Consider the following 254,074-nt stretch of genomic DNA (forward strand, 5'->3'; position numbering starts at 1 on the left):
CATCTCCATCAGAGCTCATGAATGACCAGGCACATTGTCAACGTGCAGTAATATTTTGAAAGGAAACTTCTTTTCTGAGCAGTAGGTCTCGAACACGGATTTAATATAAATCATCATGTAAATAGATGTGCTATCATCCAGGCTTGGTTGTTTCATTTATAGTGTGCAGGCAGAATATATTTTGTATAATTCTGAAGGGCCTGGGGATTTTCAGAATGGTAGATGAGCATTGGCTTCAACTTAAGGTACCAGCTGCACCAGCCCCTAACAAAAGAGTTGTCCTGTGCTCTGTAGCTATGAAAGTCCTAGATGGCATCTTCTTCCAATAGAAGGCTGCTTCCTCCACATTGAACATCTGTTATTTAGCATAGACACCTTCATCGCTTATCTTAACTAGATCTTCTGGGTAACTTGCTGCAGTTTCTACATCATTGCTTGCTGCTTCACCTTGCTCTTTTATTTTATGGGGATGGCTTCTTTCTTAACCTCATGAACCAACCACTGCTAACTTTTCTTCTGCAGCTTCCTCACCTCTCAGCCTCAATAGAATTGAAGAGGGTTATAGTCTTTCTCTGGATTAGGCTTTATCTTAAGAGAATATTGTGGATGGTTTGACGTTCTATTCAGACCACTAAAACTTTCTTCATATCAGCAAAAGGCTGTTTTTCCTCTTATCATTCATGTGTTCACTGGAGTCACCCTTTTGATTTCATTCAAGAACTTTTTCTTTGCATTCCCAACTTGGCAAACTGATGCAAGTGACCTAGTTTTCAGCCTGTCTCAGCTTTCGACATGCCTTCCTCACTAAGCTTTATCATTCCTAGCTTCTGATTTAAAGTGAGAGATGTGTGACTCTTCCTTTCATTTGAACACTTGGAGACCATTGCGGGGTTATTAATTGGTCTAATTTCAATATTGTTGTGTCTCAGAGAATACGAAGGCCCAAGAAGAGGGAGAGGGATAGGGAAAGAGCTGGTCAGTGAAGCAGTCAGAACACACACATTTATCAATTAAGCTCATCATCTTATAAGGGCACAGTGCCCCAAAACAATTACAATCAAGGATCACTGATCATAGGTCATAATAACAGATACAATAATCATGAAAATGTTTGAAATATTATGAAAATTACCAAAATGTGACACAGAGCCACTAAATGATCACATGCTTTTCAAATAATGACACTGAAGGCTGGGCACGGTGGCTCATGCCTGTGATCCCAGCACTTTGGGAGGCCGAGGCGGGCAGATCATGAGGTCAGGAGATCGAGACCATCCTGGCTAACACGGTTAAACCCCATCTCTACTAAAAATACAAAAATTTAGCCGGGTGTGGTGGCGAGCACCTGTAGTCCCAGCTACTCATGAGGCTGAGGCAAGAGAATGGCATGAACCCGGGAGGCGGAGCTTGCAGTGAGACGAGATTGTGCCACTGCACTCCAGCCTGGGCGACAGAGCAAGAATCCGTCTAAAAAAAATAAAAAATAAAAAAAAATAGCACTGATAAACTTGTTCAAGTCAGGGTTGCCACAAATCTTCAATTTGCACCTGCAATATCTAAGAGGCACAATAAAATGAGGTATGCCTTTAAATTAGAGTATATCTCATTGCCTAATATTAGAATTAAGTGAGCTAAATGATGTGGTTTTTTAACATCGTCTCAAGTAGATTTATTGTCAGTAATTAATGGTAATAGTACACAAAGTGGAGAACAAAGGAACTGTGCAATTAAAACTTTAATTTTTAGTAAATTTTAAAATTTACTAAACTTTTGAGTAATTTTGTGTTGTACCAACTTTTTTGCCATTGTGTTCAATTCCTTCTTTAAATTTTATTTTTAATTGACAAATAATAATGGTATATATTTATGAGGTACAAGGTGATGTTTTGACATGTTTACATTGTGGATTATTAAATCAAGCTAATTAACAAATCTATCACCTGACATAGTTATCTTTTGTAATGTGGTAAAAATATTTAAAATCTACTCTTTTAGTAATTTTAAAATACATAATGTGTTACTATTTATCATAATCACCATTCTGTGAAATAGACCCCTAAAGTTTATTTCTTCTGTCTAATCAAAACTTTGTATCCTTTCATCAACAGATTCCCTTTCCTGGTTCACCCCCTCCTCCAGCTTCTGGTAACTACCATTCCACTCTCTACTTCTGTGAGTTGGACTTTAATTTTAGAGTCCACATATAAGTGAGGTTATGCATTATTTGCCTTTCTGTGCCAGGCTTATTTCACTTATCATAATGTTCTCCAGGTTCATCCATGTTGTGACAAATAACAGAATTTCCTTTTTTAAGGCTAAATAGTAGTCCATTGTTTATATATACCACATTTTAATCCATTTATCTGATGATGAATACCTAGGTTGATTCCATATCTTGGCTATTGTGAATAATGCTACAGTGAACATTGGAGTGCAGATATGTTTTGACATGCTGACTTCAATGTCTTTGGACATATACTCAGAAGTGGGATTGCTGGAACATATGATAATTCTAGTTTTCATTTTCTGAGGACCCTCCATGCTGTTTTCCAAAATGGCTGTACCAATCTACATTCCCACCAACAGTGTGCAAGGATTCCCTTTTCTCCACATACTTGCCAACATTTATCTTTCATACTGTTGATAATAGCCAATCTACCAGGTGTGAAGTAATATTTCATTGTGGTTTTTATTCGCATTTCTCTGATGATTAAAAATGTTGATCTGAGCTTTGTCAGCAACAAGTAAAAATAAATAAGAAATGTGGAGCATTTTTTCATATATCTGTTGGCCATTTGTATGGCTTCTTTTGAGAAATGTCTACTCAGGTCCTCTGTCCATTTTTTAAATAGGGTTGTTTTCTTGTTTTGAGTAGTTTGAGTTTCTTACATATTTTGGATATTGGCTCCTTATCTGATTTATCATCCAAATAGTTTCTCCCAATATGTGGGTTATGTCTTCACTGTGTTGTTTCCTTTGCTGGGCAGAAGGCTTTTAGTTTAATACAATATTATTCCCCTATTTTTGCTTTTGTTGCTTGTGCTTTGGGAGATCATATCCAATAAATCACTGCCAAGACCAATGTCATGAAGCTTTCCCACTATGTTTTCTTCTAGTAGTTTTTACGGTTTCATGTCTTACATTTAAGTCTATGATTCATTTTGAGTTCATTCTAGTATAAGAGGTAAGATAAGGGTCCATTTTCATTCTTCTGCATATAGATATAGTTTTGCCCACACCAATTATTGAAGGTACTGTCCTTTCCCCATTGTGTGTTCTTTGGGCCCTTGTTGAAAATCAATTGACCATAAATGTATGGGCTTATTTCTGAAATCTCTAATCTATTCCATCAGTTGATGTGTCTGTTTTTATGCCAATAGCATGCTGTTTTTATCACTATACCTTTGTAATATATTTTGAAATCCAGCAGTGTGATACCTCTATCTTTTTCTTTTTGGTAAATTTGTCTTTGGCTATTCTGGGTTTCCTGTGGTTCCATGTGAAGCTTCAGATTATTTCTTTCTATTTCTGTGAAGAATGACATTAGAATGTTAATATGGATTGCATTGAATCTGTACATCACTTTGGATAGTATGGACATTTTACCAATTTTGATTCTTCCAGTCCATGAACATAGGATAGCTGTCTGTAAGTTCCTCTAGTAAAAACACACTTTACTGACAAACTGGATTTCTCTGGTTGTTTTTTGGTTTCTTGGCTCCTTCAGCATTTGGGAGCCACTTTGCACATATGGCCCTCACATGAAACAGTCCTTTTAGCATTTTTTATAAGACAAGCTTAGTGTTGGTGAATTCTCTCAGCTTTGCTTGTTTGGGAAAGTCTCTAATCTCTCCTTCATGTTTGAAGGGTAGATTTTTGAGGGTTAGCAGGTTTTTCCTTCAGCACTTTGAATATAACATCTCACTGTCATCTGGTCATCAGGGTTTCTGTGAAAGCCATATTGAGGCTCCATCTAATGTAATATGTTTCTTTTTTCTTGCTACTTTGAGTATTCTTTCTGTCTTTGATTTTTGATAATTTTATTATTATATGCCTTGTGGATTTCCTGTTTGGGTTGAATTTCACTGGTGACTTCTGAGCTTCCTGCACCTGGATGCTGTCATCTTTCTCCAGATTCGGGAAATTTTCAGCCATTATTTCTTTAAATATGCTTTGTGGGCCCTTTCTCTCTTGTCTTCTCTAGAAATTCTAATTATGCAGAGGTTAATTTGCCTGATGATGTCCCATAGTTCTTGTAGACCTTCTTCATTCTTTTTTTTCTCTTTTTGCTCCTCTGATTGGTGATTTCAAATGTTCTGTCTTCAAGCTTGCTAATTCCTCTGTTTGCTCAAGTCTGCTGTTGAAGCTTTATAATGAGTTTTTCAGTTCAATTATTTTGTTCTTTATTACTAGCATTTCTATTTCTATTGCTTGGTTTTTTTTTTCATTGTTTCTATAAATCTTCAATTCTTCTGGGACCATTCCTGGAGCTTTGTTGATTTCTTTTGATGGTATTGAATATTTCTGAGTTTTCACAAGCCTTGTATCTTTACATGGATGCCTGCATATTTGAGGCGACTGCCAACTCTTCCAGTTTTTGCAGGTGCTCTTTCATGGTGTTAGACCTTTACTTCTTAGTATTAGAACTTAAACACTGGCCTGTTGTTGCTTTACACTGTAGAGAGGGCTTAATAGTGAGCATCAGAATAAAACATTGCACTGGACCTAACTCATTGCCCTGTCATTGTTTCCCAGTGTAAGGAAAACTTATAGTGAGCACCACAGCTTAAATGCCCTGGAAAAATATTGCTGCCCTACTATTGTTTCTCAGTGTGGGAAAAACTTAGGTGGGTACTGAAAATCTTGACCTTTTAGTTGTTTCTGGGCCAGGGAAAGGCTTCACATGTGCACCTGGGCTTTGTGGATTTGGGCCTTCCCATAAATTTTGTCCCCTGCAATACTCTGGCCCTGCCCAGTCTCTTCAATATGGCATCCCCACTGATCAAAGCACTGAACAACCACCAAGATCCACATGCCAGTTGCTGCAATCAGTGACCTACTCTTTGTCCCCAATTCACCCCAGGTTGTTCAGCCCTCTTGGTTCTCTAGTGGGATGAAACTGGAGTGGACTTACCATTAAGATTCCTAGACAAGTGGGAAGATCAAATATCTACCTCCAATTCCTTCTTCTCATCTCAGCAACTGTGGGTCTAGGGAAGTTCTCTGTGAGTGGTATTATGATGGCCTGGGAGAGAGGGTGGAACAGGCTGAAATGACCATTTCTCTTACCTGTCACTGCTTCTCTCAATTCTATGAGCCCAGGGTGTTTCTCTGCTTCTCAAGTTCTGGTGTATTCAGGGTGGCATTCTTGTCTTTGAATAGTTTTTCGTTTTATTTTTGTGTCAGGGAGTGATCCCAGGAGATCTATTCTGCCATCTTGTTGACATCACTTCCCAGTTTAGTCCTGAGATATCAGGGAAGGATTAAGAAGCACATGGCTTTCCCCATCCTGGGAAAATTCTCCAGGACAGGGCAAACCAGCTCTTGCACCAGAGACATATCCACAGAGTAGCCTTTCTTGTATTGTCACTCTCTGCAGCTCATATCCTTGTGCTGGGCTGTGAGGCAGGCACTAAGGACACTCTTTAGGTAACAGTGGAATGCAGAACAAAGAGAAGTCAAGCTAGCCTCAGAGAAGAGAAAATTTGTCTTAAGTTTTTGATATCACAATCTGCATCTTTTTATAATTTGTATCCCTTGACAAATTATTGTAGGTTTCATTGTTTTTAACAGCTTTGCCTTTTAATGTTATTAAAGATATAATTTATTTACCCACTGACATAACAGTATCAGAGTATTTTGGATTTCACAATGTATTTCCTTTTATCAGTGAATGTTATACTTTCATATGTTTTCCAGTCACTAATTAGTGTCCTCTTCTTCAGCTTGAAGAACTCTCTTTAGCACTTCTTGTAAGGCAAGTCTAGTAGTAATGAACTCTCTCAGCTTCTGTTTGTCTGAGAAAGTCTTTATCACCCCTTCATTTTTGAAAGAAAAGATTTCTGGGTATAGTATTCTTGGTTGACAGGGTTGTTTTATTCAGGATTTTAAATATAACATCCCACCCCCTTCTGGCCTACAAAGTTTCTGCTGAGAAATCTGCTGATAATCTAAGGGAGGGTTCTCTTGTGTGTAACAATTCACTATTTCCTCACTGTTTTTAAAACTTTCTCTGTCTTTTTGCATGTATGGCAGGGGGAGGGTGGTGAGTATTCTGGTTTCTTCCATCCTATGGTGAAGGTGAATGCCGATATTTATCTCTCCCTCTCTCTGCACTAAGCTGGAGAGATAATCTGTGACAAGTGCCTATACTTGTATTCAAACTGCACCCTCTGATCCTGGCGAGATAGCTGCTTGATATGGTTAGAATCTGTGTCCCCATCCAAATCTCATGTCAAGTTGTAATCCCCAATGTTGGCAGTGGACCTGGTGAGAGGTGATTGGATCATGGGGGTAAATCCTTCATGAATGGTTTAACATCATCTCTTTGGTGCTGTTCTCATGATAGTGAGTGAGATGTGGTTGTTTAAAAGTATATAGTACATCCCTCACCCCGCTCCTCCTCCAGCCATGTGAAGATGCTTGCTCTGGCTTTGTCTTCTGCCATGAGTAAAAGCTCCTGAGGCCTCCTCAGAAGCAGATAGTGCCATGCTTCCTGTATAGCCCATAGAACCATGAGCCAATTAAACCTCTTTTCTTTATAAATTATGCAATCTTGAGTATTTATTTATAGCAATGAGAGAATGGACTAATACATGCTGAAAGTGGGCCCATTGTATGCCCATGTCTTTGTTTTCTGTAGTCCCAGGCCACTTAGGAATGCAAAGTCTCATTGGGAATGCAAAGCCCCATTAGTCCCCAGAGCTAGGTTGATAAGAAGACAGTCCCTTGGGTGGAAACTATAGAAGCTTAGGTACTCAGTACACAGACAAACTCCTTCCAGGAAGAATGAGTCGACTGGATTTATCACTGGGATGAGCCAAAGGAAAGGCTCAGAAAGTGCTCAGCTCAAGCTCAGGATGACAGGGAGCTACTCTTTCTCCCCTTAGGTCCTCAATGCAAATTCATTAAAAGCAAGGTCATCAAGTAGCCACCAATAGAGTAAGCAGGAAACCCCTTGCAAAGAGAAAATGGGAGCTGAGCATTCTAGTCCCTTTTCTGCACTGCTCCCAGGAGATGTAGCCCCTGGAAGTGTTATTATGTCCATTTAAAACCACCTTTTTGGCTGGGTGCAATGGCTCAGCCTGTAATCCCAGTACTTTGGGAGGCTGAAGTGGGTGGGTCACTTGAGGTCAGGAGTTCAAGACCAGCCTGGCCAACATGGTGAAACGCTGTCTCCACTAAAAATACAGAACATTAGCCAGATGTGGTGGTGCATGCCTGTAGTCCCAGCTACTTGGGAGGCTGAGACAGGAGAACCGCTTGAACCTGGGAGGTGGAGGTTGCAGTGAGCCAAGATTATGCCATTGCACTCCAGTCTGGGTGGCAGAGTGAGACTCTGTTTAAAAAAAAAAACAAAAAACAAAAAACCTTTTTGTATGTGATCTGGGAAGACTTGAGTATGCATAGTTTCAGGTGGTAGCTGCTGTAAAAGTTGGGCCACTCAATGCATGGCATAAACCCCTCACAGGGAGTAACAGGGAGCTGCATTTTTAAGCCCTTTTTCTGTACCGCTCCAAGAGTTTGAAACCCCCAGAAATACGTGTGCACCTGTATAAACCTACCACTCTTGTCTGTTGTCTAGAGAGATTCTCATATGCCTAGTCCTCTCTGCTCCTAAAGCTGGGAGTTTTAGAGTGCAGTCCTTCCAGTAGAAGCTGCAAAAGTTGAGGCATTCTACATGTGGACAAACTCTCTCCAGGAAGGAGTAATAGACCTGGAGTTATCACTGGAGTGAGCCAGGGGGAAAGGCTTGGGAAGTGCTGATCTGCTTCTGAGGCTACCAGCAGGCTACTATTTGCCTCTTTAACTCCCCAATGCAAGTTAATTAATGCAAGTTAATTAGAAGCCCAGCCACCAAGTAGCCCCTAGAAGAGTGTCATAAACCCCTCCCAGAGAAAAACAAGAAGCTGCATTTTTTTAAGCCCTTCTCTGCACTGCCTCCAGAGAGTGAGGCCTCTGGAAGTGCTTGTTCTGTAGCATAAAACCACTGCTTTTTTCCTGTAGGTCAGAAAGACTCATGTATTCCTAATCCCCTCCACTTCCAGAGTTGATTAATTGAGCCGAACCATGGGGAATTTCAGAGCTAAAGCACTATATGTGAGGCCCAAACCCTCCTCTCCACAGAGAGAAGTTGTGTGTTAGGGATTCCTTTCCTGGTTGTACGGCACAGTGTCCAAGGTGGAGTTCATGCCTGAGTGCACCTCAGCTTTTCCCACTCATTTGATGCAGATGTTTTTTCTCAGTTGCCCAGTGGGTAGGAGTCTCTCAGTTGGTTCCTGACTTTTTTCAGAGAATCAATCAGTGAATAGTTTGTTCAGTGCATTGGTGGGTGAAGGGAGAGTCAGGAGTCTCCTATTTCACCATGTTGCTGATGTCATCTAAGGATAAGCCTTTAGGCTTGGCAACAATGACTTCTGGATAGGAGACTTCCCTTGAATCTTTCACAGTGTGAACATTCTATTTTTGTGCCAACATGCATTTCACGGTGAAAGAAGTCACAACAGGGGCCTCAGACACCAAACGCAACCTTACATTTCAAATAACGTCCTGTGGTTCATGAATTAGGTATCCTGAATTTGGAATAATGCAGAATGCTAACAGAGGTAGGGGAGTGACAAACATTGCTGGTGACGACATTGGTATAGAACCACCTGTGAGCATCAAATGCAGCCAAAGTACAGAAACAACGTAGGGGTGGATCAGTGTCATGTTGCATACATGAGATGGCAGTATCCTTCTAGAGTCTTCCCATTTACATTCACTTCGAAAAGCAGCATGGCCTAGGAGATAGAAAAAGAACAAACAATGCAAAAGCAGTGGCAACCATAAGACTATGTGTTTGCTCTCAAACACAACAGGCCTCATCTGTGATTCTTTTCAGGCTAGAACTTGACATTTTGGAGATCCAGATTTTGGAAGAATTTGCCTTTGCTTCTTCCTCTGCCTCCAAGATGTCCATGTTCTTCTAAGGGTCCTCACTATCTTACTCTACATAATATGAGAGCACATAGATGTTTTCATAGAAGAGAGAGCACACAGTCATAACCAAATGGGCACTCCTTTCAGCTTTGAGTTCCCTGGGGCACTGTGAGCTGTCCAGAGAGCTCTCTGGAACACAGGTCAGGGCATCAGTGATTAGAAGAAAGCAGAGCAACTGCTTCTAGTAAAATTCATAGTCTATGATGCTCATGCCAGTGACATGGAATAGGTCAACCTGACACCCATGGCATGTCCACATGGTACAGTGCACTGAACTTGAATGGGGGAGGTTATTCTCTATATGGTCCCTGACAGGTAAATTTGCCTCTCTTAATAGTGTCTCCTAGCAGTGTTTGGAGATGGCCTGAGATGATGCTTGCTAACGGAGGCTATCTGAGGAAGCACCAAATAAGATCTCTTAGAGACCATGCCCTTATAGCCCACCTACCTCTGATGATGTCTGTGTTGGTAGTTGATCATGATCTCTTTTCTAAGACTCCCTTGTCCAAGAAAAGCTCTTGAGAAAGGTGAAGACAAACCTGAGATATCCAGAGCCTGGTGTGATGCCTCAGAGGTGGCTCATGGCCTCTGGTCTGATGGGGGAAGTTTTCTTCTATGATGTCTCTTTCATTGAATAGCCCAGCAAGAAGCACTAGATTGGAGCATAACACTGCACACCTGCCTCTGGGCATGGCCTGTCCTCCTGAAACCTCTTCACATTTGACTCCGTGTTCCAATTAGCCACGTGACCCAACCCTGGATCTAGCCCCAGGATCATTTCAGAGGAGTTGTGATTGCATAGAGTAAGGGAGAGTCTGTACCACAGTGGTTAATTTCCACTAACTCACAGTAGGATGACAGGCAAGACCCACTGCCACTCTGTGCCAATTACTCCTTAGCAACAGCAGCATGAACCACCTGTTCCCCACCCCTTGGTGTTCCTCTTGATCAAAAGAAAAGAGAATAAGCCCCTAAGGAAGAGGGCTTGGGAAAGATAGGGACTATTCAGTTAATGGAAGGTGCTGGAGTGTTAGATCCTAGATCCTGAGACCCAAATTGGGTCCCATCAGAGGAGTAGCCATGTTGGTGGGTGCTGGACAGGAGGAGCTTTGGGGTTGGTGCAGGCACTCACTCTCACTAGGTTGCCTCTGGTCTCAAGTAATGGAGAGAAGTGAGAAAAAGTGAGCTCAGAGGAAACATCCTCTTCCAGCCACATCATATCCTCTCTCTCTCGTGGCCTTAGGCATGTCGCTGGCCTTCCTGGGACTCATTATCCTCATTGTAAAGAGACAGCAATCTGAAGCTCAGAAAGAGACTGGGGAGCATGAGGTGGGGGAGTACCAAGGCTAAGGAGACCAAAGCAGTGCTTGGGGGCCTCCCACTCTTTACCTTGGGTTCTAACTGCCACCCATCTCATGCTTAATGGGTCCTTCTGACTCCAGGGTGAGAAATGTTCTCCTTAGCATCGGGAGATGCTGCACATGAGCAGTTCCTCCCCCTGGGAGTTCTGGTTCTGGTTCAGTGAGCGAAACAGCAAGGGGCTGGGCATCCTGAGGGCTGGCAGGGATACATGGGCCAAAGAGGGAGAGGGAGGGTAGAGAAGCATAGCCAGGGAGAGAAATCGAACACCAGGGCACAAGATGAGTGGGGCATCTTTGGGGGCTACAGTGGGCTCTCAATGATCACCTGTAGTGGCAGCAAAAGAGGCAGGATCCATGGGCATTTGTTCTGGTTTATTTGACAGGGACAGGGGGTTCAGACAGTGGGGAGGGCGGCATTCCTGTTGATGTTCTTGTGCTGATGATTTGATGTCCTTGTGCTTCAGATGTGGGCACAGTCTCGGATGGAAGGGTTCAGGGAGCAGGATGCACATCCCAGCCCACTCTCCCACTCATAGGATGCTCATACAAACATTCCCACAGAAGGCTGAACAGCATATCTTATTTGTTTCACACTTTTGGAAATATGAACAGTGGTGGATGCATAGATCTATGCTGGGTCACTTCTCACAGACCTTGATTCCTGAAATGATGCAGGAGCAGGGTCAATGAAACCATGCACCTATAGAGCACCCTTCTCAAGCTTGAAGCTCCTCCATGGCCCCAGAACCAAGGCACCCCTGCCACCACGACTCTCCTGGACTCTTCAGGGAACTTCCTTCCAGCCCATCACCAATCCTAGTGATTAGCAGTATCTTAAATCCTGTCTCCCTGCCCTGCATCTCACCCCAGTAGACCTCAATGCCTGGGCTTCCTGGACTCTCGCCATACACCTGCATTCAGAACTCTGTCTCCCCATTAATCATGGTGAAGTCACCCCCATAGAATCTATGGTCTGGCCCTGAGAGCTCAAAGAAGCCTGAGACATTTCCAAACCCTACCCTAGTCCCCAGAATTTGCAGAGCCCAGAAAAGAAGATGAACTTGCCTCTCTTCCCTCCCTCTCCTCTCCATCACTGTCCCTAGTATCGCTTCCCACCACCACTCTCCTGGCTCCTTTGATGTTATACTTAACTTTACCCTGTATACTCCAACTTTTCATTGCTTATGTCCTTTTTACCCTACACTTATACCCATTTCTACACCTACACCTACCCTCATAACCACTTCTAGATGTTTACTCCTCACAAATGTGCATAAATCAAAGAATAATTGTCTTGCTTTCCCACTGGTTTCTCATCCCTGGTGCACCTTTCACTATGGGATGTACCATTTGTCTCTAAGTACTGGGAGCAAACAACAAAAGATGTAGGTTCCCCCTTCATTCCCACTACTATTCCCAGGGCTAGCTAGGTAAAGGGGTTGGAGGGCCATGGTTTGGGACAGCCCAGAGTCTGCACAGCATTGTGGTCAGAGCTGGATATGCAGAAAGGTTGCAAGTCCTAGGTCCTACTCAGACTGGACACAGCTCCTCCATTCCCCCTATCCAACTCTCCATCACCCATCCAGCAGCCCATCACCTACTCTGCATCCTCATCTTGTCACGGTATCCTCCCTGGGCCTGCAGCAGCAGCACACAGAGAACCAGGACAGGCAGCAGAGTCTGGGGTGCCATGACTCTGACCACAGCGTGAGCCCTAAGTCTGGCCAGGCAGTCACAGACTTCCCTGCAGAGCTGCCTGTGGAGAGGGAAGGAAATAAAGCAGGAATGATCTTCAGCTCCTCGCTGCCTCCACTGGACAAGTCAGGGAAGAGCAAGAGTCCTTGCTTCCTGCCCTTGCCTTCTCCTGGCCCTGTCCTTCTCCATGTAGGATAGGGCTTCTGCAAGAATGATGCCCTCCTCTCCCATCACATAACCAGTCCTGTGTTCTTGCTAACAGAGTTTTTCTTTTCCAAAAGGTACTCTTTATTTCTGCTAATTATAAAATGCTTTATGGAAAAAAGAAAAGAAGAAATATAATTTTTTAAAAGGTGCTTAGAATTAACCCATATTTTATTACATTATCTTTTAGATCCTCTGTATATTTAATGTAAACAATCTTTTATTTTCTCATTTTTGAATCACCTATCTTTTGTTACCTACCTTCTGCCACCTTTAGTCATGCAAATATTTAAAATGTCATTATTTCTCAAAAAGAAAAGACATAATTTTTGGGGGGGGTGAACGTAGCTACAGATAGACACTCCAATTTCCACAGTTGTGAAAGCAGAAATCATATCATGAGCTCCTTTAGGAAGTGGCTGTTTGCATATAATGGATGTGTTCATTATAAATTCTTCTTTTTTTTTTTTTTTTTTTTAGACAGAGTCTCACTCCACACCAGGCTGGAGTGCAATGGCGTGATCTTGGCTCACTGCAACCTCCACCTTCCAGGTTCAAGCAATTCGCACCTCAGCCTCCTGAGTAGCTGGGATTACAGGCATGTGCCATCACACTCAGATAATTTTTGTATTTTTAGTAGAGATGGGGTTCTGCCATGTTGGCCAGGCTGGTCTTGAACTCCCGACTTCAATTGATCCACCTGTCTCAATCTCCCAAAGTCCTGGGATTACAGGCGTGAGCCACCACACTCGGCCTAATTATAAATATTCTTATCATTACACAAAACTCTATATGATTGAGCTATATTTTTAATATTAAGTTCTGGGGTACATGTGCAGGATGTGCAGGTTTGTTGCATGTGCTGTGGGGGCTTGCTGCACCTATCAACCCATCACCTAGGTATCAAGCCCAGCATGCATTAGCCATTTATCCTGATGCTCTCCCTCCCATGACAGGCCCCAAGGTGTGTTGTTTACCTCCCTGTGTCCATGTATTCTCATTGTTCAGCTCCCACTTATAAGTGAGAACATGGGGTGTTTGAACATGGGATGTTTGGTTTTCTGTTCCTCCATTAGTTTGCTGAGGATAACGGCTTGTAGCTCCATCCATGTCCTTGCAAAGAACATGATCTCATTCCTTTTTATGCCACATAGTATTCCATGGTGTATATGTACCATATTTTCTTTATCCAGTCTATCATTGATGGGCATTTGGGTTAATTTCATGTCTTTGCTATTGTGAATAGTGCTGCAATGAACATACGCATGCATGTGTCTTTATAACAGAATGATTCTATTCCTTTGGGTATATACCCAGTAATGGGGTTGCTGGGTCAAATGGTATTTCTAGTTCTAGATCCCTGAGGAATCACCACTCCCACCAACAGTGTAAAAGTGTTCCTATTTCTCCACATCCTCTCCAGCACCTGTTGTTTCCTGACTTTTTAATGATTGCCATTCTAACTGGTGTGAGATGATATCTCATTGTGGTTTTGATTTGCATTTCTCTGATGGCCAGTGATGGTGAGCATTTTTTCATGTGTTTTTTGGCTGCATAAATGTCTTCTTTTGAGAAGTGTCTGTTCATGTCCTTTGCCCACTTTTTGATGGAGTTGTTTGTTTTTTCCTTGTAAATTTGTTTGAGTTCATTGTAGATTCTGGATATTAGCCCTTTGTCAGATGAGTAGGTTGTGAAAATTTTCTCCCATTTTGTGGGTTTCCTGTTCACTCTGATGGTAGTTTCTTTTGCTATGCAGAAGCTCTTTAGTTTAATTAGATCCCATTTGTCAATTTTGGTTTTCGTTGCCATTGCTTTTGGTGTTTTAGACATGAAGTCCTTGCCCGTGCCTATGTCCTGAATGGTAATGCCTAGGTTTTCTACTAGGGTTTTTATGGTTTTAGGTATAACGTTTAAGTCTTTAATCCATCTTGAATTGATTTTTGTATAAGGTGTAAGGAAGGGATCCAGTTTCAGCTTTCTACATATGGCTAGCCAGTTTTCCCAGCACCATTTATTAAATAGGGAATCCTTTCCCCATTGCTTGTTTTTCTCAGGTTTGTCAAAGATCAGATAGTTGTAGATATGTGGTGTTATTTCTGAGGTCTCTGTTCTGTTCCGTTGATCTTTATCTCTGTTTTGTTACCAGTACCATGCTGTTTTGGTTACTGTAGCCTTGGAGTATAGTCTGAAGTCAGGTAGTGTGATGCCTCCAGCTTTGTTCTTTTGGCTTAGGATTGCCTTGGCGATGCGGGCTCTTTTTTGGTTCCATATGAACTTTAAAGTAGTTTTTTCCAATTCTGTGAAGAAAGTCATTGGTAGCTTGATGGGGATGGCATTGAATCTATAAGTTACCTTGGGCAGTATGGCCATTTTGTTGATATTGATTCTTCCTACCCATGAGCATGGAGTGTTCTTCCATTTGTTTGTATCCTCTCTTATTTCATTGAGCAGTGGTTTGTAGTTCTCCTTGAAGAAGTCCTTCACGTCCCTTGTAAGGTGGATTCCTAGGTATTTTATTCTCTTTGAAGCAATTGTGAATGGGAGTTCACTCATGATTTGGCTCTGTTTGTGTTATTGGTGTATAAGAATGCCTGTGATTTTTGAACATTGATTTTGTATCCTGAGACTTTGCTGAAGTTGCTTATCAACTTAAGGAGATTTTGGGCTGAGACAATGGGGTTTTCTAGATACACAATCATGTCATCTGCAAACAGGGACAACTTGACTTCCTCTTTTCCTAATTGAATACACTTTATTTCCTTCTCCTGCCTAATTGCCCAGGCCAGAACTTCCAACACTATGTTGAATAGGAGTGGTGAGAGAGGGCATCCCTGTCTTTGCCAGTTTTCAAAGGGAATGCTTCCAGTTTTTGCCCCTTCAGTATGATATTGGCTGTGGGTTTGTCATAGATAGCTCTTATTATTTTGAGATACGTCCCATCAATACCTAATTTATTGAGAGTTTTTAGCATGAAGGTTGTTGAATTTTGTCAAAGGTCTTTTCTGCATCTATTGAGATAATCATGTGGTTTTGTCTTTGGTTCTGTTTATATGCTGGATTACATTTATTGATTTGCGTATACTGAACCAGCCTTGCATCCCAGGGATGAAGCCCACTTGATCACGGTGGATAAGCTTTTTGATGTGCTGCTGGATTCGGTTTGCCAGTATTTTATTGAGGACTTTTGCATCAATGTTCATCAAGGATATTGGTCTAAAATTCTCTTTTTTGGTTGTGTCTCTGCCCGGCTTTGGTATCAGAATGATGCTGGCCTCATAAAATGAGTTAGGGAGGATTCCCTCTTTTTCTATTGATTGGAATAGTTTCAGAAGGAATGGTACCAGTTCCTCCTTGTACCTCTGGTAGAATTCGGCTGTGAATCCATCTGGTCCTGGACTCTTTTTGGTTGGTAAGCTATTGATTATTGCCACAATTTCAGCTCCTGTTATTGGTCTATTCAGAGATTCAACTTCTTCCTGGTTTAGTCTTGGGAGAGCGTATGTGTTGAGGAATTTATCAATTTCTTCTAGATTTTCTACTTTATTTGTGTAGAGGTGTTTGTAGTATTCTGTGATGGTAGTTTGTATTTCTGTGGGATCGGTGGTGATATCCCCTTTATCATTTTTTATTGCATCTATTTGATTATTCTCTCTTTTTTTATTAGTCTTGCTAGCGGTCTATCAATTTTGTTGATCCTTTCAAAAAACCACCTCCTGGATTCATTAATTTTTTGAAGGGTTTTTTGTGTCTCTATTTCCTTCAGTTCTGCTCCGATTTTAGTTATTTCTTGCTTTCTGCTAGCTTTTGAATGTGTTTGCTCTTGCTTTTCTAGTTCTTTTAATTGTGATGTTAGGGTGTCAATTTTGGATCTTTCCTGCTTTCTCTTGTGGGCATTTAGTGCTATAAATTTCCCTCTACACACTGCTTTGAATGTGTCCCAGAGATTCTGGTATGTTGTGTCTTTGTTCTCATTGGTTTCAAAGAACATCTTTATTTCTGCCTTCATTTTGTTATGTACCCAGTAGTCATTCAGGAGCAGGTTGTTCAGTTTCCATGTAGTTGAGCAGTTTTGAGTGAGTTTCTTAAAGCTGAGTTCTAGTTTGATTGCACTGTGATCTGAGAGATAGTTTGTTATAATTTCTGTTCTTTTACATTTGCTGAGGAGAGCTTTACTTCCAACTATGTGGTCAATTTTGGAATAGGTGTGGTGCGGTGCTGAAAAAAATGTATATTCTGTTGATTTGGGGTGGAGAGTTCTGTAGATGTCTATTAGGTCCACTTGGTGCAGAGCTGAGTTCAATTCCTGGGTATCCTTGTTGACTTTCTGTCTCGTTGATCTGTCTAATGTTGACAGTGGGGTGTTAAAGTTTCCCATTATTAATGTGTGGGAGTCTAAGTCTCTTTGTAGGTCACTCAGGACTTGCTTTATGAATCTGGGTGCTCCTGTATTGGGTGCATATATATTTAGGATAGTTAGCTCTTCTTGTTGAATTGATCCCTTTACCATTATGTAATGGCCTTCTTTGTCTCTTTTGATCTTTGTTGGTTTAAAGTCTGTTTTATCAGAGACTAGGATTGCAACCCCTGCCTTTTTTTGTTTTCTATTTGCTTGGTAGATCTTCCTCCATCCTTTTATTTTGAGCCTAAGTGTGTCTCTGCACATGAGATGGGTTTCCTGAATACAGCACACTGATGGGTCTTGAGTCTTTATCCAGTTTGCCAGTCTGTGTCTTTTAATTGGAGCATTTAGTCCATTTACATTTAAAGTTAATATTGTTATGTGTGAATTTGATCCTGTCATTATGATGTTAGCTGGTGATTTTGCTCATTAGTTGATGCAGTTTTTTCCTAGCCTCGATGGTCTTTACAATTTGGCATGATTTTGCAGTGGCTGGTACCAGTTGTTCCTTTCCATGTTTAGTGCCTCCTTCAGGAGCTCTTTTAGGGCAGGCCTGGTGGTGACAAAATCTCTCAGCATTTGCTTGTCTGTAAAGTATTTTATTTCTCCTTCACTTATGAAGCTTAGTTTGGCTGGATATGAAATTCTGGGTTGAAAATTCTTTTCTTTAAGAATGTTGAATATTGGCCCCCACTCTCTTCTGGCTTGTAGAGTTTCTGCCAAGAGATCCGCTGTTAGTCTGATGGGCTTCCCTTTTTGGGTAACCTGACCTTTCTCTATGGCTGTCCTTAACATTTTTTCCTTCATTTCAACTTTGGTGAATCTGACAATTATGTGTCTTGGAGTTGCTCTTCTTGAAGAGTATCTTTGTGGCGTTCTCTGTATTTCCTGAATCTGAATGTTGGCCTGCCTTGCTAGATTGGGGAAGTTCTCCTGGAAAATATCCAGCAGAGTGTTTTCCAACTTGGTTCCATTCTCCCCGTCCCTTTCAGGTACACCAATCAGACGTAGATTTGGTCTTTTCATACAGTCCCATATTTCTTGGAGGCTTTGTTCATTTCTTTTTATTCTTTTTTCTCTAAACTTCCCTTCTCGCTTCATTTCATCTTCCATCACTGATACCCTTTCTTCCAGTTGATCACATTGGCTCCTGAGGCTTCTGCATTCTTCACGTAGTTCTCGAGCCTTGGCTTTCAGCTCCATCAGCTCCTTTAAGCACTTCTCTATATTGGTTATTCTGGTTATACATTCCTCTAAATATTTTTCAAAGTTTTTAACTTCTTTGCCTTTGGTTTGAATTTCCTCCTGTAGCTCGTAGTTTGATCGTCTGAAGCCTTCTTCTCTCAACTCGTCAAAGTCATTCTCCGTCCAGCTTTGTTCCATTGCTGGTGAGGAACTGTGTGTTCCTTTGGAGGAGGAGAGGTGCTGTGCTTTTTAGAGTTTCCAGTTTTTCTGCTGTTTTTTTCCCCTTCTTTGTGGTCTTATCTACTTTTGGTCTTTGATGATGGTGATGTACAGATGGGTTTTTGATGTGGATGTCCTTTCTGTTTGTTAGTTTTCCTTCTAACAGACAGGACCCTTAGCTGCAGGTCTGTTGGAGTTTGCTAGAGGTCAACTCCAGACCCTGTTTGCCTGGGTATCAGCAGCAGTGTCTGCAGAACAGTGGTTTTTCATGAACCGTGAATGCTACTGTCTGATCGTTCCTCTGGAAGTTTTGTCTCAGAGGAGTACCCAGCCGTGTGAGGTGTCAGTCTGCCCCTACTGGGGGGTGCCTCCCAGTTAGGCTGCTCAGGCGTCAGGGGTCAGGGACCCATTTGAGGAGGCAGTCTGCCCATTCTCAGATCTCCAGCTGCGTGCTGGGAGAACCACTGCTCTCTTCAAAGCTGTCAGACAGGGACATTTAAGTCTGCAGAGGTTACTGCTGTCTTTGTCTGTCTGTGCCCTGCCCCCAGAGGTGGAGCCTACAGAGGCAGGCAGGCCTCCTTGAGCTGTGGTGGGCTCCACCGAGTTGGAGCTTCCCGGCTGCTTTGTTTACCTAAGCAAGCCTGTGCAGTGGTGGGCGCCCCTCCCCCAGCCTCGCTGCCGCCTTGCAGTTTGATCTCAGACTGCTGTGCTAGCAATCAGCAAGACTCTGTGGGCATAGGACCCTCCGAGCCATGTGTGGGATATAATCTCCTGGTGCGCAGTTTTTTAAGCCTGTCGGAAACACGCAGTATTGGGGTAGGAGTGACCTGATTTTCCAGGTGCCGTCTGTCACCCCTTTCTTTGACTAGGAAAAGGAACTCCCTGACCCCTTGCGCTTCCCGAGTGAGGCAATGCCTCACACTGCGGCTCACGCACGGTGTGCTGCACCCACTGACCTGCGCCCACTGTCTGGCACTCCCTAGTGAGATGAACCCGGTACCTCAGATGGAAATGCAGAAATCACCCGTCTTCTGCGTCGCTCACACTGGGAGCTGTAGACCGGAGCTGTTCCTATTCGGCCATCTTGGCTCCTCCTCCTGTTTTTTCTTATAAATTTAAGTTCCTTGTAGACTCTGGATACTAGACCTTTGTCAGGTGGATAGATTGCAAACATTTTCTCCCATTTTGTAGGTTGTCTGTTCACTCTGATGATAGTCTATTTTGCTGTACAGAAGCTCTTTAGTTTAATTAGATCCCATTTGTCAATTTTTGCTTTTGTTGCAATTGCTTTTGGTGATTTTGTCATGAAATCTTTGCCAATGCCTATGTCCTGAATGGTATTGCCCAGATTTTCTTCTAGAGTTTTTATAGTTTGGAGTTTTACAGTTAAGCCTTTAATCCATCTTGAGTTAATTTTTGTATAAGGCATAAGGAAGAGGCCCAGTTTCAATTTTCTGCATATGGCAAATAGTAGCAAAAAGAGCTGTGATTATTAAAGTCAAACAAAATACACATTGTGTCAAATATTGTTAAAAGAAACAAAAAACATGATTATATATCAATAAAAGGGTCAATTCATCAAAAAGATATAAAAATTATAAACATATACACACCAAGCAATAGAGCTTCAAAATATATGAAGCAAACACCACAGGATTGAAGGGAGATGTAGCACTACAGAAATAGCTGGAGAGTTCAATATTCCACCATGGCATCATAAGAAATATATTTGGTCTTTGTCCCCAGTTCCTGGCACAAGGTTCCTAAAACTCTTGGAATTTCCTGAGTGATAGGTGTGTCTTTTGCTATTCATAAGAAGCCCCTTTCGATTCCACCTGAGTTTCTGCTAATTAGGTTACTTGGAGTGGGGCCCCTAGGTAGCCTCAGGATGGAGCTGGTCACCAGAAAGATCAAGTGATTAGAGGTTTGGAAATTTTAGACCCACCCACTCTCCTCCAGGAAGTTAAAGAAGGAAGGAGTTGAAGCTCTGTAAAAACTCTTAAACAATAAGATTTGATGAGCTTCTGAATTGGTGAACACATCCATGTGCCAGGAGGGTGGCACACACAACTCACAAGGACAGAAATTCCTGTGCTTGGGACCCTTCTGAAGCTCACCCTATTTACTTCATCTGGCTATTCATTTGTATCCTTTATAATAAACTGATAAACCTTAAGTAAAGTGTTTCCTGAGTTCTGTGAGCTGTTTCAGCAAATTATCAAACTTTCAGATGGGATTGTGGGAGCCCCTGATTTATAGCCAGTAGATCAAAAGTGCAGGAAGCCCAAGACTTGCAACTGGCACCTGAAGTTGGGAGTAGTCTTGTGAAATCAAGCCTATAAGCTGTGGGGTCTGCACTAACTTCAAGTAGTTAGTGTCAGAATTAAATTAAATTTTGGAACACCCAGTTGGTGTCCAGAGATAGGAGAATTGGTTGTTGGTGTTGGAAAGCATTCCAGGCCCTCTTTCAATAATGAATAGAACATGTAGACAGAAAAATCAATAAGGAAATAGGGTACTAAACAACACTATAAACCTAAGACAGACCTAAGACAAGAAGAGAATGCATATTCTTCTCAAGCACATATGGAACATACTCCAGGATAAACTACATGTTAGGCCACAAAACAAGCCTAAATAAATTTTAAAAGATTGAAATTATACAAACTATCTTCTCCAGCCACAATGGAACAAAGCTAGAAATCAATAAGAGAAGGAAAAACTGGAAAATTCTCAAAAATGTGAAATTAATACACTCTAAAACAGCCAATGAGTCAAAGAATAAATCACAATGGAAATTAGAAAATAATTTGAGCCAGGCATGTTGACTCATGCCTGTAATCCCAGCACTTTGGGAGGCTGAGGTGGGTGGATCACTTGAGCCCAGGAATTCAAGACCAGCCTGGCAACATAAAAAGACCCTGTCTCTACAAAAAACTAACTGGGCATGGTGGTATGCACCTGTAGTCCCAACTACTTAGAAAAAAACTTTCGGATGAATGAAAATGAAAACACAAAACACAACATCCAAAAACTTATGAGATGCAGTAAAAGTAGTTCTCAGGGTAGAAAATCTATAACTGTAAATACTTACATTAAAAAAGAGCACGGCCAGGCGCAGTGGCTCACACCTGTAATCCCAGCACTTTGGGAGGCCGACGCAGGCAGATCACGAGGTCAGGAGATCGAGACCATCCTGGCTAACACAGTGAAACCCCACCTCTACTAAAAATACAAAAATTAACTAGGCATGGTAGTATGAGCCTTGTAGTCCCAGCTACTCAGGAGTCTGAGGCAGGAGAATCGCTTGAACCCAGGAGGCAGAGGTTGCAGTGAGCTGAGATCGCGCCACTGCACTCCAGCCTAGGCGACAGAGCAAGACTCCGTCTCAAAAAAAAAAAAAAAAAAGATCTCAAATCTACAACCTAACTTTACATCATATGAAACTAGAAAGAGAAGAACAAATACACCCAAAGCTAGCAGAAGGAAGGAAATAATAAACACGTGAGCACAGAAAAATGGAATAGGAAATAGAAAACCAATAAAAAGAATCAACAAGACCAAAACTTGGTTTTTTTAAAAGATCAATAAGATTGAAAATCTTTAGCTAGATTGACTAAGAAGAAAAGAGAAAAGACACAAATAACTAATATCAGAAATTAGAGTGGGACATCACCACCAACCTTACAGAACTAAAAAAATCATAAGAGAATACTATGAACAATTTTACACCAACAAATTAGATAACCTGGATGAAATGGAAAAATTCCTAGAAACTCACAAATCACCAAAACTGACTTGAGAAGGAATAGAAAATATTAACAGACCTATAACAAATAAACAGATAGAATCAGTAATTTTTGAAAAATACACATGACTCTCTTCAACAAAAAGAATGCCTAGGGCTAGATGACTTCACTGATAAAATCTATACCAAACTTTTTTTTATTAACACCAATCCTTCTCAAAGTTTTCCAATCTTAATTGATACAGAAAAAGCATTTCACAAAATTCACCACCCTTCTATGATTAAAAAAAATTCAGAAAACTAGGAAATAAAGGACTTCCTTAACATGATTAAAGGCACCTATAAAAAACTATATACAATGATCATTATACTCAATTGCAAAAGATCAAAATCTTTCTCCCAAGATCACAAATAAGACAAGGATGCATCTTTCACCACTGCTAGTCAACATTGTAATGGAGTTCTAACCAAAGCAATTAAGTAATAAAAAGAAATAAAAGTCATCCAAATTTGGAAGAAAGTAAAACTATCTCAGCTGTTTTTGTAAACACCAGCAACGAGCAATCCAAAAAGGAAATTAAGGAAACAATTTGATTTACAACAGGCTATGAAAGGATAAAATACCTAGAAATAAATTTAACCATGGAGGTAAAAGACTTGTATACCACAAAATACAGAACATTGCTGAAAGAAATTATAGAAGACCTCAAGAAATAGAAAGACATCCCATCATGTTTTGTTTTTTTTTTTTTTTTTGAGACAGCATCTGGCTCTGTCACCCAGGCTGGAGTGCAGTGGCATGATCTTGGCTCACTGCAACCTCCATCTCCCAGGTGCTGGGACTATATTCTCCCAGGTGCTGGGACTATAGGCACATGCCACTACGCCCAGCTAATTTTTGTATTTTCTGTAGAGACAGGGTTTTGCCATGTTGCCCAGGCTGATCTCGAACTCCTGAGCTCAAGCAAACCACCTGCCTTGGCCTCTCAAAGTGCTGAGATTATAGGCGTGAGCCACCACACCTAGCCGACATCCCATATTCTGTACTGGAAGACTTAAAATTATTAAGACGGCATTACAATGCAATTCCAATCAAGTTCCAACAGGTTTTTCTTTTTCTTTTTTTTTTTTTTTGAGACGGAGTCTCATTCCGTCACCCAGGCTGGAGTGCAGTGGCGCAAGCTCAGCTCACTGCAACCTCCGCCTCCCAGATTCAAGCAATTCTCCTGCTTCAGCCTCCCGAGTAGCTGGGACTACCGGAGTGTGCCACCACTCCTGGCTAATTTTTATATTTTTAGTAGAGATGGGGTTTCACTATGTTGGCCAGGCTGGTCTCGAACTCCTGGCCTCAGGTGATCCACCCGCCTCGGCCTCCCAAAGTGCTGGGATTATAGGTGTGAGCCACCACGCCTGGCCAGATTTTTCTTTATTTGAGAAATAGAAAACTTGATCCTCAGGTTCATACAAAACTGCCTTTTCATTGTTGTACTTTGTAGGGTCTCCCATTTCCCCCATTTTGTGCGTTCTGAGTGAAAAACAGAGAGTGCCTTGTTGGCTCTGTGACCCAGCCAGTTGCATGTTTTTCCCAGCAAGGCTGAACCGAAGCCAAGGCTTTGGATAGCCAAAGCAATCTTCAAAAAGTAGAATTCACACTTCCTGATTCAAAAATAAGCCAATGATTTAAATATAAAAGCTACAAAATTCTTAGAAGAAATGTAGAAGTAAATCTTCATGACTATGGATTGGGCAATGGATTCTTAGAAAAAACACCAAAAGCACAGTAACAAAAGAAAAAAAAAATCAGACTTCATCAAAGTTAAAAACTTTTGTGCCTCAAATGACTATCAAAAAAGTGAAAAGACAGCCTATGGAATGGGAGAAAATATTTGAAAAAATCATCTATCTGGTGAGTATCCAGAATATATTAAAGAACTCTTACAACTCAAGAAGAAGAAAAAAAAAAACCCAATTACAAAATGGGCAAAGGACTTGAATGTACATTTCTTCAAAGAAAATATAAAAATGACCAACGAGCACATGAAAATATGCTCAATATCGGCTGGGCACAGTGGCTCATGCCTGTAATCCCAGCACTTCGGGAGGCCAAAGCAGGTGGATCACCTGAGGTCAGGAGTCCAAGACCAGCCTCGCCAACATGGTGAAACCCCGTCTCTACTAAAAATACAAAAATTTGTCAGGTGTGGGTGGCAGGCGCCTGTAATCCCAGCTACTCAGGAGGCTGAGGCAGGAGAATCGCTTGAACCTGGGAGGTAGAGGTTGCAGTGAGCTGACATCACACAACTGCACTCCAGCCTGGGAGACAGAGTGAGAATCCATCTAAAAAAAAAAAAAAGGAGGAGGAGAAGGAGGGGGAGGGGGAGGGGGAAGAAGAAGAAGAAAGAAATGCTCAACATCATTAGTTATTAGGGAAATACAAATAAAAACCATGAGCTACCACTTCACATTTTTTGACTGGCTATAATTTCTAAAAAGGAAAATAATAAGTACTGGCAAGTATGTGGAGAAATTGGAACCCTCGTGCATTGCTGATAGAAGTATTAAATTGTTCAGCCACTGTGGGAAGAGTTTGGAGTTTCCTCAAAAAAGTAAACATACAAAGTTAAACATATGACCCAGCAGTTCTACTCCCAAATATTTACCCAAATGAGTTAAAAATATATACTCAAAAAAAATTCATCTACAAATGTTCATAGCTGCATTATTTGCAATTGCCAAAGCAAGGAAACAGCTGAAATGTCCATCAGCAGATGAATGGATAAACAATTGTGATATATATATATATACAATGGAGTATTATTCACCCATAAAATGGAATGAAGTACTGGTGCATGCTACATAGTAAATGAACCTCAAAAACTACAGAAATAATATTTCCTACCCAATTGTTCTGGAAAAAATTCAAAAGCATGACAACACGTTCTGTTAGTGAGACTGTAGGAAACATGCACAGTCACATTGTTGGTGGCATTACAAAAAGGTATAATCTTTATGAAGTAGAAATCGGCAATATCTAGCCAAACTATATGTGCATTTATCCTTTTTTATTCTTTTGAGACAAAGTCTAGCTCTGTCACCCAGGGTGGAGTGCAGTGGCTTGATCTTGGCTCACTGCAACCTCTGCCTCCCGGGTTCAAGTGATTCTTCTGCCTCAGCCTCCTGAGTAGCTGGGACTACAGGCATGTGCCACCACGCCCATCTAATTTTTGTATTTTTAGTAGAGATGGGGTTTCACCATGTTGACCAGGCTGGTCTCAAACTGCTGACCTCATGATCTGCCCTCCTCAGCCTCCCAAAGTGCTGGGATTACAGGTGTGAGCCACCACACCCATCCGTGCATTTATCCTTTTAACCAATGATCACACTTTTAGAAATTTACTGATATTATACCTCCAACAATACAGAAAATTATGCATAATTGTTCATTGCACCATTATTTATAATAGCAAAATCTTGGAAACTACCTAAATGCCCAAATATAGGAGACTGGCTATATGACTAAGGTGTATGTCAAATGCAGCTGTAATAGAGGAAAAATTGTTATGAACTACTGGAGAGCAGTTTTCAGGATATATTGTTAAATGAAAACAACAAGGTGCAAATGAGTATATTCGTGCAAGAAAAACAGAGTTGAGAGTTCAAGTAACTAATTATCTTAAATCAAGAATTTCTAGAGAATTGATAAAGAAGGGCTACTACTCAGCACATCCTATGAAGTCAGCATAAACTTGCTATAAAACCAAGCAAGGACAATATGAGAAAGACAAGTTACAGGCCCAGTTCATTATGAATATAGATGTAAAATACCTTAAAAATAGCAAACTAAACCAAACAATATAAAAATGATAATATTCAATGATCACCTTATATTACCATAGAAATGGCTTAATGTTTGAAAATCTGAATGTTCACTGCATTAACAGATTAAAGGATATAAAAATGTTATCATCTCAATATACATAGAAAAAAGCAATACATATAATCTGACATAAACTAATTTAAAATTTCTTGTTATATTAGGAATGAAAGAAAACTTTCTAAACCTGATAGCGGGTACTTATGAGAAACCTAAAGTGGAGACAGTTCTAAAAGGGGAAACAAGAAGTTTTCATTTTAAATCAGGTATCAGACAAAAATACACACTATCACCACTTACATATGTACTCAAGGGCCTAGCCAGCACAGTGAGGCATTAAAAATGGCATAAAGTTTGAAGAAGAAAACTATAACTGTTCTTATTTGCCTATGATAAACACTGAAGAGAACACACCAAGAAACCATAATAAACAATGGGAGAATTTAGCAAGCTAACTAGTTACAAATTCGTGGAAAGAAGAAAAGATCCAAGGTTTAAAGAGAGGAAAGCAAGTTTGAAATAGTATTTGTAGAAAGTGGGAACACTGGCTTACTGAAGAAACTTAGTAAGATTGCCAGACCCTTTTTGGTTTGGTGATGGTGCATCTATTGTGCTGTTTAGTGGCCCAGTTGAGTTATTTTCCCCCAGCAACAATTATCCGCCTAGGTTCAAGCTTCAGTGAAATTGATGGTTGGATTCATTCAGGGTTGCAGTTTTTGTAGGCAGATTCAAGCAAGGAGATTTAAATGACAGGTTCTGAGTCCTACATTGATAGAAAGAAAAGTAAACGCGTATAGGGGAGGACTACGAAATAGGGAAGTGAAGAGTCAATGTTTACTGGTTTCAGTGAGGTCAAATAATTGTCATGGTGGAGATTTTTGAGCAAACTGGAAAGTTAACTTCTCTACATTAGCAGTAAACAAAAGGAATTAATTGAAAAGTTATGATAACATTTACAATTTTCTTTTAAAACTTCAAGCCTCAGACCAGGTGCAGTGGCTCACACCTGTAATCCTAGCACTTTGAGAGGCCGAGGAGGGCAGATCACCTGAGGTCAGAAGTTCAAGACTAGCCTGGATAACACAGTGAAACCCCATCTCTACTAAAAATACAAAAATTAGCTGGACGTGGTGGTACACGCCTGTAATCCCAGCAACTCAGGAGTCTGAGACACGAGAATTGCCTGAACCTGGGAGGAAGAGGCTGCAGTGAGCAGAGATCGCACCACTGCACTCCAGCCTGGGTGACAGAGCCAGACTCCATCTCAAAAAAAAAAAAAAAAAAAAAAAAATTCAATCCTCTGTGAATAAATATAACATGTACAATTTCCACAGGGGAAAATTATAAAAAAATGTTAAGGGACATGAATAAGATCTAGATACAGATGGAAGAGATAGCAAGGTCAAGATTAGGGGAATAAAGGAGGATATGAAAACACTACGTGACCCTGGAGTGGGTGTGATTGGGAGGTGCTTGGATTCCTGCCCTGCCCGTTTTGATTGGAGTACACGGTGAAAGCCTAGTCACACTGGGCCTCCACTTTGCCCTCTTTCCTTCTCTTCTCCTCACAGCAGTGCCTGGTCAAACCCAGCAACCCTTGGCCAGAACTTACTCACCCGTCCCACTGACACCATGAAGCCTGTGCTGCCTCTCCAGTTCCTGGTGGTGTTCTGCCTAGCACTGCAGCTGGTGCCTGGGAGTCCCAAGCAGCGTGTTCTGAGTAGGTGCTGGATCTGGGCCCAAGGAGGGAAGTAACATGTGTGGATAGGAGAGGATCTGAGGGCTGACAGTCTGTCACACCTCTTGGAAAAATACCGTGTCATGTTCAAGGGCCCAAGCTTTATTGTTGGCAAGATCTAGGTTTGAATCCCTGCTCTGTTGCTGAGTGACCTTGGGCATAGTATCTGGGCCTTAGGTTTTTATCCTTATAATGAATACAGGAGGGGAACAGATAATGCATGCAGACATAGCTCACTCTTACTAAACCATGGTAAATGCTCAGTAATATTAAATGCTGTAAAATGTGATCAGCCTCATCATCCAGCTTAGTCTTGCTGCCCGTGGCTCCTTCATGGATGCTTGGATTCACTTTTCAAGCAATAAAACAGAGACAACGAAGTTGGTAGAACTCAAGCTGGAATCTACATAACCTTGGCCTTGGAGGATGTTTTTTTGGGAAGGAGGGAAAGGAGGTCTTGCCTTTTATTCCACATTTTCAAACTCCAGAGGTACTCTACAATTACCGGTAATTAGCATCAATGGGACAGTGTAGAGTCCATCTCAGCAGCCACCACTGCCCAGCTCAACTCAAAAGAGCTCTGGCTCTAGTAATGTTGACCTTAACCAATACCAAGTGGGAAAAGAACTGTTATTCATCATACATCCACTCTTCTATGGGGAAAACATCTTCAGAATACTGGCGGCTCAGAAGAGGGATAAGTGTGGTAGCTCATGTGTCTGGGGAGGCTAGGTCCTGCTTAAGAAGTTTCAGAAAAGGCATGCAGGTTTGTAGGACTAAGAGGGACTAAGCAAGCTACAAGAAAATAGGAGTGCCCAGGGTAGAGTTAATTGGAGAATCAGAATTTGAGGAAAGGCACAAAGAGGCTTTCTAAAAGACTGGTAAGTGCTGTGAGTGAAGTTGGGACCAGATACCCAGAAGAGGGGTCAAGACTTGAAAAGGGTGACCTCTCTGAGATCTCTGGATCATGGTGTCTATCTCTAAACTGCTCTGTTGAGCCCCAGGCTCTTCAAAGTGTGGACCAGTTCCAATTTCTTGCAGTGCCCCAGTGAGCTATAGAATAGCTGAGAGGCCAGGGGTGAGTACTAGTTATTGGTCTCTGTTAAATTGTCAACAGCTTGAACCTCAGCTTCTTTTACCCCAATTCTGGTGCCATTTGCTACTACAGTTATAGTCATGACCTCTTTCTTCATTCATTCCTTTCAAATCATCATAATATCCTATAGATTTCCTTCTAATTGCAAATATTTGCAGAGGAATAGACCCACAATTCCTCTATTTGCAATAGAATGCCCCACTTTTGACTTTTGCCCCCAAAGAAAGGGAGAATCACAAGGTACAAAAATTAGGACCCGGAAGGGCTTGGGGAAAGGGATTAATGGGGCCCATCCTTAGAGTCCAGAAATAGAAAGGAGATTGTGGGTTGTGGACTTAGGGAAGAATCTCCCAGGGCAGGTAGGTCTTAGCTTTGAACTGAAATACTTGGGGGTAGGGGACGAAATAGGAAGTCAACATAATGATGCTTATTCTTCTCTAACAGTAGAAAGTGGGGCATCCTGGTGCTCTGGCCTCCTGATCGAGAGACACCAAGGAAGAAAAAAGCTGAATCTTTGAACGCCATTCTAAAATCCTCACCCTTCTTACCATGAAAGAAGTCACTCCCAGAACTTACTTGTGAATTGGGTCCCAGCTCTCTGATCCAGTACCTTCAGTTTAATGCATGGTCTTCATCCTTTACCAAAACTTACCTTTCACTCATTCTTCCTGTACACAAATAACCCACGTTAGGTTAACCGCAGGGTAAACTATGTTGTTAATGAGAAGCTCTACAACTTGCTCAAGACCACACAATGAATCAGTGCAGAACGAACATACAAACCTCTTTCTTGTTCACCACATACACCATTGATACCCTTGATATGGACCCAACCATAGTCAATGGGGGCTTGGCATCTGAACTACAAGGATGGTGAATGACCAATGGGTGCAGGGTTCTACCAAACCCTATTCTTGATCAAAAAATATCCATGCCCTGCTTCCCTGCTCAGAACTCAGAGGAAGGCAGCAGCTGAGGACAAAACCTGATGCCACCACCCTGGAACCATGCAAGGCAGATGAGGGTGGCAGGTTTCCTGGCAGTTCCCTGGGCTTTCTGAGTTCTGAACATTACTCCAGCCTGTTGGTGAGGCCCTTCTCTTACTTGTTCTGTGTTCCAGAGTATATCTTGGAACCTCCACCCTGCATATCAGCACCTGAAAACTGTACTCACCTGTGTACAATGCAGGAAGATTGCAAGAAAGGATTTCAGTGCTGTTCCTCCTTCTGTGGGATAGTCTGTTCATCAGAAACATTTCAAAAGCGCAACAGGTAAGAGATATCTCATATCCAGGTCTGATCCTAGAGCTGCTGGTGGGAGCCCAGCAGAAGAGTCCCTTACCAGCAACTGTGCTGGATCTCTCCTTTTTTTTTTTCCTTGGTGGCCATGTTGCCAACATGCCCCTTCTCTTGACCAAGGATAATTTCCATAAAAGTCCTGATTAGAAAAGCCCTCCTCCCCTCCCAGTCACCACATCCCATCACCATATCAGTGAATCTCTGACTCTGCCTCTCTGAACACACCCACAAATGCCTTTATCCACAGACCTTCCCCCGACCCAGAATCCACCCTTATCCCAGGGACACTGTATCTGCAGGTGTAACCAAAATCCCAAAGCAAAATTTGTCCTACACTTTTGCTTGCCCTCCTTTCACAAGACACCATCCTTTGGCCACCAGTGTTCTTGGGCTCTGGAGATCCAGCCCAAAGGAAGTTTTGATTAATTGTCCAGACATTAACACTAGCCGCAAGCCTGCTAAATGGAGTGTGCTCCCAGGGCAGAGAAAGGACATAGGGTGCTGATGAGACATATGGTTTCTAATCCCATCTTGCAACTATGTCTTTCTATGACCTTGAGTAAGACAATTCCCTCTTTTTTACTTTCTTTTTCTCATGAGTAAAATAAGTACTCTTGTTTTTTCCTGCTTTGCAAGGCCCTTATGAAATTTCAAAAGACCCACAGTGGAAGACTCAACCAATGAGCCCTTTGAGGGAAGCCTGGCAGTCTTGTTCCCTGCTATATTCCCTACCATGAGCAGAATATCCAGCATATGAGATAATGTGCAGAGTGATTAAGCATGGGCTCAAAGCCAAACACCTGGGCTCAAATCCGGGCTCCTTAGCTAAGTGACCTTACGTGATCTTAGACAAGCTAATTAACCTCTCTCTGGGCATCAACTTCCTCATCCTTAAGACTGGAACAATAATAGTGAGGTTAAAATAGACAATCCATGTAAGCTTTAAAACATTACTTGCCAACATAATTGCTGTGAATTTTGGCGATTAGGCAACCACTTCTCTTTGAAGAGACTAGCCCTTGCAATTAAATTCCACATCTTTTAATGCTCTACATTGGAATGCAGAAGCATAAATATAACTCTTTGGTGTCATTGAGTTTTTTGAGGTTCTGCCTTCCCTATGGCAAGAGAACTGAGCTTCACGGTCTAATATTAATGGTGGAAGTAATTGAAAGAAAAATATATATCTCTAAAAATAAAACTTCACTAGTTAATATTTGAAAATATTTTTCTTCTACAGAATCAAACACAAGGGCTCAGAAGTCAACATGCCTGCCAACTGAGGCATATTTCCTAGAGCATTTTGTAAGTACAGGGATTTGGTCTGGCCTTCCTCGTGTGAGATTCCCAGGGATGCTCACTTTCTTCCTGTAGCCTCACCAGGGGCACCACATTCCCACAAGGTCAGAATGGCTTCTCATTACCTGATTGCCTCCTCCTCCATCATTCCCCTCCAAGGGCTATCTTTGCACTCCCTGGGGGAGGCACGGTGCAGTCCAGCATGAATTCTGCAACACAGAGCAACGTAAGGAACCAAGTCATGGCCCAGGGGGAACCCAGGGCACTCAGATCTGAGGCTTTGTCAAGGAACAAGCTCTTCTAGCCTCCGGGTTGACAGCACCCTGGGCAGGGACTCAAGCTGAGCCCTTCACGCTCTGAGACTTTGGTCTGCTCACTGTACCTCTCTGAGACAGTCACCTCCCTCATGTGAAATATGAAGAAAACATCCATGCCTTGGGGTATTGGGAGGACAACACAAGGCCATGTAGATGGAAGAACTTGGTCTCTGCAAAGGTAGAAACTGCCAGCAACTCACTTACAAGGTCACTCATTCAGGTTCCAGTTTTTTCTCTGAAAAAAGAGGGAGTGGGCCGGGTACGGTGACTCACACCTGTAACCCCAGCACTTTCGGAGGCCAAGGTGGACGGATCACGAGGTCAGGAGTTCGAGACCAGCCTGACCAACACAGTGAAACCCTGTCTCTACTAAAAATACAAAAATTAGTTGGGCGTGATGGTGCACACCTGGAATCCCAGCTACTCAGGAGGCTGAAGCAGGAGAATTGCTTGAACCCAGGAGGCAGAGGTTGCGGTGAGCCGAGAGTGCACCATTGCACTCCAGCCTGGGAGACAGAGTGAGACTCCATCTCAAAAAAAAAAAGAGGGAGTGGGAATCATCTTTATTATTTTACTGATGCTTCAAGAATGGTGAACAAAATGGAGTCCTGTGGAATTCCACCACCAAAAAAATGATAGTATTCATAAGTTGGTGGATTTCGTTTCAGAGTATTTGAAAGAAAAAATTAGAAGTTTAGGGTCTTCTAATGGGCCTTCTGATGTCTCCAGATGTTCCAAATTAGAATGGTGGTCTTTCAGCTTAGTCCTTTGATTAACCCTGTACAAAGGAGCGTGATAAATAGTAGCAGGTGGAGACCAGTGGAGCAGTTTAGGTGCATGAGCACTTGCCCAGGCTCTGGTGAGCCCACCATGCTGCGGATGAGCTCCCACTCATGCTTCAAGGTTTCTATTAAATTAAACACTCCATAGAAACTTCACCAGTTCACTCCAGACAGAATTAGTCCCTCTCTTTGTCTTTTGCAGTGCCCTATCTTTGGCCTACCATAACCTAGTGACCCCTGATCCAGGGCAGGAAATACTGTTCAGAAAAATCTATAGACTCTTTTACTATCAGAAACTGACCATATGTGGTTCGAGTTGACCTGAGTGAGGCAGGTCTCTTACATACAGGTTGGCTATCACTGTTTTAATAATCTGAGTTTGATCTATCCAATACTGTAGGCACTGGTCACGAGAGGCTATTTAAATGTTAACTCATATGAATTACAATAAAATAAAATATTCAATCAGTTCCTTAGCCTTATTTTCAAGTGTTTAATAACCACATGTGGTTAGTAGCTACCATATTACACATTATAAATACAGAACACAGAAAGTTCTAATGGAAAGCATTGCTTTAAGCTACATAAAGCTGATGTCTAAAAAATGATGGCTAATTAAAGGTGATCATGACAGAGGACACCCTCTATGACAGCCTCATGTTAGACTCCAGGAAAAGTTTTTGGGGGCTATTTCTTTAAGGAGTTCCTAAGCATAGCCTGACAACAGACAGTTCAATGACAGTAATTCTCTAGAGACCCAACATGATGTCCAAGGATGTTTAAAGAATCAAGAAGAATAAATGGACTAATTATCTTTCCTTCCCCACAGGCCTCTACAGTGCTTTTTCTTGGTCCACCTTTAGGAAGGTATTGAGAAGCAAGAAACTGGAGGCCCAATATCTAACTTGCAAATCGTTTCTGAGCTTGGCAATAAAGGCTAATCTACCATAAAACTCTTGAAGCTTAAGCTTTAGGTCAACACTTGCAAGAGCCCCTTCCAAAGCTCAGCACAGTTTCCTCCTGGGATGAGGAGAGGAAGCAGAAACCCCACTTTGGCATAGAGACAAGCAGCACTGTTCCAATCCGGGGATGCTGTGTGTGCCCTGGTGGTGGTCTTAAGGACCTACCACATCAACATCTGAACAACCCTCACTGATTACCTGCCCTTGGTTGCACTCATCAGGCTAATTGATCCCATATTTAACCTCAAGGAGAAATATCAACCAGACACTGCATGGCAACCTCCTTGGGGCCAGCCTTCAAGGCTTCATGGCCATATCATGAACCCAGGACAGGCACAGTGGGGGTGGTGAGGACCTGATAGAGCTGGATCAGTGACTAAGAGGCTGCAATAAGGTGCCATGAAATCAAAATCAAAGGGCTAGAACTCTCCAAGGTCTTGCCCCCGGCATGTAGCACCACCTGAGCCAGAAACTGCAGAGGACATGACAATGTGGCATTACTGATAAGTTATGGAAATGGAAATAATCTTTCCTAAACTACCAATAATAACTTTAAATTTTTGATCAACCATACTAGAGCAAAGATTGAATTATCCTTCTGTTCTCTCTACAGAAATGATATAAAAACTATAGTCATAAGAAGAGACAATCAAAAATAATCAGCCATAAAATATTAAAAAGGTATTATAAAGGTATTTAAAATAATAATAATAAAGTGTTATTTTTCTGGGATTCATGATATTTGATATATTCGTAAGCTTTTGTTAAGTTTGTAATTTGTTGCAATTTTTTTCACTTCAAATATTCACTTACGTGTCTAATTTTGTATTAGTAGTTCTGCATTATTTTTCTAAAACAAGGTATCCATAACTATACAAGCATCAAGCTCCACAAAGCCTGGGCCTTTCTCTGCTTGCCTCCATTACTGCCAACTCTGTACCAGTGAGCCTTGTGTTCCTCATTAGGAAAACAGCATAAGCAATTGTTCTTCATTTTCACAAGACTATACAAAAAGATTAAATAATATGCATAAAAATATGTTGTATGCACTGTGACAGAAATATGAATGGTTATGATTATTGTTAACATTTTGAGGACTTACTGCAAAGGGTGAGATATAAGGAATGGCATTAAGGAAGAAGAAAAATGGATTTTCACCCCTTCATCAGTGAATATAATCTATACACCATGACTTCTCACTTAACCATAGTTGTGCTACTATGGCAAATCATCTAAATTCTTCAAAACTTGAATTTTTCATGCTTAAAATAGAGATAACACCACTTACCTTAGGTAATTTGTGATACTAAGTTCTTGATTGTAGTCTGGTGGTTGGGAGGCTTAATTAAGTAACCAGTAACTCAGCAGTATCAACTTGCTTTGAAGGAAACATGGCCGGACTGGAAAGTACCTGACACACAACCACACAGGACAGGCTGACCCTCCAGGCTGAAATCTTGAAGGGATGCTTCAGCCAATCATGAGTTTATTTAGTTTATTAAGAACAAGTGACAGGCATGGGGAATCTTGGAAAAGATGCTCTAATAGATAGGTCCAACTCTTCGCCAGGGGAGTGAATAAAGATGAAAAGCTAAGAGACAAGAATTTGGCCACAATGAAGCCAGAATAAAACTGTTCAAAAAATAACAATGCTTATGGATATCTTGCAAATTCTTGCTGGGAGTTCTCTTCTCAGTCCATCCCAGCAGAATGGTGAAAGATCAGTAGTTCAGTAGGGGCTATACCAAGTCAATAAGGATACTTGGGAGACACAGTGAAAAAAGAGTCACTTTTTCTTGCTGTCACCTGGGAAGAAGATAAATATGAATAATATGAAGACTATGGCCCTTTGGAGAGCACTCTTGTACTCTGTCATTGCCTCCTATAAGTGCTTAGTCAACAATCCAACATAATTTTAGGTTTGCTGGGAAAGGTGGTTTTAGCTGTGTTAGGAATGGAATTTACAATTTTGAAGGTGAAATCTTGTTTGTTCATGGGTTCTGCTTCCCAGCCTTGGAGCCAAGACTCGTATACAACTTTTGAGGACAAAACTTTGTTTAATTCATCTCTATATACCCAACATTGAGAATAGTTACTGAAATATAGCAGGAGCTCAATAAGTAAGTACCTTTTAATGAGGCAAGAAAGGATAAAATGCTAAAATATTGAGGCAGGAGAATTGCTTGAATCCAGGGGGTGGATGTTGCAGTGAGCCGAGATCATGCTACTTCACTCCAGCCTGGATGAAAGAGTAAAACTTTGTCTCCAAAAGAAAAAAAAAGAAAGAAAAAAAAAGCACTTGAGAAAAATTCAACATTTTTTTCATAATAAAAGCTCTCAATGAATTAGGTATACAAGCCATGTATCTCTATATAACAAAGGCCATGTATAACAAGCCCATAGCTAACATCATACTCAGTGATGAAAAGCTGAAAGCTTTGCCTCTAAGATCAGGAATAAGACAAGGATGCCTACTCTCACCACTTCTATTCAACAAAATACTTGAAATCCTATCCAGAACGATTAGGCAAGAAAAAGAAATAAAAGGCATCCAAGTATGAAAGGAGAAGGAAACAGAGACAATAGGAAAATTGTCTCTGTTTACAGATAGCATCTTATGTATACCAAACTCTAAAGACTCAATAACAAAAATAACTGTTAGAATTAATAAATTCAATAAAAGTGCAGGATAAAATAATCAATATACAAAAATTAGATGAATTTCTCTACACTAACTACAAACTACCCATAAAAGAAATCAAGAAAAATAATCCCATTTATAATAGCATCAAAAAGAATAAAATAGGAGTAAATATAACCAAAGAGGTGAAGGATCTGTACACTGAAAACTATAGAATATTGATAAAAGAAATTATAGATGACACACAAAAAATGAAAAGATATCCCATGTTCATGAGTTGGAGAAATTAATATTGTTAAAATGTTCATAATGCTTAAATTACTCCACAGATTCAATGCAATCTCTATCAAAATTCCAAAGATATTTTTCACAGAAATAGAAAAAACAATTCTAAAATTCATGTGAGCCACAAAAGACGCTGAATAGCTAAAGAAATTCTGAGCAAAAAGAACAAAGCTGGAAGCATCACATGTCATGATTTTAAACTATATTGCAAACTACAGTAATCCAAACAGTATGGTACTAGCATAAAAACAGACACATATGGCAACGAAACAGAATAGAGAGCCCAGAATTAAACCCTTGCATGTACAGTCAACTAACTTCCAACAAAGGCACCAAGAATATACAATGGGGAAAGGATAATCTCTTCGTTAAATGATGTTAGGAAAACTTACGCCACACACAAAAATCAATTCAAAATGGACTAAAGACTTAAACATAAGACCTGAGACTGTAAAACTCTTAGAAGAAAACATAGGGACAAAGTTCCATTGGTCTGGACAATGATTTTTTTTTTATTTGAAACCAAAAGCACAAGAAACAAAAACACAAATAAACAAGGGAGACTACATTTTCTGCACAGCAAAGGAAACAATCAACAAAATGAAAATGCAACCTATGGAATGGAGAAAATCTTTGTAAAAAATACATTTGATAACAGTTAATATGCAAAATATATAAAGAACTCCTACAACTCAATAACAAAAAATAAAAAAATAGTAAAAGTCCCCAAACAGACATTTTTTCAAAGACATACAAATGGCCAACAAGTCTATGAAAAGATGTTCAACATCATTAATCATTAGGAAAATGCAAATCAAAACCACATGAGCTATCACATCACACCTGCCAGGTGCCTATTATCAAAACAAAAGATAAGTGTTGGCAAGGATATGGAGAAAAGGAAACCCTTGCACACTATTAGTGGGAATTCAAAATGGTGCAGCCACTATGCAAAACAGAGTGAATGTTCCTTTTAAAATTAAAAATTGAACTACCATATGATCCACTAATCCCACTTTTGAATATTTATTCAAAATTATTGAAATCAGGATCTCAAAGAGATATTAACACTTAGCACTTCTATGTTCATTGCAGCACTAGTCACAACAGCCAAGATGTGAAAACAATCTTATGTACGTTGACAGATGAAGACATTTTTTTGAAATGTAGTATATGCATACAATGGAATACTATTCAGCCTTTTAAAAAAAGGAAATTCTGCAATATGTCACAACATAGATGAACCTTGAGGACATTATGCTAAGTGAAAAAAGCCAGTCACAGGAAGATAAATACTTCACGACTCCACTTATATGAAGTATCTAAAATAGTCAAATTTATAGAATCAATAGTGGAACAGTGGTTGCCAGGGCCTGAGTGGAGGTGAAATAGATAATTAGTAATTAACAGGCATAAAGTTTCAGTCAAGCAAAAGAAATAAGCTCTAGGGATCTAGTATACAACACTGTACCTATAGTCAACAAAAACGTATCATACACTTAAAAATATGTTAAAACAGTAGACTTCACGTTAAGTGCTTTTACCACAATAAAATAAAATTTGAAAAAAGAAAGAATAGGGGCTGGGCACAGTGGCTCACGCCTGTAATCCCAGCACTTTGGGAGGCTAAGGCAGGCAGATCATGAGGTCAGGAGTTTGAGACCAGCCTGGCCAACATGGTGAAACCCCATCTCTACTAAAAATACAAAAATTAGCCAGACGTAGTGGTGCATGCCTGTAATCCCAGCTACTCAGGAGGCTGAGGCAGGAGAATTGCTTGAACCCAGCGGGCAGAGGTTGCAGTGAGCCAAGATCACGCCACTGCACTCCAGCCTGGATGACAGAGCGAGACTCCATTTCAAAAAAAGAAGAAGAAGAAGGAATAGGAAGTCATTAAACAAGTTTACTAAGTAGAAACAATATCCTAAAACAGAAAACACCAAGTCCACATGATTTTCAGAAAAGTTCAATCAAATCTTCAAGGAATAAACCATTTCAATCTTATATGAAATCATCCAGAGACTAGAAATGACTATTCCTGAATTCAGTCTTTGAGGCCATATAGTCTTAGTGCTCAAACCAAATAAGGAGAGCATGAGAAATGAAAATTACTGGCCAATCTAACTCACAAACGTAGATAGAAAAATCTTATACAGCATATTAGCAAACTAAATTCAGTAGTGTATAAAAAGATTATTTAGCATAAGCAACTTTATCCCAGAAATGCAAGAGTAAAAATGAGAAAAACCTATGAATACAATTCACCATATAACAATTTAAAAGCCATGTGATTATCCCAACAGATGAAAAAAATAGTTTTATAAAATTCAAATTTTGACAGATTACATTTTTAACATACTGGGAATATAAGGGAATATCCTTAACAAGATAAAGTGTAGGTATTTTTTTTTAAATAAAACCTACAGTATACATCATTCTTAAAGGTGAAACTATTAGAAGCAGTCCCTTAAAATCTGCAAAAAAAAAGACAGGGATGACCACTACACTGCTTCTATTCCACAATGTACTAAAGATTCTAGCCAGAGTGATGTTAAAAAATAGAAATTTAAAGCATTCATAATTGGAATAGAAGGCACAAAACCATCATTAGTCACAGATGATAACTGCCTATTTTTGTAGAAGGCAAAGAGAACCACATACAAATTATTTAGAAATAACAACAGAATATAGGAAGGTGACTGGATATAAGATTAATATATAAAATGAATTACATTTTTGTACACCAGAAACACATAGAAAGAAATATAATGTTTAAAGATACCATTTAAGATGGCCAATTACAGGCAGCTGCGGTCACAGCACTGCTGAGGAAGGAGAGTAGCAAAGTGAATTCACCACCTTCAATTGAAGTATCCAGGTTCTCACATTGGGACTGACTAAGCAATCAGCTCAACCCATGGAGAGCGAAGAAAAGCAGGGTGGGGTGAGGGCCCACCTGGAGCAACATAGAGCCGAAGGAACCCCCATCCCCAAACAAGGGAGGCAGTGAGTGATTGTGCGACCCTGCCTGGGAAACCACACTTCTCGCACAGATCTTTGCAACCTGCAGATGACGAGATCCCCTCATGAGCCTACATGAGCAGCACCTTGGATTCAATACACAGAGCTGTGTGGAGTCTCAGCAGAGCAGCACTCCAGCACACACAGAGACCCAGGAGTTTTACATACTCTGGCCTCGGGATCCCCAACAACGGGGCAGATCCATCTGTATATTCCCCTAGGAAGGTGGCTGAATCCAGGGAGCCAAGCAGCATCATTCTGCAGGCCCCACTTCCACAGCACCTCACAAGTTGGGACCTGCTGGCTTGGAGTTCCAGCCACAGTGGCAGTAGGCGGAGTCTGCCTGAGACTGGGGGAGTTTCCAGGACCTGGGGGGAGGGGTGGCTGCCATTTCTGCAGTTTGGTCAACTAGTATTTCAGCCTGCCAGCTCTGGACAGTCCAGGCAGTCTGGACTAGTCCCCTTCTGTGCAGCACACCTGCTTTGCCAGATCGTGACAGACTGCTTCTTTAAGCAGGATCCTGATCCATTCCTCCTCACTAGGTGGGGCCTCCCTACTGGGAGCCCTCAGTCACCCCAGCCAGGCTTATATGGACAGAATTCCGATCTCTCCCTGGGATGGAGCTCCTATGGGAAGAGGTGGCCACCATCTCTGCAGTTGAGTTGACTCAGCTGTTCCAGCCTGCCAGCTCTGGAGAGTCTACGTAGTCCAGACAAGGAAGGGTCCCCACAAACACAGCACACCCGCTCTACCAAAAAGCAGCCAGACTGATTCTGTAAGCAGGTCCCTGATCCCATTCCTCCTGACTGGGTGAGACCTCCCAACAGGGGTCTCCAGACACCTCCTACAGGAGCATTCAGGCCAGCAACAGGTCAGTACCCCCTGGGATGGAGCTTCCAGAAGAGAAGCAGGCTTTGCTGTTTCGCAGCCTTCACTGGTGATACCTAGAGTTACAGGAAAAGCCAAGGCAACTAAGGTCTGGAGTGGACCCCTAGAAAGCCACAGCAGCCCTACAGGTGCTAACAGTCAGTGGCCTGTTAAAAGAAAAACAAACAGAAAACAACAACAACAAAAACCCCACCAAAAAACCCCACTCAAAGGTCAGCAACCACAGAAAATCTAAGGTAGATAAGCCCACAAATAAGAGAAAAAAAATCAATGCAAAAATGCTGAAAACTCAAAAAGCAAGAATGCCTCTTCTCCTCCAAATGACCACAACACCTTTCCAGCAAGTGCACAGAACTGGGCTGAGGCTGAAATGACAGATGAGATGAAGCTTCAGAAGGCGGTTAATAATGAACTTTGCTGAGCTAAAGGAGCATGTTGTAACCCAATGCAAAGAAGCTAGGAATTATGATAAAACAACACAGGAGCTGACAACCAGAGCAGCCAGTTTAGAGAGGAACATAACTGACCTGAAGGAGCTATGAAATACAACACGAGAACTTCGCAATGCAATCACAAGTATCAATAGCAGAATAGACCAAGCAGAGGAAAGGATCTCAGAGTCTGAAGACTATCTATCTGAAATAATAGAGGCAGACAAGAATAGAGAAAAAAGAATGAAAAGCAATAAATAAAACTGAGAAATATGGGATTGTATAAAAAGACTGAACCGGCCAGGCACGGTGGCTCACACCTGTAATCCTAGGACTTTGAGAGACTGAGGCGGGTGGATTGCCTGAGGTCAGGAGTTCGAGACCAGCCTGGCCAACATGGCGAAACCCCATCTCTACTAAAAATGCAAAAATTAGCTGGGCATGGTGGCAGGTGCTTGTAATCCCAGCTACTCAGGAGGCAGAGGCAGGAGAATCGCTTGAATCCAGGGGGCAGAGATTGCAGTGAGCTGAGATTGTGCCACTTCACTCCAGCCTGGGTGTAAGAATGAAACTCTGTCTTGGAAAAAAAAAACTGAACCTACAACTGATTGGGATACCTGAAAGAGATGGACAGAATGGAATCAAGTTGGAAAACATACTTCAGGATATCATCCAGGAGAACTCCCCAACCTAGCAAGACAGGCCAACATTCAAATTCAGGAAATGCAGAGAGCCCCACTAAGATACCCCATGAGAAGATCAACCCCAAGAAACATAATTATCAGATTCTCCAAGGTCAAAATGAAAGAAAAATGTTAAGGGCAGCCAGAGAGAAAGGCCAGGTTGCCTTCAAAGGGAAGTCCATCAGACTAACAGTGAACCTTTCAGCAGAAACCCTACAAGCCAGAAGAGATTGGGGGCCAATATTCAACATTCTTAAAGAAAAAAATTTCCAACCCAGAATTTCGTATCTTGCCAAACTAAGCTTCATAAGCAAAGGAGAAATAAGATTCTTTTCAGACAAGCAAATGCTGAGAGAATTCATCACCACCAGGCCTGTCTTGCAAGAGCACCTTGCAAGGAAGGAAGGAAGCACTAAATATAGAAAGGAAAAACCATTACCAGCCACTACAAAAACACACTGAAGTACACAGACCACTGACACTATGAAGCAACCATATAAACAAGTCTGCAAAATAACCAGCTAGCATCATGATGACAGGATCAAATTCACACATAATGCTAACCTTAAATGTGAATGGCTAAATGCCCCCAATTAAAAGACACAGAGTGGCAAGCTGGATAAAGAGCCAAGACCCATCAGTATGCTGTCTCACATGCAAAGATGCACATGGGTTCAAAATAAAGGGAGGGAGGAAAATTTACCAAACAATTAGAAAACAGAAAAAAGCAGGGGTTGCAATCTTAGTTTCTGAGAAAACAGACTTTAAACCAACAAAGACTTTAAAAAGACAAAAAAGGGCACTATATAATGGTAAAGGGTTCAATTCAACAAGAAGAGCTAACTATCCTAAATATATATGCACCCAGTACAGGACCACCCAGATTCATAAAACAAGTTCTTAGAGACCTATGAAGAGACTTAGACTCCCACACAATAATAGTGGGAGACTTTAACCCCCCACTGACAATATTAGACAGATTATCGAGACAGAAAATTAATAAAGATATTCAGGACTTGAACTCAGCTCTGAATCAAGCAGACCTGATAGATATCTACAGAACATTCCACCCAAAAACAACAGAATATGCATTCTTCTCATCACCACATGGCACTTACTCCAAAATTCATTACATAATCAAAAGTAAAACAATCCTCAACAAAGGCAAAAGAACTGAAATCATAACAAACAGTCTCTCAGACCACAGCACAATCAAATTAGGATTCAAGATTAAGAAATTCACTCAAAGCAACACAACTACATGGAAATTGAACAAGCTGCTCCTGAATGACTCCTAGATAAATAATAAGATTAAGGCAGCAATCAAGAAATTCTTTGAAACTAATAAGAACCAAGAAACAACATACCAGAATCTCTAGGATCCAGCTAAAGCAGTGTTGAGAGGGAAATTTATAGCACTAAATGCCCACCTCAAAAACCTAGAAAGATCTCAAGTTAACAATCTAACATTACAATGAAAAGAAGCAGAGAACCAAGAGCAAACAAACCCCAAAACTAGAAGAAAACAAGAAATAACCAAAATCAGAGCTGAACCGAAGGAGATAGAGATACAAAAAACCCCTTCAAAAAATGAACAAGTCCAGGAGCTGATTTTTGAAAAAAAATCAATAAAATTGATAGACTGCAAGATAGACTGATAAAGAAGAAAAGAGAGGAGAATCAAATAAACACAATTAGAAATGATAAGGGAGACATCACCACTGATCCCACAGAAATACAAACTACCATTTGAGAATACTATAAACATCTCTATGCACATAAAATAGAAAATCCAGAAGAAACTGATAAATTCCTAGACACATACACCCTCCCAAGACTGAACCAGGAAGAAATCGAAACACTGAATAGACCAATAACGAGTTCTGAAACTGAGACAGTAATAAACAGCCTATCAACAACAACAACAAAAAAAGCCCAGGACCAGATGGATTCACAGCTGAATTCTACCAGGGGCACAAAGAAAAGCTGATACCAGTCAGGCACAGTGGCTCACATCTGTAATCCCAACAATTACACATCTGTAATACCAGCCAGGCACGGTGGCTCACATCTGTAATCTGTAATCAGAGGCTGAGGCAGGTCTCTACTAAAAACACAAAAACTAGCCATGCATGGTGATGCATACCTGTAATCCCAGATACTCGGGGGGGCTGAGACAGAAGAATCGCTTGAACCTGGGAGGCGGAGGTTGCAGTGAGCTGAAATCACACCACTGGATTCCAGCCTGGGTGACAGAGTGAGACTCCATCTCAAAAAAAAAAAAGAGAAAAGAAAAGAAAAAAAGAAAAGCTGGTACCATTTCTACAGAAATTATTCCAAAAAACTGAAAAGGAGGGACTCCTCCCTAACTCATTTTATGAGGCCAGCATCATCCTGATACCAAAACCTGGCAGAGACACAACAAAAAAAGAAAACTTCAGACCAATATCCCTGATGAACATTGATGCAAAAGTCCTCAATAAAATACTGGCAAACCAAATCCAGCAGCACATCAAAAAGCTTACCCACCATGATCAAGTTGGCTTCATCCCCAGGATGCAACATTAGTTCAACATATGCAAATCAATAAATGTGATTCATCACATAAACACAGCTAAAGACAAAAACCACATGATTATCTCAATAAACACAGAAAAGGCCTTCAATAAAATTCAACATCCCTTCATGTTAAAAATGCTCGATGAACTAGATATTGAAGGAAAATACCTCAAAATAATAAGAGCCATGTATGACAAACCCACAGCCAATATCATACTGAATGGGCAAAAGCTGGAAGCATTCCCCCTTGAAAACCAGCACAAGAAAAGGATACCCTCTCTCATCACTCCTTATTCAATATAGTATTGGAAGTTCTGGCCAGGACAATCAGGCAAGAGAAAGAAATAAAGCACATTCAAACAGGAAGAGAGGAAGTCAAATTATCTTTGTTTGCAGATGACATAATCCTAGATGTAGAAAACCCCATCGTCTTAGCCCAAAAGCGTCTTAAACTGATAAGCAACTTTAGCAAACTCTCAGGATACAAAATCTGAGTGCAAAAATTGCTAGCATTTCTATATACCAAAAACAGGCAAGCAGAGAGCCAAATCATAAATGAACTCCCATTCATAATTGCCACAAAAAGAATAAAATACCTAGGAATACAGCTAACAAGTGAAGAGATTCTTCAAGGAGAACTGCAAACCACTGCTCAAGGAAATCACAGAGGACACAAAAAAATGGAAAAACATTCCACGCTCATGGATAGGAAGAATCAATGTTGTGAAAATGGCCATACTACCCAAAGTAATTTATAGATTCAATGCTATTCCCATTAAACTACCATTGACATTCTTGACAGAATTAGAAAAATCTATTTTAAAATTGATATGGAACCAAAAAAAAGAGCCTGAACAGCCAAGACAATCCTAAGCAAAAAGAACAAAGCCAGAGGCATCATGCTATCCAACTTCAAACTATACTACAATGCTACAATAACCAAAACAGCATGGTACTGGTACAAGAACAGACACATAGAAAAATGGAACTGAATAGAGGGAACTAAGAAATAAGACTGCACATCTACAACCATCTGATCTTCAGCAAATCTGACAAAAACAAGCAATGAGAAAAGGATTCCCTATTTAACAAATGGTGCTGAAAAAAGTGGCTAGCCACATGCAGAAAATTGAAACTGGACTCCTTCCTTATACCGCATACAAGAATTAACTCAAGATGGATTAAAGACTTAAATGTAAAACCCAAAACTACAAAACCCCTAGAAGAAAATCTAGGCAATACCATTCAGGAGGTAGGCATGGGCAAAGATTTCATGTTGAAAACACCAAAGCAATTGCAACAAAAGCAAAAATTGGCAAATGGGATCTAATTAAACTAAAGAGCTTCTGCACAGCAAAAGAAACTATCATCAGAGTGAACAGACAACCTACAGAAATGGAGTATATTTCTGCAATCTATGCATCTGACAAAGTTCTAGTATCCAGAGTCTACAAGAAACTTAAACAAATTTATAAGAAAAAAACAATCCCATTAAAAAGGGGGCAAAGGACATGAACAGGCACTTCTCAAAAGAAGACATACATGTGGCCAACAAACATATGAAACAAGGCTCAACATCACTGATCATTAGAGAAACGAAAATCAAAACCACAATGAGATACCATCTCATACCAGTCAGAATGGTGATTATTAAAAAGTAAAAAAAAAAAAAAAAACACAGATGCTGGAGAGGTTGCAGAGAAAAAGGAACCCTTTTACACTGTTAGTGGGCGTGTAAATTAGTTCAACCATTGTGGAAAACAGTGTGGAGATTCCTCAAAGATCTAGAGGCAGAAATACCATCTGACCCAATAATCCCATTACTGGGTATATACCCAAAGGAACATAAATCATTCTATTATAAAGACACATACATGCATATGTTCATTGCAGCACTATTCACAATAGAAAAGACATGGAATCAATCCAAATGCCCATCAATGATAGACTGGATAAAGAAAATGTGATATTGAAATATATATATATATATACACACACACACACACCATGGAATTCTATGCAGCCATAAAAAGAAATGAGATCATGTCCTTTGCAGGGATATGGATGGAGCTCGAAGCAGTTATCCTCAGCAAACTAACACAGGAGCAGAAAACCAAACACTGCATGTTCTCACTTACAAGTGGTAGCTGAATGATGAGAACATATGGACACGTAAGGGGAACAACACACATTGGAGCATATCATGGGAGTGGTAGGGAGAGGGAGAACATCAAGAAGAATTAGTGGTGAATGCTGGGCTTAATACCTAGGTGTAGGGATGATCTGTGCAGCAAATCACCATGGCACACATGGTTTATGTATGTAACAAACCTGCACATCCTGCACATGTACCGCTGAACTTAAAATAAAAGTTGAAGATTTTTTTAAAAGATAGCATTTACAATAATATTAAAAATATAAATAAGATTGTAACACCTGCATGAGAAATGTCATAAACCTTTCTTTAAAATATTAATGAAGGTCAAAATAGATGGAAATATATATATCAAAGACAATATTATAAGGATATCATTCTTTTCCAATTGATTTGTAGATCCAATGCAATTCAAATGAATATCCAAAATAGGTCTTTTGTTTTTGTTTTTTTTTCGGTCAGAGTCTTGCTCTGTCACCCAGGCTGGAGTGCAATGGCACAGTCTCAGCTCACTACAAACTCTGCCTCCCAGTTCAAGCAATTCTCATGCCGCAGCCTCCCAAGTAGCTGGGATTACAGGAACTCACCACCATAACCAGCTAATTTTTGTATTTTTAGTAGAGACAGAGTTTTGCCATGTTGACCAGGCTGGTCTCCAACTCCTGACCTCATGGGATTCACCCACCTCAGCCTCCCAAAGTGCTGGGATTACAGGCATGAGCCACCACACCTGGCCCAAAACAGGTCTTTTGAATAACTTGATAAACTGACTAAAATTTATATGAAAATACAAAATCCTAAGATAAACAAAGTTCAAGAGATTAAGTGTGGCTTTGGAGTGGGGGTATACAGTGGAGTGAAATAAAGGGCTCAGAAGCAATCCCAAGTAATTAAGCAAAATTATTTTGCAGTTAAATAGAAGAGGAACTCATTAATAAATAGGTCTGGGACCACTGAAAAATGAAAAAGGATCCTTATGATATACCTTACCAAAAAATCAACATCAGGTGGTTTTAGGGTGTAAAGAAAGGTAAGCCAAAATTTCAAAACTTTTAGGAGAAAACAGATCCAAGATGTCCTCGTGTTCCTAGATAACATAGTGTAGTGTGACTAAGAACAAAAACTCTGAAGCCAAGTTCAAATCTTGTCTCTACCACAAAATAAATGAGTGACCTTGTACATGTAACCTAATCTCTGTCTCCATTTCATCCTTAAATGATGGTAATAACTGTACTTACTTCATAGGGTGTATATGATGATAAAGCATATAAAAATTACTTAAAAATAGCACCTGGAATTAAGTAGTACTCTAGGTTATAATTAACCCTGTTACTATTATTATAGTGCTATTGCACTCTTTCTCTTGTGCCATGATTAGTTTCTTCTGTGCATAAAAGGTCAGAAAGAGAAAGGAAGAAATCCTTTTTTAATTCCTCGCTCTGATGATTCTACCCTTCATGATTAAATATATGCAGAAGCTCTGATCCTTAAGTTTCTATTGCTTCTAGATGAACATGGGACTCACTATCAAGGGTCTAATCAGTTTGGGGCCTTCAGCTTCATGGCTGGGTACCCAAGCACTCACTGTTCAACTCAACACCTAGTAATGTCCAGTCCTGGCCCTTGGGGTAGGTGAGCTCAACCGTCTCAAGTATCAAGCCCAAAACATAACATCAGGTGATACCACAACTATCCTGCCTGCTGCTTGCTGCACCATGAAGTCTGCCAAGCTGGGATTTCTTCTAAGATTCTTCATCTTCTGCTCATTGAATACCCTGTTATTGGGTGGTGTTAATAAAATTGCGGAGAAGATATGTGGAGACCTCAAAGGTATGAAGCTAAGGCAGAAAATAAATCCAAAGGTCAATTATGAATGAGAGAGAAGGTATTGGGAGAAAAGTGTGTTATCTAGGTAGTCCAGGAAGGTCTTCCTTTCATGACAATACCCACAGACACTTAGTCCCTTGACTCAGGGCATTACTTACACTAGGGGTCCTTTGGATGTTTGATGAGAAAAAACAGAAATGACACAAAGTCCTTTCCAGATGGAGACCTCTTTTATAGGAGGTCCAAAGGACTGGAAGTATTTTGAATCAGAGGTTGTGTGACAAATTTCAAAGATCCCAGACCATTGAAGAGTATGTATTGGGATGAGAGAGAAAGGGGGTTGGAGACAGAGCAAATTAAGACATTTTCAGTATCTGGGCTATGGACATATACAGAACTCTTGGACAGATGATTCCTGTTTAGAGGAGCTCACAATGTAAATGTGAGAGGCAATGAGACTTTCTTCCATAGATAGTGTGTGAAGGCTCAGCGCTTCCAGGGGACAAGAAAGTAGCAGTTTATACCATAAGTCAGACACTCCAAGTTCTGGACCTGTTCACTTAGCAGATGTGTGCCCTTGGACAAGTCACTCAACTACTTATTATTCTCTTAGTCTCAGTTTCCCCATGTGCAAAATGAAGATCAGAAAAGTGCCTGCTGCAGAGGGTGTTTGTGAGTATGAAATAAGATTATGCACATAACTTTACCAGAGAGTAAATTCCAGGCTGGCTGCTTGAGTAAGGTGGATTGTCAATACAACCATGATTGTGGCTGTTCCAACCACTTACTACCCAACTCTTAACAATAAAAACAGAGGGTTTGCCTCTAAGAAGGCAAGAAAGGAGATGACGACGGGATATGAGGATGAAACAGCATCACCCCAAGGTTATGCATTTTAGCATTTTAGTATGCATCCTGCTTTGAGGATAGCAGCAGGCATGGTTACCTAAATTTTGAAGTATAGGTAGTATAGTGAATGTATGAAAACTGGGGAGGAGGCACTCTGAATTGCATGTCCTATGTGGGCAATTAAAAGGAAAGGAAGATGATGTAGGGAAGCAGGAGGATACTGTACTTTAATAAACTGTAAGATAGGAAATGTAGGGAAGCTCATCGCCCTGCACAAGCTAGTGGTGGAACCTCCTTTTTCACTGATCACTACTTCTCCTTCTCCAATACACTGCTCATGACAACAACCTGGAATTTTAACCAATTTGCATTGTGCAAGGGCAATATTTCCAAGCACCTCTAACTCCAAGAGAAAACCACGTCTTTCAGAGTCCTTGAATATGAGAATAGTTCCAGGCTAAACGTAGGAATTTTTAAGGGCCCATAAAGACAAGTTCTCCTGCTGAGTCCTAACCAATTCCCACTAACTCAATGGGAACCTCTCATGCAGATCCCTGCAAATTGGACATGAATTTTTGAAGCTGCTATGAAGTTCACTTTGGATATTTCTACAACAGAACCTCCAAAAGATGTGAAACTTTTGTCTTCTCTGGCTGTAATGGCAACCTTAACAACTTCAAGCTTAAAATAGAATGTGAAGTAGCCTGTGTTGCAAAATACAAACCACCGTAAGGAATCTAATCCTGTCCTTGGTCCTTGGGGGTAGTAAAAGAAGAGGTTTTGACATCCTAAGATAGAGAAAATTGATCAGGGGCTAACCTTGCTTGGAGTGGGAAGAGGGAGGATTGCTCAAATAAGAAGTTTTAACAGTTGGGTTGGCCGGGCGCAGTGGCTCATGCCTGTAATCCCAGCACTTTGGGAGGCCGAGGTGGGTGTATCACCTGAGGTCAGGAGTTCAAGACCAGCCTGACCAACATGGAGAAACCCCATCTTTACTAAAAATACAAAATTAGCCAGGCATGGTGTCGCATGCCTGTAATCCCAGCTACTCGGGAGGCTGAGGCAGGAGAATCACTTGAACCCAGGAGGTTCAGAGGGTTCAGAGGTTGCGGCGAGCTGAGATCGCGCCATCCATTGCACTCCAGCCTGAGCAGTAAGAGCAAAACTCCATCTAAAAAAAAAAAAAAAAAACCACATTTGGGTGGGCTGTCAGGATCATTTGCTCATTTTGCAGTTAGGAAATCAAATGCCCAGAGAGAAAATAATAGCCACCATCTATTGGACAATTACTGTGTGTCAGGCACTGCACTAAGCAATTAACATATATTGATATAATTTAAAATTATATCAAGGTAGGGCCAGGCGTGGTGGCTCACGCCTGTAATCCCAGTACTTTGAGAGGCTGAGGCGGGCAGATCACAAGGTCAGGAGATCGAGACCATCCTGGCTAACACGGTGAAACCCCATCTCTACCAAATATACAAAAAATTTGCCAGGTGTGGTGGCAGGCGCCTGTAGTCCCAGCTACTCGGGAGGCTGAGGCAGGAGAATGGCGTGAACCCGGGAGGCGGAGCTTGCAGTGAGCCAAGATCATGGCACTGCACTCCAGCCTGGGAGACAAAGTGAGACTCCATCTCAAAAAAAAAATATATATATATATATGTATATCAGGGTAGATGTATATCATTATTTTTATGTGACAGATGAAGAAACCAAGTACAGTACAAGTAACCAAGCATCTCGAGGTCACATTATTAAATGGCACAGCAAGGTTTCTAACCAGAGCTGACAGTCACAATGGTCTTGGCAATCTTACATGGACAAGGTCACCCAAACCAAATTCTTGCACTCTCATACCTTTGAACTCTTCATAGCAACTTGCTGCTTTATACAACTAAGCTCCCAGCCCGTGCTTGACTATTTCCCAATCATTGGAAATAGAAGGTCAATGGTGCCTAACAGGGCTGTGGTTTGGCTGATTCCCAGGAGAACTGGCTGGAGAGTGGCCTTGGGAGTAACTAGAAAGCAGAAATGTTGTTTTGTTTATTTTATAGCCCTAGTGGATGTTTTCAGTGCCTGACACATACTAAGCAATGATTAAGTGTTAAGTGAATGAAAAAGTGAAAGATTAATCAATAAAATAAGGGAAACATTGAGATAGAAGGCATCCTCTGTGCTTTCCCTAGGATAAAAAATGACCTGCATTAATCCAGGGAGACCTTCCAAAACCTGTAACACCGATTTGGGTTTTTCTTTCCTTTGCTTAAACAGGAGGTGAGAGGATGTGAACTCATGAAGTTGTCTGCTGCACCATCCGAAATAAAGACACAAGAAAATTCAGACTGATTTTGAAATCTTTGTAATATTTCCATAATACTTTAAGCTTCCATCTGTTTGCTATTTTCCTGACCCCAGTTTTGTCTTTCCTGGAAATTAACTGTATGATCATTAGAATGAAAGAGTCTTTCTGTCAGCCCTGGCTCTCTTAATTTCTCTCCACTTGTCTTATCTGGATTTGCAGAGCTGAAATGTCAGCTGGTCCCATCCATTGATTTCCCCCTCACTCCTGAGCCATCCCTTACATATGCACACTTAGCTTCATTTATCCTAAACTGCTAAACTGTTTCAGATTTGACAAGTCTGTACAGGTTTGCATCACCTCCCCTGTCAAATTGAACTGGTTAGTGGAACCAAAGTACCAAACCTATACTGCCTTTTGATCTTGAAATCAAACCTAGCAGCGAACTGCACACTTATGTGAAATGTCCCTGCACTCATAACAAATTTTTCTTTGTCGTGTTTCCTGATTCAAGTCCCTCAATTAATTACCTCCCAACCTGGTCCCTGTTTAGGAGTAATTATATGGACCTCTGTCATTGCTATTTGACTTGATTATAGTCAGTCCTTCTGGAAAAGAATCCTCAACTTCAGTCCAGTGACTGTGTTTCAGCTACCAAAAAATGATTATCCAAACACGGGTTCCCAAATCTTCTGCATATAATGCTACAAGGTTTGGCATGGCCATGATCAGCCTAGCTGTAAGATTTACAAGTTGACCACTTCACCTCTGAATTTTTTCAGGCATCCAAACTGAACCTGCACTGAAGTAGGAAAACCTATCCTGGCACCTGTTATTACCCTCTGCATATCTACCATGTCCAACTTATAGACAAAGCCAATCCCTCACCTGTGAATCACAACCTGGAACAGTGGTAGCTAGGGCCAACATTGTAAACCAGTGAGACCATAACTAGACACACAAGCCTGATCTCTGCTCCATCTTAAGACTAGGAAGATCAATGCCCTAAATTAAGATGCTTTTCTGCAAAAATTCTGGTAACTACAAGATCATACTCTCAACCAGACAGGGTTTATTCTGAGCAGGTAAAGTGCTAATAACCCAGTTGATTCTGGCATATTTCATCTTCAATGAAGATCCTAAAATTATAGATCATTCTTGAGCCCAGCCAGCTGCAAGACCCTAAAATAATAGATATGAGACTAATCTAATTAGTCCACATACACAGAAGTTCTGAGATTTTCCTGTTATGAATCATGAAACTGGGTGTCCCAGAAGCAGACAGTCTTTCAGGGACAAGATAGCATATTTCGGGAGCCTGTTTGCTTCCTACTTCAGCCAACTCCTTGAAAAGTCAGAGAAGTAAAAAAGGGGTGTACAGATATGAATAAAGTCAAGACTAAGAATCCTCTGAGAAAAGAAGGCAATTGTATCCTGGTGAGAAAAGGAAATAGATGCCCAGGACAGATTGTTGAGCATCAAAAGTGAGATAATGAGTTGAGTAAGAGCTTTTGAGGCTTTCGAGTTGTGTTATTCTCCCCACCACAAAGATCTGGATCAGTCATTTCCTGCTCTCTTGCCAAATCACTAACAGCCACAAAATACCAGATAACATAGTGGTCGTTCCAGAGTCCAGCTAGAGAAGTATAAAAGCATAAAAGAAGTGAGAAGCATAAAAACAGGTGCAACTGAGCTAGCCAGACACAGAGTTTACTGTTTTCTCTTTCTCCTATATACAGTAAGGTTTATGTGACTAAAACTAAGAGGAAGAAAGGTTCCTAGAAAATACATCTAGGACAGAAGTGTAGATATTTTCTCTGGTTGGAGGTTGGGGGAGGAAGATAGAGAAATAATGTTATTTAGGAAGAAGCAAATGGAGTAAGGAAGCCCAGGTTGTATCACTGTAAAGTCTCTTCTCTGGAATCATCTACCACCACCACAACCACCCTTGAATCCACCAAGAGCAGCACAAGTTAAAAGAGCTGGGCTTTGGGGAGCTAAGCTATTAAAGTGCAAAGCCATAAGGAGGAGGCTGGGCTCAGTGGTTCTAGCCTGGATTCCTAGCAGAAGCCACTGCTCAAGGAAATCAGACAGGAAATAAAAAATGGACAAACATTCCATGCTCATGGATAGAAAAAAATCAATATTGTGAAAATGGCCATACTGCCCAGAGTAATTTATAGATTCAATGCTATTCCCATTAAACTACCATTGATATTCTTCATTAAATTAGAAGAAAACTATTTTAAAATTCATATGGAACCAAAGAAGAGTCTGAATAGCCAAGGAAATCCTATGCAAAAAGAACAAAGCTGAAGGCATCATGTTACCAGATTTCAAACTGTGCTACAAGTCTACAATAACCAAAACAGCATGGCACTAGTACAAGAACAGACACATAGAACAATGGAACAGAATAGAGAACTAAGAAATAAGACCACACAACTACAACCATCTGATCTTTGACAAACCTGACAAAAAAAAAAAAGCAATGGGAAAAGGATTCCCTATTTAGTAAATGGTGCTGGGAGAATTGGCTAGCCATGTGCAGAAAATTGACACTGGACTCTTTCCCTATACCTCATACAAGAATTAACTCAAGATGTATTAAAGATTTAAATGTAAAACCCAAAACTATAAAAACCCTAGAAGAAAATCTAGGCAATACCATTCAGGACTTAGGCATGGGCAAAGATCTCATGGTGAAATTGCCAAAAGCAATTGCAACAAAAATAAATAAATAGCAAAATTTAAAAAGCAATTGCAACAAAAGCAAAAATTGACAAATGAGATCTAATTAAACTAAAGAGCTTCTGCACAGCAAAAAAAAACTATCATCAGACTGAACAGGCAACTTACAGAAATGGAGTAAATTTTTGCAATCTATCCATCTGACAAAGTCCTAATATCAAGAATCTACAAAGAATTTAAACAAACTTACAAGAAAAAAACAAACAATCCCATTAAAAAGTGGGCAAAGGACATGAATAGACACTTCTCAAAAGAAGATAAAATATGCAGCCAACAAACATATGTAAAAAAGCTCAACATCACTGATCATTAGAGAAATGAAAATCAAAACCACAGTGAGATACCATCTCATGCTAGTTGGAATGGCGATGCTGGAGAGGTTGCAGAAAAATAAGAATGCTTTTACACTGTTGGTGGGAATTCAGTTAGCTGAACCATTATGGAAGACAGTGTGGTAATTTCTCAAAGACCTAGAGGCAGAAATACCATTTGACCCAGAAATCCCATTACTGGGTATATACCCAAAGGAATATAAATCATTCTATTATAAAGATCCATGCACGCATATGTTCACTGCAGCACTGTTTCAAGGAATTATTTATTTTCATTCTTAATTTCTTCCTTCACCCATTCAGGAGTATGTTGTTTAATTTCCATGAGTTTGCATAGTTTCAAATGTTCCTCTTGTTATTGATGTCTAGTTTTATTCATTTTTGTCATATAAGATACATGATATGATTTCAATTTTTTTTAGTATACTTTAAGTTCTAGGGTACATGTGCACAACGTGCAGGTTTGTTACGTATGTATACATGTGCCATGTTGGTGTGCTGTACCCATTAACTCTTCATTTACATTAGGTATATCTCCTAATGCTATCCCTCCCCCCTCCCCCCACCCCACATCAAGCCCCAGTGTGTGATGTTCCCCTTCCTGTGTCCAAGTGTTCTCATTGTTCAATTCCCACCTATGAGTGAGAACATGCAGTGTTTGGTTTTTTGTCCTTGTGATAGTTTGCTGAGAATGATGGTTTCCAGCTTCATCCATGTCCCTACAAAGGACATGAACTCATCATTTTTTATGGCTGCATAGTATTCCATGGTGTATATGTGCCACACTTTCCTAATCCAGTCTATCATTGTTGGACATTTGGCTTGGTTCCAAGTCTTTGCTATTGTGAGTAGTGCTGCAATAAACCTACGTGTGCATGTGTCTTTATAGCAGCATGATTTATATGCCTTTGGGTATATACCCAGTAATGGGATGGCTGGGTCAAATGGTATTTCTAGTTCTAGATCCCTGAGGAATCGCCACACTGTCTTCCACAATGGTTGAACTAGTTTACAGTCCCACCAACAGTGTAAAAGTGTTCCTATTTCTCCACATCCTCTCCAGCACCTGTTGTTTCCTGACTTTTTAATGGTCGCCATTCTAACTGGTGTGAGATGATATCTCACTGTGGTTTTGATTTGCATTTCTCTGATGGCCAGTGATGATGAGCATTTTTTCATGTGTCTGTTGGCTGCATAAATGTCTTCTTTTGAGAAGTGTCTGTTCATATCCTTTGCCCACTTTTTGATGGGTTTTTTTTTCTTGTAAATTTGTTTGAGTTCTTTGTAGATTCTGGATATTAGCCCTTTGTCAGATGAGTACTTTTTGAGACTTGTTTCTTGTCCTAACATATGATCAGTCCTGAAGAATGTTCCATATGCCAAAGAAAAGAATGTGTATCATTCAGTTAAAGGATGAAATGTTCTGTAAATGTCTGTTAGGTTCATTTGGTCTATCGTACAGTTTTAAACCAAAGTTTTTTTGTTGATTCTCTGTTTAGATATCTGTCCAATGCTGAAAGTGGGGTGTTGAAATCCCCATTGATTATTGTATTGGGGTCTATCCCCTTAGATCTAATATTTGCTTTATAAATATGAGTGTTGTGGTATTGGGTGCATATACATTTACAATTATTTTACTAAATTGATTTCTTTATTATTATATAATGTCCTTCTTTATCTGCAGATTTTTACTTGAAGTCTGTTTTATCTAAGTAGAGCTATTCCTTGCTTTTGTTTCCCTTGGCATGGATTATCTTTTTCCATTCCTTCACTTCAGTCTATGTGTGTCTTTACAGCTGAGGTGAGTTTCTCGTGGGCATCATATAGTTGGGTTTTGTTTTTCATCCATTCAACTAGTCTAAACCTTTTAAATGGGGAAATTAATTAATTTACACTCAAGGTTATTATTGATAGGTGAGGACTTACTCATCTTTTTTTTGTTGTTTTCTAGTTCTTTTTTTTTGTTGTTGTTGAGACGGAGTCTCACTCCGTCACCAGGCTGGAGTGCAGTGGCACGATCTCGGCTCACTGCAACCTCCGCTTCCCAGGTTCAAGCAATTCTCCTGCCTCAGCCTCCCGAGTAGCTGGGATTACAGGCACGTGCCACCACACCCAGCTAATTTTTCTATTTTTAGTAGAGACTGGGTTTCACCATGTTGGTCAGGCTGGTCTTGATCTCTTGACCTCGTGATCCACCTGCCTTGGCCTCCCAAAGTGCTGGGATTACAGGTATGAGCCACTGCGCCTGGCCTTTCTGGTTCTTTTATAGTTCCTTTGTTCCTTACTTTCTCTCTTATTATTTTTGCAGGTAGGTGGTTTTCTGTAGTGGTAAGATTTGATTCTCTTTCTCCTTTGTGTATTGGCTCTTCTAGTGAGTTTTATCATTTTACGTTTTCATGATGGTGGCTATTGTCTTTTCACTTCCAGATATAAGACTCCCTTGAGTAGTTCATGTAAGGCCAGTGTAGTAGTAATGAATTCTTAGTTTTTGTTTGTCTGTGTAAGATCTTTTTTTTTTTTTTTTTTTTTTTTGAGACAGAGTCTTGCTCTGTCGCCCAGGCTGGAGTGCAGTGGGGCGATCTCAGCTCATTGCAAGCTCTGCCTCCCAGGTTCACACCATTCTCCTGCCTCAGCCTCCTGAGTAGCTGGGACTACAGGTGCCCGCCACAATGCCCACCTAATTTTTCGTATTTTTAGTAGAGACGGGGTTTCACCATGTTAGCCAGGATGGTCTTGAAGATCTTATTTCTTCTTCATTTTTTTTTGACAGGCTCTCATTCTGTTACCTAGTCTGGAGTGCACTGGCACAATCATGGCTCACTATAGCCTCGACCTCCCAGACTCAACCAAATCTCTCACCCAGTCTTTTGGCTAGATGGGACTACAGGCACACGCCACCATGCCCAGATAATTTTTTATATTTTGGTAGAGACAGGGTCTCACTATGTTGCCTAGGCTGGTCTTGAACTCCTGGGCTCAAGTGATCCTCCCACCCCAGCCTCCCAAATTACTGGGATTACAGGCATGAGCCACGACATTCAGCCTCTCTTTCATTTCTGAAGGATAACGTTGCTGGGTATGATATTCTTAATTGGCAGAGTTTTATTTTTATTTCAGTCTTTGTCTTTGACTTTTGACAAGTTAACTATAATGTGCCTCAGAGAGGACCTGTTTGGGCTGAATCAATCTGGGGTTCTTTGAGCTTCCTGGACCTGAATGTCCATCTCTCCCAAGACTTGGGAAGTTTTCTGACATTATTTTATTAAATATGTTTTCCTTACCTTTTCCCTTTCTTCTCTTTCTGGAACACCCATAATATGCATATTGTGGACTTAATGGAAAATGGAATTCCACAAATCCTGTAGGCTTTCTTCATTCCTTTTTTCTCTTTTCTTTTTTAATCTGCCTATGTTATTTCAAAAGTCCTGTCTTCAAGTTCAGAAATTCTTTTCTTCTGCTTGGGCTAGTCTGTTGTTGAAGCTCTCAATTGTGTTTTTTATTTCATTCGTTGAATTCTTCAGCTCTAAGGTTTCTGTTTGGCTCTCTTTATGATATCTATCTCTTCATTGAATTTCTCATTCAAATAATGAATTCTGTTCCTACTTTTGTTGACTCATCTATCTGCATTCTCTTATATCTCACTGAGTTTCCTTAAGATTATTATTTTTAATTCTTTTTTAGCATGTCATATATTTCCTTATGATTAGGGTCTGTTATAGAAGAATTATTGTTTTCCTTTTGAGGTAACATGTTTCCTTGCTTTTTCATGGTTGATGTGTCCCTACATTGATTTCTATATATCTGGTAGAAAAGTTGCCTCTTACAATTTTATACAGTAGGTTTTGTAAGGAAAGACTTATTCATTTTCATAGGTATTGACTCAGTGGAATTCATTGGCCTTGGTTCTAGGTGGATGCAGTAGTATAGTATCCATTTAGTTTCTTCTACCTTAATCCACACTAATAGTGTTTGTGAGTTTCTCAGCGGCCTAGGCTAAGAGAGTTTGTGATAATAGTAGTGAACTTTGCCAGAAATGGGCTTTCTAGGCTTTTCTCAGGTGGAGAGTGCATGTGTGTTTCTCAGGTGGGTCAGCCAAATTGGGGTTGGGGCCACAGAGCTGTTATTCTGGCTGGGAGTACTGGCATGGAGTTGCTCAGTCAATCTGGACATGTGTCTGCCAGGAGCAACCCACAGGGCTGTTTCTCAAGCCCAGGATATGGGTGTACCGCTGCTTGTAAAGGAGTCTTTACTAAAAAAAACAAATCACCTAGCTGACCTATGGAGTGATTCCCTTCAAGCATGGTAACAAATCATTGTCTTAGCAAACTAGATAGTCAGAAGGTGGAAGTCCCTCTTGTTAAACTTATACAAAATTTCCAGCCTAAAATTCCTTGAAACAAATTTTCCAATCTTTCTTCTTCAAAATACTTTATGACATGGGCAGACCCTTATCCACTGCCCAAAAATCTGTTGCCCCCACCACATGAAATGAATGAGGACAAGTTCATTTGGGCTTGTTTGGGCTGTTATAACAAAATACAGGAGATTGGATGGTTTATAGGCAATAGAAATTTCTTACAGTTCTGAAGTCTGAGAAGTCTAACATCTAAGATCTAGGTCTAAGTATAAAATCAAGGTACCAGCAGATTTGAGATCTGGTAAGACCAGAACTATTTCTTAGTTCATAAATGATAACTTCTCCCTGTGCTCTCACATGGTAGAAGGGGTAAACAAGCTCACTTAGGCTCATTTTAGAAGGGCACTAATCCCATTACTTAGGGCTCTGACCTCATGACATAATCACCTCCCAAAAAGTCCCATCTCCTAATACTATCACCTTGGAGTTAGGATTTCAACATACGTATTTGAGGGTATATGAACATTCAGAGCATCAAACTAAGAGTATAAAGTTTAAAATGTTCTCACCACAAAAAAACTACATGAGGTGATAGATATGTTAATTATTTTGACCATAGTAATCATTTTGCAATGTGTATATGTATGCATGTGTGTATATAGTATATATATACACACATATATATTAAAACATTACATTGTACACCTCAAATATATACAGTTTTTATTTGTCGATTATACTTCAATACAGTTGGGGGAATTAAAAAATAAAGTTTCAAGAGAAAAAAGAATTTATCTACTTAATACAAAACCATGAGTAGTATACAAAAGGTTCCAGGTACCAGTCATAAATAACAATTTTAAAATGGCTCAACACCCTTTCATGATTAAAAAAAAAACTCAACAAATTGGGTGTAAAAGGAATATATCTCAACACAATAATGGCCATATATGACAAGTCCTCAGGTAACATTATACTAAACAGTGGAAAATTGAAAGCCTTTCCTCTGAAATCCAGAACAAGACAAGGATGTCCATTCTTCCTACTTCTATTCAACATATTATTGAAAGTCCCAGCCAGAGCAATTAGTCAAGAGGGAAAAAAGGGCACCAAATAAGAAAGGAACAAGTAAAATTGTTGGTATTTGCTGATGACACAATCTTATGTATAGAAAACCCTAAAGATTCCACCAAAAAAACTGTTAGAACTAATAAATCAATATGGTAAAGTTGTAGGATACAAAATCAACACAAAAAGATCATTAGCATTTCTATACACTAATAATGAACTATCCAAAAGAGAAAGCAAAAGAACAATCCCATTTATAATAGCTACTAAAGAATAAAATAATCAGAAATAAACATAAACAAGGAGATGAAAGACCTGTACATGGAACCCTATAAAACATTAATGAAAGAAATTAAAGAAGACACAAATAAATGGAAAGATATCCCATGTTTATGGGATGGAAGAATTAATATTGTGGAAATATTCATCTACCCAAAGCAATTTACAGAGTCATTGCCATCTCTATCAAAATCCCAATGTCATTCTTCACATAAATAAGAAAAAAATCCCAAATTCATATGGAACCACAAAAAAAATAGCCAAGGCAATCATGAGGGAAAAAAAAAACAAAGGTAGAGGCATCATACTACTAATTTCAAACTATACTACAAAGTGATAAAAATGGCACTGACATAAAAATAGACACATTGACCAATAGAATAAAGAGCGCAGAAATGAACTCATACATATACAGTCATTTGACATTCAACAAAGGTGCCAAAAATACACAATAGGAAAAGGAAAGTCTCTCCAATAAATGGTGTTGGGAAAATTGGATATCCAAATGTAGAAGAATGAAACTGGACCCTTATCTCACACCATATACAAAAATGAACTAAAATGGGTTAAAGACTTATACACATAATGGGAGGCAGAGGTTGCAGTGAGCTGAGATCATGCCACTGCACTCTGGCCTGGGCAACAAAAGCAAAACCTGTCTCAAAAAAAAAAAAAAAGACTTACACAGAAGACCTGAAACTGTAAAACTACTACAAGAAAACAGATGGGAAAAAAACTACAGGACATTGGTCTGGGCAATGATTTTTCAGATTTGACCTCAAAAGCACAGGCAACAAAAGCAAAAACAGACAAATGGGATTACATTAAACTAAGAAGCTTCTGCACAATAAAGGAGACAACTAACAGAGTGAACAGATGCTCTACAGTTTCGGAGAAAATACCTGCAAGCCATGTATTTCACAGGAGGCTAATATTCAAAATACATAAGGAATTCAAACAACTCTTTAGCAAGAAAACAACCCCATTTAAAAAATGGACAAGGGACCTGAATGTTTCTCAAAAGAAGACACACACATGGCCAACAGATATACAGAAAAAAAGCTCAATGTTCCTAACCATTAGAAAAATGCAAATTAGGCCGGGCGCGGTGGCTCACGCCTGTAATCCCAGCACTTTGGGAGGCCGAGGTGGGCGGATCACGAGGTCAGGAGATCGAGACCACGGTGAAACCCCATCTCTACTAAAAATACAAAAAATTAGCCGGGCGCAGTGGCAGGCGCCTGTAGTCCCAGCTACTCAGGAGGCTGAGGCAGGAGAATGGTGTGAACCCGGGAGGCGGAGCTTGCAGTGAGCCGAGATTGCACCACTGCACTCCAGCCTGGGCGACAGAGCAAGACTCCGTCTCAAAAAAAAAAAAAAAAAAATGCAAATTAAAACCACAATGAGTATCATCTTGAGAGGTGACAACATGCTGGTGGCCCTCGCTCGCTCTCAGTGCCTCCTTGGCCTCGGCATCTGCTCTGACTGTGCTTGAGAAGCCCTTCAGCCTGCAGCTGCACTGTGGGAGCCCCTCTCTGGGCTGGCCGAGGCTGGGGCTGGCTCCCTCTGCTTGCGGGGTGGTGTGGAAGGAGAGGCGCGGGCAGGAACCAGAGCTGCGTGTGGCACTCGTGGGCCAGCGTGAGTTCCGGGTGGGCATGGGCTCAGCGGGCCCTGCACTCGGAGTGGCCGGCCGGCGCCACCAGCCCTGGGCAGTGTGGGGCTTAGCACCTGGGCCAGCAGCTGCGGAAGGTGTGCCAGGTCCCCCCCGCGCTGCCAACCCACCTGTGCTGCACTCAAATTCTCACTGGGCCTCAGCCGCCTCCCGATGGGGCAGGGCTCAGGACCTGCAGCCCGCCATGCCTAAGCCCCCGACAGTGGGCTCCCACACAGCCGGAGCCTCCCTGATGGGCGCCGCCCCCTGCTCCACGGCTCCCGGTCCCATCGACTGCCCAAGGGCTGAGGAGTGCGGGCGCATGGCACGGGACTGACAGGCAGCTCCACCTGCGGCCCCAGAGCGGGATCCACTGGGTGAAACCAGCTGGGCTCCTGAGTCTAGTGGGGACTTGGAGAACCTTTATGTCTAGCTAGGGGATTGTAAACACACCAATCAGCACTCTGTGTCTAGCTCAGGGTTTGTGGATGCACCAATGGGCACTCTGTATCTAGCTAATCTGGTGGGGACTTGGATAACCTTTATGTCTAGCTAAGGGTATGTGAATACACCAATCGGCACTCTGTATCTAGCTCAAGGTTTGTAAATGCACCAATCAGCACTGTGTGTCTAGCTCAGGGTTTGTAAATACACCAATCAGCACTCTGTATCTAGCTAATCTAGTGGGGACATGGAGAACTTTTGTGTCTAGCTCAGGGATTGTAAACACACCAATCAGCACCCTGTCAAAATGGACCAATCAGCTCTCTTTAAAACAGACCAATTGGCTCTCTGTAAAATGGACCAATCAGCAGGATGTGGGTGGGGCCAGATAAGAGAATAAAAGCAGGCTGACGGAGCCAGCAGTGGCAACCAGCTCAGGTGCCCTTCAACACTGTGGAAGCTTTGTTCTTTCACTCTTTGCAATAAATCTTGCTACTGCTCACTGTTTGGTCCACACTGCCTTTATGAGCTGTAACACTCACCACAAAGGTCTGTAACTTCACTCCTGATGCCATCGAGACCACGAACCTACCGAGAGGAATGAACAACTCCAGACATGCCGCCTTAAGAGCTGTAACCCTCACCACAAAGGTCTGCAGCTTCATCTCTGAGCCAGCAAGACCACAAACCCACCAGAAGGAAGAAACTCCAAACACATCCGAACATCAGAAGGAACAAACTCTGGACATGCTGCCTTTAAGAACTGTGACAGTCAGGCCAGGCATGGTGGCTCATGCCTGTAATCCCAACACTTTGGGAGGCCAACGTGGGTGGATCAAGAGGTCAGGAGATCAAGACCATCCTGGCTAACACAGTGAAACCCCATCTCTACTAAAAAGACAAAAAAATTAGCCGGGCGTGGTGGCACGCACCTGTAGTCCCAGCTACTCGGGAGGCTGAGACAGGAGAATCGCTTGAACCCAGAAGGCAGAGGTGGCAGTGAGCCGAGATCACACCACTGTACTCCATCCTGGGTGGCAGAGCGAGACTCTGTCTCAAAAAAAAAAAAAAAAGAACTGTAACAGTCACCACGAGGGTCTGCAGCTTCATTCTTAAAGTCAGTGAGACCAAGAACCCACCAATTCCGGACACAATCTCACACCTGTCAGAATGGCCACTGTCAAAAAGATGAAGAATAACAAGTGTTGGCAAGGATCCGGAGAAAAGGAAACCCTTGTACACTGTTAACAGGAATGTAAATTAGTACGGACATTATGGACAACAGTATAGAGGCACCTCAAAAAATTAGAATAGAATTAACATATGACCCAGCAATCCCACTTCTGGGTATTTACTCAAACGATTGAAATCAGTATGTTGAAGAGATGTCTGCACTCCTATGTTCATTGCATTGACTATTCATAATAGCCAAGTTGTGGAATCAGCCTAACTTTCCATCAACAAATGAATGGATAAAGAAAATGTGTGTTTAGTTATGTACAATGGAATACTATTCAGCCCTTAAAAAGAAAGAAATTCATCCTGCTCAACCTGGTCCTAATGCTGCCCTGGCTGCTCAGCTGACCTCCTTTTACCTTCTGATACCTGGACATCCCTCTCCTGTTCAGCCCCACAGTTCCCAACAATTTGGTTCCTGCTCCATGATCAGGATTTTCAATAAACCAGACACTCCAGAGAAAAAATAAAAAAGAAAGAAATTCAGTCAGTTGTGACAACGTGGGTGAAACTGAAGAACATTATCCTAAATTAAAATGTCTACACAGAAAGACAAATACCACATGTTCTCACTTACATGTAGAATCTAAAACAATCAAACTCATAGAAGCAGAAAGTAGAATGGTGGTTACCAGAGTCTGGAGTGTTGGGGGAAATGGGGAGATGATTGTAAAGGGTACAAAGCCTCAGACTAGAAGGATAAGATTTTTTCAAGATCTATTAACACAATGTGGTGAATATAGTTAATAATAGTATATTGTGCACTTCAAAATCACTAAGAGTAGATTTCAAATGTTCTCACCACAAAAAATAAGTATTTGAGATTATGAATATGTTAACTTGGTTGATTTGATTATTCCAATCAAATCATAAATTATAACATCACTTTGTATCCCATAAATATATACAACAAGCTCGACACAGTGGCTCCTGCCCATAACCCCAGCACTTTGGAAGACTGAGGCAGGAGGATTGCTTGAGCCCAGGAGTTCAAGACCAGCCTGGGCAACATAGTGAGACATTGTCTCTACAAAAAAAAAAAAAAAACAAAAAACACAAAATTAGTCAGGTGTGGTGGTGCCCACCTGTAATTCCAGCTACTCAGGAGGCTGAGGTGGGAGGATTGCTTGAGCCCAGGAGATCGAGGCTAGTGTGAGCCAAGATCATGCCACTGCACTCCAGCCTGGGTGACAGAGCAAGACCCCAAGTCAAAAAAAAAACCTATATATATATATAGTTTACAAAACTATATATATATAGTTATATACATAGTTTACAAAACTATAGTTATATATATAGTTTACAAAACTATATATGTAACATATATACAAGTTATAGTTGTGTGTGTATATATATACACACACAACTATAACTTGTCGAAAATGAATTTTAAAAAAAAATGGCTCAATATAAACCAAATCCCAGTGCCCAAAATGCCTCAGTTCCCCGAGATTTACAATAATGATCACAGCCCCCAACTGTCCCATCCTTAATTTTCTCAAGTTTATATGTTTAGGCAACTTAGGGCACTATGAATGGGAAGGACAATTCTACAAGGAAAAGTTGGAATGCTATTATTAGATGTGAAATATACTGATGAGCAGACCTAAACAACTGCTGTTCACTACCTCCCAACCCTTGACTATTCCATGCATATACTCTCTCCTTTCTGTTCATAAATATGTTTAATGCCTTGGTCTAACATCACAAAAAGTACTTACCTACTCCTTAAAGGGAGACAATCGAAAGTCAGCTCTGACTCCTTCAACTGGCTACAAGTATAAAATCTCTAAATGAGCTCTATCTGTATGTTACCAATAAATACTGTGAACAAAGTGGTTAATTATATCATAAACCAACATACCCTATATAAAACAATGAAAGAAATAAAAAATAAATGCTTGAAAAATATTAATGCTACAACACAATGATTAGGAAAATACAGGTAGCATTATTTGTGATGTTCATTATAAGCCCGTAATAGCTGACTTGCGTTAACAATCCTCCTCTATTATGCATTTCATACTTTTGTGTTTAGCCAATACCACAAATAAGCTGTGTTCTTTATGTAAAACTTCATTTCTGTGTGATATTAGCTTTTGAGAGAACTGCCTGGGCAGGCTTTACATTTTCCCATCTTTTGGACTTTAATGGCTCCCATTATATTTTACAACTGAGATGGGGTACAATTATATGTATATATTTTTCAAGGTAGCTAAGGTGAAAATTAACCCTATTTTATCTTCACAGTTTCAAAAATTGCAGGCAAACTGTAATACCCACCTTTTGTCAATTTTTTTATTCTTATGAAGAGACTGAAGTGGCCAGATATAAATCTCAACTCTCAATTGAACAGGTCCATTTTTTAATTGCTTGATGAAAGTATTCCCCCATTTAGACACAAAAACAATCAAACCAGTAGAGTGCATAATCATAAGAATGGGAAGCAAAACTGTTACAAAGTAGAATCTTAAATACTACCTACACCAACTTGGTCCCCAAACCTATGTGTTTTGACAACGCTACAAAGAACATAAGCTCAGGGCTTATACTGCATACAGCAAGGGAAATCCCCAGCCTTGAAACATAGTTGCGTCTTCAACTTTATAAGACAATATGCCTCTAGAGATGGTAATACACGAGGTAAGTAATACATAAGCACTAATATATTTTCTTACTTCTTGTAGTGGGAAGTAAGTTCCTAAAACAGGCAGGAACAATATAGTATTATTTGCTAAGATGACCATAAGGTATTGGACAAGTCCATCAAAGCTGAAATTAACAAGATATGGTGGATGAAAAAAGCAAGTCTAATGGGATGATTACAAAATTCTAGGTCAGGCATGGTGGCTTATGCCTGTAATCCCGCACTCTGGGAGGCTGAGGCGAGCAGATTGCTTGAGTCCAGGAGTTTGAGACCAGCCTGAGCAACATAGTGAAATCCATCCCTACTAAAAATACAAAATTATCCAGGCATGGTGGCACACGCTTGTAATCCCAGCTACTTGGAAGGCTGAGGTGGGAGAATCACCTGAGCGAGGGAGATCAAACCTGCAGTAAGCTGGGATCACACCACTGCATTCCAGCCTGGGCAACCAGAGTGAGATCCTGTGTTTAAAAAAAAAAAGTATAGGCTGGGCATGGTGGCTCACACCCATAATTTCAGCACTTTGGGAGGCTGAGACAAGAGGATCACTTGAGCTCAGGTGGTCAAAGCTGCAGTGAGTCATGACTGCACCACTGCAGTCTAGCCTAGGCAACAGAGCAAGACCCTGTCTCAAAAAAACCCTGAAAAACATGACATTTTGGACCAGGTAATTTTTTTTTCAAGTTCTGAAGATGAACAGTGGTAACGAATCCACAACAATGTGAATGTACTTAATGTCACTGAAATGTACACTTTAAAATGGTTAAAATGGTAAATTTGGCCGGGTGTGGTGGCTCATGCCTGTAATCCTAGCACTTTGGGAGGCTGAGGAAGGCGATCACCTGAGGTCCAGAGTTCAAAACCAATCTGGCCTACATGGTGAAACCCCATCTCTACTAAAACTTGGGTGGGTGTCATGGCACACGCCTGTAATCCCAGCTACTTGGGACGCTGAGGCAGGAGAATCACTTGAGCCTGGGAGGCAAAGGTTGCAGTGAGCGGAGATGGCACCACTGCACTCCAGCCTGGGTAACAAAATGAGATGCTGTCTAAAGAAATAAATAAATAGGTAAACTTTATGTGATGTATATTTTACTACAATAAAAAACCGAGTCTAAGTTCATTATAACAGCATAGTAATGAGGAAAAATGTCCCAAATGATCTATTTGGTTCTTTTGTAACATGGGACTAAATTAGTATCATACCAACAAGGACACTTAAAAGTCGAAAGTCACTTGGGTTAAATTTATGCATAGTTTCTGTGTCTAAGACTATGGCTATATCAAGCCCATTACTTGGTTAACGGACTGCCTGAGCAAGAAGATAGATGGAATTTACAGAGTGACATACCTGGTCCATCTGATTATTAAGGATATCTTCTATACTGAGGACCCCTGATAAACAGTTACATGAAACATGAATAATCTCACATTATAGATCCATTTATTCAACAAATTTTTTTTTTTTTTTTTTTAGATGGAGTCTTGCTCTGTCACCAGGCTGGAGTACAGTGGCGCGATCTCGGCTCACTGCAACCTCCGACTCCCTGGTTCAAGTGATTCTCCTGCCTCAGCCTCCCGAGTAGCTGGGATTACCGGCACATGCCACCATATCCAGCTAATTTTTGTATTTTTAGTAAAGACAGGGTTTCACCATGTTGGCCAGGATGGTCTTGATCTCCTGACCTCGTAATCCACTCACATCAGCCTCCCAAAGTGCTGGGATTACAGGCGTGAGTCACCGCACCCGGCCCAACAAATTATTCTGTCTGTGTGTGTGTGTGTGTGTGTGTGTGTGTGTGTGTGTGTGTGTGTGTGTGTGTGTAGACAGGGTTTCACTATGTTGCCCAGGTTGGTCTCCTACCCCTGGGCTTAAGACATCCTCCTGCTTCAGCCTCCCAAAGTGCTGGTATTATAAGCGTGAGCCACTGCACCCAGCTGTCAATAAATTATTCTTGACAAATTAATATGTCATAATAGAATTTCCATTCACATTGTCCTTCTCTAAAACTTGTTCTCACCAACTTTCTAGTCTTACTTATTCCGCTACCCTTGCAATACAAGAAGGTCATTCCAACCACTCCCAAATCCATGAATTAGGCTATCTTTGCTTGCAGGTAAAATAGACAAGAATGCATTTTCCTCAAGTTCTGCCTACTGGGAAATTTTTCATTCCCCGCTGTCCTTCAGGGCAAATGAGTTAAAGCAGCTTGTTTACAATTAGTCCTAAAACACGTTTCACTGGAGAACTTGCACAAACCAGGCAACAATTTTTCCAACATTAGACATCTGGTCTTCAGGAATTCTCAAAGAAGCCATAAGTGTGGATTTCAAATTCTGTGACAACACAACAAAAATGGGATATTTCATGGGCTGGGAGTATAATCTACTTGCTCATAAAACTTACTTGTACCTTTAGGGCCATAGTATACCTGGTAAAATGTAGAGTCCTTTTTTTTTTTTTTTTTTTAATGAACTGCTTATGGGTTCAATGGGTACTCCAAGATTTTCTCAAGCATCTTTCCTTCACAGGCCTTTACCAAACAAACAGGAAGTTAATGATCCTCACTGTTTTCCATCTCATAACATTTTCACTCAATGTCTTAAGGCCCACACTCTGGAATGGAACATATCTTCTCTCCCTGGGGACATGCAGCTCAAAATATTCACTCCCACACTCACACATGATCATACAGGCACTTCAGGAACCCAACATTTAAATAATACTGTCATTAGGAAGCCCTCCTTCTCAACACACACGGGCAGAACACAAGGCATCTGGCACTTGGGAACATATTTATCCAGCCATTGTAGCCTAGGGTCTTTGCCACTCAACCCTGCCACCACCCAGCCTTATCTTAATTGGAACAATGAAGCTGGTGATACGGAAGAGCAAAGACATTAACTTTGTTGGAAACATGGAACCAGCACCTTCAGATTCCTTTTACTCAAAGCTCTGGTCCTAACCTTTCTCCACACTGTGGGGAATGTAGTCTTGCCAACACCAGACAGTTAGCCTCTACCCATTGACTATAAAATCAGATTTCAACTCTTTTATACAACTTCTTTATGAAAACCTTGAAAAAAAGAATCGTATCTTATTTGGCTCCCTTTAACAATATATTATACAACAGAGAAACTAAATATCTGTATATTGATTATGCTAACATGCAGGACAGGATCAAAACTAACACAATAGAATTCAAATATGGAAAATCATTCAGAGTTATTGGAAAGGTAAAAATGCAAGTTTAACATTTTTTCAAAGATAATGTCCTGGCTATATCTATATTGAGGTTCCCTACATTTGGTGCTACATAGAATTTGTGTTATTAATCTTATGGAGCTATAGTGTCAGGATATATAACAGAATTGATACTTTATTTATACTAGCTGGACCTTTTAAATACCTTCTCATTTATAATGCCCAAATGGAAAATAATAATTTATTTCCTTAGCAAGGCAAATCTTCACACTAATAAGAGAATTGAATTAAGATTTGCCCAATATGAACCAAAATCCTTGAACATTAAAACCCTGGATTCCCTCACTCTTCTTTTTTTTTTTTTTTTTTTTTTTTTGAGACAGAGTCTCACTCTGTCACCCAGGCTGGAGTGCAGTGGCACCACCTCGGCTCACTGCAAGCTCCACCTCCCGGGTTCACGTCATTCTCCTACCTCAGCCTCCCGAGTAGCTGGGACTACAGGTGCCCGCCATCACGCGTGGCTAATTTTTTGTGTTTTTAGTAGAGACGGGGTTTCACCTTGTTAGCCAGGATGGTCTCAATCTCCTGACCTTGTGATCCGCCCACCTTGGCCTCCCAAAGTACTGGGATTATAGGCATAAGCCACCGTGCCCGGCCTCCCTCACTCTTACCCAAATACTCACAGCTCCCAATCCTCCCATTCATGAGTTGTTTCTGTCTACACTCATGAGAAATAATGGACACTGTGATTGAGAGTCCATTACATGAAAGGGCAGTTCTACAAAGAAAAATTAGGATGCTGGCTGGCCATGGTGGCTCATGCCTGTAATACCAGCACTATGGGATTACAAAGCGAGTGGATCACCTGAGGTCAGGAGTTCGAAACCAGCCTGGCCAACATAGTGAAACCTCATCTCTACTAAAAATACAAAAAATTAGCCAGGTGTGGTGGTGGGTGCCTGTAATCCTAGCTACTTGGGAGGCTGAGGCAGGAGAATTGCTTGAACACGGGCAGCAGAGGTTGCAGTAAGCCGAGATAGTGCCATTGCACTCCAGCCTTGGCAATAGAGACTCCATCTCAAAAAATATATATATATACATATATATGTATATCCATACATATATACATGTATATATATACATGTATATATACATACATATATATGTATGTATACATATATATGTGTGTATATATACATGTGTGTATATACATATGCATACATATATGTGTATATACATATGCATACATATATATGTGTGTATATACATATGCATACATGTATATACATATGCATACATGTATGTATATACATATACATATGTATGTATGTATATATACATATATGTGTATATATACATGTATATATGTGTGTATATATATGATTGATATATAAATTAGTGATATATATATATGATTGATATTTAAATTAGTAGACTGAGTAAAAGAGATTACCCTTCATGATGCAGGTGGGCCTCATCCAATCAGTTGAAAGCCTTAAGAGGAGATAGGCTGAGGTCCCACAGAGGAAGGAGGTATTCTGACTCCAGACTGCCTTTGAACTCAAAACTGCAACATCAACACTTTCCTGAACCTCCAGCCTGCCAGCATGCCCTGCAAATTTCAGATTTGTCCATCCCTACAATCACACAAGCCAATTCCCTAACATTGGTTTTGTTTCATTGATTCTGTTCCTCTGGAGTACCCTAATACATAGACTTTAAAACAAAAATTATAACTAGAAGTACATTTTAAAAAAAGAAAAGACAGATTTACTCAGCATCATTAACAGACTATGACATTTAGCAATCAACAGCATGGGTGCAAAAAAAAAATCTACTTTAAAACCCTTTGTTGGAATGCTTTATACTTTCCACAGAACTGAAACTAAAATAACATGTTATTCAATTAGTCACAAATACAGTCCTTGAGTTTTTTGCCTATACACATGAATATTTGTCTAAAGCATGTCTTCTTTGTAGCAGCTAGGCCCTGCCACCACTGTGCTTGGCTGCATTCACAAATCTGTTGTAACCTGTAGCTTCCCTGTCACTTCTCTGGCTCTCCTCTCCCGCTAAGCTTTGTTTCCTGGCAGTAATTAAAATCTTCTACCACTGCCATAGCTACTACTGCTACTGGAACCTCCATGGCCACCTTGGTTTTGTGGTTTGGCAAAGTATTGGCCTCCACCACCATAGGGGTCAGAGCTTCTGCCTCCAAAGTTGCCTCCCTTCGTGATTCCAAAATTTGAAGACGGATTTTTGTAATTGTCAAAATCATTGTAGCTTCCACTACCTCCAAAATTACTTCCATCATTACCAAATGCATTATAGCCATTCCCACTGCCACCATATCCACCACCACCATGGCTGCCACCAAAACCACCACAACCACTGAAGTTTCCTCCACGACCAAAGTTGTCATTCCCACTGAAGCCACCTCCAAGACCACCACCAAAATTTCCAGAACCACTTCGAACTCTTTGGCTAGATGAAGCACTACCCATCTCTTGCTTCGACTGGGCTTTCCTAACTTCTAAGCTGTGGCTATTCACAGTATTGTAATTTTTTTTTTTTAAGATGGAGTCTCACTCTGTCACCTAGGCTGGAGTGCAGTGGCATGATCTCTGCTCACTGCAGCCTCTGTCTCCCAGGTTCCAGCGATTCTACTGCCTCAGGCTCCCAAGTAGCCAGGATTACAGGCACACACCACCATGCCCAGCTAATTTTTGTATTTTTAGTAGAGACGGGGTTTCACCATGTTGGCCAGGTTGGTCTTGAACTCCTGGCCTCAAGTGATCTGCCTGCCTCCCCCTCCCAAAGTGCTGGGATTACAGGTGTGAGCCACTGCACCCAGTCAAGCATGTTTCTAAGAAAAGGGCAAACAATTCTCAAAGAGGCCCCTAATATCTAAAACCAGTTTAGAATCCCTGCCCTAGGTGAATACAGGAAACATTGTCAAAACTAAAAGGAAACTTGTAGGGCATCTTAATCGATCAGCCAAGATGGGTACCAAAGCCCAAAGCCAGGTAGAGGCTTGTGCAAGATCACAAGCAGAGGTGCAGTTTGAAACTAGATTCTCCCACTCTTAAACTAGTGCTGGACAGACTGAGGCCTAGCAAGTTGGCTACAGAGCCCTAGCAGATTCCTGTCCCCACACTGAGCCAGGAGGGGTTGCTGCCCAGGGATACCTACAGCCATACTTGAGCTGGACAAGGCACATGCTCTTGGTGGAAGCAAACACGTCCGCTACCTCATATAGAAATAAAAATGATTATAAAGGAATCCTGGGAATATCTGTATGCTAAAAAATTAGATAACTTAGATGAAATGAACAAATTCTTAAAAAGATAACAACTACCAAAACTGACTTAAAATAAATGGGAAATCTGAATAGATCTGTAAAGAGTAGACAACAAATCACTAATCAAAAAATATTCCACAAAGGAAATCCCAAGCTCAGATGATTTCAATGGAGAACTCTACCAAACTTTTACAGAATTAACTCTAATCATTTACAAACTCTTCCAAAATATAGAAGAGGATGGAATACTTTCCAACTCATTCTATGAGGCCAGTACTACAGACAAAGATATCATAAAAAAGAAAACTACAGACCAATAGTCCCTATGAATATAGGCACAAAAATTCTCAAAAAATATTAGTAAAAAGATTCAGCCACATATAAAAAAAGATTATATGCCATAATGAAATCCAATGGAATTTGTCCCAAGAATGCAAGGTTATTCAAGCATGCAAAAATCAATGTAATATACCACTTTAACAGAGCAAAGGGCATAACCAACATAATCAACTCAATAGACACAGAAAAAAAAATTGACAAAAATCTGTCGACCTTTTATGATAAAAACACTCCTCAAACTAAGAATAGAACTTCCTCAACCTAAAAAAGCACATCTATGAAAAATCCCGAGATAACATCATACTTAATGGGAGAAATTAAAAAGTTTTCCTTTAAGATCAGGAGCAAGACTATTTCCTGGTAAATTTTTCCTCTCCTCTGTGTTTGAGTTCTATCCATTTCACATTTCTATTACCGAATGTGTTTATTTCTTCTATGTTTTTTCCAGCCATTATTGGCAGTTTTGTCATTTTAATGGTATTTTTAAAATACAAACTTTTAGTTTTATTTGGCAATTTTAGTGTTTCTTTTTTTCTAATTCACTAATTTCAACTACTTTCTTCAATTATCCTCTACTTTCTCTTTACTTACTTTGCTGTTTTGTTCCAGTTTCTTAGGTTCAAGCCTTAGTTAATTTGCTTTCAAGTATTCACATGTATATATTAAAGCATTGGTAAGAATTTATTTACAACTGTTCATTATAGAGATGTTGATGTCCCGAGCAATAGTGGTCATGATCCCTAGATGTGGAGGAAAGAAGGGGGGAAGGCTGAGGTTAATCAGTAGGGTTCTGGCAAAGCATGGTCTTTCAAGCTACATGGCTGGGTACCCAAGAACTTAACTGTTCTGCTCACAAGGCTGATTCTGGATGCACCAGAACTCTGCCCGGGCTTAAGCCCTGGAAAGATAAAAATCAGAGATATGAATTCAACTCCTCACATGAGAAGGACAGCCAACCCTTCAGATATTTCAGCCAAGTCCAGGATTCTTCTATCTGCTGTCTGCAACATCATGAAGCCTGAATGGGCTCACTTTTCTCTATGGCTCCTCATCTTGTCCATGCTTCTCCACACACCTTCAGGGAACATATTTCCTCCACAACTCAGAAAACAGTTATGTGAAAGTGGACATCTTGGAGGTAAAGAAAAACAGAAAGGGCAGACCAGTGTGACACTGTGAAGGAGAGGGAGGTCTGGGCAGCCTGGGTGATGTTGCTGCCAGTAATTAGAATCAAGTCCCCTTTTTATCTCAAACCGTATGGCTCTAGGACATCTGATTCAGAGAATTACATTGAGTTTCCTCTATGGAGTGGAGAAGGAGGAAGACAGAAAGTAGAATCAACTTAAGTTTTAACCATAAGATTTCAGTATAAGAGTGGGGGTTATGAAAATGGGATTGATTTCAGAGGTGTCCAAGAAATTCCTTTGTTGGGGTGTGTGTCTGTACATTAGATGAGTTTTAAGTCTATTCAACACATATGTGTAGAACCACTATGTTATATTCCACTGATACAGATATGCAGAGGCCATCATTCCCCCATATATGTATAGAGCACTCCTATCCTACTTATTTAAATTAATTTGTTCTTCATTCAAATTAACATGAGCATCTGTGAAACACTCAAGGCAAAAGGGGCAAGTTCCCAATCATGGATAAGAATTGCAGTCGGGTGGCCAGGCGCAGTAGCTCACCCTTGTAATCCCAGCACTTTGGGAGGCCAAGGCAGGCAGATCACCTGAGGTCAGGAGTTCGAGAACAGCCTGTCCAATGTGGCGAAACCCCATCTGTACTAAAAATACAAAAATTAGCCGGGCGTGGTGGCGCATGCCTGTAGTCCCAGCTACTCGGGAGGCTGAGGCACGAGAATCACTTGAACCCAGGCAGCAGAGGTTGCAGTGAGAGCCGTGATAGCGCCACTACACTCCCTCCGGGGCAACAGAGCAAGGCTCCATCTCAATTAAAAAAAAAATTTAAAAAAGAATTGTAGTTGGGCTTCGAGAAGACTAACATTAACTCTTTCTCTGTCTCCAATTCAGTCATCATGGCTTCTGCTCTAACCACTTAATCTCCATGGTCTCAGTAAAACCAGGTGAGTCTGGATGGGTAGGCAAAAGTGGGGCTGGATAGGAGAGGAAACAGACTGATGGAGGAAAGGAAGATCTGCCAGAGTGGACATTTTAAACCTATCCTTCAGAGTAGGTGTAGTGGGTGAGAGGTCTTTTTAGCTTGTGTATTTGCACAGACTCTGGCGGGCAGAGAGGAGAGAGTGAAAGTAAGGGCTCTGAACTGTGTCCTTGAGGAAGCTGATGAGTTATTCACTTCCAGTGACATGGGAAGCATGTGGAGTCAAGAAATGGGATATCTTTACTGCGAAAGATGAAGGAAACCTCAGGTCTTTCTTGTTTTCAGCTCTAAAATAGTATAAGTACCTCATTGTCCTTCTCTATTTCTCTCTGTGTCATGGACCCAGTCTGCAGTCTGGAACAATTTCCCCATATGCTTAGGGAACTCTGTCTTGTTCCCCAGGGGTAAAATTAGTTAGATTTCTGTGGGTTGGAAGTTTTAGTAGTCTGAGCCTGTGAGAACAAGAATGCCAAAAGAGTAGTAAAGAAAACCTGACTCTGGAATTCTCATTCACAGAATACTGCAACTATCCTCTGAAGAAGGGCACCTGTAATTCATATTTGACCAGATTCTACTACAACACTTTGACATTTTTATGTGAGCCCTTTGTCTTCAGTGGCTGTGGAGGCAACAGAAACAACTTTAAACAGAAATATATCTGTGAAAAAATGTGTATTACTGAAAAGTAAGTCTCTGGATATCTTACCCAACCCTCAATGACACCAAACACTAGGGATCAAAGCTTTTTTAAGGAAAAAGGAAATGAAAGGCTAGGGCAATGAGCAGGGAGGCAAGAAATTATACCTAAGTTAGGGATAGCCCGTCATAGGCATTAATTTCTCAGGTCACTTAAATGTCACTATAATCAGTCATAGGCATAAGTTTTTCAGGTAACTTAGTTTAATAACACTCTTGAAATTGTGAAAATTGAAGTTCAGCCAAGCACAGTGGCGTGCACCTGTAGTCCCAGCTACTTGGGAAGCTGAGGCAGGAAGATTACTTGAGCCCAGCATTCAAGACCAGCCTGGGCAATACAGCAAGACTTCCATTTAGGTAGGTAGGTAGGTAGATAGATAGATAGATAGATAGATAGATAGATAGATAGATAGATAGATAGATAGATAGATAGCCAGGCGCGGTGGCTTATGCCTGTAATGCCAGCACTTTGGGAGGCTAAGGCGGGCGGATCATGAGGTCAGGAGATCAAGACCATCCTGGCTAACATGGTGAAACCCCATCCCTACTAAAAATACAAAAAGTTAGCTGGGCACGGTGGCACACACCTGTAATTCCAGCTACTCAGGAGGCTGAGGCAGGAGAATCGCTTGAACCCAGGAGGCAGAGGTTGCAGTGAGCCAAGATCATGCCACTGCACTCCATCCTGGGCAACAAGAACGAGACTCTGTCTCAAAAAAATAAAAATAAAAATAAAAATAAAGCTCAGAGAGACTACTGATTTGCCCAGATTCACTCAGAAGAAGGACATGGATCCAGAGCTCCTAGCTCCCTGCCAGCATCTCAGTACTACCATGGTGGCATCAGCTTTCTGAGATTGTGTTCAACATCTTATTGTTTCACAGTTAAATGGAAAGCTATGAGAATGTCAGAAGAGTAGGAGAAGACAAGGATCATGGTTTAGTATCCACTATAAAGAATAGCTAAACAATGGTCTTACATGCAAGAGCAGAGATATCACTTTATTCATCTGTATATTCTCAAAGTCTAGTACTATGTTTGCCCATTAATATTTTATGGATAGATGCATGGGTCAGGAGGAATATTAGTATTAAAGAGAGCTGTGAAGTTCTGCTGAGATGTTAAGGACCCATTGTTTGGGTCCTTATTGATACCAATGGCCATAATAATCTCTAAATTTATTTATTCATTAACAGGGACCAAAGTCAATAGGGCCTTAATATGACAGAAGGAGGAAACAAGGAAAAAGGAGCATGCTCTATGAAAAATCATGCCAAAGTTATTCTGAGAAAATAAATTGGATTATTTCTAAAAGATTTTTGAATTCTGAATTCTTTCTAATTTCCTTGCCCAGGTTTACCTTTCATACTGATTAGATATATAAAACTTTAACTGAAAATTTTGTGTATGTCAGCTCTGGTCTGAATTTATTCATCTCTCCCATTCTAGATTCTTCCAACATATACTGCAAATGACCTCTCTGCAGAGACCAACCTATCCATGTAATGCATCAGTGTGTGTAAAGGCAATCATTATTGATATCTCCTCGGCATGACATGCCAAAACTGAGTTTCTTTCTGTATTTTGTCACTGACCTCAGTGGGATTTGCATGTAGGTGGCACCAAGATAATCATTATTAAATTCTTTCACCTGCTCCAAATCAAAGGGCATTCAACCCACAAAAGTGATCATATTCTAGGGAAATATCTTCAGTGCCCCAGCTACAAGCCATATGGAAACTGTGACTTTACAGCTGAGAGCTATGAGTCTTGAACCAAAGTGAACCTCTACTCTCAGAGCATGAAGGGCCACTCCCTTCTTCTCTGTCTTATTCATATTCTTGTCAAGGACTAAGCCTCACAAATGAATCTATTGATATGAATAGCTTATGCCAGTGTTCTAAGGGCCATAAACAGTAGAATGAACTGAAGCTCAGAGTGAAGCCACTTGTGGGTATTCTAGCTCGATCTCAACACTGGCAACCCCTAATCCTGAATTATGGGCATATCCTAGGAGAAATCATGGGAATTAGCAAAAAGTATGTGTTAAAGATGTCACCTAGTTCTGCTTCCAGGAATTACTCCTGTGCAAAAAAGGGACAAAGGAAACAAGAATGTTCTGGTAGCTTCTAGGTATTGAGGCAAAGTCTAGAATCTCAGACCATGCTGTGTCTTGGGCCTGAATGTCATGGTGCCTATTCATGGATTCTGAAGATTTTCCTTCCTCTGATTACTGTAAAAAACAGTGTTACATAAACAAGATTCAAGTGCAATTTTTTAAGTCTTTCAAAACTATAGTCTAGTCCAAAGAATTAATATAAGTAAAATATTCTCTGGAGACAAAGAATTACCGACAATGATGACCCAAAGTTCATTCTAGCCTCAAGTTTTCAGATTTCTTCTGGGCACTTGAGTAATTGCCCAAGTTTCTTTCTCAATCAATCCTATATTTGCATCTAAGAAAAAGGTATGTGTGTACTGTCTGTAGTGCTGAAGGAATATTTTATAATTACCCACAAAGATTAGTAAAAAGGCCCAAAGATATATGTGCATTGCAGACCTTCATAGAAAACCACATACCCAAGGACTAATACAGGACACAAATCCACAAGAAACCCAAGTGGGTTTCACATTAAAGTGAGATATTTTGAGGAGAAAGTCACAGATAGAAGAGTAACAAAGATAAAAATATAAACCAATACCTCAGAGTACAAACCAAAGACAGAATGAAAAGATTTTGGTTCTGACTCTAGCCTCTTCCCCTGAGTCATATCTTACCACTGGAGAAACTGAAAGGAAAAGATCCCATTACATATGAGATGGAAATTAAAAGTGGTTTAAGAAGATTCTGATTTCTTGTTTAAAAAGCCCCAAAGAGTAGGCGTAGTGACTCACGACTATAATCCCAGAACTTTAGGGGGTCAAGGCAGGAGGATCACTTGAGGCCAGGAGTTTGAGACCAGCCTGGGCAACACAGCAAAACTTGTCTATTAAAAAAATACAAAAGATGGCCAGGCCCGATGGCTCACACCTGTAATCCCAGCACTTTTGGAGGCCAAGGTGGGTGGATCACCTGAAGTCAGGAATTCGAGACCAGCCTGGCCAACGTGGTGAAACCCCATCTCTACTAAAAATACAAAATTAGCCAGGTGTGGTGGCGCATGCCTGTAATCCCAGCTACTTGGGAGGCTGAGGCAGGAGAATCACTTGAACCCAGGAGGGAGAAGTTGCAGTGAGCCAAGATCATGCCATTGCACTCCAGCCTGGGCAACAAGAGCGAAACTCCACCTCAAAAAATAAATAATAATAATAATAATACAAAAGGCCAGGTCCAGTGGCTCATGCCTGTAATCCCAGCACTTTGGGAGGCCAAAACAGGCAGATTCCTTGAGTTCACAAGTTCAAGACCAGCCTGGACAACACGGCAAAACTCCATCTCTACTTAAAATACAAAATTGGCAAGGCATGGTGGTACATGCCTGTAGTCCCAGCTGCTTGGGAGGCTAAGGTAGGATGACGGCCTCAGCCAGGAGACAGAGGTTGCATGAGCCGAGATGGCACCACTGCACTCCAGCCTGGGTGATAGAGCCAGATCTTGTCTCAAAAAAAAAAAAAAAAAAAAAAGGTGGTGGGGAGAAGAAAAAAAATTGTAATACAAAAGATAAACAAAACAAAAAGTTGTTTTTTTGAAAAGATAACAAAACTGGCAAACCTTTAGCTAGACTAACCAAGAAAAAAATGAAGACCAAATAAATAAAATCAGGGATGAAAAGGACACATTACAACTGATACCGCAGAAATACAAAGAATCATTAGAGACTTTTTTTTCCCCCTGAGATGGAGTTTTGCTCTTGTTGCCCAGGCTGGAGTGCAATGGCACGATCTCAGCTCACTGCAACCTCCACCTCCCGGGTTCAAGCGATTCTCCTGCCTTAGCCTCCTGAGTAGCTGGGATTACAGGCATGTGCCACCACACCCAGCTAATTTTGTATTTTTAGTAGAGACAGGGTTTCTCCATGTTGGTCAGGCTGGTCTTGAACTCCCGACCTCAGGTGATCCACTCGCCTTAGCCTTCCAAAGTGCTAGGATTACAGGCGTGAGCCACCGCATCCGGCCTGGATCATTAGAGGCTATTATGGAAAACTACACACCAACAAATTGGAAAACTAAAAAGATAAATTATTTGACACATACAACTTACCAAAATTGAATCATAAAGAAACAGAAAACTTAAACAGGCCAACTATGAGTAATGAGATGAAAGCAGAAATTAAATGTATCTCTTTAAAGAAAAGCATAGGACCTGATGGTTTTACTGCTGAATTCTACCAAATATTTGAAGAAGAATTAATACAAATTCTACTCAAATTATTCTAAAAAATTGAAGAGGGAATACTTCCAAACTCATTCTACAAGGCAAGAAGTACCCTGTGGCCAGGCATGGTGGCTCACGCCTGTAATCCCAGCACTTTGGGAGATTAAGAGACCAAGGCAGGTGGATGACTTGAGGCCAGGAGTTCAAGACCAGCCTGGCCAACATGGCAAAACCCTGTCTCTACTAAAAATACAAAAATTAGCCAGGGAGGTGGCGCATGCCTGTAATCCTAGCTACTCAGGAGGCCAAGGCATAAGGATCGCTTGAACCCAGGAGGTGGAGGCTGCAATGAGCCAAGATCGTGCCACTGCACTCCAGCCTGGGCAACAGGGCGAGACTCTGTCTCAAAAAAAAGATCATTCACCATGATCAAATGGGATTCATCCCCAGATGCAAGGATAGTTCAACATATACAAATCAATAAGCGTAATACACCCCATCGACAGAATCAAAAGAGCCATATGATCATTTCAGTAGATTGTGAAAGAGCATTTGATAAAATTCAACATCCCTTCATGATAAAATTCTCAAGAAATTGGATATAGAAAGAACATACCTCAATGCAATAAAGGCCATAAGTGACAAGCACATAGCTAATACCATACGGAATGGGGAAAAACGGAAAGCCCTTTCCACTAAGGTCTGAAACAAGATAATGATGCCACTTTCACCACTGTTATTCAACATAGTACTAGAAATCCTAGCCAGAGCAATTAGGCAAGAGAAAGAAATAAAGGGCATCCAAATTGGAAAGGAAGAAGTCAAATTAGCCTTGGACACACATGACATGATCTTATTTTTAGAAAAACCTACCCCACCAAAAAATTCTTAGAACTAATCAACAAATTTAGTTAAATTGTTGGATACAAAATCTACATACAAAAATCAGTAGTATTTCTATATGCTAACAATAATCAATCTGAAAAAGAAACCAAGAAAGCAATCTCCTTTACAATAGCTACAAAAAAAAAAAAAAAAAAAAAAAACCTAGGACAAAATTAATTAGAAGATCTCCACAAGGAAAACTACAAAATACTAATGAAAGAAACTGAAGAGGACACCAAAAAATGGAAAGATATCCCATGTTCATAGGTCAGAAGAATTAATATTGTTAAAATGCCCATAATATCCAAAGTGACCTTCAGATCCAATACAATCTCTATTAAAATACCAATGGCATTCTTCACATAAACAGGAAAAAAAAATTCTAAAATTTGTACGGAACGACAAAAGACCCCGAATAGCTAAAGCAATCCTGAGCAAAAACAACAAAGCTGGAGGTATCACACTACCTGAATTCAAATTATACAACAAAGCTATAGTAACCAAAACAGCATGGTATTGGAACAAAAACAGACACATAGACCAATGGAACAGAATAGAAAACCCAGAAATCAATGCATGCACATATAGACAACTCTTTTTTTTTTTTTTTTTTTTTTTGTGAGACGGAGTCTTGCTCGGTCACCCTGGCTGGAGTGCAGTGGCGTGAACTCAGCTCACTGCAAGCTCTGCCTCCCGGGTTCACGCCATTTTCCTGCCTCAGCCTCCCCAGCAGCTGGGACTACAGGGGCATGCCACTATGCCCGGCTAATTTTTTTGAGACAACTCGTTTTTGACAAAGGTGCCAAGAACGTATATTGGGGAAAGGACAGTCTTGTTAATAAATGGTTCCGAGAAAGCGGGATATCTATATGCAGAAGAATGAAACTAGATTGCAATCTTTTACCATATGCAAAAATCAAATAAAAATTGATTAAATACTGAAATCTAATGCCTGAAACTACAAAACTAGAAGAAAACATTAGTCAGGACATTGGTCTTGGGAAAGATTTTCTGGGTAAGACCTCAAAAGCAAAAGCAACAGAAGCAAAAACAAACAAATGGGATTACATCATTAATAAGTTTCTACAGCCAGGTGCGGTGGCTCACGCCTGTAATCTCAGCACTTTGGGAGGCTGAGGCGGGTGGATCACCTGAGGTCAGGAGTTCAAGACCAGCCTGGCCAACATGGTAAAACCCCATCTCTACTTAAAATACAAAAAATTAGCTGGGTGTGGTGGTACACAACCATAATCCCAGCTACTCGGGAGGCTGAGGCAGGACAGTCGCTTGAACCTGGGAGGTGGAGGTTGCAGTGAGCCGAGATCATGACATTGCACTCCAGACTGGGGGACAAAAGCAAGACTTCATCTCAAAAAAAAAAAAAAAAATTCTGCATGGCAAAGGCCAGTTGCCTTTAATCCCCTGTAATCTCCACACTTTGGAGGCCAAGGCAGGCAGATCACCTGAACCTGAGGTGGAGAGTTTGAGACCAATCTGGGCAACATGGTGAAACCCTGTCTCCACTAAAAATATAAAAATCAGCCAGATGTGGTGGTGCACACCTGTAATCCCAGCTACTCGGGAGGCTGAGGCACAAGAATCACTTGAACCCAGGAGGTGGAGGTTTCAGTGAGCCATGATTACAGCACTGCATTCCAGCATGGGCAACAGCGTGAGACCCTGTCTCAAAAAAAAAAAGACAAGCTACAGGATGGAAGAAAATATTTCCAAACTACCTCATCAACAAGGGACTAGGCTATGCACAGTGGCTCACACCTATAATCCCAGCACTTTGGGAGACAGAGGCAGCAGGATCACTTGAGGCCAGGAATTTGAGACCAGTCTGGGCATCATAGCAAGACTCTGTCTCTACAAAAAAAAGGCAACAACAGGAATTAAAAATATATAAGAAACTCAAACAACTCAATACCAAAAAAAAAAAAAAAAAATCTGGCTGGCACAGTAGTTCTCGCCTGTAGTCCCAGCACAAGGCCAAGGCAGGTGGATCACTTGAGGCCAGGAGTTTGAGACCAGCCTGGCCAACATAGCGAAACCGTGTCTGTACTAAAAATACAATAATTAGCCAGATGTGGTGGTGCATGTCTGTAATCCCTGCTACTTGGGAGGCTGAAGCAGGAGAATCACTTGAACCCAGGAGGCAGAGGGCAGAGTTTGCAGTGAGCCGAGACTGGGCCACTGCACTCCAGTCTGGGCAACAGAGCAAGACTCTGTCTCAAAAACATATATATATATGCGTATATATACACATATATGTATGCGTATATATATGTGTATATATACGCATATGTATGTATATATATCTGTATATATGTGCATATATACATGTATATATATCTGTATATATATAGATATATATATGTGTATATATACATGCATATATATGTGTATATATATACAGATATATATACATGCATATATATGTGTATATATATACAGATATATATACATGCATATATATGTGTATATATATACAGATATATATACATGCATATATATGTGTATATATATACAGATACATATATACACACACATATATACATATATCTCAAATAAAGAGACATTCTTGGGCAAAGGGGATTTGTCCCAATGGTCTTGACAGTGCCACAAATCATTTTAACACTTTTGGGTATAGCCAGAACCATCCTAGCGGTCTGAAACACAAAAGTGAGGCCCAGACTACTTAGGGAGATCAGGCTGGGTGCCAGAAATTAAAAGGATAGGAGCCAGAGACAGGTAAGCAGAAAGTTTACAAGAAAAAAAAATGGAAGATGAACAAAGACCCTAGGCCTCTGCCAGGTGGGCTGTGAGAGAAGAGGTTTCAAAAGAGGACGAACTTAAGATGACATTCTTACAGACAGACTCCTGGCCATTGCAGAAGCATTTCTGGGCTCCTTGGCGCCCCCTAGTCCAGGAGGCACTGCAGGACACCGGAGGCCTTGGAGCTCACGGGCACCAGAGCCCAGGCTTCCATGTAGCTGAGATACAATCTGGCACTGCAGTCCTCAAGGTCTTGCAGGGGCCCTCTGACCCCCGGTTCCAGCCCTGGGACACAATTGCCCTGCTACATGCTTCCTTTCTGTAATTAAAGAAGGAAACCCTCAGGGCACCCCACTCCACCACTCACCTCTCGCCAGGGACCAGGTACCAGGGTGGGTGTCCTCTTCCTGAAAAAGAAAGGCTTAGATGAAGCAGTCCCTTGTGAAACAGGCAGCCATTAGCACCAGGGCCCAGCCTAGGTGAGAACTCTCAGGCCCCGCCTGGCAGCCCACAGCCAGGCATGGTTGAGATACCAAGTTACTCTACAGATGTTGTCTTTGTTTTTTTGTTTGTTTGTTTGTTTTTTTGAGTCAGAGTCTCACTCTGTTGCCCAGGCTGGAGTGCAGTAGCGTGATCTCGGCTCACCGCAACCTCTGCCTCCCAGGTTCAAGCAATTCTCCTGCCTCAGCCTCCAGAGTAGCTGGAATTACAGGCACCCACCACCAAGCCCAGCTAATTTTTGTGGGGGTTTTTTGGGGGTTTGTTTGTTTTTGAGACAGAGTCTGGCTCTGTCACCCAGGCTGGAGTGCAGTGGCGCGATCTCGGCTCACTGCAAGCTCCGCCTCCCGGCTTCACTCCACTCTCCTGCCTCAGCCTCCTGAGTAGCTAAGACTACAGGCACCCACCACCACACCTGGCTAATTTTTTTTTGTAATTTTTGTAGAGACAGGGTTTCACCTTGTTAGCCAGGATAGTCTCAATCTCCTGACCTCGTGATCCACCCACCTCAGCCTCCCAAAGTGATGGGATTACAGGCTTGAGCCACCGCACCCGGCCAATTTTTGTATTTTTAGTAGAGACGGGGTTTCACCATGTTGGCCAGGCTAGTCTCAAACTCCTGACCTCAGGTGATCCACCCGCCTCAGCCTCCCAAAGTGCTGGGATTACAGACATGAGCCACCGTAACCAGCCTGCATTTTTTTTTAAGTATTAGGTTGGTGAAAAAATATTTTGATTTTTTTTAAAACAAGCAAGCATTACTTTTGTGATCTTTTAAAACTGATTGGAAGAAAAAATGGAAAACGTAACATAAGAAGTGTCAGACCTCTGAGCCCAAGCTAAGCCATCATATCCCCTGTGACCTGCACGTACACATCCAGATGGCCAGTTCCTGCCTTAACTGATGACATTCCACCACAAAAGAAGTGAAAATGGCCTGTTCCTGCCTTAACTGATGACATTGTCTTGTGAAATTCCTTTTCCTGGCTCATCCTGTCTCAAAAAGCTCCCCTACTGAGCACCTTGTGACCCGCCCCCCCACTCTGCCCTCCAGAGAACAACTCCCCTTTGACTGTAATTTTCCTTTACCTACCCAAATCCTATAAAACGGCCCCACCCTTATCTCCCTTCACTGACTCTCTTTTCAGACTCAGCCCGCCTGCACCCAGGTGAAATAAACAGCCACATTGCTCACACAAAGCCTGTTTGGTGGTCTTTTCACACGGACGTACATGAAATTTGGTGCCGTGACTCGGATTGGGGGACCTCCCTTGGGAGATCAATCCCCTGTCCTCTTGCTCTTTGCTCCGTGAGAAAGATCCACCTCAGGTCCTCAGACCGACCAGCCCAAGAAACATCTCACCAATTTTAAATTGGGTAAGCAGCCTCTTTTTACTCTCTCCTCCAACTCCCTCACTATCCTTCCACCTCTTTCTCCTTTCAATCTTGGTGCCACACTTCAATCTCTCCCTTCTCTTAATTTCAATTCCTTTCATTTTCTGGTAGAGACAAAGGAGACACGTTTTATCTGTGGACCCAAAACTCCAGCACCGGTCACAGACTAGGGAAGGCAGCCTTCCCTTGGTGTTTAATCATTGCAGGGATGCCTCTGATTATTCACCCAGGTTTCAGAGGTGTCAGACCACGCAGAGATGCCTGCCTTGGTCCTTCACCCTTAGTGGCAAGTCCCGCTTTTCTGGGGAAGGGTAAGTACCCCAACCCATTCTCTCTGTTTCTCTACCTCTTCTTTGCCTTTCTGGGGGGCAAGAAACCCCCAACCCCTTCTCCTTCACCCTTAGCGGCAAGTCCTGCTTTTCTAGGGGAGGGGCAAGTACCCCAACCCCTTATATCTCTGCGCCCCGATCCCTTATTTCCATGCCCCAACCCCTTATATCTCTGCTCCGCGATCCCTTATTTCCACACCCCAACATCTTATATCTCTGCGCCCCGATCCCTTATTTCTGCACCCCGACCTTGTATCTCTGTGCCCCAACCCCTTTCCCGCTTTTCTGGAGGGTAAGAACCCCTGAACCCCTTCCCTCCGTGTCTCAACTCTCTCTTTTCTCTGGGCTTGCCTCCTTCACTATGGGCAACCTTCCACCCTCCATTCCTCCTCCTCCTTCTCCCTTCCTGTGTTCTTAAGAACTTAAAACCTCTTCAACTCTCACCTGACCTAAAATCTAAGCACCTTATTTTCTTCTGCAACACCACTTGGCCCCAATACAAACTTGACAATGGCTTAAATGGCCAGAAAACGGCACTTTCGATTTCTCCATCCTACAAGACCTAAATAATTTTTGTGGAAAAATGGGCAAATGGTCTGAGATGCCTTATGTCCAGGCATTTTTCACACTTCGTTCCCTCCCTAGTCTCTGTTCCCAATACGATTCCTCCCAAATCCTCCTTCTTTCCCTCCCACCTGTCCCCTCAGTCCCAACCCCAAGTGTTGCTGAGTCTTTCCAGTCTTCCTTTTCTACAGACCCATCCGACCTTTCCCCTCCTCCCCAGGCTGCTTGTCGCCAGGCCGAGCTAAGTCCCAATTCCTCCTCAGCCTCCACTCCTCCACACTATAATCCTTCTACCACCTCCCCTCCTCACACCCGGTCCAGCTTACAGTTTAGTTCTGCAACTAATTCTTCCCCACCTGCCCAGCAATTTCCTCTTAGAGAGGTGGCTGGAGCTGAAGGCATAGTCAGGGTACATGTACCTTTTTCTCTATCAGACCTCTCTCAGATCAGTCAGCATTTAGGCTCTTTCTCATCAGACCCCACTAAACATATACATGAATTCCAATATCTAACTCTGTCCTACCATTTAACCTGGAGTGACTTAAATGTCATCCTGACTTCTACCCTCTCCCCAGATGAACAGGAAAGAGTTTTTTCTCTAGCCCAGTCTCACACTGATAACTGCCAGCTTCATGAACCTGACCTCCAGGAAGGCGTTAGAGCAGTTCCCCAAGAGGACCCCCAGTGGAACTATCAGGCAGATTCCCCAGGTACGGCTAGGCGAGATTACATGATTTCCTGCCTAGTTGAAGGGCTTTAAAAGGCAGCTTACAAGCTGTTAATTATGACAAGCTTAAAGAAACTACCCAAGGTAAAGATGAAAACCCAGCCCAGTTCATGGCCTGCTTAGCAGCAACCCTTACACACTTTACCGCCCTAGACCCAGAGGGGCCAGAAGGCCGCCTTATTCTTAATATGCATTTTATCACCCACTCCACTCCTGACATTAGGAAAAAACTTCAAAAATTAGAATCTGGCCCTCAAACCCCACAACAGGAATTAATCAACCTCGCCTTCAAGGTGTACAATAATAGAGAGGAAGCAGCCAGACGGCAACGCATTTCTGAGTTACAATTACTTGCCTCTGCTGTGAGAAAAAACCCAGCCACACCTCCAGCACACAAGAACTTCAAAATGCCTAAGCCGCACACACCTAAGCCGCAGCAGACAAGCATTCCTACGGGACTTCCTCCATCAGGATCTTGCTTCAAGTGCCAGAAATCCGGCCACTGGGCCAAGGAATGCCCGCAGCCCAGGATTCCTCCCAAGCTATGTCCTATCTGTGCAGGGACCCACTGGAAGGCAGACTGCCCAGCTCGCCCGGCAGCCACTCCTAGAGCCCCTAAAGCTCTAGCCCAAGGCTCTCTGACTGACTCCTTCCCAGATCTGCTCAGCTTAGAGACTGAAGATTGACGCTGCCCGATCACCTCGGAAGCCCCCTGGACCATCATGGACGCTGAGCTTCGGGTAACTCTCACAGTGAAGGGTAAGTCCATCCCCTGTTTAATTGATATGGGGGCTACCCACTCCACGTTGCCTTCTTTTCAAGGGCCTGTTTCCCTCGCCCTGATAACTGTTGTGGGTATTGACGGCCAAGCTTCAAAACCCCTTAAAACTCCCCCACTCTGGTGCCAACTTGGACAACACTCTTTTATTCACTCTTTTTTAGTTATCCCCACCTGCCCAGTTCCCTTATTAGGCTGAGATATTTTAACCAAATTATCTGCTTCCCTGACTATTCCTGGACTACAGCCACATCTCATTGCCACCCTTCTCCCCAACCCAAATCCTCCTTCACATCTTCCTCTCATATCCCCCCACCTTAATCCACAAGTATGGGACATCTCCACTCCTTACCTGGCAACAGATCACATGCCCATTACCATCCCATTAAAACCTAATCACCCTTACCCTGCTCAATGCCAATATCCCATCCCACAGCACGCTTTAAAAAGATTAAAGCCTGTTATCACTCGCCTGCTACAGCATGGGCTTCTAAAACCTATAAACTCTCCTTACAATTCCCCATTTTACCTGTCCAAAAACCGGACAAGTCTTACAGATTAGTTCACTATTCCCCTGCACCCCTCGTCCCAGCCTCTCTTTGCTTTCACTTAGACTGACCCTGACACCCATTAGGCTCAGCAAATTACCTGGGCTATACTGCTGCAAGACTTCACAGACAGCCCCCATTACTTCAGTCAAGCCCAAATTTCATCCTCATCTGTTACCTATCTCGGCATAATTCTCATAAAAACACACGTGCTTTCCCTGCTGATCATGTCCGATTAATCTCCCAAACCTCAATCCCTTACAAAACAACTCCTTTCCTTCCTAGGCATGGTTAGTGCAGTCAGAATTCTTACACAAGAGCCAGGACCGCACCGTGTAGCCTTTCTGTGCAAACAATTTGACCTTACTGTTTTAGCCTGGCCCTCATGTCTGCGTGCAGCAGCTGCTGCTGCTTTAATACTTTTAGAGGCCCTAAAAATCACAAACTATGCTCAACTCACTCTCTACACTTCTCATAACTTCCAGAATCTGTTTTCTTTCTCACACCTGACACATATACTTTCTGCTCCCCGGCTCCTTCAGCTGTACTCACTCTTTGTTAAGTCTCCCACAATTACCATTGTTTCTGGCCCGGACTCCAATCCAGCCTCCCACATTATTCCTGATACCACACCTGACCCCCATGACTGTATCTCTCTGATCCACCTGACATTCACCCCATTTCCCCATATTTCCTTCTTTCCTGTTCCTCACCTGATCATGCTTGATTTATTGACTGGCGGTTCCACCAGGCCTAATCGCCACACACCAGCAAAGGCAGGCTATGCCATAGTACAAGCCACTAGCCCACCTCTTAGTACCTCTCATTTCCTTTCCATCGTGGAAATCTATCCTCAAGGAAATAACTTCTCAGTGTTCCATCTGCTATTCTACTACTCCTCAGGGATTATTCAGGCCGCCTCCCTTCCCTACACATCAAGCTCGAGGATTTGCCCCCACCCAGGACTGGCAAATTAGCTTTACTCAACATGCCCCGAGTCAGATAACTAAAATACCTCTTAGTCTAGGTAGACACTTTCACTGGATAGGTAGAGTCCTTTCCTACAGGGTCTGAGAAGGCCACCACAGTCATTTCTTCCCTTCTGTCAGACATAATTCCTCAGTTTAGCCTTCCCACCTCTATGCAGTCTGATAACAGACCAGCCTTTATTAGTCAAATCAGCCAAGCAGTTTTTCAGGCTCTTAGTAGTCAGTGACAGACTAATGGTCTATTAAAAACACACCTCACCAAGCTCAGCCACTAACTTAAAAAGGACTGGACAATACTTTTACCACTTTCGCTTCTCAGCATTCAGGCCTGTCCTCGGAATGCTACAAAGTACAGCCCATTTAAGCTCCTGTATAGACGCTCCTTTTTATTAGGCCCCAGTCTCATTCCAGATACCAGACCAACTTAGACTGTGCCCCAAAACACTTGTCATCCCTACTATCTTCTGTCTAGTCATACTCCTATTCACTGTTCTCAACTACTCATACATGCCCTGCTCTTGTTTACACTGCCAGTTTACACTGTTTCTCCAAACCATCACAGCTGATATCCCCTGGTACTATCCCCAAACCGCCACTCTTAACTCTTAAAGTAAATAAATAATCTTTGCTGGCAAGGCTATGCTGAATCTCCTTAGGCACTCTCTAATTAGATGTCCTAGGTCCTCCCAATTCTTAGTCCTTTAATACCTGTTTTTCTCCTTCTCTTATTCCGTTTAGTTTTTCAATTCATACAAAACTGTATCCAGGCCATCACCAATAATTCTAAATGACAAATGCTTCTTCTAACAACCCCACAATATCACCCCTTACCACAAAATCTTCCTTCAGCTTAATCTCTCCCACTCTAGGTTCCCATGCCGCCCCTAATCCTGCTCGAAGCAGCCCTGAGAAACATCGCCCATTATCTCTCCATACCACCCCGAAAAATTTTCGCCTTCCCAACACTTTACCACTATTTTGTTTTATTTTTCTTATTAACATCAGAAGACAGGAATGTCAGGCCTCTGAGCTCAAGCTAAGCCATCATATCCCCTGTGACCTGCACGTACACATCCAGATGGCCGGTTCCTGCCTTAACTGATGACATTCCACCACGAAAGAAGTGAAAATGGCCTGTTCCTGCCTTAACTGATGACATTGTCTTGTGAAATTCCTTTTCCTGGCTCATCCTGTCTCAAAAAGCTCTCCTACTGAGCACCTTGTGACCCCCACTCTGCCCTCCAGAGAACAACTCCCCTTTGACTGTAATTTTCCTTTATCTACCCAAATCCTATAAAATGGCCCCACCCTTATCTCCCTTAGCTGACTCTCTTTTCAGACTCAGCCCGCCTGCACCCAAGTGAAATAAACAGCCTTGTTGCTCACACAAAGCCCGTTTGGTGGTCTCTTCACATGGACGTGCATGAAAAGAATACTTAAAAAAAAAAAAAAAAAAAAGCAGCATCAGCACCACCTGGAAGCTTGTTATTTATACAGAATCTCAGACCCACCTGAAACCTACTGCATTGGCATTTGCATTTTAACAACTCTGGTGATTTGTTTTCTCATTTCACAAGTTGTAGTCTGAAAAATCAGGAGCTGTCAGGAAAGGAGATCTACTTCCCTGGCTACTGCGAATCAAGGTTTCTTCTGCATCTACGACTGCTACTCATAAAATGTGAAATACCCTTCAGGAATCTATATGGCTCTAAAGACTCATAGTGAGATGTTAAGTATCCCTTTCTCCTTCCTAATAGCAGCCTATTTCCTTTCAAGAATTCTCTTCCCCTATTCTATGTCTTGTCGTGAGGGTTGATTTCAGGTGCCTACTAACCCAAACAAGCCAGAGAAGCAATTCTTTTCTCTAGGTTCTCAACCAGGGGTGATTTTGCCCCCCAGGGGACATTTTGGCAACATCTGGAAACATATTTGTTTGTGACAAATGACAGGGAGAGATACTGGCATCTAGTGAAAAGCAGCCGGGGCTGCCGCTAAACATCATATAGTACCCAGGATGGCCCCTCACAGCAAATAATTATCCAGCCCAAAATATTAATAGGACCAAGGCTGCAAAACCCTGAATGAGTAATTACATACATTCTCCCTCTTTCAGGAAGTCTCAATCTTGAGAGAAGGGGGAAAGAGAAATAGAACATCGCTGTCACAGCAGCGTCACTGTGACCCAACTCGTCCTGCCTAGATGACCTGCTTCCTCCCTCTTGACCCTCCAGAGTGCTGTCAATTCCCTACCATGGAGCCCTAGCTTTGCATAAATCATACGAGCCCCAGTTTCCTTCCAGCTCACTGTCATTTGCCCAAGTTAGCCAGTATCTTTCTGTTGATGGTAACCAAGAACCCTTACGCCCAACCATCCAGTTAGAGGAGGGCTCCATTCCAGGGCAGGGCAGGCTTACCCAGCTGCTAGGCTAAGCACACACTTCAAGCATCAGCAAGTAACTGACAAGTTCAGCTTGAATGAACTTAACCAGAATTTGCAGTCAAGAAAACTAGAAAGAAACTGTTTTAATTTCAGTATAAGTGTTTCATTTTGCATCAAGTGATTTAAACAGTTCATTATTTGGGACCCTGATGTTCTGGGCCATCAGGTGGGGCAGGCTTGCTCTGGTTTTGAGTTTCAATGCTAAGAAGGAAGAGGAAAACGAGAGAGAAGAGATTGAGTTGTTTATATTATCTGGCCTCAGGTGAGAGAGTACTGGAATGAGAAGCCTATGTTTAAAGGAAAAAATATTAAAACTGGGAAAGTATTGAACATGGAAAGATGTAACCTATACAATGAAGTACAGCACAATGGAAGAACCTAAAAATTAAAACCAAGAATACATATATATATTTCTTGATATATATATCAAAAAATAACAATCTATCTGCAAGCCGAAAAGTGTTGCAGAAGGAATGGAGGCTTTGTCATCAAATACACCTGCTGGTTTAACCAAACTAAGATTGAAAGTAAAAACCTTAGCTTGGGAAACATAGCGAGACCCCATCTCTACAAAAACTGAAAAAATAGCCAGGTGTGGTGGTGCATGCCTGTGGTCCCAGCTACTTCGGAGGCTGAGGTAGAAGGATTGCTTGAGCCCAGGAAGTCAAGCCAGCAGTGGGCCATGTTTGAGCCACTGCACTCCAGCCTGGGTGACAGAGTAAGACCCTGTCTCAGAAAAAAAAAAAAGAAAGAATGTAAAAGCCTTCGAAGCCATTTGGCAAAGATCATGGAAAACAGGGCAAGCAATAGCTACAGAGTTCCAGAGCCATGTTAAATTAATAAATAAGTAAATATTTAAACATTGAATACCTTAACAATTAAAAATCATATCTATCTATTATATTGTTGAATAACAAAAGCCTATTACAGGATGATTCTACCCATATCGACATTTGCATATATGCATAAAGCAAGTCTGGAAGGACCTTCACAAGCATGTTAACAATGGTCACCTATGGGTTGGGAGATCTTTGAATTTTTTTTTTTTTGGTGCATTAGCGATCTTGATGGTTTCAAATGTCATCACCAGGGAATGATAGATGCTGGGGCCTACTTAGGGTGGAGGGCAATAGGAGAGTGAAGATTGAAAAACTACCTATCTGATATTATGCTGATTACCTGGGTGACAAAATTTTCTGTACACCAAATCCCCAAGACACACAATTGGTGCGTGTAACAAACCTGCATATGAATCCCTTTAAAGTAAAATACAAGTTGAAAGGAAAAAAATAAAACCTCTTCAACCATCTTTCAGATAGCAATTTTTTTCATTGCTTCTTCAGTGTACACAAATATTCTTTTACGTCATTCACACCTCTTTGAACTTTTCTGTACTGTTTAAATGTCTCAAAAATGTTTATGCATCCTATTTTAAAAACAACAAATTAAAAAATAAAAAGGAGACGGAGGAAGGTGAGGAGGAGAAAAAGAATAACAAAAAAGACTTGTGATCCTAAGCATATAGACAGCTCAGAAATTGCAGGAAAGCTGAAAAACAAGAGAAAGGTAAAGGAAGAATGATCATTAATAATATTACTAAATTGGGCCAGGCACAGTGGCTCACGCCTGTAATCCCAGCACTTTGGGAGGCCGAGGCTGGTGGATCATTTAAGGTCAGGAGTTCGAGACCAGCCTGGCCAACATGGTGAAACCCTGTCTCTACTAAAAATACAAAAATTAGCTGGGCGTGGTGGCTAATGGTGGGTGTAATCCCAGCTACTTGTGAGGCTGAGGCTGGAGAATCGCTTGAACCCAGGGGGCAGAGGTTGCAATGAGCCAAGATCACACCATTGCACTCCAGCCTGGGCGACAAGTCTCTGTCTCAAAAAAAAAAAAAAAAAAGAAAGAAAAGAAAATTACTGAATTGGGCTACAGATTCTTAGAGCTGCTGATGGGACTTTCATGAACTTCTAATTCAGAGATCCCCAAACCAGACCACACATTAGAATTCCCTGAGGGCTTTTTTTAAATATTGCTCTGAATAAACACATAAACAAGCAGTTCCCTTGGCCCAACCCATCTTTGACCTACTGAATCAAAATATCTGGAATGGGATTGGGGAATCTGCACATTGACCAGCCTGTGCAAGGATCTAAAACCAGCCACTGGCAACCACTAATGTACTTCTGTCTCTACGGATTTGCCTATTCTAGATGTTCCATATAAATGGAATTATATGGCCTTTTGTGACTGGCTTCTGTCACTTAGCATGTTTTCAAGGTCCATTCATGTTATAGAATGTATTGGTACTTCATTCCTTTTTATGGCTGAATTAATATTTCATTGTATTGATATACCACATTTTGTCTCTCCATTCACCAGTTTATATTTGAGTTGCTTCCACCTGTTGGCTATTGTCCACCTGTTTCTATTTCTATGAACATTTGTTCACAAGTTTTTGCTTGAACATCTAGGGGTTTTGTTTGTTTGGTTTTGGTTTGGGTTTTTTTTCTTTTTTTTTTTTTTTTTTTTTTTTTTTCAGAGATAGGGTCTATCACCTAGGCAGGAGTGCAGTGGCACCTTCTTAGCTCACTGCAGCCTTGTATTCCTGGGCTCAACTAATCCTCCCACCTCAGCCTCTTGAGTAGCTAGAACTACAGTTATGATGCCACCACACCCTGGTTATTTTTTTAATTTTTCTGTAGAGACAAGGGTCTCACTATGTTGCCCAGGCTGGTGTTAAACTCATGTTCTCAAGCGATCCTTCCACCCCAGCTTCCCAAAGTACTGGGGTTACAGGTGTGAGCCATCACACCTAGCCATTGGATACCTGTTTTTAGTTCTTTTGGGTATATACCTAAGAGTGAAATTGCTGGGTCATATGGTAATTCCACATTTAACTTATTGAGAAACCATCAAACTTTTTAGGGTTTTTTTTTTTTTTGAGATGGGGTCTTGCTCTGTTGCCCAGGCCAGAGTGCAGTGGCACAATCATAGCCCACTGCAGCCTCAATCTCCTGAGCTCCAGTGATCCTCCCACCTCAGCCTCCCAAGTAGCTGGGACTATAAGCACATGTCACTACACCTGACTGACTTTTTTTTTTTTTTTTTTTAAGTAGAGACAAGATTTTGCTATGTTGCTCAGGCTGGTCTTGAACTCCTGAGCTCAAGCAGTCCTCCCACCTCAGTCTCCCAAAGTGCTGAGATTACAGGCATGAGCCACTGTGCCCAGACCACTGTTTAGTTTTTTAATGTAGCTACTAAAAAACTTGAAATTACATACATGGCTTGCATTATGTTTCTGTGAAAGAGTACTGCTCTGGATGCTTCTTTCTGCCCAAGTATTCTACTGGAACTTACCTCTCATTTACCTTTGCCCTCACCTGCTTCCAAACAAGACTCAAGGAGGAACTTAATACTATAAAACAGCCAGGTGCAGTGGCTCACGCCTGTAACCCCAGCACTTTGAGAGACCAAGGCAGGTGGATCATTTGAGGCCAGGAGTTCGAGACCAGCCTGGCCAACTTGGTGAAACCCTGTCTCTACAAAAAATACAAAAATTAGCTGGGCATGGTGGTGCGCATCTGTAATCCCAGCTACTTAGGGAGCTGAAGCAGGAGTATCACTTGAACCTGGGAGGTCGAGGCTGCAGTGAGCCTGATTGCACCACTGCACTCCAGCTTGGGAGACAGAGTGAGACCCTGTCACAAAAAACAACAACAGAAAATAAAATACTACAAAACAAGTTACATGAAAATGAAAGTCTTTAAACCAAGAGTGAAAAAAGGTAGGGGATCCAGGCGCAGTGGCTCACACCTGTAATCCCAACACTTTGGGAGGCCAAGGCATGCAGATCATGAGATCAAGAGATCGAGACCATCCTGGCCAACATGGTGAAACCCCATTTCTACTAAAACTACAAAAGTTAGCTGGGCGTGGTGGTGGGCGCCTGTAGTCTCACCTACTCAGGAGGCTGAGGCAGGAGAATCGCTTGAACCTGGAAGGTGGAGGTTGCAGTGAGCCAAGATTGCACCACTGCACTCCAGCCTGGTGACAGAGCCAGACTCTGTCTCAAAAAAAAAAAAAAAAAAGGTTGGGGAGGACAAGTAATAAAAGAGGGTGGCAAGAAGGATCGATTTTGTCAGAGAAACTGAATAACAACAGCTAACATTTATTGAGTGTGTGCTTTGTGCCAGGCTCTGCTAAGTGCTTTCTTTATAATCTTTTTTTTTTAGACGGAGTCTCCCTCTGTGGCCTAGGCTGGAGTGCAGTGGTGCAATCTCAGCTCACTGCAGCCTCCAAATCCTGGGTTCAAGCAAGTCTCCTGCTTCAGCCTCCCGAGTAGCTGGAAGGCATCCACCACCATGCCCAGCTAATTTTTGTATTTTTAGTAGAGACAAGGTTTCACCGTGTTGGCCAGGGTGGTCTCAAACTCCTGGCCTCAGGTGGTCGACCCACCTTGGCCTCCCAAAGTGCTGGGATTACAGATGTGAGCCACCGCACCTGGCCAGTGCTTTCTTTATAATGGACTCTTCACGCCAATTCTATGAGGTAGGCAGTGTAGTAATGTTATTATACACACAAAGCTAATAAGCAGCACAAGATTATAGATTCAGACCCAGGCCTTACTCCGAAACCTGAGCTCTTGGCACCCTGGTAGCCAATGTGAAGATGGAAACATCAGCTCTAGAAAGCCCCTACCACAGAGGCTGGAAAGACAGACGATGCCCAGTAAGTTATTTCCCTGCCCATTCTCACACTAACTCAGAGAGAGAAACTTTTTCTTGATCTTGAGCTCCACAAGGAATTTGACCCTGTGTCTTTGTACAAGAAACACTAATACGACATAGTGGGTAATGTCCCCCATATCAATGTTACCAGAAATGAAGCAGCATGCCACATCATATGAAAACGGAGGGCATAATGTTAGGTCTTAATTTATTAAGTGCAGTTCAGTCGGGATCCAGGAGCTTAGACAGCTGATAGCAAGCTCTCACTTTATCTTTTAGAATGCCCTTTTGCCCTTTTGAGTCTCTTGCCTGGAAATGATCTATGACAGACCTCTGCTGCCCTCTGGTGGGCAGAGCATGAAGCACCCAGCAAAGAATTCTTTCCAGTCACATGGCCTCTTCTTTGTTTATATTTCTGAATCTGTAGGAAGCTGGGCTTCTCCACACAATCCCTTGAGGAGAAGGCTTAACTTGCATATGAAAGGAAAGACACCTCTCCCAACTCAAGAGCAACCCACTGCCAGGATACGCTCTGGGCCTCCTGCCTTCCTCACCCCACTTACACGCCTTACCAATAACATCATGCCCCCGTGGGAGCAGTGGAGGCTGCAGGGGCCCATGGTATTGCTGGGGCCAAGGGCACATATGGAGTCTGAGATTTCTACAACCAGATGGTCAAGAAGCAGGGTGGAGAAGGGAGGAGCTGCGTGGTTCTGGTCAAAGAACAAGTCTTTCTCAGCTTACACTGGAGCCCCAGACATTCCTGCCCACGATGAGGAAGCTGAGGAGCAGGGCGGGGGAGAAGGGTGGCTTTTCAACCTGGTCAGAGGCTAATTTCGGGGTGCAAGGTGAGAGAGTAGGATCACGGTCCACTGAGACCTGCTCCCGGGTCATTTCCACCCCAGGACCAAGGCTGAAATGGACTTAAACCCTGAGGAAGGAAAGGTTCTAACGGCTTCTTTAGTTCAGGGTCCAACAGTAGAGAAAGCTGCCCAGAAAGACCTGGGGGTGGGAATTTGGCCCCAGCTCAGCCTTTAACCGCCAGCTTTCAAATTTAACCCTTCAGCACTCTCTCTCATCTCTATCTCTCTCTCATCTCCATCTCTATCTCTCTATACATCTATCTCTCTCTCTATCTCTCTCTCTATCTCTCTTGACGTTGCTACCTGTAAGCAGGTCAGTAGCTCCCTCTGGAAAGGGTGAGCCTCCAGACGAGGAGGAAAGGTCTGCAAGGAGCAGCTCTCCCATTGCTCAGCCTGAGCTGTGCCTGGGGCTCACACCTGTCTCTCCAGTCCCACTCTCCACCCTGACAGAACATCATTCTGCAATATTAGAGGATTCCCAGACTGTTGTTTTTCATTGAAAGTTCTACCATACTGATGATTTTTTTTTTTTTTTTTTTTTTTTGAGACGGAGTTTCGCTCTTGTCGGCCGGGCTGGAGTGCAATGGCAGGATCTCGGCTCACTTGGAACTTCCACCTCCCAGGTTCAAGCAATTCTCCTGCCTCAGCCTCCTGAGTAGCTGGGATTACAGGCATGCACCACCAAGCCTGGCTAATTTTTGTATTTTTAGTAGAGACGGGGTTTCACCATGTTGGCCAGGCTGGTCTTGAACTCCTGACCTCAAGTGATCTGCCTGCCTTGGCCTCCGAAAATGTTGGGATTACAGGCGTGAGCCACTGCACCCGGCCACTGCTGAGTGTCTGTGCCTTCTCCCCCTTGTTTTCATCCTGGCATGTGAAATTCTGGTTTCTACCTGGTTCAGAACATTTATCTCTTTTGAGTACAGTAGACATGTCAATGTTGCCTGATCTGAAAAAGAGTGGCTGGCATGAACCTCGCAGTGGCCAACCCAGAAACATCCATGACTCCAGGATCATGTTGCAGGGAACTGGGAAGGGCCAGTGTCTGTGTGATGGGCTGCTGAACATTTTGGCAGATCCCTCTTCCACTGTTTTATCATTTTGTTGTTTATTTAAAAACTCGAATACATGCACATAGTTTTTTTAAAAATCATTATATCATCACACCACCACACCCGGCTAATTTTTGTATTTTTAGTAGAGACAGGGTTTCTACTAAAACAGTCAAAGGCATAGCTACTCAGAAGGCTGAGGTACGAGAATTGCTTGAGCCCAGGAGGCGGAGGTTGCAGTGAGCGGAGATCGTGCCACTGCACTCCAGCCTAGGCGACAGAGCGAGATTTCGTCTCAAAAAAAAAAAAAAAAGATAACTAGTTAAATAAATTACCCATTTCATAGAGTTCTATTAAAAGAATATACGTGATGACATGAAAGATCTCCAAGATACACAATATAATCCATTTCATATAAATAAAAAACATAACTTTAAAAAATTATCTTGGTCCCAAGAACCTAGGGATGTCCCCTCCCTAAAATAAAGCTACCTGGAGGGGACAAACTGCCTGTCTTGGAGCCAAGGGCTGGCTCTCAAGGAAGGAGGTCCAAGGTGGGAACATTCCAACATCTATAAGAAACTAGCCACTCGGCTGGGCACAGTGGCTCACGCCTGTAATCCCAGCACTTTGGGAGGCCAAGGCAGGCAGATCACCTGAGGTCAGGAGTTCAAGATAAGCCTGGCCATCATGGTGAAACCCCGTCTCTACTAAAAATACAAAAATTAGTCAGGCATGGTAGCGCACCTGTAGTCCCAGCTACTTGGGAGACTGAGGCAGGAGAATCACTTGAACCTGAGAGGCAGAGGTTGCAGTGAGCCAAGATTGCGCCACTGCACTCCAGCCTGGGCAACAGAGTGAGACTACATCTCAAAAAAAAAAAAAAAAAAAAACTAGCCACTCACCCTTGTTCCACCCTCAACCCACATTCTCCAATAAAAGAAAGAAGGTCAGCAGGTCTAAAAGAGACTGACCTCCACCCCCACCAGGGCTTGAGAAAGACATCTATGGCAAGTCACTCTCAGTTTAGCTTCCACCCATCTCTTCCCTAGCCACACCCAACCAAAACCCATTTTCAGTGTCCTCACAAAGAATGGATTACCCATCTGTCCTAAATATGTAAATCGTACAATCCCACAGGCACACACATACCCTCTAGCTCTCCCATATCATCTGAGCCTTCAAATAGCACAAACAAGAGGTCAGCACCAGCCTTTATTGGGAAGGAGAAGCACCACACACCCACTGCCCAATCCAGGGCTATTTCCCATGCTCTGGTCAGCGGCAGGAGGAGAAGCAGAGCAGAGAGGGCCATGAGTGCCCCTGGAAATGTCACAAGCCCCAGGATGTCACCCTCTCTTGACTGCCAGGAAAAGCTTCCAGAATTACCAAAGAAGCTCCAGACAAATCAGCACAGCTAGGGCACCGGGATCTCTGCAAGTAGAAGAAACATCAAGTCACAGCTGTGCCCTCCTGGCTTCAGCTACCCGAAATGTTTTCCCTCCACCCTAGGAAAGCTTGGCCTATATTGCTCTCAAAAGTCTTAAATAGCTCCTTGTTTCCCAGACAATCAAATCCAAACTGGCACTGAAGGCTCTTATTATTCAGATGTCAACCTTATATCTCCTGTTATAAAAAACTGGAATTATGGTCGGGCACAGTGGCTCATGCCTGTAATCCCAGCACTTTGGGAGGCCAAGGTGGGTGGATAACCTGAGATCAGGAGCTCGAGACCAGCCTGGCCAACATGGTGAAACACTGTCTCTACTAAAAATACAAAAATCAGCTAGGTATGATGGCAGGCGCCTGTAAATCCCAGCCTTGGGAGGCTGAGGCAGGAGAATTGCTTGAATCCAGGAGGCAGAGGTTGCAGTGAGTCGAGATTGTGCCATTGCACTCCAGCCTGGGTGACAAGAGTGAAACTCCATCTCAAAAAAAAAAAAAAAAAAAACTGGAGATACGTCTGTTCCTTTACCCACCCTGCCCCCACTCCTCACCTCCCAAACATATCCCACACATTCCCACCCTGTGTTCCTTTGCCAGCAATCACCAGATTGCCTGTCTGGCATGTCCCTGTGCTATCCTCCCTTTGTCGCATCTGCCTAGCCTTAAGCGCCTCAATCAAATCCCACCTCTCCCACAGAGACCTTCCCAGGGAGCCACACCTGGGAACAGGTGTAAGCCTGTACTGTTTATATGAGGGTTCTCATCTGGGACACAGGTTTGCCACACCTGAGAACAGGTGTAAGCCTGTACTGTTTGTATGAGGGTTTTCATCTGGGACATAGGTTCTTTCTCCCCAACTGGACTTTTCCTGACCTTCTGAAGTCCCCTTCCCAGCACCTAAGCCAGTGCTTTGCACATAGCAGTTGTCTGTTATTGTTGATGACAATGGACTGTACTCACCTAATTCGGAATCAGACCTCACAGTCCAGTTGGGGTTCATGGTCAGTTTTGGGGGCAGGACTGGTGGGACACAGAAGCGGCCACAGCCTGACTTGCAACATTTTTCTCCAGCTTGACAATTCTCATCCATCACACAGCCAACAATGCACAGGCCCACCAGAACTTTTGGACAATCACCGTCCCGCCCTGTGGGAACAACAGGCACAGGAAAAGGGACAGGGCATCAGCTCTGCCATCTCCATATTCCCATCTTGAACTTACACACAGAGGCTCTAGGTCAATCAACCCCTGACCCTCACTAGACCCAACTAAACTGGCTGGGAAACCATGGCGCTGGAGGATCTCAGAATCTTTAGGAACCCAAGAGACCTCTGAGCCCAGAGGTTTCAAATGGTGCCCCAAAGGGAGTTCCCAAGAGGTAACTCAGGGATTGACACCTCTGCAGGTTTGGGGTGGGGGTGGGTGAAGTGTGGCAGGGGCAAGCCTCCCAGACCACTCCCCCTCCCCCTATGCTCTGGATTCATAGTGTCACTTCCTCACGGTGGCCTCCTCTGCCACCCTAGACAAGGTTTGATGTCCCTGCTTTGTGCTCCTTTAGCACCCTGTATGCTTCCTCTCATCAAACTTTATCATAATCCCTTATTTAAAAGGAATATGTCTATCTTGCCTGATGGGCTATAAGCTACATAAGGATAAGAGTCTGTCCTCAGCCTTGAGCACTGCCTGGGAATCTAAAGGGACTAAGATAGCACAAGGGTCAATGATTCTTTAATGGAGATCCACAGTGCCTGGCACTCAAAAATATTTGTTTTTTTAAAATGTTGAAGAAAAAAGGCATTGGAACAGGAATGCTTTTATCTGTGTGTGTGTGTGTGTGTGTGTGTGTGTGTGTGTGTGTGTGTGTGTATGTTTCCAGCTGGGCGTGGTGGCTCACGCCTGTAATTCCAGCACTTTGGGAGGCCGAGACAGGCAGATCACGAGGTCAGGAGTTCAAGACCAGCCTGGTCAACATGATGAAACCCCATCTCTACTAAAAATACAAAAATTAGCTGGGCATGGTGGCGTGTGCCTGTAATCCCAGCTACTCAGGAGGCTGAGGCAGAAGAATTGCCTCAGAGGCAGAAGAAACGCCTCAGAGGCAGAAGAAACCCCAGAGGCAGAGGTTTCAGTGAGCCAAGATCACGCCACTACACTCCAGCCTGGGGTACAGACCAAGACTCTGTCTCAAAAAAAAAAAAAAAAAAATATATATATATATATATATGTTTCCAACTAAGATTTCATTTGGGGCAGGGGAGAAGCTTTTTGTTAAAAATTAGATCTGAAAATCAGGATCTTGGGCAACTCCTTCATTTTACAGATAAAGAAACTTGGGTTCAAAAAGACGGGTTTGCTTACCCAAGGTCACAAAGCAAAACCTCAGCAGAATCAAGACCAAAAGCCACACTGTCTGTCTTCCAGCCCAAGTAGTTCCTACTGCCCCACAGTGCCTTCCCCCAGTTCTTTTAATGTCGACACGGCCCCTTGGCCCTAGAAGAAGGGGTTGCTTTGGGTTGGGGGACTAGAGGGACAGGAAGGATGAGAATCCTAGCTCCTCCCAGGAAGGGAAAGAGAAGCACTCTTCTCAGGAAACACTCAAGGATTTCTTCCCAAAAGAGCCAACATACCTCCCTCAATGTCTCCAAGGCAGGTGCGGCCACAGCCGGTGCTGCAGCATTTATGCCCCTGGGGACAGGATGCATCCCCATCACACAGCTCCTCACACGGAAGGGGGTCAGCGGGACATTCACCACCAAACTCTGCTACAGAATCAAAGCATTGGAGCCCAGAGACGCTCACAATATGAAACACATTTTTCATTGTGTCCCATGTGTATGTTTATATATAGTTATATATTTATATACATATATAATGTAAATATTTATGTGTATCATGTATCTGCAATACATCTGATTTTTTTAAGACAGGGTCTCACTGTATTGCCCAGGCCAAAGTGCGGTGGTATAATCATAGCTCACTGCAGCCACAAACTCCTGCATTCAAGGGATCCTCCCACCTCAGCCTCCTGAGTGGCTAGAACTACAGGCACATGCCACCATGCCTGGCTTATTTATTTATTTTGTAGAGACAGGGTCTCACTGTATCACCCAGGCTAAAGTACAGTGGCACAATCATAGCTCATTGCAGCCTGAAACTCCTGTGCTCAAGGGATCCTCCCACCACAGCCTCCTGAGTACCTGGGACTACAGGCACAAGCCACCAGGCCTGGGTAATTTTATTTATTTATTTTGTAGAGACAAAGTCTCACTATGTTCCCTAGGCTGATATCAAACTCCTGGCTCAAGTGATCCTCCCGCCTGAGCCTCCCAAAGTGCCAGGATTATAGGCATGAGCCACCCCACCCAGCCCACCCTGATATTTTATATTCTAGTTCTTCTTTTTCCTAATTACTAAATTGCTTTCAGGACTCATAGTTTGAAAAACACTGTTCAGATCTAACCCACTGTGGCCAACATTCTCCCTGAATTCTCCCTGTGGCAGACATTTACAATGGTGGCCTCCAGTGAACTTTACCTCCTGGGATTCAGGCCCTTTTGTAGTCCCCTTCCATACCTACTCTGGGTTTGACCATCTGACTTGCTTTGACCAATGGGACATTAGCAAATGTAATGTAAGCAGAGGCTTGATAAGCACTAGCATACTGGGGCTTGTCCACTCAGAATACTTCCTCTTGGAAACCAGCTGCCATGCTATAAAGCAGCTTGAACTACGCTATGGGATGATGAGATGCCCCATGGAGACAGAACCTAGAAAAGAGGTCATCCTGGACGTTGTGGCTCCAGTTGAGCTCCCTGCTAAGCTCCCCGCTGAATGCAGCTAAATGAATGACCACAGCTACATCACGTGGGTATATGAACTGCAGCCAAGCTTAGGCAACCTACACAACTGTGAGAAAGAGTAACTATATTGCTTTAAGTCATGAAGTTTGAAGATGGTTTCTTATGCAGCAATAGATACTGGATACCAAGTTTATTCTGAGAGGCAACAGGTCCAGCTAAAATGATTTGTTTCCCCATACTCTCTTGCAACTAGGGGTGACCACAAACTAGGACATAAACTGGGAAACTTTTGTATTCCTGACACAGGGAATACCCCTTTCAAACTGCTCCCTCACTTCTTTCTTCTTCCAGTCCAAAGATAGACATTACACAGAGAGGCAGAGTAGCCTTCTTTCAATGAGGAGGCAACTCAGCACAACGAAATGGTCAAGAATTGCAAAGAGGTGTTGTATGAAAGGAGAGAAGGTTAGCACTCCCCTCGACAAGGATGGAAGAGGCCCTTGGGCCTGACAACACGCATATGGTTCAAGCATTGCCACCTACTTTGTGGCATCTAACCATCGTTTTTTAAAATAAATAAATAATAAAATGTAAATATAAAAAAAAAAAAGAATTGCAAAGGAGAAAGAGGGAAATAGTTTCATCCTTGTTAGCATCATGGAGCCACCATCCCAGCCTCAGGAATTCTTGTTATATGAGAAAAACAAACCCCTATATGATTAATTTTCTGTTATGTGCAGCCAAACACATTCCCTATGAAAATAAACTCGGAGAAGGATCTTGCCCAGAACTACAGAGTGAGTCAGCAGCACGGCAGGACAACACTCAGCCTCTTGATTTGCGGTAAAGTACTTTTTCTACTACACTATCCTTAAAACATGCAGGCAACTGGCCAGGGCCCCAGGCGCAGGCACACCCAAAGAAGGCCACACCCAAACCAAACCAATTCACCATGACTCATTCATCTTAGTGTTTATTTCAAGTTTCTTAAGTAAAGAGAAAGGTGACAGGCAATTAAAGATTTCACAGAAAACCAAAGCAAGACTGGCCCAGTGCCTCTGAGTAGGAACAGGTAAGTATGATTGCATACAGCTGGCTCTGGGAAGTCTGCCATGATGGAAAAAGCAAGTATTGGAATCCAAGGAGAATACATGCAGCTAAACAACCCAGGCGTAGTAACCCTGTATCCTGAGATTTTCCTGAACAGCCCCTATTTCAAATATCCTGTGCTACTGTGAGATCACATCAAAACTATGTGTCCTGATTTTTGACTCAGAAAATGCGGTCACTGTAACCACCAAATGCATCTCCCTGCACCTCCCCACCTGCTTGACAAACACTGAAATCCATCTAACAAGGAACAAAAGCCTTCTATCTCACAGCTGAGAAGGCTGGGAGTAAAAATCTCCCTGGTGGAAAAACCCGGTGACATAAACTTCTCATAAAATTGTGCCATGTGCCCTAGAAACTGGGAGTGCCATACGTCCCAGATTTCACCATTTTGCTGAGCTTGACCTTGAGATGACCAATGCCGGGAGCTCTCTGCTACTCTCTGCCCTCGTCCTCAAGACCAGGCATGGAGCACTTACCTCTACCCTTTTCCAGGCCAGGCTTCCTGGAGGCCCAGAGGGTCACAGCACCTCGCTTTTGACCAGTGCCCAGCAATGCCACCCAGTCTGACACCCTGCCTTATATGAATCCCTGCCACATGATCCCTTTCTCTCAGCACTAACACCTGGAATTAATGGGGTCTCACTACCTCCAAGCCAGATTATGCTATCCTACTTAAGCTAGACAGCCTTTATATCTTTTTTTTTTTTTTTTTTTGAGACAGGGTCTCGCTTTGTCACCCAGGCTGGGGTGCAGTGCCGCAATCGTGGCTTACTGCAGCCTCAAACTCTCGAACTCCTGGGCTCAAGCAATCCTCCAACCTCAGCCTCCTGAGTAGCTGAACTATAGGCACACACTACCAGGCCCAGCTAATTATTTTTATTTTTTATAGAGACAGGGTCTCACTATGCTGACTAGGCTTGTTTTGACCTTCTGGCCTCAAGCAATCCTCCCGCCTCAGCCTCCCAAAGTGCTGACGTCACAGGCATGAGTTACCATGCCTGGCCCTTTGTACCTCTTTATACTGACCTGAAATCTGGCTGGGCCTTTTCCTATCCCCAGAGACCTTACAAAAACCTGGCGGATGCCATTCTTTCAGGCAGGATCCTCTGTCTTTCACTGTCCTGGCTTTGCCATGCTAGGTAAGGTCAGTTCCTCATAAGACATGCTCCCTAATCACCTCACAATTAGCTTACCAGGAATCAGGAAGAGAAATAGGAACAGCAGCCAGAATGGGGATGACGGTTCCCCACCCTCTATCTGCACCCAAGACTCTAAGCTATCACCAAAAAAAGAGTGAAGCTGAAGCCCAGGAAATACTCACAGTCTGTCCTGCTGCCTCAGCTCCAACCTGCCACTATGTCTGAGAGAAAGATGCCAGTTGCTGTTGGAAAAGTAAAATCTCGGCACTTCTTAACCCAAGAAGGGCCCTCTGAGCTAACAAACTTACTCTCCTTCTCTTGTAAATAGAGAGACAGACAACTAGAGAGAGGGATTGGCCTGAGGTCAATTGTAGCAGAACTGAGTCACAAATCCCCAGCTCTGATATAAGGTCTCATGCCCTTTAAACCACATCATGGGCCTGGCTCAGTGGCTCATGCCTGTAATCCCAGCACTTTGGGAGGCCAAGGTGGGTGAAACACTTGAGGTCAAGAGTTCAAAACCAATCTGGCCAACATGTTGAAACCCTGTCTCTACTAAAAATACAAAAAAAAAAAAAAAAGCCGGGTGTGGTGGTGGGTGCCTGGAATCCCAGCTACTGGGGAGGCTGAGGCAGGAGAATTGCTTGAACCCGGGAGGCAGAGGTTGCAGTGAGCCGAGATCACACCACTGCACTCCATCCTGGGTGACAGAGCTAGACTCCATCTCAAACACACACATAGACACACACACACACACACACACACACACACACATCATGATGATCCCCTACACTGCAGCAAGGATCACACAAAAACCAAGAAGCACTGGGACTCACTCTGCCCAGTTCCACCAAAAGAGAAGACCCAGTGGTAGATAGTTTTAGGGGTTAGGAAAAGTTATCCACCAGTGTGTAGGCAGTCCTCAAGACCACTTACTTCCAGGTTCAGTGATTCATTAGCAGGACTCAGTGTATAGTCATACCCATGGCTATGATTTATTACAGCAAAAGGATACAAAGAAAAATCATCAAAGGGAAAAGTCCAGAGGAAATCAGGTGCTGATTTTCAAGAGTCCTCCCAGTAGAGTCACAGGATGCACTTAATTCTTCCAGCATGGAATTGTGACATGTGTGAAGTGTTTTCTACCAGGGAAACTCATTAGACACTCACTGTGAAAGTTCTCTACTGGGGGCTGGTCACTTAGGCACCCTCTGCCTAGCACATACCAAGATTCCAGACTCTCAGAAGGAAAGCAGATGTTCAGCCTAAACCACAATGTTTACACAAACAGTTTAGGCACAGTGAACCACTCTTATCAGTTAGAGTAGTACAAATACCCACAAAATCCAAGTTCCCAGAAGCCAGCCAAGGCCCAGCCTTGCCAGCAAGCCTTTTTAAGAAGAGCAGTCTCAGGCTTGTTATGTTAACTCTTTTCTGTACAACCTGCAGTGAGGTTTTAGAAAAGGGTCAGCCAGACACACAGGGAGGCCATGCCATCAGCCCACGTAAAAGAAAATACATATATGATAATAAGCAAAACAGAGGGTCACAGGGGATCTGGAGTGGTCAGGTTTCATTCAGTGGGGAGGTGAGCCATGAGGAGGCCCAAGAAGACAACTGTCAGGCCAGAATCAGAATCTTCACTCCAAAACCTCTTCCCCCAGGTTGTCCCTGTCTCAGTAAAGAACACCACCATCACCCAACTGCTCAAGCTGAATATCTACCACCCTTCTTGATACCCCGTCTCCCTCAATGCCTGCAGCCACTTACTTGTTCACCCAGTCCCATCAATTCTACCTTCACAAACATGTAAGCCTTCCATTTTTCTTTTTCATTGTTATTGGTTTTTTGGGGGCTTTTTTGTTTTGGATTTTTGTTTTTCTTTTTTTTGAGATGGAGTTTCGCTCTTGTTGCCCAGGCTGGAGTGCAGTGGCACAATCTCGGCTCTCTGCAACCTCCACCTCCTAGGTTCAAGCGATTATCCTGCCTCAGCCTCCCGAGTAGCTGCGATTACAGATGCCCACCATCATGCCCGGCTAATTTTTGTATTTTTAGTTGAGATGGGGTTTCACCATGTTGGCCAGGCTGGTCTCAAACTCCTGACCTCGTGATCTGCCCGCACTGGCCTCCCAAAGTGCTGGGATTACAGGCATGAGCCACTGCGCTCGGCTGCCTTCCATTTTTCTATGTCTGCAATATCTCCACCCCAGTCTAAGCCCCGATCATCTCTCCCAGGCTGCCACAATAGCCTCCTAACTGGTCTTCCATCTTCTACACTTGCCCCCATCCATTCTTCATATACTGGCAGAGTGGTCTTTTTAAAATGAAAACTGGACAAGGCCTCTCCTGCTTTTAAACCCCCTCAAAGGCTTCCTATTGCACTTAGAATAAAGCCTAAGAGAGAAGCCCTGAAGACCCCCGAAAGTCTGGGCCCTGCCTACCTCTCCAACCTCAAATGAAAGCAGCCTCCTTCTCTCTTCTTCCATTATCTTCAAAGCACTCATGACTCATCATCATCTTGCGGTTATTATGTATTTGTTTTCTTGATTATTTCCTGTCTGTCACACTATAAGCAAGCCCCAGGGTGGCAAGGACCACGGCTGCCTTCCTCACCACTGCAGACCCACATGCCAGGTAGGGTAGCCACACTCAATATACAGTGAATACATGAATAAGTGGGTGAGTAAACGGATAGGTCAGGCATCAGATAGGTGGGGAGGCAGAGAAGGGGCGGACCAGAACACAGAGGTACTTGGCATGACCATATGAGCTCTTGAGCATTATCTGGCAGGTTTACTGCAGACTTTTTTAAATGCATTTCTGGCCAGACACAGTGGTTTGTGCCTGTAGTCCCAGTTTCTCAGGGAACTAAGGCAGAAGGATCACCTGAGCCCAGGAGGTTGAGGCTGCAGTGGGCTGAGATCACACCACTGCACTCCAGCCTGGGTGATAGAGTGAGACCTTGTCCCAGATAAATAAATAAATAAAATGCATTTCTTCTCAACTGCATTATCACTCTGGGAGCTAAATATCCTTATCCCCATTTTACAGATAGTAAAAGTGAGATTCAGAGAAATGAAGGGACTTGCCCAAGGCCACACAGGAAGCAAGCAGAAGAGCCAGGATTCAGACCCATGTTCAGACTAGAACAGTGTCATGAGAGCAGGACTCAATGTCTGCCCTTGCCCTCAGGCAACCTGACTGGCCCTCCACTTTGCCAAACAGACCAGCACTGGCTATGGTAAACCTCTGGCAATGTCAGAGCTTAAGGAAAGCGAAATTTTTCATAGCCCTGGAAGGAGAGCTTCCTGTAGAGTTGGGTATAGCAACCAGTCCTGTTGGGTGAGTAGCCTAGCCCTCCCCTAGGGCTGGAGCTTTAGAAAAGTAGTTAACTGCCAATGCAGTAGCCAGTATCACCTCCCACCAGGCTAGGAACCCCGCTCAGCCCAGCAGGCTCTGGGACGTCTGCGGGAGATCACTATTCTAGCCTGCCTGCCAAGCTCCAGTGGAAAAGGAAGCCCTATCTGGGCTGGCCAGGGGCCAGAGCAGCTCACAAAGGTACTGTGCCTGGGTGCCAGCCTCGCCCTTAGCCCCTACAATTCAGCCCTCAGCTTCAAACACTGGGAAGATTGTACCAAGCCCTACATGCCAGCAGTCAGTGACCTGCCTGAGACAGATTCCCAGGCTGGTTCCAGAGCTGGGCCTCAAGAGTCCTGGCAAGGAGAACAACCTTCCATTCTCTCTAATGGGCAGGCTGCCCAAGATAGCTGCCTAAGCCGGGCACAGACAGACCCAATGGGTACCAGCAAGGGGCCTCCTACCTGGAGAGGTTTGCCTGGAAGGAAAAAGGTTGTCACATGTTACAGGGCTTCAGGGTCTGAGAGGAAGTGATCAGGGAAGAAGACAACCATCCTGGTTTTGAATAAAGGGGCTGGTGAGAAATTGTACTCCTGCTGGCCATGGTGGCTCATACCTGTAATCCCAGCACTTTGGGAGGCCGAGGCCAGTGGATCACCTGAAGTCAGGAGTTTGAGACCAGACTGACCAACATGCTGAAAAGCCATCTCTACTAAATACAAAAAATTAGCTGAGCACAGTGGCACATGCCTATAATCCCAGCTACTTGGGAGGCTGAGGCAGGAGAATCGCTTGAACCTGGGAGGTGGAGATTGCACTGAGCCGAGATTGCACCACTGCACTCCAGCCTGGGCAACAATAGCGAAACTCAGTCTCAAAAAAAAGAAATTGTACTTCCGACCCAGCCCACTTAGGAGGCAAGAGGAAGGAAGTTAATATATACTGAGGGCAAAACACTTTACATAATTTGAATAATTACAACAAGCCTTCGAGGTTTATTCTTCCCACCTTACAGAGAAGGGAACTAAGGCTCAAAATTACTCGCCCAGGGACCTGCTGGCCAGTAACTGGCAAACCTCAGGCTTGAACCCAGGACTCCGACAACCCAAACCTAGGATTTTCCACTCTAACATGCACCACATGCACTCAGATGAGAGAATGATTCCAGTTCCTTTAGAAAACATAATGAGAGATATTCAAAACAGCAGAGAAGAAAATAAAATACCTAGGCATAAATTTATGGAGAAATATTTTAACACCATAAAACACCCTGAAATATGCAAAATACACTTGATCAACAGGGAAGGCATAGGATTCAACATAGGCCAGGCACAGTGGCTCATGCCTGTAATCCCAGCATTTTGGGAGCCGAGGTGGGCAGATCACCTGAGGTCAGGAATTCGAGATCAGCCTGACCAACATGGCAAAACCCCATCTGTTCTAAAAATACAAAAATTAGCTGAGCACGGTGGCACACGCCTGCAATCCCAGCTACTCAGGAGGCTGACGCACAAGAATGACTTGAATGTGGGAGCAGAGGTTGCAATGAGCCAAGATCACGCCACTGCACTCCAGCCTGGGCAACAGCCTGTCTCCAAAAAAAAAAAAAAAAAAAAAAAAGAACATTTCAGTACCATAAAACAGGGTAAGAAAAAAAAAAGATTCAACATTATAATAACAGCAGTTCTCCCTAAGCTAATTTAATTTATATATCTAACATCACTCCAGTGAACGTAGTCTTGGTATTTGGGAATGATGGAAGAAAAATAGATAAAATTATAATAAAATATATTTGGAAGCACAAATAAGCAAAAGTAGCCATGAAAATCATGAAACAAGAGGAAAATAGGAAGGGGTTAGACAAAGAAGACATGCCATCAATTTCTAATATGTTTTAGGGGCCTCTCAAGGGAATGGAGAAGGAACAGAGCAGAGAGCCCTGTCACTTCTACCTCCAAATTTTCTCAACTATGTCACCTTTCTCCATCCCCACTGCTACCTCCCTAGTCTCACTGGTCTACATCCTCATCTGCCTTCATTCTCTCCCTCCCATTTCTACTCTAACCATACTAGCTTTCTTTCCATTTCTCACATGTGGCAAGCTCCTAGTCATCTCAAGGCCTCTGTGTGTGCTTCTCTCTCTTCCTGGAATGTCCATCGCACCCTTCACCTGGCTAACTTCAAATCGCCCTCCAGGTTGCAGCTTAAATGTCACTCCACACATGCCATCCTCAACTACCCAATCCAATGTGAGTTCTCGGCCGGGCACGGTGGCTCACGCCAGCCCTTGGGAGGCCGAGGCAGGTGGATCACTTGAGGCCAGGAGTGTGAGACAAACCCAGCCAACATGGTGAGACCCCATCTCTCCTAAAAATACAAAAATTAGCCAGGTGGGGTGGCATGTGCCTGTAATCCCAGCTACTCGGGAGGCTGAGGCAGGAGAATTGCTTGAGCCCAGAAGGTAGGTGGAGGTTGTAGTGAATCAAGATCGTGCCACTGCACTCCAACCTGAGCAACAGAGCAAGACTGTCAAAAAAATAAAAATAAAAGTGAGTTCTCCACTTTACTCTGTCTCTCAGCACCCTTTAATTTTCCTTCCCTGTCCTTATCAGAGTTTGAAATTGTATATTTATTTACATGCTTATTTGTTAAACCTCTTTCTCTGCCACGAGACTATGAGCTCCATGAAAGCGGGCATGGGATCTACCGTATTTTCCACAATATACCAGGAGCCCGTCACTGGATCTCGCAAACAGTACACATTCAATAAATACTTGTTGAAGAAATGAATGCATAAATGGATAATTAGGTCACTGGGACTCTGCAAAAGGGATAATGAATCTCTTTCAAATACCTCTCTACCAGGACCAGAATGAAAAAGAATCTGTTTCCCACAGGAGACAGCCCGCTGTGTGTGTACACAGGGAACATAAGAATCTCAGGAGCAGGCCAGGCGTGGTGGCTCACGCCTGTAATCCCAGTACTTTGGGAGGCTGACGTGGGTGGATCATGAGGTCAGGAGATTGAGACCATCCTGGCTAACACGACGAAAACCCGTCTCTACTAAAAATACAAAAAATTAGCCGGGTGTGGAGGCACATGCCTGTAGTCCCAGATACTAGGGAGGCTGAGGCAGGAGAATTGCTTGAACCTGGGAGGCAGAGGTTGCAGTGAGCCAAGATCACACCACTGCACTCTAGCCTGGGAGACAGAGCAAGACTCTCTCTCAAAAAAAAAAAAAAAAAAAAAAAGAATCTCAGGAGCAAATGAGTGGGGAAATGTGTGCCACCTTCCATAGGCATCAAGATTCTTTTTTTTTTTTTTTCTTTCTCTGCAGATTCTCAGGATAAGATTTTTAACAGAGAATATTGCAACTGATTATGGGAACTGGGAATTACCCAGTGGTTTTCTTTTTTCTTTTTTCTTTTTTTTTTTTTTTGAGACAGAGTCTCGCTCTGTCACCCAGGCTGGAGTGCAGTGGCATAATCTCGGCCCACTGCAAGCTCCGCCTTCTGGGTTCACGCCATTCTCCTGCTTCAGCCTCCTAAGTAGCTGGGACTACAGGCACCCCCCACCACGCCCGGCTAATTTTTTTGTATTTTTAGTAGAGACGGAGTTTCGCCGTGTTAGCCATGATGGTCTCAATCTCCTGACCTCGTGATCCGCCCACCTTGGCCTCCCAAAGTGCTGGGATTCCAGGCGTGAGCCACCACGCCCAGCTACTCAACCGTTTTCAAAGCAGTCTGCAAATGAGGGTAAGTCGAGGCTGCCCTTCTGGCACCCTCCCTTTGCCTGCCCAGGCTACATACCACAAATGATTATGGCTTGTGCACCCTTTGTATATCTTTTTTTTTTAAGTTCTCAGAATATAGCAGCAAAGTAAAACCAACAAGCTGATATGTGCGTATTTGAGAAATAAACAAGCAGACCAAACAGACCATGAGGTGTGGGGACAGCGTTTCTTACCCAGCTTCTGTTTAGAGATTGGGACTACACAGCTCTTGTTGCAGCCAAGCGTGCAGCATTTCTTAACACCTGGACATGTCTCATCAGTGATGCACCTTTTCAAACAGGATTGTTTCCGAATAACCCTAGGGCAATCTCTTTTCCTCCCTGTAGCAAAAAGGGAGACAGCAAAGAAAAGAGAAAATAGGCCGAACGCCATGGCTCACACCTGTAATCCCAGCACTTTGGGAGGCCAAGGCGGGTGGATCAACTGAGGTAGGGAGTTCGAGAACAGCCTGGCCAACATGGAGAAACCCCATCTCTACTAAAAATACAAAATTAGTCGGGGGTGGTGGCACATGCCTGTAAATCCCAGCTACTTGGGAGGCTGAGGCAGGAGAATCACTTGAACCCGGGAGGCGGAGGTTGCGGTGAGCTGAGATCACGCCACTGCATTCTAGTCTGAGCAACAAGAGCGAAACTCCATCTCAAAAAAAAAAAAAAAAGAGAGAGAGAGAGAGAAAATAGCGCCTGGTAACACCCACGGGCACAGCAGAAGGGAAAAACAGAAAAAGGAAGTCCTGAGATGTATTTAAGCCTCTCAACCCTGGTGCTAAGACAAAGCGACAATAATAACAATAGTAATAGCAAATATTTACTGTAACATTTACTGATGTTTACCTTGTGCCATGAACATCTCATTTGATCCTCACAATTATCCCCATTTTACAGATGAGGAAACTGAGGCTAAAAGCTTAAGATTTATAAAGAGCTAAGGCTTAAGGCTTAAAAAGGTCTGCTTGGCTCTAGGGTCTACTCTCTTAATCATTATCTTACACAGCCTTCCCTTTACAACTCTTCCCTCCAGCCTTCACAGGAACTTTGAGTCCAAAGTAAAAGACATAGATAATCGATGGTGCGCTCTTTCCTGATGGAAGGCAAACAACTGGGGGCACTGAATAATTAAAGGAGGAGGGACCCTAAAAGAGTAAAGAAGAAGTACTCTAGGCAAGGGAGACTTCAAAAGGCAACCTAGAAGGTGGGAAGCTCTCTACTTCCATCTATCCCAGAGGCAATGTCAGAGAGTATGCCCAGATTTTGCCCCTCATGCCAACATACCCTTAGGAATGTCTCGGCAGATCCGACCACAGCCTGTGGTGCAGCACTTCTGTTCAGCCGGACACAATTCATCGCCCTGGCACAGCTCTTTGCATGGGTTCTTATCGGGAGGGCATTCTCCCTCTTTTGCTGCAAAAGATACCATGTGAGTTTGGGGTAACTAGCCAGGCCTCAGAAATGGGGAATGGACCTTCAGCCCCTCCAGGCATCTCTATCCAAAATATTTCTGCACCACTGCACTCTAGCCTGGGTGACAGAATGAGACCCTGTCTCTTAAAAAAAAAAAAAATTCTGGCTGGGCACGATGGCTCATGCCTGTAATCCCAGCACTTTGGGAGGCCGAGGCGGGTGGATCATGAGGTCAGGAGATTGAGATCATCCTGGCTAACACAGTGAAACCCCATCTCTACTAAAAATACAAAAAATTAGCTGGGCGTGGCGGTGGGCACCTGTAGTCCCAGCTACTCGGGAGGCTGAGGCGGGAGAATGGCATGAACCTGGGAGGTGGAGCTTGCAGTGAGCTGAGATCACGCCACTGCACTCCAGCCTCGGTGACAGAGTGAGACTCCGTCTCAAAAAAAAAAAAAAAAATTCTGCAACCACCTTCCCCTCCTCATACACAAATACTAACATATATCCACCACTGCTAAAGGAGCAGCCATCCTGCAGATAACGAGAGAGAAAGGGTGGGATGATCCTGTTCTCATTTAATGAGTTCTAGGGAAAAGCTAGAACCTCTAGTAAGCCCAACTGGAAGTCCTATCTCCTTGTCCAGAGAGGGTAAAGAAAGCCAGGAAGAATGCATGACCCAGGCCATCCTGAGAATCTATTCATCCAGTCCTGTCCTATAGAGATGATCATCTCCACTTACAAGCAACCTTGCTCTGGGAGAAGGCAGGGGATGACTTCTCCTCTCCTCTAGTCACTTTCTGTTACTGTTGGCCAGGAATCCCAAATGATAGCTCACCATGTTCTCCTGCAGTTATCCAGGATTCCAGGGACCCAAGAGCAAGAAGTGCCTTCAGAAGAAAGAGGCAGCTTAACATCATGATGATGCTGAGAGTTGGGACGAGAGCTTAGTTCAGGCTAGAGGTGTACACCTTGCCCAGAGTATCAGCTGAGGTATGAGCAGGACTAGGGATGGCCCCAAACCCAGTCCCAAAACCTTCCCTTTCACAATACTCCCCAAGAATATCTTCTCCTGACAAGAAGAAGAGGGATTGGCTGCTGGAGTGTGGGAAAATTCCTGGCACTACCAAAGGGGACATGTGATGGGAGGATCAAATTCTGTAAGCAATATACACAATATTCCTGGATGATGAGAAACCTAGTGGGTGGCTGGAAAAATGGAGGGGTGGCCATTGGAAAAAGAATCAAAGAGAGCCCTAAAGGGCATTGGAAGGACATGGCTTTAGCCCAAATAACAGAGGGAGGGATTCACGACACTACTTAATAGCCAAAGCTAATAACATAACCAAGCATAATAAAATTGTGGCTCCTGTTCATCCTAGCAACCAAGAAAATACAGAATGGAACAGACCACTCAGAAACTATCAAACAGGCCAAGGCGGGCACATCACCTGAGGTCAAGAGTTTGAGACCAGCCTGGCCAACATGGCGAAACCCTGTCTCTACTAAAAATACAAAAATCAGCTGGGCATGTTGGTGCATGCCTGTAATCCCAGCTATGTGGGAGGCTGAGGCAGGAGAATAGCTTGAACCCAGGAGGCAGAGGTTGCAGTGAGTGGAGATCGTGCCACTGCACTCCAGCTTGGGTAACAGAGTGAGACTCTGTCTCAAAAAAAAAAAAAAGAGAGAAAAGAAACTATCAAAAACCTACAGAAAAGCAGTAGTTGAGTTTGTTAAGAACTAATGAAAAGCACCGAACACCTACATCTTTGTCCCTCTAACCCACACAGGCCATTCTTGGACTGTATGAACGCTAGCTGGCAGAACCCAAGAGAAGTTGCTATGTATGACTCAAATAGCCTGCCCACATATACCTCCTTTATTTCTTTTTTCTCCATTTCTTTTTTTCTTTATCTGTCCTGGTCATGCTTTTGGTTAGCTCTGATACCTAATGGTGTCCACTGGCACTGCTTAGTCCTATGGGCAGGTACAAGGTAAAACCTCCTTGATAGGATCAAAAAGTTTGGAGCCAGGAAGTCGCCCTTATTGTTAGAAGGCTGATGTTGGCTCATGGAGATAATTAACATTTGATGATGACCTCATATGTGCCTAATATGCTTTTTTTTTTTTTTTTTTTTTTTGAGACAGAGTCTCCCTCTGTCCCCCAGGCTGGAATGCAGTGGCGCGATCTCGGCATAATTAACATTTGATGATGACCTAACATGTGCCTAATATGCTTTTTTTTTTTTTTTTTTTGAGACAGTCTCCCTCTGTCGCCCAGGCTGGAGTGCGGTGGCGTGATCTCGGCTCACTGCAACCTCCGCCTCCTGGGTTCAAGAGATTCTCCTGCCTCAGCCTCCCGAGTAGCTGGGATTACAGGTGCCCACCACCACGCCCGGCTAATTTTTGTATTTTTAGTAGAGACGGGGTTTCGCCATGTTGGCCAGGCTGGTCTCGAACTCCTGATGAGAAGTGATCCTCCCGCCTCGGCCTCCCAAAGTGCTGGGATTACAGGCGTGAGCCACCGCCCCTGGCCGAGCATATTAAAATCTAGTTTTCGAAAACTGAACTGCAGGCGCCGCTGTACCAAACGCTTCCCTCTGCTCCCCAACCCCAGCCTACAGAAACCTGGTCCCCTCCTCCTACCCCGCAGTCATCCCCAGGCCTTGGCCCAGCGGGAAACATCCCTTGACTGAACCGCCACTGAACACCCACACTCCACAATCGAGGCGCAGCCCTCCCGAGAGGAAGCCCCAACGACCTCCACCTATAAGGCCTCTAAGTGTAACTGTCCTGGGCGAGGCGCGGCGGTTCGGTTCCCATGGTAACTCCGCAGCTCCAGCGTCGCGCTTCCGGGCGGACGAGCAGCGCGCTCCAGTGACGTCACGGCGCCACTTTCCGGCCGGTGACAGAGTCTAGCGGAGTTGTGGGGGCCGGGGGCGCCATGGGAGCCACTGGCGACGCCGAGCAGCCGCGGGGACCCAGCGGGGCCGAGAGGGGCGGCGTGGAGCTGGGGGATGCGGGTGCAGCGGGGCAGCTGGTTCTTACGGTGAGGGCGCCCCCGGTGAGGTCTGGGCTCGGGCCGGGCACGGCCTTGGGGCTCCTGGGACCCTGGCCCGTGGGCGAGAGAACGCGGAGGCTGGAGCTGCAGAGGGGGTTGGCGTTTTCGCAGCCCGACGGCCTGGATTTAAATTCTGGTGCCGCCCTTCTAGCTAGGTGACGTGGGCCATCTCTGTCAACCGCCTGAGTCCCAGGATCCTCTTCTATAAAATGGAAATGATTAGTACCTGTCTCATAAAAGTTGTTGTGGGATGGGAAGATAAAGGCCGGTACAGCGCCCAGGACATCACCTGACACAGAGTTGACCCTCGGTAAACACTGCTTCCCTTCCTCCTGCCGTGCCAGAAGGCAGGGTAGGGACTTTTAAGGCAGGAAACTTCCTCAGTTCCTCTTTTGTGGAGGAGGCCTTACAACTATTGTCCCACCCCAAGGCGGGAGAGATGGTGACGGATCTGAGAAGCAGGGATGTCCAGTTTAACTTCATACCCACCCTCCACGTCCACCCCACCCCAGTGTCACAGGCCGCAGTGACATTTGTTCCGTTGGTCCCCACAGAACCCTTGGAACATAATGATAAAGCACCGGCAGGTGCAGCGGAGGGGCCGCCGCTCACAGATGACAACAAGGTAAGGCTGGCCCTGCGTGGGACTTATATCCCAGCCACTGGCTTGCATGGCAGCTTTGGGATCCCCAGTGCACAAGGCTATGGAGATCTACAGCCGGTAGAAAGAGCACAGGACTGAGGAAGAGGAGACTCCGATTCTGTAACTCTGTGTGATCTTGAGCTAGTCAAGTCACTTCCTTCTCTGAACTCACGTACAAAATGGGGAAGGGCACAGGAGATGGGTTGTGGAATAAACAATACCTAAGATCCCTCACATTCACTGGCTCTGTGGTTGAGGGCTCTAAAGAGGTCAGTTAGCATGGAGTTTAAGAGAACAGGCTCTGGAGTCAGACAACTGTGTTCTCATCAACAGACTCTGATGAGCCCGTTTTCTCAACTATAAAGAGGGATTAATAGTATGCATGTCAGGGAAGGGAGAGAGCACAAGGTGGGCCTTTGGGATGCTGGTAGTGGTGAAATGGATGTTCACTATAATTATTCATTAAAGTGTATAGACTTTTCTGTATAAGTATTATATTTCATAAAAACACTTTGGGCCGGGCGCGGTGGCGCGGTGGCTCACGCCTGTAATCCCAGCACTTTGGGAGGCTGAGGTGGGTGGATCACCTGAGGTCGGGACTTCCAGAACAGCCTGACCGACATGGAGAAACCCCGTCTCTACTAAAAATAACAAAAAATTGGCCGGGCGCGGTGGCTCACACCTGTAATCCCAGCACTTTGGGAGTCTGAGGCGGGCAGATCACCTGAGGTTGGCAGATCACCTGAGGTTGGCAGATCACCTGAGGTTGGGAGTTCGAGACCAGCCTGACCAAAATGGAGAAACCCGGTCTCTACTAAAAATACAAAAATTAGCCGGGCGCGGTGGTGCCCACCTGTAATCCCAGCTACTCAAGAGGCTGAGGCAGGAGTATTGCTTGAACCCAGGAGGCAGAGGTTGCAGTGAGCCAAAACCACGCCACTGCACTCCAGCCTGGGCAACAGAGTGAGACTCTGTCCCAAAAAAAAAAAAAAAACTTTGAAAATAATATGCACTTCATAGAGTTATTATGAGAAAGAAATAAAGTCATGCCTCTGTGATTTGCACAAAATCTGAGCATGTAGCTAGTTTTCAATAAAAGCTGTCTAGTATTGTTAAGGAATTCTATGTCCATAATTGACTGGGGAGGCTGGGAAAGAATATGTTTGGGACATGCCCCCTCACCCTGTCTCCCTCCTGAATGCAGTTTCACAGATCCTGCCATCTCCATGGATCTCCTCCGAGCTGTCCTGCAGCCCAGCATCAACGAGGAGATCCAGACTGTCTTCAACAAGTACATGAAGGTGAGAGGGACACAGGATAAAAAATAACAGGAGAAAGACTCATGAGGAGCCCAGTCCTTCCCTGCATCACCAGTCTGTCTCTTTCCTACACACAGATATCTAAAGTTTTCCTTTCTTGTTGTTTTGTTTTGTTTTGTTTTGTGTTTTTCAGACAGATTCTCACTCTGTCACCCAGGCTGGAGTGCAGTGGCACAATATCGATTCACTGCAACCTCCACTTCCCAGGTTCCAGCGATTCTCATGCCTCAGCCTCCCTAGTGGCTGGGATTACAGGTGCCCACCACCTTGCGGGGCTAATTTTTGTATTTTTAGTAGAGACAGGGTTTCACTGTTGGCCAGGCTGGTCTCGAACTCCTGACCTCAAATGATTTGCCTGCCTTGGTCTCCCAAAGTGCTGGGATTATAGGTGTGAGCCAGGGCACCTGGTCAGTTTTCAAATTTTTAATCCCCCAAGAATTTTATTCCCTCCTTGAGGGTAATTCAGATATCTTTTTTTTTTTTAATCTGCCCTTGTCACTGACGTGTTTTTTTTTGCTGACCTCTTATAAGGATGAAGTGACTTAAATGTACTGTGCTGAGCACTGTGCTCCGGACATAACAAGTGTCCAATAAGTATTCTTATTAGTTGTTTAATAATATAACCATTATTGGGGCCATGCACTGTGGCTCACACCTGCAACCCCAGCACTTTGGGAGGCCGAGGCAGGATCACTTGAGGCCAGGAGTTTGAGACCAGCCTGGGCAACACAGTGGGACCTCATCTCTACTAAAAAAAAAAAAATTTTTTTTTTTTTTTTTTGAGACAGAGTCTCACTCTGTTGCCAGGCTGGAGTGCAGTGGCACGGTCTCGGCTCACTGCAACCTCCGCCTCCTGGGTTCAAGCAGTTCTCTGCCCCAGCCTCCCAAGTAGCTGGGATTACAGGCATCCGCCACCACGCCCAGCTAATTTTTTGTATTTTTAGTAGAGACGGGGTTTCACCGTGTTAGCCAGGATGGTCTCGATCTCCTGACCTCGTGATCCGCCCACCTCGGCCTCGCAAAGTGCTGGGATTACAGGCGTGAGCCACCATGCCCGGCCTGATTTTTTGTACTATTTACACCTCAATCTGTTGGGCACCTCCACGATTATATCCGTAAAAGGGGGAATAAAGGGAGGAGGTCAAGCCTGAAATGTGAATCTAAATCTGGCTGATCCCAAAGCCCTGCTCATAATCACTTTTCCCTTCTGTATGAGGCTAGGATAAAAACTTATTTTATATTCAGTTTCCTTCAGGTTGATGCACATTAACAGGACTCTGACCTTGTCCTCTGTTGTGCTCCCCTAGTTCTTCCAGAAGGCAGCACTGAACGTGCGAGACAATGTTGGGGAGGAGGTGGATGCAGAGCAGCTGATCCAGGAAGCCTGTCGGAGCTGCCTGGAGCAGGTGAGACCAAAGGGGACAAGAGATGCAGGCACAAGGTTTAGCTCTCGAGCCTCTGATAAGAAATGCGATCTTAAGCCGGACGTGGTGGCTCACACATGTAATCCCAGCACTGTGGGAGGCCAAGGTGGGCAGATCACTCAAGGCCAGGAGTTTGAGACCAGCTTGGGCAACATGGCTAAACCCCATCTCTACAAACAATACGAAAATTAGCTGGGCATGGTGGTGCATGCCTATAATCCTAGCTGCTTGGGAGCCATAGGCACGAGAATCTCTTGAACCTGGGAGACGGAGGTTGCGGTGAGCCGAGATGGCACCACTACACTCCAGCCTGGGTGAAAGAGCAAGATTCTGTCTCAAAAACAAACAAAAAAAGAAATGTGATCTTGTCATCAGTGGTATTTTGGGGAATGCCCAGCAAGCCACATATTGAGATAGGCTTGAGGCTGTTGCTGACAGGGAAGGGAAGTAGCTACTATATGTCAGGTACCAGGATAAATGCATTATTTTTTTTATGTCTCAGAAGAAACTATGTACAGAAGATATCTTTTAATTACTATTTTATAGATGAAGAAATTGTGACTTAGCAAACTCATAGAAGCAGAGAGTAGAATGGCAGTAGCTGGAGGGGAGAAGTGGGGGGATGTTAATCAAAGGGTACAAACTTTTAGTTATAAGACGAACAAGTTCTGGGCAATCTGATGTACAGCATGGTGACTATAGTTTATCTCTATTGTTTACTTGAAATTTGCTAAGACCGTAGATCTTAAGTGTCCACACACACAAAATGGTAGTGGTGGATGTGTTGATTGATTTCATTGTGGTAATCATTTCACTATGTATATCTATGTCAATTCATCACATTGTACACCTTGAATATATACCATTTCTGTTTATCAATTATACATCAATAGAGCTAGAAAAAAATTTTTAAAAGCAAAGCAAAAAAAAAAAAAGAAATGGCTTAAGACACACAATAATTAGAATAGCTAAGATCTGTCTCACCCCTGCAGGTGCGTGGTGGATCAAGTTATCACGGCCCCATTTGGTATCATGGGGATGAGCACCCTGCTGCCTCCCTGCCTCTCTGGTGTGGTCAGGAAGCATGACATCAGGTCTATAAATGACTGTTCCCAAGATAGTAGAGAACCTGTTTACATGTGTCAGCTGCTGTTATTAGGAGGAATTGTTGCCATCACCATTTTATAGGGAGACATCAGGAAAGGTCGCCAATAGTCGCTGGCTCACTTTCTCACCTCCTATTCATTCTGTTCACTTTGTTTTCGCTTCAGTCCCCACTACTTCACTGGAACCCCTCTTGTCGGGGTCGCTAGTAACTTCCGTGTTGTCAAACCCTCTGGTCCCTAACTGTCCTCAACTTACTCAGCTTCTCAGTGACATCTGTCACAATGGATCATTTCGCGTTTCTTGGAACGCCCCTCTGTTGGCTAGAGTGCCTTGACTTTGCTCCAACCTCATTGCCTACTCTTCTCTCTCACCCGCCGCCTCTAACTGTTGGTGCCTTCCCAAGTTCAGTCCTCAAACCCCTTCTCTTTCATGGCTCACTGTTTTCATAGGTGTTTTCATCTAGTCCTGTGGCTTGGAAGCCAATTCAGCCGCTCATAATTCACACATTTATATCTCAGTCCAGAGTTACATTCACCATTACCCAGTTCCAATCCACTCTTCTCACAGCAGCCAGACTGATCTCTGTAAAGATGAATTAGATCATGTCACTCCCCATTTTAAAAACCCTTCAGTGACTTTCCTGTTGCAGGGAGAATAAAGTCTTAATGCCTTACCATGATCCTGCTGGGAAAACTGGCTAGCCATATGTAGAAAGCCGAAACTGGATCCCTTCCTTACACCTTATACAAAAATTAATTCAAGATGGATTAAAGACCTAAATGTTAGACCTAAAACCATAAAAACCCTAGAAGAAAACCTAGGCAATACCATTCAGGACATAGGCATGGGCAAGGACTTCATGACTAAAACACCAAAAGGAATGGCAACAAAAGCCAAAATTGACAAATGGGATCTAATTAAACTAAAGAGCTTCTGCACAGCAAAAGAAACGACCATCAGAGTGAACAGGCAACCTACAGAATGGGAGAAGATTTTTGCAATCTACTCATCTGACAAAGGGCTAATACCCAGAATCTACAATGAACTCTAATAAATTTACAAGAAAAAAACAAACAACCCCATCAACAAGTGGGCAAAGGACATGAACAGACACTCCTCAAAAGAAGACATTTATGCAGCCAACAGACACATGAAAAAATGCTCATCATCACTGGCCATCAGAGAAATGCAAATCAAAACCACAATGAGATACCATCTTACACCTGTTAGAATGGTGATCATTAAAAAGTCAGGAAACAACAGGTGCTGGAGAGGATGTGGAGAAATAGGAACACTTTTACACTGTTGGTGGGACTGTAAACTAGTTCAACCATTGTGGAAGTCAGTGTGGCGATTCCTCAGGGATCTAGAACTAGAAATACCATTTGACCCAGCCATCCCATTACTGGGTATATACCCAAAGGAATATAAATCATGCTGCTATAAAGACACATGCACACATATGTTTATTGTGGCACTATTCACAATAGCAAAGACTTGGAACCAACCCAAATGTCCAACAATGATAGACTGGATTAAGAAAATGTGGCACATATATACCATGAAATACTATGCAGCCATAAAAAGTGATGAGTTCATGTCCTTTGTAGGGACATGGATGAAGCTGGAAACCATCATTCTCAGCAAACTATCGCAAGGACAAAAAACCAAACACCGCATGTTCTCACTCATGGGTGGGAATTGAACAATGAGAACACATGGACACAGGAAAGGGAACATCAGACACCGGGGCCTGTCGTGGGGTGGGGGGACGGGGGAGGGATAGCATTAGGAGATATACCTAATGTTAAATGATGAGTTACTGGGTGCAGCACACCAACAAGGCACATGTATACATATGTAACAAACCTGCACGTTGTGCACATGTACCCTAAAACTTAAAGTATAATTTAAAAAAAATGCCTTACCATGACCCACAGAGCCTACCCTCGACCGGCTTCTGCCTGCTTCTTTAACTTCATTTCATCTCACCTCTTTTTTATTGACTATACTCTGGCCGTTCCGAACTCCTTTCTGCTCCTCCAGCACAAGCTTAGGCCATTTCACTTGCTGTTCTTAGTACCTGGAGTACTCTACCCTTAACTCTATAAAGCCGGCTCCTTCTTTTCTTCAGATCTTAGTTTAAATATCAGAGAGGTCTTCCCCTCGCGCTCCTACCTCTGCTAAAATCTTGAGCTTTACAAGAGTTGAGGCCTAATCTTGTTCACCACTGTATTCCCAGCCCTGGAATATGACTCTTAGTATGTGTACAGAGTTTGCTGAATTATTGAGTAAATGAAGGAACAAGCAAATGATAAATGAACAAACAAGCTTCCTGCTCTAATAGAACTTAACAGCCTACTTAAGCAGACAGGTGTGAATTAGATTACCAACAAATGTATGCATAATTATACATTGAGACTTGATCACCCTTCACTGGAAAGGGACAAAGTTTGGAGGAGAAGAGCATGAATCCAATTATGGATTAGCAGCTTTGAGCCATCTAAGCATAGACATGGGGCAGACTATTTGGTGTATAAGTCTAGAGCTCAGAGGATAACCTTTTGTCTACAGCTGAATTATGGAGTCATGGTTTATAGATATTAATTGAAGCTGTGAGAATAGGTGAGAGCAGATAGAATATGTAATGAGAGAGGATAGGGAAAAGAACCAGATTGAGAAGGAAAAGCCAGCAAAGAAGGCTAAGAAAGAATGGCCAGAGAAGTAGAAGGAACGCAGGAAGTGTGGCCACAGGAGCCCGTAGAAAAGAGTGTTTCCAGAAGGGGGAGCCCTCAGCACTGTCAAATGCCACTGGCAGAGGTCGGGTGAACCCAATTCTCCACCTGCTGCACCATCTCCCCTCTGCCCATTCCATCCTTTTCTTTGTCAAATGAGCCAGGTGTTCCCACCTTTGAGCTTCTGCACTCCTCCCTGCTGCTGAAACACTTCTGCCCAGCTTTTTTTACAGCCTCCTTCACATCTCAACTCAGAGGCCACCTTCTGAGCAAGGCCTTCCCTGGCCATTCCCTCAAAGTAGCCCTTCCCCTCTGGTGGTTCTCTGTCACATCTGCCTGGGTTTTTTTCGTTTTTTCTCACAGCATCTATCATGATCCACAGTTACCTTGCTTGTTTCTGAGCTTATTATCCAGATCACCTACAAACTATAAGCTCCACAAGAGCTTGTCCTAGTTACTGCTGTGTCCACAGCACTTAGGTCCTAGGTACTCAATATTTATTAAAAGAAAAACAGCAGGCCAGGCGCACTGGCTCACGCCTGTAATCCCAACACTTTGGGAGGCTGAGGCGGGCAGATCACAAGGTCAGAAGTTTGAGACTAGCCTGGCCAACGTGATAAAACCCCATCTCTACTAAAAATACAAAAAAAAAAAAAAATTAGCTGAGTGTGGTTGCACGCCTGTAATCCCAGCTACTCAGGAGGCAGAGGCAGGAGAATTGCTTGAACCTGGGAGGCGGAGATTGCAGACAGCCAAGATCGCACCACTGTACTCCAGTCTGGGCAACAGAGCGAGATTCCATCTCAAAAAAAAAAAAAAAGAAAAACAGCAGCTTACTGAGGAGTATGTGTTATACTAATGTATTTAGTTTGAAAAAACATACAGTATGTATTTACATGGGAAAAGCAAGGAAGAATTTACATTGAAACATTAACAGTAGTTTATGTAATGAGATTCCAGGTTTTTCTTATTTTGCTTTTTTACATTTTTAAATTTTTTCAGCCATGATCATTAATTCAAGTTTTTTTAAAAATAGATATCTATTTCTATGCATATAAATATATATATGTGTGTGGCTGGGCATGGTGGCTCATGCCTGTAATCGCAGCACTTTGGGAGGCCAAGGCAGGTGGATCACCTGAGGTTAAGAGTTCGAGACCAGCCTGGCCAACATGGTGAAACCCGTTTCTAATAAAAATACAAAAATTAGCTGGGCATGGTGGTGGGCACCTGTAATCTCAGCTGCTTGGGAGGCTGAAGCAGGAGAATCACTTGAACCCAGGAGGCGGAGGTTGCAGTGAGCTGAGATAGCACCACTGCACTCCAGCCTGGGTGACAAGAGTGAAACTCCATCTCAATTAAAATATATATATATATATATATATATATATATTTGGAAGTGGGCAGATCACTTGAGGTCAGGAGTTCAAGACCAGCCTGTCCAACATGGTGAAATCCCGTCTCCTCCAAAAATACAAAAATTAGCTGGGTATGGTGGTGCACCCCTGTAGTCCCAGCTACTTTGGAGGCTGAGGCATGAGAATCACTTGAACCCAGGAGATGGAGGTTGCAGTGAGCCAAGATGGTGCTGCTGCACTCCAGCCTGAGCAACAGAGCGAGACTCTGTCTCCAAAAAAAAAAAGGAAGTAGGTAGGGTGTGCTTACCCACCAAAATAGTGACTGGTAGGTAACACTTGGTCTTTTTCCCTTCAGGCTAAACTGCTCTTTTCAGATGGAGAAAAAGTAATACCCAGATTGACCCATGAGCTTCCAGGAATAAAGGTCAGAGTCACTGTGTTCTGGGGTATTGGAGCGGGAGGTCCTTCGGGCTGGGAGGCAAGTGAAATATGTGGGCCCAGGGAGGTTCCATGTACTTCCATTTGTAGGACCAGGTCCACACAGCATCATGCTGGATGGGCTTCTTTGGCCTGGGTCAGAGCGGGGCTGGAGAGCTGTAGTCCAGGGCTCTGTCTTCTGCAACTCCAGAAGACCTGCAGCTCCCAGGCACTGGCCTTCCACTGACTCCCTTCCCTTTTCTTTTAGCGTGGCCGTCAGGCAGAAGAAGAATGTGCCCATCGAGGAAGCCCCCTTCCTAAAAAGGTAAACCATTTCCTTGTTTTGTTTTCTGGCTGAAAAAAGGCTTGTCAGGCCAGGTGTGGTGGCTCACACCTGTAATCCCAACACTTTGGGAGGCCAAGCGGGGAGGATCACTTGAGCTCAGGAGTTTTGAGACCAGTCTGGGTAACATAGTGAGACCCTGTCTCTAAAATAAAAAAAAAATTAGCCAGGCATGCTGGCACATTTCTGTCGTCCTAGCTACATGAGAGGCTGAGTAACAGAGTAAGACTGTGTCTCTCAAAAAAGGCTCTTCACTCCACAAGGTACTGGGCTTCCTCAAAGCCCTTTTGAGCCTTCCTAGACATGAGAGGCAGTTTTTCTCCCTGTCCCTGTCAAACATCATTTGATCTCTTTGGAAAACCATCTCTGCCAACTGACCCTGGACCTGTCAATGGGGTATGGGGAGTAACCACAGGGTCAGACCTCTGACAGCTGTTTTTTGTGGCAGAGGAAAGGACGGCCTCCTGGACACATCCTGTCAAGCGACCGGGCAGCCGCCGGCATGGTGTGAGTAGGGACCAACAGTGTGGTGAGAGCATAGGGGAGCAGACGGAGAGAGGGTCCCTGAAGGAAGAGAGTCCAGGGTTCTGTGCCTGTCAAAATCAGATCCATCAGCTTAAGTCATCGTGGAGGGGGGTTATCCTGGTTGGAGGGGTGAGGAAGGAGGGTAGTGAGGAGGAAATTGTTTTACCCCCTGAACGGTTTGGCCCAGCTTGATGAAAGATTAAACTCCAGAGGTTTGTCATTGTTAGTGTATATTGGATGCTCATGACTGGTCTAAATACGTTACATACTTTACCTTTTAATCTTTATAGCCACCCTGTAAAGAAGATATCATTAATTTTTCAGATAAAGAACAGACTCAGAGAATTACTTGCCTAATGTCATATCGTTAACATTGCCTCCAAGATGGTCATTTTCAAATATATATTTTTTTAAGACTTAATTTTTTTTTAGAGCAGTTTTAGGTTCACAGCAAAATTGAGAGGAAGGTACAGACATATCCCATATACTCCCTGACCCTGCACATGCACAGCCTCCCCCATTATCGACATCAGGCACCAGAGTGGTACATTTGTTACATTTGATGAGCCTACTTTGACTCGTCTTGATCCTCAGAGTGCATAGTTTCCGTGAGGGTTCACTCTTGGTATTGTACATGAACTTAGACAAATGCATAGTGACAGGCATCCACCATTCTAGTATCACACCGAGTGCTTTCAGTGCCCTAAAAATCCTCTGTGTTCTGCCTGTTCATCCCTCCTTCCCCCTCAACCCACCCCCAGCCCCACTTTTTAAAAAAAATTCTGAAGCAGCAGAATCTTTTTCAAACAAAACTTTACATGGGAGCCCAGTATTTAAATCAAATAAAGCCACACTGGTCTGGTTCAGGGGCGTGGGGTTAGTTTGGAACAGCTGGCTTAGTAGATGGGATAGTATTAACTGTCATACCTTAGATGTGTCTCCTACACGAAGCAGTTTTATTCCTCACAAACACAAGATAGGTAGGGCAGTTGCTGTTTTTGTCTCTTTTGACAGATGAGAAAACTGCCACTCAGAGGTTCTTGGAGTTGCTCATGCCACTATGTAAGAGCAGAGCTAGTGCTAGAATGGCTTCTAGTCCAGTGCTTTTTTTCCCTTTGTTCCTCCTCTAATGTGTCACCACGAAGGAGGATGTCCAGGGCTAAAGTGAGAGTGTGTGAGGAACTCCTACCACCACCAGCAAGCTGGCATTTAGTCCTAGGTCTCACCTTGGAGAATTCACCTTTATTCTTTCCTTCCAAGCAGATGGAAACCAAAATCCTGTGAACCAATTCGCCGCGAAGGCCCCAAGGTATGATTATGTGAGCATGGCAGAGATCACGATCCCAGGAGATAGTCCCACTATCTCTAGGACCCACCATGAGGGAAAGGGGCAGGGGGCGAAGGGTGCATGCACACCATTCCAGAGCCATCTGCCCCTCTCCACCTCCAGCCACACTGGCCTCAGAGAGGATCCTGTGTAGGAATTGGAGTTAGAGGCAAAACAAAGAGAGGGCTTGAGTCTATGCTGAAGCCTTCTCCTTATAGGAGCTAGTGATCACTAATACTGATTCAATACTTAGTATGTAACGGGCAGTGTCCTAAATCTTTTGTGTAGACCATCTCATTTAATCTTTATAACAAACTTATGAGATCAATTCTGTGAACCATTCTATAAATGAGGCGTTTCCTTTTCTGCCAGCTTCCCTGTGGGCATAAATTATTTTATTCAGTTGTTTTATACACTTAATGCACTTAAGACTTGCCCAAAGTCACATAACTCATAAGTGATCGAGCTGAGTCTCAAACCCAAGACCCGCTGACACCAGAGTCTGTGCTCTCAACCATTAGCCTCTGTTGCCTCCCTCTCTCTCCTGAGTTCTTCCTCAGCAGTGACTTATATAAATGGTTGTTCCCCAGAATTCTCTCCTTGGCCCACTTCTCCATCTAAAGTAACTCTCTGGATAATCTAAATCATATACTCTTATGGTTTCAGGGACCACCATGTTCTAAAACTCCCATACCTCTTTGTCCATCCCATGCCTCTTTCTACTTTAAAACTTGTTTATCCTACTATCTGCTTGACCACTCTGCTGGAAGTTTCATAGGCATTTCAGACTCAGCATGTCCAAACATGAAATTAGAATCTTTCCTCACAGCCCTTCTTTACATTCTTTATCTTAATCATCTTTGCCTCCTCCTCCTCTTCCTTACCTCCCTACACCCAGTCAAATCCTGGACAATTCTTCCTCTTAAATATATTGCAGTTCCTATTTCCTTCTCATCATCCTTACTGCTGCCCTAGCTCAGGCCCTTAGCAGCTTTCCAACTGCTTTATCACAGCGGCCTCTAAACTGCTCTCCCTGCCTGTAGTCTTGCCCCTTCAAATCCATTATCCACATTGCTAGAAGACTAAGCTATCTTTAAAGGAAATCTGACTCTCACTCCCTGTTTAGAGGCCTTCAGCGATTCCCCATTGCCTACAGAAGAAATAAAATGCAGTCCCCTGAACATAGCCTCCTAAGACCTCCAACTCCTCTGTGTTTCTCTCTCCAGCCCCATCAGCTGCCACTCCCTAATTTGTACTCTCTCTCTTAGCAGCACAGAATTACTAGTAGTTTCTCCAGCAGGCCAAGCTGCCTCTCACCTGTCTTTGCTCATGCTGCCCCCTGTCTGGAATGCCCTTGTTCCTGACCCCCTTTACCCCAACTTGTGCTCACCCTTTCCGAATTAACTTGGGAAATGCCTCTCTAAGGAAGCCTTCCTGGCTGGACCCTCCCCTCGGCAGCCCTCAGACCCTGCACTCACTTGTGTCCTTGCCTCATCGCATAATGGTGTAATTATCTGTACATATGTCGGTGGCATCCTAGAAAACAGAGACTGTATCTTATTCATCTCTTTATCCCCAGTATCTAGCACAGACAGGGCCTAGCATATTGTGAGTACTCAGTGTCTTGGGTCAACTGTTGATTAAATAATAGACAAGGGGAAGGGTTAGAAAAGGGTAGGGGGAGGAGTGTTTCTGTCCTGCCCATCAGATTAAACTTCACCCTCACCAGCTTCTCTATTTTTTACACAGTGGGACCCAGCTCGCCTGAATGAATCTACCACCTTTGTGTTGGGATCTCGAGCCAACAAGTAAGTTTAAGAGCTTTGGCACTGATTGAGGAAACAGCTCAGGAGTTCACTAGTAGGACTACACTTTCCGGAATCTTGACCACTTGGCTTTTACTTTTCAGAGCCCTGGGGATGGGGGGCACCAGAGGAAGAATCTACATCAAGCACCCACACCTCTTTAAGGTAGGTGACTGCTGGGAGGAAAGCAGGCCATTGCATTGGGAGTAGACTGGGAACTCCACTCAGCACAGAGAAGCTTAGAACAAACACTGATCTTGGAGTCGGGACATCTGGGTTCTAGTTGCGCCTCTGGCATTCACCTTTACCTTTCATGATTTACTCAACACCTCTGTGCCTCAGTAATAACAGCTACTTTGCTTGCATGTTTATTGGGTGCCAACACAGTTTTAAATCCCACACTTATATTATCTTAAAAAATAAGTATTGTCATCCTTATTTCACAAATTTGAAACAATCAGAGGTTGAGAAAGGCTGAGTGACTTGCCCACAGTTATTCAGCTAGAAGTGGTGAGTCAGGATTCAAATCCAGGTCTGTCCTCACCAAAGCCTGAGCTCTTAACCACTACCATATTTGGTTGTCTGTAAATTAGAGTTTGGGCCAGGTGCGTGAGCTCACACCTGTAATCCCAGCACTTTGGGAGGCCAAGGCGGGTGGATCACCTGAAGTTGGGAGTTCGAGACCAGCCTGACCAACATGGAGAAACCCTGTCTCTACTAAAAATACAAAATTAGCTGGGCATGGTGGCTCATGCCTATAATTCCAGCTACTCGGGAGGCTGAGGCAGGAGAATCGCTTGAACCCAGGAGGCGGAGGTTGTGGTGAGCCGAGATCACACTGCCCTCACATTTGCATTTTAAAATAACTCTGGGGTCTGGCACAGTGGCTCACGCCTGTAATCCCAGCACTTTGGGAGGCCGAGGTGGGCAGATCACCTGAAGTCGGGAGTTTGAGACCAGCCTGACCAACATGGAGAAACCCCGTCTCTACTAAAAATACAAAAATTAGCTGGGCATGATGGTGCGTGCCTGTTATCCCAGCTATTCAGGAGGCTGAGGCAGGAGAATCACTTAAACCCAGGAGGCAGAGGTTGCAGTGAGCCAAGATCTCACCATTGCACTCCAGCCTGGGTGACAGAGCAAAACTCCATCTCAAAAAAAAAAAATAGAGTTTGGAGCAAGGCAGGGTCCTGTGCCTTTTCAAAGAGGGTACTCCTCTCCTGAGAGCAGCTATGTTTTGGTCCCCACTGTTTGAGGGAATAATGGAGGAAATCATAAACTCACTCACCCTCTTAGATGATTTTGTATTTTATCAGTCACGAGAGCATCGAAGTAGATTAGAATAGCAGTGCATGTGTGTTCCACGCATGGTTTTTTGCACTTATACATAAGGCTCGGCACCTCTTGCCAGAACTGCACAGCCCTGTGGGATCCCAGAATCACGGGCTTTCTCTACCACATTCTGTGCAACTTTTCAAGTTCTTTGAAAGGCATACCTGCTCACGCTTCTTCTCCAGTCTGATATCCTCGAGTCCCAACACTTAAACAGTTTGCCCAGTGGCTCCTTTGTTTTCCTCTCTTAATGTCGTCACTCTTGCTATTCCCATTGCCTGGGTGGCCTTTCTCTCCCACTCTTATCTGCCTGACTATTCTTTAAGATCCACCTCCTCCAAGAGCTTTGTTTGTATCATCCCCAAAATCAATATGCCCTTGGACCTACTTTGAATTCCCACTTCAGCGTGGTTTAAAGTATGGCTTCAGGCCTGGTTCCATTACTTTACTAGCTGCATGAACTTGAACAAATGGCTCCACATTTGTTTTTCTTTTTTCTTTTTTTTTAACTAGCTCAAGTCTGGGAATTGATCCACATTTCTGAGTCTGTTTTTGTCCTGTATAAAATGAGAATAGTGATAGACCAACCTTTTTTTTTTTTTCTGAGACGGAGTCTTGCTCTGTCACCCAGGCTGGAGTGCAGTGGCGCGATCTCAGCTCACCGCATCCTCCACCTCCTGGGTTCAAGCAATTGTCTGCCTCAGCCTCCCAAGTAGCTGGGATTACAGGTGCCCACCACCATGCCCGGCTAATTTTTGTATTTTTAGTAGAGATGGGGTTTCACCATCTTGGCCAGGCTGCTCTCAAACTCCTGAACTCAGATGATCCACAGCCTCAGCCTCCCAAAGTGCTGGAATTGTAGACTTGAGCCACTGCACCCGGCCCAACTTTATAATTCTCTATTAGTGATTATAAGTATCTTTTCAGTCATTTAGAATCTATTTGTATTTCTTCTGTAAGCTGCCTGTTATATCTTTTGCCCATTTTTCTGTCCTTCAGAAGGCATTATTAAAATTCTTTTCCTTTTTTAAATGTTTTGATTATAGAAATAATATATAAACCCATTCCCGTGGTAAAAAGATTCAGACGATACACAGGAGGTAGTAGAGAGCAAAACAGTTTCTCAGCCAGGTGCAGTGACTCACGCCTGTAATCCCAGCACTTTGGGAGCCCGAGGCGGGCGGGTCACCTGAGGTCAGGAGTTCAAGGCCAGCCTGGCCAACATGGTGAAACCCCATCTCTACTAAAAGTACAAAAATTAGCCGGGCATGGTGGTGCACTCGTGTAGTCCTAGCTACTCTACTCGGGAGGCTGAGGCAGGAGAATTGCCTAAACCCAGGAGGCAGAGGTTGCAGTGAGCCGAGATCACGCCACTGCACTCCAACCTGGGCGACAGAGCGATACTCTGTCTCAAAAAATATATATATCAGTTTCTCTTCACTCCTCGATTTTTTTTTAAGGTGCTTAAATTCTGGTTTCTAGGTGCCCAACCTAGAAACCAGAATTTAAGCCTTATTTGGGTTGAGCACAGTAGCTCACACCTGTAATCCCAACACTTTGGGAGACTGAGTGGGTGGATCAGTTGAGGCCAGGAGTTCAAAACCAGCCTGGCCAACATGGCAAAACCCCATCTCTACTAAAAATACAAAAATCAGCTGGGTGTGTTGGTGGGTGCCTGTAATCCCAGCTACTCAAGGCTGAAGCAGAAGAATAGCTTGAACCCAGGAGGTGGAGGTTGCGGTGAGCCAAGATCATGCCACTGCACTCTAATCTGAACAACAGAGCGAGACGTCATCTCAATAAATAAACAGCTAGGCACGGTGGCTCACACCTGTAATCCCAGCACTTTGGGAGCCCGAGGTGGGCAGATCACCTGAGGTCGGGAGTTCAAGACCAGCCTGACCAACATGGAGAAATCCCGTCTCTACTAAAAATACAAAATTAGCTGGGCGTGGTGGCGCATGCCCGTAGTGCCAGCTACTTGGGAGGCTGAGGCAGGAGAATCGCTTGAACCCAGGAGGCGGAGGTTGTGATGAAGCAAGATCATGCCATTGCACTCCAGCCTGGGCAACAAGAGTGAAACTCCGTCTCAATCGATCAATCAATCAATCAATCAACCAATAAACCAACCAACCTTATTTGTAACTCCAAAACCGAGTTCTTAACCATGATGCTATTATGCGTCCGACAGTACATGAGGTGTCCCGATTTTTGTTTTATTATGGTCACCATAATAATTACAGACGTTATAAGCCACCTCTGATCATTTTTTAAAAGAGGAAGCTCTAAAATAATAGTTATCAGTCCCACCAGTTGCCCGGGGTGCTTTGTTGCGAGAAGGGGGTGGGGATTGGGAGTATACTAAGTCTCTGGGAATTGGGTCCCATGGTCTGCCCTTGGGGTTGGCTTAGCTTTCTCTGAAGAGATTAGTGAGCCCTCTAAGTCCACCACGCTAGGAGACAAGGACTTTTGGTAAGAACTGCTCAAGGGCCAAGAGTATGCTCTGGGACCAAATGAGAAAAGCCCCTTACCCGAGGCTAATTTTCTTACAACTTCATTCCTTACAGTATGCAGCTGACCCCCAGGATAAGCACTGGCTGGCTGAGCAGCATCACATGCGGGCAACAGGGGGCAAGATGGTAAGCATTATTCATTTGTGCCACTGCCAGTGACCCACCCCACCTGGGAACCAGGATTTTGGCTGTGGGTGACAGCCTACCTCCAAATCTGACTTCCAAAGCCTCACCAATGTGTGAGAAGAGAGACTTATAAGGCCTATTTCTTCATGCTGAAGAGCAAATTGTAATCTTCAGGTTCCCTTCCCTATCCCTAGGTCTCCCTTCCACCCCCTCACACTTTTACCTCATGCCTCCAAGATCACATATTTGGGTATTATTAGCTGTCCATAGGAATAGCAGGTGTAAGACACACAGTACTACTTTTTCCCACTACTGCACCCACTGACAGATTTCACTCATTGATCACTCTTCCACCAGACACAGCTATAGAATCTTTTCTCAACACAGTACTCGAGGCAGCAACCCTTGTCAGTAGGAGTTAGCAATGAAATGTGTTTGCACACTTGGCAGCCCCTTCCAGATTTACCTCTACTTAAAGAGTTCTCAGATCATATGAAACAGCAACCTTAGGAAAATCATCATTGCATGTGTTCAAAAACTATTGTTGAGGGCTTTGTCCATCACATACAATGTCCCCCACCTGAGGACTCACTCACTCCCACCGCAGGTACTGCTCCTTTTAGAATCTAAGTGCCTTACAAACTGATATGCCATCTCCTTTCTGGCAGTGAGAGCTACCTTTTATTTTATTTTACTACTCTATTTATGCCTATGCTTTACTTCAAAAAAGATTTCAGGTAAGCTCCATGCACATAAAATGCAACATTACATAAATAAGAAATAGGTGGTAGGGGGTGGGGGCAGGACCTAAAATTAAGCCACCAGTAAAAGTAGTTCTTTAAAAAAAAAAAAAAAAAAAGTGTTTTTTATATTGCTGACCTGGGAGACCTGTGCACTTCTACAGATGTTGGCAAATTCAGCTGTAGGCCCCACTCATGGACGCCTGATCTGTTATGGTTCATAGTGCCCATAAGATGTAGACAAATTACTCAAGGAATACACAATTATTCCTGACCCTAACATTAGAAAGTCTCCCACAGAAGACTTTCTAATATGATGAACATCTCTTCCTATATGTTAAGTTCACAAAAGGGCCCTCACCCACTGTAGACCGAGGCATTGTGACAAAGCATTTCTACAGGCCCCAGTACAATACAGGCCAATTACTAGACAGCAGAGCAATTTATCATGTTTTCCATTTTGCCGCAAAGTTCAAAACCAAGTTATCTTTGTCCTCAGAGGGAGCACATGGTTTCCTCTTCCTGATTTCCTGTTTCCATGTATATTTTGCTGGCTTTCTTGCCATTTTGTTATAACCCACCTTGGGTCCTTTCGTATACTTGATCTTAACCAAAAGGTGTAGGAGCAATGGTGGATCCCTTTTTTTTCTTTTTTCTTTTTTTTTTTTTTCTTAATTTTCACCACACCATTCAAGAGAGAAATGGGTCCTTTTTTAAAAGAGAAGGCTATAAATAAGTCACCAGTCCCTACTCTCCCATCCATGAAGCATCTACTGTAGTAAAAGATTGTCTCAAGGAACCATTCCCATCCCTCCCCACTTAACTCTTCCGTACTAAATTGTAAACCGCATCCCCCGCTTCCACCTAGTAGCAGGCCTTACATTAAGCAGATGTTTAATGAAGTGTTACTGAGTTGGAGTGAAATGAATCAGGCAATGACCACTCTCCCTTGCTCCTGCCTCAGGCCTACCTCCTCATCGAGGAGGACATCCGGGACCTTGCGGCCAGTGATGATTACAGGTAAAACCAGTGGGTCTCCTGCCCCTTCTCCTCTCCCTGCCTCCAAATAGCCCCTAGAATGAGGCAGGGCCTACATCCTCACTTCCCCCAACTTCTCTCTTCAATATCTGTTCCAGAGGATGCCTGGATCTGAAGCTAGAGGAATTGAAATCCTTTGTCCTACCCTCCTGGATGGTGGAGAAGATGAGAAAGTATATGGAGACACTACGGACAGAGAATGAGCATCGTGCTGTTGAAGCACCTCCACAGACCTGAGGCCGGGTCCCCTGGCCACACTTGGCAGCCCTCCTCCAAAGCCCTCTTCCTCACGTGGCTGAGGCCACCGCTGGGACTGCTCCTAGATGGATCTCAGCGGCATTAAGCTGTGCCTGAGCGAGTTTGTAGTGACTCACTGCACAGCACCCCCAGACTAGCATGTGGTTCTATATTTGTAAAGTTATTGGGATAAGAAACAATTAAACAGTTTGTAGTAAACACAGATGGTGAACCTGCTGTGCCCTCTACCTTGCGGGAATTGACAGAACATCAAGGGCTCTAGAAGTGGGTGTAGGAAAAAAGGACGAGATAACCCTCACCCATAACAGTATAGAGCCAGGCTTGATAAGACCAACCTGGGAGCACCGTGTACCCTGCCCGTCTTCCCTTTGCCCATTTGTAGTTTCCTTACCCAGCTAATGTAAGGACATGGCAGAATGCGATGGAGTTTGATGACAGATCATATGAAAAATAGAGTTGGCTTTTATTGCTCCCATTTTACAGGTTAAGATACTAAAGGACCCGCCCCAAGGTTACACACTACCCACTGGGGAGGTAGGATATACAGGATATGAACCTGTGTTGTTGGGGTTTTTGTTTGTTTGAAGACAGTCTTGCTCTGTTGCCCAGGCTAGAGTGCAGCCTCTGGCTCAAGCGATTCTCCCGCCTCAGCCTCGCCAGTAGCTGGGACTACAGGCTCGTGCCACCTCACCAGCCTTTTTTTTTTCTTTTTTTTCTTTTTTTTTTTTTTTCTTTTAAGTAGAGACAGGTCTCCCTATCCTGTTGCTCAGGCTGGTCTCGAACTCTTGGGTTCAAGTGATCCTCCTGCCTGGGCCTTCCAAAGTGTTCGGGATTACAGACGTGAGCCACTGCGACCGGCCTGAACCAATGTTGCCTTTTTTTTTTTTCTGTCATCTCTGCGGAGATGTATGGACCTGTTTTCTAATAGGGAGCCTGCTGCTCTGGCCATCAGCCTTTAGTTTTTCCCCTCGCTGGGATTTTCAGATACTTAGGACGTAGCAAAGGTGCCCAGGCGATTATAATGGTGGGAAGGTACCAGTGCTGCAGGATTGGAGGCACTCCCTGCCCGAGGGAAATTGGATCAAGGCTGGGCGTGCCGAGTGTTCCCACGCGGAGTAAGACGTGTAGCCAGAAGGAGGGGTTCATCCCACGTGGACGTTTTCTTGGCCCTTTAATGGTTAGCGTTTTCCAAAGGCCACCAATTCGCTACGGATTCGTTAGTTAATGGCAGCATCGTCTACCAATCGGTTGTCAGAAGCGGGATCCTGCCGCCCAATAGCGGCGCGCCAGTGGGTAGGTCTAGCAGTGGAGCAGCAATAGAGCGCTCCGGAGCGTCCCATTGGCTGGATCAAACCCAAGCGAGCCACTGATTGGTCGACGCCCCCAGAGGGTTACAATTCAAACGCGGGCGGGCGGGCCCGCAGTCCTGCAGTTGCAGTCGTGTTCTCCGAGTTCCTGTCTCTCTGCCAACGCCGCCCGGATGGCTTCCCAAAACCGCGACCCTGCCGCCACTAGCGTCGCCGCCGCCCGTAAAGGAGCTGAGCCGAGCGGGGGCGCCGCCCGGGGTCCAGTGGGCAAAAGGTGAGTGATGCGGCGTACCACTCGCCGGGCCTGCCATGCCCTAGGCATTGGTACCCAGAGCAAAGATTTCTAGGACCACCCCCCGCCGCCACCTCCTGGAGCGGGAGATCTGCGGGTGCAGGAGAACACACCAGGAGCTCGGGGCCTGGCATTCCCCTGGGCATGGGTGTCGAGGGCGGAGACTTCCGGAACTCCCACCTCATTGCGCGGGTGAGATTCGAGAGATGGGGGACAGGCCAGGAGCTCAGACCGCTCTTTGAGACTCTCCCGAAGGAGAATGGGAGGGTGGGGGCGCTGCCAGGCTCCTTCCCGGGTGGGCCTAGATGAAGACGCTCAAGGACCCTCGTGACTTGGCCGAGACAGGGGAAGGGAGAAGTTGAGTCGGGCAAGGAAGAGATGCTAAAGCCTGGGGAATTAAGAACATGCCAGAATCATCCCGAGGGAGTCTGGAATTAGGGAGGGTGAGGACTCGCTAGGATCGTCCTGTGGATCTGGTGAGTGTACCCTGAGCTGAGCCTGACCTTGGTGATGTGGGGAGCCTCCATGACGGCTCCCCCTGAGATTCAGTTGGGAGAAGATGCACCGTCTGGAGGCCTGGCCCATCCAGACTCCCAGATAACCCCGAATACTCTTTTTTCAGGCTACAGCAGGAGCTGATGACCCTCATGGTGAGTGATTAAGTGCCCAGAACCCCAGCCTTCCATCCAATTTTCAGTAGCCTCCTTTCTTCCGTCAGCTTTTTTGCTAGACATAGGGGTAATGTAATTTGCTCCCTCCTGGGAAAGAAGTTCATACACCCCACCTACACCATTTCTTCCAGCAGTCCCTCCTCCCAATTCCATCCCCCCACACGAAGTTATCTCTAGAACACTTCCCTGAAGTCATACAAGACCCTCCCTATCCAGTGTGTCCCTACATCCTAGCCCCAACCAAGCTTTACCCACACCCAACTCCCCGCCCTTCTTGGTATTTCTAGCCTATGAATTTGGTTGCTTTATTTTGGATCAGAGTGATGAGATTAAGGGGAGGCTGGGCGCGGTAGCTCACGCCTTATAATCCCAACACTTTGGAGGGCTAAGGTGGGCGGATCACTTGAGGTCAGGAGTTCGAGACCAGCCTGGCCAACATTGCAAAACCCTGTCTCTACTAAAAATACAAAAATTATCCAGGCATGGTGGTGCATGCCTGTAATTTCAGCTACTCGGGAGGCTGAGGCACAAGAATCATTTGAACCGTGGAGACAGAGGTTGCGGTGAGCCGAGCGCACCACTGCACTCTAGCCTGAGTGACAGACAGAGTGTGTGTGTGTGTGTGTCTGTCTCTGTCTCTCTCTCTCTCTATATATATATACATGTAAATATATATTTTTTAGTAGAGATGGCATAACCCCATCTATATCTCATATATATACACATATATGTGTGTGTGTGTATATATATATATATATATATATATATATATATATATATATATAATTAAGGGGAAAGCTCACCCACTGACCTTTGCTATGCCCAAAAGTGTACTCCACATTCCAGCAAATGTGTTTTCTCCCCAGATGTCTGGCGATAAAGGGATTTCTGCCTTCCCTGAATCAGACAACCTTTTCAAATGGGTAGGGACCATCCATGGAGCAGCTGGAACAGTAAGTGTAGGGCTGGGATGGGTGAGTGAGTCTGGGGAAAGGTGGGAGGTGAGATCCAAGTGCGAGCTCTGCTTCAAGCCTTTGGCGGAGCAAGACACTCCTCCTGTGACTGTTCACATTCTCTGAGCTGTGTGGCCTTGTTCTTTCCCTCTGTGCAGTAAAGGGTGGGTTTAAAGCAGGGCTGCCTATTTTAGATGTTTACATGGGGACAGACAGCAAGGAAATGGATGAAGTGAGGACTTTGGCCAATAGGGCACAGATCTCAAGAAGGCAGCTTCCCATTGCTGCAGATCAGGTTTAAGATGAGTCAGAAGTCCAAATCTGTGCCAAATCTAATTTTTACGTATTAGCAACTAATATTCTAATTGAACTAAAGCACAGGATGCCAATTTACAATCCTTAGACCAAAGAGTCACTGATGTCTCCACCAGATAAGAGGAAAGCATCAGGCTAGGCATGGTGGCTCACACCTGTAATCTCAGCACTTTGGGAGGCTGAGGCAGGCAGATCACATGAGCTCAGGAGTTTGAGACTGGCCTGGGCAACATGGTGAAACCCTGTCTCTAAAATAAAAACTAAACTAAAAAAACTTTTTAAAAAGGCAGTGGGGAGCATCAGAACCAGCTCAACAGTTTGTCTACTGTCCGGTCCCAGAGAAACTCAAGATTCTAGCAAGCCCCTTGTGTGGGGCTTGGGTTGGGACATGAGGCTGCTGCTGGAGCTTACTCTGCAACTGTTTCTCCAAATGCCAGGTATATGAAGACCTGAGGTATAAGCTCTCGCTAGAGTTCCCCAGTGGCTACCCTTACAATGCGCCCACAGTGAAGTTCCTCACGCCCTGCTATCACCCCAACGTGGACACCCAGGGTAACATATGCCTGGACATCCTGAAGGAAAAGTGGTCTGCCCTGTATGACGTCAGGACCATTCTGCTCTCCATCCAGAGCCTTCTAGGAGGTGACTTTAGAGACCACCCCTCCCCTCCATGCAACTTGGGAACCTGTCAGGACTCCCTGGGGTCAGCCTCTTCTACCCCCTTGACCTTCTCTTTCTCTCCACCCACAGAACCCAACATTGATAGTCCCTTGAACACGCATGCTGCCGAGCTCTGGAAAAACCCCACAGGTGAGTCCTCAGTCCTTGAGCCCAGGGTGATCCCTCCCCCAACCTTCAAAGGCTCCCTCAAACAAAACGAGCCCAGTGACTTGGGACCGGGTTGGTTGGGGCAGGGTGGAGTGTTGGCAGCAACCCACTTCTGCTTCTGCCCCAGTGCTCCTATTTGCTATAAAATAGCAATTGTTTTACAGCAGAATAAAAATGTTTGGCGATAAATAATTTTGGGAAATTATTGGTGAGACCAAGGCAGGAGGATAGCTTGAGGCCAGGAATTCAGTAGAGTGCCTTGCCTGTGCCCTCCAGTCTCACCGGAAGCAAGCCCTTCCAGGAGAGCTGCCTAGATGGGCAGTGCAGGGAGAATGCCGGGCTGGGAAACCAGCCCCTCCTCCACCTCCTCCGACCTTTGCATCCCTGGTCCAGCTGCCTCTTGCCCACCTTAATTCATCCTGGGCCAGGCACAGTGGCTCATGCCTGTAATCCTAGCACTTGGGGAGGCCGAGGTGGGTGGATCACATGAGGTCAGGAGTTTGAGACCAGCCTGGCCAACATGGTGAAACCCTGTCTCTACTAAATACAAAAAAAATTAACCGGGTATGGTGGTAGGCACCTGTAGTCCCAGCTACTCAGGAGGCTGAGGCAAGAGAATCACTTGAATCTAGGAAGCAGAGGTTGCAGTGAGCAGACATCATACTATTGCACTCCAGCTTGGTCAACAGAGTGAGACTCCATCTCAAAAATAATAAATAGTAAAGATTAACTCATCCTGTCTCCATCACTCACTGAGAACTGCCTGTTCTCTTCCAGCTTTTAAGAAGTACCTGCAAGAAACCTACTCAAAGCAGGTCACCAGCCAGGAGCCCTGACCCAGGCTTCCCAGCCTGTCCTTGTGTCGTCTTTTTAGTTTTTCCTTAGATGGTCTGTCCTTTTTGTGATTTCTGTATAGGACTCTTTATCTTGAGCTGTGGTATTTTTGTTTTGTTTTTGTCTTTTAAATTAAGCCTCGGTTGAGCCCTTGTATATTAAATAAATGCATTTTTGTCCTTTTTTAGACAAGTTGTTGCGTTGTAATTTCACTAGGGTTGGAGGTACTCAGGGTAGGCAGAGGTGGAACTTAAGGATGTGGGGCCAAGCAGTGGGGTAACAAAGATTTATTCCCTTGTACCTTATTTTATGACTGCATCTGTTTCTTCTATAAAATGAGTGTCACAATAATGCCTCCTGTCTATGGAGTCGGTGATGTGTACCAGCAATGTTAGTGAATGTTGGAGCTCCCTCAGCTGTGTTGCAGATGAGGCTGAGCCAGACCTTAGGCTGAAACCTACTCCTATAGCTGTAGAAGGAACAAGCGTGTGTGTTGGGGGGGGGATTCCAACACACAGCCACCCATGTTCTGTCCTGAAGAAGAATGCTTAGGTCACCCTAAGCAGGTCCAGGGCCTGGGGAGACAGCCAGGAAAAAAGCCCCTTCCCTGGCAGGACTCAGGTCTGAGCTCTGGTCTCCAGACTCTAGCCCAGGTCCCCTGTGGAGCTCCACCTCCAAGGGGGCACAGTCACCTCCTGCTGCATATCCCCCAGGGAGCCCCCCAGCCCCTTGGGCTGCCTCTTTCCCCTGGCCTGATGAAGGCTCCAGTCTTTGAGCCCCTAGGAGGAAATACCCCTGCTGACCAGCTGGGTCCCCACAAGGGTCGGCAGGTGGAAGAGTAGGTTGAAGTGATAGGGCCCCCACAAAGCCCTTCAGGAAGATCTCCAAGGTAGATAAGCAGCATCCAGATGTGCTCCAACCTTGCACCCAACTCCTTCAGGTCTGTTAGTAGCTGGCTGGTTGTGCAAGCCTGAAGCGGGAGGGGTTTGGGATTGGAAGTTGGGTCCCTTCATGTCTATAATTGTGCTCTTAGGTCTCTCCTCTTGGGTTTTTTCTTAATCTAACATTCATACAAATACACTTCGGATCTTGTTAAATTAAAATCTTTTCTGTAGGTGTTAAGTGGAGCCTAAGATCCAGTCTGTTTATTTATTTTGGTTTCTAAATAGTTTCCAAGTGATGTCATTGCTGCATTCTGCTTAAGAACAAAATTTAGAGCAATGTTCTTAGAATGTGGTCCTTCCAGCAGCAGCAGCATCACCCAGAACTTGTTAGGCAAATTCTTGACCCCAAACTGCCCTCCAGGTTCTGAAGTTCTCCCAAGGTTGAAAATCACTAGGGTAGCGGATACTGGAGAAAACCAGAGCTCAGAACCTGGCACTAAATTAGTCAATATATGCTGGCCAGGGCCGGGTGTGGTGGCTCACTGCCTGTAATCCTAGCACTTTGGGAGACGGAGGCAGGAGGATTGATTGCTTGAACTTAAGAATTCAAGACCAGTCTGGGCAACACAGTGAGACCCCCATCTCAAATAATAAATTTTAAAAGAAAAATAAATAAATCCTGGCCGGGCCTGGTGGTTCACATCAGCCATCTCAACATCTTGGGAGGCCAAGGTGGGAGGATCACTTGGGGCCAGAAATTCAAGGTTATAGTAAGCTTATCACTCCAGCCTAGGCAGCAGAGTAAGACCTTATCTCTAAAAGAAATGTTTCGAATGCTAACTGTGGTGGATGTGTTTTCATCTGCCATGTGGTCCTTGGTCACGGTGTTTGGTACCCTAGATGGCCACATGGCCTGCCTTGGGCCAGTCACAGGTCTAAACTGTAGTTCAGATTCAACTGGTGTTGTCTGGAATTAATCACTGGGAGAGAGTAAAGTTATTTTACTAATGGGGTTGCTAAAAGAGAAGGGAGTCAGTCTCAGCTGCTGGGGGAGCCCGCTGCAGACGGAAGAAAGCCAAGTAGAGACAAACAGCTGGGAGTTGGAGAGATGACATTAACTGAGACTCTGGCCTCCAGTTCATGCTTTGCCATCCCAGTTCGATGAACTAACAAATCCCTTTTTGGTTTAAGTCCGTTTGATTTAGATTTCTGGCACTTGCAACAAAAAGAAGCCTGGTCAGGAAGTATTTGAATTTCTGGTTATTATGATTCCCGTTTTATTGAATTCCTACAAGATAAAGGCCCTCTGCTTGGGGCTGGGGACAAAACAGGGAAAATAACACAGCTCTGCCCTTAAAGAGGCTGGAGTTTGGGGGACAGACAGGCCCATCAACAGCGGGGACTGCGGAATAAGTGCCATACAGCCCAGTGATTAAGCTCAGACCAGTCTGGGCGCGGTGGCTCATGCCTGTAATCCCAGCACTTTGGGAGGCCAAAGCGGGTGGATCACCTGAGGTCAGGAGTTTGAGACCAGCCTGACCAACATAGTGAAACCCCGTTTCTACTAAAAATACAAAAAATTGGCCAGGCATGGTGGCGAGTGCCTGTAATCCCAGCTACTCGGGAGGCTGAGGCAGGAGAATCGCTTGAACCTGGGAGGCGGAGATTGCAGTGAGCCGAGATCGTCCATTGCACTCCAGTCTAGGCAAGAAGAGCAAGACTCCATCTCAAAAAAAAAAAAGAAAAAAGAAAAAGAAAAAGAAAAGCTTAGTCCAGGTAAGCAGAACTGTTTCAGGATCCTGGCTCCACCTCCATGTTGCCCGTAATGTAGGCAGTTACATTTAACCTCTCCGTAAAATGAAAATACTGGTACCTACCTCATAAGACAGTGGAAGGACCTTAGAACAATGCCTGGCACATAGTAAGCACTGAATAAATGTTGGGTGCTGAACTCACATATTGCTATTGTAAGTTCACAGGTGGAGCACCCAATAGAATAGGAGGGTCAGGGAAAGGTTTTTGGAGAAGGAAATTGAGCCCTGAGGGAGATGCACATTCCTTGGATAGCAAGAAGTTCAGGAGTATGTAAGGAGAGGAATACAGAGCTGAGCGTGGTGGCTCACGCTTATAATCCCGGCACTTTGCAAGGCTAAGGCAGGCAGATTACCTGAGCTCAGGAATTCAAGACCACCCTGGCCAACATGATGAAACCCCATCTCTACTAAAAATATAAAAATTAGCCGGGCATGGTGGCAGGCGCCTGTAGTCTCAACTACTCAGGAGACTGAGGTAGGAGAATCGCTTGAACTCGGGAGGCGGGGGTTGCAGTGAGCCGAGATCACACCACTGCTCTCCAGCCTGGCTGACAAGCGCAAAACTCTGTCTCTAAAAAAAAAAAAGAATACAGGATGGGGAAGTCGCATAGATGTCAGGTCATGATAGGCTGGACGGCCATATTAAGGTACTTGGGCTAGCCTCGGTAACAAAGTGAGACTCCATCTCTACAAAAAATAAAATAACTAGGGGCTGAGAAGGGAGGATCACTTGCACCTAGGAGTTCGAGGCTGCAGTGAGCTATAATTGTGCCACTGCACTTCAGCCTGTGTGATAGGGAGATTCAGTCCTTAAAAAAAAAAAAAAAAAAACTTGGACTTTATCTTGAGGCAACAGCCAGCTAATGAAGCCTTAAGCAGGGCAGTGACGTGATCAGATTTTTTTTTTTTTAATTTATTTTTTGAGATGGAGTTTCACTCTTGTTGCCCAGGCTACAGTGCAATGCTACGATCTCTGCTCACCGCAACCTCTGGCTCCCGCGTTCAAGCGATTCTCCTGCCTCAGCCTCCCGAGTAGCTGGAATTACAGGCATGTGCCACCACACCTGGCTAATTTTGTATTTTTGGTAGAGACGGGGTTTCTCCATGTTGGTCAGGCTGGTCTCGAACTCCCGACCTCAGGTGATCCACCCGCTTTGGCCTCCCAAAGTGCTAGGTTTACAGGCATGAGCCACCACGCCTGGCCTGTGTTATTTTTTAAGACAGAGTCTCACTCTGTCACCCAAGCTGGAGTGCAGTGGCACGATCTTGGCTCACTGCAACTTCCACCTCTTGGGTTCCAGCGATTCTCCTGCCTCAGCCTCCCAAGTAGCTAAGATTACAGGCATGTGTCTGGCTAATTTTTACATTCTTAGTACAGAGGAGGTTTTTCCATGTTGGCCAGGCTGGTCTCAAACTCCTGGCCTCAAGTGATCCGCCTGCCTCGGCTTCCAAAGTGCTGGGATTACAGGCGTGAGCCACAGCACCCAGCCTCCGTCTCCATTTTAAAATATGTATATATTTAAAAAAAAAAAAAAAGACATTCAGGTAGAACCAATAACAGGTAGATGGCATCAGAATTAAGAGCCTTGCTCCCGTGCACACCACATAGCACATGGCGATACTACCTAGGTTATTATCTGGGTGCCTGTGTACTTCACCTCCCTAGGCCTTAGTTTTCCAACTGTAAAATGGAGATAACAACATCTGCCTCTAGGGATGTTATGTGAGTGAATGAGACAATGTCTGTAAGACACAGTATACAGTAGGCACTCAGTAAATAGTAATGATTACCAAACCCCAGCACTGATCCTGGCTGGAAATAAAAACAGAAAAACATGAATAGGACAAAAGAGGAAGAGAAAAAGACAGATGGAGAGGAAGAACTAAAGCAATGAGTAAGGTGACAATAGAGGCTGGGCACAGTGGCTCATGCCTATAATCCCAACACTTTGGGAGGCCAAGGTGAGAGGATTCTTTGAGCTCAAGAGTTTGAGACCAGCCTAGGCAATATAGTGAGACCCCATCTCCGCTAAAAATAACAAAAACTAGTGGGGAGGGGTCACCCATTTATAGTCCCAGCTACTCGGGAGGCTGAGACAGGACGATCACCTGACCCCGGGAGGTCAAGGCTGCAGTGAGCTGTGATCACCTACTGCACTCCAGCCTGGGCAACAGAGCAAGACCCTGTCTCATTTAAAAAACAAAACAGAAGGCCAGATGTGGTGGCTCATGCCTGTAATCCCAGCACTTTGGGAGGCTGAGGCAGGCGGATCACCTGAGGTCAGGAGTTCAAGACCAGCCTGGCCAACATGGTGAAACCTGGTCTCTACTAAAAATACAAAAATTAGCCAGGCATGGTGGTGGACACCTGTAATCCCAGCTACTCAGGAGGCTGAGGCAGAAGAATTGCTCGAACCCAGGAGGCGGAGGTTGCAGTGAGCTGAGATCGCGCCACTGCACTCCAGCCTGGATGACAAGAGCGAAACTCTGTTAAAAAAAAAATGCTTGCTATGTGCCAGGCACTGCTGTAAGCACTTTGCACACACTAACTTCTTCTCACAACCCCATGTGTACTATCATTATCCCCATTTTACAGATGAGGAAACTGTGGCACAGAGTGGTTTAGCTTGTCACAGGCAGCGAGCACTCACACACAGGCATTCTGTCTCTAAAGCTAAACTACCCCTACACTTAATTAGCTGCGATCTGATACCTGTTGTATACGAATCGCTATGGCAGCAAATAGCCACTGAGGGCAAGGTTCAAGGGAGGAGATGGTAGTTGAGCTGGGTCTTGTAGGTTGAAGAATCTGCCAGCTTGTAAGAAGGACAAGGGCATTCCAGGGAGGGCAAACAGCATGTGCAAAGTACCAAGGGCTTGAAAATGTACCCGAGGTCCATATCAGGAATACATTGCCCAGTGTGGCTGCAGCCCTGTGAGGACTATGGGAAGAAAGAGAGGGAGGGAGGGAGGGAAGGAATTTGGATCTCATTGTAGAAGCAGTGAGGAGCCTTGAACTACTTTCAACAGGGCAGTGGCCAAGTCAGATATTTTGGCTCGCTGGTGCTGATGGCCCTCTGTAGAGCGCACTGGCAGAGACCGGGTGGAGGCAGGGATCTGGGGTCAAATGATGAGATCAGAATCTCCTTAGTGGGTGCCTCCACCCTCCCCTACAACCACCAGTACGATTTGAGGAGTAAGCACTTGGAAGAACAGAAGAAGTAAAAGGTCGAGCAGAAACAATGCTGCCTGGCATGGATGGGCACCTACTTCCCCTCTCCCCAGCTAGGGAGCCTGCAGAAGGTGGCAGCTACGACAACATCTAAGATGCAAACGTTCCAGAAAAGGACGGTGGGGAAGTGAGGGAGCTTCCCGGCTCCCCAGGGTTCTAGCCTCTCCCACCCCCTCACCCTACCTGCCGTCTCAGGACCCCTCCGCAGTCCGCCGGCTCACCCTGACTCAACTCAAAGCCCCTGCAGCCTCCTGGAGCCACCACTGCCTGTCCGCCAAGCTGCGCAGGCCCAGCGCCAGCTGTCAGGAGCCGGCTGCAAACCTGCAGAGCGAGTCAGCGCCATCGAGCACTCGCAGCCGCCGCCTTGGGCTCCAGGGCCCAGCTCCCTTCCACATCCCGCCGCTCAGACAGCCTCTCCTGGGGATCCCCAAAGGTGCTCCGGGTGGTGCCAGCCGGGATGGCACCCTGGACCACAGCCCTTGCGACCTGCTGTCCTCGGCTCTCCCCTCATTCAGGCCACGAGTTTTGGAACATTTGCTTTTATTCCTTCCAGACAAAGACCCACAAGGGGCCGCGCCTCCCTGGTGGGGACCCGGCAGGGCGGAGTCTCCCACACCCTAGGGACACGCGATCTTGGTAGAGGCGACTGTCCACTCCTTACTGCACGCCCTCCATCATCTTCAGGAACTCTGAGGGAAAGGAGAGGGAGAGGGTCAGGGGTCCCACTGGGGACGCAGAGGCCAGGCCAGGGCTCCAGCCACACAGAGGGGATGACTTTTTGTTTTTGTTTTTGTTGAGACAGAGTCTCACTCTGTTGCCAAGGTCGCCAAGGTCTGTCGCCTAGGCTAGAGTGCAGTGGCACAATCATAACTCATTGCAGCCTTGATCTCCTAGGCTCAAGCGATCCTCTTACCTCAGCCCCTGGAGCAACTGGGACCACAGGTGTGCCACCACACCTGCCTTTTTATTTTATTTTATTTTTTGTAAAGACAGGGTCTCACTATGTTGCCCAGGCTGGTCTCGAACTCTTGGCCTCAAGCAATCCTCCCACCTCATCCTCCCAAAGTTCTAGGATTTTACAGTCCTGAGCCACCACGCCCCCCTGCCTGGTCATTAATTGATAAACTGCACAGAGTCGTGGAGCGCTTCTATACCTGCCCCCAGGAGACTATGGGGAACTTGGTGAAGTTATGCCCAGCCCAGCCCACAAGGCCAAGGACACTGCACCGGAGCTAGGCACCAGTGCCCGCCGTCCTCTGGGGCTCCCACCCGCTCTTCCCAAGCTCCCGTGGCCCTCACCGTCGAAGTCAATGCGGCCGTCGTTGTTCTTGTCGCCGTCTTTCATCAGAGATTCGATCTCCTCGTCCGTCACGTGCTCCCCGGAGGCCCTGAAAATCTCAGCCAGCTCCTCCGGGTCGATGTAGCCGTCTGCATTCCTTCAGGTCCGAGGGACAGGGCAGGGCTCAGGGCCGGGGCGAGCTGCCCTGGCCACCACACTCGACGCCCCGCTTCCGCACTCCCAACCCGGGGAAGCTTCCAGCGCTGCCGGCCGGGTTCTGACTGCTAAGCCCCTCCCTCGGCTCCCGGGCCCCCAGCGCACCTGTCGAAGATGCGGAAGCACTCGGCCAGCTCCTCCTCGCTCTTCCCCTTCGCGTCCTCTTTCATCTGGCGCACCATCATGACCAAGAACTCCTCGAAGTCGATGGTGCCGCTGCCTGCGGGCAGCAGGTGGCGGACTGAGCCTGAGCCCAGCCGCTGCCGCCTCTCCCCACCATCCCCTGCCTCCGAGGGACACCCGCTCACCGTCCTCATCCACCTCCTCGATGATGGCGTCCAGCTCCTCCTTGGTGGGTGTCTGGCCCAGCATCCTCATCACCGTGCCCAACTCCTTGACGCTGATGTCCCCACCACCATCAGCATCAAACATGTCAAAGGCAGCCTTGAACTCTGCGAGGGAGGGCAGAGGGCAGAGGTGAGGCCTGCTGGACTGTCAGCCTCACACCTACCCCCCCCCCACCCCCACCCTGCCTAGAGGCCAACATGTCCCCAGCATACATCCACCCAGCCTCCAGCCTGCCGCGCCTCACTCACCAGCGATCATCTCTTCGCTGAGGTAGGACCTGGCCTCAGCCTGCTGGTCCGTCTGCAGGAGACACAGAGAAAGTCTGAGCTGAAGAGGCAGCCCCAGAGCAGTTCCTCACCTCAAAGCCATTCTTCCCAACCCCCACTCTGCCAGCGCCCTTGATTCTCCAGAAGAACAACTTCAAACTTGTCACATAATTGTGTGCCCGCACAGCACCCAATCACAGTTTTGTTTTGTCTCGCTCTGTCACACAGGCTGGAGTGCAGTAGCGTGATCATAGCTCACTGCAGCCTCAACCTCCTGGGCTCAAGTGATCCTCCCAACACAGCCTCCTGAGTAGCTGGGACTATAGCGTACACCACGCCTAATTTTTAAAATTTTTTGTAGAGACGGGGTCCCACTATATTACCCGGGCTGGTTTTGAACTCCTGGGCTCAAGTGATCCTCCCACCTTGGCCTCCCAAAGTGCTAGGATTACAGGCTTGAGCCACTGTGCCCAGCTTCTGACCCCAGTTTTTGTTTTTGTTTTTTGTTTTTGTGACAGAGTCTCGCCCTGTCGCCCAGGCTGGAGTGCAATGGCGTGATCTCGGCTCACTGCAATCTCCACCTCCTGGGTTCAAGCGATTCTCCTCCCTCAGCCTCTCGAGTAGCTGGGATTACAGGCATGCGCCAACATGCCCAGCTAATTTTTGTATTTTTAGTAGAGACGAGGTTTCACCATGTTGGCCAGGCTGGTCTTGAACTCCTCACCTCAGGTGATCCGCCCACCTCGGCTTCCCAAAGTGCTGGGATTACAGGCGTGAGCCACCATGCCCGGCCTGACCCCAGTTTTTTTTGTTTGTTTGTTTTGTTATGTTTTGAGACAGAGTTTTGCTCCTGTTGCCTAGGCTGCAGTGTAATGGCATGATCTCAGCTCGCCACAACCGCAACCCCCACCTCCAGGGTTCAAGCAATTCTTCTCCCTCAGCCTCCTGAGTAGCTGGGATTACAGGCATGCACCACAACGCCCGGCTAATTTTGTATTTTTAGTAGAGATGAGGTTTCTCCATGTTGGTCAGGCTGGTTTCGAACCCCCTACCTTAGCCTGCCTCGGCTTCCCAAAGTGATGGGATTACAGGCGTGAGCCACCGCGCGCAGCCTGTGACCCCAGTTTTGAGCAAAAGAGAGGAGACAACAAATTAAGCCCAAGGCCTTCTCACTTGTCAATTGAAGGCCAAGTCGGGAACCCCCCCCCCCCCCAGTGACCTTAGGCAAGTCACTTAGCGTGCCTTCATCTTCTCTCTGTAGCTTTTCAGGGATGAGATATCAGGGGTGTGAAAGGGCTTTGTAAAGGGCTAGCACCATTCCAGCACTATTTTCCAGTTTTCTGCAGCTCCTAATGGTGCCCGGTACTTTAATAGCTGCTCAATAAAATGTTTGTTCTCAAATAAATAATAATGCAACACAAAGTTATTGAGTACTTGCTGCATGTCAAGCCACAGATCAGGCACTGGGACCACCAAGAAGAGACAAAAGACACATCATCCCGCCCCTCAGAGAACTGGCAGAGTCGGAGGCTGTCAGCTTCCTTCTTAGGATTCAGTCATTGGAGAAAAGGCCCCTCATGGGGGGCCGAATGTGATGGAGGCCTTGACATGAAAGTGAGATTTCTGCGGGGGTTTCCACGTCATATCCAAGCCAGGCCATCTGGGTCAGAGGCTTTGGATTGAGGCTGGCAGTGAGGACGGGGTGAGGCTTCCAAGGAGCTCTTCAGCCGGCTGGCCACCGGTGCTCCTCCTTCTCCCCCTCCTTCCTCTCCTCCTCTTTCCCTGTGCCAGGAGGGCAGGCTATTTTTAGTCAGGCATGGGCAACAGCAGCTGGCCTCTGGGATCTAGTTACTCCTTGAAGTGAAGTGGGGAGGGGGATCTCAGACCAAAACAACAGCTCCAAATCAGAAGCCCTCTCTAGGAGAGCAGAGTCTCTCTAACTCTGGTCTGTCATCTTCTGCCCCTTCCCATCATCCTCAGGGCTCCCAGAGCCCTGCATCTGAGCAGGCCCCACGCCCTGCCGGCCTCCCGTCTTCTGTAGGAGCCTTTCTTCTCTCCATGATGATAGGAGGGTTTGGCCAGGCTTCTGGCTCACCCCTGCCACTGGCCTGCTGGGTGACTCACTCTGACCCCTCAGAGTCCCCACTGTGTGAAGGAAACAAGCTAAGAGCTCTTCACAGGTCTATGAATGACACTGCTGGAAGTTTCCAGAGTGAGTAGGCAGTCAGCAAGCCTTGAGGATCAATCTCTGGAATATCCCAGCCCTCCCCTTTCAAGAAAAGTCAAAGGCCTTCCTCCAAGACACCTGGGTTCCAGGAACCTCCATGCTCCAACCTCAAACATCCAAGTTACTGCCCCACAGAGCACCCAGGCCTGGCCTGAAAGAGGCCCAGAGTGCTCCCGTGAGTAAAGGCACAAAGTCCCCTCTTGTCCTTACCATGGTTGCTGGTGACCGGGACTCCTCTGTTGCAGGTCGCCTCCTTTGCACTCCACCACCCAAAGATGACCTGGCCTGCTCTAGCCCCCGGGATTTGTAGGGGCACCCTCCCCTCCCACCTCCCTGCTCCCCAGCACTGGAGACCCTGCCCAATCAGATCCTGGGGTCAGCGAGCCCCACCCCTCCCACAGTCTGAACCCATTACCTAATTTAGCCAAGGGCCCTTGCAGAGAAATTTAAGCCTCCAAGCAGGTGGCAGGCCTTGACGTCCTAGATTCTTGTGAGGAAGGCCTGCCCTGTTCCACCGCCTTGGAGTCCCCCCCACCGAGGAAGCACACTGGCTCCAAGATGTTAAGAACGATCAGAGTAGTAAAGGGTGAGGCAGCATGGTAAAATGGGGAGAGTACAAGCCTTGAAGTCCAAAACCCAAGATCCAAGGCCAGCCTCTGCGAGTTGTGCGACCTTGGGCCGGTAGCAGTGCCTCTCTGAGCCATTTCTTCATCTGTGGGATTGGACCTCTCTGTGGGGTCTCCCTCACAGAGAGACCATGGTAAATGGGAACCCGGGTATAAGTCACCTAGCTTGTGCTGGGTACACAGGGTTGGTGCTTGGCAAGAGGAATGTCCCGTCTTTGAACCATGGTAAGGGGCAGGGGATAGGAGGAGAAGGTGACAGGTAGGCCACTGTTTACTGAACCCCCATGACGTGCCACACACTGTGCTAAGCATTTTAACATGATCTCATCTAGTGCTCCTCCTGTGAGATAGCAACTATTATCCCCACTTGACTGCAGAGCTTTGTAAATTATAAAGGTCTATACTCACTCTGTCACCAAGGCTGATGTGCAGTGGTGCTATTATAGCTCACTGCAGCCTCTATCTCCTGGGCTCAAGTGATCCTCCCACTTCAGCCTCCCGAGTAGCTGGGACTAGAGGTGCACCACTACCCCTGGCCTTTTTTTTTTTTTTTTGTATTTTTATAGAGATGGGGTTTCACCATGTTGCCCAGGCTTGTCTCGAACTCCTAGGCTCAGGGGATCCTTCCACCTTGGCTTCCCAAAGTGCTAGAATTACAGTCATGAGGCACCATGCCCACCCATGTTGATGATTCTTATTATTAATCCTGACTGGAGGGAAGTTGGGACAGACAGTCCTTGGGGCACCTGTCCAGATGGAAAAATGTATGGAGGGATGGAGGAGAGGAGGATGTGCATTTGGAGGAGAAATAATCATTGAAAGCAAAGATCCTTCTCTCAAAGTTACCTTCTCCAGGGAAAGGGTGTTTGGATTCACTTTGTTGAAGGAAGGAGTAGGCAGGGGAAGGTTCTTTAAGTGGTAAAAGGACAGCTGGCCCCTTCCTAGAGCTCAGTGAAGAAATCTGGTCATCTGGGGAGTAAAGGGGTAGGCAGACCAAGTCCAGAGGGAGCCCACCCTGAGAATCCACAAGGTGCAGGCTGGGCACTGGGGAGTAGGCAAGGCTTGTAGACAGTGGCTACGTCGACAGAAAGAGCACCAAGACAACCGATAGCAGGCTCTGGGGCCAGGAAAGGGGGGCTGGACACCAAGGAATGCAGATGGACAGTGGCAACTGGGCTGCCCCCTTCCCCTATATATAGACATTCCCAAGGAAAGCTCAGCAGGGCTGGGCCGAGCTAAATAAGGCCTCCCCCAGGCAGGCAGGGTGCCAAAGGGTGAGACCCATGGGATTCCAATTTAGTTTTTATTGTTTTTTGGTTTTTGGGGTTTTTTTTTTTTGAGACAGACTCTCACTCTGTCACCCAGGCTGGAATGCAGTAGCACAATCTCGGCTCACTGCACCCTCCGCCTCCTAGGTTCAAGTGATTCTCATGCCTCAGCCTTCTGAGTAGCTAGGATTACAGGCACATACCACTACGCCCAGCTAATTTTTGTTTTTGTTTTTTTTTTTTTTGAGACAGAGTTTTGCTCTTGTTGCCCAGGCTGGAGTACAATGGTGCAATCTTGGCTCACCACAACCTCCGCCTCTTGGGTTCAAGCGATTCTCCTGCCTCAGCCTCCCGAGTAGCCGGAATTACAGGCATGAGCCACCATGCCCAGCTAATTTCGTATTTTTAGTAGAGACAGGGTTTCTCCATGTTGGTCAAGCTGGTCTCAAACTCCCAACCTCAGGTGATCAGCCCACCTCAGCCTCCCAAAGCACTGGGATTACAGGTGTGAGCTACCGCACCCGGCAAATTTTTTACTTTTTGTAGAGACAAGGTTTCATCGGCTGGGCATGGTGGCTCATGCCTGTAATCCCGCCACTTTGGGAGGCTGAGATGGGTGGATCACGAGGTCAGGAGATCGAGACCATCCTTGCTAACACGGTGAAACTCTGTCTCTACTAAAAATACAAAAAATTAGCCGGGCATGGTGGTGGGCGCCTGTAGTCCCAGCTACTTGGGAGGCTGAGGCAGGAGAATGGTGTGAACCTGGGAGGCAGAGCTTGCAGTGAGCTGAGATCACACCACTGCACTCCAGCCTGGGCGACAGAGCAAGACCCCGTCTCAAAAAAAAAAAAAATTTCATCATGTTGGCGAGGCTGGTCTCAAACTCCTGACCTCAAGTGATCCGCCTGCCTCAGCCTCCTAAAGTGCTAGGATTACAGGCATGAGCCACTGAGCCCGACCTTTGTTCTTTTGTTTATTCAAGGGAACAGGTAAGGCCCAAATTGCTTAATGTAGCCAAGCAAGGTCCCACTGGCCCTTCTAATCTCACTCCTTCCCTCCACATCGTGTTGCTGTCTGCTCTGATCAGACTTTAAAATACTGCTCTAGGCTGGGCACGGTGGCTCATGCCTGTAATCCCAGCATTTTGGGAGGTGCAGGCTGGCGGATCACGAGGTCAGGAGTTCGAGACCATCCTGGCCAGCATGGTGAAACCCTGTCTCTACTAAAAATACAAAAAATTGCTGCTGGGTGTGGTGGTGGGTGCCTGTAGTCCCAGCTACTTGGGAAGCTGAGGCAGAAGAATCACTTGAACCTGGCAGGCGAAGGTTGCACTGAGCCAAGATCATGCCACTGCTCTCCAGCCTGGGCGACAAAAGGAGACTGCATCTCAAAAAAAAAAAAAAAAAAAAAGACTACTCTAAACACCACCTTCTATGAACCTTCAAGCCTTTGCACATGCTGTTTTTTTCTGCCAGAAACTCCCATCTTTCCTCTCTTCATCTGTCTACTTCCCTATCATCTTTCTAAGCTCTAACATCACTTCCTCAGGGATCCTTCCCCCACTGTGTCCAGACCAGGGAGTCCAAGGTGGTCTCCAGTAGTTTCCTCAATCATAGCACTGAGCATACCTTATGCTCACAACCCATTCTATGTTCTACAGATCATCACATTTCCCAGTGCTCAGCACTTGCTATGTAGCAGGTGTTCAACAGATATTATATTCTACATAAGAATAACTGAACTGGATGGTATTTAGTTCAATATAAGGGGGAACTTCCTAATAGTCATAGTTGAACAATAATGGGAACAGGCGGCCTCAGGAGGTAATGAGCTCCGTGTCACTGAGTATACTCAAACAGGAGCTACATGACCATTTCTCAGGGAGGCTGTAGGGAGATATCCATACAGAGTTTAAGAATGGGGGCAGTGGCTCACACTTTTAATCCTAGCACATTGGGAAGCTGAGGCAGGTGGATCTCTTGAGCCCAGGAGTTCGATACCAGCCTGGGCAACATGGCGAGACTCTGTCTCCAATTAAAAAATTAAAATAAAACAAAGAATGGTGAGTGGTAGCTCATGCTTGTAATCCCAGCACATTGGGAGGCAGAGGTAGGAGGATCTCTTCAGGCCAAGAGTTCAAGATCAGCCTGGGCAACATGCAACCCCACCTTTACAAAAAATAAAATACTAGCCAGGCATGGTGGGCACAAATCTGTAGTCCCAGATACTTGGGAGGCTGAGGTGGGAGAATCACTTGAGCCCAGGAGTTTGAGGCTGCAGTGAGCTATGATCGCACCCCTGCACTCCAGCCTCACAACAGAGTGAGACTCTGTCTCTGAAAGAAGAGGCCGGGCACGGTGGCTCATGTCTCTAATCCCAGCACTTTGGGAGGCTGAGGCAGGTGGATCATTTGAGGTCAGGAGTTCGAGACCAGCCTGGCCAACATGGTGAAACCCCATCTCTACTAAAAATACAAAAATTAGCCGGGTGTGGTGGCACATGCCTGTAATTCCAGCTACTTGGGATTACTTGTAATTCCAGCTACTTGGGATTACTTGAGGCAGGAAAATCGCTTGAACCCAGGAGATGGAGGTTGTAGTGAGCCAAGAGTGTGCCATTGGACTCCAGCCTGGGGGTGATGGAGTAAGACTCTCTCTCAAAAAAAAAATAAATAAATAAAAAATAAATAAAAAAGGAAGAAGAAGCAGGAGGAGGAAGAAGGAAGCAAAAAGAAGAAGAAATAATAATAGTGGAGAATGCACAACCTTCAGATCTCCTAGTTCTGACTGTTTGTATGACGCAGCATAAGCCCTTCCCCTCACTAAGCCTCAGACTACCTATCTGTAAAATGGAGGTGATAGGCCAGATTTCCGAGGGGCCCTCCTGCTCTAACAACCCATGGTTTCATGAAGACCAGCTTTGTGCCCAGACATGTAAGGCATATACCGAAGGACAAGTTATTTTTTAACCAATGGTTGGTGAATGAGTGAGTGTTGAATTAATGAATGAAGTATGCCTTTTTTGTCCCAATATCTTGCCCATAAGCCAAATGAAGAGTAATTCGAGGTTTGAAATTGTGCAAACTGGCCAGGCACGGTGGCTCACACCTGTAATCCCAGCACTTTGGGAGGTAGAGGCGGGTGGATCACTTGAGGCCAGGTGTTCCAGATCAGCCTGGCCAATATGGTGAAACCCCACCTCTACTAAAAATACAAAAATTAGCCGCATGGTGGCACATGCCTGTAGTCCCAGCCACTCAGGAGGCTGAGGCAGGAGAATTGCTTGAACCTGGGAGGCAGAGGTTGCAGTGAGCCAAGACTGCATCACTGTACTCCAGCCTGGGCGACAGAGCAAGACTCTGTCTCCCTCTCTAAAAATAAATAAATAAATAAATAAAATTGCACAAACTTAGGCTTAAAATCCCAGCCCCTCTATTTCCCAGATGTGGATCTTGGGGAAGTCACTTTGCCTCAGTTTCTTCATCTTGAAAATGGACCATTAATGTCCAGTTACAGCCTCTTCCCCAGGACGCTGTGAGGGAGAGATGTGACAGTAAAGTGCCTAGAGCAGGATGTAGAAAGTGGACCCTCAGAAAATAAGAACCCCAGCCTTTCTGCTCACATGGGAGGGCGGGGAGCTGAAATACCTTCTGCTTATCCTAAGGCATTTTCCCCCACCCTTCTCTCCTGTGCCACTCAGAAAGGATAGGAGCTACTTTGGAGAGATTTTGATTTTATTTATTGTATTGTATAACTATCAAAATCTTCCCTAACAACTGATACCTAGGCTTTGTGACAGGAAGCCACAATAACTTTTTCTTGACCTGCAGCTGCCCTGCGGATAAAAGATAAAACAAAGCTAGGGAGCCACTGAGATTATCAGGCCTGCTGCACAGGAAAAGGGCAGTATGCAGCAGGGGACCTGGGCTCCAGGCCCCATACTCAGAGACCTCTGAGGGAGGCAGAGGCAGGTGGATCACTTGAGCCCAGGAATTCGAGACCAGCCTGGGCAACATGGCCAAATCCCATCTCTACAAAAAATACAAAAATTAGCTGGGTGTGGTGGCGAACGCCTCTATTCCTAGCTACTGGGGAGGCTGAGGTGGGAGGGATGACCTGAGCCCAGGGAGGCGGAGGTTGCAGTAAGCGGAGATGGTGCCACTGCACTCCAGCCTAGGTGACAGAGTGAGACTCCATCTCAAAAGAGAAAGAAAGAAAGAAAGAGAGAGAGAGAAAGAGAGAAAGAAAGAGAGAGAGAGAAAGAAAGAAACCTCTGGCAAGCTGTGTGGTTAAGCCAAGTAACTCACCCTCTCTGGTCCTCAGTTTCCCTGTTTGCCTACTTCCCATGTGTGAGGTTCAAATCAGATTGTGCAATCCTGTGAACACTGTAGAAACAATAATCATTATGTAAGTGATCATTTCGTCAGCCTTTGCTCTATGCCAGGCACAGGACGAGCGTTCTTACAAGAGCTGCAAAATTAGTTTTAGCAGTATTGTTCCTGTTTTACATATGAGAAAACCTAGGCTCAGCGAGGTCAGATTCCAACCAACCCAAATCACGCATCTTCTCCTGGCCCTTCGTTTTCTCTCGGGAGACATGGCCTCCCTACTATTGCATAATTACTTTGCGAAGTTAAAGAGCGTCGGGTGGAAATGAGTGGGACAGATTGGAGATGACGTGGGTGGGGTGGGAGGATTCAAGGAGGGTACGCGCCTGGCCGGACTAGGATGACTCTGCGGCAGGCCTGGGACTCCCTCAGGCCGACCCAGGCTTCCCAAGTCCCTCCTGGAGCCAAGGGCCCGGGATTCTCGGGCGGCTCGGGCGAGCGGGCGGGGCAGGAGGCGGGGCGGCGGCAGGAAGCTGCCCGAGCGGCGCTCTGAGCGGCCTGAGCCCGGCGGAGCCCTGCAGAGCCCGGCCGACCTCCATGGGCTGCAGGGGGCTGCACCCGGACCCCTGGGGCGCGGCGCGCCCCTGAATGCACCGTGGGACGCAGGAGGTAGAGGCGCACGAGGCGGCGCAAGAGACGTCGGGAGGGTCCCGAGCCCCTCCGGGGAGGAACACGATCCTAGGCTGAGTGGGTTGGGGGGAAAGCGATGCTGGCTGGGTCCCCGGGTTCGCAGGACCTCGGACTGCCAGGGGGTGGGGCCTCACCGCGCCCCTCCCTCTCCGGTTCGGGCCCCGCCCCTCCTTCTCCTGCGCCGGGCTGGGGTCCCCCTACTCCGGGATCCGGTACACAGCGTCGCGCGCTCCCCCCAGGGTGCCATGGCCTCCCGGCTCCTGCACCGGCTGCGGCACGCCTTGGCCGGCGACGGCCCCGGGGAGGCGGCGGCCAGTCCAGAGGCCGAGCAGTTTCCGGAGAGCTCAGAGCTGGAGGACGACGACGCCGAGGGCCTGTCCTCCCGACTCAGCGGCACCCTCAGCTTCACCAGCGCCGAGGACGACGAGGACGAGGACGACGAGGAGGCTGGCCCTGACCCGCTGCCCCTCGGGGATGGGACGTCAGGAGAAGACGCAGGCGAGTGCAGGAGGACGGAGGCGGGAACCCTGGGGCTCGATTAGGCCTCCATCCCAGCCGCGTTCCCAGAGCATCCAGGGCGCTAAGTTGATCCAGCTGAAACTCCCACACTTCTTAAAGCGCCTGGGCCACCTCTTGGCTGTGTGACCTTGAGAGAGTCTTAACCCCCCTCTGAGCCAAGTTTTCCCTTGTGTCAAGTGGGAGAACTCACTCTCATCTCAGAATTGCTGCGGGCATTAAATGTACAGGGCTTGGGATCCGAATGGAAATGATGTATTAACGATATTTTGAGGGTGGAGCTATTAATTTAGCCCCTACTGTCTGCCAGGCACGGTGTTTGGCTCCTCGGTGCCTCTCTGTCCCTCAGTTTCCATTTCTGTAAAAAGGGAGTAAGTCCTGCCTCACACTGGGAGAATGAGTGAGGCCACGTCAGTGGTTGATGTCGACCCTGGCCCTAGGCCCATTGATATGACTGGTCATGTGTCTGCAGAACGGAGCCCCCCACCTGATGGGCAGCGGGGCAGTCAGCTCCTGGCGCGGCAGCTGCAGGATTTCTGGAAGAAGTCCCGGAACACCTTGGCACCCCAGCGGCTGCTCTTCGAAGTGACCAGCGCTAACGTTGTCAAGGACCCGCCCTCCAAGTACGTGGTGAGTGAGGGTCTAGAACCCCTGGGCTGTGAGTCTAGAAGTATGGCTAGGAGCAAGTAGGGAAGACCCCAACTTCCTGAGGGGTCTATGTAGTTATAAATGGTTACCTTGTTTACAAATGGGGAAACTGAGGTCAGAAAGGGGATGTAACTTGAGCAAATCCTCACACAAGACTTAGTTTCCTTGAGACTGACTGAAGTGGGGATTAAGGACCTTCCTCAACCTGGTTTTGAGACTAAGAGAACTGGTGTGTGCACTTCCCCACCCAGCCTACAAGGTTTTTGCAAATTATAGCAAGATGTGAGATACAGAGAGACAGATGTTATCTGGGTCAAACTTGAGATCCAAGTTGCATGGGCTGGTAGTTAAGGAAATAGGCTTTCGATCCAGACCAATCTTGACTCCCACTTATTTCCAGTTGTTTGACTCTGGGTGAGTTGTTTAACCTTGGTCATCTTCCGTTTCCTCATTATAGCAATGGGGAAAATGCAGAAGATTACAGCAGAAGTTAAATGAGACAATGGACAAAAAGCCCTTAGCAGTGTGCCTGGCATTATGACGTGGTCAATGAAATGGTAGCTATGTCATCATTATTTAACTTTGGGTTGAAAATGTTTGTCATCTAGGGCCTGCTGTGTCCTTATAACGCACAGGTCAATCAGTTCTCAAGCACCCGACCTTGTCCCTAAGGGCTAGATTTAGGGGGTTGGTGGAGGTTAGGATGAAGAGCAACGTTGGGGAGGACCTTGGAGTCCCTTGCTGTTTTCCTTGCTGTTGAGAGACTGACTTGGAGAATGAGGTCTGCTCCTTTAATGCCCACAGCGACTCCTGCTCCAGTCCCTTTTCAGGCCAGGCCTGAAAGCCAGCTGAGCTGGCCACTCCTGTCAGTGGCAGCTCTCCATCTCTCACTCCCCTCCTCTTCACCACCCTTCTCCACCTCTGACTCAGCAGGAGGGGGCCTGGAGCCCAGTCCCACATCTGGGCCTCTCCACCCTTTTCTGTTGCTGTTAGTAAGCAAGGGCCACACCCATGGGGTGACTACTCCAATTTCAGCAGGGACCGACTCCAATTATTGAGTCTTTTAAAAAAATTTTTGAGACAGGGTCTCGTTCTGTCACTAAGGCTGGAGTGCAGTGGTGCAGTCATAACTCACTACAACCTCCAACTGGGCTCAAGCTATCCTCCCACCTCAGCCTCCCAAGTAGCTAGGACTACAGGTGTGCACCACCACGTGTGGCCAATGATGAAGTCTGAAGTGGCAAAGGTCTCAGAACTCTGGGGTGGACAAGGGTTCATACACTGGAAGGGGACACCAAGGAATAGTTCAGAGGCTGAGAGGAATGGGGGTGACTGTGGGTACCTGGATGGGAAGGGATGACAAGATAGAGCAGGATGGCCAAGTATGCCCCGGCCTGTGTCTGGAGAAGCAAGGCACCTCCTGTGTACAATGGGGACCCTAATTCCCCACTCAACTTGTGGGGGTGAAGAGCACAGGCTTTGGAATCAGATCAACCTGAGTTTAAATCCCAGCTGGGCTGTTTTCCAGCTGTGTGACTTACGGCAAGTCTTTGAGCTCTTTTCTCCCTCTTTGAGCCTGCTTCCTCAGCTGTCAGAGATAAGGACCTTCCTTGCAGTGCTGTTGTCATGATTAAATGAAATCACAGATGTAAAGAGTGCTTGGTACAACAGGAGGCACAGGGTAAATGCTTGGGTAATGGAACTACTGTCATTATCACCCATCTGGCTGCATGTTACAAGGTCAATGAGATAATGGATACAAAATGTAAACTAGATGAACATAAAGGCTTATTATATAGACCAGTGTGTCCTGAAGAAAACTGGTGTCCTAAAGTGTGTCCTGCAGAAAATTAGTTCCCTGGAATGTTAATAGCTGTTTCTAAATAAAGGTTTTGCAGGCAATATGTTTTGAGAATGCAGAGTTAAATAAGAATACAATAAGTTTCTTTATTGTTAAAGTATTTAATCCCTAATAGTGATGTACACCGTGAATCTTCAAGAGGACAGAGTAGGCAAACCTAACTGACCAGGAGTGGCTAGAGTATTGTCAGTTCCACAGAACAAATGTGAGAGAAAGATCTGGATTTGGTGTTAGGGTGCCTTTAACATCTAACACTGGTTAACTCTCCTTTTAAACCTGTTGGCTTGGCATTATAGGTTAATCCATATTCAGGTTCTCAGACCTGGGAGGTGGGGAGCTTCGTGATCATCTTGCTCAGTGTTTTCCAAACCTCAGTCATTCCAATACCTCCCTGATTCTTGTCCTATCTAAAAGTGCCACTTGTGCCCTTTTCTTCTTAATATTTTTCTTTAAATGAACCTATTTTTTTTTCTTTATCTTTTTTTTTTTTTTTTTTTTTTTGAGACAGAGTCTTGCTCTGTTGCCCAGGCTGGAGTGCAGTGGTGCAATCTCAGCTCACTGCAACCTCTGCCTCCTAGGTTCAAGCAATCCTCCCACCTCAGCCTCCTGAGTAGCTAGGATTACAGGTGCCCACCACCATGCCTGGCTAACTTTTGCATTTTCAGTAGAGATGGGGTTTCACTGTTGGCCAGGCTGGTCTTGAACTCCTGACCTCAAGTGATCTGCCCGCCTCAGCCTCCCAAAGTGTTGGGATTACAGGTGTAAGCCACTGCGCCCAGCCGAACCTATTTTTTTTCTTAAATAAGTTTATTGAGACGGAGTCTTGCTCTGTCGCCTAGGCTGGAGTGCAGTGGTGCGATCATAGCTCACTGCAGCCTCGAACTCCTGGGCTCACATGATTCTCTGCCTCAGCCTCCTGAGTAGCTGGGACCACAAGTGCCCAACTAATTCTTTTTCTTTTTTTAGAGACAGGGTCTTGCCATGTTGCCCAGGCTGGTCTCGAACTCCTGGCCTTAAGCTGTTCTCCTGCCTCAGCCTCCCAAAGTACTGGGATTACAGGTATGAGCCACTGTGCCCATCCTTTAAGTAATTTTAAAAGACAACTTCATAGCACTACCGTATATGGAAAGTCTCACTTGCCACAGAGAGAAGCTAGCCATAAAAATAGAAGTAGTGGGCCAGGCACGGTGGCTCACACCTGTAATCCCCGCACTTTGGGAGGCTGAGGTGGGCAGATCACCTGAGGTCAGGAGTTCAAGACCAGCCTGGCCAACATGGTGAAACCCCGACTCTACTAAAAATACAAAAATTAGCCGGATGTGGTGGTAGGCGCCTGTAATCCCAGCTACTCGGGAGACTGAGGCAGGAGAATTGCTTGAACCCAGGAGGCAGAGGTTGCAGTGAGCGGAGATTGTGCCACTGCACGCCAGCCTGGGCGACAGGGCGAGACTAAATAAACAAATAAAGTAAGTAAGTAAGTAGTGAAAATGAAACGTCATTAAATCTTGCCTAGATGTTGTTGCCTGAAGGAGGCCCTGCCCTGAGATCCACTTTCTGGCTCTTTTCTAAAAATGGAGATGAGAAGTGTTAGAGAAGTACATTTTTTTTTTTTTTTTTTGAGAGAGAGAGTTTCACTCTTGTTGCCCAGGCTCGAGTGCCATGAGCAATCTCGGCTCACTGCAACCTCCACCTCCCAGGTTCAAGCAAGTCTCCTGCCTCAGCCTCCCAAGTAGCTGGGATTACAGGCATGTGCCACCACGCCTGGCTAATTTTGCATTTTTAGTAGAGACAGGGTTTCTCCATGTTGGTCAGGCTGGTCTCGAACTCTCAACCTCAGGTGATCCACCTGCCTCGGCCTCCCAAAGTGCTGAGATTACAGGTGTGTGTGTGAGCCACTGCAACCTGCCCAAGAAGTCCTTTTTTTAAAACCAAACTGAGAGCTAGCCAGGCGCGGTGGCTCACGCCTATAATCCCAGCACTCTGGGAGGCCAAGGCGGGCGGATCACAAGGTCAGGAGATCGAGACCATCCTGGCTAACACAGTGAAACCCCGTCTCTACTAAAAAATACAAAAAATTAGCTGGGCGTAGTGGTAGGCGCCTGTAGTCCCAGCTACTCGGGAGGCTGAGGCAGGAGAATGGAGTGAACCCGGGAGGCGGAGCTTGCAGTGAGCCGAGATCATGCCACTGTACTCCAGCACTCCAGCCTGGGCAACAGAGCGAGACTCCGTCTCAAAAAAAATAAAAAAAAAAACCCCCAACAAAACCAAACTGAGAGCTTCTCAATTTGTAGTCAGAAAGATTAAAAAACAATTAGGCTGGGTGTGGTGCTCATGCCTGTAATCTCAGCACTTTGGGAAGCCTAGGTAGGAAGATTGCTCAAGGCCAGGAGTTCAAGGCCAGCCCTAGCAACATAGTGAGACCCCCATCTCCATATAAAAAAAAAAAAATTTTTTTTTGAATAGCTGAGTGTGGTGGTGCATGCCTATAAGTCCTAGCTACTTGGGAGGCTGAGGCAGGAGGAATGCTTCAGCCCAGGAGGTTGAAGCTGCAGTAAGCTATGATTGTACCAGTGCACTCCAACCTGGCCAACAGTGAGACCCTGTCTCAAAAAATAATAATTAAAAGGGGACCCACCTCCTGATACAGTGATATTTACTCTAGTGCACACCACCTAAAAACCTCAGGTACCAATACTTGTACATGTCTCATTTTTGGACAAACACTGACTTGACTGAGCACTTCCTTCACTAGAAACAGAAGTGGACCCAGAGGAGGACTGCCTTGCCTGAGGTCACACAGAGAAGGAGTAGCTGACCTGGGGTTAGAACTTGAGTCCTAGGCCAGTATACTTTTCACAGTTATGGCAGTTGTGGCTATCTACAGACCTGTCCTCTGGGTCTAGTTTGGAAAAGCCTGACCAGGGATGTGGAGGCCAGGTGTCCAAAGTGGAACAAGCTCCAAGCTGGTCCTAAAGGAGACCCAAGAGATTGGCCGGGGTTTCAGCTTATGTCTGGTTTTCCAGTGGGGGCTGTCAGAAGAACTAACTGCTCTATGGGAAGGGAGTACAAAAAAAGGGGCAGCAGCCCCGGGCACTGAAGCTCATCTCTGTCTTTCTCTCTTCTTGCTGCCTTGGGCCTGGGTCATTTCAGACAAACCTCAGGTAAGATGGGACTGGGCTTCCCCGCCACTGCGGCAGCAGCTCCCGCCCTCCTGGGTGCTGTCCCAGGGGTGAAAGGAAGAGGTGGGGAGGTACAGCTGGGAGTGTGGGGGATGGGGAAGGATGGGGAGGGAACAGGCCCGTGGACAACTTGCATTTGCCCTGACACCCACCCTCCCTGCAGCTCTACACCCTCGCCGTGATCAGCCCAGGGCCGCCAGATTGCCAGCCAGCCCAGATCTCTCGCCGTTACTCGGACTTTGAGCGGCTGCACCGAAACCTGCAGCGGCAATTCCGGGGCCCAATGGCTGCCATCTCCTTCCCCCGTAAGCGGCTGCGCCGGAATTTTACTGCAGAGACCATTGCCCGCCGTAGCCGGGCCTTTGAGCAGTTTTTGGGTCACCTGCAGGCAGTGCCTGAGCTGCGCCATGCCCCGGACCTGCAGGACTTCTTCGTGCTGCCGGAGCTGCGGCGGGCACAGAGCCTCACCTGTACTGGCCTCTATCGTGAGGCTCTGGCACTCTGGGCCAATGCCTGGCAGCTGCAAGCCCAGCTGGGCACCCCCTCTGGCCCAGACCGCCCCCTGCTGACCCTGGCTGGGCTGGCCGTGTGCCACCAGGAGCTGGAAGACCCTGGGGAGGCCCGGGCATGCTGCGAGAAGGCCCTGCAGCTGCTTGGGGACAAGAGCCTCCACCCTTTGCTGGCACCCTTTCTGGAGGCCCATGTCCGGCTCTCCTGGCGCCTGGGCCTGGACAAACGTCAGTCAGAGGCTCGGCTCCAAGCCCTGCAGGAGGCAGGCCTTACCCCCACGCCACCCCCCAGTCTCAAAGAATTGCTCATCAAGGAGGTGCTGGACTAATCCTTGCCTAGATATAAGGCCACTGTGAGGAGAGGGGCTGCCCCAGAATGCAGGGGAAGGCCTGATGAGAACAGAATAGCTGGGAGGCTGCAGAGGGTGCTGGGAGCCCCTAGAAGTTCCAAAAGAGAATGTGAAGCAGATCAAGGAAACTTCTGTTGAGCTAGGCTCAGGATGAGCTTTGGCTGGGGTTGCCCTTGTGTAGTACAGGGAAGTCTGACACAGCCTCTCCAGCCTACAAACAGCCGGGGGGCTGTGGCACAGGTCGGGGCAATGTTCCCTTGTTGGTGGGCCCCCAAGCTGGCAAGGCCTCTTGGCTGAAGGCCAGGGACTCTGCCCCTGGAGTCCTGGAGTTAAGGGATGAAGGCAAGGCTGCAGGTCTGGCCGAGGGGAATTAAAAGCCAGCCACTCCAGTGGTATCAGTCTCTTTATTGGATGTGAGGGCCAAAAGGGACTGTAACTCCTGTCTCAGGAATGGGGATAGATGGGAGGTTCTTGAAGCCCCAGGCGAAGCTGGTACCTCTGGCTACAGCTTACTCTCTGAGACCTGGGGCTTCACTCGGATCACGCCCTCCTGGGCACAGGTCACGGCTAGGACTCCATCCTGACGCCACAGCCGCCCATGGACCAGCCCCCGAGAGCCACCTGTGGGTGAGGTGAAGGGTGATGATGGCCTGCTTCAGAACAGCCAAATACACTTTTTTTTTTCCTGAAACAGAGTCTCACTATGTTGCCAGGCTGGTCTCAAGCTCCTGGGTTCAAGGGATCCTCCCGCCTCAGCCTCCTGAGCAGCTGGGATTACAGGCGCACATCACCATGCCCGACCTCCAAGTGGACTTCTTGCAAAGGGTCTGGCCCAGGGCAGGGCTGCCCCACACAAGGGTGCACTGAGTGTCGTGGCTGCTCCAAGTGCCCCTTCATGAGCTTATTATGGACCGTCATTGAGGGGTAACTCCTCCTACAGGAACCCCAGTTGACAGTTTAAAAGCACTTTCACACCTCTCCTCGCTTCCTCAAAAAGATCACAGAGGGAGGAGCTCTGAGAACAGTCTCCTTCAACAGCTTGGCCAAGCAGAACTGCTGTACCTCTGGCCACTTGTGTTAGGAAAACTATCGGCTCCCTGTATAATAAATCAAGCCAGGTCCTCCAAGTGGTAATTCATGAAAAATATCCCCACTACCACCACCAAGGGGAAGAAGGGACTCAGAAGAGAGGACTTGAGGCCATGAGGTCTGGCCTCTTCCCTCCCCATCTGGAGACTCTTTCTCCCTTGCTGGCTTTGGGCCCAAGTTTGATGTTTATGAGGATGATTGCTGGTTTCCCTTACACATAGCAGAGCTCACTCAGTTCTCACAGTAGCCAAATGAAGCAGTTATGTGTTGTCCAGTTTTCCAGACCAGGACTGAAATCCAGAGAGGGTCAGGAATTTGGCCCCATGATGAAGCCAAATCTGAACCCATGTCGTCACTTCAAGGTTATCAATCTTGGATTGTGATGCTATTGGTACTTGAGAATACCCCTTATCTGAGTTTTGTCCTTGGTTTATCAAGCAAAGCTTTTCTTCATTTGAAATGTACTCCCTTGGAAAGGAGGTCAGGGTTCTGAAGCTAGACATTGATGAATGAGTCTTGTTTCTCTCCCCTGCAAGGAAGGTCCAAGCAGGCCCTTAGGGACCACTGAATGCCCCGATCCCAATCAGGTTAATCAGAATCACTTAGAGAACTTAAAAATACAGTTTCCTGGACCTTATCCAAGACCTACGGAGTCAGAATCTTTAGGGTGGAATCAGAATCTATTTTGAAAAGGCATCCCCAAATGGCAGTCTGATGGGCTGCGGGTTTGGATACCACTGCTGTAATGTAACCCTCTTTGTTTAGATGAGGAAACTGAGGTTCAGATGGAAGATATGATTTGCCTATTGTAATACAAAGAATCTGAACTGGTTCTGGGACTAGAACTGGGTCCCCGGGAGAAGGTGAATCACATTTCCAGCACATTCTAGAAATTTAGAGCAGAGCAGGTGTGCGGCCTCACCCTCTCATTTTGAAGCTGAAGATGCCAAAGCCTGGGAGGGAAGGAAAGGAAGTGACCTGTGCAGTGCCACACAGGAAGTTGGGAAATCAGCATCACCCAAGAAAGGCTCCTGCCACCCAAGGTCAGTGCCCTTGTCCCACACGGCCCCACACTCACCAGCCCAGGGGCTCTCGCATTCATAGAGCATCCAATGGTCAGCTCGGAAGGGGGCGTGGAACCACATGGAATGGTCCAGTGAGACCATGAAGTGCACCTTGTGCTGCCACTGGTGAGGCAGCAGTGCAGTGCCCAAGAAGGCGTAGTCGGAGATATAGGCGGCCACGCAGCAGTGCATCTTCATGTCGCCCTCGCCTGCAACAGGTCCCCATCAGCCCTGGGCTCCTGGGCTTTCCAGCTCAGGACCTGCACGGAGGTAGGGGGAAAAGGGACTCCCGTGCATGGGTGTGCAGACTGGTTGCTGCACAAGAGCACTTGGCCTACAGTGTGTGTGTGTGTGATAGGGGATAAGTGAGATGGCGACTTGGGGAGGGCAGGGGTGAGCAGGGCCTGAAATTCAGTCTTCACCACCCAAGTCTCCCACTCTAGGCCCCAAAAGGGGTGTCTTCTTCCAATTTGCACAAAGATACTTTATAGTTGGCAGCAAAGCTGGACAACAACACCAGCGAGGTGCCTTTTGCCTTCCTCAGAAAGGCCTTGTGTCGGGATTATAGTCATCTCCACATTCTCCCCATGCAAAGGGCTGAGGGCCCAGGTGAGAAGCTAAGCCAACTTCCCCATCATGCAGATAAGGAAACAGGCCCAGAGAAGGGAACTCATGTGCCCAAGGCCACACAGCAAATGAGTGGTAGACCCCTTGGAGAGTGGTTTCCTCCCATCCATGGGGTACTCTTACCAATATAGCCCCGGGCTCGCACCCAGAACATCTGTTTGGGCTCCATTCTCTGCAGCTGGCTCAGAGGGGATGGGTTTACTGGCTTGATCTCAATGGGGACCTCCTGAGCAGCAATTCGGTTGAGCGCCAGTGGGTACCTCTTTTGGAGGTTAGGGTCCCTGAAAGTAAAGGGAAGAGGGTCGGGGTGAGACCCAGGAAGAGAGAGAGTCACATCTGCATTGCCTCTTCTGACTCCCCTCATTCCTCCACAGGGACCCCTGATATCCCCAAAGCTCCCCTCCCCTCGTGGCAGGCAGGATAGTGCAGCGTTTGAATCCCTTCTTGGCCACTTACGAGCCATGTGCTCTCGTGCTAATTAGTAATCTCTCTGAGTCTATTTTCCCATCTGCAAAATGTGGATAATGATAGTAACCTACCTCATAACCAACACTGTGAAGACAAGATCATGAATATCTAACCAACACATCATAGTAATAAGGCATACCCTGTAATATGCACTGTTCTAAGCATTGTACATACAGTAGTATTCCTCACAACAACCCTGTGAGATAGGTACTATTATCACCCCCATTTCATCAGTGAAATAAGCACAGAGTGCAGGTAGCTTGCTTAAAAATTGGAGAGACAGGATTTGGACTCAGGCAATCTGGGTCCACAGTATGATTATTTTCTATTTTTTTAGAGACAAGGTCGTCTTCTCACCCAGGCTGGAGTACAGTGGTGCAATCAGCTCACTGCAGTCTCCAACTCCCAGGCTCAAGCCATCCTCTTGCCTTGGCCTCCCGAGTAGCTGGGACTAGAGGTGTACGCCACTGTGCCTGGCTAACATTTTTATTATTTCTTTATTTTGAGACGGAGTCTAGCTCTGTCGCCCAGGCTTAAGTGCGGTGGTGCAATCTCAGCTGACTGCAACCTCCGCCTCCCAGGTTCAAGCGATTCTCCTGCCTCAGCCTCCCGAGTAGCTGGGATTACAGGTGCCTGCCATCATGCCCAGCTAATTTTTGTATTTTTAGTAGAGATGGGGTTTCACTGTGTTGGCCAGGGTGGTCTCGAATTCCTGACCTCATGATCCGCCCGCCTCAGCCTCCCAAAATGCTGGGATTATTTTTACTTTTTTTTGTAGAGATGGGGTCTCTTTATGTTGCCCAGGCTGGTCTCAAAATCCTGGCCTTAAGTGATCCTCCTACTTCAGCCTCCGAAAGTGCTGGAATTACAGGAGTGAGCTGCTGTGCCCAGCCACTTCATTATTTTAAACACTCAAGAAACAGGCTGCCTGACTTGGCCTGAGTTACCAAACCCTACACAGTAGGGAACATTGCATCCCCCCAGGGGGAGGAGCCCATTCCAAGGAACTCCCTTCAATACAGTGACAACCACCCATAGTGCTCTGCACAGGTCCTGCCATTTTCACCCCTATCCTCTGGAGTGCTGTCGGACAGAACCTCCTATGATGATGGAATGCCTATCTGCACAGCACACTATGGTAGCCACTAGCCACATGTGACTATGGAGCACCTGAAATGTGGCTAATGCAACTGAGGAATAGAATTGTTCATTCTACTGACTTTGGTTTTTTTTTTTTTTTTTTTTTTTTTTAGACGGAATCTCGCTCTGTTGCCCAGTCAGGAGTGCAGTGACTCAATCTTGCTTACTGCAACCTCTGCCTCCTGGGTCCAAGCGACTCTCCTGCCTCAGCCTCCTGAGTAGCTGGGATTACAGGCACGGGCCACCACGCCTGGCTAATTTTTTTGTGTGTGTATTTTTAATAGAGATGAGGTTTCACCATGTTGGCCAGGCTGGTCTCAAACTCCTGACCTTGGGTGATCCACCCGCCTTGGCCTCCCAAAGTAGTGGGATTACAGGCATGAACCACTGCGCCCAGCCCTATTTAATTTTAATTAATGTAATATAGCCACGAGTGGCTACAGACTACCTTATTAACAGCACAGATCTAAATTCAAGGTCCTTTAACAATGTCTTCCTTTCATTTCAGCAAACATTTGTCGAACTGCAACCACACACCAGGCCCTGTGTTTTTTCTGTTAATAGTGATATAACTACAATTCACTGCCATTGTGCTAGTTAGTACCAGCACGCTAAGTGCCTTACCTCTCTTATCTCATTTAATCCTCACAGCAGCCTTATGAGGTAGGAATATGATTAGCACCATTTTATAATGGAGAGTACTGGCTCAGAGTGGGAAAGCAACTTGCCCAAACTCACACAGCTAGCAGGGACAAAATCTAGAATTGAATCCAGGCCTGTCAGGTTCCCAAACCCACATCCATCCCGTCATACTCTGCTGCCTCCCCAGTATCTAGCACGAGATAGAGACATTCTCTCCTTATGATACAGCTAAGAAGTAGGCAGGGCAGAAATGAGCATTCCCATTTTTTAGAAGAAGAAACTAGGGCCCTGGGGAGTTGGGCACTGTCCCACAGCAGGTGAGCGTTAACAGAGGCACAGCCCTGGACAGAATCCATGTGTCTCTCCTTTGTCTGGACCCAGAGCTCTTTCCCCTGCGCCAGCATTTTTCAAACTTGATTAGGTGTGATCCAAATAAATATATTTTACCAGGTATTCAAAATATCTAACATGCTCCCTGGTGGTCTAATAGTTAGGGGAAAATACATACTTGTATTTTTGTACATATGTTTTATATACATAAAACATGTGGCCGGGCACGGTGGCTCACGCCTGTAATCCCAGCACTTTGGGAGACCAAGGCAGGTCGATCACTTGAGGTCAGGAGTTCAAGACCAGCCTGGTCAACATAGCGAAACCTGGTCTCTACTAAAAAAATACAAAAATTAGCCGGGCATGGTGGCATGTGCCTGTAATCACAGCTGCTTGGGAGGCTGAGGCACGGGAATTGCTTGAACCTGGGAGGCAGAGGTTGCAGTGAGCCAAGATCATGCCACTGCACTCCAGCCTAGGCAACAGAGCGAGACTCTGTCTCAAAACAAACAAACAAACAAAAACATGCACTAATGCAAAGGCAGTGACCAAACACAGGCCATAGCACTGCAGCTCTCCAGAGGACACTCACTCCTAGTGCGCATTAAGTCCTAAGTTGCTGGACCAGGGGCCTGGGGGAGAGAGGGAATCACTTAGGGGGCTGGGGAGGTGGTACTTAACAAGTGGTTACAGAAGTATTTCTATATATATATATAATATATATATTATATATATATATGTTTTTTTTCCCCGGGTATGGTGGCTCATGCCTATAATCCCAGCACTTTAGGAGGCCAAGGTGGGTGGATCACCTGAGATCAAGAGTTAGAGACCAGCCTGGACAGCATGGTGAAACGCCATCTCTACTAAAAATACAAAATTAGCTGGGCATGGTAGCAGGTGCCTGTAATCCCAGCTACTTGGGAGGCTGAGGCGGGAGGATCACTTGAGTCTGGGAGTCAGAGGCTGCAGTGAGCCGAGATGGTGTCACTGCACTCCAGCCTGGGCAATAAGAGCAAGACTCCGTCTCAAAAACAAACAAACATATATATATATAAACAACAACAAAATATATATTCTTTTTTTCTTTTTTCAGACAGAGTCTTGCTCTTGTTGCCCAGGCTGGAGCGCAGTAACACGATCTCGGCTCACTGCAGCCTCCACCTCCCAGGCTCAAGTGATCCCCCCGCCTCAGCCTCCCAAGTAGCTGGGACTACAGACACATGCCCCAACGCCCGGCTAATTTTTGCATTTTTTGTAGAGACAGGGTTTCACCATGTTGCCCAGGCTGGTCTTGAACTCCTGGGCTCAAGTGATCCTCCCACTTGGGCTTCCCAAAGTGTTATTATAGGTATGAGCCCCCACACCCAGCCCCAGCCTTATTTTTAAATTAGAGATGGAGTCTTGCTATGTTGGCGAGGCTAGTATCCAACTCCTGGTCTCAAGCAATCCTCCTGCCTTGGCTTCCCAAAGTGCTAGGATTATAGGTATGCGCCACTGCACCCGGCCAAGCCCTTCATTTTATACCATGACCCAGTACAGACACACACCAGAAACACACATGACTAAACCTCAAGTTTCACAAAAGGATTCTTGCCCTTAATACATACATATTATTCACTCCAGTATCTTCTTTTCTAATCTGTATTTTTAAAATGCTGGTCAAGACCCACTAAAGGATTCTATGACCCACAAACAGATAGCAGCTGCATTTTGAAAAGTCTGCCATGGAGCCTCCAGGTCTCTCACCTTAAATACTGGTCAATGAGGGTCTCACAGTCAAGCAGCTCTTCTGGTGGTGGCACAGTGGGCATGGAGAACTGGTGCTGCATGGGGCTGGGCTGGGCCTGCTGGAAGGAGGCCTGGCAGATGAAGATGGGCTTCCCATGTTGCACGGCCTTCACAGAGCGCACCGAGAAGCTCGACCCTGTTCGTGTCCGCTCCACTTGGTACAGTACTGGCACCTTCGGGTCCCCTGCAGTGGGCACAAGGACACAGTGGGTCTACAGGCCCTGTCATCATCACAACGCCTGACAGGCACTCTACTACTCATCTTCCATTCCATTTCATCTCAGTGACTACTAACTGAGGTCTGCTAAGGTCCAGGCCCAGGGATACAGAGACCACCAGGCCCTGTCATCAGGCTTCTCCCTGTGCAGGTGGAGCTTTTCTCTAACAGCACAAACAGCAGAGACATTGACAGATTCCTTGCATTCAAATCCTGGCTCCACCACTCACCAGCCGTGTGACCCTTCACTTCTCTGAGCAGTATGCTCATTTGCAAACTGGGGATCATCATGGTGCTCATCGCTTACAGGATTTTAATGATAATGAAATGAATCCGTAGTTGTAAAGTGTTTAGAATAATATCTGGCACATAGTGAGGGCTCTATATGTGTTTGTTAAATAAAATTAATACTCCTTGCTTCTATCTTGCTCCATCTATGCCTAGGATCTTGTCATCAGTCCAAAACCATTATTCTAGATCAGGGAGCAGTAAATCTAGCCTGCAGACTGTTTACTGTTTATTCTGTTGTTGTTTTCTTTTTTGAGAACAAACAAAGGCTATTTATTCAGCGCTTGTTCTTTTTTTTGTTTGTTTGAGATGGAGTCTTTCTCTGTCACCCAGGCTGGAGTACAGTGGTGTAATCTCGGCTCACTGCAACCTCCACCTCTCAGGTTCAAGCGATTCCTGTGACTCAGCCTCCTGAGTGGGGGGACTACAGGGGTGCATGACCACACCCAGCTAATTTTTTTTTTTTTTTGAGAGACAGAGTTTCGCTAGGTCACCCAGGCTGAAGTGCAGTGGCGCTATCTGGGCTCACTGCAACCTCTGCCTCCCAGGTTCAAGCCATGCTCATGCCTCAGCCTCCTAAGTAGCTGGGACTACAGGCATGCGCCGCTACACCCAACAAATTTTTGTATTTTTTGTAGAGATGGGGTTTCACTATGTTGCCCAGGCTGGTCTCAAACTCCTGACCTCAACTGATCCACCCATCTTGGCCTCCCAAAGTGCTGAGATTACAGGCATGAGCCACTGCGCCCAGCCAATCAGAGCTTGTTGTAGCAGGAAGTCAACCACCATCACTTGCTTTTGGCAGAGACTTAGAGGCAGGCAAAGGAACGGGAATGCTCTGTAGTGGAAAAAAAGGCTTCAGGGATGCTCCAATTGCAGGCTGTTGGCATGGAGAAGCTGTTGGTGGGCTAACTAGAAGCATGACACCTGGCTGGGCACGGTGGCTCACACCTGTAATCCCAACACTTTGGGAGGCTGAGGTGGGCAGATCTTCTGAGACCAGGAGTTCAAGACCAGCCTGGCCAACATGGCAAAACCCTGTCTCTACTAAAAATACAAAAAATTAGCCAGGCCTGGTGGCACACACCTGTAATCCTAGCTACTCGGGAGGCTGCAGCAGGAGAATTGCTTGAAGCTGGGAGGTGGAGGCTATGGCAGGAGAACTGCTTGAACCTGGGAGGTGGAGGCTGCAGGGAGCCGAAATTGCGCCACTGCACTCCAGCCTGGGGAACAAGAGTGAAACTCTGTCTCAAAAAAGAGTGGGACATCCTATGTGATTGGTTAGGAGTACATATTTGGCTTTCTCTGGTTGGTCCTAAGTTGGAAGCAGGGGCAAAAATTAGGGCAGCTATCAGTTATTAATCAAGTCCTGGCTTTGGAGGCCAATTGTTACAGTGGTCATTATTTGGCTTGCTGGACTGGTTGGTAAAGATAGTGGTCTGACTTCCTACAAGTCTGACTTGTGGATAGTAGGCTGGCTTCCTGTGCTGGTTGCTGCTATTGTGCGTCAGAGTTCTGTTTTTCTACATGGTCTAGCCATTGTCTGTTTGTATATTCAGCCTCTCCCAGGCAAGGGCCACTGTCAGTCACTTCACCCCTGATGTATATGGAAGCCATTTGGTCCTTCACTGTCAGGTGTCTCTGCTCCAAAGCAGAGTAGAAGAGCCTGGGCAACACAGGGAGACCCTGTTTCTACAAAAAATAAAAAATAAAAATTAGCTGGACATGGTGGCATGTGCCTATGGTCCCAGCTAATCAAGAGGCTGAGGCGGAAGGATTACTTGAGGCCAGGAGATCAAGGCTGCAGTGAGCCATGACTGCGTCACTGTGCTCCAGCCTGGGTGACAGAGCAAGACCTTGTCTCAAAAACAACAACAAGAACACCACCACCAGAGTAGAAGGCACTGGCCAGGGATAAGGCAGCCAACAACAAGCAGGTGAGGGAAGATTTGGAGAGGAAGAGAACTTCCCTGGTTTCCCTGAAGTTCTCACTTTGTCTGAGTCAGGCTGACCTTGAGGAACTCTGACATCTGGGCCATGAGACATCTTGGGGATGACTTTCAACCTTCAGATGAAAGAAGCAGGTCTAGAGAAGTGTTGCTTCCTTCACTCTGATCCAAATGGGGAGTCAACCAGGAACCAGGGCTCAATCAACAGCAATAAACATCACTGTCTGAGGTCAACTGGCTTGCTCAGCTCTCTCTTATCAGGCACTGCCACCAGCAGCGCTTCTATCAGAGTGGGAGCTCCTCAAGGTTAAAGGCATTTGAGAAGGGCTTACCAAGAGTCCAGACACTAGACAAAGTTACTTTTGCAGTCTGCTTTCAGACACTGGGAATGAAGTCTTCCTCCCTACCACCAAACTTGGGGGGAAAAAAACAAAAAAAAACCTCTAATGCAATCCTTGGTCTGCAGGTAAGCTAAAGTGCAGATTCCGGAGGAGGATCACAGAAACTTCAGTACTCTGGTCTACCTTTCAGTGTGAATGAGTTCCAGCCCTATTCTTGAAAATTGTTATTGGAACAGAGCAGGTAGGCCCTGAGGCATATTGAAGGGAGTTAATGATTATGGAGTGATGCAGGGTGCCTGACAGCATTGGACAGGAGGGTATGTTTTCTCATGTTGGTCTCACAATAACTATGTAGAGCCACTCTTACCCCCATTGTACAGATGAGGAAACTGTTGCCTTAAAATACAATTTTTTTGTAATAAAATCATGCTAATTTGTTTACATATTGTCTATAGTTGCTTTCACTGGCAAAACCTAAAATGTTTACTATCTGGCCCTTTCTAGAATGTTTGCTGACCTTGTTCTGAATTCTTCAAGCTCTAAATTTACCTCTGTAGAGAAAAACTAAAAACAAAACAAAAACCCAACTAATTCACATTCTTTCCTGGGCTTTTAGAAAAAGAACTGATTTGATAAATGGCCAAGGACCAACCCTCCCCCTCCCCCATAACATCTTTTATTTAAAAATGTAATTGAAACATCTTTTTTTTGTTTTGTTTTTTTGAGATGGAGTCTCGATCTCGCCCAGGTGGGAGTGCAGTGGCGCAGTTTTAGCTCACTGCGACCTCCAGCCGCCGGGTTCAAGCAATTCTCCTTGCCTCAGCCTCAGCCTCAGCCTCAGCCTCCCGAGTAGCTGGGATCACAGGCTAAGGTCACCACGCCCGGCTAATTTTCCTTTTTTTTTTTTAGATGGAGTCTTGCTCTGTCACCCAGGCTGGAGTACAGTAGCACGATCTCAGCTCACTGCAACTTCCACCTCCAAGGTTCAAGCGATTCTCCTGACTCAGCCTCCTGAGTAGCTAGGATTACAGGTGTGCACCACCACACCTGGCTAATTTTTGTGTGTGTGTGTGTGTTTTTTTTTAGTAGAGATGGGGTTTCGCCACATTGGCCAGGCTGGTCTCGAACTCTTGACCTCAGCCGATCTGCCCACCTCGGCCTCCCAAAGTCCTGGGATTACAGGCGTAAGCCACATGCCCAGCCAAAAAACAGCATTGGTTTTAATATCTGATATAGCTGGCAGAGTCACACCACAAACAGATAAGAGCTCTCCCCTTTTTGCCTTGCAGCCAGGAAGCTCAGAACTAAACCTTGTATGAAACTGCAACAATATGGCTTAGCCAAATTTTTTGACATGATCGCTTCTCTCAAATCCCATTACTACTGGCCTAATGTCCTTTGACTTTTAATATTCCCATAATAACTACCAATTATTTTAGCTATCTTGCAGCCTTTCAAGACACAAGCAAGGGCACAAATAATTATTTTTATTTATTTATTTATTTTTGATGGAGACAAGAGTCTTGCTGTGTCGCCCAGGCTGGAGTACAGTAGCATGATCTCAGCTCACTGCAACCTCCGCCTCCTGAGTTCAAGCAATTCTCCTACCTCAGCCTCCTGAGTAGCTGGGACTACAGGCACATGCCGCCACACCTGGCTAATTTTTAGTATTTTAGTAGAGACTGGGTTTCACCATGTTGCCCAGGCTGGTCTCGAACTCCTGAGCTCAGGTGATCCGCCTGCCTCGGCTTCCCAAAGTGCTAGGATTACAGGTATGAGCCACCACGCCCGGCCAAATAATTATTTATTTTGAAATGGTGGCTTGGACACAGCTCATTTCATGCTGCTCCTGGATGAAGACTTTCCAAGAAAGAGGATCTTTTCCCCAGAACCTGGGATGGGTACCCTGGCAGCTCTCTCATTGTTTAGAATTACCGCCCAAGAGCGAAGCAAAGAAGCAGGAAAGAGTTTGGCACTCAAAGACACATAAACCAGGTTCAAATCCTGGCTCTGCCTCCTTGGGCACTGTGGGAGCTGGTTCCAAACCTCTTCGGGTCCCAGTTTCCTTAGGTAAGAATGATGGCAGGAATGCCTGCCACCCATGTTTACTTATGAAGACTAAACAAGATAATGCACACAACTATGCTCTGTATCATGCAAATTTTAATTATTCCCATAAGTTAATCATCAAAAACTAACAATATTTATGGAAAACTAGATTATGCCAAGCCCTGCACTAGATAATTTACTGGCCAAGACTCATAGAATTCTTCCATCACAGGATGAAGAGATTCAGAGTTCAAGTAATGCCCCCACCCACACAAAACAAAACAGCCAGGTATTTCACTAGGCTGGAAGGATTACAATATCAAAAGGCTGGTACTTACAAACAAATTAAAGAAACAAAGCACATATTTACTCCCAACTAGCATAAAGATACGAACCTGGCTGAGCCCAAGGTAAGTATTCAAATACTTTATAGCAGTGACTGGGGGCCGAGAAGAGGGGGGCCAATCAATACTCCTCAGGGATGAGGAGTAAGGGACATGGGACAGTATGAAAAAGTGTATTTACCATTACAGGGATAACTTTCATATTTACAAAATGAAGGGAGAAACCCCATGGTTTTCTTAATACAAATCACATACTGTAAAGGTCCACAAACTCTTCTCAGCTGGGGATCTACGCAGAACACATGGGGGCATCTGCTCTGGGGGTAACAGGGAAGGAAAGAAAACAGTGAGGGTTTTTTTGTTTGTTTTTTAGCATAGGTTTTGCTTTTATTTTCCTTTTATTTATTTTTTTGTAGAGACAAGGTCTCGATTTATTGCCCTGGCTGGTCTTGAACTCCTGGGTTCCAACAATTCACCGCACTGGCCTCCCAATGTGCGGGGATTATAGGCATGAGCCACCACACGTAGGTTTTTTGTTTTTGAGACGGAGTCTCGCTCTGTCGCCCAGGCTGGAGTGCAGTGGCACGATCTTGGCTCACTGCAAGCTCCGCCTCCCGGGTTCACACCATTCTCCTGCCTCAGCCTCCCGAGTAGCTGGGACTACAGGCACCCACCACCACGCCTGGCTAATTTTTTTATATTTTTAGTAGAGACGGGGTTTCACCGTGTTAGCTAGGATGGTCCCGATCTCCTGACCTCGTGATCCACCCGCCTTGGCCTCCAAAGTGCTGGGATTACAGGCGTGAGCCACCGCGCCCGGCCTCACACATAGGTTTTAAGTTACATTATCTGACCCCAGAGCTGTAAGAAGCTGTAGAGATCATCCCACTAAAATACCCCTGGTCCCACCCTTCTCCATTTTACAGCTGAAGTAAACCAAACTGTAGGGCAACCTCACAAGGCTGCATGGTAAATTATGTACAAAGCTGAAGCTAGGCCCTACATCTTTGGTTTGTTTTTATTGACCCTATGCTCAGTTGACAAATGAAGCCTTAGATCCCTTGACTCTCAGGCTGGTGCTCTCTTCTCCAACCCAAGCTGCCCTACCTCCACACCTCTAGCAGAGGTCACAGCACACTGAGAACCTAGCACAGCGCTCCGCACCAGGAGCTATGTTAAGAATGGAAGAACAAAAGCCCACAAGGAGCAGTTAAGCAACAAAGTCTTGTGTCATTATCAGCCAGACATCAGGTACCCAGTGAGTCCCAGCAGGTGTGAGGTCCAAGGCTCATTGTTAGCCCCAGACCTTGTTCCACCCTAGACACCTCTTAGGGTGGTAGTGTCTGCCACCCCTCCCCTTGTCTTCCAGTCTCCCTCTCTTCCCTTTTGACCTCAGCCCCCAAGGCCAGAAATGGCTGCTGGGCCACCAGGGTTGGGTTGGGGCAGGAGGTGGGGGGTTTACCTGCCCGAACAAAGTAGCAGTGCAGGGAGTGCACGTGGACGTCTTCACTCACAGACTTGGCTGCAGCCACCAGGGCCTGGCCCACGATCTGACCACCAAACAGCCTCTTGGCCGGTACCCAGTAATGCCTTCCTCTGTAGGGAGAGGGGGAAAGAGGGAAAGACTTGGGAACTGGGCCAAATTCTACTACCCTCACTAAGACTCTAATGCATGATCTCTTCACCATATTGGGGTTTAAGATCCTTTTGAGAATATGGTAAAAGCCATAGGTCCTTTCCCCAGGCAAATATCCTTATGCATAAAAATCCTCTGGGCCGGGCGCAGTGGCTTACGTCTGTAATCCCAGCACTTTGGGAGGCCGAGGCAGGTGGATCATTTGAGATCAGGAGTTCAAGAGCAGCCTGGCCAACATGGTGAAACTCCATCTCTACTAAAAATACAAAAATTAGCTGGACGTGGTGGCATGCACCTGTAATCCCAGCTACTCAGGAGGCTGAGGAAGGAGACTCACTTGAACCCAGGAGGCAGAGGTTGAGGTGAGCCAAGATCGCACCACTGCACTCCAGCCTGGGCGACTGAGCAAGACTCCATCTCAAAAAATAAAATTAAATAAATATATAAATGAATAAATAACAAGAGCCCTCAGACATCAAGTCTAACTCCTTCAGTGTACAGATGAGAAAACTGCAGCTTGGCCCCAAAGATGAAAATGCTTGCCTAGAATGTAGGCCCATTGGAAGCTGAATAATTATGTCTCTAGCCTCCCACCTCCCAGCTGTTTGGCATTTTCTGTAACAATGTGTTATGAACAGCCCTCCATGACCTGGCAGGTGGCTCTCGCCTGTAATCAATCCCAGCACTTTGGGAAGCCGAGGTGGGAGGATCGCCTGAGCCCATGAGTTCAAAACCAGCCTGGGCTCCAAAGTGGGGCCTCATGTCTACTAAAAATAAAAAAGTTAGCTGGATGTGGTGGCAAGCGCTTATGGTCCCACCTAAACGGGAGACTGAGGCAGAAGGGTCACTTGGGCCCAGGAGGTCGAGGTTGCAGTGAGCCATGTTCGTGCCACTGCACTCCAGCCTGGACAACAGGGCCAGATCTTGTCTTCAAAAACAAAAATCAAATAGCCCTCCAAGAAGTTATTTACAATTCCTTAAGTGGAAGGAAGGGAGCTCAAAGTAAGATAACTTCCAGTAAAGCCAGGAGAAGCCTTGCTGCAGGGGGCTGGGCGCGGTGGCTCACGCCTGTAATCCCAGCACTTTGGCAGAGGTGGGCAGATTACAAGGTCTAGGAGTTCGAGACCAGCCTGGCCAACATGGTGAAACCCTGTCTCTACTAAAAGAAGTTAAAAAATTGGCTGGGCTGTGGCGCGCCTGTATGTCCCAGTTAATCAGGAGGCTGAGGCAGGAGAAATGCTTGAACCCGGGAGGCGGAGGTTGCACTGAGCCGAGATCGCACCACTGCACTCCAGCCTGGGCAACAGAGCAAGACTCCGCCTCAAAGAAAGAAAGAAACCCTTGCTGCAGTCAAGAACTTCAGCGATGCTGGGAAAGAAATAAACATGCTTAGGCCTCAGAATAAGTAATGAGATACCAGACCCACCAAATGGTACTGGGGGCGGGATATTGTGAGAAGAAAAGGATACTGAAGACGCAAGGAGCTGCGGCGTCGGTTTTAAGGCTGATCCATCAGCCTTGCCCTTGGGCAAATCACTGCCCTCTCTGGGCTAGCTCCCCCGTGAAGGCTTAGGGCAGGCTGCCGAGCAGAGTCTCTCAGGTCACCACTATATTTGCTCAGATCTCCAGGACTACCTAGAGATGGGGCTGTGCAGACCTCGCGGCGCGGAGAGGAAGGGAGGAAGCCACAGCAGAGAGGACAGCTCTGTTGGGGGCGAGTTCTCTCCTAATCGTGGCAGAGGGTGCATCCCACGCAGAGCCATCCTAGTCCCGGAGCCAGGGGCCCCGGGCGGCGGCAGTCAAGATCAAGTTTCTGCCCTAAAGGAGGGGATGCTGGGCAGGAGCTGCCGGCTACCTGAAGAGATCCTCGTCCAGCGGCTCGAGGTTGAGCACGGTCGTAACCAAGACGCTACGGAGGTCCCCAGGGGGATCGCCGCGGTCGCCACAGCCCTGCCCATCTTCTGGGGCCTGCGGGGACGACATCTAGTTCAACGCCGCAGGCCGTGCACACCCGCTTCGCGGAAGACGCGGAGACACACACAGAACCTGACTCTTCCGGCAGATTGCCCTAGTAACCGGAAGTCTCCTGCAGACCCCGGGAAGGCGGAATCTAGGTTATGATTGGTCAGGACTCCTGTCAGTCCGCTGGTGGCCGTGGCCCTCTTTCTCTAGCAATTGGAGAAAATGAATGCCAATCTGCGAATCCTGTGTGTGACTGGATATGTCGCTGAGGAGGCGGAACCTCGGGACTGGATAATATGGACTGAGTGTCATTTCCCCTGTCAGATAGCAAATACACCCCCTTCCTCTTGTAACCCGGTCACGCCTAGGGTTCCTGCCTGAGTTCCAGAATAGGCCACCCAGTTGGGGCGGACCCTTAAGGCATTCTGGGCCCACGCCTGCCTATAAACCCTCATAGTGTGACCTTTGACCCCTGGTGTGATCTTGGGCCCGGGCTGGGACCAGCCCCTAGTGTGGGTTGTGGGGGCGGCCATGGAGCTGGGCAGCTGCTTCAAGACCTATGAGGACTTCAAGGAGTGCTTCAGCGCCTACAAAAGGGAGAACAGGTGCTCCTTCATTCTCAGGGACTGCGTCTCCGTCCGCTTCCACAACCTCAACCATGGCACCTCCATCCGCGAAGACATCCTGTAAGGGCGGGCGGGGCGGGGCGGGCCAAGAGGGTGGGGAGGAGGCTGGACCTCCGGAGGGCTGCCTGGAGGAGGAGGGGTGCATAGGCACTCATTGGGCTGCGTGGCCATTCATTCAACAGGCACTCATTGAGCACCTGCTGTGTGCCTTGTGAAGAGAGCTAAGCCTCCACGGCCATTGGTTTTTGACCACCCACTCCACTTTCACTCCATTCACAGGCTTTTCTGGAATTTATAACTGCAGTTTCTCCCATTGTTTTGAGCAGCTGCAGCAACCCAAATACAAAGTATGGCTTTCATAAACGGATAAAAACACCTTGGCGATAATTTCCTTCATCAGTCTCCTCTTTACAAAACAGTCACATGGTCGTTGGAATGTTCGTTCATTCATTCATTCAGTTTTTAGTTCTTATATATTTGTTGAAACAGGGTCTCACTCTGTCCCCCAGGCTTGAGTGCAGTGGCACAATCAGCTCACTGAGCCTTCAACTGCTGGGCTCAAGCGATCCTCCCACTTCAGCCTCTCAAGTAGTTGGAACTGGAGGTGCACGCCACCATGCCTGGCTAATTATTTGATTTTGTACAGACTGGGTCTTGTTATGTTGGCTAGGCTGTTCCCAGACTCCTGGACTAAGCGATCTTTCGGCGTCTCAAAGTGTTAGGATTACAGGCATGAGCCACTGTGCCTGGTCTATTCATTCATTTTGTAAATGGTTTTTGAGCTCCTTATATTAACCGTTTTCAAACACTTTCCATGTGCCAGGCAGTGTTCTCTATGCATGCTTTACCCTGCAGGGCTTTTTTTCAGAATTATAGATAAATGTTATTTTTTTCCATTTGACAGATGAGAAGATTTGACAGATGAAAAGTCAGGCTTAGAGGTTAAGACAGGAGTTGAAAACTCAAATGCCTTCAGGGATTAGGTGAAACAGCCCAATGTAAGAAACTTTTAACTTTGAATTTTACTTTAAGAAAAATAATGATGAAATAGCAACCAACACCAGGTCTTTGTGCTAGGGACAACAGAAGTGTGAAATGGGCAAAATGGAGAGCAGATGCCATCTAATCAGCTCCAGCTGATGGCTGCCATATGAAAATAAAGATCTAGTGTTGCCAGAATTTTGGGCAAGAGTTGTCAGAAATCCACACTTTATGTGGATTTTCCCATTTTAAAAAATTGAATATCAGTTCAAATTTTAACTCAGAGCATGCGGGCCAACTCAGAGTTAAAGCATATCCGAGTTTGAGACTTGGATTGAGATGCTCAACCAAAGCTCCTCAATTAGAGAGCCAGGCTATATTCTTTCCACTGTTCTGAAGTCCAGTGCTATGCTGGGTATAGGTGACATAAAGATGAATAAGTGTTCAAACTATCCTCAGAGAACTAGGATAAAACTGAACTCAAGCAAACTGGTGTGTGATAAATGCTTTAAAAGGAATGTGGAAAAAAAAAAAAAGATGAAATATACAGAGAAAGAAATGAATGACAAATGCCTGGGAGGTGGGGGAAGTCTTCACACTGGAATTGATGGTTTCCCTGGGCTGTGAATGAATGTAGAGTGCTAGAGTAGATCTGTGGTTAATTACTGAGTACCATGGAGGCATTTGACCAGAAGTTGCTGTGCAGAAGGACCTACATGAGCAAAGACAAAGATACATGAAAGAAGGTTGGCATGTTAGAGTAACAGTGAGGGATACCATGTTTGGCAGGAGATGAAGTCATTTGCAGTCTAAGGGTCTTTAGGGACCATTGTGAGGTGTTTGGACCTTGTCGTTTATGGGTAGGACCTTGCTAAGCAATGAGAGGAATACAAAAAAAAAAAAAACCACAGTTGCCCCTAAACACCCTTCAGGAAGACCATCTCCGGTGGCTAGCACAAGGTGTGGCCCATAGCAGGCATTAAATAATTATTGAATGAGTGAGTTATCAAGTACTAACCATGTGATTCAGGGAAATAGGTGCTGCGGGAACTCAGAAGAGAAAAATCACTGCGAGCTAGAGACGTAAAAGTGAAAGGGAGGCTTGAGCTGGGCCCCCAAAGATGGAGAGCTGTCAGAAGCTGTATTGGTTTTCTGTTTGCCACTCTAGTGAATTACCACAAGTTTAGTGGTGCAAAGCAACACAAATTTATTATCTTAGAGTTATTTAGGTTAGAAGTCAGGCACAGGTCTTAGCAGGCTAAATCAAGATGTCTGCAGGGCTGTATTTCTTTCTGGAGTCCCTGGGTAAGAATCCATTTCCCGCCGGGTGCAGTGGCTGATGCCTGTAATCCCAGCACTTTGGGAGGCCAAGGTGGGCAGATCACTTGAGGTCAGCAGTTCAAGATCATCCTGGCCAACATGGTGAAACCTCGTCTCTACTAAAAATACAAAAATTAGCTAGGCGAGGTGGCACATGCCTGTAATCCCAGCTACTCGGGAGGCTGAGGCAGGAGAATTGCTTGCAGCCGGGAGGTGGAGGTTGCAGTGAGCCAAGATCGTGCCATTGCACTCCAGCCTCGGCAACAGAGCGAGACTCCATCTCAAAAAAAAAATAAAATAAAATAAAAAAGAATCCTTTTCCTTTCCTTTTCCACCTCCTAGAGGCTGCCCAACACACCTTGGGTCATGGCCCCCTTCCTCCATCTTCAAAGCCAGCAGTAGCAGGTTGAGTCATCACATCACTCTGACCTTGCTTCTGCCATCACGTCTCTGACTCCCTCTTCTGCCTCCCTCTTCCACTTTTAAGGATCCTTGTGATTATATTGGGCCCACCCAGATAATCCCAGATAATTTCCCTATTTTGAAGTCAGCTGATAGCCACCTTAATTCTATCTGCAACCTTAATTCTCCTTTGCCATGTAACCTAACATATTCACAGAGTCTAGGATTAGGACAAGGACATCTTCAAGGGACCATTCTGCCTGCCACAAGAAGAGTAATATCCTGGAGGTAAAAATGGTGTGAGTCAGTACAGACGTAAACATGACGTGCTTCTATTAGAAAACAGTGATGGGCTGGGCACGGTGGCTCACACTTGTAATCCTAATACTTTGGGAGGCTAAGACAGGGAGATTGCTTGAAATGAAGAGTTTGAGACCAGCCCAGACTATAATCCTGGGCAACAAAATGAGATCCCCGTCTCCACAAAACAAAATTTAAAATTAGGGGTCAGGCGTGGCAGCTCACACCTATAATTCCAGCACTTTGGTAGGCTGAGGCAGGCAGATGGCTTGAGGCCAGGCGTTCTAGACCAGCCTGGGCAGCATGCCAAAACCTCGTCTGTACAAAAAATACAAAAAGTAGCCAGGCATAGTGGTGTGTGCCTGTAGTACCAGCTACTCTGGAGGCTGCGGCAGGGGGATTGCTTGATCCCAGGAGTCAGAGGTTGCAGTGAGCTATGATCGCACCACTGCACACTACATTTTAGCCTGGGCAACAACAGAGTAAGATCCTGTCTCTAAAAAAAAATAAAAAAAAAGCAAGCAGTGATGTATGTTTGCACGCACATACAAAAGCCATGAGGAGACCTGCTTAGCTAGAAGGAAGGATTTATGCTGGAGCAGCAGGAAAGGAAATTGGAGGGTTGATAAGCAGGTTGGTGGGTTGGGGTTTGTTTTGTTTGTTTTAGGAGACAAGGTCTCGCTCTGTTGCCCAGGCTAGAGTAGAGTGGGAGGATCATAGTTTACTGTAACCTTGAAATCCTGGCCTCAAGTAATCTTACTACCTCAGCCTCCTAAGTAGCTAGGACTACAGGCATGCACCCCCATGCCAGGCTAATTTTTTTTTTCAATTTTTTGTGTAGAGACAGGGTCTTGCCATGTTGCCCAGGCTGGTCCTGAACTCCTAGGCTCAAGCTGTCCTCCTGCCTCAGCCTCCCAAAGTGTTGGGATTACAGATGTGAACCACCATGCTGGACCTGTTTTCGTTTTTGAAGGTGAACAATTTTAAAAGTGTTTTTGGGCCAGGCACAATTCAATCACTTGAACCCAGGAGGCGGAGGTTGCAGTGAGTCAAGATCATGTCACTACACTCCAGCCTGGGCGACACAGCGAGACTCTGTCTCAAAATAAATAAATAAAAAGTGTTTTTGTTTTTGAGTGGTTAACATAATTAAAAATATTTTCAAACAGTACAGAAGGGACTAAAAGGGTCACCTCCACTGCATTAGCTTTTGTTTTTGTTTTTGGTTTTTTTTTTGGTTTTTTTTTTTTGAGAGATGGAGTTTCGCACTGTCGCCAGGCTGGAGTGCAGTGGCACAATCTTGGCTCCCCACAACCTTTGACTCCCTGGTTCAAGCGATTCTCCTGCCTCAGCCTCCCAAGTAGCTGAGATTACAGGCACGCACCACCCCACCCAGCTAATTTTTGTATTTTTAGTAGAGACGGGGTTTCACCATGTTTGCCAGGAAGGTCTCGATCTCCTGACCCGGTGATCCACCAGCCTCAGCCTCCCCTGCTGGGATTACAGATGTGAGCCACCGTGCCCAGTCTGCATTATCTTTTTTATCTATTTATTTATTTCATTTTTATTTATTTACTTACTTACTTATTTTGAGATGGAGTCTTGCTCTGTCACCCAGGCTGGAGTGCAGTGGTGCAATCTTGGCTCACTGCAACCTCTGCCTCCCGGGTTCAAGTGATTCTCCTGTCTCAGCCTCCCAAGGAGCTGAGACTACAGGCATGCACCACCACGCCTGGCTAATTGTTGTATTTTTAGTTGAGACAGGGTTTTGCCATGTTGGCTAGGCTGGTGTTGAACTCCTGACCTCAAGTTATACACCCATCTCAGCCTTTCAAAGGGCTGCGATTACAGCTGTGAGCTGCCACGCCCAGCCTATGTATTTATTTATTTTTATTTTTGTAGAGGCGAGGTCTCACTATGTTGCCCAAACTGATATTGAACTCCTAGGCTCAAGTGATCCTCCCTCCTCGGCCTTGCAAAGTGCTAGGATTACAGGCATGAGCCACTGTGCCTGGCCCACTGCATTATTATATAGAGGCAATCAGCGTTACCTTCCTGAGAGATACTGAGGCTGAACAAACATGTCTTTTATATGCATTTGCATCTTTTTGTTGTTTTAACACAAGTGGCAGCATGCTATTTAGACATAGCCTTCTGTACCTGCTGTACCTGGCTCTTCTCACTTACCAATATATCTTGGAAATTATGCCACCGTATGGGCAATTTGATTTGACTTTCATTGATTTCCTTGTTTTTTTGTTTGTTTTTTTTTTGGTTTTGTTTTTTGCAGTTGTTAACTAAAAAGTTACTCCATGCTGGTGTCTGGAGATACGTTGTTGAAAAATATAAATTGAATCTCAGCTCTTGTGGAGACAAATACTAATCTATAATCACAGAAATAATAATTTCCTTAAAGTGGTAGTAGAGCTCCAAAGGAAAAACCCAGGGTGCCCTGTGGAGGGGTGATGGTGACACTTATGCTGATTGTCAGGAACAGGGTGGGGGTGCTGGTTGACACCCTAAACCAATGCAGGCTCTTGCTCAGAAAAAGCTGTCAGCCCTGAGATTTTGCAGATACTTTACAAAGCACATTCACCTTTATTACCTGACCTGGTTCTCTGAATAACCTTGTCAGAGGCAAATTTTGCTGTTCCCACTAAATTAGTTAATACATGTAAAGTGCTTACAGCAGTGCCTTGTAGATGGAAAATAGTCCACAAATATTGTATTGTTTTACAGATGGGGAGACAGAGCCAGGAGAAGTCAAACATTAAGAGACAAATAGTTTAGGGCTGGGCGCAGTGGCTCATGCCTGTAATCCCAGCACTTTGGGAGACCAGGGTGGACAGATCACCTGAGGTCAGGAGTTCGAGACCAGCCAGGCCAACATGGTGAAACCCTTTCTCTACTAAAAATTAAAAAATTAGCCAGGCGTGGTGGTACGTGCCTGTAATCCCAGCTACTCAGGAGGCTGAGGCAAGAGAATCACTTTAACCCAGGAAGAGGAGGCTGCAGTGAGCTGAGATGGCACCACGGCACTCCAGCCTGAGCAGCAGAGCGAGACTCTGTCTCAAAACAACAACAAAAATAACTGAAAATTAGACCCAGCCTATTTACTGACAGAGCTCTTAATTGTTATACTTAGCCACTGGGCTCTAATAGTTTTCTAATGTCACTCGTCCATTTTTCCCTCAACAAACTTGTAGTAAGAGGCTAAGTGTTTACCATGGGCCAGGAGTACAAAGATGAGCTGGAGTACAAAGATGAGGAAATTGTAGGCTCCACCCCTGAGGACAATAGCGGACTGAGATAGCTTAGGAGGCGGTGAATTCATGAGCAGCACAGGTCTTTAGCAGAAACAAGTTGACTGCTGATTGTGATGTTATAAAGGACATTCTTGGATCATTTATTGCAAACTGGCTCTGTGCAGAGCTCACTGTCTTGGGCTTTTTGAGTGATACATGGGTGTCTTGGGGGACTGGAGGGTTGGTGGGGGAAATGTTTTTAGGAGGTAATTTAGTACATGTTTCTGCAGCCAAATACACATATTACTGGGTGGTCAGGTGAGATGATATAAATACTTATGTGAATATGTAAACATAAAGTTCCTTGATAAGCAAAGTAAAGCAAGTGAACTAATTTAAAGAAAACCATTTACAGCTGGATGTTGCTCACGCCTATAATCCCAACACTTTGGGAGGTCGAGGCGGGCGGATCACTTAAAGTCGGGAGTTTGAGACCAGCCTGCCCGACATGGTGAAACCAACTCTACTAAAAATACATAAATTAGCCAGGCACGGTGATGGGAATCTATAATCCCAGCTACTCAGGGGGCTGAAACAGGAGGATCCCTTGAACCCGAGAGGCGGAGGCTGCAGTGAGCTGAGATCACGCCACTGCACTCCAGCCTGGGTGACAGAGTGAGACTCCATCTCAAAAAAATTTTTGAAAATAATAGTGCAGGGCCGGGCGTGGTGGCTCACGCCTGTAATCCCAGCACTTTGGGAGGCCCAGGCGGGTGGATCATGAGGTCAGGAGATCAAGACCATCCTGGCTAACACGGAGAAACCCCGTCTCTACTAAAAATACAAAAAAAATTATCCAGGCATGTAGCCGGGTGCAGTGGCTCACACCTGTAATCCCAGCAATTTGGGAGGCCGAGGCGGGTGGATCACTTGAGGTCAGGAGTTCAAGACCAGCCTGGCCAACGTGGCGAAACCCCATCTCTACTAAAAATACAAAGAATAGCTGGGTGTGGTGGCGCACACCTGCAATCCCAGCTACTTGGGAGGCTGAGGCAGGAGAATTGCTTGTACCTGGGAGGCAGAGGTTGCAGTGAGCCAAGATCATGCCATTGCACTCCAGCCTAGGCAACAAGAGCAAAACTCTGTCTCAAAAAAAAAAAAAAAAAAATTATCCAGGCCTGGTGGCGAGCGCCTGTAGTCCCAGCTACTCAGGAGGCTGAGGCAGGAGAATGGCGTGAACCCGGGAGGCGGAGCTTGCAGTGAGCCAAGATCGTGCCACTGTACTCCAGCCTGGGTGACAGAGTGAGACTCCATTTCAAAAAATAGAAAAGAAAAGAATAGTGCAAATATTATATGGGTGGCTATGGCAGATGTAAAGGTGATTGGCAATTCTTTTTCTGGAAAAGCTGGCCTAAGGGTTAAAAGGAAGAGCTCTGGAGTGAAAGATTGCCTTTGCCCTTGACCTTGGGTAAAACTTAACCTCTTCACATAGTTTCATCCTTTACAAAATGAGAAGGGTGTGGCAATGATTAAGAAAAATTCAGGGCCGGGCGTGGTGGCTCATGCTTGTAATCCCAGCACTTTGAGAGGCTGAGGCGGGCGGATCACGAGGTCAGGAGATTGAGACCATCCTAGCTAACACGGTAAAACCCCATCTCTACTAAAAATACAACAATTAGCCGGGCGTGGTGGCAGGCGCCTGTAATCCCAGCTACTCGGGAGGCTGAGGCAGGAGAATTGCTGGAACCTGGGAGGCGGAGATTGCAGTGAGCCGAGATCACACCATTGCACTTCAGCCTGGACGACAGAGTGAGACTCTGTCTCAAAAAAAAAAAAAAAAAAGAAAAAGAAAAAAAAATTCAGGCTAGGGGGCATGCCTGTTATCCCAGCACTTGGGAGGCCAAAGTGGGAGGATTGCTTGAGCCCAGGAGTTCAAGACCAGCCTGGCCAACATGGTGAAACCGTCTCTACTAAAAATACACAAATTAGTTGGGTGTGGTGGTGGCACCTATAATCCCAGCTACTCAGGGGGCTGAGGCAGGAGGATCACTTGAACCCGGCAGAGGTTGCAGTGAGCTGAGATCTCACCACTGCGCTCCAGTCTTGGTGACAGAGCGAGACTCCATCTCAAAAAATAAAATTGAAAATAATAGTGCAAATATTATATGGGTGGCTATGGCAGATGTAAAGGTCATTGGGAATTCTTTTTCTACAAAACTGGCCTAACAATTAAAAGGAAGAGCTCTGGAGTAAAAAAGACCCCCCCTTGCCCTTGACCTTGGGCAAAACTTAGCCTCTTGACACAGTTTCATCCTTTACAAAATGAGAAGGGTGTGGGGATGATTAAGGAAATTCAGGCTAGGGGCAGTGGCTCATGCCTGTAATCCCAGCACTTGGGAGACCAAGGTGGGAGGATTGCTTGAGCCCAGAAGTTCAAGACCGGCCTGGGCAACATAGCGAGACCCCGTTTCTACAAAAAATAAATTAACTGGTCGTGGTGACATGTTCTTGTGGTCCCAGCTACTCAGGAGCCTGAAGTCGGAGGATCACTTGAGCCCAGGAGTTTCAAGCTACAGTGAGCCATGTTTGCACCACTGCACTCCTACCTGAGCAACAGAGACCCTGTCTCAAAAAAAGAGAGAAAGAAGAAAAGGAAAGGAAAATGCTCATAGCACCTAAAACAGTGCTCAGTAAATGTCTGCTGAAGCTGTAACTATAGTATGTAATAGAAAGCGGTAGTTATTTGAAAGGGAGTCAAAGATACCTGCTCCGGGAATTACCACTAAATGACCAAAAGTTCATGTCAAAAAAATAAAATCAGATCAAGTTAGAAATTTTTTTTTTTTTTTTTTTTTGAGACAGAGTCTCACTCTTGTCACCCAGGCTGGAGTGCAGTGACGCTATCTCTGCTCACTGCAACCTCCGCCTTCCGAGTTCAAGCAATTCTCCTGCCTCAGCCTCCTGAGTAGCTGGGATTACAGGTGCCCGTCACCACGCCCGGCTAATTTTTGTAGTTTTAGTAGAGACAGGGTTTCACCATGTTGGCCAGGCTGGTCTCGAACTCCTGACCTCAAGTGATCCACCCACCTCAGCCTCCCAAAGTTCTGGGATTACAGGCGTGAGCCACCGCGCCCGGCCAGAAAAAATTTTATTATGCACACAAAAGAACAGTTGGAGATTGGTAAGATGCTCCAGTCACTGTAGTGAGGGCAGTGTTAATAAAGCCTAAGGAAGGATTTTGACCTTTTTTGTGATTGGCTGTTATACATTAACAATCTGTTTACAGCCAGTAGAGCTGTTCAAACTGTTTTGTCTATAGTTGATTCCTTTAATTTTACTGAATTATGTGGACAAGGATGTAAAGCTTTGTGTTCTGTTTATGATTGATTAGAGCTACATTTCAGGGAATCAGGATATCTTAAATTCCGGCTATGTGGCTGTGGGCAGTTGGCCTTGGAGTATATCTAAACTGTGGCCTCCACTTTCATTTTTCTTGAAATATTGCTATCAACTGGGAAGAGTCTGTGACTTTATGCCCAGTTTCCCCTCTCATATTTTTATGACGGTTGTTTTTCTTTTTGTTATGCCATTTGAGGGATTGATGTTTCTTAAACTATGAAGTACTTGGCTGTCTCTCTCCATTGCTGTTCAGGTTAACAGCCACCATTTGTAAACACTTTGTTGGAGCTCATTCCTTCTCTGCTAGGAACTTTACAAGAATTGTCTCAATCCTACCACACCTTTGGCAGAACCCTTGTTATCAGAGTTTTCATTATCCATGTATCCATAGTTACAAGGCTATATAGAAAAGCAAAAGTCATCACACAAAAATCTTGCTAACAAACTACTTATAAAATTAGTCACTACTTAACCATCCCTCTGCTTATCCCTGCCAGTCCCATTAACATGTTTGGTAGTCAATTTCTGGCTGATGAAGAGATACATTAAGCATCAAGGTAATGCAAATGTAAATAAAACTGACTGTAGACTGAAATGGCACATCTCCCAAAAGTTGTAGGACTAGGCGAAATCCCTGAAAGTGATGATAGAAAACCTTCAGCCTTATACCAGTTAACAAAGGAAGAAGGGAAATCAACAAAGATGATGAGATGGTAAAAACTTGAAAAGTAGAGGATTTGCCTAGGAAAAATTAAGCCCTTGGGAAACTTAGTAAAGCTAAGGAATATTTTGGCAAAACCATCTTTTTTATGTTGCAAAAGTGAGACAGGAAATGAAGTATAGTGTTTGGGAATTTTTTTTTTTTTTTTTGAGATAGAGTCTTGCTCTCCTGTCCAGGCTGGAGTGCAGTGGTGCGACCTTGGCTCACTGCAGCCTCAGCCTCCTGAGTAGCTGGGATTACAGGCATGCGCCACCACACCCGGCTAATTTTTGTATTTTTAGTAGAGACGGGGTTTCACCATGTTGGCCAGGCTGGTCTTGAACTCCTGACCTCAAGTGATCCACCCGCCTCGGTCTCCCAAAGTGTTGGGATTACAGGCGTGAACCACTGCACCTGGCCTAGTGTTCGGGAAAACTATACTAGGAAAAGAATAGTTGCTTTAAGTCATTCTTTGATTATTCTGAGAATTGGCATATAGCTGCCATTATAACCTACTTTTGCTAAATATAATAATAATTATTATTATTTTTTGAGACAGGGTCTTGTTTTGTCACCCAGGCTGGAGTGAAGTGGCGCAATCTCGGCTCACTGCAACCTCCACCTCCGGGTGCAAGCAATTCTCCTGCCTCAGCCTCTTGAGTAGCTAGGATTACAGGCACAAGCCACCATGCCCAGCTAATTTTTGTATTTTTAGTAGAGACAGGGTTTCACCATGTTGGTCAGGCTGGTCTTGAACTCCTGACCTCAGGTGATCCACCCACCTCGGCCTCCCAAAGTGCTGGGATTACAGGCATCAGCCACTGTGCCCGGCCCTGCTAAATATAATATTAACTTCATAATTTTAGTCTCATTTTCCACCCAGATCTTGTTTATCATTATCTGGGTGGTAGTGATAAAGTTCCACCCAGATCTTGTTTATCACTATTCCCTGTGAAATGTTTCTGGGTGGCCGGGCGCAGTGGCTCATGCCTATAATCCTAGCACTTTGGGAGGCCAAGACAGGTGGATTGCTTGAGGCCTGGAGTTCAAAACCAGCCTGGCCACATGGTGAAACCCTGTCACTACTAAAAATACAAAAAATTAGCCAGGCGTGATGGTGGGCGCCTGTAATCCCAGCTACTCGGGAGGCTGAGGCAGGAGAATCACTTGAATCTGGGAGGCAGGGGTTGCAGTGAGGCGACATCATGCCATGGCACTCCAGACTGGGCAATAAGAGCGAAACTCCGTCTCAAAAGAAAAAAAAGAGGAAATGTGTCTGGGTATGTTTTTGGCTGCAATTAGCTGAAAACCCTGACTCAAAATGGCTTATTGCAGATACTTAGAAGCCCAGAGGTGGGCCTCCAAAGGTCATTGTCTCAGTGGCCTGGACTCTGCATTTTTCCACTCTGCCATGTTCAGGTCTCAGCTTTGTCCTTAGGAAGGCTCCCCACATGGCACAAATGCAGGAGTCACATCCAGAAGAAAAAGCCTTTCTTGCCGGGCGTGGTGGCTCACACCTGTAATCCCAGTGCTTTGGGAGACCGAGGTGGGTGGATCACGAGGTCAGGAGTTCAAGACCAGCCTGGCCAACATGATGAAACCCCCATCTCTACTAAAACTACAAAAATTAACCAGGCGTGGTGGCGGGCACCTGTAATCCCAGCTACTCGGGAGGCTAAGCCAGGAGAATCGCTGGAACCCAGGAGGCGGAGGTTGCAGTGAGTCGAGATCTTGCCACTGCACTCCAGCCTGGGCAACAGGGCAAAACTCCGTCTCAAAAAAAAAAAAAAAAAGGCCGAGCGTGGTGGCTGTAATCCTAGCACTTTGGGAGGCTGAGGCAGGCGGATCTCGAGGTCAGGAGTTTGAGACCAGCCTGACCAACATGGTAAAACCCTGTCTCTACTAAAAATACAAAAATTAGCCGGGCATGGTAGCATGCCTGTAGTCTCAGCTACTCGGGAGGCTGAGGCAGGAGAATCGCTTGAACCCGGGAGGCGGAGGTTGCAGTGAGCCAAGACCGTGCCAGTGCATTCCAACCTGGGTGACAGAGGGAGACTCCGTCTCAAAAAAAAAAAAAAAAGCCTTCCTTGGTTTCCTGCCAATTTCCTGTCATGTTTCTTTGTCCCGAATTGGGCCAATATCCATGCCCATTCCTAATACAATTACCTTAATTGACTTAGATTAGCCCTGAAGCATGTAGTGATGTGGGGGAGGAATGACAACTGAAGAAAATAGAAAAGAAGGGACAAAGGATGTTGAGCTGGCAACCAACAATTCCTGTTATAGCTTTTTAAATTAATTCACTTTAAGTGGTACTGATTATTCATATTGTTATTTCCATATATATAGAGATAAGAAATTGGAGGCTTAGAGGAAGTGAAGTGACTTGTCTAAGGTCACATAGCTAAGTGGAATTTATTTTTATTTTTTTACTTTTCTGAGACAAAGTCTCACTCTGTCGCCCAGGCTGGAGTGCAGTAGCGTGATCTTGACTCACTGCAACCTCTGCCTCCTGGGTTCAAGTGATTCTTCTGCCTCAGCCACCCGAGTAGCTGAGATTACAGGTGTGCACCAGCATGCCTGGCTAATTTTTTGTATTTTTAGTAGAGATGGAGTTTCTCCATGTTGGCCAGGCTGGTCATGAACTGTTGGCCTCAAGTGATCCACCTACCTTGGCCTCCCAAAATGCTAGGATTACAGGTGTGAGCCACGGCGCCCAGCTACTGGAAGTCATGATGCAAGCTGTTGTTTGAATCATGAATTCCAAACTTAATGAGTGCTAGGTTGAAGTTATTTTTTTTCTGTTTCCCTTAATCTTCTATTGAGATATAACATGTATTGAAGCACAGACATCTTTTGCAAGAATTCATTGAGCACTATAGTTATATTCATCTGTACTTACTGTCTCCCTGGTAAAGGCATAAACTCCCTTCAAGATGGGGACATGGTTTTATACTTTCCTGAATCTCCTTTAGTGCTTATATCTAACAGCACTTAACCAGGATCTGGAGGGAGTCAACCAGTCTTGCTTCCTTCCAATCTACTCTGTAGATGTTTGTGTTTTTCTACTGTAACTATAGAGGTAAAGGAGCCAATGGTGTTTCCAGTGTCTGGCACATAATAGGTGCTCTATGAATGTCAAATGAATGACTGAGGCATAAAAAGTTCTTCCTATGACATAAGTAGTATAATAGGAAGATCACTGGGATAGAATTTTCTTAGAAGACATGGCTCCTAGTCCTAGCACTATTACTCTTACTGACTATAACTTTGGACAAGTCATTTGTTTAATTTCAAACATTTACTGAATTCTGTGTACCAAATACTGTACAAGTTGTTCCAAAGGCTACAGAGTCTCTACTCTCAAAGTCTAGTCAGGGGAGAGATTACACAGGAGTGAAACCCCATCTCTACTAAAAAAAAAAAAAGAAAGAAAAAAATAGCCAGGCATGGTGGCAGGCACCTGTAATCCCAGCTCTTGGGAGGCTGAGGCAGAAGAATTGCTTGAACCCAGGAGGCGGAGGTTGCAGTGAGTCAAGATCACACCACTGCACTCTAGCCTGGGCAACAGAACGAATATCTGTCTCAAAGAAAAAAAGAAAAAAAAAGTATGTTTAGAGATCCTTAAGGAAGTTTTGAACCTATCCAATATGTTGGGAGTCAAGATGAGGAGGGTAAAAGTAGGAATTCAGAGAAAGGATAAATATATTGAAGGAAGGCAGCATAATGGTTAACTAGTCAGACTGCAGACAAACAAGCAGTACAAATCCCATGTCCCCAGGTCTTAGCTGGAGGATTAAATCCCAGATTCTCATCCTTGAGAACCTCTTTAAGCTTGTTTTCCCATCTGTAAAATGTAGATGATAATAGAATCCTTTTCCTACTGTAAAATGATGCACATTGGGGGCTTCATGTAGCCAGATATATAATAAATCCTCAATACATGTAGCAGTGGTAGGGGAGAACTAAAAGACTTGTTAACATATTGGACGTAGGTGAGAAAGAAGAATCAAAAAGAGTATCCAGGTTCCCGCCCTGGGAGGGGCAGACATAAATGGAGCCAGGAATGGTACAAGGAGCTTTGTGGTGGGCACTCACTAGTACCTTTCTTTGGAATAGCTCAACAAATGTTCACTAAGTACACATAAAGTCAATATAACTTGATGAGCTAGAGTTAGGCTAAGATGTTGAGTCAGCAGAAGAGTAGTACCCAACTAAGGGCTTGAGGAAGGCTTCCTAGAAAAGATAATGGGTGCACGTAGTCCTGAAGGATGAGCAAGGTTTGCAAGGAGGGAAGGTAGGAAGGGCATTCCAGACAAAGGGACAGACATGCACAAAGGTGAGACAGAGCATGGTGAACACACAAAGTTGTAGGCATTTTGTCTTTCTAGGACACAAAAAACAAGGTGATGAAAACAAGGCTGGAGAGACAAGCGGAGACCACAAGTGGTCACCCCTCACTGGCCTCGCTGTACTACTGGACTGCTCCATCCCTTCCTGGCCCAGAGCTAGAGATGGCACCACCCCCGCACTGTGCACGCAATAGGTACAGACACTCTCAGCCCCAAACCCCTCCAGCCTGTTACTGTGAGACTCACACATCCTGTTTTCCCAAGCTTGCCCCACAGGGTGAGCAAACTGGACCAGCTGGATTAGAGTATTTGGAAAAGTGCAGGTGGAGCTTCTAGGCTATGCCACGTCAGGCCAGGGGGTGAGATTTTTTTCCCTTCCCCTGGTCTTTGGGCTAGGGCACGCCCTGAGGAGGGAGGGGTGTGACCCATCCCACCCATTGGTGGTCCATGATCCATTCATCCAGTACATCATCCATAAGCATCTGCTGAGCCGGGCGCAGTGGCTCACGCCTGTAATCCCAGCACTTTGGGAGGCCGAGGTGGGCGGATCATCTGAGGTCAGGAGTTCAAGACCAGCCTGGCCAACATGGTGAAACCCCGTCTCTACTAAAAATACAAAATTAGCCGGGCATGGTGGCGCATGCCTGTAATCCCAGCTACTCAGGAGGCTGACACAGGAGAATCGCTTGAACCCAGGAGGCAGAGGTTGCAGTGAGTCGAGATCGAGCCATTGCACTCCAGCCTGGGCAACAAGAGTGAAACGCCATCTCAAAAAAAAAGCATCTGCTGAAGGCACAGCATTGTGTTAGAGGCTTGGACTACCCTGAGGAATAATAGTCCCGACACTTGAGGACATCCCCATCCAATTGGAAAGGCACTGGATAAACATCTAAGAAAATGTCACAAGGCATAAAAGCTGTAATAATAATAGCTGACTTGTATTTAGGGTAAACAAAAGGCTGAATCAGGCTTTGGACTAAATATTTTGACTGTGGCTCATTTAATCTTAATAACAACCATAAGATTATCTCATTTTATGATGAGGAAACTGTATACAGAGAGGTGATTGACTTGCCTAAGGTTGAACAGCTTATGAGTAGTAGAGCCAGTATTCAAATCCAGTCAGCCTCCAGTGTCCCCTCTCTTTAGCCATTAGATATAGTGCTACCCAGAGAATCTGCTAAGCCTTATAGATAAATGCTATGAATTCAGAGGCAGGAGCAATTACTGTGGCTTGGGGCAAAGACTTTCTAAGATGGTGACACCTGATTTGGGCCTTGAAACTGGTTGAATAGAGATAAGAACAGATACTCAATTTAACTGCCGTTGTGTTTTGAATCATCACTTTAAGCCTAGAATGACAAAGCTGGAAAAGACCCTAAATATCATCTAGCCCAGTGGTTATCAAATTTTCATAGGATGTGGACATTTTTCTTTAAATGAAACATGAGCAGAAGCCAGATGCAGTGGCTCATGCCTGTAATCCCAACTACTTGGGAGGCTAAGGTGGGAGGATTGCTCAAGCCCAGAAGTTGGACACCAACCTGGGCAACAGTGAGACCTTGTCTCAAAAAAGAAAGAAAGAGGCCGAGGGCGGTGGCTCACGCCTGTAATCTCAGCACTTTGGGAGGCTGAGGCGGGTGGATCACTTGAGGTCAGGGGTTCGAGACCAGCCTGGCCAACATGGTGAAACCCTGACTCTACTGAAAATACAAAAATTAGTCAGGTGCAGTGCTGCATGCCTGTCATCCCAGCTACTCTAGAGGCTGAGGCAGGAGAATCGCTTGAACCCCGGAGGTGGAGGTTGCAGTGAGCCGAGATTACACCACTACACTCCAGCCTGGGTGACAGAGTGAGACTTTAATTTCAAAAAGAAAGATGAGCAGTAATCTTGTCTCTTAAAAAGGAGGACCAAACATTCCCTAGCCCCAAAACATTCCCTGAAAAGTTCAGTTGAGAACCACTGATCTAGTCCAATGTCCTTGGAGCCTCGCTTTTATCTTTGCTATCTGGAGAAGGAAGAGACAGTGGTAGTTCCCAAAAGACACAAACAATGGGGACATTTTAAACGGGAGTAACCAGCTAAGCACTCTGCTGCTGCTGCTTGTCTATTTGCCCTCTTGTCCTGCCTCAGGGTGAATTGTTGGCAGCTACAAATGGCAACCAAGAGAGAATGGAGTTGGGGCTTAGAAGTGCGGAAGAGGAATATGAAGGGGGCTGGAGTTGGAGAGGCTCTTAAAGAAAGAGCTGACTATACTGGGACTGGAGAGTTAATGTAAATCTCTTCTTGGTTCATGGGGATTTTGTTGTTGTTATTGTTTTTTTCCCCATGACACAACTCTCAGGAAATCCTGAGAACACGTGCCCTGATTTGGGGGGGGTTTTAATTTTAACTTTTTTTTTTTTTTTTTTTGACAGAATCTCACTCTGTCACCCAGGCTGGAGTGCGGTGGCGCCATCTTGGCTCACTGCAAGCAAGCTCCGCCTCCCGGGTTCACGCCATTCTCCTGCCTCAGCCTCCCAAGTAGCTGGGACTACAGGCGCCTGCCACCACACCCAGCTAATTAGTAGAGACGGGGTTTCACTATGTTAGCCAGAATGGTCTCGATCTCCTGATCTCGTGATCCACCCGCCTCGGCCTCCCAAAGTGGTGGGATTACAGGCGTTAGCCACCGTACCTGGCCAAAATTTTTTTTTAATTAGAAACAGTCTCTTGCTGTGTTGCCCAGGCTGATCTCAAGCAGTCCTCCCACCTTGGCCTCCCAAAGTGTTGGGATTACAGGCGTAAGCTACAGCACCCAGCCTTCCTTCTTTCCTTAATTCTATTTTTTGTTTGTTTGTTTGCTTGCTTTTGAGATGGGGTCTTGCACTGTTGCCTGGGCTGGAGTACAATAGCGTGATCTCGGCTCCCTGCAACCTCTGCCTCCCAGGTTCAAGGGATTCTCCTGCCTCAGCCTCCCGAGTAGCTGGGATTACAGGTGCCTGCCACCATGCCTGGCTAATTTTTTGTATTTTTAACAGAGACAGGGTTTCACTATGTTGGCCAGGCTAGTCTCAAACTCCTGACCTTGTGATCTGCCCTCCTTGGCCTCCCAAAGTGCGGGGATTACAGGCATGAGCCACCCTGCCCAGCCTTCCTTAATTCTATTAATATATAAATCCTTTTCTTTTTTAAAAAAAAAAGAGATAGACTCTTGATCTGTTGCTTAGGCTGGAGTGCAGTGGCACAAATCAGAGCTTAACTGCAGCCTCAAACTCCTGAGTTCAAGCAATCCTCCAGCCTCAGCCTCCCGAGTAGTTGGGACCACAGTTGGGAACCACTACACTTGGCCCTACGGGTTTTTCCTGTTTGTTTGTTTTTTGTTTTTTTGTTTTTTTGTTTTGAGACGGAAGTTTGCTCTTGTTGCCCAGGCTGGAGTGCAATGGCGCGATCTCAGCTCACCGCAACCTCCGCCTCCCGGGTTCAAGCGATTCTCCTGCCTCAGCCTCCCGAGTAGTTGGGACTACAGGCATGCACTACCATGCCCGGCTAATTTTGTATTTTTAGTAGAGTTGGGGTTTCTCCATGTTGGTAGTCAGGCTGGTCTTCAACTCCTGACCTCTGGTGATCCGCCCATCTCGGTCTCCCAAAGTGCTGGGATTACAGGTGTGAGCCACCACGCCCAGCTGTTTGTTTTTTTGAGACAGGGTCTCACTCTGTTGCCCAGGCTGGAGTGCAGTGGCATGAACATGGCTTACTGCAGCCTTAACCTCCCAGGCCCAAGCGATCCTCCCTTCTTTGCCTCCTGAATAGCTGGGACCACAGGAATACACCACCACACCTGGCTGATTTTTAAATTTTTTGTAGAGCCAGGGTCTCGCCATGTTGCCCAGGCTGGTCTCAAACTCCTGGGCTCAAGTGATCCTCCCACCTCGGCCTCCCAAAGTGCTGGGGTTATAGGCATGAGCCACTGTACCCAGCCCCCTTCAGGGTCTTATCTTTATAAGGGGTGGGGGGTGGTCAGCACCTTTCTCATTGTTACCTCTACCTTCCCTAGGTATGTGCAGGTGAAATTTGTCTGCATTCGGACCCAATCAAACAGGAAGAGAACGCGGGAGGCAGACATGTGCCCAGCGTACTTGCTCCTAAGGTACAACGAGAGACTAGATAGACTATTTATCAGTGAACTAAACACACAGCACATACATGGTGACTCTAAAGTGGCTAGTCCTGGAGGAGACACCACTGGCAAATCTCAAAAGACAATGTGCCTGCAGAGACTCCAGCTTGTGCAGCCCACAACCAAAAAAGACCTTGACACTGCCGAGAAGTCCCTGGTTGAGCCATCGTTTTGCCTAGATAAGGTACAAGTGTCCTCAAAGCCAGAGCAGGAAGGCATCACTCCTTCTGACCTGGCCAAGATAGCAAAAGTGATGAAGAACTTTCTTAAGGTAGATGAGGGTTCCATGGCTTCCTTCAGTGTGGGTGACAGCCAGCACCTGGACCGGCTCAGCTTCCAGAGCAGTAAGATGAGTGACCTGTTCATCCGCTTCCCAGAGAATCTCTTGCTACACCGGGTGGAGAACACCCAGGGCCACATCCTCTATGCTTTCTTGGTGGAGAACAAGGAACGAGAAAGTCGAGTGGTGCACTTTGCTGTGCTCAAGGCGGAGACAGCCACTTCTGTGGCCAAGATGCTGAGCATCTTCACAGAGTTCAACTCCGATTGGCCCAAGGTCAAGGTGGTCTTTGTGGACCCTTCATTCCATTACCGGGCTATCCTGCAGGAGATCTTTCCTGCTGCCCGCATCCTCCTTTCCATCTACCACACAACCCGACTCTTGGAAAAGAAGTTGCATCGTAGTTCAGCAAATCCATCCTTTAAAAGGCTCATGAAGGAAGCCCTGCGGGAGGCCGTGTTTGTCACTTCCGAAGCCAGCCTGAAAAATCTCTGCCAGATGTCCCAGGCCCTACTGGATGAGGATCTCTTCAACTTCCTGCAGGCCCACTGGTTCACCTGTGAACTGCTGTGGTACATGCATGTTAGGAAGGGCCTGCTTGCGTGTAACACCTACATGGACAGCCTAGACATTGTCACCAGCAAGGTGTCAAGCCTCTTTCGGGAACAGCAGTCCCTGCTGGACTGCATCCTCTGCTTTGTGGATTACATAGACTTCTTTAATACCAAAGGCTTGAAGAACTTGCCCACAGCTCCTCCCAAGTTAAAGAGAGCTCGGCCGGCAAGCATGCCACTGAAGTCCAAGAAGACTTTTGGAATCTGTGGAGAGAGCCTTACCAGCCTCCCTGCAGAAGAGACCAAGCCAGACGCACAGCAGGTACAGGTACAGGAGCAGTCACAGGTGCCGCCCTCGCAGGTTGGCATGCTGGACACCTTGCACCAGAGTGGCTCTGAACTAGCCTACAAGCTGTGCCACAATGAGTGGGAGGTGGTACAGAACTCCACCCACCTGGTGGACATGGCTGGCTCTTCAGTGGACGTTCAGCTGCTAGAGGACTCTCACCAGGTTAGCAAAGATGGCTGTAGCTGCAGCTGTTCCTTTCAACAATGGTACCACCTGCCATGCCGACACATTTTGGCTCTGCTGCACACCAGCCAGCAGCCGGTTGGTGAAGCCATGGTGTGCCGCCGGTGGCAGAAGAAGTACCAGCACCTCCTTGGGCCCAGTGGGGAGCTCCAGGATCGTGATGTGGTCCCAAACACAGGCCAGCCTGAGAAGCAAGGACGGAACGACATGATTCAGGACCTAAGCAGGGAGTTAGCAAACCTGCTCATGCAGACCGAGGGGCCAGAGCTGGAGGAACGCTACTCCACCCTGCGCAAGATTGTGGATATCTGGGCTGGCCCCTCCCAGCCATCTGAGCTCCTTCAGCAGCCAGGAGACTTTAAGGACGTGGGCCGCCTCCCTTTCCTCTGGGGAAAGCAAGAAGAAGGGGAGGGATTCCCTCCTGCTACAGCGGTGATGCATTATTGAAGCACTTTAGCTGAAGCATTGGACCACAAACACTTCTCCTTGGAAGTGTGAGAGTTTAAAGTGGGCAGGACATACTAGGGTTTAGCATTTTAGCCAATGTCTTCCTAGGTGGGGCTAGGAATATTGTTACAGTAGAGAGGAAAGGAACTCCACTGTGTGACAGTCCTTTCAATCTGCCCCTTTTCAGCCCTACTCTTGGCATTCCTTGGGAGCCTCAGTTGTTGTTCAAGGCCAAAGTTATCTCCGTGCTGCAAGGTCACCCTCTTCCTCCCCCAGCCCCTGAGATCAGATCTTATTTGCCCTGCAAAGATGAATCCCTGCCTCAGGTTAGGGTGAGACAAAATCGGTCTGGTAAAAGGGCCTGTTTTCAGGGACAAAGGGAATGAGGATGATCTTTGGCTGTTGCTGCTCTTTATGAAGAATCTTATTTGTAACTTTTTATTCATATTAAAGTTGTTTTTAATAAAATTAAATAAACAAGGGAAATGTGTTCTGCTTGATCAGGGAAGGAAGAGGAATTGCATAGCAATAGGACTCGACTTTACAGTTAGGAAGTGGCTGCTCTAGGTGGATTTATTAATTTTAAAGAAAATTGAGGCCAGGCGCAGTGGCTCACACTCATAATCCCAGCACTTTGGGATGTCGAGGCGGGTGGATGGATCATCTGAGGTCAGGAGTTCGAGACCAGCCTGGCCAACATGGCGAAACCCTGTTCTACTAAAAATACAAAAATTAGCCAGGCGTGGTGGCGCACCTGTAATCCCAGCTTCTTGGGAGGCTGAGGCAGGAGAATCGCTTGAACCCAGGAGGCAGAGGTTGCAGTGAGCCTAGATCGTGCCACCGCACTCCAGCCTGGGTGACAGAGTGAGACTCTATCTCAAGCAAAAAACAACAACAACAAAAAGAAAAGAAAATTAAGTATTAGCAACCTAATGGGGTTGTGGAGCCAAATAGAACCTGATGCCTCACATTCAAGGATTTGGCAATCTGCGTCTTAATTTGCCTCCTTCCTACAACTAAGCCTTCAAGGTTGATTTCAGGTTTCCTTATATTCTAGCGGGAAGAGGCCAAATAGACTGGAGGGTGTGGGGGAAAAACCTGAATCTTAGACTTGACTGCCAGCAATTTGCTGGGGAACTGTGGGCAATTTCTTTGACCTCAGTTTCCTCTGTAAAAATTAGCATGTTGGCCTGTTCTAATCCCAGATTTCCCCTCTAGGTTTACATAAGCACCTTTTTGTTTTTTGTTTTTTTTTTTTTGAGATGGAGTTTCGCTCTTGTTGCTTGTTGCCCAGGCTAGAGTGCAATGGCAGAATCTCGGCTCACTGCAACCTCTGCCTCCTGGGTTCAAGCGATTCTGCCTCAGCCTCCTGAGTAGCTGGGATTATAAGCATGTTCCACCACGCCTGCCTAATTTTTTGTATTTAGAGATGGGGTTTCACCATGTTGGTTGGGCTGGTCTTGAACTCCTGATCTCAGGCAATCCACCTGCCTCAGCCTCTCAAAGTGCTGGGATTAAAGGGATGACCTACTGCACCCAGCCCAATAACATTTTTGATGCGTAAGTACCAACACTGATTTGATGTTGCTAGTTGGTAATCTTAATCCTCCAAGGCCTGGTAAACACCCAGTTTTCTAAGTCTGCCATCTTCAAGGGAACTGAGGACAAGAGACCAGTCAGTAGGCCCTTGCACTACTGTAATAGGACCCTAAATAAGTCATGGCATCATTCTGTAGAATACTGGAGGGGGTTGGGCTAGAGAATGCCAAGTTTTGGCTTGTTTAAGGGGATCTGGATTTCCTCAGCTCTAAAAGTTGGACTCCTGATCCCCAAAGGAGGAGTAGAATTTGAGACCTGGAACTCAGTTTCCCCATAAGGTAGAATATGCGTTACGACTATATATGCACTGTTTCCTAAACTCCAGGGGCTTTAGAGTTTCACACACACACACACACACACACACACACACACAACAAAACAAAACCCGCGGTGGCTCACGCCTGTAATCCCAGCACTTTGGGAGGCTGAGGTGGGCGAATCACGAGGCCAGGAGTTCGAGACCAGCCTGGCCAACAGGGTGAAACCCCGTCTCTACTAAAAATACAAAAAATTAACTGGGCGTGGTGGCGGGTGCCTGTAATCCCAGCCACTCAGGAGGCTGAGGCAGGAGAATCATTGCTTGAACCTGGGAGGCGGAGGTTGCTGTGAGTCGAGATCTTGCCACTGCACTCCATCCCAGGCGACAGTGCGAGACTCCATCTCGAAAAAGAAAAAATATATATAACTGCTATTTATTTTCCTTTTCATTTTCTGCTTTTGAGGGAGTTTCCATAGTAACGTGTCCTTCCAGTCGCCTAGCCTGAAGGGAGGCCCCGGAGCTCCAGCTTCAAGGCTCAGCTTTCCCAGATGCAAGTATCTTTACCTCCAGCCAGCGCCTTGTAACCCTGGCAACACGGCCCGCCCGTGAATCGTCACGCTACGATTGGTCCGTGGCGCTAAAGCCTGAAAGCGAATTCCTCAGACATTGGTCCGAGTCACTGCGATGCTGACGCTGTGGTTGGTGAGTTTGGATGTCAGTCAGAGTTGGAGGCAGGGTCAAATAGGGAGAAATGGCGACGGAGCCTGGCTGTGGGTGAGTGCTTCCTGAAGGGGTGGAAGTGTGAGACAGCGGATCACCGCAGTTAGCCGTCACACAGCTCCCAAAGGGTTGGGAGGGAGGTTTTCTTCTCATCCGGCTCCAGCTGGACTCTGGGAACGTCAGACATCCACATCTCCCACCCAGGTTAGAGGTGAGAGGTCAAAGGCCGTATTCCCTCTGTTGGTTTTTGGACCCCAGGTACTGTGGACAGCAGTCAGGATCCCGAACCAAAGACTCAACTTTCAGCTACTTACAGAGTAATGGTGGGCAAGTCACTTAGCTTCTTTGAGCCTTAGTTTATCATCTGTAAAATGAGGACAGTAACTCGGTCTGGGGCCAAATAGAGGAAACAATGGAATAGAGTATTGCTGCTAAAAGAGGGATATAGTAGAGGCAGGAGAAGCTATGCACATTTGTTAGCCATATTTTATGGTGGAAGGGATTGAGGCTCAGAGAAGGTCATTGACTTGCCCAAGATAACACAGCAAGTTTGGAGCAATTGCAGTTCTCTTATACATACCACGACCAAAGGAAAGAATGGATGCCAATCAGTCATTTATAAATATAAAATCGTATTTTTATTTTATTTTATTTTTTGAGACAGAGTTTCACTCTGTCACCCAGAGCTGGAGTGCAGTGGCGCAATCTCGGCTCACTGCAACCTCAGCCTCCTGGGTTCAAGCAGGTCTCCTGCCTCAGCCTTCCGAGTAGCTGAGACTACAGGCATGGGCCACCACACCCGGCTAATTCTTTTTGTATTTTTAGTAGAGACGGGTTTTCACCATGTTGGCCAGGCTGGTCTCGAACTCCCAACCTCAAGTTATCTGCCCACCTCAGCCTCCCAAAGTGCTGGGATTACAGGTGTGAGCCACTGCACCTGGCTAGAATGCTATTTTTTTAAAAGGCCATATGCAGCTCTGGCCATACCTATTTAAATCCCCTGGAACCATATCTTTCCATAGCTAACTTCTTATCATTTAGATTTCAGCTCCAATGTCATCCTTCTCCCCTGAGAGGCCTTCCATTACCACTTTAACTAAAGTATCCCTCCCTTCCCCAGCTTACTCTCTGACATGTTACTCAGGTTTATGGTCTTTGTAAGCTTCATTATTGGATATATCTTTGCTTATTTGTTTACATGTTTATTGTGTATCTTCCCCTAGAACAGTGCTGACATATAGTAAGTGTTCAACAAATATTGTGTGGATGAATAATTGAAGAGCCAGGTCCCTGCTGTCTCCTTAAACCTCTGTTACTCTCCATAGGCCCATCTTTGGAAAAAAGATCTGGGAATGATTGTCTAGCCTCCAGCTTCAACTTACTTGATGCTTGAGAGACTCAAAGCCCCGTGGTCAGCTGCCCTGCAAAGAAAGTATTTTGACCTTGGCATTTGGACAGCTCCCATCTCTCCCATGGCCCTGACAATGCTGAATGGGCTCCTGATTAAGGACTCAAGCCCACCTATGATGCTGCTGCACCAGGTTAACAAGACTGCCCAGTTAGATACCTTCAACTACCAGAGCTGCTTTATGCAAAGTGTCTTTGACCATTTCCCTGAGATCTTATTTATCCACCGGACCTATAACCCAAGGGGTAAGGTCTTATATACCTTCCTGGTGGATGGACCTCGGGTGCAGCTGGAGGGTCATCTTGCCCGAGCAGTCTACTTTGCCATCCCTGCCAAGGAGGACACTGAAGGCCTGGCCCAGATGTTCCAGGTATTCAAGAAGTTTAACCCAGCATGGGAGAGAGTCTGTACCATCCTGGTGGATCCTCATTTCCTTCCACTGCCTACCCTAGCCATGGAGTTCCCCACAGCTGAGGTCCTTCTCTCAGCCTTCCACATTTGTAAGTTCCTCCAGGCCAAGTTCTATCAGCTGTCCCTTGAACGGCCCGTGGAAAGGCTGCTCCTGACCTCCCTGCAGAGCACAATGTGCTCAGCCACAGCAGGCAACCTGAGAAAGTTGTATACACTCCTGAGCAACTGCATCCCTCCAGCCAAGCTGCCCGAGCTTCACTCACACTGGCTGCTCAACGACCGCATCTGGCTGGCTCACCGCTGGAGAAGCCGAGCTGAGAGCAGCCGCTACTTCCAGAGCCTCGAGGTCACCACCCGCATCCTCAGCCAGTTCTTTGGTACCACCCCATCTGAGAAACAAGGTATGGCTTCTCTGTTCCGTTACATGCAGCAGAACTCTGCAGACAAGGCAAACTTCAACCAGGGCCTGTGTGCCCAGAACAATCATGCTCCCTCAGACACCATCCCCGAAAGCCCCAAAGTGGAGCAGCTGGTAGAATCCCACATCCAGCACTCCCTCAGTGCCATCTGCACAGGGCCAGCAGCCCAACTCTGCCTGGGCGAGCTTGCTGTGGTCCAGAAATCCACACATCTCATTGGCTCTGGCTCAGAAAAGATGAACATACAGATCCTGGAAGATACCCATAAGGTGCAGCCCCAGCCCCCTGCCAGCTGCAGCTGCTACTTTAACCAGGCCTTCCACCTGCCCTGCCGCCACATCCTAGCCATGCTCAGTGCCCGCCGCCAGGTGCTCCAGCCCGACATGCTGCCGGCTCAGTGGACGGCAGGCTGTGCTACCAGTCTAGACAGCATTCTGGGCAGCAAGTGGAGTGAGACCCTGGATAAGCACCTGGCAGTGACTCACCTCACCGAGGAGGTGGGTCAGCTGTTGCAGCACTGCACCAAGGAGGAGTTTGAGCGGAGGTATAGCACCCTGCGGGAACTGGCCGACAGCTGGATTGGGCCTTATGAGCAGGTCCAACTCTGATTATTCTCGATGCCCAGAGATGCTCATGCACCTGTGCACACTCACATCCACCCATACACACACACACACACACACACTCCCTTACACTGTTGTACTTCCGTGGGCCCTCCTTCCAGAACAAGGACAAGGTTGAAGGGTCTTCTCATCTACCATGGCCTGCTACCTAGCATGTGTCTAGCTCAGTGAGACAGGAGTCAGCAAATCTTAATCTGTTTAGTTTACTCAGGTGGCCACATACAGTCTCTGTTGTATATTCTTGGTTTTGTTTTAATATTTTTTTTCTTTTTTTGAGAAGGAGTCTGTCTCTGTCGCCCAGGCTGGAGTGCAGTGGCGCGATCTCTGCTCACTGCAAGCTCCACCTCCTGGGTTCACACCATTCTCCTGCCTCAGCCTCCCGAGTATCTGGGACTACAGGCGCCTGCCACAACGCCCGGCTAATTTTTTGTATTTTTAGTAGAGACAGGGTTTCACCATGTTAGCCAGGATGGTCTCGATCTCCTGACTTCGTGATCTGCCCGCCTCGGCCTCCCAAAGTGCTGGGATTACAGGCGTGAGCCACCGCACCCGGCCTGTTTTAACATTTTCATAAGGTAAAAACCTTTCTTAGCTCAAAGGTCTTAAAAAAAACAGGCAATCCAGCTGGGCATGGTGGCTCACGCCTGTAATCCCATTTTGGGAGGCTGAGGTGGACAGATGACTTGAGGTCAGGAGTTCAAGACCAGCCTGGCCAACATAGTGAAACCCCGTCTCTACTAAAAATACACAAATTAGCCAGGTGTGGTGGCGGGCGCCCTGTAATCCCAGCTACTCAGGAGGCTGAGGCAGGAGAATCACTTGAACCTGGGAGGCAGAGGTTGCAGTAGGCCAAGATCCTGCTGCCACTGCACTCCAGCCTGGGAGGGTGAGACTCCATCTAAAAAAAATAAAATAAATGGCAACCCCTGGTCTAAGATAAGAGATAAAACATCAGGTGGTGAGGTTGAGGTTTGGGGCTTGGTAGCAGTTGCCCCAGTCATGAGATGACTCACTTAACCCGTCTCCTTTAAGTGAGCTGGGCTGGGAGGCTTCCTACAGGGGAAGAGGCCCCTCTGGGGAGCTGACTCAGCCAGGCTCCCTGAACTTTTTTCCTTGTCCCATCCTGGGGTCAATAAAACTGAATGTTGCATATTCTAGCACTTGTCTAGGTTTTTTTTGTTCCATAGAAGGCAGTTTAGGGTATATCATGGAGAGAATAGACTTTAGAGTGTTATACAACATGTGACTCCTGGTTGGTTCCTTCCCTGCTTGATTTTTGTGCCTGGTTCTGCCTTTTACTAGCTATGAGACTTATTAGGATAAGTTACCCCTCTAAACCTCAACCTGATTATCTGTAAAAATGGGGATCTCCACAGGGTATGTTTACAGAACAGGCATACCTAGTGGGTGCTCAATTAAGTATTAATTTTCCTTCCTTGCCTATGGTCCTATGACCTGCCTTCAACATGCTGGGAAATTTAAGGCAAGAGGAGAATTCAAATGCCTAGGACTTAATATAAGAAATTCTGGCCAGGCGTGGTGGCTCACACCTGTAATCCCAGCACTTTGGGAGGCCGAGGCAGGCGGATCACCTGAAGTCAGGAGTTTGAGACCAGCCTGACCAACATGGTGAAACCGTGTCTCTACTAAAAATACAAAAATTAGCCGGGCGTAGTGGCAGGCACCTGTAATCCCAGCTACTCGGGAAGCTGAGGCAGGAGAATCGCTTGAACCTGGGAGACAGAGGTTGCAGTGAGCCAAGATCATGCCATTGCACTCCAGCCTAGGTGACAGAGCAAGACTCTGTCTAAAAGATTAAAAAAAAAAAAAAAAAATTCTGGGTAGGCCAGGTACGGCGGCTCACACCTCTAATCCCAACACCTTGGGAGGCCAAAACAGGCAGATTGGAGCAGCCTGGGAAACATGGCAAAACCCCTTCTGTACAAAAAATACAAAAATTAGCTGGATGTAGCACGTGCCTGTAGTCCCAGCTACTCAGGAAGGCTGAGGTAGGAAGATCACTTGAGCCCAGGAGGTTGAGGCTGCAGTGAGCTGTGATCGTGCCACTGCACTCCAGCATCGGTGACAGAATGAGACCCTATCTCAAAAAAAAAAAAAAAAAAATTCTGATCGAGTCTTCAAAACAACATAAAAGCAGCCTCAACTCTCCAAGCAGGGGCCCCTACCTCAGATAATTTCCATTGTATCTACCTGACAAAACCTATCTCCTGTCTTAGTGGTATCTGGAGAAACTTTAGGGTCTGGAAGTCCCTGATGAAGGACTGGAATTTGTCAGAATGGCTCAACCACCAGCTCTATCCCCATCCCTGCCATAGGCCCTCCTCCCAACCCTGTCTGCCCAAGAACCATACGGAGAAACCACCCTACATATCTGGTGCTATTTCATCCATCTACAAGCAGGAGCCAGGAGGCTGGCCCCTCTTAGATCTCACTAGGGGCATCTTCCCAGAGGCTGTGTGGGCATGCGCCTGCTCCCACCGCGCCCCCTCCACAGCACCCTCTGGCTCCGGATGGGCCATCATGAAAGCTTGAGCGGCCCAGATGAGGTCCTCTTCCCGAACGCCTGGGACGGGCACGGTAGGGATGCCAGCGATCATCATAGCAAGGGTGAGGATGCAGATATCAGGCTGGGAGCTGGCCTCCTTCCGCACTGCCTCAGAGGGTACCGGTAGAACCCGTGGTGACAGCCCACACAGCATCAGGGGCCTAGGCCTGCTGGGGCCACCCAGGTCAGGGGCTCTGCTTCTGGAGTAGCCATTGTCCCAGCCCAAGCTCTCCAGCTGCCTCACATGCGGGAATTTGTGGCAGTTTCGGCTGTATTCCTTCTGTAGTGTCTCCCAGCTAGTCCCCCCAGGGCAGCCCCTGGCTTGTGGCATTGCCAGGGCTGGGCCCCAGGCCTGGGCAGCAGGTGCCACCTGCTCAGCTTTCTGGCTCAGTGGGCCTGTTCCACCAGAGGCCACCACCACTGGCTCTACAGGACTACAGAGGCCAAGGGACAAGCCTGGAGAAGCAGCCCCACCTGCAGAGACAGGAATGAAATGGAACGTTATTTTCAGTTCTTTGAGGAGGGGGCCCTGAGGGGCAGGGCATGGGAGCAGAGCTTGGGGGCGTAACTAAGACCAGCCCCAGCGGACTGTCTAGAGGTTGGGAACTAGGTGTTACTCATATCCACACTCCCAGTCCCCAACACGGAGTAGGTGATGGAGAAGTGTTGGTTGAATTAATGAATAGTGAGCAAGCGGGTAGTTATTGATTGGCAAGGACGTTTGGAATGGCTTTTCTTCTAAAAGAATTGATTCTAGGGCCAGCCCCCAAATGCCCAGCAGAACCGCCACCTCCCCAGAGCCAGAAAGCAACTTCTCAGGGGAAGCTGCCGCACTCCCTCCAATTGCAGGTGCCCTCCGCTCACCTTGGCCGGAAGGCAGAGGACCTGGATGAGTTTGTGGAGTCCTGAAGTAGGACATGGCTTCCCCAAAGCCCTGGTTTTTGAGGGAATAGTGATCTGCCTCCTGTCCTCCCTTCTTCACCCTTCTAGAATGTCACCTCATAGACCCTCCCCTTTACACTTGGAATCCACTTTAGTTGACCTATTCATTCTAGAACCTGGACATGACAATAGGATGAGGTTAAAAGAGCACCAGACCAGGAGCTGGGTGTTCTAGGTTCTTGCCCTAACCTTGAACGAGTCACCCAGATAGTTTTGTTCCTTGATATCCTTATCTGTAAAGTGTGTCTGATGACTGCCCACTACCTCATTAGGAGTTTTGAGGATGAAATGAGATCATTTGTATGGAAGCAAATGACCAGAGATGGAAACACAGGAGCCAAGTGCTTTGTGCCTTGTAGAGTAAGACTTCGGGTCAGACCCAGTATTGGTATTTTTCTTTTTCTTTTTTTGAGACAGAGTCTCACTTTGTCGCCATGACTGGAAGGCTGGAGTGCAGGAGCAAGACCTCAGCTCACTGCAACCTCTGCCTCCTGGGTTCATGCAATTCTCCTGCCTCAGCCTCCCGAGTAGCTGGGACTACAGGAACCTGCCACCACACCTGGCTAACTTTTGTATTTTTAGTAGAGACAGGGTTTCACCATGTTGGCCAGGCTGGTCTCAAACTCCTGACCTCAAGTGATCTGCCCACCTCAGCCTCCCAAAGTGCTGGGATTACAGGCCAGGTATTGGTATTTTTCAAAATTCCTCAAGTGATTCTAATATATGACAAAGTTGGAACCTCTATTCTAGGGACATACTTCTCAACCCTGGCTGTACATGAGAATCTCTTGAGAAGCTTTTACAAAACACAATGTCTAGGCCTAATTTCCCAACAAATCAAATACGAATCCCTAGGGATGGGATGTGGGACACGAGCACTCTTTACATATCCTAAGATGACTCTAACAAGCAGCCAGCCTAGGGGCCCCTGCTCCTTTGCTCCGACCTGCTGACCTGCAGTGATTCTAAACGAAGTGACTCTCATAGGCTGTAGGGGCAAGGAGACCTTCCAGTGATCAAGATGTCAGCATCGGCTGTTTATTTCTGGTCTTGGCTGGCAGCAATGTGGCCAACTTCGGACCAGCCAGCCACAGGTCTGGGGCCCCAGGATGCAGCTGTGCTCTGGTGCACTGTGGGTCTTCACTCATACTTGCAGAAATCCTTAAGTTCTTTGGGCAGGTGGAGCCCATCAATGGCCAGCCGGTGCACCATGCTCCTTTGTATCACTAGGCGGCACAGAGTCTGCAGGGATGGCACTGTGGGAAGAAGACTGTGAAAGGCAAACTGAACTGGAGGGTGGGTCTGAGGCCAAGATCCAGAAGGTCTAGGTCATGGTCCCCACTTTGTCATTAAATGTGGGCAAGTCCTTACTGCTCTCTGGGCCCAGCCTGCTTCATGGGGCTGAGAGAAGCACCTCTTCCTGAGAGCTATCACAAAGCTGCAACCCTCTTTATATCATAACACTTAGCACAATCCCTTCCCCATTCACTTAGCAGCTTCTGGGGGCAGGGGTAGTGTCTGATTTGCCTGTGCAACTGAAGCCTCCAGCACAGGCCTGGCACAAAGAGGGTTCTGGTGCATCGAGTTCGTGAAATGTGATGAGAGGTATAACTGCAATGCTTACCAGGGCTATAATGAATCATACTCAGCATTAAGAAGCTCTCAGTCTGGGGTTTGTTATGCCTCGAAGCCAATAGCCAATATGCCCAAGTCTATGAGCATGTTTCTTTCTTTTCTTTCTTTTTTTTTTTTTATTTAAAGAGAGAGGGTCTTGCTCTGTCACCCAGGCTGAAGTGCAGTGCTCAGTGAACTGCAGCCTTCAATTTTTGGGCTCAAGCGATCCTCCTGCCTTAGCCTCCCAAATAGCTGGGACTACAGGCATGCACCACCATGCCCAGATAATTATTTAATTTTTTGTACAGATGGGGTCTCACTTTGTTGCCCAGGCTTGAGCTAGCTTGCTTGCTTGTTTGCTTGCTTTCTCTCTCTTCCTCTCTCTCTCTCTTTCTTTCTTTTTTTTTTTTTTTCAGAGTCTTGCTCTGTTGCCTAGGCTGGAGTGCACTGGTGAGATCTCGGCTCATTGCAACCTCCACCTCTCGGGTTCAAGTGACTCTCCTGACTCAGCCTTCTGAATAGCTGGGATTATTGGAACATGCCACCACACCCAGCTACTTTTTGTATTTTTAGTAGAGACAGGCTTTCACCATGTTGGCCAGGCTGGTCTCGAACTCCTGGCCTCAAGTGATCTGCCTGCCTCCCCCTCCCAAAGTGCTGGGATTACAGGTGTGAGCCACCGTGCCCGGCCAAGCATGTTTCTAAGAAAAGGGCAAACAATTCTCAAAGAGGCCCCTAATATCTAAAATTGGTTTAGAATCCCTGCCCTAGGTGAATACAGGAAACACTATCAAAACTAAAAGGGAACTTGTAGGGCATCTTAATCAATCAACCAAGATAGGTACCAAGGCCCAAAACCATGTAGAGGCTTGTGCAAGATCACAAGCAGAGGTGCAATTTGAAGCTAGATTCTCCCACTCTTAAACTAGTGCCGGACAGACGAAGGCCTAGCACATGGGCTACGGAGCCCTAGTAGATTCCTGTCCCCACACTGAGCCAGGAGGGGTCGCTGCCCAGGGATACCTACAGCCATACTCGAGCTGGACAAGGCGCACGCTCTTTGTGGAAGCAAACACGTCCACCACCGCGTAGAGGGGCTGCGCAGCTGGCAGTCCCCGGGCGCTCGGGCCCATGTCCTCGCCGTTGATGATGATGTGCATGTCGGCCGTGCCATCGGGGCGCGGGCAAAAGAGGACGCCCAGGCGGCTACGGCGCGCGGTCGGAGGCAGCACGTTCAGCTCATAGAGCTGGTCCAAGAGATGGCTGTAGAGCCCTGGCCGGCTGCGGCCCACCAGGCGGTCCCGGGGAATGCGAAACTGCTCAATGCGCAGATATGGTTCCACGAGGAGGGTTGGAGGTCGTCTGGGGGCCGCTGCCTCCGCCTCCGGGCGGCCCTCCCGGGGCACGCGGTTGTGGTGGCGCGTGATGGCGAATACCCAGGTGTGGCCCAGGTTGACCAGGTCGGGCAGAGAAAACTCGGGAACGGGGGCCAGACTGGCGGGGTCCAGCGCGGTCAGACCGAGACGCAGATGTCCGCACCAGCCCAGCTCTTTCTCCTCGATCTCAACCAGGAAGACCTGGCCCGGGGCCAGCGGCTCGCGGCTGAAGCACACGCCGTGGGCGAAGCTCTCCACGCGTGTGGCCCGCGTCCCAGAGGGGTCCACGCGGATGTTGGCACCGTGCACCCGATGGAAGCGGGTGGGAGGGGGCTCCGGGCGCGCGAGTCCCCAGAGTGCACCCGAATCCACGGGCTTGGAGGCAGCAGCCATCTCTCGGCCATAGGGCAGGCCAGCTGGCGCCGGGGGCTATTTTGGGCGGCGGGCAATGATGGTGACCGCAAGGCGACCTTGTAAGGCATTTCCCCCCTGACTCCCTTCCCCGAGCCTCTGCCCGGGGGTCCTAGCGCCGCTTGCTCAGCCATCCCGCCTACAACTTAGCCGTCCACACCAGGATCATCTGATCGCGTGCGCCCGGGCTACGATCCGCGAGGCCCGCGGACCTTGACCCGGCATTGACCGCCACCGCCCCCCAGGTCCGTAGGGACCAAAGAAGGGGCGGGAGGAAGACTGTCACGTGGCGCCGGAGTTCACGTGACTCGTACACATGACTTCCAGTCCCCGGGCGCCTCCTGGAGAGCAAGGACGCGGGGGAGCAGAGGTGAGCTGGCACCGGAGGCTGGAGGGGATCCGCGAGCCCGGGATCGGTGCGCGGCAGAGGAGGCTCGCGGGTGGGAGCTGGCGCTGGGGCCAGGACTTCCCTCGCGGAGGCGCCGCCAGCTCCTCCCCGGGGGCTGCTGCACGGAAGCGCTGAGGAGCGAGTCAACAGCCCCTCTGCTGCCTCCCGTAGATGATCCGAGCCGCGCCGCCGCCGCTGTTCCTGCTGCTGCTGCTAGTGTCCTGGGCGTCCCGAGGCGAGGCAGCCCCCGACCAGGACGAGATCCAGCGCCTCCCCGGGCTGGCCAAGCAGCCGTCTTTCCGCCAGTACTCCGGCTACCTCAAAGGCTCCGGCTCCAAGCACCTCCACTACTGGTCTGCCGCCCTGCCTTCTGGGCGGGATTGGGAGAAGAGATGACGGATGAGGGATGGGGGGTAGTTCTGCAGACCCCTGAGGATGCCTGGGCGCCGGGAGGGCTGGAAAGGGCCCCTCCAACTGCGCCAACCCTGCCCTGACCCCCCTCCCAGGTTTGTGGAGTCCCAGAAGGATCCCGAGAACAGCCCTGTGGTGCTTTGGCTCAACGGGGGTCCCGGCTGCAGCTCCCTAGATGGGCTCCTCACAGAGCATGGCCCCTTCCTGGTGAGTGGACAGCAGGGGGAAAGCACAGTTCCCAAAGTAAAAGGCTGGGGAAAGCGAGAAAGGGGCTTTGTGATTTTCCAAAAAGTTTCCTTCCTTCTAAGCCTCGGGATTTTCCTCTATGCCATTGGCTTTGCTGCCTGTACCTCTCAGAGGTTTTGCCCACATGTAAAGTGCCTCTCATGGTGGCCCTTTCCCTCCACCCAGCTGGCCCTTGGGACTTACTCAGCCATCTCTTTCCTCCTCAGGTCCAGCCAGATGGTGTCACCCTGGAGTACAACCCCTATTCTTGGAATCTGGTATAGCTGGAGCTGTGGGCCCTGTGGGTGTGTGTGGGCACTTGGATGGGGTGGCATTTGGCTAATTTTTCCCTCCCCTCTAGATTGCCAATGTGTTATACCTGGAGTCCCCAGCTGGGGTGGGCTTCTCCTACTCCGATGACAAGTTTTATGCAACTAATGACACTGAGGTGAGTCTGGTGTCTGCCCATCTGCCCCAGGCTCCCCGGTCCTTCGTCCATGGCATGATGCTGGGAGAGAGAGCATGGCCTTGGAGTCTACTTTTCGCTCTGTCATATGCTATTGTGGTATGGTGGCCAGTCACTTCCTCTTGCACAAATAGGGTGGGTTAATGTCATTATCTCTGAAGTTCTTTCCAGTTCAAATACCAAAGCTTCCTGATTCCCTCTGTCTTGCTCTCCCATCCCCAGGTCGCCCAGAGCAATTTTGAGGCCCTTCAAGATTTCTTCCGCCTCTTTCCGGAGTACAAGAACAACAAACTTTTCCTGACCGGGGAGAGCTATGCTGGCATCTACATCCCCACCCTGGCTGTGCTGGTCATGCAGGATCCCAGCATGAACCTTCAGGTGCAGGGTAGCTGCAGGAGGGAAGGGAGGTACCTTGAGGCTGTGGCCTTACAGTTAGCAAGGTCAGACTGGTCAGTGTCCCCATCCAACCCAGCTTCCTGCATAACCTCCCCACCACCGGCTGCCCTAGGTCTGTCTGTGTGCCTCCCACACAGGAAACTCACCTGTCAGGCTGCCAGCTCTGTGTTTTGCATTGAGTGGCCTCCCATACCCACCGGCCTACATAAACCACCCTGGGTTTCAGCTTCCGGATTGCTGAAAGTCTGGGTGTTAGGGTGAGGGAGGCTCTTCCTTTTTGCCCTCCACATGAGCTGAGCGCCCTGGGTGTTTCACAGGGGCTGGCTGTGGGCAATGGACTCTCCTCCTATGAGCAGAATGACAACTCCCTGGTCTACTTTGCCTACTACCATGGCCTTCTGGGAAACAGGTATGGGATAGGGCAGTTGGGCAATCTCTGGGGTGAGGCAAGTCACATGATCTCGGGTCTGTCCTCCAGGCACATGATATGACAGGCCCAGCCCAGGTTTATGAGCAGCAGGTGGGTTGCAGAAAGAACCTAGTGCTGAAAGGCCAAAGAATAGAGATCAGTTTTTCTTTCTTTTTTTTTTTTTTTTTTTTTTTTTTTGAGACAGATTCTCACTTTGTCACCCAGGCTGGAGTGCAGTGGCACGATCTTAGCTCACTGCAACCTCCACCTCCCAGGTTCAAGCAATTCTCGTGCCTCAGACTCCCAGGCAGCTGGGACTACAGGCGCGTACCACCACACCTGCCTAATTTTTTGTATTTTTAGTAGAGATGGGGTTTTGCTGTGTTGGCCAGGCTGAACTTGAACTCCTGGCCTCAAATGATCTTCCCAAAGTGCTGGGATTACAGGCATGAGCTACAGCGCCCAGCCAGAAATCAGATTTTAAAGGAACTAAGGAGGCCTGTCTGTATGACCCTGGGGCACCTCTTTGGGAGCTAGCTTAGATGACATACAGACCACACCCTGTGATATCTTTCCCAGTCTCCTAGGGTCAGGGAGGTTGGTGGGAGGTGGGGGGTATGCTCACCTCCTCTGCCTTCCTCTTCCCACCAGAGGCTGATGCGCTTTTCACTCTCATCTCCTACAGGCTTTGGTCTTCTCTCCAGACCCACTGCTGCTCTCAAAACAAGTGTAACTTCTATGACAACAAAGACCCGGAATGTGTGACCAATGTGAGGTTCTGCCATCACTTTGCATGAGCTCTCCCATCCCTAATCCTGAGAACGGGACCACATTCCCTCCTTGGGGACTCCTTGTTCTCCGTCCCTCATTGCTTTCTTGCACCTTTAAGCAATTTAGTGTTCTCTGGGACATGTGTCTAAGTGTGTATTCCCACCACCACCACCTCCTATGGTGGCAAATCCCATAACCTCTGTGAGGGAGAAAGGACTTTTTCACATTTATCAAACACCTGCAGTGTGGCAGGCACTGTGCTGAACTGTGTCTATGTAGATTATTTAAGCTTCAAGTTTCCCCCTCAAATGAGATCGTACTACCCACATTTTCCACATAAGGAAACTGAGGGCCATGAATTTTGAAATCACTGTCTGAAGTCACAGTGTTGGGAGGCAGTGATGCTAGGATTTGGACCCAGGTCTGGGAAGATTCCTGCCACTGAGCCTCAGTTTCCCTAACTGTGAAAAAAAGTGGGTGAAGAGGTGAAATCCAAGAGCAGTAAATCTTGGGACAACTTGATGGGGTCGTGGAGAGGCCAGGGATCTATAAAGCATGGTGGCTTGGTGTATCATTGCAGCTTCAGGAAGTGGCCCGCATCGTGGGCAACTCTGGCCTCAACATCTACAATCTCTATGCCCCGTGTGCTGGAGGGGTGCCCAGCCATTTTAGGTAGGTGCTGCTGGGTGCCCCTGGAGCCAACCCCAGCCCCATCTGGAGGCTCCACACCCATTCCCCCACCTCACATTGCAGGTATGAGAAGGACACTGTTGTGGTCCAGGATTTGGGCAACATTTTCACTCGCCTGCCACTCAAGCAGACGTGGCATCAGGTGTGCAAGGGCGTGGGCTTCCTCCTGGTGAGGTGGGGGCGGGGGGAGGGGCAGGGAAGCAGAGGCCCTGACCTACTGTCTGTGCCTTCCAGGCACTCCTGCGCTCAGGGGATAAAGTGCGCATGGACCCCCCCTGCACCAACACAACAGCTGCTTCCACCTACCTCAACAACCCGTATGTGCGGAAGGCCCTCAACATCCCGGAGCAGCTGCCGCAATGGGACATGTGCAAGTGAGGTTCTGTGGCCACCTGTGACTTGGGGTGGCGGGTTGCTGGGGCTTGTGGGCATCGGCAGGTTTCTCAGGGATCTTCTGTGTAGAGTTTCTCAATGAGATGAGCTGTAGAGGATGTTTAACATCCATCCCTGACCCCTCAGTGGATTGAGAGTCAGCCAATTCATTCTTTTATCTTTTTTAAATTTAAAATTTTTTTGTTTGAGACAAGGTCTCACTCTGTCACCTAGGCTGGAGTGCAGTGGTGTGATCATAGCTCACTGCAGCCTCAAACTCATGGGCTCAAGCAATCCTCCCACCTCCCCAGTAGCTGGGACTACAGACGCACACCACCACCCCCAACTAATTTTTGTATTTTTTGTACAGATGGTGTTTTACCATATTGCCCAGGCTGGTTTCGAACTCTGGGGCTCAAGTGATCTGCCCATTTCAGCCTCCCAAAGTACTGGGATTACAGGCATGAGCCACCCCGCCCAGCCCCAATTCATTATGTAGCCACATTGGTTGTTGTTTCACAGTTCACTACAGCCTCAACCTCCTAGGCTCAAGCGATCCTCCCACCTTAGTCTCCTGAGTAGCTGGGTCTACAGGCACGTGCCACCATTCCTGGCTAATTTTTAAAAAAATTTTTTGTAGAGACAGGGTCTCACTATGTTGTCCAGGTTGGTCTCAAACTCTTGGTCTCAAGCAATCCTCCCTCCTTGGCCTCCCAAAGTGCTGGGATTACAGGCAAGGGTCCCCACACCCGGCCATCACATTGGTTAATAACTATTACTTCCGACTGGGCGCAGTGGTTCACGCCTGTAATCCTAGCACTTTTGGAGGCTGAGGCGGGGGAATCACCTGAGGTCAGGAGTTCGAGACCAGCCTGGCCAACATGATAAAACCCCATCTCTACTAAAAATACAACAATTAGCCAGGTGTGCTGGTGGGCACCTGTAATCCCAGCTATCCAGGAGGCTGAGGGAGGAGAATCGCTTGAACCCAGGAGGCGGAGGTTGCAGTGAGCTGAGATCGTGCTACTGCACTCCAGCCTGGGCAACAAAAGTGAAACTCCATCTCAAGCAACAATAACAAACTGTTAACTTCCATGTCCAGTCTCCTGTGGCCGCCCCCCACCCACCCCAAGTAAAAGGGTAACACTGGGCCCAGCAGGGCTGCTCAGGTCCATTTTGATTGGTCAGTGCTCACACTCTACCCTGTTATATGTTGTGACTCCCACACCTGCTGGCCCCTAGACACTAAATGCCAGATGCATCCCAGTCCTCGTAACAACCAAAACGTGTCCCTTGTACGTTTCTTTTTCTTTTTTTTTTTGAGATGGAGTCTTGCTCTGTCACTCAGGCTGGAGTGCAGTGGTGCGATCTTGGCTCACTGCAACCTCCGCCTCCCGGGTTCAAGTGATTCTCCTGCCTCAGCCTTCTGAGTAGCTGGGACTACAGGCACGCACCACCACGCCTGGCTAATTTTTGTATTGTTTTTTTTAGTAGAGATGGGGTTTCACCATGTTGGTCAGGCTGGTCTCGAACTCCTGACCTCGTGGTCCACTCACCTCGGTCTCCCAAAGTGCTGGGATTACAGGCGTGAGCCACCGCGCCCAGCATCCCTGTACCTTTCTAAATGGTGGTGAGTTGAGGCTGTCTGAATCCCAGCCCATCCAGCCCATCATCCAAGTCAGTCCTAGAGAGGTGGCCCCCCCAAAAAGGGGAGTGGAACCCAGCTGTCTGCCTTCTGGGTTGGAGCTTGGAGATAGGAGAGAAGGTCTGATCTGTTGACTACCTTTCGCCCCGACCTGGTCTTCCTGGGGCCTGCTCGTATGTTCCCGGCAGCTTTCTGGTAAACTTACAGTACCGCCGTCTCTACCGAAGCATGAACTCCCAGTATCTGAAGCTGCTTAGCTCACAGGTGAGTGGGGAGAGCACAGCTGGATCACCAGCAGCCTTAGGACCCCAGAGTAGCACAGCAAGCTGGGGGCCCTTTAGACTTCCTCTCAGGACAAGGGAAGCTGAAACTCCGAAAGGCGAAGCCCAGGGTCCTGTGATTGGTGGGGTCAGAATTTGAACCTGGGTTTGTCCCCACCCATGCTGTCCTGCTATTCAGGAGGCCTAGGGGTCTGCATCAGCCAAGGAGTCTTAAGGGTGAGAAGAGCTTCATTCATGCCAAAAATGGGCCAGCAGAGGTCCAGGCTGGGAGGAGACCTTGTACAAGGTGATATAGGAAGCACTGGCAGGGCCAAGTTAGGACTAGGTTCTGTCCAGCACAGTGGTTAATAGCATGGGCTCTGGAGTCACATGGCCTGGGTGCAAGTCCCTGTACTAGCCACATAATCTTGGGCAAATTTCTTAAATATGAGCCTCAGTTTCCCCATCTGTAAAATGGGGATAATAATGATATCTACCTTCACAGATAAAACATTTAGTAGAATACTGGACATGCAGTAAGTCGTTAGAAAACATGAGAATTCCCTGGTTCGTGTTATCTAGCTCGGCCCCTTGAATTTCCTGAGGGGTAGGCCTTGAACTAGGGAAAGGCTGGGGACTGGGCTTGTTCCACACCCCTCATTTTTACCCCATCCTGCTTTAGAAATACCAGATCCTGTTATATAATGGAGATGTAGACATGGCCTGCAATTTCATGGGGGATGAGTGGTTTGTGGATTCCCTCAACCAGAAGGTAAGGTAGAGATTCCTGGCCCTGGGATAGGGGCTGCTGTGGAGGATCGGGAGCGGGTATGCCTGGGAGTGGCCGGCTGGCTGCCTGGCTCTGGCCCACAGAGGGCAAGTGTGGAGGAATTCCCAGCCCTAAGGTCTTGCTGGTAGCTGTGAGCAAGGATGCAGCTGCTGTAGGCTGATGTCTTTCCTGGTGGGGCAGATGGAGGTGCAGCGCCGGCCCTGGTTAGTGAAGTACGGGGACAGCGGGGAGCAGATTGCCGGCTTCGTGAAGGAGTTCTCCCACATCGCCTTTCTCACAATCAAGGTAGGGACTGGGCCTGCTGAGAGATAACTGGGCCGGAGGCAAAGGAGCAGGACCCACCCATCCTATCCCTCTGGCTGCCTTTTAGGCTGGGTCATGGGTCACCATCTGGCCCCTGTATGGGCAAGTTTTTTTGGAGAGGGGTGGGGAGGGTTCTGGGAAGAATAAAGGGCTTGGGATGAAGGAATTCCCCCCGAGTGAGCAGTTATATGGGGAGGAGGGAATGGTGGGGTCAGGAGCTCACGAACATTGCTCCTCAGGGCGCCGGCCACATGGTTCCCACCGACAAGCCCCTCGCTGCCTTCACCATGTTCTCCCGTTTCCTGAACAAGCAGCCATACTGATGACCACAGCAACCAGCTCCATGGCCTGATGCAGCCCCTCCCAGCCTCTCCCACTAGGAGAGTCCTCTTCTAAGCAAAGTGCCCCTGCAGGCCGGGTTCTGCCGCCAGGACTGCCCCCTTCCCACAGCCCTGTACATCCCAGACTGGGCCCAGGGTCTCCCATAGACAGCCTGGGGGCAAGTTAGCACTTTATTCCCGCAGCAGTTCCTGAATGGGGTGGCCTGGCCCCCTCTCTGCTTAAAGAATGCTCTTTATGATGCACTGATCCCATCACAGGAACCCAACAGAGCTCAGGACAGCCCACAGGGAGGTGGTGGACGGACTGTAATTGATAGATTGACTGATTATGGAATTAAATTGGGTACAGCTTCAAACCCCGTCTTCTCTGTGGCACTGGGGGTTAGAGGGGCACTACAGGCTATGAATGTGGGAAAACAGGGGCTGAGAGGGGTTGGGGTCCTGAATGACAGCTGCCAGCTTGGGGGTTGAGGGCTCAGACAGCTGCTGTGGACGGTGGGGGGGCAGTGGACGCCCTGACATCGGCAGGCCGGTTCTTCTCAATCACCTCTCGCAGCCCTTTAGCAAAGTGGAGATCAGCCCCGATGGTGAGGAATCCCTGTGTGGGGGAGAGGGGAGCCTCATTTATTCATTCAGTTATTGAGGCCAGAGTTTAGAGATCAAGAGACAGTGTTTGTCTTTCAGGGACTCAATCTAATAGATAATTCCATGTCAAGGTGTTAAAATGAGGCTGTAGGAGTGTAGACTATGGGTGTCAAGGAGGGCTTCTTGGAGGAGGTGACCTCTGAGCTAAGACCTGAACAATTAGTAGGTATTGGGATGGGAGAAGAGTGCTCCAAGGAGAAGTCACAGTGTGTGCAACGGCTTTTAGGAGTCTAAGATTAAAACGGGAGGGGCGACTGGTAATGGGGGAGCTGGGGTCAGGTAATGGAGGGCACTGGGGAGCTATAGAGAGAGGGGAAGGCCCTCCCTCCTTCCCCATCCCGCCCCCACTCACCGCATGGTTCATCACCACCTCACGCACAAAGTCGATGCCCTCAGGTAGTGGGATCTGCACCCCACGCCAGGTCCGCTCTGTGGGTGGGAGCACCCCGCTCAGTCTGGGCCCGCCCAGTTCACCCCTCCTTTCTTCCTCCGTCCTCACACCCCAGCCTTACCATTGAGCATGGGCATCACCCCAATCTGCAGCATGGTCTTCAGAGGGGCCTGTAATGGGATCAGCTGGGAGGGGCGAGGGCGGAAACAGGGCAGCGAGTCAGGGTTGGGTTTGCCTTTAGCTGCCCGCAGGTGAGCAGTTATATGAGGAGGAGGGAATGGTGAGGGTCAGGATCTCACGAACCCAGCCCAGCCCACCCACCCTTCCCCACTCACAGCCAGCGACTCCAGTGCAGAATGGTTGGAATAGATTCGGAACCTGCGGGAGAGAAAGGAGCCCTGTGGGCAGGAAGCCTGAAAGCTCCCCTTCTCAGGCCACCCAGGCCTACCTGCCAGAGGTGTCTGAGTTGCAGGCTCAGATGCCCACCTAGGCACCTTTCCAGGTGCTACAACTTTCCAGGTATCCTCAGGGCAGTCATTGCTGCCACTTGGGTCTCCTTTTCTCCAAGACTGCTACTTTTTATTTATTGAGCACCTCTTTTTTTTTTTTTTTTTTTTTTTTTGAGACAGAGTCTCGCTCTGTTGCCCAGGCTGGAGTGCAGTGGCGCGATCTCAGCTCACTGCTCCGTCTCCCGGGTTCACGCCATTCTCCTGCCTCAGCCTCCCGAGTAACTGGGACTATAGGTGCCCGCCACCAAGCCCAGCTAATTTTTTGTATTTTTAGTAGAGACGGGGTGTCACCGTGTTAGCCAGGATGGTCTCGGATTTCCTGACCTTGTAATCCGCCCGTCTCGGCCTCCCAAAGTGCTGGGATTACAGGCGTGAGCCACTGCGCCCGGCCTTTATTGAGCACTTCTAACGTGCCAGACTTCTGCTGGTAGCTTTGCAGGTGTTATTTATTTTATGTAACAAAACTTCACATTGCTTAGTTCCTGTCAGACACTAAGCATATTTATTTTCTTTTTTTATTTTTATTTATTTTGAGACAGCATCTCACTGTGTTGCCCAGGCTAGAGGGCAGTGGTGTAATTTCACTCACTGTGGCTTTGACCTCCAGGGCTCAAGTCAGCCTCCCACCTCAGGCTTCCAAGTAGCTGGGACCACAGGCGTGCATCACTATGACCGACTAACTTTTAAATTTTTTTGTAGAGACAGGATCTCACTTTGTAGCTCAGGCTGGTATCGAACTCCTGGCCTCAAGCGATCTACCCGCCTTGGTCTCCCAAAGTGTTGAGATTACAGGTGTGAGCCACTGCACCCAGCCAACATGTTTAAAAAGTTAATATTAGTAAACTGTTTTAAAATATAGTACCAACTGGTTTAGTCCTCATAACAAGCCCAAGGAGTGGGCACTATTAGGATTTGCACTAATTTATAGATGAGGAAAATGAGGCCCCGCAAGGTTAAGTAATTTGCCTGAAGTCACACAGCTGGAAAGTGTCAGAAGCTGCCTCTAGAACCTAGGGTCCTAACCTGCATTATCTCCTTTAACCTTAGAACAGCACTGTCCAGTCAGATTTTCTGTGAAACGTTTTGTATCTGCACCATCTACTATGGTAGTCACTAGCCACATGTGGCTAATGAAATGTGGCTTAGTGCAACTGAAAAACGAATTATAATTAATTTAAATGTAAATAGTCACATGTGGCTAGTATCTACCATATTGGATAGCACAGCCCTAGAAGGCAGATGCTACTTTTGCCTGTATTAAACACATGGAGAAAAAGAGGCCTAGAAAGACAAAATGGGCTGGGTGCGGTGGCTCATGCCTGTAATCCTAGCACTTGGGGAGGCTAAGGTGGGACGATCACTTGAGCCCGAGAATTGGAGACCAGCCTGGACAACAAAGTGAGACCCCGTCTCTACAAAAAATAAAATAGTCAGGCATGGTAGTGCATGCATGCAGTCCCAGTTACTCGGGAGGCTGAGGCTGGACGATCACTTGAGCCCAGGAGGTCAAGGCTGCAGTGAGCTCTGATTGCACCACTGCACTCCAGCTTGGGCAACAGAGTGAGACTCTGTCTCAAAAATAAATAAATACAATAAAATAAGGCCAAGCACAGTGGCTCATACCTATAATCCCAGCACTTTGGGAGGCCGGGGCAGGTGAATCACCTGAGGTCAGGAGTTCGAGACCAGCCTGACCAACATGGTGAAACCCTGTCTCTACTAAAAATGCAAAAATTAGCCGGGCGTGGTGGCGCACACCTGTAATCCCAGCTACTCAGGAAGCTGAGGCAGGAGAATTGCCTAAACCCGGGAGGCAGAGGTTGCAGTGAGTCAAGACCACGCTATTGCACTCCAGCCTGGGCAACAAGAGCGAAACTCCTTCTCAAAAAAAAAAAAAAAGAATAATAACATTTTTTAAAAAGATAAAATGGCCTCAAGGTCACAAAGCTGTGTTGTGCTGAGGTTTTTGTCAAAACCCATGTTCTGATCTTTGCTGTGTGACTGTGGGCATGTTATTTAACATTGCTGGACCCATTTGTTCATCTCTCATAATACCTGCCCTGCCTGCCTCTGGGACATGTGAGAATGCAGAGGAGTTAGACTTTACCAAAGCGCTTTGGCATGCATTAACAAAGACAGACCCCAGCTCTCAGTGGCTTATAGGTATCACTGAACTTTAGCTCAACATCCCTGTGGACAGGTGTGATTGTCCTCAAATCACTGAGGTGCAGGGAAGTGCGCCTGCCTACCTGCGCAGGTCCAGCTGCGTGCGCAGGGCCTTCCCCCGGAGAGCCATCTTGGCGCTGAGACGGGCGTCCTGCAGGAACATGGGGAGGAGGATGTTACTGACCCAGAAGGTCAGTAACCCACAGCCCATTTTTCCCTGACCCCCAGCCAGCAGCCCCCACTCCGGGACCCGTACCATAGTCATGCTGGACAGCTGGACCTCAGGCTGGTCTGGTGGGACCAGGGCAATGGTGACGCTAGCAGTGACAGAGATGGTGGTGCCAGAGGGCTTGATGGTGCAGCGCGGTGGGGCCAGGACCCGCAGCTCCAGCTTCAATGGGGAGTCAATCACTGCTGGGCTCTGGGGGATGAGCAGCAGGGGCGGGTCAAGTCCCTGCCATTTCCTTTGGAGCCCCCAGGGAAGAAGGGGAAGGAAGGCAGGTGCAGCTTCTGTCCTCTGGGGACTCTCATATTGCAAATACAGAGAGAGCTCTGGCCTCCAAAACTCTCAAATCTGCATCTAGCCTTCATGCCGTTGCCACACAAAGAAACAGGAATGTGTTCTTCTCTTTCTGCTTCCTAAATACATCTCAATATTCAGGTCCATCTCCAATCCAGACTCTTCGTGGATGTCCTTTTTGCATTAGTATCTCAGCCCTTGCCATGTCTTCTGTTTTTGATATGGAGTCTCACTTTGTTGCCCAGGCTGGAGTACAGTGGCACAATCTCGGCTCACTGCAACTCTGTCTCCCAGGTTCAGGCGATTCTCCCGCCTCACCCTCCCAAGTAGCTGGGATTACAGGCGCCTGCCGCCATGCCCGGCTAAGTTTTGTATTTTTAATAGAAACGGGGTTTCGCCATATTGGCCAGGCTAGTCTCGAACTCCTGACTTCAGGTGATTCGCCCACCTCGGCCTCCCAAAGTACTGGGATTACAGGCATGAGCCACCACGCCCAAACCCCTTGCCATATCTTTTTGCTCTCTCTCTCCTTTTTTTTTGAGACAGGGTCTCTGTTGCCCAGGCTGGAGTGCAGTGGCATGATCACGGCTCACTGCAGCCTCAACCTCCTCAGCTCAAATTATCCTGCCACATCAGCCTCCTGAACAGCTGAGACCACAGGTTCATGCCACCATGCCTGGCTTATTTTTGTATTTGTTTTTTGTTTTGGTTTTTGCTTTTGTTTTTTCGTAGAGATGGGGTTTGGCCATGTTGCCCATGCTGGTCTCAAACTCCTGGGCTCAGGTGATCTGCCGGCTTCAGCCTCCCACGGTGTTGGGATTACAGGCGTGAGCCACCGTGCCTGGCCATATCTTCTTTCTCTAAACTGCTATGCCTTCTTCTATAGGCAGTGAAGGAATACTATAAGATGCAGCTGCCTAATCTTCACCAAACATGATTCTAAACACTGTATATGTGTTGGTTCCTTTAAACCTCATAATAACCATGTGAGGCCGATATTATTACTGCCAATTTTGTTGTTGTTATTTTTTACAAATTTATTTTTCAGGCTGAGTCGTCATGGCAGAGAATTGCTTGAACCCGGGAGGCACAGGTTGCAGTGAGCCAAGATTGCGCCACTGCACTCCAGCCTGGGTGACAGAGTGAGACTTTGTCCCCCCACCCAAAAAAAAAGATCTGACTAAAAATTTATTTTTCAATAGAGACAGTGTCTCACTATGTTGCCCAGACTGGTCTCAAACTCCTGGGCTCAAGCAATTTTCCTACCTTGACCTCTCAAAGTTCTCAGAGTATAGGCGTGAGCCATCATGCCCAGCCATATCTCCATTTTTGAGATGGGGAAATTAAGGCACAGAGAGGTTAAGTAACTTGTAGAGGTTATGTAGTTATTCAGTTTCAGAACTAGGCTTGAAGCCCAGGCAGTCTGACAATAGAGACCCTGCCCTTAATTGTTTAGCCATAAATTGGATGATGATAATGACTGAATTCTTTCTTTTAAAATTTGTAATTCTGCTGGGTGCAGTGGCTCACACCTCTAATCCTAGCACTTTGGGAGGCCAAAAATGGGTGATCACTTGAGCCCAGGAGTTCAAGACCAGCCTGAGCAACTTGATGAAACCCTGTCTCAACAAAATATAAAAATTAGCGGGGCGTGGTGGCACAAGCCTATAATTCCAGCTACTCAAGAGGCTGAAGCAGGAGGACGGCTTGAGCCCTGAGAGGCAGAGGTTGCAGTGAGCCTAGATTGTGCCACTGCATTCCAACTTGGGTGACAAAGTGAGACTCTTGTCTCAAATAAATAAATAAATAAATAAAATGTGTAACTCTCACTCTCCTCCCCAATACACAAATAAACAAAAGTATATGTGAATTTATTACTAAAGCCCTCACACTTGCAAAGCTTGGGTTCTCACTAATCCTCACAGCAGCTCTGCGAAGGAGATGGGGCAGGAAGGAGTAGACCGCTTCACAGACGGGAACAGCCATGACAAGGCGAGGGGGATTGGCCACAGACAAGAGGCCAGGGCCCTGTCTGCGTGGCTGCCACTGGGGTCCCCGCCTGCACCCCTCCTTGGTCTCACTGGTGTGCAGGTGGCCCTATCCCTGCCCCCGCCAGCACTCACCAGCAGGACAATGCTCCCAAAGTAGGTGGCCCTCAGCAGCATGTCCAGGTCGTGGGGCACCTGAACAGGGGAATCAGGAGTGAGGGAGTGAGCTCTGTCACAGACCTTCTCTTGCCCATCCCACAAACAGGCCGTGACATACCTTGTCCCCCACCAGCGACAGCTGCAGGGCCCCCGCCCGGAAGTAGCTCTCCATGGCAGAGTCGAAGAAGAACTCAGAGAAGGCCACATACACCATCCGCTCTTCCTCCTGCAGCTGGGGCTCCACTGCCCGGTTGGGGAGGCTCCAGTTCCTCTCAGTCAGGGGGAAGAAGGCCCCCTGGGGTGGGGCATTCACAGTCAGGGTCAAGGCAGACTGGCCTGGCACCTGGACTGACAGCAGGTGTCTCCCAGCCCCGTGCTAGGCACTGTGGGGGGATGGCGGGAACCCAGCTGCTGTTCTTGGAGGATTCACAAGCACATATCTTAAAAGGCATTGGAAGGAGGACACCTGCTACCAGGGGGCGAGCCCGTCAGACTGGAGGAGGGAGGGTCAGGAAAGGTTTCAGGGAAGAGGTGACATCTGAGTGGGCCTTGAAAGCTAGAGGCAGTAACAACAGCTACTGTTTACAAATATTGTGCATACTCATGCTTCTTTGCCAAGTACTCTAAGCTCTTCACATAGATCGACTTCTTTAATCTGCATAACAACGTGTGTTTTCTTACTAGATTATTTCCATTTACATGTTAGGAAACTGGCCAACTGAAAACTTATGCTTAGGGCCGTGCAGCTAGTCAGTGGCAGAGCTAGGATTTGAACTTCAGGCATTCTTTTTCTCTTTGTAGAGAAGGAGGTCTCACTATGATGCCCAAGCTGGTCTCAAACTCCTGGGCTCAAGCGATCCTCTCACCTGGGCCTCCCAAAGTATTGGGATTACAGGCATGAGCCACTGCACCCGACTGATTCTAGCTCCCGAGTCTGCACTCTGAAACTGCTATACTCCTCTGGGAGACCAAAGGTAGTGGCTACACATTGGCTATGTGGCCTTGGGCAAGTGACGTCACCTCTATGAGTAAGTCTCCACATTCCTAAAATTAGGATGATGTTAGTACCTGACTCACAGGGTTGTGAGAGAATGAAATGAGATTATTTGTATAGAAATTTATGTCCAGCTCCTTCAGGGGAGTTGGGGAAAGGCCGTGCATGAGCAAAGGCCCTGAGGTGGGAAGCCAGGGTCCAATTTGGGAAAGAGCAGCTGCAAAGAAACAGGATGAGATATAAAAGGTGGGGCCAGGTGAGATTAACAGGGGCTCAAATGCCAGACCCAGGAGGCTGAACCTAACTCTGTAGTAACAGGGAGCCATAGCATTCTCAGTAATGAGAGTGGCCTCATCAGAGCTGTGCTTTAAGAAGTAAAATCTTGCAACTTAGCAGAGAAAGAGGTCTTGTTAGGAAGTCAGAGGTCATACACCAGCCCAAGCAGCTCACCCGGAAGTCCATGTCCAGGTTGCTGGTGGAAGCCACAGGATCCTTCATGAGGGAATAGTCAATGCCAACAAGCTCGTCCACAGAACTGCGCACTGCAGGAAGGGGCTCAAGTCACTCACGGCTGTGTGATGTGGGATAAGGTGCTTAACCTCTCCAGGCTCAGAGGCCCACCCATAAAATGAGGATACATCCCTCACAGGGTTGTCATGAGGGTCAAATTAGTTTTATGTGGAAAGCACTTAGGGCCTGGTGTGTAGTTAAGTGCTCATTAATGTTAGTTATTATTATTACTACCACTACAGAGGTTTCAAAAAAATAACTAAACAAGATGGCATGGGGGGCCACGCATGGTGGCTCACACCTGTAATCCCAGCACTTAGGGAGGTCAAGGTGGGCGGATCACCTGAGGTCAGGTGTTCGAGACCAGCCTGGTCCACCACGGTGAAACCCCGTCTCTACTAAAAATACAAAAATTAGCTGGGCATGGTGGTGGGCGCCTGTAATCCCAGCTACTCGGGAGGCTGAGGCAGGAGAATCGCTTGATCCTGGGAGGTGGAGGTTGCAGGGAGCCAGGATTGCACCACTGCACTCCAGCCTGGGTGACAGAGCGTGACTCCATCTCAAAAAAAAAAAAAAAGATGGCATGAGGTTCCTTTCCCTTGGTTTCTCCTACCTCCTCCTTCGCTTCCCATGCCTGTGTGTTAGGTGTGATGGGAAAATACCTTTGCCCCACAGTAGACAGAGGTCATGGCTTAGAAAAAGGGAATTCATGGCCAGGCACAGTGGCTCATGCCTGTAATCCCAGCACTTTGGGAGGCCAAGGTGGGCAGATCACGAGGTCAGGAGATCGAGACCATCCCGTCCAACATGGTGAAACCCCGTCTCTACTAAAACACAAAAAACTAGTTGGGCATGGTGGTGCATGCCTGTAGTCCCAGCTACTCGAGATGCTGAGGCAGGAGAATTGCTTGAACCCGGGAGGTGGAGATTGCAGTGAGCTGAGATCGCACCACTGGACTCCAGCCTGGCAACAGAGTGAGACTGTAAGACTCTGTGCAAAAAAAAAAAAAAAAAAGAAAGAAAGAAAAAGAAAAAGGGAATTCATGTTAATTGAGCACCTATTAGATGCTAGGTGATGAAGACAAATGGGATGCCAGTGATCAGCATGCACATATTGAGGACCTTGACAACTATTCTCTCAGATAATCCTCACAGCAACCCCAGGAGGAGGCACTGCCAGCCAAGTGAGGAAACAAGCACTTTGCCCAGACAGAAATGAGCACTTTACCCAAAATCGCACAACAAGTCAGCTCCAGGGGCCACATTTGAACCCAGGACTGTTCAACAGCAGGGCTCGGAAGGGGCCTGCTCTGAGGTGCTGCATGACAGCTGCACACCCGGCCTCACCCGCCACCAACTCACCAGGCACGGTGTCCAGGAGGGAGTTGAGCAGGACCGTCCCTGCGTGGTAGAGGACAGGGCAGATCTGCGAGGTGGGAGCCAGAGTCAGGGCCTTCTCAAAGTGAGAGCATGCCCACCCTTGCCACCCTGCGACCTGTCGCTGCCCACACCTGCTGGTTGAGGAGGAAGCGCATCCCTGAGGTGATGAACGTGGAGAGAAAATCATACACCTTCCTGTGAGGAGAGGAGAGGCCGGATGAGCCCAGAACCTGCCTCCACCCCGGTGCAGGTCCAGGAGAAATCAGTGACTAGGGAAATAGTGGCAGTGGGAGTCCTCAGCTTCAGCCTGAATAACAGCTCCTCCACGTAGGTTTTCCAAGAACCAGGCCCAAATTCCCTCTCCAGTCTAATTCTCAAGACCTCCTGACCTACTCGCTGGTCCCATCAGTCAAATGAATCCACCCACATTGCCTCAAACCCACTCTGAGCATCCCCACATCCATCAGCTTACTGATGCCCTCCCTTCCGCCCTCTGCATTCCTACTCTGTATTTTCCCATCTGAGCTCAGATGCTTCCTCTTCCAGGCAGTCTTCCCAGATTCCCCTCCTCTGAATCCCCAAAGCACTGTCTTAGTCCTTCTCTCCAGGCCCTGATATCAAATGTTTTTTACTCCAGATAGGCTCTGAGCTCCTTCCTGCATCCTCAGGGCCTGGCATACACTTTGTTTGATGAATAAATAATACTGACAGTGTACCAACACCAGGTTATAATCCATCATCTTCTCTCCCCCACCCTCTTCCAGAACAAGAACAATATCCCCTTCTCAGCAGCAAAAATAAAAAAATAGGCCAGGCACAGTTGCTCACCCCTGTAATCCCAGCACTTTGGCAGGCCGAGGTGGACAGACCACCTGAGATCAGGAATTTGAGACCAGCGTGGCCAATATGGCGAAACCCTGTCTCTACTAAAAATACAAAAAAAGTAGTTGGGCATGGTGATGCATGCCTGTAGTCCCAGCTACTTGGGAAGCTGAGGCAGGAGAATCGTTTGAACCCAGGAGGTGGAGGTTGCAGTAAACCGAGATGGCACCACTGCACTCCAGCCTGGGTGACAGAGTGAGACTCCCTCTCAAAAAAAAAAAAAAATTATTATTTTTGTTATTATTATTTAGAGATACCAATTATTGAGAATCCAGTACATGGCCAAATGTGCATATCAGATAGTCCTCACAGTTACTCTTATCTAAGTGGCCAGCACTTAAATATACATTTATCATATGCCAGGTGCTGTTCTAAATTTTTTTTTTTTTTTTTTTTTTTGAGATGGAATCTTGCTCTGTCACCAGGCTGGAGTGCAGTGGCACGATCTCAGCTCACTGCAACCTCCGCCTCCCGGGTTCAAGCGATTCTCCTGCCTCAGCCTCCCACGTAGCTGGGACTACAGGCACGTGCCACCACGCCCAGCTAATTTTTGTATTTTTAGTAGAGATGGGGTTTCACCATGTTGGCCAGGATGGTCTCGATCTGTTAACCTTGTGATCCGCCCGCCCTGACCTCCCAAATTGCTGGGATTACAGGCATGAGCCACCACAGCCAGCCTTGTTCTAAATATTCTTTACATATACCAACACAAATAATCCCGGCAACGATCTTATAAAATAGGATCTTATAAAATGAGGATATTGAGGCACCAAGCTTCAGTGACTTGGCCAAGTTCACACAGCCAGGAAGTGACAGAGCTGAGCTTTGGACCCAGTTGGTCTGATTCCCAGGCCTATGCACTTTGCATTGCGCTAGGCAGATGAGCTGTGGGGCTCGAAAGGGGTGAGCTGGGGTTGGGGCTGGGGCTTACTTGAAGGTTCCCCCGAAGGCCGCATGCATTCTGGAGACAGAGGCCTGGCAGGAGACATTGGACACTTTCATCCGTCCAGCGGGATCCCGGGAGAGCTCCAGACCAGTGCGGATGGACACACCCTCAGCTGAGGCGTTGATGTAGCCCCCATCATAGCTGCCAAGGGGGTTAATATTCACTCCAGGTAGGAGCTCAATTGAGTCTTCAGTGCCCCCATGCATCACCATACCTCTTAATAAGGTTTCACCTCTTTCCACACATCCTACCAAACCCTCCTATCAACTCGTATGAAATGCATATGCCTGTTCCTATTACACAGATGAAGAAACTGAAACTCAGGAAGGCTAAGGGGGCTGCCCACAGCCCCACAGCACCTCCAGCCCTCCTGACCCACTCTCCACTCCCCTGAGGGTGCTGGGTCCTTACAAGAACCAGTAGAGCAGCTGTCTCCGGAAGCGCAGCCCCAAGGAGGCATTGGTGATTTGAAGCATCAGCTCCTGCTGTGGCTGGAAATCGAGCTCGGAAGATGTCAGCTGCAGCTCTGTGACCTTCACCCTACAGGAGGCCTCAGGGTCAGATCCAGGGCCAAGAAGAGGGAACTTCCCCCAACGACAGGAAATTTGTCTGCTCCCCTTTCAAGTCCAGGCCTGGGGAAGCGGGAGTGGGTGGAATGAATTCTTCCATTGTCCCTCAAGTGCCCAACTTAGACTTGGGTGGCTCAAAGTTGAACTTGGGTGGCTGAGAGAGGAGGTCTTCCTGATCCAGGTGTTAAAAATGAGCTTCACCCCATCGCTTAAAAGTCTTGTTTGTTGGCTCACGCCTGTAATCCCAGCACTTTGGGAGGCCGAGGCGGGCGGATCACGAGGTCAGGAGATCGAGACCATCCTGGCTAACATGGTGAAACCCCGTCTCTACTAAAAATACAAAAAATTAGCCGGGCGTGGTGGCGGGCGCCTGTAGTCCCAGCTACTCGGGAGGCTGAGGCAGGAGAATGGCGTGAACCCGGGAGGCGGAGCTTGCAGTGAGCTGAGATTGCGCCACTGCACTCCAGCCTGGGCGACAGAGCCAGACTCCGTCTCAAAAAAAAAAAAAAAAAAAAAAAGTCTTGTTTGTTTGTTTGCCAGGTGCGGTGGTGGCTCATGCCTGTACTCCCAGCACTTTAGGAGGCCGAGGCGGGCGGATCACTTGAGGTCAGGAGTTCGAGACCAGTCTGGCCAACATAGTGAAACCCCTGTCTCTACCAAAAATACAAAACTTAGCAGAGCGTGGTGGCATGCGCCTGTAGTCCTAGCTACTCGGGAGGCCGAGGCAGGAAAATCGCTTGAACTAGGGATGCGGAGGTTGCAGTGAGCCAAGATCGCGCCACTGCACTCTAGCCTGGGCAACAGAACAAGACTCCCTCTCAGAAAAAAAAAAAAAAAAAGTCTTGTTTGCTTGCACCCCCTCCCCTCCCACACCCCGGGGTTGCTACACCCGGTCTTTTAATAGAGTCCGTTCACTTTGCCTCCATCACCTAAGCTCCGTCTCACATCTCAATTCCTTATTCCCCCTCCCTCATCCTAAACCATACTTAAAGCCTTCAGTTTCTCCACCCCTCCGATTAACTCCACCCCGTGCCCGAGACTCCACTCTCATCTATTGGCAAGTTCCTTGACTTCACCTTTCTGGTGCTCTTCGGCCACGCCTCACATCCACTGGTCCTGCTTCCTTCTTGACCCCCTCTACATTTTCAAGGCCACGCCCATCTTCCTGGCCACGCCCATCTGCCTGGTCCCGCCTCTGATGACTGGCTTGGCCTTTATCTTTTCGGCCCCATCCGGTTTCTTAAGTCTTGCCTCATCGATTTGGCCACGCCCCATCCCACTCAGCCTCCAGTCTCCCGAGACCCTGAGATTTCTCGGGCCCCGCCTCCACCGCCGAGGCCCCGCCCCGGATCGCGAGACCCCGCCCCCCACTTACTCAGAGATGTTGTAGTAGAAGTGGCCTTCTTTGCCCCGCAGGTCCGGAATGGTGATGGTCTCCAGCTCTTGCTCCAGAAAGCGCAGCCCCTCCTGCTTCACTGAAGCAGCAGAGAAACCCTTAGCTCCCGTGCCCACTGTTGGGGCGACCCCAACCCCGTCCGCTCCCGTCCGTCCCTGTCTGCCCCTGCGCCTTACCCAGCTCCAGCGCCTTGGAGGTGACGCGGATCTTGCAGCCTGGGAACTCTGCGTGTGCGCCTGCCAGCAGCGCTAGGAAGAGGGCCCCGAAGAGGGCCATGGCGAGCGGGCCTGGGGATGGGGTGGGGTCGCAGGAGTTATCTGAGCCGCTTAAACCCATTCCTTGGACGTCCAACCATAAGTGGGGACTAGCCTGGATCGTTACCCTCCAGATAACTCTTCGGGGAACTTGGAACCAATAATCTTGCCTCCATATGGCAGATGTGGAAACTGAGGCTCAGAGAGGCGATGCGACTTGCGTTCTGGCTCCCAGAGGATTTGGGACACGGGGGAGGGGACGTTCCCAGTTCTCTCGTGCTACCGCCGCGTGATGAGTTTGGACCTCCAGAGGACCAGCCCCCACACCCCCAACAACCTCCCCTTTCCTTTAGCGGTGGGCCCGCGCAGGCTTGCACGTTGCCACGGCAACGACTGCACGCGCATTCTTGGAGGGTGGCTTGCGGTCTCCTAGGCCTCGCGCCCGGGGAAGAGAGGAGGTGGCCGACCAGACCGTGGGCTCCCGGGTCTCCCGGCTCCCTCAGGTCCTAAATCTCTCCCATTAGAGATTCCGCCTGGAGCCCCCTATGTTAGCGTTCTCCTTCATCGGCTCTCCTCCCCACCCCGGCTTCAGTGCACCACGCGGCTCGGCGAGGGACTGGGAACGGGATAGGGACGCGCCCCAACTCACTCAGCGGTGGAGCTGGGGGGCGGCGCGGTCACGTGGGATGGCGGGCAGCTCAGGGGATCCGGGCGACAGGGTCTGGCGGGCAGGGTTGTTCCAGCCGCCTTTATAAAGCCGGGCCTCCCCGACCCCTCCTCCTCTCTGCAGCTCTCCCCTCCTCCCTTGGGGGCTGGGAGGGGACGGGGCGGGACGCTGGCAGCCGGGAGAGTGGAAAAGGCTGCACAGAGCCCCGTGACAAGCCCGGCCGCTGTCTGGACAAGTGGGAGACCCAAGCCCAGGGAGAGGGAAGGAAATGCAGGAGCCGGCCCACTCAGCCCCAACAATCCCGCTTTGCTGGGACCTTGGTTCAAATTACAATTATCCATGTCTTCCTGCATGATCTTGGGCAAGTCACTTCACTTGGGTCACTGACCCTCAGTTTCTTCCTTCAGCGAAATGTGCACGATGATAGGAACTACCTCTTGGGCCTTTATTACAACCAGGTCCAGGCACAAAGTCAAGGAATATTTTTTCCTTCCCTGCCACCCACAATCATCTCGGGACATCCTTGCCTGGCTTTGCTACGGGCCCCCCCTACCTGTCTCTGTGTCACCACCTGGGGACCTTAAGGTCCCAGAGACCTTTCCCACTTGGGAAAGCAAGACTAGACAAGTGCTGTCAGCCCAGGAACATACCACACCGGCTGAAATCACCCCAGAAGGAGGTCTGCCATTTCTCGTGGCTGGTGGATTGTATTTTTTATGGTTTTTTTTTGTTTGTTTGTTTGTGTTTTTTCTTGAGATGGAGTCTGGCTCTGTCCCCCAGGCTGGAGTGCAGTGGCGCGATCTCGGCTCCCTGCAAGCTCCGCCTCCCGGGTTCACGCCATTCTCCTGCCTCAGCCTCCCCAGCAGCTGGGGCTACAGGCGCACGCCGCCACGCCCGGCTAATTTTTTTTTGTATTTTTAGTAGAGACGGGGTTTCACCGTGTTAGCCAGGATGGTCTCGATCTCCTGACCTTGTGATCCGCCCACCTCGGCCTCCCAAAGTGCTGGGATTAAAGGCATGAGCCACCGCGCCCGGCCCACTGGTGGATTTTTTAATGAACCCTTGGAGCAAGGTGCTCTGAACAGCATCCCAGCCCCCACCCCCACCCCCACCTCCATCTACTGCTTACAGGGTTCCCGGACCCTAGGACAGGGCACAGAGTGGGTGCTTGCCACCTTTTTGTTGCCAAATGGACGAAAGAAAGGGGAAGTAATAATCATGTCTGCTGAGCAAGTATTTAGCACCAAACACTCATCTAGGAAGGATGACTAACTCATCCTGATTTGCCTAGGACTTTCCCCATTGTGTCTTTTTTTTTTTCTGATATAATCCACAGATTCACAAAAATAGTTCCATTTCCTTTTTTATTTAATTAATTAATTTTTTTGAGACACAGTCGTGCTCTGTCACCAGGCTGCAGTGCGGTGGTGCGATCTTGGCTCACTGCAACCTCTGCCTCCTGGGTTCAAGTGATTCTCCTGCCTCAGCCTCCCAAGTAGCTGGGACTACAGCCATGTGCCACCACACCTGGCTAATTTTTGTATTTTTAGCGGAGACAGGGTTTTGCCATTTTGGCCAGGCTGGTCTCGAACTCCTGCCCTCAAGTGATCCGCCTGCCTTAGCCTCCCAAAGTGCTGGGATTACAGGTGTGACCCACCATGCCCAGCCTATTTATTTATTTTTATTTATTTATTTAAGACGGAGTTTCTCTCTTGTTGCCCAGGCTGGAGTGCAATGGTGCAATCTCGGCTCACTGCAACCTCCGCCTACCAGGTTCAAGAAATGCTCCTACCTCAGCCTCCCAAGTAGCTGGGATTACAGGCACCCACCACTACGCCCAGCTAATTTTTTGTATTTTTAGTAGAGATGTGGTTTCGCTATGTTGGCCAGGCTGGTCTTGAACGCCTGACCTCAGGCAATCCACCTGCCTTGGCCTCCCAAAGTGCTGGGATTACAGGCGTGAGCCACCGCGCCCGGCCACCTATTTATATTTTTAGAGACAGGGTCTTGCTCTATTGCCTAGGCTGGAGTGCAGTGGTACAATCACGGCTCACTGAAGCCTCCACCTCTTGGGCTCAAGCGATCTTCCCACCTCAGCCTCCTGAGTAGCTAGGACTACAGGCAGGTGGTACCATGTCACGTCCAGCTAAGTTTTGTATTTTTTGTAGAGACAGGTCTCACCATGTTACCCAGGCTGATCTTGAACTCCTGGACCCAAGTGATCCTCTTGCCTTGGGCTCCCAAAGTGCTGGGATTACAGGCGTGAGCCACACACCCAGCCATCCCCATTTTGAAACCATTCCTGGGAACCCACTCAGTCCCTGGGAAACCTTACAACTGGTCATCCGAACTCTAGGTAATTTATTTAACCTTAACAACCTGTCAGACTGGCCCCATTATGAACCCTCTTTAACAGGAAGTAGAGGTTGAAGCAATTCTGTGGCTGCTATTAGGGAATCCGTAGACTGTTCATGGAAGAGGGGAAGGTGGGCTTTATAGCCCGGTAGTTATGTACTTAGACTCTTGTGTCTGACAGACAAGAGTTTACACCCCAGGTTGTCAGTTCTTAGGTGTATGACATTGATCCCTTGCTTAAGCACTCAGATCTTCAATTTCTTCATCCTAAAATGGAAACAATAATTTAAGGTTATTGCAAGAATAAATGGGCCTGGTACGTGACACATCATTAGTGCCAAATAAATGCTAGCTATCTTAATTAGGGGCACATACCACGAGCAAACAAAGCAGAAAAGGTGTAGAGGGAGAACAGAGAAAGTGTTAAGAGTATCCACAGGAGGAAGTATCTGTGTTCCTTTCAACTCTAGTAACCTTTCTAGAGCCTGGCTCAAGCAGAAAACCCGGTGGATGTTAGTTTTCTTTCCTCTTATTTCCTTTCTTTTCTTTTTCTTTTTTTTTTTTGTGGGGTGGAGTCTCGCTCTGTCGCCCAGGCTGGAGTGCAGTGGCACGATCTCGGCTCACTGCAACCTCCATCTCCCAGGTTCAAGTGATTCTCTTGCCTCAGCCTCCCAAGTAGCTGGGACTAGGGGCGCCTGCCACCATGCCCAGCTAATTTTTGTATTTTTAGAGACAGGGTTTCACCGTGTTGGCCAGGTTGGTCTCGAACTTCTGACCTCAGGTGATCCGCCCGCCTTGGCCTCCCGAAGTGCTGGGATTACAGGCATGAGCCAGTGCACCTGGCCCTTTTTTTTTTTTTAACAACAACAACAAAATATATTTTATTTATTTAAGATAGGGTCTCACTATGTGCTCAGGCTGATCTCCAACTCTTGGGCTGAAGCAGTCCTCCCACCTCAGCCCCCCAAGTAGCTGGGACTACAGGTGTGCACCACCATACCTAGCTGTTTTCTCTCATTTTCTTTCTTTTCTTCCCTCTTTTTTGAGACAGGGTCTCATTCTGTTGCCCAGACTGCTGTGCAGTGGCGCAGTTACGGCTCACTGCAGCCTCAACCTCCCCAGGCTCAGGTGATCCTCCCACCTCAGCCTCCTGAGTAGCTGAGACTACAGGTATGTGCCACCATACCCAGCTAATTTTTGTATTTTTCACAGAGATGAGGTTTCACCATGTTGCCCAGGCTGGTCTTGAACTCCTGAGCTCAGGAGATCTACCCACCTCAGCCTCCCGAAGTGCTGGTGTTACACTGCATCTGGCCTTTCCTCTCGTTTTCTTTTTCTTTTTTTTTTTTGAGACAGAGTCTTACTCTGTCACCCAGGCTGGAGTGCAGTGGTGCTGTCCCGGCTCACTGCAACCTCCACCTCCCGGGTTCTAAGCCATTCTCCCGCCTCAGCCTCCAGAGTAGCTAGGATTACAGGCACACACCACCACACCTGACTAATTTTGTATTTTTAGTAGAGATGGGGTTTCACCACATTGGCCAGGCTGGTCTCGAACTCCTGAGCTACCAAAGTGCTGGGATTACAGGCGTGAGCCAGTGTGCCCAGCCTCCCTCTCATTTTCTTAGGTGAAATATTTCTCGCTATATTGCCCATGCTGGTCTCAATCTCTTGGCCTCAAAAGACCCTCCAATCTTGGCTTCCCAAAATACTGGTATTACAGGCGTAAGCCACTGTGCCTGGCCTCACTCTTCCTGGCTTTGAAGACTGAAGGAGAGGCTTCCCAGCAATCAAAGGGACGGGAAAGGAACGCTTTTCTAGCCTCAGTTGTGTACCCAGATGAACCCGGGCTTCATCTTTGTATCATTTTTATCTCTTACACGGTCTTGTCCCATGCAATTCACTGGCCAGTGGCCTAACCCCTCTGGATCTCAGTTTCCTCATCTGTAAGATGAGGATGATCCAAGTACCTCCCTCTTAGGATTGCTTGTGAGGATTAAATGAGTTAATGCATTGAAAGGGTTTAATAAGTACTTGGCATTTCCTAAGGGCTCAAAAAATGTTAGCTACAATGATTAGCATTATCAGCCATCAGTGGCTTTTCACCATACTGGAATAGACTCCTGCCTCAGTACCCTGATTCCCTGGCATGTGATAGGGCCTACTCTCTCTGTCTCACCTCTCACCTCTCTTGCCCTTTGCATTCGGCTCCAGCCAAACTGGTTTTTCTGTTCCTTGAATGTGCAAGTTCTTGCTCAGAGCCTTTGCATTTGCTGTTCCCTCTACCTGGAATGCTTTTCCACCTGATCTTCCTTGTCATTTTGTCTCAGCTTATTTTATTTATTTATTTTTTGAGACAGAGCTTCACTCTGTCACCCAGGCTGGAGTGCAGTGGTATGATCTCGGCTCACTGTAAACTCTACCTCCAGAGTACAAGCAATTCTCCTACCTCAGTCTCCTGAGTAGCTGGGATTACAGGCGTGCACCACCATGCCCAGCTAATTTTGTATTTTTAGTAGTGATGGGGTCTCACATGTTGGCCAAGCTGGTCTCGAACTCCTGACCTCAAGTGATCTGTCCGCCTCAGCATCCCAAAGTGCTGGGATTACAGGCTCGAGCCACCACGCCCAGCATTTTGTCTCAGTTTAAATGGCGTTTTTTCAGAGAGTCCTTCCCTGCCTGCCTATCTATTAATTGCTCTCAATCATATCAGCCTGGTTTATTTTCTTTATAGATTTTATTACTATTGAATATTTTCTTTCTTGTTGTCTGTCCCCATGAGAGCTGGAATTTTGTTCAACACTGTGTCCTTAGTGCCTAGAACCGTGCCTGGCACACAGTAGGTACTGAATAAATATTTACTGAGTGATTGAACTGGTTTGGAGTCCTTGAATGCCCCTGGGCAGCAGGCGATCCCTATGCCAAGCCAGATCCTTTATCTCCTCCTGTACCATGTTAGCCTCAGTTCAATTGACCCTAAACACAGCTCTGACCGGCCGGGTACAGTGGTTCATGCCTGTAATCCCAGCAGTTTGGGAGGCTGAGGCAGGTGGATCACCTGAGGTCAGGAGTTCCAGACCAGCCTGACCAAAACAGTGAAACCCCATCTCTAGTAAAAATACAAAATTAGCCAGGTGTGGAAGCAGGTGCCTATAATCCCAGCTACTTGGGAGGCTGAGGCAGGAGAATCGCTTGAACCCAGGAGGCGGAGGTTGCAGTGAGCCGAGATCGCACCATTGCACTCCAGCCTGGGCAACAAGAGTGAAACTCTGTCTCTAAATAAATAAATAAATAAATACAGCCTTGACCTGGGCTGGTGGAGAAGGTGCAGTCACTGGCCCTGAATCCAGGGCTTTCCCCACTCAGCCTGCCCCTCTTTAATACATTGATGTCCCGTTTCCACTAAAACATATGGTGCACACAACCCTCAAACGTTGAGTGATGTCAGCAGATGTGCAGCATGGGATGGGCTCTGGCAGCCTCCTTGAGTGCTCATCACCGGGCTTGAGACATGGAGAGAGCCAAATCCCCAAATCCCTTCCCACTTTCACTCCTGGTTTTGCTGTTGTTTGTCTTTTGAGGCAGAGTCTGGCTCTGCCTATTAAGCTGGAGTGCGGAGGCACAATCTTGGCTCACTGCAGTCTTGACCTCCTGGGCTCAAGCAATCCTCCCACCTCAGCCTCCTGAGTAGCTGGGACTACAGGCATGCACCACCACGGCTGATTAATGTTTGTAATTTTTTTTTTTGTAGAGATGAGGTCTCACTGTGTTACTCAGGCTGGTCTCCATCTCCTGGCCTCAAGGAATCCTCCTACCTCGGCCTCTGAAAGTGCTGGGATTACAGGCATGAGCCACTGCGCCTGGCCTCGTCCCTGGCTTTGAAGAGTGAAGGAGAGGCTTCCCAGCACTCAGAGGGACAGGAAGGAAGTGCCTTTCCAGCCTCAGTTGTGTACCCAGCACAGCAATACTGGTAAGAAATCAGGATAGCAAAGTCCTGCTTCTGCCTTTTTCTAGAACAGATGTCAGCAAGCTGTTCCTGTAAAGGAATCAGGATAGCAAAGTCCTGCTTCTGCCTTTTTCTAGAACAAATGTCAGCAAGCTGTTCCTGAAAAGGCCAAAGAGTACATATTTTAGGCTTTCCACACCCTGTGGTCTCTATCGCAGCTGCTCAGCCCTACACTTTAGCATGAAAGCAGCCATAAACAATATCTAACGAACAGGCTGGGAGCTGGAGTTAGCACACAGGCCATAGTTTACCAACCCCTGTTCCAGAGGAAATGAAAAATCTCTTTCTGGGCTAGGCATGGTGGCTCATGCCTATAATCTCAGCACTTTGGGAGGCTGAGGCAGGAGGATCGCTTAAGCCCAGGAGCTCGAGGCTGTAGTGAGCTATGATTGTGCCACCGAACTCCAGTCTGGGTGACACAGCAAGATCCTGTCTCTAAAAAAAAAAACAAAACACTTTTTGAACCTCAGTTTCCACATCTGTCAAATGGGATGATCTAGTACTTACCTACCTCCCTGGGTGGCAGTGAGGATTTAAAGTGATAAAGTATACAAAGTGCGGAACCTAGTACTTGGTGGCGGGGCAGGGCGCTCTCACTTTGTTGCCCAGGCTGGTCTAGAATTCCTGGGCTCGAGCGATCCTCTCGCCTTGGCCTTTCAAAGTGCTGGGATTACAGGCATGAGTCACTGTGCCTGGCCTGATTATTAGTATTAATAGTTGTAATAGTTGCTTAACAAACAGAAAGTGCTTTTTTGAGACAGGGTCTCACTCTGTTACCCAGGCTGGAAGGCAGTGGCACGATCATGGCTCACTGCAGCCTCATCCTCCCTGGGCTCAGGTAATCCTCCCATCTCAGCCTCCCGAGTAGCTGGAACTATAGGCATGTACCACCATGCTCAGCTAACTTTTAAAATTTTTTTTTAGAGATAGAATCTCACTGTGTAGACCAAGCTGATCTCAAACTCCTGGCCTCAAGCGATCTGCCTGCCTCGGCCTCCCTAAGTGTTGGGATTACACGCGTGAACCACCACACTTGGCCAGAAAGTGCTTCCACATATTAACTCACTTACACTTCATAACATCCTACAAGATAGGTATCCTCACCCCCAGTTTACAGATAAGGAAACTGAGGCCCAGCAGTTATAAGCTCAAGTCAGTCTGGCCCCAGAGCCCATGCTTGTAACTAGGTTTCTCTCTCTGTCTCTCTCTTTTTCATTATCCCATGTAACTCTCACAGCAGTGCCTTGAGATAGCTATTATAGGCCCTGTTTTGCAGATTTGGAAACTGAGGTTCAGTACGAGGAAATAACTGGTCCAAGGAAGTAAACACGGGCTCCACTGACCACAGGAGGCCAAGCTGGATTGCTGCCCAACATGTCAACATGCACTGCTCTGGCCCCCTCCTCCCTCGCTGTGCCTCCAGCTGTGTTTTCTTTGGATCTCTGCATGGCTTGGAGAAGCTGCGTCAGCCCATCTCCTCTCCTGCCCAGTCCCCACCCCCAACGCCCACCCAAGCTACCCCTCAGGGAGTGACTCCCTTCTCCTCACTCTGCCTGAGCATATGAGCACTGCAGCTCATGCGCCTGTGTTGGTCAGCATGGGTGCACCTGGGGACATGTGACAGGGGACCCAGCTGGAATGAGAGGAGGATTATCTGAGGAGGACAAATCTCAGGCCAGGAAGACCCCGATTACATCTCTCCAGACAGGCGAAATGATCATCTGTTTCCAGAACGCAGCTGGAAAAACAGTCCGCACGAGGGCTGGACATTTACCAAATGGGTAAAAGGAATCTAAAAGGGCTGGGGCTTGCTGAGTTCAGCCAGGGCAAAGCTGTGTACTGACTTTCCGTGATTTCTAAAGCTGGGAGATCTGTTGTTTTCTTCTTTCTTTCCCATTTCCTCCTTGAAGGCCAGTCCATTTTCTGTGTGAAGAACGGGCCACTTGGTTTCTGAAGTCACCTCCAGATTAGAAACTCAAGGATTCTAAGGTTCCTTATGAGGTGTTGCTTTCCCAGGGTCCTCGGTCCTAGGGCATTGTATCCCCACACCTGGTGCCTCTCCATCAGGGCTTGGATGTCAGCCTTGGGCAGCTCACTCTCTCTCTGACTTCCTTTTTCTTTTCTTCTTCATATCCCACCCTTCTTCCCAGTTTCTATGCTTCTGTCAGTCTGCTAGCTGACTCTGACTCATGGGGACCTCTTTCTGTGGTCCTCTAAGCCTCCTAACCGTCTGTGCTTTCATTATACTCCACGTGGGCTTTCCAGCCTCTACTTGTTTTGAGAAGAGGTGGAGGATCCATAGCAGCTCTGTCTAGATGTTTGGATTTCATAAGACAGTCACAACATTTCAAAGTAAGTGAAGGGAGGGGGCCCCAAAGGAAGGGATTTTTTTCCTTTGATGATAAGGATAGGCCACCATCTTCAGCCTAAGCTTGTCCCTTTTCTGCAGGGCTTGCTGAAATGTTGCAAGAAGTGGGCAACATAATCCAACTCGAATTTTTCCAGGTGCCCTAATACTGCAGGGGTCCCCCACATAACCCAGGCTTTGGTCTAACAAGATTGCCAACCCCTAGCCAGGAATCATGAGGATGTCACCGCCCTCTGGCCTTCTTCCTCTCTTCCACCCAGCTAGATCCATATTTTAGCTGCCCCCCAACCCTAGCAAGTACCAAATCCTGCTCCTTTTCCAAGCTTCCCCATCACAGGTCATGGCACCAGCTTTATGCAGTGCTGAAGTCAAAAATATAGGAGGCATCCTTGACTTCCTTTTTTTGTTATACTCCACATCAGCAAATCCCGGTGTCTCTAACTCCAAAAGACGCCCCACCTTACGCCTGTAATCAAAGCACTTTGGGAGGCTGAGGCGGGAGGATCACTTGAGCCCAGGGGTTCAAGACCAGCCTGGGCAACATAGTGAGACTTTGTGTCTACAAAAAATAATTAGCCAGGTGTGGTAGCATGCGCCAATAGTCCCAACTACTTGGGAGGCTGAGGTGGGAAGATTGCTTGAGTCCAGGAGGTCAAGGCTGCAGTGAGCTGTGATTGCGCCACTGCATTCCTGCCTGGGCAACAGAGCGAGACTCTGCCTCGAAAAAAAAAAAAAAAAAAGATGCTCCACATCTATACAATTCTCTCTATCAGCACCAACACCATTCAAGCCATTTTCATTGGTTGCCGGGACAACCTGCCTTATCTCCCTGTCTCACCATTTCTCCTGTAGGTCTAGCCTCTCTACATCAATCTAAGTGATATTTTTAAAAATGGGAATCATAGAATTTTTCTATCCTGCTCAACATCCTCCCCATCACACACAAAATAAAACCCAGACTCTGGCCATGACCTCTGGAAACACTGCAGGTGAACTAGCTCCTGCCTACCTTCCTCTCCAAGCCCGTCTTCTACCACTGTTGGGAACACACCAAGTGCCTTCAGCCTCAGACTTTCCTTAATTCTTTTCTCCACCAGACACATCATCCCACACACATACCCGTGCAGAGTTACTCAGATCCCTACTCAAATGTCACCCCCACAGAAGAGGCCCCCTCTGTGTCATTACCTGTCATTCTGTTTTTTAATTCTTTATTGCCTGTTTCTTCCAGTAGACTGTAAGCTCCCCAGGGCGGGGACAGGAGCCTGCCACTTTTATTCATGGCCATATGTCCAGTGCCCAGCACAGGGTCTGGCACACAGAAAATGCTCAATAGATGTTTGTTGAATTCAAGACGGCCGGGCACGGTGGCTCATGCCTGTAATCTCAGCACTTTGGGAGGTTGAGGCAGACAGATCACGAGGTCAGGAGTTCGAGACCAGCCTGGCCAAAATGGTGAAACTCCGTCTCTACTAAAAATACAAAAATTAGCCGGGCGTGGTAGAACACACCTGTAGTCCCAGCTACTTGGAAGGCTGAGGCAGAAGAATCACTTGAACCTGGGAGGCAGAGGTTGCAGTGAGCTGAGATCACGCCACTGCACTCCAGCCTGGGCGAGAGAGCGAAACTCCGTCTCAGAAAAAAAAAAAAAAAAGGTGTTTGTTGAATTCAAGATGGGGTGTTATTATCATCCCTAGACCCTTCAGAAGGAGCAGCTTTTATGGTGCACTCTGTAGTCCTGATCTAATCCCCGGCTGAGCCTCTAAGCTCTATGCTTTCTGCTGGTACCACCCATTTCCTTGCATTTAGCCGGGGTTATCTGGAGCGGGTCTGCAGCCAAGAATGTCATACTTTCCTAATCTCCCCAGAGGCCTGAGAGACGCCTAAGGTCATGGGAGGTGCCCCCACAGGATCTCAGTGGGCTGAGCAGAAATCGGGACTCCTTGACCTAACCCACACCCAGGCCCCTTCTACCTCACCTTCCAGCAGGCTCACGCCTGTAATCCCAACACTTTGGGAGGCCATGGTGGGCGAATCACCTGAGGTCAGGAGGAGTTCGAGACTAGCCTGGCCAACATGGTGAAACCCCAACTCTACCAAAAATAAAAACATTAGCTGGGTATGGTGGTGGGCACCTGTAATTCCAGCTACTCAGCAGGCTGAGGCAGGAGAATTGCTTGAACCCAGGAGACAGAGGTTGCAGTGAGCCAAGATCGCATCACTGCACTCCAGCCTGGGCGACAGAGCAGGACTCCATCTCAAAAAAAAAAAAAAAGTTGAACACGAATATACCATATAGCAATTTCGCTCCTAAGGGTCTACCTAGAGAAAAGGAAAATGAATGCATTTGTACATGAATGTTGATAGTAGTGTTATTCGTAATAGCCAAAAGGTGGAAACAATCCAACTATCAATTGGTAAACAAATAAAATGTGGTATATCTGTATAATGCAACACTATTCAGCAATAAAAAAAGAATCAACTACTGATATATGCTTCAAAGTGGATGAAGCTCAAAAACATAATGCAAAGTGAAAGATGCAAGCTGCAAAAGACTACATCTGTGTGATTCTATTTATATGAAATGTTCAGAAAAGGCAGCTCTATAGAGACAGAAAGCAGGCCAGTGGTTACTGGGGGCTGACAGTGGGAACAGGAACTGACTGCAAACAAGCCCAAGAAATCTTTTAGGGTAATGGAAATGTTCTAAAACAGAACTGTGTTGACAATTGTATAACTCTATACATTTACTTAAAAAAAATTGAATTATTTATTTATTTATTTATTCATTCATTCATTTTTGAGACAGAGTCTCTCTTCTTCCCCCAGGCTGAAGTGCAATGGTGCAATCTCGGCTCACTGCAACCTCCGCCTCCCGAGTTCAAGCGATTCTCCTGTCTCAGCCTCCCCAGTAGCTGGGATTACAGGTGCCTACCACCACACCTGGCTAATTTTTGTATTTTTAGTAGAGACAGGGTTTCACCATGTTGGCCAGGCTGGTCTCGAGCTCCTCACCTCCACCCTCCTCAGCCTCCCAAAGTGCTGGGATTACAGGTGTAAGCTACCGTGCCTGGCCTATTCATTTACTTATTATTATTATTTTTAGTAGAGACAAGGTCTTGTCCGGGTTGGTCTCTAGCTCCTGGGCTCAAGCAGTCCTCCTGCCTCAGCCTCCCAAAGTGCTGAGATTATAGGTGTAAGCCACTGTGCCCGGCCAGAATTGTATATGTATTTATTTATTTATTTTTGAGACGGAATCTCTCCCAGGTTGGAGTGCAGTGGCACGATCTCAGCTCACTGCAACCTCCATCTCCCTGGTTCAACGATTCTCCTGCCTCAGCCTCCCAAGTATCTGGGATTACAGGCGCCTACCACCACGCCAAGCTAATTTTTGTATTTTTTTTTTTTTGAGACTGAGTTTTGCCGCTGTTGCCCAGGCTAGAGTGCAATGCGTGACCTCAGTTCACTGCAACCTCCGCCTCTCAGGTTCAAGGGATTCTCCTGCCTCAGCAACCCAAGTAGTTGGGATTACAGGCATATACCACTGAGCCTGGCTAATTTTGTATTTTTAGTAGAGATGGCATTTCGCCATGTTGGTCAGGCTGGTCTTGAACTCCTGACCTCAGGTGATCCGCCTGCCATGGCTTCCCAAAGTGCTGGGATCACAGGTGTGATATAATTGTATACTGAAAACAAGTGAGTCTTGTAGTCTGTAAATTATACCCCAATAAAGCTGTTAAAAACATTTTCCTAGCTCGGGTTGAGATCTCTGGGTTAGATGTGTCCTGGGAACCCAGCTGGGACCCAGGCTGGGTGGGGTGTCCTCCTGTCTCTCCTTTCTAAGTCAGTTTTCTGTGATCTCAGACTTTCAGGAAGCTACCAGCTGTCGCTCTTGTTTCTTTTTTGAAGAAGTCTGGAATTCTGCAGACTCAGCTCATATGGGAGTAAACATCCTGGCTCTTGGCCACTCTGACTGAAGTGTAAAAATGAGCATCACGGCCTGGCACGGTGGCTCACGCCTGTAATCTCAGCACTTTAGGAGGCCGAGGCAGGTGGATCATGAGGTCTGGACATTGAGACTGTCCTTGCCAACATGATGAAACCCCATCTCTACTAAAAATACAAAAATTAGCTGGGCATGGTGGCATGTGCCTGTAATTCCAGCTACTCAGGAGGCTGAGGCAGGAGAATCGCTTGAACCAGGGAGTTGGAGGTTATAGTGAGCCAAGATCGCGCCACTGAACTCCAGCCTGGCGATAGAGCAAGACTGTCTTAAAAAAAAAAAAGCGCATCACAGGGAATGGGTGGGAGAGTGGAGGGGACCACCACAGGTGGCCCCACCCCTATCTTGATATGACCAAACGCCGCCTGGGATGCTGAGCACTAACCCAGAGCAAGGACTGAATTTGGACTCCAGGGTCCTGGTAGGACCTGCACCTCCCTTGCTTCCTGGCTGTGCTCAGGTTGACCAGCTCTCCAAACACACCCTCCCTTTCTATACCTCCAGGCCTTGGCACACGCTGTGCCCTCCCCTTTTCCTTGCCTACCTGGAAAATCTATTTTTCCAACAAGAGTCTGTTCATTGTCATCTCCTCTGAAGCTTTCTCCTTTGTGTGCCCACCACCCCCAGCCCCTGCCATCCCTCCAGAGCCCTTATCTCCCTGTGGCAGAGGGTTCATGTATATGTCTGCCTCCCACACTGCTCTGTGGGCTCCCTAAGACAAACCGTCTGTCCGTCTTACTTATCGCTTATTCTCAAGACTCTAGGACAGGCCAAGGGAAGAAATGGAGGGAACAGTACACCACATCAGACGCTTCCAAGGCCAGGAAGACCAAGGGAGACGCCCCCATTCCTCTCATCTATTCTTGGCCTAAATGGCTTCTCTCATCTGGTCCCAGAATGGCCCAAGAGCCACTCCCTGTGGGAACCACAGTTTGGTGTGGAAGCCTCCTTTCCACAGCTTTCCGGGGGCCAGACCCACTTGCCTTGGAAACTCCCTTTGCATAATTTAAACCGCGGTGTAGGGTCCATGGCCAGCTCAAGCCCAGCCTAGGCGGGGGCAACCTGGAGTGGGATCCAGCTAGAGTCTCCCTTCCCCAGCTGCCAGGACCTCAGGGGATGAAAGTTCCCTCTCAGCAGCTTCTTGCTGTAGTAGCAGAGAACAAGGGGGTTAAGCTATGTGGCAACCTGAGCTGGTTGTTTATGTTTCTGCTTTAGTGTGGAGGCTTGGCTTTGTCCTGAGTTGAGGCAGGGGTCCTCAGAGGCCCTGGCAGCTAGTGACCAGCCAGGAGTGGTGACATAATTTTCAGGGCTAGGGCTGGACGTGATGGCTCACGCCTGTAATCCCATCACTTTGGGGTGCCAAGGTGGGTGGATCACCTGAGGTTGGGAGTGTGAGACCAGCCTTGCCAACATGGTGAAACCCCATCTCTACTAAAAATCTAAAAATTACCTGGACCCAGTGGCACGTGCCTGTAGTCCCAGCTACTGGGGAGGCTGAGGCAAGATAATTGCTTGAACCTGGGAGGGGGAGGTTGCAGCGAGCCGAGATTGCACCACTGCACTCCAGCCTGGGTGACAGAGCAAGACGCTGTCTCAAAAAACAATATTCAGGGCTCAGGGCAAAATGAAAACGTGGGACTTTTGTTCCAAAATTATTAAGATTTTTAAGATGGTGACAGTAGAACATTAAACCAAACACAGACCTTTCTTTTTTATTATTATTTTTATTTTCATCTTGTTTTTATTTTTTGAGACAGGGTCTAGAGTGCAGTGGTGCAATCATGGCTCACTACAGCCTCGAACTCCTGGACTCAAGCAATCACCCCCTGCCTCAGCCTCCCAAGTAGCTAGGACTGCAGGAGCACCTACTATGCCCAGCTAATTATTACTATTATTATTTTATGTAGAGATGGGGTTCTATGTTGCGCATGCTGGTCTTGAACTTTTGGCCACAAGCAATCCTCCCACTTTGGCATCCCAAAGTGCTGGGATTACAGGCATGAGCCTCCACACCCAGTAAGCATGGGCCTTTCTAAATCTATGCAGCCAGCCCTGGTGCCAGGGAGAGGAGCCCAGCTTATTCCAACCACCTCTCTCAGCCCAGACCTATTGTCTACCCAGGCTTCTTAGTTCAGAAAAGTAGCTGGAGAAATGGAAAGCCTTAGGATCTTTGCTCAACTGCTCATCCCTATATTGGGAATAAAAGACTCCAGGCTACTGACAGAGGCTCGGCCACAGCAGGCAGCCCACAGGGTGCTGCCTTGGTGTTCCCACCACAGAAACCAGAGCCTGGAATAGAAACGGGGATACCTGGCCAGGCACAGTGCCTCACGCCTGTAATCCCACCACTTTGGGAGGCCGAGGCAGGCAGATCACTTGAGGTCAGGAGTTCGAGGCCAGCCTGGTCAACACGGTGAAACCCCCATCTCTACTAAAAACACAAAAATTAGCTGGGCCTGGTGATGTGTGCCTTTAGTCACAGCTACTCCGGAGGCTGAGGCAGGAGAATCGCTTGAACCCTGGAGGCAGAGGTTACAGTGAGCCAAGATCACACCACTGCATTCCAGCCTGTGCGACAGAGCGAGATCCTGTCTCAAAAAAAAAAATAAATAAATAAACGGGCTACCTGAAAAAGCCACCTAGACTTCAACCCAGAGTGGTCTGTTCATGGTCATCAAATATTTACAGAGGGTCAGGCACAGTACTGAGCATGGGGTTACAAGGGTGAATAAGCCCCAGCCCCCACCCTTAAGCAGCGCACAGCCTAGCGGATGAGGAAAATTGACAAACATTATGAGCTTAGACCATTGTGGTAGTACAGGAGAGTGAACCTGTCCTAGCCTGGGTAGAAGGAAGTTCAGGGAAGGCTGCCTGGTGGAGGCGACATCTAGGCTAAGACTCAAAGGCTGAATTAGGTCAAGAGGGGAAGAAGAGTAAGGGCAAACAGCATATGCAGAGACTCAGGAGCCAGACACGGTGGCTCATGCCTGAAATCCCAACACTTTGGGAGGCTGAAGCAGGAATATTCCTTGAGGCCAGGAGTTTGAGACCAGCCTGGGCGACATAGTGAGATCTTGTTTCTACAAAAAAAAAAAAAAAAAAAAAATTTTTAATGAGCCAGGTGTGGTGGTGGTGTGCTCCTGCAGTCCCAGCTACTTAGGGGGCTGAGGTAAGAGGATCACTTGAGCCCAGGAGGTCAAGGCTGCAGTGAGCCTGGATACAAAGGGAGACTCTGGCTCAAAAACGAACAAAACAAAGAAAGAAATAAACAAACAAAAACACAAAGGATCAGGGTCATGAGAGAACCTGGCACATTTAGGAAAATTATGAAGTAGTTCATGGTAGCTGGGACTGGATCAAGAAGAGATGGTTTGAAGGTCCAGATCATGAATAAAATGAATGTGTGTAAAGTGCCTGACGTTGTGCATAGTAAATATTCTGCCATGGTAGCTCATTATAATTCTGGTTTTGTAGGCCAAATTAAGGGTTTGGGATTTTGTCCCGTAGTCAATGGGGAGACATTCAAGAGCTTTAAGCCCAGAGTGACTTGATGAGATTTGCCATATGGCCAGATCCCCATGGCTCCTTGGTGGATTATGAACTAGAAGACAAGCAAGGCTGGAGGATCAGAAGGCCACTTTGAAAATTAACAAGTATGGCCAAGCACAGTGGCTCACGCCTGTAATCCTAGCACTTTAGGAAGCTGAGGTGGGAGAATTGCTTGAGCCCAGAAGTTAGAGACAGTTTGGGCAACATAGTGACCCCATCTCTAATTAAAAAAAAAAAAAAGAGAGAGAGACTGGGCATGGTGGCTCACACCTATAATCTTAGCACTTTGGGAGGCAGAGGCAGGTGAATCGCCTGAGGTCAGGAGTTCAAGATCAGCCTGGCCAACATGGTGAAACCCTGTCTCTACTAAAAACACAAAAATTAGCCAGGCGTGGTGGCGTGTGCCTGTAATCCCAGCTACCTGGGAGGCTGAGGCAGGAGAATTGCTGGAACTTGGGAGGCGGAGGCTGCAGTGAGCTGATATTGTGCCACTGCACTCCAGCCTATGTGACAGAGCCAGACTCAATAAACAAATAAATAAAGCCAGGCACGGTGGCTGATGCCTGTAATCCCAGCACTTTGGGAGGCTGAGGCGGGCAGATCACTTGAGGTCAGGGGTTTGAGACCAGCCTGGCCAACATGCAGAAACCCTGTCTCTACTGAAAATACAAAAATTAGCCAGGTGTTGTGGCGGGTGCCTGTAATCCCAGCTACTTGGGAGGCTGAGGCAGAAGAATCACTTAAACCCAGGAGGCAGAGATTGCAGCAAGCTGAGATCGCGCTACTGCACTCCAGCCTGGGCGATAGAGCGAGACTCTGTCTAAAAAAATAAATAAAAATAAAAATAATTTTTAGAAAAGAAATTGAGAGG

The 254,074-nt window shown here is 46.4% G+C and overlaps 16 protein-coding genes, 1 long non-coding RNA gene and 1 other non-coding gene across 44 annotated transcripts; 10 read left to right on the plus strand and 8 right to left on the minus strand.

Annotated features, from left to right (window-relative positions):
- Positions 1–10,925: 10,925 nt before the first annotated feature.
- On the minus strand, positions 10,926–12,302 carry WFDC10B (WAP four-disulfide core domain 10B). The gene is given in 2 exon segments (XM_063702070.1): positions 10,926–11,223; positions 12,164–12,302. Coding segments are annotated over 2 exon segments (222 nt in total). The 5' UTR covers positions 12,255–12,302; the 3' UTR covers positions 10,926–11,092.
- Positions 12,303–27,432: 15,130 nt separating this feature from the next.
- WFDC13 (WAP four-disulfide core domain 13) lies at positions 27,433–34,199 on the plus strand. Of its 2 annotated transcripts, XM_004062265.3 has the most exons (4): positions 27,433–27,606; positions 29,841–29,991; positions 31,259–31,323; positions 33,246–34,199. In XM_004062265.3, exons 1-3 carry the CDS (start codon positions 27,519–27,521, stop codon positions 31,299–31,301), a joined length of 282 nt encoding a protein of 93 aa, XP_004062313.3. In that variant the 5' UTR covers positions 27,433–27,518; the 3' UTR covers positions 31,302–31,323; positions 33,246–34,199. The 2 variants fall into 2 exon arrangements, with proteins under 2 accessions (XP_004062313.3, XP_055229045.2); XM_055373070.2 differs by lacking the exon at positions 33,246–34,199 and having other exon boundaries at positions 27,463–27,606; positions 31,259–31,535.
- A 13,557-nt stretch (positions 34,200–47,756) lies between these two features.
- On the plus strand, positions 47,757–49,449 carry SPINT4 (serine peptidase inhibitor, Kunitz type 4). Its single transcript, XM_031005048.3, is given in 2 exon segments — positions 47,757–47,871; positions 49,268–49,449. Coding segments are annotated over 2 exon segments (297 nt in total).
- A 21,633-nt stretch (positions 49,450–71,082) lies between these two features.
- Positions 71,083–71,541, minus strand: LOC101137249 (heterogeneous nuclear ribonucleoprotein A1-like; the record flags this gene model as incomplete). Its single annotated transcript, XM_031005049.1, has 1 exon — positions 71,083–71,541. A coding segment is annotated over one exon (459 nt), but the record flags the coding sequence as incomplete, so codon positions are not given.
- A 13,466-nt stretch (positions 71,542–85,007) lies between these two features.
- On the plus strand, positions 85,008–92,740 carry LOC115931744 (uncharacterized). Of its 3 annotated transcripts, none has more exons than XR_004068197.3 (3): positions 85,008–85,299; positions 87,499–87,696; positions 90,258–92,740. It is a non-coding gene; the product is annotated as an uncharacterized lncRNA (long non-coding RNA). The 3 variants fall into 3 exon arrangements; XR_004068199.3 differs by having other exon boundaries at positions 85,009–85,299; positions 90,261–92,740; XR_010132207.1 differs by having other exon boundaries at positions 85,009–85,299; positions 90,592–92,740.
- A 6,799-nt stretch (positions 92,741–99,539) lies between these two features.
- Positions 99,540–117,278, minus strand: WFDC3 (WAP four-disulfide core domain 3). 5 transcript variants are annotated; one of them, XM_063702067.1, is made up of 7 exons: positions 117,032–117,278; positions 115,224–115,275; positions 114,257–114,385; positions 113,159–113,305; positions 102,411–102,542; positions 100,744–100,929; positions 99,540–99,771 (listed from the first exon to the last, which is right to left on the minus strand). In XM_063702067.1, exons 1-7 carry the CDS (start codon positions 117,068–117,070, stop codon positions 99,755–99,757), a joined length of 702 nt encoding a protein of 233 aa, XP_063558137.1. In that variant the 5' UTR covers positions 117,071–117,278; the 3' UTR covers positions 99,540–99,754. The 5 variants fall into 5 exon arrangements, with proteins under 5 accessions (XP_063558137.1, XP_018873061.3, XP_063558139.1 ...); XM_019017516.3 differs by having other exon boundaries at positions 102,411–102,545; XM_063702069.1 differs by lacking the exon at positions 113,159–113,305 and having other exon boundaries at positions 102,411–102,545.
- Positions 104,027–104,152, plus strand: LOC115931785 (U6atac minor spliceosomal RNA). The gene has a single exon (XR_004068238.3). It is a non-coding gene; the product is annotated as a U6atac minor spliceosomal RNA (small nuclear RNA).
- Positions 117,255–136,658, plus strand: DNTTIP1 (deoxynucleotidyltransferase terminal interacting protein 1). Its single transcript, XM_031005020.3, has 13 exons — positions 117,255–117,434; positions 118,001–118,071; positions 119,294–119,390; positions 120,716–120,814; positions 126,388–126,456; positions 126,718–126,774; positions 127,241–127,299; positions 128,581–128,626; positions 130,394–130,452; positions 130,554–130,614; positions 134,349–134,420; positions 136,125–136,180; positions 136,297–136,658. Exons 1-13 carry the CDS (start codon positions 117,330–117,332, stop codon positions 136,433–136,435), a joined length of 990 nt encoding a protein of 329 aa, XP_030860880.1. The 5' UTR covers positions 117,255–117,329; the 3' UTR covers positions 136,436–136,658.
- A 1,188-nt stretch (positions 136,659–137,846) lies between these two features.
- UBE2C (ubiquitin conjugating enzyme E2 C) lies at positions 137,847–141,848 on the plus strand. 2 transcript variants are annotated; one of them, XM_004062271.5, is made up of 6 exons: positions 137,847–138,037; positions 138,678–138,705; positions 139,593–139,679; positions 140,281–140,431; positions 140,745–140,804; positions 141,600–141,848. In XM_004062271.5, the coding sequence occupies exons 1-6, from the start codon at positions 137,937–137,939 to the stop codon at positions 141,656–141,658; spliced, it is 486 nt and encodes a 161-aa protein (XP_004062319.1). In that variant the 5' UTR covers positions 137,847–137,936; the 3' UTR covers positions 141,659–141,848. The 2 variants fall into 2 exon arrangements, with proteins under 2 accessions (XP_004062319.1, XP_004062316.1); XM_004062268.4 differs by lacking the exon at positions 140,281–140,431 and adding an exon at positions 140,432–140,636 and having other exon boundaries at positions 137,852–138,037.
- Positions 141,849–148,109: 6,261 nt separating this feature from the next.
- On the minus strand, positions 148,110–158,509 carry TNNC2 (troponin C2, fast skeletal type). 2 transcript variants are annotated; one of them, XM_019017091.4, is made up of 6 exons: positions 158,126–158,509; positions 149,678–149,729; positions 149,390–149,533; positions 149,187–149,301; positions 148,886–149,022; positions 148,110–148,275 (listed from the first exon to the last, which is right to left on the minus strand). In XM_019017091.4, the coding sequence occupies exons 2-6, from the start codon at positions 149,685–149,687 to the stop codon at positions 148,244–148,246; spliced, it is 438 nt and encodes a 145-aa protein (XP_018872636.1). In that variant the 5' UTR covers positions 149,688–149,729; positions 158,126–158,509; the 3' UTR covers positions 148,110–148,243. The 2 variants fall into 2 exon arrangements, with proteins under 2 accessions (XP_018872636.1, XP_004062330.1); XM_004062282.5 differs by lacking the exon at positions 158,126–158,509 and adding an exon at positions 152,133–153,095.
- A 34-nt stretch (positions 158,510–158,543) lies between these two features.
- On the plus strand, positions 158,544–167,820 carry SNX21 (sorting nexin family member 21). 7 transcript variants are annotated; one of them, XR_010132209.1, is made up of 5 exons: positions 158,655–158,815; positions 159,076–159,334; positions 159,825–159,975; positions 160,458–160,557; positions 165,204–165,340. XR_010132209.1 is itself a non-coding variant. In XM_004062280.5 (5 exons), exons 1-5 carry the CDS (start codon positions 158,795–158,797, stop codon positions 165,220–165,222), a joined length of 468 nt encoding a protein of 155 aa, XP_004062328.2. In that variant the 5' UTR covers positions 158,655–158,794; the 3' UTR covers positions 165,223–167,820. The 7 variants fall into 7 exon arrangements, 6 of the variants coding, with proteins under 6 accessions (XP_018872639.2, XP_004062327.4, XP_004062328.2 ...); XM_004062280.5 differs by lacking the exon at positions 160,458–160,557 and adding an exon at positions 165,012–165,022 and having other exon boundaries at positions 159,825–159,982; positions 165,204–167,820; XM_055373080.2 differs by having other exon boundaries at positions 159,825–159,982.
- On the minus strand, positions 166,285–181,962 carry ACOT8 (acyl-CoA thioesterase 8). Of its 3 annotated transcripts, none has more exons than XM_004062281.5 (6): positions 181,730–181,962; positions 179,701–179,834; positions 173,009–173,234; positions 168,803–168,960; positions 168,067–168,261; positions 166,285–166,520 (listed from the first exon to the last, which is right to left on the minus strand). In XM_004062281.5, exons 1-6 carry the CDS (start codon positions 181,855–181,857, stop codon positions 166,402–166,404), a joined length of 960 nt encoding a protein of 319 aa, XP_004062329.1. In that variant the 5' UTR covers positions 181,858–181,962; the 3' UTR covers positions 166,285–166,401. The 3 variants fall into 3 exon arrangements, with proteins under 3 accessions (XP_004062329.1, XP_055229056.1, XP_018872640.1); XM_055373081.2 differs by having other exon boundaries at positions 166,285–167,941; positions 181,730–181,947; XM_019017095.4 differs by lacking the exon at positions 179,701–179,834 and having other exon boundaries at positions 181,730–181,944.
- A 141-nt stretch (positions 181,963–182,103) lies between these two features.
- Positions 182,104–203,620, plus strand: ZSWIM3 (zinc finger SWIM-type containing 3). Of its 3 annotated transcripts, XM_055373084.2 has the most exons (3): positions 182,450–182,522; positions 197,201–197,355; positions 201,199–203,620. In XM_055373084.2, the coding sequence occupies exons 2-3, from the start codon at positions 197,219–197,221 to the stop codon at positions 203,132–203,134; spliced, it is 2,073 nt and encodes a 690-aa protein (XP_055229059.2). In that variant the 5' UTR covers positions 182,450–182,522; positions 197,201–197,218; the 3' UTR covers positions 203,135–203,620. The 3 variants fall into 3 exon arrangements, with proteins under 3 accessions (XP_004062325.5, XP_055229058.2, XP_055229059.2); XM_004062277.5 differs by lacking the exon at positions 197,201–197,355 and having other exon boundaries at positions 182,104–182,522; XM_055373083.2 differs by lacking the exons at positions 182,450–182,522; positions 197,201–197,355 and adding an exon at positions 182,156–182,441.
- Positions 203,621–205,255: 1,635 nt separating this feature from the next.
- Positions 205,256–209,730, plus strand: ZSWIM1 (zinc finger SWIM-type containing 1). 4 transcript variants are annotated; one of them, XM_019017096.3, is made up of 2 exons: positions 205,256–205,694; positions 207,038–209,730. In XM_019017096.3, exon 2 carries the CDS (start codon positions 207,098–207,100, stop codon positions 208,556–208,558), a length of 1,461 nt encoding a protein of 486 aa, XP_018872641.3. In that variant the 5' UTR covers positions 205,256–205,694; positions 207,038–207,097; the 3' UTR covers positions 208,559–209,730. The 4 variants fall into 4 exon arrangements, with proteins under 4 accessions (XP_018872641.3, XP_004062333.3, XP_004062336.3 ...); XM_004062285.4 differs by lacking the exon at positions 205,256–205,694 and adding an exon at positions 205,710–205,766; XM_004062288.4 differs by lacking the exon at positions 205,256–205,694 and adding an exon at positions 205,732–205,916.
- Positions 209,731–210,958: 1,228 nt separating this feature from the next.
- On the minus strand, positions 210,959–213,124 carry SPATA25 (spermatogenesis associated 25). 2 transcript variants are annotated; one of them, XM_055373089.1, is made up of 2 exons: positions 213,036–213,124; positions 210,959–211,613 (listed from the first exon to the last, which is right to left on the minus strand). In XM_055373089.1, the coding sequence occupies exons 1-2, from the start codon at positions 213,064–213,066 to the stop codon at positions 210,985–210,987; spliced, it is 660 nt and encodes a 219-aa protein (XP_055229064.1). In that variant the 5' UTR covers positions 213,067–213,124; the 3' UTR covers positions 210,959–210,984. The 2 variants fall into 2 exon arrangements, with proteins under 2 accessions (XP_055229064.1, XP_004062332.1); XM_004062284.5 differs by lacking the exon at positions 213,036–213,124 and adding an exon at positions 212,004–212,994.
- On the minus strand, positions 213,098–215,464 carry NEURL2 (neuralized E3 ubiquitin protein ligase 2). The gene is made up of 2 exons (XM_004062283.4): positions 214,723–215,464; positions 213,098–213,337 (listed from the first exon to the last, which is right to left on the minus strand). Exons 1-2 carry the CDS (start codon positions 215,462–215,464, stop codon positions 213,222–213,224), a joined length of 858 nt encoding a protein of 285 aa, XP_004062331.1. The 3' UTR covers positions 213,098–213,221.
- CTSA (cathepsin A) lies at positions 214,743–223,305 on the plus strand. The gene is made up of 15 exons (XM_004062274.5): positions 214,743–215,852; positions 216,042–216,223; positions 216,377–216,488; positions 216,734–216,784; positions 216,868–216,954; positions 217,195–217,350; positions 217,686–217,777; positions 218,463–218,547; positions 219,129–219,220; positions 219,302–219,380; positions 219,473–219,612; positions 221,444–221,519; positions 222,198–222,287; positions 222,486–222,590; positions 222,848–223,305. Exons 1-15 carry the CDS (start codon positions 215,799–215,801, stop codon positions 222,929–222,931), a joined length of 1,485 nt encoding a protein of 494 aa, XP_004062322.1. The 5' UTR covers positions 214,743–215,798; the 3' UTR covers positions 222,932–223,305.
- Positions 223,241–237,150, minus strand: PLTP (phospholipid transfer protein). Of its 4 annotated transcripts, XM_019016935.4 has the most exons (16): positions 236,908–237,150; positions 236,181–236,291; positions 235,984–236,083; positions 234,451–234,579; positions 234,025–234,180; positions 232,343–232,406; positions 232,194–232,257; positions 230,772–230,863; positions 229,446–229,622; positions 229,304–229,363; positions 226,917–227,081; positions 226,744–226,811; positions 224,321–224,363; positions 224,107–224,170; positions 223,947–224,023; positions 223,241–223,547 (listed from the first exon to the last, which is right to left on the minus strand). In XM_019016935.4, the coding sequence occupies exons 2-16, from the start codon at positions 236,278–236,280 to the stop codon at positions 223,425–223,427; spliced, it is 1,482 nt and encodes a 493-aa protein (XP_018872480.3). In that variant the 5' UTR covers positions 236,281–236,291; positions 236,908–237,150; the 3' UTR covers positions 223,241–223,424. The 4 variants fall into 4 exon arrangements, with proteins under 4 accessions (XP_018872480.3, XP_018872479.3, XP_055229060.2 ...); XM_019016934.3 differs by lacking the exon at positions 236,908–237,150 and having other exon boundaries at positions 236,181–236,604; XM_055373085.2 differs by lacking the exons at positions 235,984–236,083; positions 236,181–236,291; positions 236,908–237,150 and adding an exon at positions 235,685–235,827.
- Positions 237,151–254,074: the final 16,924 nt, after the last annotated feature.

Source organism: Gorilla gorilla, chromosome 21 (assembly GCF_029281585.2).
Source record: "Gorilla gorilla gorilla isolate KB3781 chromosome 21, NHGRI_mGorGor1-v2.1_pri, whole genome shotgun sequence".
NCBI lineage: Eukaryota > Metazoa > Chordata > Mammalia > Primates > Hominidae > Gorilla > Gorilla gorilla.

Bases quoted from the DNA above. Each gene is read 5' to 3' on its own strand.
- WFDC13 (XM_004062265.3), top strand. From the start codon at position 27,519: ATGAAGCCTGTGCTGCCTCTCCAGTTCCTGGTGGTGTTCTGCCTAGCA. The intron at 27,607-29,840 runs GTAGGTGCTGGA...TCTGTGTTCCAG, and splicing joins TCCCAAGCAGCGTGTTCTGA to AGTATATCTTGGAACCTCCA. The intron at 29,992-31,258 runs GTAAGAGATATC...TTTCTTCTACAG, and splicing joins ACATTTCAAAAGCGCAACAG to AATCAAACACAAGGGCTCAG.
- WFDC3 (XM_019017516.3), bottom strand. From the start codon at position 117,070: ATGTTTCCCGCTGGGCCAAGGCCTGGGGATGACTGCGGG. The intron at 102,546-113,158 runs GTAAGAAACGCT...TTGATTCTGTAG, and splicing joins AATCTCTAAACAGAAGCTGG to CAGAGTTTGGTGGTGAATGT. The intron at 100,930-102,410 runs GTATGTTGGCTC...TTGTTCCCACAG, and splicing joins CCTTGGAGACATTGAGGGAG to GGCGGGACGGTGATTGTCCA.
- DNTTIP1 (XM_031005020.3), top strand. From the start codon at position 117,330: ATGGGAGCCACTGGCGACGCCGAGCAGCCGCGGGGACCCAGCGGGGCC. The intron at 118,072-119,293 runs GTAAGGCTGGCC...TCCTGAATGCAG, and splicing joins CGCTCACAGATGACAACAAG to TTTCACAGATCCTGCCATCT. The intron at 130,453-130,553 runs GTAAGTTTAAGA...TTTACTTTTCAG, and splicing joins TTGGGATCTCGAGCCAACAA to AGCCCTGGGGATGGGGGGCA.
- UBE2C (XM_004062268.4), top strand. From the start codon at position 137,937: ATGGCTTCCCAAAACCGCGACCCTGCCGCCACTAGCGTCGCCGCCGCC. The intron at 139,680-140,431 runs GTAAGTGTAGGG...TCCAAATGCCAG, and splicing joins TCCATGGAGCAGCTGGAACA to GTATATGAAGACCTGAGGTA. The intron at 140,637-140,744 runs GTGACTTTAGAG...CTCCACCCACAG, and splicing joins CATCCAGAGCCTTCTAGGAG to AACCCAACATTGATAGTCCC.
- TNNC2 (XM_004062282.5), bottom strand. The intron at 149,023-149,186 runs GTGCGCTGGGGG...TCGGACCTGAAG, and splicing joins TGCTTCCGCATCTTCGACAG to GAATGCAGACGGCTACATCG. The intron at 148,276-148,885 runs GTGAGGGCCACG...CCTTTCCCTCAG, and splicing joins CGGCCGCATTGACTTCGACG to AGTTCCTGAAGATGATGGAG.
- SNX21 (XM_004062279.5), top strand. From the start codon at position 158,795: ATGCACCGTGGGACGCAGGAG. The intron at 159,335-159,824 runs GCGAGTGCAGGA...ATGTGTCTGCAG, and splicing joins GACGTCAGGAGAAGACGCAG to AACGGAGCCCCCCACCTGAT. The intron at 159,983-165,203 runs GTGAGTGAGGGT...CCCTCCCTGCAG, and splicing joins ACCCGCCCTCCAAGTACGTG to CTCTACACCCTCGCCGTGAT.
- ACOT8 (XM_004062281.5), bottom strand. From the start codon at position 181,857: ATGTCGTCCCCGCAGGCCCCAGAAGATGGGCAGGGCTGTGGCGACCGC. The intron at 173,235-179,700 runs GTAAACCCCCCA...TGCCCACTGCAG, and splicing joins CTGCTACTTTGTTCGGGCAG to GGGACCCGAAGGTGCCAGTA. The intron at 168,961-173,008 runs GTGAGAGACCTG...CTTTACTTTCAG, and splicing joins CTCATTGACCAGTATTTAAG to GGACCCTAACCTCCAAAAGA.
- ZSWIM3 (XM_004062277.5), top strand. From the start codon at position 182,368: ATGGAGCTGGGCAGCTGCTTCAAGACCTATGAGGACTTCAAGGAGTGC. The intron at 182,523-201,198 runs GTAAGGGCGGGC...TACCTTCCCTAG, and splicing joins TCCATCCGCGAAGACATCCT to GTATGTGCAGGTGAAATTTG.
- ZSWIM1 (XM_019017096.3), top strand. From the start codon at position 207,098: ATGCTTGAGAGACTCAAAGCCCCGTGGTCAGCTGCCCTGCAAAGAAAG.
- SPATA25 (XM_004062284.5), bottom strand. From the start codon at position 212,058: ATGTCCTACTTCAGGACTCCACAAACTCATCCAGGTCCTCTGCCTTCC. The intron at 211,614-212,003 runs GTGAGCGGAGGG...CTGTCTCTGCAG, and splicing joins TCCTCTGCCTTCCGGCCAAG to GTGGGGCTGCTTCTCCAGGC.
- NEURL2 (XM_004062283.4), bottom strand. From the start codon at position 215,464: ATGGCTGCTGCCTCCAAGCCCGTGGATTCGGGTGCACTCTGGGGACTC. The intron at 213,338-214,722 runs GTAGGTATCCCT...TTCTTCCCACAG, and splicing joins TGTCCAGCTCGAGTATGGCT to TGCCATCCCTGCAGACTCTG.
- CTSA (XM_004062274.5), top strand. From the start codon at position 215,799: ATGACTTCCAGTCCCCGGGCGCCTCCTGGAGAGCAAGGACGCGGGGGA. The intron at 216,955-217,194 runs GTGAGTCTGGTG...TCCCATCCCCAG, and splicing joins ATGCAACTAATGACACTGAG to GTCGCCCAGAGCAATTTTGA. The intron at 219,381-219,472 runs GTGTGCAAGGGC...TGTGCCTTCCAG, and splicing joins TCAAGCAGACGTGGCATCAG to GCACTCCTGCGCTCAGGGGA.
- PLTP (XM_019016934.3), bottom strand. From the start codon at position 236,340: ATGGGTTTAAGCGGCTCAGATAACTCCTGCGACCCCACCCCATCCCCA. The intron at 232,407-234,024 runs GTAAGCCCCAGC...CTCTCCTCACAG, and splicing joins GCCTTCGGGGGAACCTTCAA to GAAGGTGTATGATTTTCTCT. The intron at 227,082-229,303 runs GTGAGTGCTGGC...CTCATCCCCCAG, and splicing joins TTGGGAGCATTGTCCTGCTG to AGCCCAGCAGTGATTGACTC.